This window comes from Anguilla rostrata, chromosome 3 (assembly GCF_018555375.3).
Source record: "Anguilla rostrata isolate EN2019 chromosome 3, ASM1855537v3, whole genome shotgun sequence".
NCBI lineage: Eukaryota > Metazoa > Chordata > Actinopteri > Anguilliformes > Anguillidae > Anguilla > Anguilla rostrata.
In genome coordinates, this window is record NC_057935.1 from 22,018,533 (window position 1) to 22,293,775 (window position 275,243).

Below are 275,243 nucleotides of genomic sequence, written 5' to 3' on the forward strand. Positions count from 1 at the left end.
CTGCTTTTACAAGCCTTCTGAAAAATGTACTAAAAATATGTACCAAAAAATTAGCAAATATACCACAGAATGTCCACAGTGTGAGAGATTTTTTTATTTCTAGTTTTAATCAAACACCAACATAGACAACAGATATATAGGCCAACACAGGCCGAAATATATTTAAAAACAAATTCATGATCCTGGAAAAAAGAGAATGAATGCTGTAACCACCTACACTTACACTTGTAAATGTGGGATGTACATGAGCTTCAGGATTATTTGTTTTTGATATAATGAATTCATAGCCTGTTGTGACCCCTACTTGGTTTGTCCTTTTTATAATGAAATTCCTGAAGCTGCAGGGCACCTATGGAAAACTGAAATGATAAGCATCGGGTTACATATAATTTTAGCATTACCCTAAACATAGCATTAACAATAACAATGAGGCTTCTGGGTAGCTCACTCGGTAACAGTGGCACGTCAGTGAGCACCACGGTAGGGATAACTTGGCTCAGGAGGTAAGAGCGATTGTCTGGCAGTCGGAGGGTTGCCGGTTCAAACCCCGGCCTGGGCGTGTCGAAGTGTCCTTGAGCAAGACACCTAACCCCTAACTGCTCTGGCGAATGAGAGGCATCAATTGTAAAGCGCTTTGGATAAAAGCGCTATATAAATGCAGTCCATTTACCATTTAGGATAAGCGGCATCGTTCATTGCTCGAGCGCCTCCTGGTGGCCGTGCAGGCGCCCGTGACTAACTCTCTCTGCGCACACGTATGAACGAGTCTCCTCCGTCCCTGCTCTGCGTGCGCATATCTCATGTGAAGAAAAATAAAACAGCGGGCTGGCTGGCACATGTTTTCGCGAAGAATCGCAAGTTGTCTTCACTCTCCCCAGACGGCAGTATATGAGCATGCTTAGATACGTAGTTCATAGCTAGGATAGGAGATACAAAATTTTGATGAAAATAAATATGAAATATTTTAGAACCCCTGGAAGGTTCCATAAAGAACCATTTGGTTTTGCATCAAAGAACCCACAGAGGTCTTTTAAATTAACCCCACGATATGGCCCCATAGAACAATATATATGAGTTCCAAACATGAATCATATAATAAAACTTTTTTTGGTTCCATATGGAACTGTTTCTTCTAAGTGTATATGACAGAGGCCACAAAAACAATCACATAAAAGTTTAATATCACTGAGTAAAAGATTCCTTCAGTTTTTATGTCTTCTGCACTTAATCACTCCAAGAAAGGGAGGAGATTTTATCCAACTTTATTTTCCAGTGGATAAACATTGAAAGTTTTCATTGGCATATTTTTAATGAATAAAAGAGTCAGTTGATCTGAACATTCATTCTAATCTTCTGCACACTTTTGTTTATACATAGGGTATATTATGTTTCTATAGGTAAAATATATGCATGCAAGTACGAAAGGAGATCACATATTTGTAAATTGTGAATGGAAAAAAAATCTCACATTCTGAGCATGTTTCTAAATGAAAAACTGTTAAAAAAAATTCATAGGCAAGGTATAGAAAGCTGAATGACCTTCAGTAAAATTGAAAACAAGGATAGTAGTAGTTGATTATTGATGATCCTCAGGAGGAGCAGTACCCTTTCTGTCCTCTAGAGGTCGTTGTCGCTCTAGTCACTGCTACTGCTGCTGCTGCTGCTGCTGCTGCTGCCAGAATGCTGTAGGAGACAAAAGTAAGCCACACCCTCCTTAGTGACATCATCACAGCATGAGTGGCAGGTGGTGTTTGTTCTCAATGTACTGTGGTGTTGTAGGCTATCATGTTTGCAGGTGCACAATTAAACTCGTAAACGCATCAAGGTAGTTCACCGATTCCAACCCACATAACATAAGGACCAGTAAATCAATGAATCTGTACAACATGATGCCCAAAAACAAACTATTCTCACACAGTCTCTAAAACCATGACACACCTTTAGTATGCAGTATGAAACAGGCAGATTAACTTCTTTTTTCTGTGAATGCAGCGAAATATGAATCTTAAAAGAAGAATCTGATTAAATTCATAGTTTAATTCAATTATATGTTCTTACCTTTCCATGTTTTCCACCGTGACCATGCTTCCCATGTTTCCCATGCCCATGCCCATGACCATGACCGCGTCCAGGTCCGCGCCCATGCCCGTGCCCATGCCCGTGCCCATGCCCACGCTCTGGTCCATGCCCATGCTCATGACAGGGTCCCTGCCCATGCCCATGCCCATGACAGGTTCCATGACCATGCTCAGGACAGGGTCCCTGCCCATGCCCATGCCCATGACAGGGTCCATGACCATGCTCAGGACAGGGTCCGTGACCATGACCATGATCGGGTCCATGACAACGACCTGCCGTTTGAGGACGGCTATCATTATTACCACAGTCAGTACCAGAGTACCCATAGCCACCTTCAACGGTACCACCACCCTGAGTACCAGAACCGTAGCCATAGCCACCTTCACCAGTGTAGGTCACAGAATATCCCCCCCCCGGTTCAGAAATGACAGTGCTGGGTGTGCGCCCAGAGATTACTTCAGTTCCCCCCCCATGATAGGTGATGGTGGAGTCACAGGGCTGGTCCTCACTCACAACATAAACTGTGGTTCCTGGAGAGGACATGGAAAAAAAAACACAATTTAAGATCATATCCTCAAGTTCAGGGAATTTAAAAACAAGAAAAAGTAGAAAAATTTGGTCACCTGAAGTGTGGGAACACATTTTGGAATGTAAAATCTGAAAGCATATGCAAAATCAAATTAATGTATAATTGGACATGAAACTCTCCAATAGTTGCCTCTTGTGTTTTTCATAATTAGCAGTGGACTTACAGATGAAGTTAATACACTGCCATACTTTTTGAATAATACAGCAAGTATTTATATAACACACAAATTTAGAAAATGCTGAGGTGTACTCACAGAGATCAGACGGTTAGAGATGTGGATCCTTTCACCGGTGCCCTCAGAAATGAATCTGTGTCATTTATAGTAATGGTGCCACATTGCCCCACCCTACTGCGTCTCCAGCCTACACAGAGGTGTGGTCTGGGACTAGTTCTGTTTCCACAGCAGCCAAACACCTTCTTGACACTTTTTAATTTTAACATATTGTATTTTAATATTTATTCATTTTTATATTTTATCAATATTTCATTTTTATTCTCTTTTTTCTTGTGGTTTTTGTTTTCAGAACGGCCATATGAAATGCCTAATTCACATTAGAATCAGATTGCATACTATAACTTTTGGTCCTGTTTATGGTAAATGTCAGCAAGCTAGGCCTGACTCACCCCCAATAATTTTGCTTGTCACTCTGACAAGACTGTTATTATCTATTCTTATTTAACAGATTTAAACTGCCATATCACACTTGAATGCAGAAAGTCAAAACTGCTTCAATAAAACATCAATAAAAAAGTGACATCATAAGGGAGCAAACATTAAAAGAACACATTTTCTTGAACACAAGACTTTGTTGCTCTTTTAAAAAAAAAGGCTTCTGTATTTGATTCAAAACACAGTTTGCTGGCAATAATTGAATCAAGTTATTTAGAATTTTCCACCGACCCAATGTCAGAGCCTTTGATGACAGCCTTTGCTAGGCTGGATGATGATTTCTTTAAGTTAATAATTGTGTCTTTAGTTTTGGCGACATTTAAATGAAGGAAAGACTGGTCACACCTGGCCCATGACCTTGGTCCTTACTTTGAAGGAGGGTAACTATCCCAGAATCTTCTGAAAATTTTATTATGTGCGTATTCTCACAAGTGCTCAATATTTTGTGCACATAATGTAAAGCAGGGGAAACAAACAACAACCTTGATGGGAACCAGTAGAAGAGTACAACCACTTGGAATGAACACTGTTCACTCTGACACGCTGAGAACCATCGATTAAAAAGTCTGTTATCCAACCAGTAATATTAAGAGCTAGTTTACAAAGAAAGACTAGCTTATTTGCAAGCAGGTGGGGTTGAATCATATTAAAAACAGATGGAAATCAATGAATAAGAGCCTGGTAACAGTCGTGTTGTTCGACTGCACATTCCCCACAGGCATTTTCAATTTTATTCTCCATGCTGCCAGCTGGGCTCTTGCTCCAAATCCCTAGAATGTTGTCTGGTTTCCCCCACCACTGTGACCTGGCCTCCTCTTTCGTTGTCGCCTCCACCCTGCCCGGTGCCCACGTCTGTCGCCACCTGCCGCTCCCCACCTTGACCACTCGGCCCCGCCCATCATTCAAGCCGCCGCCTTAGAATGTCTACAGTGTGAGAACAAGGTTCCTTTATTTGTCATTTTAATCAACCATCAATATAGACAACGGGTATATAAAGACCAACACAGGCTGGACAAACTGAAATAAATTCAAAAACATATTCATATTCTTGGCAAAAAGAGAATGAATGCTGTAAACACCTACACCTACACTTGTGAACGTATGCTGTAAATAAGATTCAGGATTATTTGTTTTTGATATAATGAATTCATAGCCTATTGTGACCCCTACTTGGTTTGTCCTTTTCATAAAGAAATTCCTGAAGCGGCAGGGCACCTATGGAAAACTGAAATGTTAGGCATCGGGTTACATATAATTTTAGCATTACCCCAAATATAGCAATGACAATAACAATGGTGCTGCTGGGTAGCTCATTCGATAACAGTGGCACGTGAGCGAGCACCACGGTCTCAGATCGAATCCAACTTGTGCCTATGCCCCAACTCCCACAGGAACGATGCACAGTTTGCATGGTGCACAAAATGGCCTTGCATGGTGCACAAATGGCTTTACATGGCTCAGGGACAGGGAAGATACAGCTGGCAGGGATAAGCGGCATCGTTCATTGCTCGAGCGCCTCCTGGTGGCCGTGCGGGCGCCCTTGACTAACTCTCTCTGCGCACACGTATGAATGAGACTCCTCCGTCTCTACTCTGCGTGCGCATATCACACGTGCAAAAAAAAACAGCTGGCTGGTCGGCGCATGTTTTGGAGGAGAAGCTCACGTTGTCTTCACTCTCCCCAGACGGCAGTATGTGAGCATGCTTAGATACGTAGTTCATAGGTAGGATTGGAGATGCAAAACTTTTAATAAAATAAATATGAAATATTTTAGAACCCCTGGAAGGTTCCATAAAGGACCATTTGGTTTTGCATCAAAGAACCCACAGAGGTCTTTTAAATTAACCCCACGATATGGTCCCAGAGAGCAATATGTATGAGTTCCAAACATGAATCATATAATAAAACTTTTTTGGTTCCATATAGAACTGTTTCTTCTAAGAGTGTATATAAGACTGAGGCCACAAAAACAATCTCATGAAAGTTTAATCTCACTGATTAAAAGATTCCTTCAGTTTTTATGTCTTCTGCACTTAATCACTCCAAAAAAGGGAGGGGTCTTTATCCAACTTTATTTTCCAGTGGATAATCACTGAAAGTTTTCATTGGCATATTTTTAATGAATAAAAGAGTCATTTGATTTGAAAAGTTATTTTAATCTTCTGCACACTTTTGTTTATACATAGGGTATATAATATTTCCGTGGGTAGAATACATGCATATGCATGCAAGTATCACATATTTGTAAAAAGTAAGATATATGGGACAGTGAATGGAAAAAATCTCACATTCTGAGAATGTTTCTAAATGAACTGTTTTTAAAAAAAATAAAAAAAACTTCATAGGCAAGGTATAGAAAGCTGAATGACCTTGTGGTAAAATTGAAAACAAGGACAGGAGTAGCTGATTATTGATGATCCTCAGGAGGAGCAGTACCCTCTCTGTCCTCTAGAGGTCGTTGTCGCTCTAGTCACTGCAACTGCCGCTGCTGCCAGAATGCTGTAGGAGACAAAAGTAAGCCACACCCTCCTCAGTGACATCATCACAGCATGAGTGGCAGGTGGTGTTTGTTCTCAATGTACTGTGGTGTTGTAGGCTATCATGTTTGCAGGTGCACAATTAAACTCGTAAACGCATCAAGGTAGTTCACCGATTCCAACCCACATAACATAAGAAGCAGTAAATCAATGAATCTGTACAGCATGATGCCCAAAAACAAACCAATCTCACACACAGTCTCTAAAACCATGACACACCTTTAGTATGCAGTATGAAACAGACAGATTAACTTCTTTTTTCCTGCATCTTCAGCAAAATGTGAATTTTAAAATAAGATTCTGCTGAAATTTATAGTTTAATTCAATTATATGTTCTTACCCCTCCATGTTTGCCACCGCGACCGTGCTTCCCATGTCCGTGACCATGGCCATGCCCATGCCCACGACCACGTCCATGTCCATGGCCATGGCCATGACCGCGCCCACGTCCATGGCCATGCTCATCATCACAATCCTTCTTGCGATGATGCTCATCATCACAATCCTTCTTGCGATGATGCTCATCATCACAATCCTTCTTGCGACGATGCTCATCATCACAATCCTTCCTGCGACGATGCTCATCATCACAATCCTTCCTGCGACGATGCTCATCATCACAATCCTTCCTGCGACGATGCTCATCATCACAATCCTTCTCGCGACGATGCTCATCATCACAATCCTTCCTGCGACGATGCTCATCATCACAATCCTTCCTGCGACGATGCTCATCATCACAATCCTTCCTGCGACGATGCCCATCATCACAATCCTTCCTGGGATGACACTCATCGTCACTATCCCTCCCACGATGACATTGTTCATCACGATCTTTCTTGTCACGGCAGTCATCACCCTGACGACGGTCATCGCCATGTTGCCGATCGTGACCGTGGCTGCTGCCACCCCCTTGTGCCTCAGGTTCTCCCCCCGGGCAGGTCATGGGGGTGTTAGAGGGCTGGTTCGGATCCACAACATACCCTGAGGGATGTGTGCTTCCTGGAGAGGACATTAGAAAACACTTTTTAAGACCTCATGCTGACACAAGGGTCATCTCCTCCATTTCATGGAATTTGAAAACAAGAATAAGAAAAAAAATTGTTACCTGATGGGAGAGAAAACATTGTGGGTAATGAAAAAATCTGAAAGTAGATGCAAAATGAAATGAATGTATGATTTCAGACAAAACACTTCAGATTTTCAGATGTATTTAATAATAAGCAGTGGGCTTACAGATAAATAATGGAGCGAATAATTACTACAAGGCACCGCTGAATAATGAACCTTATGCTGTGCACTAAAACATTGTGTCCAGGGCTCTCTTAAAAAATATGATTTTATCTCAGAATTCATCTCAATCTCACCTGGATCAATTAAGGTTAAAGAAACTGATGCCATTTTCCAGTTACCAGTCTAGTCTTTGATCTGTCTCTTACTTTAAAAACCTGATCTTGTGTGTACGCACAGGCGTGCCGATCATACCTTGTGGCCCGGGAAGGAAATTCAGGGGGAGTGGAGAGATATAACAGGCTTAGTAATGATTAAAGTAGCAGTTCATCCAAAAATAAACCACAGCTACATTTCCACTTACCCGGAGCACTATCTATCCATCAGAATAGTCATGCTGAGATTTTAATAGTGTTCTGGATCTGATTCAGCTCACCCTGATACAATGGACCTCAACAGGGTCAAGGTTTGTGGTGCTCAAGTACCAAAAATTGACACTAGAAAAATTTAACAGCGATGTCACTTTCCAAATTACACGATTACTCACAAACATCCACGGACCTTGTTGTGCACGGTTTAATTGATAACTACTTTCTACCGAAGTATGCCAACTATATATATTCGCATAAAGTCTCACAGTCAACAGTGTTTTATTTTTGGGTGAACTGCCCCTATAAACTATACAAGCTCACACCTATTTACATAGGACATCATAGAATCCCAAAATCACAAAGACATGATGACAATTCCTAATGATTGATACATAAATGTGTTTTAAATGTGACAGGGCTGTAGGATGCAATGTTACGGGTTGTATAAAATTGGTTCAAAGCTGTTTTCCAATACCCCGTTCACACAATCACTCAAAGATTAAAACTGACAAATGCTAATAGTTTGCAGTAATAACATCTCACACCGCATAAAAAAGCAGTGCCTTTCATCAAGTTAATAACACTGCGGTACTTTTTGAATAATACAGCAAGTATTGATATAACACACAAATGTAGAAAATGCTGAGGTGTACTCACAGAGATCGGGCAGTTAGAGATGTGGATTGTTTTACCTGTTCCCTCAGAAATGAACCTGTGCCATTTATAGCCATGGTGGCACACTGCCCACACCCTGCTGCCTCTCCAGCCTACACAGAGGTGTGGTCTGGGACCTGTTCCGTTTCCACCGCAGCCAAACATCTTCTTGACACTTCTTGATTTTCTTGATAGGAGTGCAACAAACACAGAGTCTGATGCTGACCTGATTTGACATTTATACAGTCATGGTTGGAATGGCTTAGACTTCACATTGGAATCAGAACTAAGTACCTTCTATACGGCTTTAGGAGCAATGTAAAAGTCCTAACTTTAACGTGAAGCAAAAATACATCATGGGCAACTGGATCCAGTCAAATGTCAATAATGTTAAATAAAATTATGTAATGTAAGAAATTTGGTTTGCAGCCAGGATAAAAGCAATCAATCATCAACATCCAGAAAACATATAGAAGCAACAATAAGAACAGCAGAAAAAAGAACGACAGTAAATTCTTCTCTTGAAAAACTGAGCAGTCTGTACAATCAAGCAGCCGTGCAGAGCCAAAGAGCTGTCCTTTAATTCACCTTTTGAGCACCTTCTCCCTCCTCGAAACAGATCTGTAAATGGGAAGAAGGTAAACTGTGGACAGAGGATCCAAGCAAAGATTCCCTACAGACTTAAATGCCCTCTTAATGGTGCCATATTCACATAAAATGAATCAATAAAATTTGAAAAAACATTAGGTGGGTAACCTACTAAAGCAGGTAGCCTCTCACTGGTCCGAACCGGAAGAAAAAAACAACAGGAGCAATAAAAGTGTATTTCAAACAATTAAGCTAGGAAAAAGAATCAGCAACTGAGTAGAGCAATACAGGACGTCACAGTGAGTTAAAAGGAAGGTAGGAGAGATTATTTTTTAAAAGACTTTGAACTGGAAACAAGGACACATTGCTGATGTGCTGTGGTTCTCAGTGGATCTACGGGCAGTCGGCACCCTTCTCCCGGACAAGCACTCGTCTGCAGACAGGTATATGCTGGCTGAGGGAGCCAGTCCTAACGCATGGCAGTTACTGGTATGTATTTGTTCTGATGGGTTCCTCACATAGACTGTAAAAAATGGTTCCTCGGTGGCCCTGCGTGTCCCCTGTGAGACCTGGGAGCGGGGCTCTGGTTCACTGCCTTGAAGCTGAACCTTCTTAAGCAGCCATGGAGCAGCATTCCACAGATGTGTTACATACTAGGCTGGGGAACGGCTCCAACAATGAGCTAAAGAACCTCATTCGGGCTAAAAGATTGTCAAGGCAAAAATGGCTCTGCGATAGTAATTGTGGAATTTAATATGTTGGGAAAATTAAGATTGAGAATTGTATCGATTCCCTGTCTGATATTTTGAATTCTACATGCTGTTTCTGAGTGATGAGGGTGTGAAATTTTCTGAAAGAATCAATGAGACTGCACTGCTGGCATGACAGATGTTTATTTTGTTTCTTTAGGCCCCTTGTGAAGCCTGGACTGTGGGTACCGCTTCCCCCAGGCTTCACTCTCTCTTCTCAGCAGCCTCCAGCACTGCTGCTGCACTCTCCCTGGCCTCCTGCAGCAGATCAGAGGCCCTCTGTCGAGTCTACAAGGGAAACAAAACCACAGGCCCTCTTTAAAATACTGCCCTTGTATTTCTATCGTATTCTATTTGGAACCAAGATATACGCTAATATACTTTTTTCAAAATAAAAAAATACTGTAAATATACTGTGACTGATACAGCATTAGTAGTGTTGTATTGTTTACATGTGGTTTTCCCTGCTCAGAAAATAATGAGTTTTTAAGTGAAGTTCAAATGCGGAGTATTTGGGAAATAATTGCGGTCTCCTAAGGAATTGATAGCACACATCACTTACAGTTGTCTTGAAAGATTCGTCTGTGATGTCTTTCAGGTTGATCAGAACATTGTAGTAAGCACCGAACACTGCTGTTTCCAAAGCCTTAGCTGCTACCTGAACATAACAGATGACAATAGAATTGTGATCAGTCCCCATTTCCAAAGATGAGTGACTCACTCTGCTGCAATCAGCTCTGTTTTCATCCCATCAATTATAATTTTGTGGGAGTCATGAAGAATCTTGCCTCCTACAATGATAAACAATGATTTAATTGAAGCAGTGGGTGATTTAAAACAAGCATCTCTGATTTAAAACTCACTGCTGCTGTGAGTGTTAAGTCACCTGAACACCTGAAGATTGTTTGTGTAAAACTACTGCATTTTACTCCGGTGACAATGCTTATCCTGCAGCTAGTAACTGTGTGTGAAACATGCTTAGAAATGCATTTTAAATGTCTTTTACCTGGACGTCAGACTTGCAGGCAATGTTTCCGTAGAGCACCATCTCCTTCACACAAGGCCACAGCAGGTTGACTCTCTCGGCGAGGGACAGGGGCACACCCACTGCTTCCATCAGACCGTCCTGCATGGCTGCCTCCCTCCTGCGCGGGAAGGGTTAAAGGCACAGATTGGAATTTTTGACTCACCTGCGATGTTGTTGATTTATAGAGAACATTTTCACAGCAGTCCAACCCTGGACTCATACCAGACATGCAGTCCCAAAACCACTTGAACATACTCCACAGTGCACCTTTAACTAACATAATCCCTCATCTGTCTTTAATCATGATTTTGAGCCGTTATTTCATAATGCTGAAGTCAAATCACAGCTGAATATTTTATTGTATGGCAAAGTATAATTCTGCTGCTTTGTACAACTACAGCATATTGTACAATTGACAAGAAAATGTTCTCTGTTGATAGATAACATCATGTAATATGACTAGATATCAATACTTCTGAACTATCCCATTAAGAGGCCCCCTTTGATTGTTTAGATATATTCAGCAGTTGTAAATCCTCATAATGATCTGGAAACTGGGTTCTCTAAGAACCTCACTGTGTATGAGGTACAGTTGTGCCCTTTTCCTGGCAGGTTCATCACAGCTCGGTTTGTTTTAAACTCATTAATTATTGCCCTAATAGTGGATGGTATTTTCAAACATTGTTTTTTTTTTTTTAAAAATAGTCGTTGCCTAATATATGAAGGCAACAACCTTTTGTCTCATTTCATTTGGGTGTTCTTTGACCTTTCTGGTGGATGACTAAAGGAATTATTTATACCACAGTGAAACAGGAAGTTTGATCACTTAAATGTTCCTAAAGACTCAGGTGAACTTTCCACACAGCCATCCATGCATCCGTGATCTAACCTTATTCAGGCCTGTGTAGGGGCTGGAATTTATCCCAGCATGCATTGAGGGAGAGGCAGGAATACACCCTGGACAGGTTGCCAATCCATCGCAGGGCACATGCACCATTCACTCACTTACTCATTCCTAGGGGTAATTTAGGCTCTCCAATTAGCCTAGCTTGCATATCTTTAGACTGTGGAAGGCAACTGGAGTACCCGGAGGAAACTCGCTCAAACACAGGGAGAACATACAAACATAGAAAGGCCCCAGCCGGGATTCAAACCTCCGTTTACCTCTGTATCTCGTCCGTTGTGTTTTTTGGCATTTTGAGGGCGGCCTGAAAAAAAAGAAAGGTCAGAGTCTGAAAATATTATTGTTGGGGAATTCCTGTTTCTATTTTATTTATTCAGACCTGACATTCAAAGAGGAGAAACATTTGGGGCGTGGCTCCTACAGAGAGAGAGTTAAAGACGCTCACGCTTTCCAGGGGATAAGCAAACAAACCTGTTGCCTAGGGAAGTAAAACAGGCAGGATGAACTTGTTTCTGTGCTGCTGTTTCACACACATTCATGTCATGACAGAATTCCCTCCTCTGAGTGACAGTAAATATCAACTGTACTGTACTCCACACTTCGGCATAACTGACTTTCAGTCAAACGTGCACAAACACGCACACACACATTCCATTCCAGCGTCACACCTCGGTGTTGATTACTCCAATGAACTTGAGAGGAGAAAACAGCTGGAATTCCTAATTTGGAAATTTGCATAAGAGAACACCAACAAAAGCACCAGTCTAATTTAAAATAATACACTTGGCTAGTCCAATACCTTAATCAAAAATGCTACTGGCTCAGTGCGAGCAAACCACATACTCAAAAATCAACCTAAGGCTCAAAAAACATGAAAGGCGAATTACGCTTTTTGGCAGTCCTTCTTCAGGTTCAATTCTCCAGTCTAATTTGCCAACTTTTTTACCGCCATACAGAGAGGGAGACCTCCATATAAACACCACAATGCTGTTGATGGACTTTGCTCTTTGGGTTTAACCTTAAGTGCAAGCCATTGCATAGGAGGAGAATAATCTTAGGCTTTCCCAAAATGTGATAGTATTGCAGCGCAATAACATAAACATTTGCTGACCACATGCTGCCATTTTCCTCTCTTTAGGCCAGTACAAGGGGTTCATTATGAATGTCTGACAGTCTAACAATTTAATCACTGTGCAATGGCATTGTAATAGGGTATGGTGCATAAAGAGAAGATTGCTCTTGTGTTCTGCATGTAGAGTGAGCTGCCTGGCTATCTCCCTGCTCACCATGTAGCCGTTGAAGGCCCTGGAGTCGGCGTCCACCATCTGCAGCAGCTCGTTGATGGCCTGGTGGAAGGGTGGGATGAGCCTCCTCATGACGCTGTCCAGGCTCTCAAACTGCTTCTTCCCATAGGTCATCTGTCCCACCATACACCCCAGCGCTGCCCCCTAGAGGAGGCGTGAAGCACAGAAACGTCAGAGAGACACAGACTCGTGACCACGTTTCCCACAATGCTTCAGAGATTTAGCGGGTCTCCAGGTGTAACAGCACTGATCTCCACAGAGAAAACAGAAAGCAGTACCGTGAACTACAACCTCTAAAATTCCAAATATCAGCCAAATTCTTTCTTTCGACACTTTCAATTCACATTTGTTCACCAAAAGAATTACAGAGTTTAATCAGAATGCACTTAATCAGTGTTATTCCATTATAAAAAAGTTAAAGGAAAGTGTCCATCTATATTATGCTTTCAACAGCACCGAGGGGGAAATTGATTGTGCACGTGGTTCCCCAAACTAAACATGCTTCCTAGGGTTTTAACTTGAAGTAAACTACAGATACTTTTATCCTCAGGAAAGGTCCTTGGAGAGTTATGAGGACGGTGATCAGTGTGCTAAGGACGGAGTGTAGCACAGTGGGTAAGGAACTGGGCTTGTAACCAAAAGGTCGCAGGTTCGATTCCCGGGTAGGACATGGCCGTTGTACCCTTGAGCAAGGTACTTAACCGAAATTGCTTCAGTATATATCCAGCTGTATAAATGGATACAATGTAAAAAGTTGTGTAAGTCGCTCTGGATAAGAGCGTCTCGCTAAATGCCTGTAATGTAATGTAATGTAATACTTGAAAAGAGGCTTGGATCAGTACCAGTGCAGCGACCAATGCAGAGACTGATCCACCGCCTGGTGCAGGTGTTCTGGCCCCTACGCTGCGGACAAACTGCTGTACTGATAAGGAGACCAGCTGCCGGTCCTCTTTTGAACTGTCTGAGACCATATACCTGCAAAACAGACCAATCACTCACACATGCACTTACAACTCTGACTAATCACCCATACCATGTGCCTGCAAAACTTACCAATCACCCACACCCTGTGTTCAGCTTCTTTAAGCTAGTTAAGGAATTGGGTTTGTAACCAGAACATTAACAGGGTTATTCTATGGTGGATTTGTGATACTGTACCCTCGAGAAATGATTTTGTATCAGTATGAACGGACAATATGCTAAAAGGCTATGCCAGATGACTCACTCGATTATTCTCTCCTTAGGAATGAACGGTCCCAGGGAATCTAATCCTAACTTGCTGATCACCTGAGAAAGACAGAGAGACCATACCAGGGAATACATTAATCTCTGGTCTATTAAATGTGGCTGTGAGCAGTGACTGACGGATGAGTGGTTCTAGGGTTAATGCATGAGCAGTGATTAGAGGTTGAGTGATTCTAGTGTTATTTTGAAAACAGAGATTGACATATGAACAGTTCTAGTGTTAATGAGTGAGCAGAGATTGATATATGAACAGTTCTAGTGTTAATGAGTGAGCAGTGAATGACAGATGAGTGGTTCTAGTGTTAATTTGTAAGCAGTGATTGATGGTTGAACAGTTCTGCTGTTAATGTGTTATCAGTGCAAGATTGATGAGCAGCTCATGCATTAATGCATGAGCAGTGATTGACGAATGTGTGGCTCTTGTGTTAACACCTGAGCACTGGATGACAGATAAGCAGTTGCAGTGTTAATACGGGAGCTTTACTGACGCATAAGTGCTCACCAGCCGCACTTTGTGCTCCTCTTCCAGCACAAACAGCTGGTCCCTCTGTATGTAGAAATCTGCGCAGTCCAGCATGGCTTTCAGTGGGACCAGGCCCACAATTTGGGACCCCACCACAGGCAGGTTCAGGTCCTGTGCAGCACGGCCAGACGTCAGCACCCAATCACAAGCCCAGAATGATGACTCCACCCCTCTCCCGACATGGCTTCTGACTGTGACTCCACCTCCTCACCTTGGCATCTTTGCAGACCTCCTCGAAGACTGTGTGGACGGGTGTCAGCTCAAAGTCCAGAATGTTGGTGGAGACCTGAGCCAGATTCGCCTCCTCCAGGTACCAGCCCATCCCCTGCACCTTCTTTAGGAGTCCTGGCTGAGACACAAAGACTCATGACAGTAACTCACATTGAGGAGCAGCAAAAGACTCTTTAGTCTCAGGAAGTAATCACACAGTATCAGAAGGGGAGAGCGTTTACCGGAGATCAGGTCATTAATTTTGACCTATTTTTATTCAGGGTTATTTTCTCATCTGACAATTTGGAATGAGCAGCCATAGTTAGCACTAGCATGTCAAGGTTTTATACCAGACCCTGAGGTGCTGAAAACACCAGCCAAGCAGGCTGAGCCACTAACCAGCCTACTGTTAAGAATGAATAAGTTACTCTGTAAACTTATGGTCCAGATTCAACCTAACCACAATGCATTTTTAATAATACATTTTCACACAACTCTAATTTTTCAAAATATTTACTCAGGATTCATGTTTGTTCCTCTGTGAGGATGAACCGTGGCTGGGTGGTTGGAGTTATCTAGAATACACAACGGCACAGCAAACACAGGCCATGTGAATGACAGAGAGGACAGGGAGTCACAGGACCTGGAGGGAGTAAAGGTGATCACACTGCTCATATGTCCACAAGCTAACTCTGTTCCCGTTTGCTTTGTTTCTGAACCAGATTATTATTGGCCTGTGTACATGACGTTTTGCTTAAAAAAGGTTTGGGTTCAGCATATGCTGAAATAAATTAACCATTACTGAAATATGTTTTAGATCAGTGCATGCTGAAATATATTTTATATCAGTATTACTGAAATGTTTTAGATCAGGACATACTGTTTCAGATCAGCAACATGCTGGAATATGTTTTAGATCAGTGCATGTTGAAATGTTTTAGATCAGTACTTTCTGAAATTTGCTTTAGATCAGTACTTTCTGAAATGTGCTTTATATCAGTGTATGCTGAAATATGAGTTAGATCAGTGCTTGCTGAAAAAAGTTTTAGATCAGTGCATGCTGAAATGTGCTTTAGATCAGTGCATGCTGAAGTATGTTTTAGATCAGTGCATGCTGAAGTATGTTTTAGATCAGTGCATGCTGGCCTACCTGGTTCTTGCCCCTGCCCTGCTCTCGTATGTCCAGGGCGATCCGGTGGGCCTGCTCCTTGGTGCTCAGGAGGTTGATGTTGTATGCGATCAGGAACTTCCGCGCACCAGCCGCTGTGGCCCCCCAGGAGGGCACGAACACGGGGGGGCCGTAATCGGGGGCCCATTCTGGCTTTTTCAGCTGCAGACACGTGAAGGCATGAACCACAGAGCTGCAGACATGCGGAGGCATGAACCACAGAGCTGCAGACACGCGGAGGCATGAACCACAGAGCTGCAGACACGCGGAGGCATGAACCACAGAGCTGCAGACACGCGGAGGCATGAACCACAGAGCTGCAGACACGCGGAGGCATGAACCACAGAGCTGCAGACACGCAAAGGCATGAACCACAGAGCTGCAGACACGCGGAGGCATGAACCACAGAGCTGCAGACACGCGGAGGCATGAACCACAGAGCTGCAGACACGCGGAGGCATGAACCACAGAGCTGCAGACACGCGGAGGCATGAACCACAGAGCCGCAGACACGCGAAGGCATGAGAACCACAGAGCTGCAGAGACCTCTTCTCCACTCATCTCACCGAAGAACACACAGGTTCTAAAGGTTCTTCATTTTACAGGCTAATTAGAGCAGCATTCTGTGGTTCACGAGTAAAGGGCAAGGATTCACTGCTGAGTTTTTTTAATGAAGCTAAATTAAAACATTTCTAATCACACAAATGAAACTCTTCTGTTCTTCCACCTCGGCTAACAGGCAACGTGTACAGCGCTGTGCAAGACTTTGAACCCATTATTTAAAGACGTAAAGATGTGGACTGTTTTTCAGATCTTTGAAACATTTCTCTGGGATGCGGTGGAACGCTCGTACAGGTTCACATCGTAACGTAAACACCGTTGTTACCGAGTAAATTCTGGGCTCACCTTCTCTGCCAGAGCTTCGTACTCTCCCTCTCGCACAGAGGGCAGCGACCTCCTCTTCTCCGTGCGAGCGGCCTCGCCGTACAGATACACTGTCGACACACATCTCATGACACGCCAGTAATTTGAGACATCAAGGTCTCAAGTAGGGTTTGTTCTGCATTCACTCAATGTTTGATCGTTTTCTCGTTCTCTCATTCATCATTTCCAGTTGCATATCATACATGAGCATATCCAAAGCAGGGCCCCGTTTCATGTACGTCACTTAATTTAAGGCGTACCACATCAAAAGATCTCGCTAATTATATTTGTATATATTTTTGCATTGGGTTGTAGATCACATATCAATTATGTAAATATTACCATTGTGAAACCCCCTTGGAAATGATGAAATTTACTATCGACTGCATAAAAACTTTCTTTAATAGTACTCCCCTTGCATGAACAGGATATCTGAACACACACTGAAGGTCTACACCAGTGGTGTCAAACTCGTTGCCATGGAGGGCCGTGTGTATGCAGGTTTTCATTCCAGCCTCAGATCTTGATTATATAATTAGTTAAATTATTTGATGAATTAGGGATGCAGGTTTGTGCACAATGGTGACCCGACGTCTATGGTGACCCGCATTGTCTAAATAAAAATTTTCTTATATCCTGTGCTTCAATGCAGTTAAACGCATATGGCTGAATGAGTAATTGGACTCAATTAAGGCAGCATTAATTGGTTGGAATGAAAACCTGCATACACACGGCCCTCCATGGCAACGAGTTTGACACCACTGGTCTACACTTTCCTGATTGCTTGGCATTGCTGTAAAGCAGGGGTGGCCAACCCTGGTCCTGGGGAGCCGCAGGGTCTGCTGGTTTTTGTTTTCACCTCAAATACAACAACCGCTTAGACAAAAGAAACCAGGTGAGGTGAGTTAACTGTGCAATCAACTGCTTCAATTGATCAATTAAGTGTCGAGTGAAAACAAAAAGCAGCAGACCCTGCGGCTCTCCAGGACCTGGGTTAGCCACCCCTGCTGTAAAGGTAGGGCCACCAGTTTGTCTCCACCATGTGACCAGCAGGAATTTAAACTTATATTTCAATGGTTACCCTGCAGGGATCACCATAGGCACTCCAATGGCATAGTCAAGTGACTAATCGTACAAGTGAGTTTCTAATTGAGACATTAAAAAAAAAAAATTTAATTGATCTACCATGGGTCGAGTCAGGAAGTGAGCATGGATGGAAGTTTAAATGGTACGCAAACATGTCATTGAGACAGTGGTCCTCACTCCTGGTCCTGGAGAGCCGGAGCTTCTGCTGGCTTTCCTTGTCACTTGCGTAGCACAGCAATTAATCAGTTAAAGCAGCTGATTGTACGGTTCAACTCAGGTCAGCTGGTTTCTTGGGTCTGAATTAGAATTAAAAAGAAAAAATCAACCATATAAAGCAGGAGTGGCCAATCTTTTTCGAAAAGGGCAGGTGTATGTGCAAGCTTTTGTTTTAGCCCAGCACTGAGACATCGGATTCTACTTAAGTCTTGATTGAAGACCATGATTAGTTAATTAGTTGACGTGTGAATTCATTTTTTTCTTATACTTGTTTGCATAAGTTAACTTGCATAACTACTCTCATTTTTAATCAGGGCATTTCCCAGTGCTTCTAACAAAACGTATCATGTCCCTGTACAACACTTAAAATTACTGCAGTATGTCTACAGTAACAAGTAATCAAACTGAATTTAACAGGTGTCACTAGTAAACATTGCTGTCAAGCATCATCTGTACTTTATTAGTGCCAATTACTTTTAATTACTTTTGTCAATTTAGATTATTGAGGTGGTACAAATGGGATAACTGTTTGAGAAGGGGCTTGAGAAAGAGGCTAACTGGTGGGGGACTGAAGTATCATATGAGAAAGCAAGGGGAGACAAACCGGGGGCCATACTTACAGGCTATGCTCATGTTATCCAGTGAAATGAAGCTTAAAATGATGATTTAGCAGGTTTGATCTTAAGACTCTTTTGCCTCAGTAAACCTAACTAAACTGTGAGCTCACTTTGTGACACAGAAAATCCTGGGATAATTCCAAAATGTCAACAAACTAATTGGGTTACCCACAATTACCCGCATATATGAAAAAAAGCCTGGTTCTCATTTGCACCCAAGAAATACACCTGTGCAGTTCACTAGAAGCTTTGAATAACCGAACTGAAGACACCATGACTGTCTCACCGGGCACATTCAGAATGTCAGACAGCCGCTCAGCGAAGAGGTTGGCGCAGGTCACACACTCCTCCATGGTGACATTCTGGACGGGGATAAAGGGGCACACATCCAGGGCACCCATCCGTGGGTGCTCTCCTAAAGGTGCAAATAGAGAGGGTTTGTGTCAGGGGTACCCAATCCACACAGACATCTGAAAATGACTATAGAAACACACACAAAGGGGGAGGGGTTCATTCTGTATCAATCTCCCTTAATCCCTCTGTTTGTTTCATTACATTACATTACAGGCATTTGGCAGACGCTCTTATCCAGAGCGACGTACAACAAAGTGTATAACCATAACCAAGAACAAGTATGACGAAAACCCTAGAGAGAAGTACCGGTCCAAGTGCAGGGAACAACCGCATAGTTCAACTTGGACCCTGAAGGTTAAACTGATTAACACTAAACAACGAGAACGGCAACAACGCAGTCTATGGAAAAAATACAAGCAGTAGTTAAGACAGTTAATGCACCTAAGTCACCAACGAAACAGCTGCCTAGTTACAACCCTAAGCTTACAGTCATTTACAGGGGGGTAAGGAGGGATGGGGAGAGGTGCAGCCTGAAGAGGTGAGTCTTCAGTCGTCGTTTGAAATGGGTCAGTGTCTCAGCTGTTCTGACCTCCACAGGAAGGTCATTCCACCATTGTGGGGCCAGAACAGACAGGAGACGTGTTCTGGAAGTGCAGGTGCGAAGAGGGGGAGGTGCTAGGCGTCCTGAGGTAACAGAACAGAGGGATCTGGCTGGCATGTAGGGTTTGAATATCTTGTGGAGGTATGCTGGGGCTGATCCCTTGACTGCCTGGTATGCTAGGACCAATGTTTTAAATTTGATGCGAGCTATAACGGGCAGCCAGTGGAGGGTAGTGAGCAGGGGAGTGACGTGGGAGTGTCTGGGGAGGTTGAAGACCAGACGAGCCGCAGCATTCTGAATGAGCTGCAGGGGTCTGGTGGCAGATGCCGGTAGTCCAGCCAGAAGAGAGTTGCAGTAGTCCAGGCGGGATAGAACCATTGTTGGACCAGGAGTTTCATAACACATGTCTACACCATGCATTCTAGTTCACACAGCCCATCCTCTGGCTTCTAACAAGGGCTAATGTCTGTGTATTCCTTTCCACCTGCCATAGAAGCCTTTGCTCGTGTGAAAGGGGGTCCAATTAAATACCTGGGGGGTGGCATAAATGTGTTGTGTGGTCATACTGTATGATGGGGATCTCAAAAGAGTGTGTGGTCATGTGATGGGGATCTCACCTGAATGTGTGGTCATGTGATGGGGGTCTCACCTGAATGTGTGGTCATGTGATGGGGCCCTCACCTGAGTGTGTGGTCATGTGGTGGGGCCCTCACCTGAATGTGTGGTCATGTGATGGGGGTCTCACCTGAATGTGTGGTCATGTGATGGGGCTCTCACCTGAATGTGTGGTCATGTGATGGGGCTCTCACCTGAATGTGTGGTCATGTCGATGAGGTTGAAAGCGGTGCGGGCGGCGCTAAGCGCTCCCTCCACTACGGCCTGTGGCGAGCCCACAAAGGTGTAGACGGTGCGGTTAGTGGACGCCCCGGGATCCACATCCAGCAGATTACACCCGTCTGTCCTAGAGACGGCGTCAGCGATGGCATCTATCACCTGCACAGACATTCTTCAGTAATACTGCTGATACACAAACCCTTTACACATGACTGCACTGCTCAATGGAGAACATTTACATTCAGTGGGATTTACAAGGCTTCAGGTCAGTTGAGTTGTGCTGTTTTAGTCTAATCTCTACTGATAGGAACATACAGTGCCATGAAAAAGTATTTGCCTCATCCTGATTTTCTCTATTATTATATTTGTCACACGGAATGACTTCAGATCTTTAGACAAAAGGAGCCATGAATTTTTCTCTGCACTAGCAAATTCTGAAGAAGAATGTCCAGTCATGTGTCCTTGAGCTGAAGCTGAAATGTAATTAGATTATGCAGAAAAACAATGATACAAACTCAGAAGTAAGTCAACATCTGAATGGCTGAAAAAAAGGTTTTGGAGTGGCCTAGTCAAGTCCAGACTTGAACCTAAAAGTGATGCTGTGGCAGGACCTCAAACGGCCAGTTCATTCTCGAAAACCTGCAAATTTGTCTGATATAAAGCAACTCTGCAAGGATATTTCCACCACAGTGATGTGAAAGACTAATATCAAATTATAGGAAGCATTTGGTTGCAGTTAAAGGTTGCTGCTAAAGGTGGTGCAACCAGTTAACTTTAAGGGGGCAATTACGTTTTCACATGAGTGATATGGGTGTCTGATAACATTTTTTCATTCAATTAATGAAATAATAATTTAAAAAAAAAAAAAGAGTTTTCTGTTCACTCACTTTCCCTTTATACTACATTTTTCCTAAACAGCTTAAACCATTCAGTGCAACAAATATGCAAAAATTGAGGAAATCAGTGCAAATACCTTCTCACGGCACTGTTTGGAAGCATAATGTCTTCATTTGGTTTCACATTTGGTAATCATTGCCCTTTTACATTACATTACATTACATTACAGGCATTTAGCAGACGCTCTTATCCAGAGCGACGTACAACAAGTGCATTAGTTCAAGGTGCAGAGGTGCAAAAGAAACACACTAGAGTGAAGTAAGGATCGTAGTGCCAGAAGTGACCACATAGATCAGGACTCCAACCCTGTATAGTAACCTGTTAGCCTGATAAATCAGCCTGTGCTACCGCTAGCGTCCCACTAGCACGCACAAAACAACACACCAGCAGCGTGGAACCCCTCTGCCCGAACGGGGGCCTCGTACCTCTTTTTTCCGTCCCTCTGAGAAGTTGGGAACGCATTCCACCAGCTTGGCCATGTTCCGCGGGAACTGGAGTCCACCCCAGAGCGAGCGAGCGAGCGAGCTGAAAAGTGAAAGGCGCTCCGCTAACGCGACGCTGTGCATTTAAATGCGCCAGTTCCCGGCGCGCGCTGGCAGAATGATTAACCCCCCCTCCCGCTTCTCTGTAAAGTAGGTCACCTGGAGGGGCCTTCCCTTCGTCTGCTTATTAACTAAAACAGAACCGAGCCTTCCCCAGACATGCAGGCTGCAGTCCTGCAGACTGGTTTAGCAAGGCTGCGGATCCAATCAGGAGCTGAATTGGAGGGGGGGGGAGGGGGAAACCAGTCTCACCACTGCTCAATCCGCCCAGGTGCTGGATTCCCTGGCAACATCAATTAAACAAGCTGTCAGCCGTTAGCTGTCAGCTGTCGGAGCCAACTGTGGCTCCTGCAGAAACATGGTGAAAATAGGGAATGCGCAAGCTGGAAAAACATTATCTCTGTGAATTTCTCATCAAAGAGATAACGGCCAGAGCATGAGGGGGATTCAGTCAAAGACAGTTTCAGAAGAACACCTACTGACATAATGAGCAGAGACCTGTGAATGACCTCTGAATGACCTCTGAAATTACCCACAATCCACCAATTCCAAAACTTGTGTGGGGCGTCAGCCATGACCCCCCTCCCCCCTCAACTCTGCAGCAGCTACCTTGTCATTCTCAGTCTACTTGCTTATGACTTTAACGAATATTAACTGGTGTGCTAGACTTTGAACTGCTGGTATCCAGCCACACACACTGACACAATGCTTAATTTAAAATGGGCTGTACTGCAGTCCAGTACGGTTCTCCCTGGTGGGGTCACCTAAAATCAAATACAGTCCCAAAACCAAATACAGATTTACCTGAACAAGGTTAATTAGTAATCAATGAATGGGACAGACTGAGGGGTGGGGGTGGGGTCACAAGGGATTTCAGTCCACTTTCGGAAGATGGAGCAAGCCCATTGGTTCAGAGAACCTCCCCCTCGGTTATGTTGACCTTCTGTAGTGATAGCACAGACATGCTGTAATCTCATCTACGGACCAACAACACAGCTCAAAAACACTACACATGCATGAGAAAAGTCGTAAATCAGGGCTTCCTCACGTAAATAAGAAAAGGTCTAAATCAGGGGTTCCCCACCCTGGTTCTGGGGTACCCTTGTGCACATTCATTTTTGTCCCAAACTCATTTATAATCCCTAAAACATAAAGAGCTCTTGATTGTGTTTAATTAAACAGTATAATGTCTAATGATGATTTACCTTGTAAGGCCAGAAGATGATGTGAGCCAAAATGATTTTTTTTTAAACGTATTTTAATTAGACACATCCATTCTCAGACAACTAATGCTTTGCATAAAATGATTCCACTTGGAAGGCCTTAAATTTTTTCCAAGATTAACTGACAGACCTATAGCTAAAATCAGCGGGGTCGTCTATCCTGAAAATGTGGACACATGGTTACTGAAGCTAAACCATTTGTGGAAAAAGAAGAGTTGAAACACAAAGCAAATGAGAAAACCCAACATTGTTTCAGTCTGTTTTAGCATAATGCAATTGCGACAGATTTCAAAAACTTGTACAATAATGGTTAGGCAGAGGTGGACAATCCAGGTTCATAAAGTAAAAGTTCATCCCAGGATTTTGTTCCAGTCACCTGGATTTGCTAATGAGCACCATTCTTCAACCAGGAGGTAGAGCTAAATCAGCTGGCTGAGTTCAGGGGTGGATGAAATACATGGCAGGACTTTTACTTTCTGACCCCTGGATTGTCCACCTCTGTGGTTAGGATAATGCATACAAAACACACATTTTATTTTGCATTATTAAAATGTAGTCATGACAAATCAGTGATTCTAGGATATTTTACAAACACCAACATTTTTAGGCCACTTGTTCTGTTTGCTCAGCAGTTAAAAAGTCTATGCGAGATTTAACATTATTAAGCAATATTTTCGAAGGCACGTGTGAGCGGCACATCAGCTGCACTAATGCAGCCCAGCATGCATTTCTGCTGCATGTCATGTGACCTGCTGCTACAGCGCTGCTGACGCCGCTGCCCACACAACGTCCCGCTTGTGTTTCATTTTATTTTAACGGCGGTTGGGCTGATGGTCTGTTCACTCCAGCGTGGCCTGTTAAAGATATGACAACTGGAGCATGGTTCCATGCAGACACTGAGCACTGAAAACAGGGCTTGTTTTCCCATGCCCCGCCCACACGTCAGCTCCACCCTCCCGAACCCAGGCGCGCTGTGGTGCGTGTCCTTGGCTTGGCTCAACTGCAGCACACGCTACCTGTCGCACGCAGTCAGGGCGGGGCAGTGGAAATATTGGCAGACAAAAAGGTACGTCCCCTACTCTACGAGTCCAGTGACAGAGGTCAGTTCTGGTGACCCCTGACCTCTCAGAGCTTTTCAGCAAGGGGACTGGAGGGGAACAGGCGGGAGAAGCGCCCCAGGGTCCAGATGGGGAAGACGTTCCGGTAAGAGGTGTAGCTGATGGCGCAGCTCTTGTTGAACACGCCCGGGATGTTCTCCTACAGGTGAGGGAAGCCATATTGGATGAACATGTCAGCAGGGGGACAGCAGTGTCACGAGGAGGAAAAGAACCGGTCTGGCACCGAAGGGTGGAATCTCACCTGGGGCCAGTCTCCATTGGGCAGCTGCCTGTCGATCAGAACCTGGATCCCCTTCTCTATGACCTCGACATCTGGATACCTGACAAAAGAAGAACACAAAAACAAAGGCAGTGAGGACAAAGGCTGGGCTGGGTGCCACAAAGACAGTCACATGACTACAGAGAGTGAATCTTCCTTTCCTTGCTCAGATCACCTGAACAAATCTGGCTCTTCTCCAACTGACCCTGTGCTAGCTCTCCATTCGCTTCAAATGGAGACTGAGAGTCTTTCACAGTGTGTACGCTCGCATAAAAATATGAGAGAGACGATAAGAGAAAGGAACCACTTAAAAGTCATTTGAAAGTCATCAACTATATTTTTTACACGGTGTGAAACTCCAGTAGAATCATGCATTACACAGAATGCATCATTTTGGAATCACAATTACAATATTGCCAAACAACAGCTCTACGATGTACTGCAATACATTTTTCTTCTAGCATCGCCCCTCTGAGGAGGACATTGGTAAGAGCAAAGTGCTACTCCACCTTTCTCGCCCAAAGTGCACACGCCGAATTCCTACAGATTTGTTCTCTCTTAAAAACATGAGGCTTTGGCTGCTCTGGCCTTCATCAGATGAACAGCGGTGAAGCCGAATCATTGTGTTTTTGATGACGGGGTGGAACGAGGAGAACTGGAGGCTCTGGCTGCGGCTACCTGGCGGCCATCAGCCCCAGCAGGGCCCAGCAGGTGTTGTGGATCTGGGACCCGTCGCTCTGGACGTAGCGTCGCTGCTCGCAGGACTCAAAGTCCTCCCCCCAGCCCCCGTCCTCCATCTGCCTGGACAGGAGGAACGCGCAGGCGCGCTGCACCTCCTGGCACGCCTCCCTAGGGGGGGGCGAGAAGCTTCATTAGTCGGCTTTCTTCGGCAAGCCCACTCTTGATATCTTTCATGTTTTTTTATTATCTGCACTTTCCGCCCAATTTTTCTACCTCTAACTAGTCCTACAGTTTTTGCACTACATTCAAACTTTTTACACCAAAAATGACCGGCTAGTTCCAGACATTGTTGCTTGTATTCAGATTTCTGAAATATTTAAAACTTTTTGAAATATTCAACTTTTTGTGAGCAATTTCTACCCATAGGAAAGCATTGTAGAATGTTCAGATCCAGCAAAGCAAGCCCACACAATTCCTTCAGGAATTGTAACCTTTCTAGTTAACCCTAATATCAGCTCCAAAAGCTTTATTAACACTCATATCATTTCCAGAACCTTTATGTCAGTTCCAAAAACTTCATTAACCCTTATGCCAGCACCAGAAGCTTTATTAACTGTTATGTCAGCTGCAGAAGATTTATTAACATTTATGTCAGCACCACAAGCTGTATTAACCGTTATGCCACCTCGAGAAGCTTTGTGAACCCTTACGGCCTCAGCAGAAGATTTATTAACCCTTATGTCACCTTGTGAGACTTCATTAACCCTTATGTGAGCTCCAGAAACTTTATTAACCCTAATGTCATCTCCAGTTGCTTCAGTAATCCTATTGGTTCAGTACCTGTTCTGGAAGGTGTGGCCCATACATGCAAATGCCTCCAGTCCAAACCACACCCCGTAGGTGAAGCACACTCCCCAGGACCTGAAAGGTGGGAACATTTAATTATCCATCCAGTTTATGACTGGTGAAAAGAGGCAAAACTACACTGCAAAAAAAAGAGCCAGAGCCTACCCTTCCCATGATCCATCAGGACGCTGCACCTTCCTGCAATACTCCAACCCGTCCCTCAGAGTGGATCTGACACATACAAGCAGATTCAGGAGAAACATCTGACCGGCGTCATATCACCACAAAGGCCTAAATCCACATAATACACACAGGAAATGGCTACATGACTTCTGAACTTTACTATAGATACAGAAGTATCTATACCACTGATATGGGATCACTAGCAATGCGTGTTTATCACACGTGGTGTGGACAGTGTTTATACCTGATCTCCTGTGGCCGGTGATCTGGGAACACCTGGTGGAAGTGTTTGAGTGCCTGCATCACGGCTGAAGTGCACTCCACATACGTGTAATCTATCATGATGTCACCTGAAAAACAAGAAAGGTCCTCAGTGGACCTGCTACCCTTTTAAAAGGGTGGCATCTGTCCTTAGGACATCTGGTCTCCAAGGAGCGGGGCGGGGCGGGGCAGGGCGGGGCGGACTCACCAAACACCTCAGAGGGGTTGAGGAGCTCCAGGAGACGCCCCCCACGCTTGGTTTCGTACGTGGCGAACCCGCCGTCAGGGTTTCTCATGCTCAGCAGCTGGAACAGAGACAGCGACAGACAGCCACAGTCTCAACAGAGAGCCACAGTCTGAGGACAGTTTACGCAGGAACACAGCCATGGAGACACAGTCTGAACGCAGGGATTGGCTGGCTCAGTTTGAGGGGGCGCTGGTAAAGCCTGGCGTGTTGACCAGCTGAATCCATATAACATAGTGTTGATTCTCACCACGTTGACGGCGTCATAGAGGCGCTCTGGGGGAATGTGCTGAGCGATGAAGGGACACTGCTCCTGCAGCAGCATCACCGACTTCAGCCCCTCCGCCGTGCAGTCCGCTACAATCCAGCCACAGTCCCGCGTGCTGAAGGGGAACCCACCCTGACACGCGCACACACACACAGACACACACACACACAGACGCACACACACACACACACACACACACACACACACACACACACACACACATACACACACACCCCACACACACACACACACACACAGACACACACACACACACACACACACACACCACACACACCACACACACACACACAACCACACACACACACACACACACACACACACACACAGACGCACACACCACACACACACACACACACACACACCACGCACACACACACACACACACACACAACACACACACAGACGCCACACACACACACACACACACGACACACACAGACGCAACACACACACACACCACACACAACACACACACACACGACCACACACACACACGCACCACACACCCACACACACACACACAACGACACACACACACACACAGACGCACACACACACACACACACACACACACCACACGCACACACACCACACAGACACACACAGACGCAACACACACACACACACGACGCACACACACACACACAGACGCACACACACACACACACACACACGACCACACACAGACGCACACACACACACACACAGACGCACACCACACACACACACGCACACACACACAACAGCCACACACACACACGACCACACACACACACCACACACACACGCACACACACACACAACACACAGCACACACACACACAACAGCACACACACACCACACAAGCACACACACCACACACACAGACGCACACACACACACACACAACGCACACACACACACACACACACACACACACACACAACACACACACACGACACACACACACACACACACAAGCAACACACACACACACACACAACACACACACACACACACACACACACACACACGACACACACACACACACACACACACACACAACACAACACACAACACACACACACACACAGACGCCACACACACACACACAGCACACGCACACCACACACACACACACAGGCGCACACACACACACACACACAGACGCACACACACACACACAGACGCACACACACACACGCACACACATGCACACACACACACACACAAATGAACGTGCACGTACATAAACATACACACACACACGAACATGCACACACACGCACACAAATGTGATCCTCAGATAATAATCATTGCATCATTACCCACTGTATTAATCTTTTGTTTGACTTGCATTTGATGCAAATCCCACTGTGTATACCTTGTTCATTTGTCTGTAGTATTTCTGGTATTCTGGTGGATTATCTGGTATCTAAAACATAAACAAGATATGAAAGAGAATTAGTCAGATACTATATAGCTGACAACACGATACAACAATAACCAAAATGAAAACTCCGGTCCTGGGGGCCAATCTACATGCTGGTTTTTGCTCCAACCAGTTACCTTCATCTCAGTGTTCACTAAACTGTCTGTGGCTGTAACTGGCTCTTACAGAAATGTCACATCAAGACAGTATTGAGCCATTCAAATAATGAAGAGCAGAAGTTAGCACAAAATCCTGAAACAGATTTTACCCCTGATGTACAGCCTGAATGTTAATCAGACTTGTCTGAGGCACTCACCTGTGTGAGGGTGAAGAACTGGTGGGCATGTCTGAGGCACTCACCTGTGTGAGGGTGAAGAACTGGTGGGCGTGTCTGAGACACTCACCTGTGTGAGGGTAAAGAACTGGTGGGCGTGTCTGAGACACTCACCTGTGTGAGGGTGAAGAACTGGTGGGCGTGTCTGAGGCACTCACCTGTGTGAGGGTGAAGAACTGGTGGGCGTGTCTGAGGCACTCACCTGTGTGAGGGTGAAGAACTGGTGGGCGTGTCTGAGGCACTCACCTGTGTGAGGGTGAAGAACTGGTGGGCGTGTCTGAGACACTCACCTGTGTGAGGGTGAAGAACTGGGCGTGTCGAGCCTCACTGTGTGAGGTAAGAACTGGTGGCGTGTCTGAGGCACTCACCTGTGTGAGGTGAAGAACTGTGGGCGTGTCTGAGACACTCACCTGTGTGAGGTGAAGAACTGTGGGCGTGTCTGAGACTCACCTGAGAGACTGGTGAGCAGCTGAGGCAATCAACGTTTCAACAAACGCATCCGCTAAACATGAATAAAACCAGTATGAACGCACATTAAAGCACCTGACTGGTGCTCAGCTGTAATGAGCCTTACCTCCAGGTAGGCCTGGACAGCAAACGCTGTGTCCCAGAGCTGGGACCCGTTGGTGCCCTGTCAGGTGAGAAGCGGGCAGGTTAGAGATGAGCTGTGTCACAAGCTCCAGGAAAAAGGCACTTCAGCCCAGCCCACTTTCAGCCCAACTCACCTGCATCTTCATCCCATCGAGTCCTAGCCTGGAAAAAGGATGGGAGTTTTTGCCATTTAATCCACAAAATGAGAGACAATCTGTTTTTCTGCATGTTCAGTGCTAGTGTTGCAGACAGCAAAAGAAACCAGTGTATTTTTTTCTGATATGAGCTCACTAACTGAAACCACAAGACTGCTTTGTCGTGGGAGTTCATAGGCACGCTGTAGCAGAGGCTCATGGGTAATGTATGCAGCGCACTACGGGCCTCGCTCACCACAGGTAGTCTGGGATCCTGGACACGTGCTCCTGGAAGGCTGGGGACGTGGGTCCATCCACGTGCCAGCGCACCAGCATGTTAATGGTCTTGGAGATCTGTGGATGGAGGTGGTGGGGGGGAGGGGAGTCAGACCTCATGCTCAGTCACTCTGGAGCTGCAGTAAAGCCCTGACCACATATGTAAAGGATGACTAGGCGGCAGTGTAGTATAATGGCTAAGGAGTTGTTCTTGGAGTTGGAACCTACAGGTTTGATTCCCCAGTAGGACACTGCTGTTGTACCCTTGAGCAAGGTACTTAACCTGCATTGCTCCAGTATATATCCAACTGTATAACTGGATACAATGTAAGTCGCTCTGGATAAGAGCGTGTGCAAAATTCCTGTAAACTAAACTAATGACTGTAATTATTAACATAACCATAAATTTGACTACGAATGCTGAACTTTTTCTTCAGTGAGAGAAAGTTATGTTGTCACAGAATGTCATCGGTCATTGTTCATGCCGGGTTTCTGCACCAGTATGTCAGCAGTATTGCATTGACCCCTTTATTAAAGCATCACTGTGAAAACGCTCTCCGTTAGCTCGGGGGGTTGCCACACTCACAGGGCCGATGCTGATGCACTTGGTGAAGCGGTCGTCGGCCTTGATGTGGTCGTACAGCTCCTTCACCGCTCTCCCTCGCAGGCCCGTGCTGTGGTGAGCCTCGTACACGTTCATTATCACTGCGGAAAACCACGCAACACGGCGCGGGGTTACGGTCTGTGGACGGCGCGCTCTGAAACGCACAGGTCCGAAACGGCGAGCCCTTACGGTAAGCGACGGACAGCAGCGTGCTGTGGGGCGTGTACAAGTCGCAGGCGGCCACGTGGTTCCTCTGCGCGGGCCAGTCGATGGTGGAGTAGTCCTGGACGTACAGCTCCTGCAAACACACACTGGTCAGCTGCTGAAGGTAAGCACGCTCTGCTGCCATCTGGTGGACGGACCGTTCTACTGCACCTGTCTGAGGCTGAGCACGATGGGGTCCTCCTGAGCTCGGAGTCTCACGGCGTAGCAGTAGCTCATGGGCAGGTACACCTGCCGGCAGTGACACCACAGGGTGGAGGGGTGCGCCGGGAACCAGGTGGGGAACAACCTGAGACGCACACACAGGACAGCACTGTGCTTTAACCAGCGAACTGCACCACAAAGCAGGATATTTCCACAGTAACAAAATTCCATGTGGACACTGAAGTTGGAATTGAGCACAAACCATTGATTGGTTTGTACAGGGTCTAGGTCAGACCGTGACAGAACAAAGACTAAGAGAAGTGAGTGGGGAATGGGTAATGGAAATGATACTGCAGACCAATGACTAACTCCAATCCTTCTCTGCCTGTCCAATACTAACTGAAGCCTGGCTAGTCCTGGAAGGTTTGCTAGGTATGGGGCGGCTTTAAATTCTGTGCTTCAGGACACTTAATCTGCAGGCTGAGACCAAGAGTCAGAATAGCATAGCCCCAGCAGAGATTTAAAATACAACCCAGCGTCATCTTCAAAAATAATAAAGAAGAAATAACTAAATAGTGTCCCTGTGTAGGGATTAGTAACCCAGCCGGCATCACAATACGGCGAGCAGAGGGGTGAAAGTGAGCCAAGGTTGAATTGCACGAAACAGAGTCAAATACACAAAATCCGCTGCAGACCAACTAGTACACCAAACGCAAGAATCGAACAGAGTCAAACAGAAGGAGTCAATGGTCAAACACGCAATCCAACCTGCAAACAAACCAGAAGAGATAGACAAGAATAGGAAGTAAAAGAAAATGAGCTGTCACTTGAAATCAGTGCTGCCTTGTGCGTTAAAAAAAAAAACGTGAAAATGAATCAATCCATTTCCTTGATCCACAGGGACAGACTTACCACATCTCTGGGAGGAGAGTGTTCATTCCTTCCCAGCTGTACACATTAAGGACAGCCAACCAGAATTTACCCCAGGAAGGGATGCCAACAGCGCCCCCTGCAGGAAACAGCAGCAGAAATGTCCTTTCACATTTTAACAGTTAAGAAGTGTTAGGTCTTTAAGTAAAAAACAAAAAAACAAATTGACCCCTGACCTTTTTCGTGCAGGTTGTTTCTGGCTCGCACCATATCTGGATCATCAGGCCCAACTCCCAGAATCCTTAGTGTCGTGTAGCTCAGTGCCGTGCCAAAAACTGTAGACTTGTCCTCAATGTGCCTGAGAACACCACCGACAGTAAAGTGGTTATTACTTGCAGCATTCCAAATACTACACATTCACCTAATAAGTGAAAATGAATTGGGTTTGTTGGGCATACTGCATGTCATTAAACACAAAGGGATCCATAATCCAAATTTCCCTCAAACAGCTGAAATCTTCAACTGCCTGCCCAGAAGCGCACACACATGCCCTCTTTAAATTAGTTGTGCAGGTCCATTGATGTAGGGATGAGAGAGATACTGTGTAGGTGTGAGTGTGTGGATGGGGGGGGGGAGGGGGGGTCCATACTTACAGACCCCAGCCCCCATCAGGCAGCTGCACTGAGCGCAGGTAGCGAACCATCTCCTTCTTCCAGGCCTCAGGTAGAGGGATACTGGCAACATGGCAGGTGATCAGGAGACCTTTACGGTAGAATACACAGGAGGAACAAATCAGGTTAATACACACACACACACACACGCACACACACACACACACACTCAAAAATCACATGCACACAAACACAAATTGTGTTCACAGCATACATGCATGGCTATCTGTAAGTGAATAAACTGGCCTGCTTGAACACATCTCCTCTGTAAAAACATGTGCAGAGGAGGCCTGTTACACTTCAATACAAGCAGTCTTCATTTTCCTGGTTTTCATGAATTCTCTGCACTTGACAATTCTCTGCAGAAATCTGCATGTTGCGATTACTCTCTGCCAGTGAGCTGCTCCCAACTCCATCCTGCTGTTAAACTCTTGCACACATGATGTCCCGTACCGGGCAGCAGGAAGAGAGGTCCTCCGTAATCCCCGGCCCAGTGCCCGTCCTCGGCCTGCAGGAGGCGGTAGAACTCCATGCCCTTCAGTGCAGCCTCTGGGGCGGTGTGTGCAGGGGGGGTGTCCGATAAAAACCCACTCTGCAGAGGTCAAGAGGTCACCATGACTTACAGAGACGGGAAGCAGCTGAGGACAGTCTGTATGGCCATAGACTGTATGCAGCCTGTAACAACTTCAACTGCCCCGTTAACATGTGCTGAGAGACTCAATATACTGTGACACTGAGAACAAATATTCCCATGACCACTGCAGTCCATGGAACGGACCAGAATGGGACAATGCTACTCTCCACAAGATGAGAACTGGCTTTAGCTTCCTTGAAAGCGAAGTACAAAATGACCACATCTGAAACAGTGGTTTAAAACATTGAAAGTCACTGAAATACATTGTAAGTCATCCTCACAAACCACCCATCCACCCTTAAAATGCAGAAAGACTGCGGACACAGGGCAGAACTGTTTTTCTAAAGGGTAGAATGAAGGCAGGAGCCGTACCGTGTCCAGGCCCAGAGAGTGGGCCTCCAGCATGGACTGCTCCCGGGCAGAGTCCTGCTCCTCCAGGTAGCGCCAGGTCTGCCTGCCCTCCTCATTCTGCAGCCTCCAGCGATGGAGGTCTGTAGCAGGCTCCGTCTTATAGGGCCCCCCTCGTCTCCGCAAACACCTGGACACAATGAGCGTTTGCATGTGTGAGTGAGTGCGGGAGTGAGAGGAGGAGGAGGAGAAGGAGGGAGAGAGTGGGAAAGATTCTTTAGCTCTCACGGTGGCCAGTGCGAATGAAGTCAGCACACTGCGATTACTGCTCCAAGGAAAACAGTAGTCACCACACAGAAATCAGCGAATGCGCGGTGGCTCATTATTTGGATATTAATTTTACACAACTCTTGGAGACATTTGACATAATCATTCATTTAATCATCAGTGTTTTTCCGAGGTAGTCACTGTAAGAAATAAGACGCGGAAAATTCATATATTCACACGCAAAATATGTCCGCCTGCATACGACACACTAAAATCCCCTGTTCTACATTCGTCGCTGAACTTTTAAGAAACGGTTTTAAGTGGCACTTGAGCGAACTTGTAATATTACGTTTTTAATTCATGGATCAAAAATTTTGCAGCAACATATTTAAAATACAGAACTGTGTATTCCTGTACAGTAATGTGGAGTTTATAGTTTGTTGCATTATGTTGTTTAAAGACTGTCATCATATACCGAAATAAAAGTCACAGTAGGTCTGATTTCATTTTGCATTTAATAAATTTAAATGAACTTACGTTCCTTCCGTCATCATACCGTCTTCGTAGGAAATATTTCCTATGAACTACTACAATGAACCGAGTCTTTAATTTGTTGCCGTAGTAGCGCGGCGGTCCGCCCTTTTCACACCGTTATCGGGAAATGAAGTTCAAATTCATACACATTGAGTTTTCAAACGTTCGCTTGTCTGTGGAGAAAACTACAATTCCCATACAGTCAAGCGATGCCTTCCGAGCAGACAAAAAACATATGGAGACATGAGCAGAGGAAACGCCGTCCAATCAGGGGTTAGAGGGGCGGTAAAGGGGTGGAGCGATCATTCTTGTGCGCCTATCAGATACTTTAATACTGCTGGTCGACGATTTCAGAGACCTTATGATAATTAGAACTTTTCGGCAAGATGTTGGTTAATCATCAATAAATACATAAAACATAAGAAACTACAGAAATGGTTAAGAGTGATGATCACACCATGGGAAAAACTGAACAAAACAGTGGTATAGAAGACTATCTTTATTCCAAAAAAAAATAAAGACAAACTTTATTCCAACACAAGAAAAATATTATCTTGAACATATTAAAAAATGGCACCAAAAGCAGACATTCACCTCCTAAATTAAACTTCTATTAATTAACAAATTAATCTATTTGTTTATTAGAGGCCAATGATTAGTAATGTAGTAAGTTGACAGGAAATACTTTCTTGTGAAATATTTTGTACTGAAGAAAAATGTCCTATTGGGTGAGGGCTTCAAACATTAAGTGTGAATAACACCATTCCCTAATTTTCTGTACAATGCTGATGACATTTTCAAGCAACTCTAGTAGCAACCAGTGTCATCTGCCTTGGAGTAATAAATGTTCTCATAATGAAAAGCATTTCAAGTATTTTAAAATAATTTCAGCTTGGCTACATTTAGGACAAACTGATTATTAAATATACAATCTATGGTATTCATGCAACGTTGCGGGCACAGCTCCTGAAATCGGGGTGACGAGTGGCAGTCCTGCTCTGAGCCGCAGGAGTGTGTGAGACAGGGGGCTGATGGGACAGTCAGTCCTCCACAATCTCCAGAAGGCTGTTCAGATGGAGCCCACAGGCCAGCTCCTCACTCTGGCTAACTGAAATCAGTCTGTGGAGCTCTTTCAGTCTCTGGGCCATAGACACCGGCCTGCTTCTCAGACTGCCGCTCTCCAAACCGTCTCCATGGGCATCACTGTCAATCTCCTACGGGTGCAGAAAAAGCATGGAGCATTACTTTCTACTTTCTCTTAAACTGGAGTCCATTTTGCTTCTGACTTTTGAGAATTAGCTAGCGTAATCAATATATTTAGTTAAATTTCTACACGGATGTGCATTTATTGCCTCTGTTGCATGCAACTTCTGAAGTGCTAATGACCAATAACTACTATACAGGACACTGTTTGCAAAAAGCATGATATTTAGCTTAAGTAATCAAGATGTTTTGTTAAACTGCTACATGGATGTACATTTATTGCCTCTAAAAGACACATGCAACTTCTGAAGAGCTAGTACTCTTATGGCTAATAACTACTACATTGCTGGGCCTGTTCACATAAAGTGTCCAGTGTAGCTTGTGCAGTGTGGTAAACTGAACGTGACTGAGTGCTGTGGGGCAGGGTGGTTGCCTGGGTTACCTGAGCGTGTGCAGTGCAGACAGCGCTGGCTTTAGGGGCGGGTGTCATCATTTCGGGGACAGAGATGAGCGAGGAAGGCATGAAGGCAGGCATGGAGAAAGTGTCCATGGGATCCCTCTCCAACCAGCACTGCAGCTGCTCCTCAAACCTGCAGGGGGAGCCAGTGAGTCACAGAGCAAAGCACTCTCCATGCGTCTCAGTAACAAACACACTATATACAGTACATGGGGCATACGTCACAGAAACACAAAAATGCTCTGCAGAAAATCATTTCATATCGAGTCAGTCCGCACCTTATCCATTGCCAGGACTGCTTAGGGGTTTTTGAGCTCCTAATTCAATTCGTTACATGAGAGGAAATCTGTTAAGAGTGTTTCACACGGCTTGCATTTTACAGAGATTAACCGTGAGAAACCCCTCAGTATGCCAAAGGAGCTTTACTTACGGTGTAAAGCACTTTGTGCAGCAAGCAAGGAAAGTGCTGTATAAATAACTGCGTGGGTGTGTGTTTGTGCGTGTGTTTATGTGCGGGTGTGCGCTGTGACCTCTGACCTCTGGCTCCGGCTCTTCTCCTCCTGCAGGTCGGAGAGAACGCGCTGCGGCAGCAGCTCTCGGGGGGAGGGGGTGTGGGTGATGTCCAGCGTGGCGCGGGGGGGCGGAGTCGGCGGCGGGCTGTGGAAGAGCCTCTGCCGGAGACGCGGCGTAGCCGGGGCGGGCGTGGGACTCTGCCCCGAGACGGGCGCGGCCCTGGAGCGGGAGAGAGAGAGAAAAGCAAGCCCGTCAGGCACCGTCGGGTGGGGGGAGGGCGGGGCGGGGCTCCGCTCCTCACGTCCGACGCCGCTCTCTCACCGATCGGCCTCCTGCTGCGTGTCCCGGTGAGTCTGAGCCACCGCCGCGGTCCAGCTGCTCGGGGGGCTGAAGTCCGTCAGTCTGTCCTTCTGGAAGTACACCAGGATCTCCCCGTCCTCCGTAATGGCATCTGGAACGGTGTGCGATCAGAGGTGGATGGCGTACAGTTACGTTAGCTTGCCTATTCACTTTTTGCCCTGCTACAGAGTCACTGACTAAATGTACATTAACAGAACTACACAAAGGGACAGACCAATGGGACCACGCATGGCGAACGTGCAACAGAACAGGCAATAGTGCAACGGAATTCAAAATGCTCTATGGAAAATCTGGTAAGAGGCACTGAGGCACGCTGGGGGATCTGAACTGGCGGTCGGCTTCCGGTTGGCTGGCTGGAAGGAAGTCTCGCTCAGCCGGGGCAACCATAGGTCACACACAAGAACTGCAGAGGGCAGGAGGGGTCAGGCAGTGAAGCCTGGGAAGTGAGGGGAAACAGCCTCCTCCGCGCATTCTTAAGGGCAAGAGCTTGTGGCCATTGAACGCAGAATGTAGAAAGCCAAGGTGATTTAACAACCAATGAAAACCTCATCGGTCTATTTTTTTTGTGATCACAAATTTCATGACGTGCAGCAGTTTGTGAAACAATGGCTGTTTTGGTCCAGAAGCCTTGGGAAAACATTTATGAAAATGTGCATATTTTATTACATTTTACATATCGCACGATCAGCTTTTCACATGAAACGTACCCGGTCGTTAATCAAGTGTCAAACTACAATCGGGGACTTTTAATTTTGCCTTCAAAAGTTTGACATTCCCCATTCACTTCAATGGGAGCTCCAATGTTTTGCCCTCAACACATGCAGTACAGGCTTACTTCCAGGACTGTGCTTGCCAATTTAAATTTGCATGTCTATGGGAGTAACGGCAGATCAATGAGGGGGGAATTGCATAGCGCAGTGGTTCTCAAACTCGGTCCTGGGGGACTCCTGTGCGTGCTGGTTTTCATTCCAACCTCAACAGCAATCCCAGAATTTTAACACGCTGTTAATTTTTCTTAATTAGGTGCTTTTCATGTTTTAGAGCTGGGGTTCCAGAAAGGGCCGGTGTGGGTGCACACCCCTGATTCTACTAATCAATCACTAGAGTCATTGCTAAGCACCTTGATTAGTAGAATCAGGATCAGGTGTGTGCACCCACACTGGCCCTTTCTGGATAAGACTGGGGACCCCAGCTCCAAAACATGACAAGCATCTAATTAAGAAAAATTAACAGCTAGTTAAAATTCTGGGATTGCTGTTGAGGTTGGAATGAAAACCAGCATACACAGGGGTCCCCCAGGACCGAGTTTGAGAACTACCGGTATAGCAGGATAGCAAGAGGGGAGCAGAACCAAGGAGAACACAAAAAAGGCTACGCCCACTGGCGCACGGGGCGTGACATGTACCCACGGTGTGAAGGCCGGGGGGGTCACTTCAGCCGAAACGCACACACAGCCATACCCTCAAGGCCTCCAGCAGCCCCCTCAGCGGGACTCACCTTCGGACAGGGGGGACTCCGGGGGACGCCAGTCCTTCAGCCGGTGGTCGATGCAGAGCACCAGGATCTCGTCCCAGGGCACCTGGCGGAAGGACAGCCCCCCGCCGTGGCCCTCCTCGTCGGCCCCCGAGGGAGGAGGCGCCCCCTGCTGGCAGCGAGCGAGAACGCGCCCCAGCAGGTTCTCCAGGCGGGACATGAGGAGGGGCTGGCTGTGGCGGGACAGGGGGATCTGGGACGCGTACTGGAAGATGGAGGCGCACAGCCGGGGCCAGGGGGCTACGGACGGACAGAAGACGGGAGGACATAAGACGCCACGTCACCTCAGAAATGGTGATGCAAAACCCCTTACTCGACCACAGCCTGTGCCAGCAGACTGCCGATGCCTCACACAACGTGCTCTCGTGTAACAGTCAGTGTTTAAGACACGGGCCGGAACACAATTAGCATTTGTCTTTTAAACTTTTCCTTCAACTCAGTTTGACAAGTTATTTTTAGCGATTACTGAACTCACCAAACTGTTAGTGAATAAAAATACATAACTCTTGCTTCGAATTGTTAGAGAAAGGTCAAGACACGAGTGGACTGACTGCCAGGCCACTCTTCAGATCTGCTGCTGTTGTTTCTGTTCAGTGTAACAGAGTGGCACTCTGCTATGAAGCTGCATGTGCTGCCAGTTACAGATGGTGTGGTGGCCCAAACGCATCCAGGGTACCCAGTGTACCCAGTTGAAGTAAAGGCTAATGCAGTGTGTGGGTAAAAGCTAAACACACAGCGTGGGATAAAACAAAAAAAGGCAGCGCTCAGCGCGCGTGGGAACGGCGCGGACGCACCCGAGGCGGGGGGCAGGTCCCACTCGGGGATCTGCAGGCTCAGGACGGCCCTCTGCAGCCAGGCCAGGTGCTCGGGGGAGTTCCAGCCCAGGGGGGGCAGCAGGCCGCCGGCCCCCGGCAGGCAGAACTCGGCCAGGGGCCAGGAGAGCCCCGCCAGGCCGTCGGACGAGAGCAGGCCGGACAGGAAGCGCAGCGCGCTGTTGTAGAGGTCGACGATGGGGGCGGGCTCCTGGCAGGGGAGCCCCGCCCCCTCCCTGTCCTGCTTGTCCTGGTGCAGCCTGGAGCCGAACTCGCGGCAGAGACCGCCCTCCACGAACTGCACCAGCGTCTGAGAGCACAGGCTGACCGGGGCTGGGGAGCGAGCGGCCAGCCACTGCACTGCCTGGCCGATCTGGGGGGAGGAAGAGAGGGAGGGAGAGAGAGAGAGAGGGAGAGAGAGTGGGAGGGAGGGAAGAGTGAGAGAGGGGAGAGGGAGAGGAGAGGAGAGAGGAGAGAGGAGGAGGGAGAGAGAGGGGAGGGAAGGGAGAGGGAGAGAGAGAGGGAGGGAGGAGGGAGGGAGAGAGGAGAGAGGAGAGGGAGGGAGGTAAGAGAGAGGGAAAGAGAGGGAGAGGGGAAGGGAGAGAGAAGAGAGGGAGGGAGGGAAGAGGAGAGAGAGAGGAGAGGGAGGGGGAAAGAGAGAGAAGAGAGAGGGAGGGAGGGAAGAGAAAAGAGGATGAGAGGAGGGGGGGAAGGAGGAAGAGAGGGAGGAGGGAAGAGTGAGAGAGAGAGGGAGAGGTAGGTAAAGAGAGAGGGAAAGAGGGAGAGGGGGAAAGGGAGAGAGAAAGAGAGGGAGGGAGGGAGAGGGAGAGAGAAAGAGGGATAGAGAGTGAGGGAGGGGGGAGCGAGAAGGGGAGAGGAAGGGAGAGGGGGAGATAGACAGAGAAAAAGAGAGGGAGAGAGGGCATGGTGTTAAGTCTCAGAATAACCTTCCTCATTCACCAGCCACACTCTGAACTGGGCTGTCATTTAAATACATGTGTGCTGTAAGGGGAATACTGTGTCTGACCTGTTCAGAGCCCTGCAGGTCGCTGGTGGTCTCAGGGATGTGTACGAACACAAACTCAGAAATCAACCCGTCCTCCACCATTGCTGGCAGAAACAGATCTTCACAGGGACAAAGAACTTCAGTTTAAAGATCACAATTTTAGTCAGTGTTATTAATAAGGCATCTCAGAACAGGAGTACTGATCTGGGATCAGTTTGGTATTTTATCTCATAATGAATATGGTTAGGATATGTCCTGGATGAACTGATTCTGGATCAGCAAGATGACTGAAACATGTTATGAACACAAGCCCTGATCTTAAGAGTCAAAGACAGGCCAACCCGGGGACGGGATCGCTCGTGCCGTACCTTCCTCCAGTTTCTGATCGCTGATTGGCCGATCGCTCCGCTCAGGCACCACCACCGCCAGCGGGAGGGCGGGCATCCCGGCGCTGGCCTGCTGGAGCTGACGGAGCTGCAGGACGGCGGAGATGAGGAACACCTCCTCCTGCTCCTCCTGCTCCTCCGGGCTCTCCTCCCTGGAGCCCAGCAGCGGGGGCAGGAGCAGCACGAGGGCGCTGGTGCCCTGCAGGTCCTTCTGCGTCTCCAGCAGAGCCTGGCCCTCCTCATTCAGGGGCCCCCGGGCCACCTGAGCCAAAATGAGCACAGCCACAATCACAACCGTGAACAAACCACAACCATAACCCCAATCATAACCGTAAACAAACCACAACCACAATCACAACCGCGAACAAACCACAATCACAACCATGAACAAACAACAACCATAAAGAAGCCACAACCACAACCATAACCACAATCAGAACCATGAACAAACCACAATCACAATCATAACCATGAACAAACGACAGCCACAACCACAATCACAACCGTGAACAAACCACAACCATAACCACAATCATAAGCACGAACAAGCCACAACCACAATAACAATGACAATTACAATTACGACCATGAATAAACCCCGGTCACAATCACAATTACAATCCCAATTACAACCATGAAAAAACCACGGCCACAATCATAACCACAACCGCAGACAAACCACAACCACAATCACAATCAGGAACAAACCACAATCACATCCACACAAAATCAATAAGACCACAGCCATCTTTAAGGACAGCCATACTCCCACTCCATAATTGCAACCACAACCAGCCACGACACCTACACATAGATATCAGCAACAACCGCAACCAAGGGATACAAACATGAAAAGCACCTGTTGGCCCCAAAGACAATGTGAACCCGCAACTGCACTCACCTTAACACACACGTGAACTTTGTGAGTCTGCTCTTGGGAGCTCACGAGCTCGTTACTGATGGAGAGAGTCTCCATCTTAGCCCCCTGCTCTGCGGCTGGGTCACATGACCGCTCGTCCCCGCTGAACTTGGCCTCCAGCCAATCGGTCAAAATCCTACAGGGCAGGAGAAGGACAGCAAACGTGAGGGCGTTGAGGCCTTGGATCCCGCTGAGCGAAGACGACGGGGGTCCTGCACGCACGCACACACCTGCAGGCTATGTTCGCCTCGCTCTCCTGGTTGCTGGGCAACAGGAGAGCGGCCTTCCAGAAGATTCTGTCGGTCGAGTGCGAAACGTTCTCCACTACAAGGCGGGGCAGGTCCAGTGGGGTCCACACCGACTCACTGTGGAAGACGCAAGGAATGTGTCACAGGAATAACCTCATGAATCTCCCCAGGTATGGATCACATCTCATCACCTAAGTCAAAACCGGAGAGTGATTTTTCTGATTTTTGTTTTTTCTGGATCTTTCTCAGAGAGTTGATCCTACGTCTGAAATGGTACAGTAACAACACTCAGCTATCCCACCACAGCAAGCTGGGTCAATTGGTGTTCATCACCTCAGTAACAGCCGATAGAACTGAACAGCTGGTAGTAGAATAAATACACCTCAGTAACAGCTTCTAGTAGTCTACACTCCCTTCAGTAACAGCTAGTATTAGTGAAAACTCACCTCAGTAACAGCTAGTATTAGTGAAAACTCACCTCAGTAACAGCTAGTATTAGTGAAAACTCCCCTCAGTAACAGCTAGTATTAGTGAAAACTCACCTCAGTAATGCCGTAGTAGATGTGACTCCTCAGTACATATAGACTCCCTCAGTAACAGCTAGTATTAGTGAAAACTCACCTCAGTAACAGCTAGTATTAGTGAAAACTCACCTCAGTAACAGCTAGTATTAGTGAAAACTCACCTCAGTAACAGCTAGTATTAGTGAAAACTCCCCTCAGTAACAGCTAGTATTAGTGAAAACTCACCTCAGTAACAGCCGGTAGTAGTGCTGTACTCTCATCTGGTGGATTGTTTCTTGCCTCATTTTCAGTAATCTGCAGTTATAACATTGACACAGGAATCAACACCAGCTGAGGTACACAGGGGGGAAGTGTGTAAGTGTGTGTGTGTGTGTGTGTGTGGTGGGGGGGGGGTGAGGTACACACTGAGGGGGAAGTGTGTAATTGTGTGTGTGTGGATGGGGGGGTGCTGAGGTACACAGCAGGCAGAGATGAGAGCAGCTCACCTGGTGCAGGACACGGTCATGTGACCCGTGTTGCCGAGGTCGACCACGCCGCGGGCCAGCTGGTCCAGGCAGGGGGCGGACGGGGCGCTGGGGAGCAGAGCTTTGAGCTTGAAGCGCAGGTCCACGTAGCAGGGAGCGGCGGGGAAGCCCCGCATCTGCCTCTTCAGCTGCCTGCGCACGGCCACCACGTCGCGCCACCTGAGAGAGAGAGAGACACACGCGCATGAGCGCACGCACGCACGCACACACACACGCACGCACACGCGCACACGCGCACACGCGCACACACGCACACACGCACACACGCACACACACGCACAAACACACACGCACAAACACACACACACACACGCACGCACACACACATATTCAACTGCCTGTCCAGCGTGCACTGACTCTGATGTGTTGTGCACTGACGGTTTAAGGATGAAGACGCGTCCTCCTCCCCCTCACCTTTTCAGGAACTTGTGAATGCGCTTGAGCTCCACCTCCAGCACCTCCTGAGCGACCAGGGAGATCTCGCCCAGCAGCGTCTCCTCCACCAGGCTGCCGCACACCTCCTCCGAGCTGCGGGAGACGCACTCCGCCTTCTCCTCCTGCGCACGCCTGGAACACGCACACACACACACACACGCGCACACACACACACCCACAGGTACGCACACACACACACACCCACAGTTACGCACACACACACACACCCACAAATATACGCAGACACACACACACACACACACACACACACGTTATTACCTCCCGCCCGCTTCTCAGTGCCCACCCTCAGCTCTCTCCCTCCGCCCCATCCCGCAGGGCGTCGGCGGTCTCGCCGGTGACCCACCTGATCTCGGAGGCGGCCGCGTCCTCGATGCACTCGGTCAGGACCTCCTGGCTGATCTCGGCGCAGAGCGCCTCGCTGAACCGGTCCAGGAGCAGCTCGCGCTCCTGCTTCCTCCTGCAGGGGGACGCCACAGACACACGCGCGCGGGGTGAGAAACAGAGACGCGGGGTACGCGCGCGCTCGCTTCCTGCGCTGCGTAACGGGAGCGCCCGACAGACCTGGCCTCCTCCAGCCTCCTCCTCTCCTCCGCCTTCCTCTCCTTCTCCGCGCTGACCTCGGAGGCGCACACCTCCCCCAGCACCTGCTCCAGCACCTCGCTCACCAGCGCCTCCACCTGGCTGTCGCACACGCTGCAGGGGAACACAGACCTGCCTGAGCAACGAAACGCGACCTTGGCGGCTCGGCGGTCCCGACAGCCGTCCCACTGTAACCTCCGCTTAAAATATCCATGCTATGACTTACAATCCTATACCCTCGGAGTGTGTTTGTGTGTGTGTGTGTGTGTGTGTGTGTGTGTCTACGTGTGTACGTGTGCACAGAAGGCATTAATAATCCCTTGCACAGCAACTGTGTTTTAATATATCATACCTACGAGGTATAAAATTAGGTGAAAAACGCCTATGAATATAAACAATGGATGTGCATTAGCCATGCTGTTCTACGTGCTAGTGCTGTGTCTCAATCATCTCAGGGAGGGACAGGGGGAGAGAGAGAGATGGAGAGAGACAGAGAGAGACAGAGAAAGAGAGACAGAGAAAGAGTGACAGAGAGAGAGAGAGAGAGAGAGAGAGAGAGAGAGAGAGAGCGCCCATTTAGGAAGAAAGCACAGTCACTCTTACCTCAGCGCGGTGGAGACGTACTGCGTAGCCGTGCCGGCCAGCTCGGAGCACTCCGTCTCCAAAACCTCCTCCAGGACGGACTCCAGCTCCGCCGCGATGTCCTGAGCGGGGCAGAAGGACAGTGAGGCGCTGCACGGGCCCACACAAACCCCCCTACCCTTTCATCGCTTCACCCTTCCGCGCTCGACTAAAACCAAGCCCAGATTCTGCCTTGAATGGGTGGGAAAACGGATTAAGACCCTTTCAAAACGGTGCTCCCGTTCCACGCTCACCTGGTCAGTGTAGACAGGCTCGGGCTTGGGCGGCGGCGACGGGGGTCGGGCGGGCTGAGGTAGGCCAATAGGAGGGAAAGGCTGCTGGAGGTCGGAGGTCACGGCCTCCTGGGGAAGCTCTCCCGGCTCCGGCTCGCTCCGCGGCTCTGGCGGCGACGGCCTGGGTTTGGGCGGGGCTCTGACCTCCAGGTCCATCAGGGGCCGCAGCTCCGGTGGCCCCGTCCCCTGCTTCTGTGGGACAGCTGGGATGGGGAGGGGGGAGGATCGGGTATCATCAGCCCAAAAAAAGTAATTACACAATTACACACATAGTCAAATGGCCAATGACCCTAGAACAAATGGCCAATTCCCTCAGAACAAATGGCCAATGTAGAGAGCACCAGCGTGCGCCAGTAGAGGGCGCCGGCGTACCTCCTAGCAGGGCCCCCTTGTGGGCGGGGTCGGCCAGGTGCACGTCGCCGCGGTACTTGTTGCGGGAGTCGAAGCTGCAGACGGGGGCGTGCTGGGGCGGGCTGGGCAGGGGACCCCCGTTCACCACCTCCCCGATCAGAACCGCCCTCTTCCCCCTTATGTCCTCAGACCTCCGGAGGGGGACCGGCAGCTCGGGGTCCTGGAAGGAGGTGCGATTCAACTCCACCATCCTGAGGATCAGAACCAGAGACGGGGGTAAGGACGGTCATTAGCAATCATTCACAGAGACAGGCGTACGGGTGGTCATTAACAATCATTCACAGAGACAGGCGTAGGGATGGTCATTTACTCTCATTCACAGAGACAGGCGTAAGGGTGGTCATTAACAATCATTCACAGAGACAGGCGTAAGGGTGGTCATTTACTCTCATTCACAGAGACAGGCGTAGGGATGGTCATTTACTCTCATTCACAGAGACAGGCGTAGGGATGGTCATTTACTCTCATTCACAGAGACAGGCGTAGGGACGGTCATTAACAATCATTCACAGAGACAGGCGTAAGGGTGGTCATTTACTCTCATTCACAGAGACAGGCGTAGGGATGGTCATTTACTCTCATTCACAGAGACAGGCGTAGGGATGGTCATTTACTCTCATTCACAGAGACAGGCGTAGGGATGGTCATTTACTCTCATTCACAGAGACAGGCGTAGGGATGGTCATTTACTCTCATTCACAGAGACAGGCGTAGGGATGGTCATTTACTCTCATTCACAGAGACAGGCGTAGGGATGGTCATTTACTCTCATTCACAGAGACAGGCGTAAGGGTGGTCATTTACTCTCATTCACAGAGACAGGCGTAGGGATGGTCATTTACTCTCATTCACAGAGACAGGCGTAGGGATGGTCATTTACTCTCATTCACAGAGACAGGCGTAAGGGTGGTCATTAACAATCATTCACAGAGACAGGCGTAGGGATGGTCATTTACTCTCATTCACAGAGACAGGCGTACGGGTGGTCATTAACAATCATTCACAGAGACAGGCGTAAGGGTGGTCATTAACAATCATTCACAGAGACAGGCATAGGGATGGTCATTTACTCTCATTCACAGAGACAGGCGTAACGGCAGTCATTAACAATCATTCACAGAGACAGGCGTAGGGATGGTCATTTATGCTCTGTGAAACGCAGTCACGCCTCGCACACGCTCAGTCCGTACTGCTGGGCGAAGCGGAGTCACCCACCCCTCGCACACGCTCAGTCCGTACTGCAGGGCGAAGCCGAGTCACTCACCCCTCGCACACGCTCAGTCCGTACTGCTGGGCGAAGCGGAGTCACCCACCCCTCGCACACGCTCAGTCCGTACTGCAGGGCGAAGCCGAGTCACTCACCCCTCGCACACGCTCAGTCCGTACTGCTGGGCGAAGCGGAGTCAGACTCACCCCTCGCACACGCTCAGTCCATACTGCTGGGCGAAGTCGGAGGCCTCCCCGGCGCTGCGGAACATCAGCATCCTGACCAGGTCGTCCACCGGGAAGAAGGTGGATCTCTGAGCCACGGTGTACGCCACGTTCAACGCCCTCAGCGCCTCCCGCCTCACCTGCGCCATTCAAGAGGCAGAGTTCACGTCCGTGAACCTCCCGAATCGACACAGTCTACCACAACGGTGATTTACACAAGCTCATATTGACCAAAATAAGTGAAGAAAGCATGGAATGCGTAAGGGCGGTACGTTTGGGAGCCGTGGACCTGACCTGGTTGAAGTAGCGGTGGAGGATGCAGCCGGACAGGTAGGACGCGCCCCGGACCAGCTTGAAGAAGCGGACGAAGTTGTTGTTGTTGAGAGCCGCGAAGGCCTGGACCGCGAAGTGCACCTCGGGAGAGTTCCGTATCTCCGAGCGGAACTGCTGCACCTCCCTGAGGGGGAGGAGCAACACACACACACACACACGCACGCACACACACACACACACACACGCGTACAAACACACACACACACACACGTGTACAAACACACACACACACGTACAAACGCAGGAACACATACGTACACATATTTATCTTTCATTACATTACATTTATCTGGCAGACGCTTTTATCCAAAGCGACGTACGAAAGTGCATTTCATGCTCATGGACAACTACGAAACACAGGTTTATTAGGATACGGTACTCATTTCGTACAGCTATTTCTAGCCAAGAACACAGTTTAGTTCACACAGCGAACACCGTTTGGACCTAACTTATGCCAAGCCAAACATTCATTCAGCCAATGAGCCTTTCTAGTAACACTACCGCCCACTGGAGTGTACTATTTGGTCTGAAACCACGGTAACGGCGCGAGCAGGGGACTGACCGCAGAATGTCCCCGTCGTCCAGCTTGAGCAGCACGTTGTACTGGCGGAACTCGGCCTCACGGGGGCAGTAGACCTCCCGGGTGGCCAGGTCCTGGTACATCTCCTTCAGGCTCTGCAGGCACTTGGTCATGTTCTCGTTGTTGATCTTGGCATCGAAGGACATCATGGGCTCCTGGCACAGGTGGTGGGCGCAGTGGATGTGGAAGCGAGTGCACTTCTCGATGAGGGACACGGTCAGCGGGTCACACAGGTGCTGCTGGGTTATGTCCTGCAGGGGGCGCCACAGGTCAGCATTAATGCTTCATATTAACCAGAGCATATATTACAATGGTTGTCAAGTCCAGGTGGGCTAGAATGGAAACTTGAGTGGTGGTTGGCGGAATGTGACCATTGTTGTAGTTTCAGTACGGAAACTTGTTAGCAACATAGTTTTTTAAAAGCACATAACGGCTTCGAAATTCACGGCTGAGATATTCATGAGTGAAATTCATGTCGTAGAACAAAAGGTGAAACTCTCTTAAGCTTACGTTAACTACAGACCTCATTTTCTGCTGAAATCAAAATCCCTATGGGAAATATGCATAGGAAATCTGCTGAGGAAACCCATGGCTCAAAAAAGCTAACTCACTTCCGGGTTTTGGACGATTGTGGAAACTGTGGCACTCCATACAGCTCCTTCATTACAATTTGACCTATGACCTCATCCAACAAGCACAGGAAGTTTCTCGCTCCCTTATCAACCGTTATCAGCCACACAAGCCCCCCTCCAAACAGAAGTGCTCCGATGTAACCAAATGCTGTGGTAATTTTTGGGTGCTATCAGACATCTCCAGCAGGGGGCGCCAGCAGGGCTTACCTTGCGGATACCTCGGGTCCTGTTCCACACAAAGTCATACCAGTCGCGGTAGTTGTCCTCGCCCTGGTCCATGACCTGCGTGACCAGGTAGTCCATGGTCATGCTCAGTACGGGGAGGGGCCTCAGCTCATGGGGGAGGGGCTCTTCCTGGTCAGCTGACGACCTGCTGTACTCTTTAATGGCCGCTGTGTGGTCCACCTGTGGGAAAAGGCAGAGACACGCCAAGATGTTAACCAACATCTGTGAACAAAGTAATGAGCAGCTCTTAACACTGGAGAAAGCAACATTTGACATTATTTTAGAGGAGAAGAAGTAGTAGTAGTAGTAGTAGTAGTAGCAATAATTGTAGAAGTAGCAGAAGTAATAGAATAAGTAGCAGTAGAAGTAGTAGTAGAAGTATTAGCAGCAGTAGAGGAAGAAGTGTAAGTATTGAAATAAGTAGCAGTAAAAGTAGTAGTAGAAGTAGTAGAAAAAGTATTAGAATAAGTAGCAGCAGAGGTAGTAGCAGTAGTTAGACAGGCACATTACCTTCTCTGTGTTTGGGACGACCTCGTAGGAGCTGAGCTGATTTCGGGTCTCTCTCATGTAGCGCTCTTTCTCCGGGCACATGTCAGGACACGTCCCCACAAACACTTTGGACAGCACCAGGTCCGTTCTCTTGGGCCGGCCTGCACCAATTATAACAGAACACCCTGTGTTACTTTACCTGGCAGGTAGCAGGCAAAACACCAGGATCACCAGTAAGGAGATCGGCACAGCCCTGAATCCTGCTTCGCTAATGCAACATTACTCAACTTCGAAAGTCAAAAGTTTTTAAGGACCGAATTTCTTCTCTTTTGGTCTCCATAATTTTAAAATGGCTAAATCCATATCGACCCTCATCACAGGACCCTCTGCTACAAATCTGGGAAAGCGCAGGTATCCACACTCTCTCGCCCCCGAAGCATGCAACGTTAAACACCGCTTCTCATCACACCGCGGCTCGCTAGTCAGGTACCCGCGTCTGCGGAAGAAGCTTTGTGTGCAGCTAAACGGGTAAACTCGCAGGCACAGCATTCACCAGCGGGGGGCGCAAGAGAGCAACAAGACAGGGATCCCTGCGGACCGAACGCTCCCCGGCTCTGGGAAACAGTAGCGTCGATTATGCGTCGCCACACAGGGCTACTGCCCGGTCGGTGCTGGCACAGCCGGGATTGAGTCCCGGACCGTGGGGTTCAAACACGCACCGTAACGGGAACTGCGCCTTAACCGGATGAGCCACCCAGCCTTATTTCTATACCCACGCTCTTCTTCTGCACAGCTAAAGAAACAGGCCACGCACAAACACGCAGACAATCGAGCACGCCGACAGTTTACGAGGATGATTCATAGCGGAAAGTTCCGGAAGCTCCAAGCAGGGCGATGGCGCGCGGGCCGCCCTACCCTGCCGCAGAATCTTGTCCCTCTGCTCCAGCAGGCGGTACTTCTCCTCGGCGCTCTCGCACAGCTGGCCCACCAGGTGCAGGAGGGAGGAGGGCAGGCGTTCGGCCGGGCGGTCCGGACTCGAACCCTCCGCTTCGGGCTCCGGCTGCGCCTCCGTGTCGAACTGCAGGGACTTGGCGACGCTGGGCTTCTTCACCGGAGAGCTGAGGTGCAGAAGAGACACTCAGACATCTGACTTGAAAGCATATCAAAACCACACAGGTGATCCAGAATCCAGGCAGCACGATCAGCTACATACTTTTAAGCGGGAAAGGTCTCCCTCTGCTCTGGCTGATGTGCTGAAGGTTCTAACTGGCTGTGTCACTATTAATATTCATGAGAGGGCAGTGGATGAGCGTAGAACCCCAATACCTAGCATAGCAGCATATTTAGCACCAAAAATCTGTTATCGACCAGAATCGCCTAAAGCAGTGGTGGAAGCAGTACTTTAGGGCACTGGTGCCCAATCATGTGGCATGGAGGGCTGAGAATATGCAGCTTTTCGTTCTAACCAATCACTCCATGGTACATGATTGGGCAGCACAGCCCTGAAGTATGTGTGGATAAAACCTCTTAATAAACTGCAATTAACCGTTCTGAATCAAACTTGAGAAATCATTCTTGGTGGCCCACAGCTACACATGAATCTTTAGCTCACCTGACCCCTGATTGACTACAGAGCTTAGAGTAAAAGAAAGAACATGGCCAGTGAATGGAGGAGCTCATACACTCCCACATGCAGTCAAACTGACCATGACGTGTAACGACTGACGATTCCATACGATTGGTGTCCTCACGAAACAACGTCATAAGAGATCCAGGGTCCGGGTCACGCTTACCCTTTGGTTATGGACGCGCTGGTGCCGGCGGCTGGGGAGCGAGGGAGGGGTTTTCGGAGAGCGGCGGGCTGGAAGCCCCCGCCTCTGGGGTCCGCTCGTTCTCTGGCCGCCTTCTTCTCCTCCGGAGCCATCTCCCCTTTCTCTCCTGGACCTGAATTGGGACACGACGCGTGAAAACTCAGGCACCTCGCGCCGAGAAAGCCCTTGCATGGCTGCCTCACTAAGTGACGTCCATTGAGCTTCCAGACGTTCCTGTTCTGCAAGCTCAATGTGAGGGCTGCTGGTCTTCATGCATCACGGCAGCTCTAGCAAAACACTTTTCTCCAATATAGTAAAAAAAAAACAAAAAAAACAGCTAAATAAACCATTAAAATTGGCAAGGGGCGGGGCAAAGGGTCCCATTTCAGCAGTGGTGCCCAATCATAGGCCATGGAGGCCCAAGAGGATGCAGGCTTTCATTCCAACAAACCACTTCACCTGCTGATTTCACTAATGAGTTCTATCCTCGCTGGTTGAAGGTGTGTTAATTAGTGAAATCGGTAGGTTCAGTGATTGGTTGGGATGAAAAGCTGGATACTCTCGAGACTCCGTGGCACATGACTGGACACCACTGCATGTAAGGGTGTCAAATGCAGCAGGACCTTGGCCGGTAACTTACTGAGTTTCTTCCTCTGCCAGAATATGAGGATCTCGTTCCCATGTAAGGACTTCCCCCTCTTCCTTGCCTTGGCAGCAGAGGCCTGCAGTAGGGACAGCAGCAATTACAATGGCGCTCACACACCTCTTAGCTCAGGCACAACTACACGCAGCCGTTTCTACAGGCTTTGCACTCGTACGGCAGCTCGTAATGGAGCGATAGCGGCCAATAACAGGCCGGGAAGGCGGCGCGTACGTGGTCGTGGAAGTGAACGATGGCCAGGTTCCTGTTGGGCCGGCACTGCACCATGCGCACCCTCCCGAAGCGGCCAAAGTGCTTCTGGAGGACGTCCTTGACGTTGAGCTTGGGCGGGATGTTCTTGCACTGGATGCTCGTGGAGTCCGTGGGCGAGGTCCCGCCCAGGCTGTCCGTGCTCTCCGTCCTCCGAGCGCGCCTCGCCGGGGATGTGGGATCCACCGCCGCCGCCGCCGCTGCCACCGCTGAAAACCAGTGAACGTTAAGCGGTACTGAAGCAAATACCTGAGCTTCAGCCAAAAAATGAAGACACAGGTTCCAGACAGTGTATCAGACAGACACTTAGGCATAGCCTCCTAAAATGTGAGGAACTCATTTTTTATTGCACATTAAAATAATTATCGACTTGTGCCAGACTACCAACATACTCAGCATTGGTTGACAATGAGGAAACCTCTGGCATGAACAACCATACTGTAGAATTACCAGTCAACGTCCAATCCAGAATTTCTAGTATATCTGATGTTTTCTACAGAAATAAATTGTAATTTAAAGAGAAGCAGAGGGAGAAGCAGGCAAATGTTTCTCTACAAGCTGCATTTACGGTTGGTATGTGCAACCAGGTCTGTCCCTGGGTTTCACTCCCTCCCAGAATAAGCCTATGAGGAGGTGCTGAGTGGTGCACTGCCGTAATGGGAGTGGACAGTTAGCTGAGCGAAGAGCAGCTCTGTACGTTACTCACCGGTTTCCCCAGCCGTCTCAGTGAATTCTCTGGTAGGGGCCGGCGCTCTGGGCGGGGTTAAGGTTTTCAGGGGCGGTTCAGGCCTCTCAACCTCCTCCCACTCCGGCGGGGGCTCCTCCTCCTTCCTGGGCTCCCTCTTGACGGGGTTGGCCGACGACTTCAGCAGGCTGCTCATGGCGTTGCGGAACAGCCCCCCGCCCGGGGCGCGGGTCCGCATCAGCGGCCGTTTGGCGGCGTGTCTGGCGGCCTCGCCTCCGGCTTGGGTTTCCTCCGCCTTACCCATCTTCCCCTGGGTGTCCCGCTCCCCCGACTCCTCCTTCCGCTTAGTTCCTTTCCCCAGGCTCCCGAACAGCACCTCCCCGGTGCTCTCCTCATCTCCTCCCGTATCCCCGGCCTCCGGCTTGGCCTTCGGCTCCCCGAAGGCCGACGCTTGGACGAAGCCCCTCCCCCCGGCGGAGGGGCCCGCGGAGGGGTGGAGGACTTTGGGCGAGAAGCTGAAGGAGGAGGCGGTGCTGGGAACGGGGGCGGGCTGGGGGGCAGAGCCGCTGTTGGAAGGCGCCGCCGGCTGGGAGAAGGTGAACTCCAGCTTGCCGCTGGTGGTGGGAAGCGGGTCCTTGTGCGGCAGGGCAGGGGCGGGGAAGGAGATGGAGGGGGCCGCCGCGGGCTGGGAGAAGCTGAAGTCCAGGGCGTTGGGCGCGTCGCCGGTCAGGAGGGAGAACCCGGAGCCGCCGGGGCCGCTGCTGTCCATGCTGGCGACGGCCGGCTGGGCCGAGCCGAACGGTTCGGCGGCCGCGGCGGGCTGGGAGCCGGCCGGCTCGGGGCTGGCGCTGAAGATGGGCTTGAACAGAACCTCGTCCGACGGCTTGAAGCTGAACTCCGACGTCCCGAACCCTCGGCTCTGAACGACGCTCTGAGCGCCCCCCGACGAGCCCGACGTGGCGCCAGGCAACGAAAACGCGGACGCTTGCCCGAAGGAGGGCTGGCTGAAGCTCATGGTCTGACCCGATCCCGAGGCAGGGGCGGAACCGACAGAGGACTGGGAAATACTGGAGGACAGACCGAATCCGGGCGTCTGTTGAGTGAAACCCGTTGGCTGTACGAACGCGGAGGTTTGACCGAAGGCGGACGTTTGTCCAAACACGGAGCTCTGAGTCTGTCCAATGGACTGCGCATAAGACGGTGGCGGGTTAAAGCCCGAGGCTCCCTGTCCCAGGCCCGACTGACCAAACACAGGGGGGTTCATTGATCCAGACGTGAAGGCAGAGTTCTGTCCCAACGCGGATGACTGTCCAGAAGCTTGTCCCAAACTGGTAGGTGTCCCGAACACGGAGCTCTGGCCCAAAGCTGACGTCTGTCCAAAGGCAGGAGTTTGGCCAAAGACGGAAGTCTGCCCAGGGTTCTGGCCGAAGCCCGGAGGCTGGCTGAAAGCTGATGCCTGCCCGAACGTCGACGTCTGTCCGAACGCCACATTCTGTTGCGTGTTGCTAGTACCTGGCTGCCCGAAGGACTGAAACAACCCAGTACTACGGCTGGAGTTACCAGGGGCCTGAAAAGCGCCGCCTTGCGTTTTTCCAAACAAACTGGGGGGATTCATCGTGGGAAAGAGAAAGTAAATGAACAGTACTCGTCTTATTTTATCATTTAAATGTTTTATCAATCACAAATAAGCATGTGTGGGTGTTCAAAAAATGTGCTGACTGCTGACGTTAGATTTTCTTTTTACTGCTGTCATAACGCGCATATTCCAAGACATTATCAACGTAGCTTTCGGTATGTCATCTTGCGTGTTATTAAGTTGTCAGGTCGTGTCTCTGTGGCACAATGATATCTGTGGGGGGAAAGATGTTTGTTATTGTTAGCGACTTCCATGAAATATTTAGCGAAACATTTTGCAAACCGGCTAAGTGAAAGTAAGGGAGTTACCTTGTTTGAGAAAAACGCTTAAGCTGCTACATTTAGATAATTCTACAAAACGCTTAAGCTACTACATTTACGTACTCCTACACATGCAAAGAAACGGCAAGTTAACTTAGTAAAAAGCATTATACTTACATCTCCAGCATTCACTCGGTATTAAGAGGGAAACATAAACAACACGCTTACACTTTCCGGTTCCGGTCTTACAAGTTCAAGTGTCCGACTGTGAAATGCAACCGCATTCCCGGTTCCGCCTCAATGATGGTATAATGTCTTAGCGTAAGCATGAAGTTACGGGTTTCGTTCTGTTATTCCTAGTTATCTGCTCTACTTTAGCTTCATTAATTTGCACATTTGAACTCTTCGTGCCCACCCGTGTTCAGTACCTGTACAGGTATTCTAATTATTGGCTTCCTGATGTCACATTTTATTGGTTAGTCTAGTAAACTAGCTAACTAGCAGTTAGCTACACACTTCCGGAGCAAACAGCATTGAAGCAGCATCTTGCTTATTGTGGATACTTTTATCCAGCTTTTTCCAGACTCAGCACAATGAGTTTAGTTCTGCGGAACCTCCAGAAGGCGGTGCCACTGCGCCGCGCCAGACTTCGCAGAGACGTTGAGACATTGAGGCAGATTTTTGGTATTCAGAAATTTGACTTGGGGTTGATCTGTGTGGATAATCGAAGAATTCAACGCATAAATGGAATTTACAGGGGAAAGAACATGCCTACGGACGTCCTCTCATTCCCTTTTTACGAGGCTAGTAATGTGACATTGTGTTTTTGCCATGTGCATGTATAACGGGAGTCTCTCCGTCATACTTCATGTTGTCTCCTTCTTGCATTAACATGAAAGTGACATATTAACATTCTGTTCCATATCAAGGACATGGAGGCTGGTAAGCTACCTAACCATCTGCATGGAGAGGAATTCAATCTCGGAGACATCTTCCTCGGAGTGGAGTACATCATGGATCAGTGCCGGGATGAGTCACGGGACTTCCATAGTGCACTACCTGTAAGAAACCTACTCGTATACTCAATAGCAGGCAAATGTTCTGATTCAGACATGGTACAGATCACAAGTGTTTCCCTGTCTACAGTGAAGTTGAAGTCTGCGGTCTTCTTTGAATGCATGGTGATATGGAACAGATGCACCGATATATAGACATCAATGTGACTTCCACTCACAGATTATCAATCGATAGAAAATTCTTTACAAGTTATGCATAACAGGGAATTCTCACATGAACCTTTTCACGTTTTCTACCACAGGTAATGGTTGCTCATGGCATTTGTCATCTCCTTGGATACAGGCATGAAACCGAGGAAGAGTGGACACAGGTCTAGTGCGAATAATTTATCAATTACCCATAACACCATGCTGAATGCAAGATACAACTTAGTACTGTTGTTTTGCAAATCTCAAATGAGGTCCTCTTTCTGCTCCTTTCCCAATGCACACAGATGTTCCAGAAAGAGAAGTACATCCTGACTGAGTTCAGCAGACTCACAGGAAACCAGCTGGAGCCTCTCACAAAAAGAGATGATTATGACACGTGACTGAGCCATCAAAGATAAGACAGTTGACATCTAATTGGAGATGAGGGACTGTGGTTTTTCAAGCCTGATTTTTATGTCAGAAATTCAAGGGCAGACCGAGCCAGTCAAGTGCTGCAGTGTAAGCTTCACCAACCATGAACTTGGAGGGAGACCAGTGCTTTATTACAAAGCCCAAAATATCATTAAATATTTGACCATTCATAAATTTAAGAAAATACACAGAACCAAGCATTTTCCAAGTTAATTTATTTCAAAATGTGTTCAAAGTCCAAAACAGACTGCTGGGCTAATTGAAGCTTCAGTTGAAAACCTTGCCTATAGATTAAAATCAGTTCAGCAGGAAACTTGGGTTTCTTTGCTCAATTCATGCAAGATATCCAGAATGGTAGGCACCAGAGATAAGATGTAAAAACATTAAAATTAAATTAAGACATGAAAGCTGACCATACCAAAACAGAAAAAGGGAAAGATGATCACAAAAAGCACAGTACATTTTTTAAACTCTCCGAATGAAGCAGTTAATGTATGAGCTTTGTGTGTACAATCCCTGATTTCTTAACAACTAAGAATTTCACAGTTGTTTTCCAAGTTTTTAAATAAAGAAATTGTAATAAAGAGGATTATGCAATTGGTAATTCTTTGAGTTCAATGAGGCAAGTGGAACACTGAAAGATTGTCAAGCTCTTGGAATAGACTCTTAAAATTAAACTATCCCATCAAAGAATGACTTCAATGACATAAAACAAATAAAATATTTATTTACATGAACAAACACAAATCATAAATCCTGTGAGACAACCCACTCAATCTCAGTTGTACAGGACAAACATAAAATATAAAACTCACTGGAAAGTTAGTACCACTAAAATATTGCACCATTTTTATGCAGCATATCTTCAGGGGACCCAACAGCTCTTAATCCTCCCATTCCCTGCTGATGTATATTATAATATTTTAAGAGGACATGGCCAACTGAGAGACAATTGATGCTGAGTTAATGTTTTTTGTCAGGTCACAGTAACTTGCATTAATGCACTTATTCATCAAATAAGGAATGGTTAGAAACTGAGAAAAAACCCTGAGTTCAAAAAGTTGTTTGGCTAATTTAACAGTTTGAAAGAAAACACTTGAATACAAAGTGTTGTATCTACCATGCTATACTCCACGGTAATTTCTGAGTCTGGGACAGAACCAATCACCGATCAGCGTGTGTTGAATGCCTTATTTGTCAGGGAGGGTTACGTGAGGAAGTGAGGAATGATCAGTAGTACTGGGAATGTTTTTGCTTCGACTCCAGACATCAGCCGCCTGATTCTAGCATGAGCGGGTTTTGCCCGTGCTCTTCAGAGGGGCTGCAGAACTGCCCTTCCGGGTTCGCTGCTTCCCCCTCTGCCCTCCAGCTCCTCAAACAGCTCCCTGAAAACCAGAGTATGTTTCTCATCAAGCACCATCTCCAGAAGAAACATCCACGAGATCACAATCTGAGAGGGCATTGAGGACGGAACGCGGTCGACGAAAAGACGCTAACCTTTGCATGTAGAAGAATATGTACCCGCTCCGCTCCCTGTCCCTCTGCACGGCAGACTCCTGCGTGCGTGACACGTCCAGATCGTTGTAGGTCAGCCAGGACTGCTTCTTCATGTCGTAGACGTCGCTGACGTAATGACCTGCGCGCGCGTGAATGCGGAGAGAGAAAGGGAGGGGTTACTGCTGCCCGCGGCCACCGCTATTTGTGGATCAGTCGCCAGGGTAACGGCTCTTACCCGAGGATGAGCTGCTGCCGATGTGACTGACCACGCTGACGAGCCTGAAGGAGTTGGCCATTTCTCCAGTCTGAGGAGCAGAACACAGAGTGGCTCAGTGTGCGCTCATATCCACTCAGCTACATCACGGACTTGGACACAGTCGTCAGAAAGAGCCGCGGTGTTGCACGAGTGCATCTGTTAGCATGTGCGGCGGCCATTTTAAATGCAGGCTGGGTGAGCTGGTAGGAGCATTCGGCTCTCACCTCAGCATTTCTCTTCAGCTCCTCGGCCTCTGCCTCGCTGTACTCCATGGCAAACACTTCCTCGTTCCCAGAGTCCTCGGCGGAACACAGGAGCTCCGTTACAGAGCGGTTGAACTCTGTAAAATCAGCAGGAGAGACTTTGAAGTAAAACCCCAGCATTGGCAGCATTGGCCCGCTGTCGTGGTTTGTAAGCGTCCTTACTGAACGGACAGACGTCGAGTCTAATCTGTACCTTGCAGGCTGAGCTCCGTGGCTCGTTTAAGGTCATCCTCCTCCTCCATTTCACGAGCTTCCTGCAGGGAGAACAAACACAAACACAGGGAAAGCTCAGAAGCCAGGCATAGGCATTCTCTCTTTCTCCTACAGGGGGTGGTGTGGAGTAGGGCTGGTCAATTGGACCAAAAATGATAAATAAAAAAATAAAAAAACAACAGATTTGAATATGCTCAAATATTTATTGAGAAATTTACATGAAAAAACATAAAAATTGCATCATTAATGCACTACCATGAGATAATCTTGGGTGCTTCCTGTTAGGCATGTTACATTCACAAGGGAGGAAGAAGGCAGTGTTTTTTTTTTTTAAATAGAGGTTTTAGCAACAATGGAATATAGCACTGATTATTTAAGTCCATATTAAGTAATTTCGGTAAATTTTTGAACAATCAGTCTTAAGGCTGAACTGAGTGGATACTTCACATTAAGGTGAGGGCAGTATTATGGAAAGTGAAATTAGCAACATTTTAGTCTTCCGGAAGCAGTGACTAAGTGAGCCATGCCACAGAGCTCCGTGAGAACGTGCAAGAACGCTTACACAGTTCTATGAGCCAAACGAATGAATCCAAAAATATATAGCTCACCAAAAGGAACAAAAAGTTCATATCATTACTTTGAAGATTTTGGCCATGTTACATACATATAATATTTTGAAACAGGGAACAAGATGTAATCACGTGTGTGCTGAACATATTCAAATGTTAATTTTAACAATTCAAATGCAAAGAAACTTTTTATCCCCATTCAAAATATTATAACAGGTCTGCCTGTTCTTGGAGCTCTACCACCTACCATGTTTGCCCCAACCTTAAAGTTCACCTCAATCAACAGCTAGAGGTCTTGTTAAACTGCCAATTAGTAGCATTGCTTGTACCAAAGTGGAGTGAAATCAAAACCTACAGGACAGTAGATCACCAGGAACAGGGTTAGGCAGCCCTGTATTAGAATATAGACTATAAACTGAACAGTCCTATTGCGGAGCAGAGGTTCTTACGTGCTCCTGCAGACTCTGGGCCAGGGCCATCTTCAGCTCCCGTTCCTCCTCCTCCTGCCGAAGGCTGCTGCTCTGCGGCCAGTCCGTCTCCCCCTGCGTGCCCCACGGAGTCTCGTTCTCCTTGTTCTCGTCCGTCGTATCTGTCCAGGGACACCGCCATGTGCCATCAGTACAGCCACAGTGCGAGTACGGAGGAGATCTGTGGCTGTCAACCCGTTGAAGAGCAGTTCTTTCGGAATTCTAAGTCAGTGCTCTAGAACTCCATTGCTTTCAATTGCCAGTAGTGATTGTGACATCAGCATTAGAATGTTAAGAACATTCTAATCACACTTGTGATCTTACACCTTAAAGGGGTATTAAGGCCTTGAGAAAGGCACTCTCATAATGTCCTAATGTACTTATGGCAAGACGGAGTGAATGGACTGAACACAAAATACAAGTCACACACATTTCAGGCATTTAGCACATGCTCTTATCCAGAGAGCCTACAGAGAGCTTCCATAGCCTACATTTCTTTTATTTTGAATTTTTTTAATGAACAATCCATTTATGCAGCTGGATGTTTTGAAGAAGCAATTCAGACAAAATGCCTCGCTCAGGGGTAGAAATGCATGAGTACATTTTTCTGCCATCTTGGCTCAACAGTTGCCCGGTCAAAAATTTAAACCCAAAACCCCTCTCATGAAGTGAGCCGTTACGCGGCGTGTGAAGCGCCGTGCCGAGAGGCCCACCTGCGGAGGTTCTGTCAGCGTCCGGGTGGTCGGGCACGTCGGCGTCTCCGAAGCCGGTGTCGGGGCTGCTGGGCTCTTTCTGGGACCCCAGGGCCTCGTTTCGGCTCATCTCCAGGACCGCCGCCAGCGCCTCGTCCTCGCCGATCCCGCTGTGATCCAGCGGCTCCGCCCGCCTGCCGCCCGGCACCTGGGACCACGGGGACAGACGGACATTCAGCTCACACGCCTTAGAAAAATCCACCATTACCCAGACAGCACAACCGTGATATTTAACCCCTGCAAGAGCCACATCTGTCCAAAATGTAAACAAGTAAGGCAATCTTCACGGTCGGGGAAAATTTTATGACAGTGTCACCCAGCGAGTGAACACCACAAACACAAGCATCCCCTTGGAGGTCTTGGTCTCTCAGAAACATGTCACTGTAACCGCATCATGGAAGCCACACCTTCTCTGCCCTGTCCTCATCGCCCAGACTCAGCCTGCGTCTGCCGCTGGCAGTCTTCCTGGTCACCTCCTCTTCGCTGTCTGAGTCCAGGGAAATGGAGGTGTTGGGTTTCAGGGAGACCTTCCTGAAAAATAGATAAGAGCAAATAAAAAGAGCACACACCAAATGAGTCCAAATTTGGAGGACAAAAACCAACTGGGTCCTAGTAAGCATTCCAATGAAATGTTCAGGAAAGCAAACAAAAACCGTTTTATAACCCCTGGGTTGTGTGAACAGGTATAAAGTGCCTTATGTTACGAGTGCATGTCAGTATTGCACTTAGAATGATTTGCAATTAGTTTGGGCAGCAAGATTTTGTTTTCCAAGGTAAACAAACAGCTTATAATACAAAAGAAATTAAACTGGTTACCTACATTTCAGCCAATAAATATTTAGCCTCGCCATTTCGACAGCTAGCTATTGATGCTGATTTATATAACTAGCGTAACCAATGTTATCCATCTTCATCTAGCTAGTAATTAGCAAACTGCATTAGCACTACAATTTGTAAGCAGTGGCAGTGCTGTGCAAAGAAACTTATTAAAGCATTATTAGCGCTCGAACCAAGCTGGTTCTCTATACCCCTCTATCTGTAGAACATATCCACACAGGCTGGTTTCAAACCCCTGCGCTGGCTACTCACGTGGATGTTTGTGCACTCCAGCCGAGACCAAGCGGGGGCCACGTGGAGTCTGTGCAGTGGGCCAACAGGGAGAGGTACTTGGGGATGAACACCTGCTGACCCAGCTTGCTGTTGAGGGATAGCTGAGCGTTGTAACTGTACCGTTTCAGATGGAGGATCAACACCCTGAGAGAGATCAGGCAAACAGGAAAAAAGTCAGTCTCCCTAGGTCAGTAGGACAAATCCCCAGATTTAGCCTGGGGGCAATGTCTGTTTGTACTCCGGACTGGAATGAACTATCGTAATACTGTATTATTCTATGGTGCTTGTTGAGTGGCAAATAACTATTTGGAGGTCTGTGCATTTTCCAGAAAGATGCAGGCAGGGAAGGCTGGTGATATCCTGTACTTGATAACGAGACCCGGGCTGGCTGCGTTCCAAACCTGTCCTCACGTTACGAGTATTTACCATAAAAGGATGAAAGTTCTAAACCAGCCAATAGCAATGCTACCTCAATTCAAGTTACAAATGATGGCATAATCACCATTTTATTATTATTGATGTATCAGGAAGTATAATCTCCAATACATTTCTTTCAAAAAGGGTGTATAGACCATACGGGAATACACATATCAAGTGTATCTCACATCTGCCTGGTCTGTGGATAAGATAAATACTTCCAAATGGCTGATTACATGGTAAAAGTGTTATCCTTACCTGGGGAGTTTACTGAATTTGTGCATCACGGTTGCTGACTTTCCATCGCAGTTTTCACAGGAATATTCAATCTCTTCCATCTGGGGAATACACAGAGCTTGATAACCAATCATACACCAAGAGCACTTTAATGTGAAGCTGAGCACAGGAGCGGTTTCATGTTTACACACCCTGAAGAAGAGATCCAGGGAGTCCTGTATGGACAGCAGTGGAAGGGTCTTTGCACTCCTGGGCAGGTCAATGGACAGGTCATTGAACTGCTCCTGTTTGGTGACCACCCCTCCACACCTAAAACCACAGTGGATTAAAAAAGCAAAAAACAAATCATTTTATAGGACAATCCAACTTGAGGATAGCATGTGGCTGGACATATGTCTAATGAATTTCAGTTCCAACTGGGTTTACGCATTTGAAGTACAATTACAGTTTGCATAATTTTTCGGGAAGTAGCTTTGTCAATTCTGAAGAAGGTGGAGCCTGACTACGATGTGAAAGAACAGAGAAAGACAAGTGGGAAGGTGAGGGGGACATGCTCAGCCAGACTGACCCTTTACACGTGATGGTGTGCTGCACTTCAAACTCCATGTTGGCCCTGACGGGACAGGTGTAAATCCGGGAGGTGTCAGGCTGCTCCCCTGGCCACGCCCCCTGAGGCCCTTCCCAGGCCTCCTTCTTCGAGCTCTTGTTGATCCTCTCCACGTCGTCCTTCATCTGATCCATGCACTGACTGAGGAACTCGTGGGCGTCCTGCGAGAAGAACCCACCCTGAGCATCGCTCAGCAAATATTCACTGCACCACCAGGGGTCAGTGTGCCGGGCTGAAGAGATTGCCATCCAACCCTCTTCATTGTTTGAGTGCATTTGGAGGAGCACTACTACTCATAATGTAGCAATTTGTCAATAATGTTCAATTGGGCTACACCTACACCAGGGATGTCCTACCATGTTACTGGAAATATACCATCCTGTAGGTTTTCATTTCAACCTTAATTTGACAGGCTTGATTCTCCTAACTAGCAGCTCAATGTGATCTCTAGCTGTTGAATGAGGTGTGTTTTAGGGTTGGAGTGAAAACCTACAAAATGGCAAGAACAGGGTTTGGCAGCCCTGGGCCATACAATGCAAGGTGTGGTATAAGGGATAAGTCATTAGTAATGAACCACAGGGAGGCACTGAAATGCTGCTATGCCACTGCACATTCTACTCAGACAAGAGACTACTTGCAGGTCATTTAGAAGAGTCAGCACAGCAGCAGTACTTCAGGAGACTCAGTTTAATGGTAAGAGCAGAACCGTAAATGGGCGGGACACCTGAAGTGGGCGGGACAGTGGACGGGAGGAGAAAGTGGCAGCGGTGAGGACGGGGGGGGAGGGGCTTACGTTCTGCATGTACCCGGAGAAGCGCTCGGCCGTGGAGGAGATGGCGCTCTTCACCCTCCTCAGCAGCTCCCTCTTCATCTCCGGGGTGGATGTGTCCTTCTTCGCCAGCAGGTGGATGAAGCGCCTTCGCAGGGACAGGGGAGACAGGGCGAGGGGGAAACCGACAGAAGCGATTACCTGCACACCTTCATTACAGTGGTGTGGAATAATCATGCACACGAAAGGCTCCAGAGCTCCACTGTGTGAGTGTGTGTGTCTGTGTGTTCCAGACCTCAAGACCTAAAGTCCTGAAGTATTTCTACCTCCCTGTAATTCAGAAACGGACAATACACAGGAAACCAAAACAGCTCACTTCAGTCAGCTAAAAGACCTGAGGCAGAGGTCCTGCTCCTGTCAGGTAAGGGTGCAGGGTGTGAGGTGAGGATGTTGGGCAATGGAGCAGAGCATTAGCAGGGATTCTGAGAGGACAAGGTGTAGGGTGTGAGGTAAGGGTGCAGGGTGTGAGATAAGGGTGTAGGGTGTGAGGTAAAGTTGTAGGGTACCTGAGAAGAGCATTAGCAGGAGCCGTCCTCCACAGAACACCCTGCTTTAGCAGGTCATTGGTAAAGGACTGCAAGCTGAACAGAGACTGGAGAATAGCATTCATGTAACAGGTGTTCCCCAAGTTGGAGAATCTGCAAACAGAAACAAACAACCTGTTCAGGACCATAAAATTACTGTTCTTACATCAATATGAGAAATTATTAAAAGATACAGCACCCTCTGTAACATTTGGGGCAAATACATATTTCTTCTTGATTTGGCACTATACTCCACAATTTTAGATTTGGAATCAAACTATTCACATGTGGTTAAAGTACAGATTCACAGCTTTTATTAAAGGGTATTTTTACATATTTTTATTTCACCCTGTATAAATTGCAGCACTTTTTTTTTTTTTTTACATAGCCCCCCATTTCAGGACACCCTTATGTTTGTGACAAACGGCTCCACAGTTGTTTCTGATTAGACAGATCCGCTCAGTTGCTTCCTTAGTGCAGGTAATAAGACCGCTTTCAGTACCTAGTCCCGATTCTAGGCTTTTGATTGCCTTTGGAGACTGTTATTGCAGTTTGTCAACATGAGAACCAGTTGTGGCAATGAAAGTCAAGGAAGCCATTATAAGGCTGAGAAATAAGAAAATAAATAAAAAAACAGACAGTGACGTATGTCATATCTTAGGCTTACCTAAATCAACTGTTTTTAAGATCATGAAGAAAGAAAGCACTGGTGAGCTCAGCAATTACAGAGCCAAATCAAGAAAAAATATGTCTTTGTCCCAAACATTTTGGAGGGCACTGTATCTACAGAGGACAGCACAAATCAACACAACAAATAATTACAGGAATGGATGAAGCCATTTCCTGTGGGTGGGAGGGTGGATGTAAGAGGGTCAGTGAATTAGGGGACACCAATTGCCCCTCCTTACCCCTGCAGGGGAGGCTGAAGTGGTGCCAGAGCAGAGGGTCTGGGCCTGTTCCACCCACTGTAGTCAGAACTGGGACGAATCCTCTTGAAGGGGGTGGAGTGACTCGGGAACATTAGGCTCCTTCGAGAGGAGGGAGACTGACTTGCGCTTGTTGGCCTTAAAAATAAAAACGAGAAACCAGTGAAATCAGTCATATCACAGTGATCTTACTGTGACCCAAGCTTTGATATGCATGAAGGTCAGCATTCAAGTCCTGCCCAGCCTGTATAAGGTGCTTTATAGTAGGATGACAAGACCAGAACATTAACAAGTTAACACAAGTGCTGGGTTTCCATGTCTATATAGTCTACAGTTTGGGGAGTGCAATGATGGTTGCCCTCATCATTCTCCCTGTCTTTCAAACTCAGCATGGTGTCCTAATCTTGTCAAACTTTGTATGGAGGAAGACCCTACAAGAGACTACATTCATACAGGAGGTAATACAACAAGCCAATAACAGAGGAGTAACACAAACACAGATAAAATACCTCTCCGGGAATGAACGACCATGCGTGTAATCTTTACTGGACAAACGGCCACTGTAGAAGGATGATGGCTGCAGAGGACCTAGTCAAAGGCAAGAAAAAAAGAGAAGAATGAAGAATAGTATTTTTCTGAATGACATTTTTTACTGGAGATGTGCTGTTGCTATGTGGTTGAATAAGGTTTCTGTCCCATGTATATTATGGCAGACAGAAGATGGTGGATTGCCTTCATGCTTCTTTCTATGACAAGCCATGAAGAATAAACAGGAGATGAAGCAGCACCAACCTGAGCTCCTGTTGTCTTCTGCCTGTTTCAGCTTGTCCTTGCAGCTCAGCAGAAACTTCTGGGATGAGTCCAAGCTGGCTTTGTTATTGCTGCAGTGCCATTTAAACAGAGTAATCTGAATCACTGGGTGAGTCTCATTCAATTTAGAGAAACGACCGACCTGTTGTACATTTAAGCATTAAGCTTTTATCTCAGTAGTCCCATTCAACCGCGCAGTGCTAAAGCCATTTAGCCTTTTTCAAACCAGCACTGCCAGCACTGGGAAGGGAGGTTTAATGGTTCCGAAGAATCAGGTGGTTCAGACACAGACAGTCTGTCTCTTCATTGAGCTGGTAAAAAGATTGTACATGAGGCAGCTGGGTGCTGCAGTCACCACAGTCTCCTACCTGACAGGACTACATATCAGACAACAGGTTACATCCACATACTGGATCCAAAGAACCCAAGTTTCAGGGCAATCACAGCAAAAGGCTAAAGGCTCTTTCAAGCAATAATAAACAAGAACAGGACATCGCATCAGATCAAAATGAAACCTAAAAAAAAAAAAAGGCCTGGACCTAAATCCTTCTGCGTGCCTGCTAAGCTTCCGTTTACCTGGAGGAGTCATTCTCCTTGGGGTAGTCCTCACAGAGATCGCTCCCTGAGCCAGTCAACCTCTTCCGCTTCTCGATTCTGAAGAACGCATGGAGAAATGGAAAAATAAGCACGTTGTTTGTGCACTATTACAACTGTGTATGAGCAAGGCAGCATGCCTGGTTCCTTGGGCGGGCATTTTAAAAACCTTGCCCCGCGGAATGGGGCCCCTCTGCCCACCTGTTCTCAGAGAGCCCATGGTGCTCAGGTGTGGAGGTGATCCTGCTGGGCGTCGCCAGGCGCTTTAGAGGAGACTGCCCCTCCCTGTGGGGCCTGGCCTGCCAGAAACACACAGATAACGCATTCCTGTCCTTTTACAATGTCTGATTACATTTCTGTTTGCACCCGACATCTTTCTACAGACTGATCTCTCGTGACCTTTACCCGTCTCTCCACAGAGGCCGTGCGCGGGCTGGACTCGTTGAGCAATCGCTTCCCCAGGATACCTCCAAAACTCGCACTTCCCTGGGTTGTCTTCAGACCTAATAGAGAGAGAACTTTTTCAATGCCCCTCATCAATCAAACAACTGTCCAAAGTGTCTGTGTCTGAACTGAACTGAAGAAAGAAAAAAAAACAAACATGAAAATATGTAGCCAGGGATGGTCTACCAACTAGAACAACATGGCTGACCTGTAAGTTTCCCCTCCTTAAGTTTTTCCAGGTACTCCTTCATTCTCTGGGCAAGCGTGGCTGGCACCTTATCGAAAGTAACCACACTAGAATCCTTCAGGGTCACTGCCAGACGGACGAGACTCTGCTTTGGACCCAGCACCACATTCTTCACATTCTGCTTCAGCTGAAGGAAAATCACAACAAAAAAATCAATAGTTAACAGATATTCAATTCAATTCAAATCACTTCACTTGTCCCTGAGGGGCAACTGCAGAGGCACGTAGAGTAGTATGATTAACAAGTAACAGGAGAAAATAAAAAATACATACATAACATACAGTGCAACAGTGTTGATTTTGAGGTATGCATTGTATGGCATACAGTGCAACAAAAAAAAAGAAAGATATAATAGTGGTTTAGCCATAATATATGGGAAGTGAATATCAGATTTTTCTCTCTCTGTGAAAAGGATTTTGCGGATATTAAGGAATGGAGCAAGGAATTCTGTGGTGGTGTGTTTTATTTGACATCATTGTTGTCTTGATATTTAGTCATATAATGGCCTTTGCACTTCATGCTGTGTTTTGTGTGGACCCCAGGAAAAATAGCTACTGCTTCTGTTGGAGCTAATGGGAATCCTAGTACATGAACTGGAAAAAAAAGAATATAAACAACCAAAAATTCTCCTCCCCTTCAGCTCTTATCCTGCAGATGCCTTCATGAGTGCCTGTGGGGTTCCGCTCATAACTCTGCCGTACCTGAAATATTTTAGAAGCGCCCCCACTGCTGAACTTCAGACACAGGCTGACTTTGCTGTCCCTCTCGTTGATCTCGAAGCCGCCCTCTTTCCACCGGGTGGTGCCCAGCTCCAGGCTGCTGATGCGGATGCGGACGGAGTCCCCCTGAAGGACCTTGGGCACTGCTGGCGCCATCACTGACAGCCACAGGATGAGGACCCTCCGATTTTCACTCGCGCAGCCGAGTTGTAGGAATGAACTGGGGGCAAGACCAAATCAACTCTGAAAACTTGGTAATGACATTATAGCAAGCGTGAAGGATATCCTTTTGTACTTCCTGGCATCCACAGTATTATTTCATTTGCTGAAGCCAGAAGGAAAAATGAGGAAGGTAAATAAAAAGGACTTTTAAGAACTGGCAGAAAAGATCGACAGAGGTTCTGACATTACTTGGTAGGGTTGCCAGACGTCCGATTTCCGAACGGTATGTCCGGTTCTCAAATTATTTATACAGGTCCGGTTTGAATAATTGATGGAATAAATGCAGTTAATAATGAATTCATTTTTAAATAACTCCCCGGTCCGATAGAACGGCCACCCGGTTTGATGTCGGTTCTGAGAGGGGATCCCGCAAACACGCTTCCAGGCAGGTTTTCCGGTTTCGACTACTTCTAAACCTGGCAACTCTAACCACTTGTTGACATTATCCAGCACCTACGAGGTCCATTTAATCGACGCAGAGGACACACAGCTAGCTAGCTCGTTAACTGTCAACAAAGCCCAGAAGCTGGCTTTGTAACATTAGCTCGCTAACAAACACTGAACAGAAAACAGCTAGTACCTCTAAAACCCAGCAAAAGTATTAATTCCACATAAACTGCTATTTTGGATTTTTCGCGACCTCGAAAACCGGAAATCTAGCTACTAATACTCGAACTATGGTTAATGACCCCAACATGCCAATGAAAGACAGAACACATTCAATGGGCTATCTAGACTTTACAATGAAATAACGGCCATATATATATGTACTGAAACATATTTAACTAGCTAGATGGTAAAACGTCACAATATTTTTTATACTGCAGCATTGGTAAGTAAGTAGCTAGAGTAGGCTAGACAGAAGGGTACGTTAACTTAGTTAACTTTGCAATAACTTAAGTCATTAGCAAGTTGACTGGCAACATTAAGGAATAAGTGCCTGCCACTTGTCAGCGAAAACAAGGGTCCGGCTAAATAAAATATACTTACATATCTGACTTATATATTAAATATATTACAAAATTCTAAAGATAACTGCTATAATTCGTCAGAGTATGCTTGCTGTTATCCAAACGACTAACGCGCAATTCGCAGTTTGGACACTGTGGCTGCGTGGTACTGCGCATGCGCTTAACACGATGGCGGGAACTGATCTACTGTCTCGCGAGCATGAGCTTAACCTCAGTTCTTACGCGCTTAGTTTTGCTCGTGCTCTGTGGTTTGTTCATTCCGTTACTTAAATTTACACGTGCTGCGGTAATCTAACTACAGCATACATTTAATCAAACCAAAAAATAAATGACAGAATATTGTGGCCAATATTGTGTTAATCAGAAATATTTGAGTGAATGAAACTGGATGCTTTCAAGAGCCCTTTCAAGCCCTTTATTCTGAGAATAAGCTTCTATGTAACTGATATTAATATATAAACACAATAAATACATAAAATTATGATTACGTGCATATGGGTCATAGACATGCACGCAGGACCATTATGGGCACTTCGTGTGCGCGCAGGGTGATGGTTCAAAGGTCATAGTTCAGGCGCTTGCTGATCCGGTGGTGGTGTTTTTTAGTAGCAGAGATTATTTTTTATTATTAATATTTAGATTAAGACTGATTTAAAATAGGTACTCCGCAGTCCCCGGGAGATCAATTCCAGGCTCTTCAGAGAATGCTGGCTACAGGAGCAGTAAGAATGAATAGTTATGGTTTTGTTACGGTGTTTTAGGCCTCAAAACAAACGAATCCTTCAGAATTACCAAGAGGGGTAGACTGCGGCTAAGATAATGTTAGCTAATACACTGCTAGCCCAGCTAACGGGTCTAAGTAACGCTAAGGTGAGCGACACGGGTAGCTGGCTAACTGTTGTTAGCTCAGAGCCCTCGGTTATATCAACAGCTAATAACCTAACGTTGTGTGCATGCATTTGTATGGTTAGCCAGAACAAGCTAGTTTGCTAACTGCAGGTAAAGTCAATTCTTATTGTGAGCGTTGAATGTTATTAGGTAGATAAGCGCACAAAATATGTACTGATGTGTGTTGTACGTGCACTGCTTTCTCTGTAGTTTTGAAATTAAGGGATTCACAAGACAGTAACATTACTAGCAAGTTAGTTATCTTGAAGTAAGTTACCTAACTGAAGAAAGTTTTGGAAGTGAATTTGGCGACATGGCTTGCTGACCAAGACTGAAGTACTTTGATAAGCGTGTTCATGTGACCCTTAGGAAGACAAAAATGCTGTAAAATCTGTTTTGAAACGACACATTATCAATACGGCAGTCGTATGTCAGTCAGCTGGTTAAATTGCATGAAAGTTCACCAGTTTTGGTATCCCTTCAAATATCAGGTCGGCATCATTTCTTATGATGTACTTTTAAATGCAGCAATTTACAGTAATTCCAGTTTTGGCATTTAGTGCATCCAGTTTAAGTTGTCTTGTAGTACTCAAACTATTATTGGTATTATCTAAGGCGGTGTAGTGCTATTAATTTGCTTTGGGGGCGCTCAAAAGTTACTAGTCATTTAGGGTAAATTTGGGGGGCAATAATATGTTGTCTATTTGTATGCTTTACTCAGTCAGTTCGAATGACACAGGTTCAACAGTGTTCCAACCGCCATTCTCCTGTCACCCCCGTTCACTTATTTTTTTTTTACACTGTGTTTTGTGTCCTTTAGGCTGTAAGCACAGCGCTGGCGCAGGTGGATAGGGAAAAGATATATCAGTGGATCAATGAGCTGTCCAGCCCGGAGACCCGGGAGAATGCCCTACTGGAGCTCAGTAAGAAGCGTGAGTCTGTTCCGGACCTGGCTCCCATGCTCTGGCACTCCTGTGGCACAATCGCGGCGCTGCTGCAGGTAAGAATGCTAGTTTGTAGAGGACGCAGTATGTCTTAGCGGAACCGCCGCGCATATTCGCCTGTATGGAGTGAACGAAAAACGGAACGGCCAATAAATAGTGGTTTGGTAGGGTGTTGTGCCCCCGCATTGCCAGAACGCCCTGTATACAAAGTGACAGAGTCTTGCTGCATGTGGAATTTTGCTGGTGGCACACAACACTACTCTTCCAAGAGAAAGTCAGTAAACTTATGCTTAGCTTACGGAAGTGGAAAATGAATCAACAACCCATGAGTGCTCTGTTTTGTTCAGATATGATTACTGCGAAGGCCATTACACATGGATAACATCAGTGTCCTCCTCTTCAGGCCATCTTTTAAACCCAGGAAAGAAATACTTTAACTCATTAAACCTCACTTAAAGCCCAGGGCTTTTTGTAAGATTCCCCCCTGTCATAAATAAACCCCATTAACTTCAAGATTATATGCAGTACAGGCATCGTTTAAAGCTTTATGTAAAGAGCACATTTGTACCAAAATGACAAAATCCCCTGATCCTATGGGATTCTTACTTCGTAAACATGCAGGATACATATATTCTGAAAGACTAATCTGAAAATCGTTTTGTATTTTCTTAATTCTGTAGTGATTACATGTGCTCTGATACTGAATTAAACCAGATTCTTTTTCCAATTGTACCCCAGGATGTATACAACACCAGGATAAAAGTTTTGGGTGGATTGAACAAAGCAGTAAAATATTACATGCCTTTTCCCAAAGGTGGGCCCAAATGTCCCCAAAACCTCTCCAAATGGCACAAAACTTCCAAAGTGGAATATTATGTTTATCTTTTTTTTCAGGTAGTATCTTGCTTTTAGGTAATTTACTTGCCACTGGAATGTCTAATTGAGTTAATGTTTTCACTTTTTGTATGGTAAGAAGTTGCTTTTTCAGAAAACAGCACTTTTTGTGTTTTGCGTGCGTACAGTATGTAGAAATTCTTGTTTTCAAGTGCTCCTGAAAACACTTTCAGCTCAATGGAAATGATGCATAATGACATAATGACTTTTCTTAGCCTATGTACAAGGAGCGGATTGATTGCTTATGGCTCAGAGTGTCATAGTGGCCAGATTCAGGTTAACACAGTTGCGAGTTAGAGGCTGATTGAATAGTGACAGATTAAATGCAATGATTTAAGAATGCATTTTAGACACACCGGGTGTAATTTCATGGCCATTATTTAGTGATTAAAGATGAGCACTATGTTTGTTACTTTAGCTTGTCAATCGTGCCATAGTGCGTTCCTTCTGACCAAGAACGGCTGTTTGTTTGTGTCAAAGTGTACATTTAATGGTTTCAAATCTATTTTTACTGATTGATCAGTGCAAAAGAATGTGTTGTGCCTTTTTGCCCACCGAGTCGATTGTCACATTACCCTTCAAATAACGCAGCACAACCTCAACAGCACGGCACGTCACGTTCAACCCGAGGGTGTTTTTGCACACTTGCCCTCGTGCTGGGCTTTCTCCCAGTGTCGAAACCCTCCCAAACCCTAGAACACAGGTGCCGCATTTCTGCATCGGTATGGTGTTTTTTTTAAGGGTTTTTTTTTGTCTTTTCTGCACTCTGGCTTGGAGTGAGAGTTATTTGTGATGCATTTCCGGTTTGGCGGTTGTGTGTTTCAGGTCTGCGTTTCTGGCTGCCCACATTCCGCTGTTCCTCTACCCCTTCCTCCATACGGTCAGCAAGACGCGTCCTTTCGAGTACCTGCGTCTCACCAGCCTCGGAGTCATAGGTACTGAAATTAAAGCAGATTTTGTGGTTCTATTCCTGTGTGAGTTTCTGGGATGCAAGTAGTCTGTGAAACCAGGTGACTGGTGACTTGGATATCGGTGTGGCACTGGCTACTTGTGTGTGAGCATTAGCACATGGACTTCAGTGAATTTCTTCTCAGTTGTACTCACTGTTCCACAGATCTCTATTGATTTTCAAGCCTGAAACTCAAATTACCAGGGACTGGAGGTTCATGATAAATAATTTAGTTCCATATTTCTTGATTGCCAATTCACAATTCCCCTTCAACTCTTATCAGTGCCTTTCTATTATACATACTCTCAGCCAAGTGCATAATGGATCTGTGCTTGTAAGCATTAGGTACCCTAAATACAACTTCAGTTCCTCTGTTCTATCAATGCTCCAACAATACTGTTCTTATTTCACAGTTCTTAATTTGTATTCTGTCCTGGGTACCTGCCAGAACACCACTGACTGCCTTTAATGGCCTACTTCCTGTCTGCTGAAGTACAGGATTTCATGCTGTGTCTTGTTTTAAAGCTTGATTTTTTTCCCTAACTGTAGGAGCTCTGGTAAAAACAGATGAACAGGAAGTGATAAACTTCTTACTGACCACAGAGATCATTCCCCTGTGCCTGCGCATCATGGAGTCCGGCAGCGAGCTTTCCAAAACGGTAGGCACTCTGCTACTCTTCCACAGAGGAGCCTCTCCATTTTGTATGTACCCATAGGATCATGGGAGATTCTGGGCTGTGGTTGTTTGGCAGCAATAAAAATACTGTTTTTTCTCTCCTGACAGGTTGCTACTTTCATATTACAGAAAATACTCCTGGACGACACGGGGCTGGCGTATATTTGTCAGACATACGAACGCTTCTCCCACGTAGCTATGATACTTGTAAGTTGAAACTGTCAGATCTACTGTAAAGAAATATATTATTGATGAGATGATCTGTTGTAGGATTGAAGATCTTGATCCAATAACATCATGGGGAATGGGAAAATAGAATGAGACTCAGATAAAATTATATTTATTTATTTACCAATTATTTAATGTATTACTTGGGAAAGGACAATGTTGCCTGTAATTGGCATGCACACACCCTGTTAAATCTGTTGACTACAAGCCAGGGCAATTTAAATAGAAAGGTTTTAAATATCTGACTATATTAACTATGCTAAAGGTCAGCTAGTACCGAAATGGTCATGGGCAAGGACTTTCCAAAACAGCAGAAGAGCTTCTCCTCTGAGACCATTCTCACGGTTTAAAATCCAAGAGTTGAGAGAGTCTGGGGAATTGTCATGTCCAATTTTAGCGGAACTGCTCTGCAAGTGCTGGCTCAATTTCTCTGCACACAACGAATAGACATTACATCACTGTAACAGTCCATACAGTAACAAACTGGGAGATGACCTGCTAAGTGCCGTGGAGCTTTCAAAGCTACAACTGATTTTGCTCACATTCTAATTTTCTAAAGATTAATAGCAACAATAGTAATTACTTGTAGTTGTTTTGGTATTGGTCTGGTCCTCTAGCATTTAAACTGTTTGGTGATACTGCCAGATTTGTATCTGGCATTGTTGGCTGCACTGGTTTCATTATGATTGTGCTCTGTTTTTCAGGGGAAGATGGTGCTGCAGCTCTCCAAAGAGCCATCGGCTCGACTGCTGAAGCACGTGGTGCGCTGTTATCTCCGCCTCTCTGACAATCCCAGGTATTGGAAACACACCGGGGGGATGCCGGACTTTTCCAGACGGAGCCTGCCTTCTTCTCTGTCACCTCCCTTTTGAGTCCTCAGTGAGGAGCCTTGTAGTTGGCAGAGGTGGAAAGTCCTGGGGTCAGAAAGTAAAAGTCCTGCCATGTTTTTCCTTCCACCCATGAACTCAGTCAGCTGATGGTGGTATCCTTCAGCTGATTTCGTTCTACCTCCGTGCTGAACAATTGTGCTAATTAGCAAATTCAGGTGATTGGAACAAAATACTGGGAGGACTTTTACTTCCTGAAACTGGATGTTCCACCTTGGGTAAGGGTGCTTGGTATGCAGTATTAGATGTTTTTTTGCTTCTTAAGTATATGGAATGTGTTGTCCTGCTTGGACATGGATATATTCTTTCTTGGTCACCACAAGGTGAGCGTATTGACCTTTGACCTTTGGGTCTTTCCCTTCCCAGAGCGCGGGAGGCCCTCCGCCAGTGCCTGCCAGACCAGCTGAAGGACAGCACCTTTGCCCAGGTGCTGAAGGACGACACCACCACCAAGCGCTGGCTGGCACAGCTGGTGAAGAACCTGCAGGAGGGGCAGATCACAGATGCCCGGGGCATCCCCCTAGCCCCGCAGTAACCAGGAGCCCTGAGCTGCCCAGTGCTGAGCACGGACACGGGAACGGGCGGGCAGAGCTGGGCCCACTGGACAACCAGCACATTGTCTGTCGAGTCTTTGCAAAGACTCAAAGCAAAAATGACTAGACTGTTCTATTGGTTCAGAAACCAGCTGGCGAAGCTGAGGTCCAGGGCTTCCCTGGGGAAGGGTATTCAGTTCTAATGTGTGTGCTAATGCCTTTCTGGTAAAGGAGATAATGCCTCGGGATGCCATGTTCAGTCTTGGCCTTTGTCTGAACGTGATTTAGATTCCTCAGTATTTTTTATGCATTTCTAAGTCTACTGTAAATGCACTGTGCTGTAAAGCACATCTTGGTAAATAACTTGACAGGAATATTATGGCACGGAAGCCACGTATATTTGTCCGACTTGTATTAAATATCCTTTGCTTGCTCTGTGAAGTCTTAAGTTCATATTCAAGAAAATATATTTTTTTCCTGTTTGGATTTTTTTTAATCCAATTTGAGATGTATTTTTGAATGTATTCACAATTGAATTTACATTGTGATTTGCTTCACATTAAATCTTGAGATAAAGGTTTCAAAATATTGAATAGAACCTTTGTGTTATTGCCTCATGTTCTATGAACCTCCTATACCTCCTGAACCTTCTATATTCTGAGGCTGTGCTTGGTGTTATTAGACTGAGGTCAGGTAGCAGACCTTATCTGTTCTGTCCACCTCCTTCAGTACATTGAAACATTGCGGACACATTGTTTAAGGACACATTGCGTGAGCAAATGAAGGTGTACACTTGAAGGCTCATTGAGAAGTCATTTATTTTCTGGGTTGGTATACAATATAAGTGATTAATAAAACATTTTTCACAGGTAGTTCACCAAATTTCCAGTCACTGCTCGCAACAATATGTCTTCCATCAGTACTGCACAGATTCAACACCTCCTTGTCCTCTGGAGGATAATGGAGGAACACAGGAATCCTCTGGTAAAAGTACATTTATTGGCAGTTTTACTAAGGAATTCAACTGATAATATTATTCATGGAGGTCATGAAAGGCAGTCATTCAGTCAGTCCTGCTGCAGTTGGTCAGGCACTGAACTGAGATCAGCAGTGTTTCCTCTGAGTACACCAGCTCAGCTGGCTCTAATGGGCTTGTACTCACACAGGAAGCTTAGCATGTCGCATTGTAAACATGAATCAATGTTTCCATTAAATCTGTCCTGAGTGAATTCAAGCCTTAGCCACCCATCTACTGTGGTTGCGAATAAAATCGATGCCAGGAGATCATGCTGCTGCATTACTGTTGCATTGGTTTTCCCGTGAAAGTGTTCCCTAAACAAATTAACTTTGATCCTAACCAAGCTCTTGCACTTCGTAGTTATGTTTTTGCAAAAGGTTTTGTACCAACTATGCTGGACCCAGCATTGACCTATCAAAAAATAATTGCTGCCTGTTGTAACAAAGTGCCACTATGTTGCTTTTGTATTCTAAAACTAAATTGACATTTTGCTAAATTAACAATACATTACATTCATTTAGCAAATGCTCTTATAGGAGAACTTCACTGTATCCACCTGATTTATCTGAGTCACACTGTACGAGCTGGCTAACAGACTGATTTACTTGAGTCACAGTGCAAGGCTAACTGGTTCAGAAATCCGGGATTTGAGGATTGTTGGGGATTACCACGTGCAGAATGTTATCCGGATTTGCCAAGGCAAACCGGTCAGGTTTTATTTCCAGGTGAAAGGGAATGACTTCAAGCTAAATGTGTGATGAAGCAGGAGAAGGTTTAGTATTGGGTACCAGAAGGGATACATATTTAGCCACATAACACTCTACTCTCTGGTAGTCTTACATTATGCTTATGTTTAGTCATTCAGTCGTTTAGTCTTACGCATCTAGGCAGTCTGGTTAGGTCAATGTCAGTGAATTGAAAAAAAAAGGTCTATTGCAATCAATACAATGCTGCTATGAACATATTGTTCTTGTGATTCATTTAAGAATTTAGCCTACATATATTATCACATAAAAAAAGGGACACATTCTATTAGAAAAATAGTAAATGGAAGAAATATGACAAGAATTGTGATTAATTGCAATTTTATTGACACCTACGGACTCCTGAATGAAAAAAAACAAAACAAAACCAGTCAATCACCACCCCCTTAGGGTCTCGTCTCTTAAATGTCGCCACTGAGACCTTGAATTTAGGCTGTCTAAATGAATTCATTGGCTTTTTTAATTATGAGAGTGTTGTAACTGTCTATCCCATGTGCCCTAGTCCCCTCCCCCCTCTATCCCTCCCCAGGCATTGACTGCTTTGCTGCATGTGAGCACCGTAGCGTTACCGCATTACAGGAGGCTTCAGCTTCTCCTCAGCGCTAACGCTCTTACACTGCCTTCACTGATCATCAGAATTTCCTGCTCATTTCACAACATTTTCGCAAAGCAGCTCGATGACATTCACATGTGAGAAGGTAACTCGTATACCCAGCGGGTCTGCTGAGGATAGATGGAGAGAGAGGGTGCAGCAGAGGAGGGAAGGAAACCGCAGGAAAAGGAGAACAAATGCTGCGCAGGAAAAGATGGGAAGAAGGAGGGGGAGGGGAGGGGAAGCTATGGAGCTGCAGAAGGGAATGATTCGGCAGTGTGAGGTAGAGAGGGAGGGACTGATCGAATGAGACAGGGAGGGAGAGGGAGGGAGGGATAAAAGCTTAGAGGCAGGCAGGGGGAGGGAGGAGGGGGGAGAGAGAGAGAGGGAGCGAGAGAGAGACGCTGAAGGAGAGGAGTGTATCAGCACATGACGGTGCTGACTGGTGATCGTCTGTCCCACGACTCCCTGCAGTGAGACAGAGCATCCAGACAACCAGAGGCAGGGCCGGAGCTTCAGAGCCACTCCCTGCCAGAGCTCCAGCAAGCACCTCCTCTCCGCAGTCTCCTCCACCCCAGGGATGCTCCTCTGCTAGGTGAGCGTTCCCAGCTTCCTCCTGCCCCTGTCTCAAGCTCTGCGCGGGACATAAGCGACCAGGCAAGGGTGGGGCATTCTGAAGGCAGATCTATTAGCTACTATTTTCTGGATCTTTGTTCCGCTCATGATATTGAGCCGTTGGTTATGTGTTGCTATTGCAGAATTGCAGTCAGGTCTGACTGTTCTATTAATAGAAAATGAAGAAACCATGTGATTTCTTAACTTATGCATACCTTTGTTGTGTTCACACAGCTGTGAGGGCAAGTGCTTTGTTTTGAGATGTTATTTTGGCTGCTGCATGATGCCAGTTTGGTTATGGCTCATCAGGGTTTGTGTTTTTCAGTATTTTGTGGTTTGTGATGTTTTCTTCATTTGTGTCCTGATTTCCTAGTAATGATAAAGACATTCTGCAGGACTCAGTCTAATTATATTGATTTTAGACATAAATGTGACCACTCTGCATCATGTGGCTTCATCACTCATCTGGTGTAAATAAACTCCTCTTGCCAGAAGTGTCTCTCTTGGTCTCAGATGGGAATTACTTCATTAGACCCACTGAAAGAAGGAGGCTTTTCATTTGAAGTAAATTATCACGAACAATAAAAGCTGTGGTCAGAGTGGGTCAAGTACAGCGAGCCTGTGGTCATTGAACTAATGAAGCTGACCCCATTGTTTGGCTATGAGGCATTGGACTAATGAAGCTGGCCCCAGGTTTCAAGCTGGTTTCTCTTATAAAACTGGGAGCTTGTGAGCTTGAGATCATTGTAGGAAAGGCTGTTCAACTTGTGTTGGATGGGAAATGATTGGTGTGCTGTTAATGTACAGAGGAACATAGCTACTGTATATGGTCCTGCTATGAGTCCACATTAGTGAACTGGTTCCATGAACACCATGTCTACGTATTTCTCATACTTAAAGGTTTCTGGTTTGTAGTGGCATGAAACAGAGAGGAAGATTCTGTCTGCTTCAGTGCTTCTGTTGGGGGCGGGGGTAATTACTATACGTAGTACAGAAATATACTGCCAGAGCACAGCACCAAATCAAATAAAACTGCAGTGAAACTGTGGAGGGGGGGGGGGGGGGTCACAGGATTGTCTCTCACCAGACCTGGGTCAAATATGTATTTGTTTGGATTCAAATATTTTTCTATGCTTTACTGATATTGTCTGGTGCATTGGAACCAATGAAATACTCTCAAAAAGTGCAAACCCTGCCTTCTGGTCATATTGGCAGGCTCAATTACACCAGGCAAGGTCAATAGAGCACAGAAAAGTATTTGAACAAATATGTATTTGACCCAGGTCTGTCTCTCAGTGAGTCCACGGCCCACACCATCCTCTTGCATCAACACAGCTCTGGAACCAGACGCTGGGACTCCTAATGAATGGCTTATAAATGGATGTCACAGACACCTCCCTCCCTGCAGTCCCTCTTACATCACTGTTACATCACTGGTGAGATGGAGGGAAGGTCTTATTGTCAGCTTCCCCAACCAATCAGAAGATAGAGGAAAACCCTGGACTGATTCTGATTGGGTGGTTCCTGCTGTTGCTGTTGGTATGCAGTACCCATTAACACTGGTCGATCAATAATTTAATTAGCTGGAATGTTATTTTGCTGATTTCTCTGCCCCAAGACTATGCTGAGCTCTCTATTTGTTCAATGGAAAATGAAATCTTACTATGAGTAGCACATTAGAGAAAGCTGTGCTTTTGTCATATAAGGGTGACAGAGCCAGACTTCAAAGGTCAGCCAAGATAAATTAACACATAATTGTACATACATGTAAGACTCAAGGCTGGTGCATGTAAAAACTATAATAAGGGTAAGGGATAAACCATTATGTGTGTGTATATAGTAATAGTAATATTTCCCCCATATAATACTTGATTTCTCTCCAGTTGTTTCTCTCTCAGGTCTTTATACTTTATTTATATATACTCTTTATGCTCTGTTATAATTGCACAAGTAGATGGCATACCAATTACGTGTGACTTCATACTTTTAAATACCTTTTAATGGAAACAATGTAATAATCATTGCCTTTTGTTGGCAGGGGTTATGACAGAGCAAGAAATGGCTTCAACCACTATTTTTCCATGTAAGTTTATTTTGGTTTTGAATAAATCTATTGAAATGAATACATAATTTACCTTACAAACCCATTCAGTGTCATATACATAGTGATCAACATTTATATGTAGCTACATTTCCACACTTACGGTATGAGATAACAAATTATTTTTTAAAAAAGTAAAAAACTGAAGATAAATACATCCTGGAAACTGGGTGCAGCCCTCAGTTTGATGCCAGCACTCCCCACCCCAGGTACCCATGGCGATGCCTACCTGCAGCCCCTGATGGTGGGCTCTGTGATGAGGAAGGTGAAGTCACGCTCCCGTAATAAGCAGCGCTACTTCAAGCTGCAGGACGATGGCGTTAACATTTGTGAGCTGTCCAAGGAGGATGGAAAGGCCCAGTTCACATGTGAGTGTGTGTGTGTCTGTATGTGTGTGTGAGTGTGTGTGTGTGTGTGTGAGAGAGAGAGAGAGACTATGTCACCTGCACGTGAGACCTGCTCAGGACCATTAATAATGAAATTTGATATTTTACTGTGAGAGGCAAGAAAATAATGATGGCATAAAACACATGTACACATGTGGCGTATAGCTTCTCCAGTTACAATTAGCTCTATTATGCGTGGGACAAAGGCATATTTTTCTTGATTTGGCTTTGCACTCCACAATTTTAGATTTGCAACCAAACAATTCACAAGTGGTTAAAGTACACATTGTCAAATAGTTCTTGGGCTACCTTAACTACTCACAGCCAGATTATTTGGCCATTATTTAAAGGGTAAAATCAAGGTAATAGCTCATGAACCACAGCATTATTATAAGTATGTTTTCCCTTCCTCAGTCTCAGTAGGTGACGTAGAGTCCGTGCGGGAGGGGCACCAGTCTGAGGTCTTGCAGAGCATCGCAGATGAGTTCCCTGCGAATCGCTGCTTCACACTGGTGTTCCGTGGTCGCCGTGGCAACCTGGACCTGGTGGCGGAGTCAGCGGAGGAGGCCCAGACCTGGGTCAAGGGCGTGCGGAAGCTGATGGAACATCTGGAAAGCATGACGCCGAAGGAGAGAATAGACCAGTATCCTCAATCCCTTCGTCATCTCACAATGCCATGGCTAATCAGTTGCTTTGATCAGTATTCCCGCCCTTGCTGAGAAACTGGATGAATAAAATTTATATTTACGAATCATCCTTCTTTCTATGAAATGTCTATTAATGAAGGAAATTATGAACTCATGCATGATATAAGCAAAAAGTCTGGGATGTTGCAGAGAACTGCAGTTTCATGCAGTGATTGGCCAGGACAGACTTATTCCAGCTTAGGACGCATGAAATATTAAAATATGAAATGAACCAAAATTCCCATCTGAAGTTCAAACACACACACACACACACACGCACACACACGCGGGAAAGTAGATTTGTCTTTTGACCAAAAAAAAACACCTTTTTCATAGACTGGTAGAAAGCTCTGTATTTTCAGTGGGGAAGCTTGCAGGTGAAATTTACCTTCACCACAGGTCCTGTGCCTTTTCATATTAAAAGTTTGCCTTAAGTCACTCCTCCCCTCGCTCAGATGGATTGGGGACTGGTTTCGAAAGGCAGATAAAAACAAGGATGGACGGATGAACTTCAAGGAGGTGCGGGACCTGCTGAAGATGATGAACATAGACATGAATGAACACCATGCCCTCCACCTCTTCAGGGTATGCTCACCCAGTGACTCAGACTCTTGACAGGATTGGTGAAGTTTAAGGTAGACTCTACGACTAAGTGCTATTGATGTGACTGTCTGTGGTAAAAAAAATGAACCATAAATATCATTTCAGTGTTTGACATGCCTCATATAAGGTGTCTGCTTGATGACATTTCCGCCATACTCTCACTGTTTTTTTTTTCTGTGGGAGCTTCCGTCCACCCATTCAGCCAATCACTGAGCAGCCTTAAGATTCCAGCACAGCATAGTATTATTATATAGCATGCTTGCACGACAGCGGCTACCTTCTAATTCTCTTTGGCGCCACTTCCTTGTTGTCTTGGTCAGTTGGCGGACAGATCGAAGTCAGAGACACTGGAGGATGAGGAGTTTGTGGTGTTCTACAAGATGCTGACGAAGAGGGAGGATGTGTTGCGGGTGTTTAAGGATTATTCCGGAGATGGGCAGAAGCTGAGCCTGATGGATTTGGAGGACTTCCTGCGAGACGAGCAGCAGGAGAGCGGGAGCAGCCAGGAACGTGCCCTGGAGGTTATTAACCGATACGAACCTTCTGAAGCAGGTGCCGACCACATCCGACCACTCCATTACCAGCCACAAACCTGACCACTCTGTCCCACATCAGTAGTGATTACAATAAACCTCACTGTGTTAGTGTCGCATGCGGTTATGGCCAAGAACTCCAGTACCAAGTACATTTAATCACTATTTTTACCGTAGCTCAGTTGGAATTGACTTGAAAACCTCATAGGTAGTGACCACAGTCAGCCTCATGGTCACTGACAGTTACAGAAGCTAACAGGAGATTTTTAATCTGCCCCTCAGAATGACAGTCCTTGAACATGAGATAGGAGGATTTTCTGTATTTCCGCATAAACACAAACTAGAGCTCCATTATTGAGACCTGAGACATGCAGAATCATATCGATAAAGCTGTTTAATGAGGTTAAAAGCATATATTTTGAAATGCGGGAGGCTTAACCTTCCTGCTTTCATCCATAGCCAAAAGAATTCCAGCCATGTCCATCGATGGATTCCTCATGTACCTGAGCTCAGCTGAGGGGTCCATCTTCAACTCAAAGCTGCAGGGCATCTGCCAGGACATGAGCCAGCCCCTTTCCCACTACTTCATCTCCTCCTCACACAACACCTATCTGCTGGAGGACCAGCTCATTGGCCAAAGCAGTGTGGAGGGATACATTCGGTAAGGTGCTGCGTTTGATGTATAATGCTCAGATTATTAGAGACTTCTCATAGTTGTTTATATTTAAATATGTTCTAATGAGTCCAAAAGCAGAAATAACCGGTATATTTTGCATTATAGTTCTACATGAAGAATGCTGTATTGATGCAATACATTTCTCAGTACATTAAATAAATTAATTGTAAATTACAATGTATAGTACTTTTCAAGTAATTTTCTTATTTCTCAAATAAGTCAGTATGTCAGTTAAAATTCTGAAAATATTATCAGAACCGATTTCCAAAAAATGAAATTAAGAATGCCAATATATTGGTATTCCCTCCATATAAGGGAAATATTTTTATATAAGGCATCCTTTTAATTTGGCTGGCATATCAGAATGTAATAAAAGACAGGTTGGGGTGAATTATAGGTCTATGAAATCTTTATTTTTAGAACATGAGCCCTGTCCATAAGGTACATGCTCTGCTCCAACTGAGCTGCAGGCTTTTCATCATGTAAGTGCATTCCGGATGGGACTCACTTATGCTGAAAAACACTGTTGGCCTGATTAAAGCTGATTACAGACTTGGGCCCGCAGACTACTGTATGTGCTGGGTGTTTATCATTTTTTAGAAGTTGAAAGTCAATGGGCTGATTTGTGATGCCTACTGGACTGGCACAAATCCACATGCCTGCCAGCCTGATGGGGGCCTCTTAATATCAGGGGAATCAAAAGCCTCCCGGGGATTTCCTTTGTTTGCTACCCTGTTCCTGCTCGTTCTGTCTGCTTGTGCTTCCTGTATTTGCTTTGACCTGTTACCTGCTCGTCTTCCTGTCTGCTTAGTTGCTTCCTGTCATTTTGCTTTGACCTGTTACCTGCTCGTCTTCCTGTCTGCTTATTTGCTTCCTGTCATTTTGCTTTGACCTGTTACCTGCTTGTCTTCCTGTCTGCTTCTGTTAGGGCCCTGAAGCGGGGCTGTCGGTGTGTGGAGCTGGACTGCTGGGACGGTTCCAATGGAGAACCGATCATCTACCATGGACACACCTTCACCTCGAAGATCCTCTTCAAAGATGTCATCATAGCTGTGGAAAAGTATGCCTTCAGGGTGAGCACCATGACAGCAACCTGACAGCAACCTGTATAATATTGTACATGTTTCTGTGTCACTATGTGTCTCTGTGCTGCGCTGTCTCTCTGCTGTTCTGAATTTGCTTGCTTTTTCTGTGCTGCAAACGTGTTCCCATTGGACGCAGCTGAGTGCCCACAGCCAGCGGAGGCACAGCTTTGCCTGCTCGTGACCTCCTTTTTCTGCATAATCCCCCGCAGGCGTCGGAGTACCCCCTCATCCTGTCCATGGAGAACCACTGCGGCGTCGAGCAGCAGGCGGTAATGGCGCAACATCTCCAGCGCATCCTGGGGGACAAGCTGCTGAGGAGCCCCGTGGACAGCAAGCTCCCCGATAGGCTGCCTTCCCCACAGGTCAGCTCACCGTGTCACAGTTTGAGAGCATGTACCCGTGCACTTGTGCACTCATCCAGATGGAAAAAATATACCACGGGTACAGGGTCTTTGTTTCTCTGGCTGCCTCTTAATGCACTTCATATTGCTGGCAGAGTTAAATGCTGTTAGGAGATGAGGGTTTACAAGATTTTTTTTTTTACTTTTTCCTTCAGAAGCTTTTTAGTCAATCAATGTGTTCAGGATTTAATAGTGCCTGGGCAGAATCCAGTGACCTCAGAGCTGTTAATTCTAATGAGAGTGCTCTCTTATGGAATGTGCAATAATTCTTGCATTTTTTTGGCTTATGTGGAGAATTAAATAATCCTCTTATTGTGTACAAATCTCTTTTTTTTTACGAGGAAGCCCTATTACATTTTCCCCTTAAGCACTGTTATTGCGATGTGTTATTGCTGAATAATTGAATCTGGAAAACATATCCTCAAGAATGACTATGATTATTATTTTAAAAAGGCAGGACATTATATATATTGAAACGTCTTACATGTGAACTTTACTTTAAAACATGATTTTAATTGGATTAAGTCACTGTCATTCACATCTCCCTGCTGGAATGATGGTTCCTGACTGTGTCTGACAGGAGCTGATAGGTAAGATCCTGATTAAGGGGAAGAAGATCAGCAGAGTGGACAAGAGCCCAAGCAGAGCGGACAGAGTGGACAAGAGCCCAAGCAGAGCGGACAGAGTGGACAAGAGCCCAAGCAGAGCGGACAGAGTGGACAAGAGCCCAAGCAGAGCAGGGAGAGTGGACAAGAGCCCAAGCAGAGCAGGGAGAGTGGACAAGAGCCCAAGCAGAGCAGGGACAGTGGACAAGAGCCCAAGCAGAGTGGACAGAGTGGAGGCAGAGGAGCCTCTGGTAGCCGAAGTGAGTGATGAGGAAGAGGATGCTGACGTCCCTGAGGAGAACTCACACCATGCAGGCAGCCCACGCCAAAGGCACAAGGTAAAAGGAGACTATAGGTTCTCCGTAGGACATCCCATGAGTTTTTGACAGTTATGGTTCAATTTATGACAGTGCAGTAATGTCAACGCGTCCAAGCTGAGGTGAGCTGTTAGTGTTTACAACTGCTCTGTCCTTTATCTCCCCTGATGCTGCACTGATGTAGTGTGTGTGTGTGTGTGTGTGTGTGTGTGCGATAATAAGAGAGATTATTGTCCATCACGGTATGAGTAAAGACACCAATAAAGGTATCTTTATTGTTCCAAATGTGAGCAGGGTTTATACAAATAATTTATAACAGCTCATCACACTTTACCTGCAATGTCATGCAACGTATGGGTAGAATAATAGCTGGCTTGATGCAAAAAGTAATTTTACATCTTATGCCAAGTCTACAACTGATTATAGCGTTCCATTCTGTTTCATTCCTTCAGACGCATCTATTCAGACAGCTCTCAGACTGTGTAGTGTACTGCAAGAGTGTCCAATTCACCAGCTTCGAGCATTCTCGCCTTCATTCCAAGTTCTATGAGATCTCTTCCTTCACTGAGTCCAAGGCCCGGAAACTCATTCGCTCAGCAGGCGAGTTATCACCTGCATGATCCAATCAGAACTGCCTCAGTTTTATCCCTCCAGAAGCAAGACTTGAATGAGCAGGTTCACCTCTTGCGCCTGGGTTAAGCCTGACAGTATTACAGTATATAGAATGTGTCTGTGCCCCACAGGAGCTGACTTTGTGCACCATAATGCCAGGCAGTTGACCAGAATTTACCCAGGGGGCCTCAGAACAGACTCATCCAACTACGATCCACAGGACATGTGGAATGTGGGGTGCCAGTTAGGTGAGAAATATGTGTTATTGTGAAATGTTTGTACTGAATGTGATTATGCAATGATATGTATCACATATCTTATATTTATGTGCATATATTATTCTAGTGCCCAAATGCAGAGAATGTGACTTTGATAAAATAAGTAACCGAAACAAAATGACTGATAATATATGTGCTGGTAATTGAAAGTTTTGGAGACATGGATGCTTGAGCAAAGCTTTAGAACACTTGCGGAAATAGCGCCACATTTTTGCGATGCACCACATTATTTCTTTTTTTCTAATTTGTTCATAGTCGCTCTCAACTTCCAGACAGCTGGGGAGGAGATGGACCTAAATGATGGTCTGTTCAACCAGAATGGTCGCTGTGGCTACGTCCTGAAACCCAAGTTCCTGAGGTGCTGCAAGAGGAGGTTTGACCCAGATAACCCTCAGGATCGTGAAGAGTACCAGCCTGTCCGCCTCGCCATACAGGTTCTGTCTGAGGGAATATAATCTGGAATAATAATCTAAAAGCACAGTGTTTGCATGCCGAAGATCATTTGCTCATTTTATGAGTGTGTGCCTGTGCGTGTTTGTCCGTGTCTGCCTCAGGTGATAAGTGGACAGCAGTTTCCAAAAGTGAGCAAAAAAGAGGGCTCCATTGTTGACCCATTTGTGAGAGTAGAGGTCCATGGGGTACCACTTGACGAAGCCAAGCAGGAGACCAGATATATTGACAACAATGGTGAGGGGAGGATTACCCAGCACTGTTTTACTAGCCCTATCTCAATGCATGTCATGTTAACACAGAACCTGCTGCTGGTGTCTACTGTACAGGGTTCAACCCGCTGTGGTATGACACAGTGCAGTTCGTCCTCCATGCTCCAGAGCTGGCTCTGGTGCGCTTTGTTGTGGAAGATTATGACCATGCATCAAAGAATGACTTCATCGGCCAATACACCTTGCCATTCACTTGTATTCAGCCAGGTGAGTATCATGTAATGTTCTGGCTGAACCCCATTGTTTTCAGCATCAAACTGGATACAAAATGGTAAAAGCATTTTGTCTTTGCAGAGTATCAGACAAGCATAGTTTTAAGAAAAATAGAATGTATAGAATATAGAATGTATGATCTCCATGACGCCTTAGGAACTCTATGGTCCTGTGCTTCTCTCTTGACTTAAAGTCTGTTCTTCTTGCCTTTCCAGGATACCGTCATGTCCCCCTGTTGTCCAAAGATGGCACTAGTTTATCCCCCTCCTCCTTGTTTGTGCACATCAGGATCACAAAGCTTAATTCTCCATGACCTCCTGCATGAGTGCTTTAGGAACATGCTTCAGTTCCTGTGAACACAGTGCTTACCCTGGGACTGCAAGAGATGTCTGTACCTCCCCTGCTATGTGTAGATCTGAGTGTGTATCTATGTCTAGATCAATGGATAGCTGCCAAATATAAAGGAAAAAATGAAACACCAACCATATTATACATCTCTGTACAGTTCTTGACATACTATTCTTAATGAAACTACATGCTCATGCCCTAGATTGATATTTGTCATCTGATTCAGTTGCTCCTCTATTTTGCCTTGAATCTGAAACCAATGCACAGACGTCATGGTCGAGGAGTATGTACTTTTGACCACAGCTGCCCCTAGATGTCTTTCCCCATCTGACTTCCATTCCAACATTACCTTAGCTACTGTTCCTTGAAAAGCATTAGCAAGTTGAGCGGTCTACGTGCCCCAACAGCCACCCTCTTTCAAAGTCACCAAGATCTCCTATTCAAGCCATGAAAGCCAACATAATGGGCAACTTGACCGGTCTAGCATTTTTATGCACAACTGTGAGCATGCTGAGATGTTACTTGATTAGTTAACTCCAAAACCACTCTTGTGTGGAAGCACCTGCTTTGAACATCCTTTATATTTCTCAGTTACACAAGTGTTTCCTTTATTTTGGCAACTAACTGTATGTTAATCATGACTGTACAATGTTTAAAGAAGATGGCTAAATTGGATGTTTATTAATTGGTCATCAGTAAAATCTTTTTTACAGAAATAAATCCTATGTTATTGTTGCAGTGGGATGAATGTTCTCACCACACAGACTATTATTTTCTAAGGTTCTCTGTCCTGAGTAAACATTAGTCAACACAACAGTTAGAAAGACATATTCATGTAAAACAGTTTATTCATTGACCATTAAAGGAATTAAAAGTTGCATGGAAGTATTGAAATGTGCGCCATTACTCTTACTGTGTAATCGGACTGATATTATGTTGTGTTATATGTACTGAGATGGAACTCTTGTGTTACTGCTATCTGCTGTTGTGACCTCATACAGATACTTGGGTGAGTCCATCAACTGAACATTTTTACTTGTGACGTACAGATTATAAACAAAGTTTATTTCAGATAGACAGTTTCATATAAAATATATATGATTATATTATGCATATACATATTCACTTTTCAAATTTAACAATACATTCAGTGAATTTATGTATATCTATAATGTGCTGGTCAGTCTGAAATGTTTATAAACAAGTCAGACACTAAGTCAGAGGCCCAGATAAAATCTTCCTAAACATTCAATGAAATTTGAAGACTACCTGTGAATGCTTTGTCCCCTCTTGTTTTACATTTATGGCTAGAACAGTGAGGCCTTTGTATTCTAAGGCTAGACCAAGCTAGACCAAGCCTTGTCTTAAAAGCGATGGGCAAACTATTAAAATCAATATTCAGACAAAATGAAGGTGCTGTGGGCCAGGCTGGGTGTTACATGAAATCTCTTTGGTGAGAAGTTGAATTTTGAGCTAACTGCAGACAAGATTAGGCATTTTGGCTCAGGCATGAGTACAGAGAATTGCAGTGATTTAAGTTGAAAAAAAAATTCAACAAGATGCTGGAAACATTCCTTGGGCATTTTGATCCATGGTGACTCGATAACATCACACAGTGCCTGCACATTTTTTGCCCACACATTCATGCTGAAGTCACTGCTATGTTTCTGGAAGCAGAGATGATGCACGCTTTGTGACATTATCCTGCTGGAAGTGCCCTTTTGATAAAGGGTAGACTGCGGCCATTAAAGGAATGCATGTGGTCAGCAACAATGCTAAGGTATGCTATGACATTCAAATGATACTCTGTTGGTATTAAGGGGTCTAATGTTTGCCAGTAAAACATTCCGCACACCATTACACCACAACCACCAACCTGCACCATTGACATAAGGGGGAATGGATCTATGGAATCATGCTGTTTTTGACTTTTTGATACCATTTGCATGCCACAGCAGACATTGACACTCTTCAGACCTCCTTTTTCAAATTTTCAGCCATCCAGTTTTGGTTTTCACATGCTCACTGTAGTCTTATCTTTCTGTTCTTAACTGTTAGGAGGGGAACTTGGAACCTGTTCTACTGCTGTAGCCCATCCGCCTTCAGGTGCTGCACATTGTTTGTTTACAGATGTTCTTCTGCACACCATAACAGAACATAACAAAACAAGATGATAAGAACAGGCCATTCAGCCCAACAATGCTCGCCATTTAAATTGTACCTAGTGCTCTGATTACCTACAGACTAGTAGCCTGTTCTTGAAAATCCCCAGAATTTCCACCTCTACTACGTGACCTGGCAGGCTATTCCACACATTGGGCCTCATTCACGAAACATGTGTATGATCACATTTGATCATAAAGTGCATGTAAGAATGTTTCCTTATCTGTATTTGTTCATGGCTGTTTCCTTATGCAAATCACATGAACAGGATTGCGCATAAAATCTACAAACAGCCAGCATTCATCATATCATACACCTGGGATGTGCACAAAAAATAGTTGGCACGTGTTATGATTGAATTTCATGAATTATTTGTTTTATTCGTAGGAACATTTTTAAGAACAAGTAAGAATAACTTAAGAAAAGGTTTTGTGAATGAGGCCCATTGGCTACTCTCTGCAAGAAAACATTCTTCCTAATGTCTGTATGTGGTCTGTACCACTGCCGTTTTTAGAATCATTCTCTATAAACTTTTGACTACAGCGCCAGAAAATCTCATAAGGACAGCTGTAACCACCACGTCTAGCACCACCAATCATACCATGGTCAAAGTTAATTCATGCATCCTGCCCATTCTAATATTTGGTTGAACAGTTAATAAAACCTCTTCACTATGTCTACATACTGTATGTTATATATTGCGTTTCAGCCACATGATTCACTGCTGGACTGACAGGCTATTTGCGTTAATTAGCAGGTGCACCAAATAAATTGGCCATGAATGTATCTCTCATTTGGCAGCAGGACTAGACTGATTTTTTTTTTGCTGGGTGCTCAAATGTCAGGTCAGGGTCAATTAGTAGCACCAGGTTTCCTGGAGGTAGGTTAGAACTCTTTAGAAATCGAAAGGTGTTTGAATTTTTCACTGCTAATTGAACTTTCTCACCCCTCTTTACTGAAACCTTGTTTATTGAGAAGGAAGATCAGAAGATTCTGACAACTCAGCTTATTGTTATCTGTTGCCTGTTGCTTGGAAACTTCATTCTGCAGGTAGTCAGTTTGAAGAGGTTCCATTCCTTTCCACGAAGTGCAGATTGACCTGTCTGTCCGCCACCAGGACAGTGCGATTGTGAGCTTTGACTTCCCCAATGTGAGGGTCTAGTCTGATTTCAAACAGACTGATTATCTAGAAGTAGGAAAAAATGATAGGTATTAATATTGCGATGGTGTTAATGGTGGTGTCGGTTATGGTGTTTGTAGTGGTGTTAGAGCAAGTGTTAGTTATGGCTTTTGTAATTGTGTCTGTGATGGTTTTAGTGAACATGTTGTGTAATGGTGTTGCTGATGGTGCTACCAGTGGCATTGTTGACCTTAGTAATGGCGTTAGTGACAATAGTAATTCCACAATAGAGCCTTTTATGTTTACAGCATCAGCGACCTCTGATCCTGCTATGTTCTCACCCGTGACAGAGCAAGGTGCATCTCCAGCTCTGCAATCCTGCGGCCAACGCAGCCCCGCACCCCAAACCCAAACGGGAGAGAGCCAAAGGGATTGGGTCGCTGCCTGCCATCCCGCAGCCAGCGTTCTGGTCTGAACTTGTGCGGCTCAGGGAAGGTTTTCTCATCCTGGCTTATGGAGTAGTGGCAGATGGTGAATGAGGTCTAGGAGGAAGACAGGACAAACTTCAAGTCACACATCCACCATGACTTGCATCCCAGCAACACAGATTTATAATTTTTTGTCTAAGATGAATTTCTGGTAAATTTTGCTTCTGTTTCTCTGCCAGTAAGTCTACTCTACCTTTCGATTCAATTTTTTCATTCCATTGTTTTCCTGCAGTAAAGTTGCTGTGTGGCTATTTAACACAACAGGAGCCAGACTGAGGTGAAGTGAAGGCAATGGGTGGAGCTTAACAGTCTTGTACTGAATGTGATTTCATACATTCAGCTGTTAAAATGGACGGCATGCAGTTCAATGTACTCAGCACATTGAAATGGAACAAACTGTCCCCTGTCCGATCACCTAGGCCAGACTCACTTTCTTAGGGAAAAAATAGCCTCCGATGGAAATGTCTGCTTCTGTCATGAGCCGAGCGTTCATAGGAACCACAGGATACAGCCTGAAAATGGACCACATAGAAAATGAGAGCAGGTGAGACTCCATTGAGTACACCTGTTCTACAGAGTGCTGGTGCGATGCTTCATCAAAAACAGCTGTTCTACAGAGTGCAAGTGAAATGATTCATCAAGTACCTGTTCTATAGAGCAAAGTTGATATGCTTCATCAAGCACATGTATTCTACAGACTATAATAATGCTAATTACAGAGCAATAAAAATTTTAATGTGTTCATAATTTATGAATCTAGTGCATCTAACAGATCTTCTTTCCCTAAGTAAAAAAAAACCTCTTTATGCCACATTTAATCAAAAACAATTGCACTTCTTTCCAGTTGCACTTCTTTCCAACACATATAAATACCTAAACATTCAATATGTTGTTCCTGGTGTTTTAATGAAAAAACAATCAATTTTTCAACTTTTTATGCATTTTCAATATCTAAATTATGTAAACATTTTCAAACATACTGATTGATACTGATTAACCGAAAAATATGATTATAATACATCCTTCAACTTCCACTCGGCTGTGACTGGCCCATCTCTCTCCGCAGTGTCTCTTTAATCACCGCCCATCGCTTTTATCCAGCTTTTATCCAGCTACATGGACCTTGCTTCCGAACAGTCCAAGCAGATCTCCTCTCTTGGTTTAGCCGTGCAGGACACAGCTCTGTGGGACCCCCCCACTTGTCCTCGGCCTTCATCCTGCTCGACACCAAACCACCGGTCGTCCTGGGCTGAGGTGGTGGTCCGCGATCCCAGGGGGGTTACAAATGGGATCGCCTTATCCCCTCTCCTAAACCTCTCCACCCGCTATGTGGCCCTATCTGAAGTTGCTCCGATCTACCCAACTGACGCTCAGGTGCGCCCAGCTGATGTTCAAGTCCACTCAGCTGATGCCCCGGTCCAACCAGTTGTGGCTCCTGCGGCTCCGACCCGTCCCGATCTGGACCCCTCTCCAGAAATGGCGCCTGCTGTCTCTGCAGCTTTCCCACCGCTGGTGGCTGGCAGTGTTCGGGTGGGTCACCGACCGTCCCGGCGTAGGATCCTAAAGGAGGCTGTGCTCAGACGCTCTGGAAGTCTCCCGTACCCTATGCCGGTCGGGAATCCTACTCTCAGGTGTGATGTTGCCGCCTCACCACAACACTCGCCTGCCCGGTCACATATTCCTCGTCCCCTTTTTCCCCCGACCACTCTAATAGTGGGGGATTCCATAATCAGAAACATCAGTTTCTTCAACGTAGCCACGCACTGCTTCCCTGGAGCCACTGTCCCGGTCATCCTGGGAAAGCTCCCGGGGCTACTTCACTCACTCCCGTCCTCTATTAAGCGAGTGATAGTGCATGTGGGGACAAACGATACTGCTCGTCAGGAGTCTGAGCTGACCAAGAAGGATTTTAGCTAACTTTTAAACTTAATAAACAGCTGTGGAAAGTCTGTTTTTATCTCCGGTCCCCTCCCTACGCTGGCCCGTGGATCAGCGTGCTTCAGCCGAATCCTCAGCCTCAACACTTGGCTCCTCTCCGCTTGCAGAACGAACAATATAGGTTTTATTGACAATTTTAATTTGTTTTGGAACCGCTTTTCCTTTTATAGGTCAGACGGAGTCCACCCAAACAGGCAGGGTGGCCGAATGCTAGGGGCTAACTTGCAGCACGCTGTACAGTCCTCTCCACGTGATTGACTGTTTACCTCTCGTACACACACCCCCGAATTCCCCTCTTCTTCTCAGGTTTTACCCCAGGCCACTGTTTCCAGTACTAGGACCCCCTATCTGTTAGGAGTGCCATTTTTTCCTTCGTCCTCAGTGGCCTTTCCTTCTCCTCCGGTCTGTACCACTGGCTCTCCCTACTCTCCTATCCTTGAACTTAATGTTAAACGGTATATCTCTCCTCCCATCATTCCTACCCGAATCTCTGTTAGATATCCCACTCATTATCCAATCCGTGCTGTTACTGTTTACAATTTAATTACAATTCCCCTTCAGCCTCCTATCACCAGCTCTGTTCTCACTCTATTTAATCCAACTACCTTTAAAAAAAAAGAAAAGGATTAGGAATTATTCACTTAAATATTAGAAGTTTAGTTCAGAAATTAGATCATGTAAATATACTAGTCATGCAGACTGACCTTGATATACTGGTTTTAAGTGAAACTTGGCTTAAAAATAGCATCAGTGACTCAGATGCAGCTCTAATGGGTTACAACTTATACAGAGTGGATAGAACTGGTAGTGGAGGAGGGGTGAGTATATATGTTAAAACATATCTTGTAAAAAAGCTGTCACAATTCCAAGAAATTTTGAATTCCTTGCACTGAAGGTTCAGCTGGGGCCTAACTCAGTAATTATGGTTGGGGTCTATAGACCCCCATCTGCTGAGTTAGGCTCCATTGACGCAATAACGGATCTACTGTCCCATTATTCCGATGCTGCATTGATTGTTATGGGCGATTTTAATATGAACTGGCTGAGTGATACTTCCAATCATTTCAAGGAGTTTAGTGCTGACCTTAACTTATTCAAACTAATAACAGAACCCACTAGGCCAAACCCAAAAATCAGCTCAAAATCTACCCTAATTGACCTTATTTTTTCTAATAGGGTTGATAATATCACTGCCTGGGGTGTCTTTGAGCTTGGAATCAGTGATCATTGCCCTGTTGGCTGCATTAGAAGTACTCGGCTAATGAAAACAAAATCTCACAAGGTTATAAGGAGAAATCTAAGACATTTTAATGAGCAAGCCTTTTTATCTGACATTTCCCATAGTAATATACAATACACATCTGAGATTACTGATATCGACTTGACTCTGGATTTCTTCACAAAGACTCTTCTTTCTGTCATTGATAGACATGCTCCACTAAAAAAAACTTAGGATTAAAGATAGAGTCTCCCCCTGGTTTTCACCTGAGCTAGCAGCTTTATTTAAAGAAAGGAATAGAGCCTGGTCTCTTGCCAGACACTCCGGTGACCCTTCACATTGGGCAGCTTTCAGGCAAATCAGGAATAGATTCACATCTTCGGTAAGAGTAGCCAAATGCACATATTACCTAGATCTAATTACCTGCTCCTATGCTAACCCGACTAAATTCTGGAAGGCAGTGAACTCCATCAAAAACAGACCCACTACTTCCCTACCTTCACACATTGATTCTGGTGACTGTTTGATCTCTGATCATAATGAGGTTTGCCTAGCTTTCAACAAGCACTTTTCCGAGGCTGGGCATTTATTCGAAAAGGAATATACAGCACCCTCTCTTATTAATGATGATTGTGTATATACTATGAACCAGGCCTTTCAGTTTTCCTTTCAGCCCTTCTCTGCTAGTGTTGTTTTTGAGACCTTGCAAACCATTGGTCCCAGGAGCTCTACTGGAGAGGATAAATTAGATCCTTTTTTCTAAAAATGGCTGCTCCATTCATTGCAGAGCAGTTATCACACATATTCAATCTTTCTATTTCAACAGGCATATTCCCTAGTATCTGGAAAATGGCACACTGCACAAAGGAGGTGATAGAAATGATCTAAACAATTATAGACCAATCTCCAAATTACCATGCCTAGCTAAAATTTTGGAATCTCTGGCAAATAATCAAATCAAAGTATTTCTTGCTAGTCATTCAGTTCAAGCCCACATCAATCCGGATTTATAGCCAAGCATAGCACTATCTCAGCTGTTACGCTAGTTACAAACAATATTATGTCTGCTCTAGACAGTAAGAAACACTGTGCTACCCTTTTTGTAGATCTGTCTAAAGCCTTCGATACAGTCGATCACGCTTTGCTTTTACAGAAGCTGTGCAGCATTGGTTTAGATGGTAAAGCTTGTGATTGGTTTCATAATTATTTGTATGGGAGACTTCAGTGTGTGATGTCTGGGAGCACCCAGTCTGGGTTCCTGCCGGTGTCGAAGGGGGTTCTGCAGGGATCAGTTCTGGGCCCTATCCTTTTCACCATTTACATTAATAATATTGTTTCCTCACTTAATGATTGTCAAGTCCATCTATATGCAGACGATACTATTGTATCTTGTATTGCTGATTCTGCTCAGCTTGCCATTGAGAAACTGCAGCTTGCTTTTAATGCCCTTCAGGAGGCTCTTGTTAAGCTTAAGCTGGTTCTTAATGCAAGCAAAACAAAATTCATGTTGTTTACTAGGGCCAGAAGCACTGATTATGATAGTATATTTATATTCACTGCAAATAGTTCTAAAATTGAGAGAGTTTCTGAATATAAATATCTTGGCATCTGGCTTGACGAGAAATTCTCATTTAAATTCCATATAGATGATCTTGTCAGCAAACTGAGACAAAAAATTGGCTTCCTTTATAGAAACAGGTCTTGCTTCCCTATGATCAGTAGAAAAAGAATTGTTGAAGCAGTTTTCCTTTCAGTGTTAGACTATGGTGACATTATTTATAGAATTGCTGCTCCTTCTCTTAAGAGTTTGTACACAGTCTATCATTCTGCCCTCAGATTTATCACTGGCTATAGTTATGGTACCCACCACTGTGTCCTCTATGCCAAGGTGGGCCTGTCTTCTCTGGCAGTGAGGTGTGATAAACACTGGTTTTTGTTTATCTTTAAGGCCATTGTCAGAATGCTTCCACCATATATTACAAGGTTGTTAGAGTGGCACTCTGGACCCTATCGAACCCGATCAAATGGCTTGCTTATGCTTAAGGTCCCTCGGGCTCGATCAGAAATTGGGAAGTCAGCATTCCATTTTAGTGCCCCATCCTCCTGGAATGAGCTCCAACAATTGCTGAAAATCAGTTCTCTACCAACTTATGGGCAGTTTAGATCGCTGGTTTTGAACATTCCTCTCTCTGATTGTATCTGTTTTTGATCTTATCTGTGCTTGATTTTATTTATTTTATTATTTTTTATTATATTTTATTTTATTTTATTCTAGTTATTTTATTATTTACTATGTTAGTTACTGCTGCTATATTCTGTGATCTCTTATTACACTTAGTGTGTTTTAATTGTGTTTGTAATCTCGGCTACATTGAAAATGAGGGCCTGGCCCTCAATTGTACCTCCGAGAATTTAAATAAAGGTTCTGACTGACTGACTAACTGCCACTCTGTTGTGATTGGTCCATCCCTCACCTCAGTGTCTCTTTAATCACCGCCTTGAGGAATTGCATGTCAGAGACGACCTGGGCAGTAATGGGCCTGCCCCCCAAAACGAAGCTGGACACCTCCCTATGTAGCCTGTCCTGCACCTCTGGGTTCTGGGAGAGCAGGTATAGGGCCCACATTAAGGTGTTGGAGGTCTAGAGGATACAGAGGAAAAGTCAGATACTGAGCACATCAATTAATCATCTCAATTCTCATCATCTTTATTCTCAATAGGAAATGTGATTTAATTCCAAAGGCAGCATGGAGCAACTATATGACCTCATCCACTAGATATATACTTGATGTTCAGGATGTCAACAAAACATATGCAATTGCCTTTCCATCTCAATACTTATAGTAGGTCTATATCTCTTGGGTTCAATTAGTTGTTTAACTGATTGATGTTATTGAACATTTTAAGTAAAAATGCAGAGCAGTGTTGTCATAATTCTGCCCTTAATTCACCATACATGACCCCTATGGTACTTCATTTTTACAGTATAAAACTGTAAAACTGTGAAACTGAGAACCGCCTGTGAGATTCTCACCGTGTCCACTCCAGCCAATAGCAGTTCTGTAATGCTGCCGTATACGTCTTTACTGCTCATCTTTCTGTTGGAGATGAGGTAAGTCAGGTACTCTCCTTCCACCTCCTGGCCCTGGGATAAACGGTGCTGAATGGCATCCATCTTTCTGTCAATCAAGTTCCTGGCTGGGTTTTTGTATTTATAAGGGATTAGCAAAGTAATAGAAGTCAGTAATTAAGATAAAGTAATAAAGGCAATTAATGTGGTTACACAATGAAGATAAAGTAATGAAGATAAAGTATTGCAGGTACATAATAAAGGTAAAGCAATAAAGGTAAGTAATACAGATCTGTAGTAAAGGTACATAATGCAGGTATGCAATAAAGTTGAAGCAATAAAGGTAAGTAATATGCAAGTATGCAATAAATGCAAAGTAATAACGGAACTAAGTAGGCATGACCAAAGTATCCTTGCATACTTACCAAATTTGAAGATGCCCTCCCAGCCAGCCAAGTACCAGTCCCAGTGGGGCAGGATGTTGCGGGTCCATTTGGGCAACATGACCACCAGCATGCTGTAGGAGAACATCTGACCAATAGAATTGATGAAGTCTTGAGTTGCTTCAGGGATCTCCTTCTCCAGGCATCCAATGCGCGTTTCAAACAGAATAGAGGAAATTCCTGGATCACAGCAAGATGTATGTGTGAAAATGAGAAACATTGAGGAACACTGAGGCACTGAAGAGTCATTTGTAGGTAACATTAATTATTGAGGTATTAATGAAATTATGTTGCTTGTGAACCTGTATTCTACAAATTTCGTCCTGGATCAGAGCTCAGCCAACACTGTGTTTTAAGTGATCAGTAAAAAATGAGGATGTTGAGTATTTGGACTGTAATTAAAGGATGTTTCCATTTAGAGTGATGTCAGGTGAGGGCAGTAGAGCCACCCAACAGGAGAGGAGCTGCGTGCATACCCTCCAGAGAGAAGCGGTAGAGCTCATTGGAGACATCGGTCACCATGTCACCCGAAGGGCTGATCTGGCGCAGGTGGTATATTCTTTTGATGAAGTCTGTGACAACTTCATTGATCACATCTCCATACTGCACCGAATCTTTAGGGTGCAGCATGCGCTTGTTCAGAACGGCCCGCAGCTTGTACCACTTCTCCCCCTCTCTGCAGGAAGACATATTACATGACCGTCAAGGAAAATACTTGCAAAAGGCACCCTCTTGCAACACAAAGAAACAAGAAAAACCTGCTTAGATATCATAAAATCCTTCCAATTCACAGCCTCAAACAGCCACATATGTCTAAAACTAACTCTAACCCCTAACCCTAAAACCCTTACCTCTACATTATCCCTAAGCCCTGCACTATCCTCTGTACTTACTCTAACCCCTACCTCTACTCATGAACTACTCCAGAAACCTGGAACCCCACCAGAGGTTCAGCTTGGGGGAGATTAAATGAGAACATCTGCAGGAACATGCTGTATGTTCCTAAGCTTCCAGATAAGGACTTCTGTACCACACAGGATGACATCTGAAGGGAAGAGAGTTTTCTGTAGCACAACTAGAAGTCTGTGCAACACTAAATTCCTAAGCCTTGCAGCAGGACCCATCCGTCTCCTGGTACCGAACCTCCCAAGGACAATAAGAAGTTATAAATATTGCATGTATGTGTGTGTGTGTGTGTGTGTGTGTGTGTGTGTTTTCTTTCTCTCTGTATCTGTCTTATACATTTCTTGAAGTCCAAACTGGTGAGCTTGGTCTTGCTCCTTATCCTCCCCCAGCCATCCCGCCAGAGAGGAACCGGCTGAAAGCAACTGACAGACAAAGACTAAGCAATTATTTCTTATTTAAAGCTTGTTTAAGACTAAGAGATCACCATGTGCTCATTCAGAATTCATGCCACATGACTAGACACAGCCAATCATTTACTTTGTTAAATCTTTTTTTGTATGATTATGTATTAACCATGTACCAATCAGACATAGAATTATGTATGTTATGCTTAAAATACTTTTTGCTTATAAAAGCAGGGACTGCCCCTGTTCTCTTCAGTTTGAGCTTATCCATCTTGTTGTGTGTAGGTACTGGACTCTTTCTGCAAAAATAAATCCTATTTTTTATATGGATATACCTTGTGCCTGGTTATTCTAAGGGGAGAAAATTCTTGCTCAACACATCCACTGGATGGATGGGACAGCAACCAAAATTTTGGACCACTGGCTCCATCATTGAAACTGAAGATCCCCACAAACCTCGAGCAGAAACCATATGGGGAGCAAGAACATCATACTGCTGGGTCTTCACACCTACACAGGCACAACTCAGTCTGCTGGACATATTTACACCCACAGTAAATATCCAAAAGAAAAAAAAACCCAAAAAGAAACCCTCAAAGGGGAAACCCAGGAGTTCCACAGGAAACTCAAATTAGAAGCCTTCTTAAAGGGATCTAAGACTGACTGCAATAGTGAATCCTACAGGATCGCTGAATACATAGACTATTTTCTCACTCCACTTTCCACAAAACATAATAGTCACATAAAGGACGAATATCACGTCATACACAAAATAGAAAAAACTCCAAAATATCACAGGAAGCCTTTCACCATAGACATAGACAGGCTATACACAAATATAAACACAGCAGCTGAACTAACAGCTGTAAAAATCTGGATGGAGAAGTACCCGGACAACAGTCGTCCAGATATGAACTCTCCTACAACTTCTGGAAAGTCGGCCCCACAAAAAACAACTTTGAATTCAACAACATTTGCACCAGCCTATGTTAACTTTTACAATGCACATTGGGAGGAGACACGCCCCAAAGTACCCACTAATTACTTTAGATACTAAGGGGACATGGACACATGGACAGATTTCAAACACTTCATGCCAGTCCTAGACACACACCATAGATCAATCACAGTTAAATATAGCACACATAACCAACAAATAGATCTCTTGGACATTACCACATACAAAGGACCTTCATTTCCCCCAAACACACACATTAGATACAAAGGTTTTCTTTAAAGATGCAGACACATATGCACTTTTACACAAAAAAACAGTCCCCACCTTAAGCACACTTTCAAGGGCAAGATCAAATTCCAATTGTTCAGGTTTAACAGGATTTGCTGGAAGAATACAGATTTTGAACAGGCCAATAAAACCCTCTTCAATGCATTTAAACCAAAGGAGTACTCCAGTTCTTTCCTTAGACAGACCCGAAAGACCTTCTTGGCTGCACTGATCACCACATCATCACGCAGCATTAAGCTAAGCAGCAAACAGAAAAATTAAGAAAAACTTGGCCAGGATCCTTCAGAACATGGACCTACTCCAGGACTACAAGTTCATCTCTGCCTACAAGAACAAAAATCTCAAGGACTGTCTGGTAAACAGCAAAGTACCGAAATCAGCGCTGTGCATGAACAAGGTATTGTTCGTGCACAGTATTTTACAGTATTACAGTATCACGGTATCAGTACCAGTATTGTACAAAGAGGCCACAACAGTCACTAACTGTAACCACTACCTCTGCATTCACCCTAACCCCTACCTCTGCACTAACTCTATCCCCTATCTCTACTCTAACCCTAACTCTTACCTTTCTACTCACCCTTGATTTTACTAAATGTAGACTGGTAACATGTCACAATGTTATAGGGGTAGGATCCTTTGAGATGGAGCGGTTTCTTGGATAGATCGGCCTGTGTGTCAATGGCTCTTACTCTGTGAAAGGTCCGTAGCCGAGTCCCTTCATGTCACGGTACTCCGTCCACAGAGTCATGTCACCCCGGCAGGGAAACTTTTCATCTTTCCTCAGCAGCTCCTCCAAGAGCTCCACGCTGTTCAGAACAACGGCTTTGTAGTCTCCCATCCGGACCTTGTAAATGGGGCCATACAGCTGCTTCTCATACACCTGGCACAGTTAGCAGCACAGACACATTTTTCAGTAGCATGAAAAGCAATGGCTGAGTAAAGGTGATGATTGGGATGATTAGGAGGAAATGAACTTCTGGTAGTCCGTACTCAAAGTGATACATTTGTGAAGAAAACGAAACTCTGCATTGACTGCAGCGTGCAAATCCTTATTGGCCAAACGAGCCAAATCGTTCTTACACTGATGTCAATGTAGAGATCGCCTGCAATCGGTAATATCACATGAGTGGAGGACATGTCCTGTCTTGTCATCTGATTGAGCAGAGGAGCATACCAACTTTTACTTAACTCTTTCTCTTTTTTTGCTGTGCTGAATAACTAAAGCTACTTTGAAATCATTGCCTTTCATCAGTCAAAGTTTTTGCTCCTTCACCACAGCCATTGTTGTTTTCTGTGTTTGGTGCAGCAACAGTTGTCACTGCCATGTCTTCTGTGGTCACCACAACCAATAATCTGAATCTGTGTCCCTGAGTGTCATTAACGAACAGTTCAAAGTCAAAATTAATGTACGCACTTTGTATCCGGTGTCGTTTTTGACTGTGTTTCAATTTTGGCCTGGAAATTCGCCTTCTATTCAAAAATATTGCTACCTTAAGCCCCTTACATTATGCAGATATTTCTGTAGTGTACTGTCATTGTGTGTTACTGTGGTACCTGTGTTGTGTCAAATGAATGAACATATATTGTGATTTCTACTACATTATATATCTTTGTTCCTGAGAAAAACATCCCTGGATGCCAGACATGGCTTTCTCTAGGTGAGACTGCGGACCAGTGGGAGGGTGGGAGGGTGGGAGGCAGCCTATCACAACGCGCACATTCCCCACTTTGGTTTGGTGGCCCCCAGACAGATGGTGCTCTGGGCGACCACCTTTGCCTCCTATGCTTAAAATTGGCCCTATTAGATACAATCAACTGTTATGTAATTTTTTTATTGTAATGTAATAAATAACCTGCATCATGCATTTGGATGATTCTGAAATGTAAATGCAGCAAGACTAGATTCTTGAGCATTAGATTTTTGGAGCAGCAAAAGACAATTAACTATTGCTTGTACAATACTGAAAAATCATGTCAGACACAGCATGCAATGACTCAGTGTATGCCTGTTCATAAGTTCATAAGTTTTGCATAATAACCTTCTAACCACATTGCAGTCCTCAGTGCTTTTTGGACAACTTTCAAGAAGTAGGAAGACTGAATACTGAGTGAAAAGACAATGCGTTCCTAAGAGCATAAGCAGCATTATCTGTATCACTTTATTTGTCACATTCCTTCATTTTAAAAAAATCTAAACTTTCATTAAACCTTTATGAAAGCTTCTGCACCTCCATTAAAATCCATTTTTGTGTTTGTGACTGAGAGGCAACATCTGTTTGTACTTTGAACTAAAACTAACTACTGCAATATAACATTTTTCTCATGTGCTGTCAGACATGTAATTCACCACTTGGCCGTTCTCAGCCATAGCAAGCGTCAAAGTGCTCGGCCAGCATAGCCTGGAGATAAGACAGAGCTGGAACTGGGGGGGCTGGCCCTTGGAGATGTGTGTGTGTGTGTGTGTCCGTGAGTGTGGGTCTTTGTGTGTGTGTGTTTCAGAGGAGGTGTGTGGTGTCTTTACATAAAATATTCAGTTTTCTTTTAGTTAACAGTCAGTTTTGGGCAACCTGAGAACAGTTAGTTACAAGTGGGCATCTGAATCCTGTATCTAGGTATCTTCTTTCATTCATTTCTTGTGTGACTGTCCATGTCTGTAACCTTTGTTAATTGTTTTAAGGTAGCTGAACATTATCTTTAGATTAGACAAGAATATTTGTTGTAACTTAATATAACAGTTCGCTCTGCCTATATATCATCAAATTTGGTGATGTAATTGATAATTGATATATTTGATAATCATTACCAAATTAAATAAAATGGATATATTTTACATGTTAGATAAGTGAAGTATTTTAACAGCTGATGCACTTGTGTTCAGTATTCAGAGTGCCAGAAGTGAAACGCGGGTGTTAATGTTGAAAACTGCTGGGTTTGGAAAAATAAACATATTTCAATTAATCTTCGCTTGCTGACAGTGCCATTTGGAAAGGAAAATTCAATTCAAAGGTCTGTATTAAAAAAAATGCAGGCATGGAGGTTTGATTAAGCCTTGTGCTTGATAATGGGACCTGGGCTGGTTGTGTTTCCAACCTCGGCCCTCATGTTCCCAGGATTTACCATACAAAGGGGAATGTTCCAAACCAGCAATGCTACTTCAGTTAGGGTTCCCAGATTTTTAATTAGTCAAAATCAGACTCCATGTATGTGCACACACATAAGCAAAGTTTTGTTTCGCTGACTGGGGAGGGGCAACTTGAAGCTTGATTGTGAAGCAGTGGGGATGGTGGGTCCTGTCGGAACCGATCACAGTGAGTAAGTGTGTAACAGTGGAGGCAGAGGAAATACATTACAGACTAGCTGTCAAATTTCAACAAATTAATCAGACCATACATTTATATTGTCTGGTATGGACCACACACTGAACCAGTATGAATAATTTGAAAATTGGACATTCTGTTCCAAAATGCCTCTCGTAACCCTAACTTCAACTCGATTTACAAATTAAAAAATAAAAACCATCTTATAATCATATACGTATGTATTAGGAAGTAGTATCCAATACATTTTTTTCAAAGGGGCATACAGACCCTATATATTCTATTAGATGTTGAACATTCCAGTGTGAGTGTGCTGCACTCTTCCTGCAGGAATGAACCTAGTATCAAGAGTATCTCACAGTATCTGCTAGGCCCTTGGATAAGGGGAATACTTCTCTGCCTAACATTGCAATGCTAAAGCCGCTCCCTGCTAATTTTGGATTTTTAATTCAGCTTTGAGCCCCCTGGTCATCTTTATCGTCATCACCATCATCATCAACCAGCGGTTACAGCCATGCTCAGGCTGGCCTATTGGCATAGTAGAGGCCCAAATCAACCACATTTTTTATTTTTATTTTTGAGTGGCACACCTTGTTACTCGAATGTACATGCACACTGTAGGAAAATGGATAGTAGTTGTACAGCTTGTTAACACAGCTGTAACTGCAAACAAGACAAGTGCAATATCGTGTCATGCTAAATTCCTTAGCACAGCTTTAGAGAATTTATAATAGCATGTAAATCCTCTGCTTGCACATTGGACCTTATTCCAACCAAACTCTTTTTATAGGAGCAGCTACTTGGCTCTGCGACAACTTATGGCAACTTAGTCTCCCTCTTTCAATAGTTATTGTTCCTGGGAAAAAAGAACTCACACATCAACCGTCTAACCAGTCAGAGTGACATGATTCAGTATTCCTGTGTTCCATTATTCTCATATTCCTGGATATAAAAAACTGATGGATCTATTGACTGAATCAGAAAAAAGGTGCATGTAAACAGGGTCTTGCGCAACTGCACATTCATTGTCATGTGACTGTTTCCACAGCTCCATAGAAACAGTGGCAAATAACACGCTGACGGCCTGGATACTGTTCCATTCCCTTCAGTTTACCCTCAGCTTGCTGAGGGATCCACTGTAACTGTATCCATATAAAAAGCTCTGACCTATTTATCTGGCTAAATATAAAAGGCAGCAAGCATGATTTTTTTAAACTCTCCTGGACTGATTCCTCATTACAGCTGCAGAACCATGCTTTCACCCTCAATCCTGCAGTGAACAGAAAAGGCAACAGTGCACAAACTTCACCAAACAAAGTCAAAGGAGTAGAGAAGACATGTAAGGCGTAGATACCTGTAGCTCATGCATTTTTTTCAGGTACCCTTTAAACGTCACCCGGTACAACATCTGCAGGGCATTTATTTCTTCGAGGTCCTCTTCACTTTTCAGTTTGACCTGGTTGGCAGAGACGGACACAGCAGGGGCGGTTCCTGCCATTCTCCCCGCTGCGAGGGCTCTGATTGTGGGCCGCAGCAGCCAGCTGGCCCCCCTCTCTGCCGAGCCCAGAGCCAAGCGCACTGCCATCGCAAGAGTTGTAGGTGTGTCTGCCGTGAGGCTCTTGTTTCATGTCTGAGAAATAAAGGGGAGGGATCCCTCCCTGTAGGCGGGTGTGGAAGCTAGGGGGAGGCGGCCATGATCTCATCCGATTTGCCTGGACTGTAGAAATAAAGAATAAACACATCATGGCAAAGTTCAGCATGTGTATGAACCATGTCTCTAACCTAACCCGACTCATTTTATGGTAAATGCTGAAAACAAACTGTGGAAGCTTCTTTTCTCAGAACTTTTCTCCTTGCCATACTCCAAGTTTAATAGAATTGACTACTTCATGGCAATATGCTGTAATTTGTCTGGTGTACTTGTGCATCCCTCATCATCATTTACTCTTTTAAATAAATTACATCTGACTTGAAACCCCGTCGGCACCAGCTTTTTCCTCAGATCCACTGTCAGGGAACAAGCCAAGTACAGAATGCAGGGCTGAAGGTTGGGGGAAACAGAGTGCACCTGTTTGCCATTGTTAATCACATACAGCTTATGTGTGGCTGTGTGGTGTCTGGGGACAAAAGAACAGGACCTGGAAAAGGGAATGGTACGATTTTATCCAGCAGGAATTCAGAGTAACCTCACCTTTGCTATAACTGTGTGGTACAGCAACACCTCAGCACAAGATACAACACGGCTGGACAAAGTGGTGCGCTGCATCTAAAATGACAAGTTATAATCTTCCACCCCTGACTGAAATCTATTACACCAGGCTACAAAAAAGACATAAGATTTTGAAAGATCCCTCTCACCCAGCTAATCACCTTTTTAATTCTCCTTTCTAAAGCAGAACATTATTGACTTTAGTCCATAAAGATCTATCCGATGCGTCGCTCTAACTCAATGCATTTTGATTAGCAGGACTTGTGTATGCATTCTATCGATGTACTGACAGCACGTGGCTCTTTATATTATTAATTTTAATATTTATTCTATGTTTGTTGCATTTATGTGTACATTTGTTCATTTCCTGCATTTTGTGTAATTATGCATATGTTGCTCACGATCAATTCCACAACCTGTACTCATAAGATTGAACTGGAACTGCGAGGAAGGTGATGACAGTGGTAAAGAGTAGGATGGCGAATGAACAATCTTTAAGCTTTTAGTGTCTGGATACGGTCAGCCGTAGTCAGGCGAATTGGACCTTCTGATTTTCCACCAACTGCCTCTACGTACTGCAGCACTCAGCATACAGTGGAACACTGAATGACAGTTAATCACTTGACTCGAGACAGACAGCCTGCACTCACTGAACGAGATAAATGAGCTAACGCGTCTGCTACTCCCTCAAGACACAACGTTGGTTCACTTCGTAACATGATGAGCTGTACAACGTAGATGCAGAATCATGTATTAAATGCCATTTTTTAGTAAGTAAATTTATACAATAATGTATGCATTGAAGAGAGTTTGAGGGCGTCAGCACTAGTTGCGAACGCATACTATATGGAGTTCAGAAACTGAAGCATTTTAAAAAGTATCAAACTGAGAGGTCGAAGGGTACTTCGTACCTCGAGACGATGGAAAGAATCGGTCTGCCCAACACTAGAGAAGAGGCAGTGGCAGAGGTGACATTTTGCACCAGATTCGATAGCAGTGGTGGTGCAGTTGTGGTGCAGCTGGGGATACGTATATCTGTGGCTCTACAGGGTCCACTAGCTGACCGGTGGTCCTCTTCACTACCAAATTGACTGCAGTGGGGTGGTGAGATCAAATATCTGTACTGGAGTCAGGTGTGTGAGGGTTTTCTTTTCTTATTGTTGTTTGGACGTGGGGAACCTGCAGCTTCTCCAGTGTAGTGACTAAAGGGTCCCCCTGCTGGAAGAGACAGGTGGTGCAGGTGCCTGAATGGGAGTGCTTATGGATGTGCTGAGTGTGTGTAGGTAGAACATTTTGACACATTTTGTATTTTAGCTTTATGGCTATCTGCACCTTTGTAATTCCATGAGGAAAAGGTAGTGTGCTGCTTACCTGTGGTGCCTCAGTCAGAATTGGGGGCCGGGACAAGTAGTTCCGGCCGAATATAGGGGGAAGGAACCATGATGCAGGGATGCGTTATGAAAAAGAGGTTCATATTTATGTGTAAAGGGGCTGCTCCCCCTCTTAGAGACCCATTGATGGGTGGTTTGAAGCTGACCATGTCGTTGTGACCTCCTTTTTTGAGCCCACCCCTGAGGACAAAATGCATGTGTGTGTACATGTGTGTGTGTGAGAGCGAGAGAGAGAGCAGCATGTACCACCTGTATGTGAGACCTGCTCAGGACCATTAAAAATTACATTAAATATTTTACTGTGCAATGCAAGAGAATAATGATGGCATAAAACACATGTAACTATACACATGCGCACCATAATGCCAGGCAGTTGACCAGAATTTACCCAGGGGACCTCAGAACAGACTCATCCAACTACGATCCACAGGACATGTGGAATGTGGGGTGCCACTTAGGTGAGAAATACGTGTAATTGCGAAATGTTTGTACTGAATGTAATTATGCAATGATATGTATCACATATCTTATATTTATGTGCATGTATTATTCTAGTGCCCAAATGCAGAGAATGTGACTTTGATAAAATAAGTAACCGAAACAAAATGACTGATAATATGAGTTCTGGAGACATTGATGCATGAACAGAGCCTTAGAACACCTGCAGAAATACCGCCACATTTTTGCGATGCACCACATTATTTCTTTTTTCTCATTTGTTCATAGTCGCTCTGAACTTCCAGACAGCTGGGGAGGAGATGGACCTGAATGATGGTCTGTTCAGCCAGAATAGTCGCTGTGGCTACGTCCTGAAACCCAAGTTCCTGAGGTGCTGCGAGAGGAGGTTTGACCCAGAGAATCCCTAGGGTCGTGAAGAGTACCAGCCCGTCCGCCTCGCCATACAGGTTCTGTCTGAGGGAATATAATCTTGAACAATAATCTATAAATACAGTGTTTAAATGCTAATTTACTGCTAAAAAGATAATTTGCTCATTTTTTGTGTGGGTGCATGTGCGTGTTTGTCCGTGTCTGCCTCAGGTGATAAGTGGACAGCAGTTTCCAAAAGTGAGAAAAAAAGAGGGCTCCATTGTTGACCCATTTGTGAGAGTAGAGGTCCATGGGGTACCACTTGACGAAGCCAAGCAGGAGACCAGATATATTGACAACAATGGTGAGGGCAGGATTACCCAGCACTGTTTTAACAGTTCTACCTCAATGCATGTCATGTTGACACAGAACCTGCTGCTGGTGTCTACTGTACATGGTTCAACCCGCTGTGGTACGACACAGTGCAGTTCGTCCTCCATGCTCCAGAGCTGGCTCTGGTGCGCTTTGTTGTGGAAGATTATGACCATGCATCAAAGAACGACTTCATCGGCCAATACACCTTGCCACATGTATTCAGCCAGGTGAGCATCATGCATTGTTTTGGCTGAACCCCATTCTATTCAGCATCAAGCTGGATACAAAATGGAAAAAGCATTTTGTCTTTGCAAAGTATCAGACAAGCATAGTATTAAGAAAAATAGAAATATATAATTTATGGTCTCCATGATGCCTTCAGAACTCTATGGTCCTATCTTTTGGCTTAAATTCGGATTTCTTGCTTTTCCAGGATACCATCATGTCCCCCAATTGTCCAAAGAAGGCACTAGTTTATCCCCCTCCTCATTGTTTGTGCACATCAGGATCACAATGCTCACAGGAGGAAAGTTAAACTGTCCATGACCTCCTGCATGAGTGCTTTAGGAACATGCTTAATTCCTGTGAACACAGCGCTTACCCTGGGACTGCAAGACATGTCTGTATCCTCCCTGCTATGTGTAGATCTGTGTATCTGTGTCTAGATCAATGGATACCTGCCAAATATGAAGGAAAAAAGGTAAAACCAACCATATTATCTGTCTCTGTACAGTTCTCGACAGACTGTTCTTAATGCTACTGCCTGCTCCTAGATTAATATTTGTCAAATGATTCAGAGTTGCTCCTCTGTTTTGCTTTGAATCTCAAACTGATGCACTGACATGGTCGAGTTGCCCCTTGATGTCTTTCCCTCAGACTTCCATTCCAACATTACCTTAGCTATTGTTCCTTGTAAAGCATCAGCAAGTTGAACAGACTATGTCACTGAAGCTCATGGCCAAAGTTACCGAGAGTCACCACTCATTCAAAGTCACCAAGATCTCTTATTCTAGCCATGAAATAATGGGCAACTTGACCTGTCTATCATTTTTATACACAACTGTGATCATGCTGGGATGTTAATGGATTAGTGAAGTACATTTTGTCATGGGTTTGGGGTGCAGTTCCGTTTTTGGCCTCCCGGCCTGATTATGACCTCATTGGATGCACCTGTTTCCAATTATTCCTCCCTATGCCGTGATTTCTGCCACCTGCATCGTGCGAGGCTATTTAAGACGCTGCCTGACTTTCAGTCCTTGCTTCAGTGTCTACTTATGTTCTCATTGAGCCGGTAAGGTATTTCAGAGCCTGTTTAATAAACCTCCTGTTCTCTCACTTCTCAAGAAGCGTTTCCCCTTAGAAGGATTGTATTTCGGTCTGTGTTTCTGGGCTTCGTGCCGGCAGACTGTTAGGGCTTTACCTTTTCTTTTCTTTTCCTAAGCTGTGTCTTAGGTTCTTGGGTTTCTCAGTGTTCGACCCCAAGTTTTCCTGTCTTTTTGTTTCGGGTCTGAGCTGTGACTCAGTGTTTTCTTTCTCTGTTTTTCGCCCTTGTTTTTTCAGGGTTGTTTTCGGTTTGGCCGTTTTTTTTATGGCTTGACAGGGAGTTTGAGTTTTCACTCTGGTCTTTCTGTTTTATTTTTTCCCCTTCCTCGTTTCCTCTAGCCTCTGTGGCTTATCACCTCAGTGCGTGTGGTCCTCCGACACTCCCCCTCCCTCACACATTTGTGCGGAAGCACCTGCTTTGAATACCCTTTATATCCCTCAATTAAACAACTGTTTCTTATTTTGGCAGTTACCTGTATGTTAATCATGACTGTACAGGTATCTGAAATGTTTAAAGGAAGATGGCTAATATGGATGTTTATTAATGGGCTACCAGTAAAATCTTTTTTACATAAATAAATCCCATATTGTTGCAGTGGGATGAATGTTCTCACCACACAGACTATTATTTTCTAAGGTTCTCTGTCTTAAGTAAACATCAGAACACAACAATCAGAAAGACATCTTCATGTAAGACAGTTTATTTAAAGATCATTAAAGAAAATAAAGGTTGCATGGAAGTATTAAAATGCACCTCTTTACTCTTACTGTGTAATCTGACTGATATTATTTTGTGTTATAAGTACTGAGATGCACTCTTAATGTGTTACTGTTATCTGCTGTTGTGACCTCATATAGATTACAGATTACCATTTTATTAGGTACACTTATCTTACAATGGGTAGGACCCCCTTTTGCCTCCAGAGCAGCCTGAATTCTTCATGGCGTAGATTCAACAAGGTGCTGGAAACATTCCTTGGGCATTTTGGTCCATGATGACTCGATAACACAGTACCTGCAGAATTTTTGCCCGCACATTCATGCTGCAAACCTCCTGTTTCTCCTCACCCCAGAAGTGCTCTAGTGGATTGTGATCTGGGGACTGTGGAGGCCACTGGAGTAAACTGAAGTCATTGCTATGTTTGTGGAAGCAGAGATGATGTGGGCTTTGTGAAATGGCGCATTATCCTGCTGGAAGAATCCTTTCGATAAATGGGAGGCTGTAAAGGGGAGTCAAACTAGGACCCAGAAAAGGCTGGCATTTGAACAAGCCTGGGGGCTGGGACTCATCCTGTACTTCAAAGGACCCGAGAGCCTTGTGATAAAACAACAGGTTACTCGGACTTCCTGTCGGGGAAGATTGTAAGCGACTTCCCACACTGCGCGTACTCTGTGTTCCGTGTGTAGCTGAACAGGCTGGGTAAGAACTTTTTACTCTGTATTTATGTTTTAAAAAGTCTGTATTTTTAAATTGACTGTGAATTTTAAGCTAATGACCTACCTGCCTGTTAAATAAATTCTTCTTATTTTTAACTTGCGTGGTCTTCATGACTCTAACCCAGTTGGTCTAGCTGTGAGGTGTTTGCAAGGATGCAGCCATAAAGGGATGTATATGGCCAGCAACAATTCTAAGGTATGCTATGGCATTCAAATGATACTCTGTTGGTATTAAGGGGTCTAATGTGTGCCAATAAAACATTCCCCACACGATTACACCACAACCACCAACCTGCACCATTGACATAAGGGGGAATGGATCCATGGACTCATGCTGTTTTTGACCCTTTGATACAATTTGCATGTTGCAGCAGGCATTGAGATTCTTCAGACCTTCTTCTTTTTCAGATTTTCAGTAGTCCAGTTTTGGTTTTCACATGCTCACTGTAGTCTTATCTTTCTGTTCTTAACTGTTAGGAGGGGGACCTGGAACCTGTTCTACCGCTGTAGCCCATCCGCCTGTTATTCTGCACACCATAACATAACATAACACAACAAAATGACGAGAACAGGCCATTCAGCCCAACAATGCTTGCCATTTTCCTGATTAAATTGTACCTGGTGCTCTGATTACCTACAGACTATATAGTATCTAACAGTGTATCAAGCTTGATCTTGAAAATCCCTGAGTTTCTGCCTCTACTACGTGACCTGGCAGGCTATTCCACACATTGACTACACTCTGCATGACAACATTCTTCCTAATGTCTGTACGTAGTCTGTACCACTGCTGTTTTTTTTTTTTTGCAGCATTCTCTATAAACTTTTGACTTCAGTGCCTGAAAATCTCACAAAGACAGCTGTAACCACCACGTCTAGCACCACCAATCATACCATGGTCAAAGTTAATTCATGCATCCTGCCCATTCTAATATTTAGTTGAAAAATAAATAAAACCTCTTCACTATGTCTACATACTGTATGTTATACATTGAGTTTCGGCCACATGATTCACTGTTGGAGTAGCAGGCTATTTGCGTTAACGAGCAAGTACACCAAATAAACTGGCCATGAATATTGCTCATCCATGGCCAGTTTATTATCTCTCATTTGGTAGCAGGACTAGACAGAATTGTTTTGCTGGTCGCTCAAATGTCAGGTCAGGGTCAATTAGTAACACCGAGTTTCCTGGAGGTAGGCTAGAATTCTTTGGAAATTGAAAGGTGTTTGAATTTTTCACTGCTAATTGAACTTTCTCACCCCTCTTTACTGAAACCTTGTTCATTGAGAAGGAAGATCAGAAAATTCTGACAACTCAGCTTATTGTTATCTGTTGCCTGTTGCTTGGAAACTTCATTCTGCAGGTATTCAGTTTGAAGAGGTTCCATTCCTTTCCACGAAGTGCAGATTGACCTGTCTGTCCGCCACCAGGACAGTGCGATTGTGAGCTTTGACTTCCCCAATGTGAGGGTCTAGTCTGATTTCAAACAGACTGATTATCTAGAAGTAGGACAAAATGATAGGTATTAATATTGTAATGGTGTTGGGGATGGTGTTAATGGTAGTGTCGGTTATGGTGTTTGTAGTGGTGTTGGAGCAAGTGTTAGTTCGGAAATTTGTAATGGTATCGGTGATGGTGCTAATGAAAATGTGTGTAATGGCGTTGTTGATGGTGTTACCAGTGGCATTGTTGACCTTAGTGATGGCATGTTAGTGACAGTAATAATTCCACAATAGAGCCTTTTATGTTTACAGCATCAGTGACCTCTGGTCCTGCTATGTTCTCACCCGTGACAGAGCAAGGTGCATCTCCAGCTCTGCAATCCTGCGGCCAACGCAGCCCCGCACCCCAAACCCAAACGGGAGAGAGCCAAAGGGATTGGGTCGCTGCCTGCCATCCCGCAGCCAGCGTTCTGGTCTGAACTTGTGCGGCTCAGGGAAGGTTTTCTCATCCTGGCTTATGGAGTAGTGGCAGATGGTGAATGAGGTCTAGGAGGAAGACAGGACAAACTTCTCACACACACACACACACCTGCCATAATGAGTCACACACCCACCATGACTTGCATCCCAGCAACACAGATTTATAATTTTTTGTCTAAGATTAATTTCTGGTAAATTTAGCTTCCGTTTCTGTATCTGTATTATTTCCATTTTTTCATTTCATTCTTTTCCTGCAGTAAAGGTGCTGTGTGGAGCATATTACACAACAGGTACCAGACTGAGGTGGAGTGAAGGCAATGGGTGAAGCTAAACAGTTGCATGTTGTATGTGTATATACATGTACTGAATGTGATTTGGATGTACTGAGTTGGGTGCACTCGGTACATTGAAACAGGGAATAAACTGTCAATGTGTCCAATCACCTAGGCCAGACTCTTTCTTAGGGAAAAAATATCCTCCGATGGACACGTCTGCTTCTGTCATGACCCGAGCGTTCGTAGGAATCACAGGATACAGCCTGGAATGTGAAAATGAGCACAGGTAAGACTCCATCGTGTACACTTCTTCTACAGAGCGAAGGTGAAATGCTTCATCAAGTTTCTGTCCTACAGATTGCTGGTGCGATGCTTCGTCAAAAACACCTAGGATCCTTTAGCACAGAGCGGTTTCTTGGATAGATCGGCCTGTGTGTCGGTGGCTCTTACTCTGTGAAAGGTCCGTAGCCGAGTCCCTTCATGTCACGGTACTCCGTCCACAGAGTCATGTCACCCCGACAGGGAAACTTTTCATCTTTCCTCAGCAGCTCCTCCAAGAGCTCCGCGCTGTTCAGAACAATGGCTCTGTACTTTCCCACCCTGACCTTGTAAATGGGGCCATGCAGCTGCTTCTCATACACCTGGCACGGATAGCAGCACAGAGAAACACCTTTCAGTAGCATGAAAAGCAATGACAGAATAAAGGCGGCAGTGTTTTTGCTGTAGAAATGAACTTCAGCTAGTTCGTACTCACCAAATAATGTCAAGTGACACATTTTTGAAGAAAGCGAAACTCTGCATTGACTTTGGCCACTGCAGCATACAAATCCCTGTTGGCCCAATGAGCCAAAATGTTCATACACTGACGTCAATGCAGAGATTGCTGGTGATTGGTAATATTACATGGGTGGAGGACACATTCTGTGTCCTGTCTTGTCATCTGATTGAGCTGAGGAACATACCATCTCTTTCTTATTTTTTTATTTATTTATTTTTTGCAGCGCTGAATAAACTAAAGCTACATTGAAATCATCGCCTTCCATATGTCAAAGTTTTTGCTCCTTCAGCGCAGCCATGGTTGTTATCCGTGTTGGTGTGGCAAAAGCTGTCTCTGCCATGTCTTTCGTGGTCACCACAACCGCAGAATTTGAATCTGTGTTCCTGAGTGTTTGATATTCAAACCCTACATGCCAGCCAGACCCCTTCGTTCTGCTACCTCAGGACGCCTGGCACCTCCCCCTCTTCGCACCTGCGCTTCCCGAACACGGATGCAATCACAGATACAACGCGTATATTCCCCTTTGTTTGGTGGTCCCCAGACAGATGGTGCTCAAGGCAACCACTGTTGTCTCCTATACTTAAAACTGCAATCAGCTGTTATGTAATTTCCCATTTTTTTCTATTGTAATGTAATAAATAAACTGTATCGTGCGTTTGGATGATTCTGTAATGTAAAAATGAGGAGGGTACAACCCCAGCAATGCAGCAAGACTAGATTCTTGAGCATTGTATTTTTGGAGCAGCAAAAGTCAATTAACTATTGCTTATACAATGCTCAAAAATCATGTCAAACACAGAATACAAGAGCATAAGCAGCATTATCTGTGTCACTTTATTTGTCACATTGCTTCATTTTTTAAATTAAAACCTTCATTAAACCTTTATGAAAGCTTTTGGGGCTGTCTATTGGAGATGTGAATGTCTGTGTCTGCATGTGAGTGCGGGTCTGTGTGTGTGTGTGTGTGTGAAGAGGTGTGTCAGTGTGTATTTACATAAAATATGTGGCTTTCTTTTAGTTATCAGTCAGTTTTGGGCAACCTGAGAAGTTTGTAAGTTTGTAACAGGTATTTGGAAGTAGGCACCTGAGTCCTGCATCTAGGTCTGCCATTCTACAATTCATCTCTGTTCTTTTGGAATATTCTGCTTTCTTTTGGTTTTTGAATTTTGGTCTTTGCACATTCATGGATTACTTTAAGACAAAAGCTCTGAGAAAGGGAGAGACACGTGACAAAGGTCAGCGGTCGGATTCGAATCACCGATGTTGAGTACGTGGTTAGTGCTCTACGGGCTGCGCCACAAGAGGCCCCCTAATTTTGGATTATTAATTCAGATTTGAGGCGCCTGGTTATCTTTACGGTCATCTCCATAATCACCAACCAATGGTTACAGCCACGCTCAGGCTGGGATATCAGAATAGTAGTATCATAGTATCACATTTTTATTTTTGTTTTTGTTTTTTAGTTCATACAATGAGTGGTTACTCGAATGTACATGCACACTGTAGGAAGATGGATTGTAGTTCTGCTGCTTGTTAACACAATATCACATCGGATGTAAAACAGTTGAAATCATGTCAGCTCATAGCTGTAACTGCTCACAGCAGTAACTGAAACCAAGACAATAAGTGCAATATCGAGTCGTGCAAAATCCCTTAGCACAGCTTTAGAAAATTTATAAAAGCATGTAAATCCTCTACTTGCACATTGGACCTTATTCCAACCAAGCTCTATGAAGGAGCAGCTACTTGCTCTGCGACAACTTATGGAAACTTATGGTCTCCATCTTTCAATCATTATTTTTCCAGGCAGGAAAGAACTCACACGTCAACTGTCTAACCAGTCAGAGTGACATGATTCAGTATTCCTGTATTCCATAATTCTCATATTCCTGGAACTGTACTATTGAAAACTGATGGTTCTATTGACTGAATCAGAAAACAGATGCATATAAATAGCCTCTTGTGCCACTGCACATTCATTGTCATGTGACTGTTTCCACAGCTCCATAGAAACAGTGGCAAATAACACACTGATGACACTCATTACAGCTGCAGAACCATGCTTTCACCCTCAATCCTGCAGTGAACAGAAAAGGCAATAGTGCACAAACTTCACCAAACAAAGTCAAAGGAGTAGAGAAGACATGTAAGGCGTAGATACCTGTAGCTCATGCATTGTTTTCAGGTACCCTTTAAACGTCATCCGGTACAACATCTGCAGGGCAGTTATTTCTGCGAGGTCCTCTTCACTTTTCAGTTTGACCTGGTTGGCAGAGACGGACACAGCAGGGGCGGTTCCTGCCGTTCTCCCCGCTGCGAGGGCTCTGATTGTGGGCCGCAGCAGCCAGCGGGACCCCCTCTCTGCCGAGCCTAGAACCAAGCGCACTTCCATCGCAAGAGTTGTAGGTGTGTCTGCCGCGAGGCTCTTGTTTCACATCTGAGAAACAAAGGGGAGGGATCCCTCCCTGTAGGCAGGTGTGGAAGCTAGGGGGAGGCGGCCATGATCCGTAGCGGCATGGTGGCGCAGTGGGTAGCACCGTTGCCTCACAGCAAGAAGGTCCTGGGTGCGAGCCCCCTTTCTGTGTGAAGTTTGCATGTTCTCCCCATGTCCGTGTGGGTTTCCTCCGGGTACTCCGGTTAAATACAATTTACCAAGAAGTGCAGGGATGGGGCAACATGTAACAAGTGACAGGGAAAAAGGTTTTTTTTTTTTTTTTTTTTTGAATACAGCGTGGTGGTGGTTATTCTAGGTATAGCTGAAGAGATGAGTCTTCAGGCCGACGTGAAGATGGATAGTGAGGGGAGGTTCGAGAGGGACGGCAGTCTCGTCCACCACTGGGGAGCTGAAGTGGAGAAGCTCTGTGATCCCTTTGGGCGGGTGGGAGGTTACAAGCGCCTGCTGCCACAGAGCGGATGGTCGAGCAGGACATAGAATAGCAGGCACATTGAGAATCTGATCCATTCCTGCAATAATGGGCTAGTCCTGTGCACTTGAAACTCTGAAGTAATTTGAAATTTCGGCACCTGCCTTTTCCTCAGATCCAATATCAGGAAACAAGCTGGGTGCAGAATGCAGGGCTGAGGCGTGTGGTGACAGAGGTGACATTTTGCCCCAGATTCGATGGCAGTGGTGGTGCAGTTGTGGTGCAGCTGGAGATGTTCATGTCTGTGGAGGAACCATGATGCAGGGATGCATTATGAAGAAGTGATTCATATTTATGTGGAAAGGGGCTGCTCTCCCTCTTAGAGACCCATTGCTTGGAGTCTGCCCTGAGGTGGGCCCGCTGCAGGACCTCCATATGAGTGTGTGCTGGATCCTGTGAGAAGATTATGTTCTTTTCCTCATTGTGCAAAATTATATTTCACGCAGTATTTACTGAAAACAGTCACTAGATGGCGATCACATATTATGTAGAGCTGTGCTTCTGTTAGGTTACGTCAACAGGAAGTAATTGAAAACACCGAGGTGTGAAGTGGGGGCAGAATGCTGCTGGAAACATGTCTCACACAACTTATTTTTAAAGCACAGCAACAATAAGAGCAGCGCTCCTCCTACTGATTAGCTGCTTAGCAAAAGATACATGAGTAAAAATGAGAGCGAATGGCAAGTTTAATTAAGTAAGTTTTAAAAGAAACAAAGCCCTCATTCTGTTTTAGAACCATCAGCTACTGATTCTTAACTTGGCACAGACTGGTTAGTATTTTATAAATTCTTTGGATTAAAATGATCACAATTCATCACGTCGCCTGTTTTGTGCAGTAAGTCCAGTAAGTTTTGAAAATGGATTGTACATTTTAATGATTTGATTGTATTCAAGTGAAATATTGTTAACATTTTTAATGGCCTGCCGATTTGATTAAATGTCAAAATATAATCAGATGTGGACAATTATACTTTCACCATAATTATTAACATAAAATTAGAATGTAATTCACAAATTAATACAAAACCTTACAGTGGTAGCCTATGTGTTGCATTTAGACAATGAACTGGCAGCTACAAATAAGCTCATAAGACCTCACCTAGAATGGGCACATTATCGGCTATAATGAGCGCAGTTTCTATCGGCTATAATTAGCAAATCATTAACTCTACAAGAAGGACCAGCAGCATTAATAGGCTTAGTCTATGCCCTTTTGCACCTTTCACAGAGTTCATATTTTATTGTGCTGTGATATGTGTTTCCAGGCTTACAGTCTGGCAGGTCTTACAGGTGGCTTGTAAGGCACAACCATGAGTTCTCCTCCAGCCGTGTCTAGCTCTTCTGCCAAGGTGGTGGTGATTGGTGCCGGATTAGCGGGTTTAGCCAGCGCAGCCACGCTCATCCAAGCGGGTTTTGAGCACGTCCAGGTTCTGGAGGCCACATCCAGACCCGGGGGCCGGATCAGCACCACCAGGCCGTTCGGCCCGGACGTGATAGAGCTGGGGGCTAACTGGATCCACGGGCAGGAGGGCAACCCGGTCTTCTCCCTGGCTGAGAGACACGGTCTACTGTCCCAGGACAGCACCACCAGGGGCATGTGCCACCCGGACTCGTTCACTCCCCGTGACTACTTCTTCCGGGAGGATGGGACCCTGCTTTCTCATGCAGGGGTGGAACGGGTCTGTGGTCTCTTCAGCAAAATCACGTCCAGGGCGTTCGACAACAAGCTGGAGGAGAGATTTCGCTCCAAAAGCTTTGGCCAATACTTGGATGAGGCGTTCGCCGACTCCTCCCTGGCCTCCTCCTTTGAGGACGCGGCAAAGGTTTTCGAGTGGTGCAAGAGGAGCGAGTGCACGGATGTGGCCTGCTCCTCCCTGTACGAGGCGTCTGCCCTGGAGCAGAAAGAGTACACCTGCCTGGAGGGAAATTTCTACAACTGCCTGGGTCCTGGAGGCTACCGAGCCGTGCTCGATGTCCTCCTGAAAACCCTGCCCCCAGGGGCTCTCCTGTGTGACAGACCAGTGACCTGTATCCGGTGGGGGCTGGAAACGCAATCCAAGGGCGCCGGCCCATTCTGCCCAGTCAAGGTGCTGTGTGAGGATGGTGAGGAGTTTGAAGCCGACCACGTCGTCGTGACCTCCTCCCTGGGGTTTCTGAAAGAGAGGGCGTCTGCCTTGTTTGAGCCCACCCTGCCTGAGGACAAAATGCGAGCTATCGAGAGCCTTGGCTTTGGAACAGTGGACAAAATCTTTCTACGGTTTGATGAGCGGTTCTGGCCTGAAGACTGTGCTGGAATCCAGCTGATCTGGGAAGAAGGTCCAGAAGATAAAACCATCTACTGCAAGCAGTCTGAGGGGGGTGCCTGGAGGGAATCGTGGTACAAGAAGATCTGCGGCTTTGACGTTGTGGCGCGTCACCCCACTGTCCTCTGTGGGTGGATCAGTGGAAGAGAAGCGCAGCACATGGAGACCCTGCAGGAGCAGGAGGTGGGACAGGTTTGTGTGAGGTGGGTTTCACTGATACAGATGAAACTCTGTGTGTTACTGCAGAAGTGACTGCTGTTCCCTTCATCTCAGGGTTCCCGACCGTTAAAAGGTACCACTGACACGCTATACTATATGTGAAGATTCCTGATGGGTAACAACATACCGCTGACATACTTAAGAGTATGTGTGAAGGTTCCTAATGGGTAAAAACATACCAATGACTGCTAAGAGCATATGTGCTTCCCATTATGTGGCAGAAGTCATACTTTTCTGTCCAACAGTGACGTATTGAGTGTGTTTGTGGTAGTTTAGCATGGTGCTAACTTTAGAATGGACAATGTTCACATGCACACTCATGTCAAATGTACCTTTTACCTGGGACTAAAGTGGCCCAGTCACAAATACCAGCCAGGCACTTCTGCCTTAACATTACAGATTCACGCCTGATCTTTCATTAGCAATCTGGGAGTCTGTAGAGACGGGACACAATTGACCTGGTCTTACCAGGGCCCGAGTGGGTTTACATTTCCCAGAGTTCCTTGGGTGTCTGCTGCATTAACTCTTTCCAATAACATTTCAGGCCCCAGCAATCATAGTTGAGAAATTCATTGTTACTGTTTTCTATTGTATGCAAGTGCTGCACAATGTTATCATCAGATGGAGGCTGCTTTGTAGTGCTGTCCAAGAGTAACCAGGGTATTTTCCTCTGAGCAGGCTGCTCAGATCCTTCACAGGTTGGCCGGTCCCTGAGCCAACACAGGTGCTCTTTTCCACATGGTGGAGTAGCCCCTATGTGAAGGGGTCCTACACATTCATCCCTTGCGGGGTGAAAGGGGTCAGGGAGCACCAGGCCCTGGCAGCACCGCTGCCTAATAGCACAGTCTGTACTGGAAAAAAGGTACTGCTCAGCACTGCACCGTCTCACAACTCAGTACTGCACCATTACATCTTTGTAGTGTTGCACTGTAACACCACTCAATACTGCAGTGAAACACCACTCAGTACTGCTGTAAAACACCACTCAGTACTGCTCTGTTACAGTATGGCACTCAGTACTGCACCATAACACCTTTCAGTATTGCACCGTAACACCACGCAGTACTGCAGCACAAAAACTGCTCAATACTACATTGTCACACAACTTAGTACTGCACCATACCATGGCTCAGTACTGGAGGGTAATACCACTCAGTACTGCAGTGTAATGCTGCTCTGTTCTGAAGAGAAAAATCTGTATCCACAATGAGTGCTGCTTTCAGCTGAGTTAATCTGTCCAGATGGACCTACAGCAAAAATGAACTCATGCATTGGAAATGGGCGCAGGGCCAGGAAGAAGTCTGGGCAGGAGACTGGGGGGGGGGGGGGGGGGGGGCGCACTGTTGAGGTCACAGGCTTTTCCCAGAAAGCACTTCAACATCTCCTCTGAGTGGGCTGATTCTCAGTCTCTGTGTGCGTAGGGTTGCAGATTTACTTTTGGAGAGTAGGTTTTCTGGAATGTTTTTTTCAAAAGTCGTTATTCAGAAGAACGCCATTACTTTCAATCACCATTGACCTCTAGCCTTCAATGTTACATTAACAAGCTCTAAATCAAAAAATAATTATTCAGTTTTTAACTAACAGTTGCTTTCAGAGTCCCACAAAACATGCTGTCAGAGGCTGTTCCTCCCTGGTAGGGATTGCAAGGGGGGGGGAGGGTAGGGGAAATGTCAAGCTCGCCCGTTTGGATTTCTCGAAATTTACAAGACAGAGAGAAAGAAAATACACACACATGAACATGCAATATTTAAAACAACTTCTATTCCTAGGAAGGTTCGGTGACTAGAGCCAGGGGCCCTGCTGGAAAGCCTGCAAATTTAGTTCAGTACATGCTTCTAGTTTCTAATGAAGACAATTTCCCTCCCTTCAGCACCAAAATGGCGCATCTCAGAAACAATTTGGCTGAAATAGCAAGAGGAAGTTATGGAAAATATCTCTTTCAGAAATGGCAATGAGATGATCTCATAAGCAGCATCACTGAATATTGCGTCGCCTCTTTTGAGATGACAGTGCTACTCTGAGAAAGGCGTTGCTGATTCTTGGTCTCTGCTTACGTGCACAGGGATGCAAATGAAAAGGAATAGCCCGTTCGATCAGGTCACCATGCTGTTTAATTGTGCCCCTAGCCTCTCCAGGTGCTGTTTGCGGGCGAGGCCACACACGTGAATTTCTACACCACGACCCACGGGGCTTTCGTCTCAGGCACTCGAGAAGCTCAAAGGATCATTGACCTCTACACTAAACAGAACTGACATCATTTAAAGGTGCAGTGCGTACATTTTTTGTAGGGCATTTCCTTCACATCCAGGCCGATATCAATAAATTAAAATGTGTAAGAAAAAAATCCAGTCTCTCTGACTGCCCCAGTCTCTGAAATCAGCCACTCTAAATTTCACCTTGACTGAATCTTTACAACCAATGAGGACCGCCCTCTGCCCTGCCTGGCTGTCTGTAGAAACCTGTTGCGCACTCAAAGCCCTGCCACAGCAGGCAGGGTGGGGCTACACATATAAGAGCAGAGGAGAGGTGACATTACTGCAGAGATATCCTGTGCTAAAGCTAGACCTCCAAATGACACAAAACTGTGGTGCTGCTTTGTGCTTTGGTACTACCATCTTACATTTAAAGCTTTCAGAATTATATTGTACACTGAATTTGACATTGAGACATACAGATGATGAAGACATTTCAGATGAAGTCATTCAGATGAAACCCATTAGCTTGTAGCCATGAAAGCAGCTGAGGTGATTGTGTGACTGATGACAAGTCTAGCTACCTTCCAAACGAGGCAAAACTCTGGTGTTGTCATCTTACGTTAAAAAGCCAAGATATCGATCTGCTAGAACAGGCAAAAATGAACATTTTTGACATGAACGTTGATTTATATGAAATTGGCCATAGTGACTTTTGACTGATTGTAATAAAACTGGTCACATGATATGGCCTTTCTCCCCAGTGCTGATGTCAGGCAGCGTGCGTCAGTGTGTTCAGAGGGAGGCGCTTTAGAGAGAGAGCTGAGGGGAAGGGGCGGAACAGCCAGCTGAAATATTTTTTTTCAAAATCTAGCTTTCTCTTGCTTACTTCTCCAAATGTACATACTGAACCTTTAATGTAATACTCATAAAGACTGTGAAATTAAGTCAACTCTGGATTTCAAGCACCAAAATCACTTGTTTCATGACTTTAATAAAGATTAAAATATAAGTATGATTGCTTATTATTAAAAAAACATTATTTTTTTCTCAATGTATAATAAAACCTGATTATCTAAACCATGGAATTTCTTTTTCTTAAATGTGTACATACTATGGTTTAATATTTTTATTTGTAGCCACATTATTATACTTTAAAAAGTAGTACAAAAAGTTTTAATATCAATGTTATAACATCACATCTATAAGCTCCATGATGTTAGGGTTTCACACTATAACAGGTTATAATGCCTGTAAGGTCCTAGTAGATTGGCTTAATTTGGCATTGCACAGACATATTTCAAGGGTTAAGGCATGCCTTTCTGCACCCCAGTGTATCCCTGCTCTGCTCCAGCACAGCTCTTCTGTACCCCAATGCAGCTCTGTCCCACTGTTTCCCTGCACATTCTGCTGTATCCCAGCACACCTCTGCTGAGTCCCAGCTCAGCTCAGCTGTACAGTTATGGTGTTATTGGAATGTAGCTGGAGCAGGTAGGGCAGGAGGTGGTTTGGTTCTTTAGGCCCTGTCCACTCCAACCTCCCTCCTATGGTCCTACTGTGACCAGCCCATAGGCTAATAGCTGGCATATGTGTACACTAGTGTAGCTCACTGATAGTGGGATATGCTGCTTAGCCCAGTCTTTACCACTTTTAAGACATTTTAAGACTCAAAACCAGTACTTGTGCAGGATGAATATTCACTTTAGGATTGTGTAAATGGAACTGTAGAGCTGTACCTAGGTAGCCTTTACATGTTTTACACCTCCTCTCTACACACGCCTGGAGGAAGCTCTGAACCCGGAAACCCAGAAAGCATTTGTGACAGTCACATATATCATAACTGCACATCTTAGACACAACTTTTTCAATTAGCAAGAGGAAGTTGTGGGAAATATCTCACTTTCAGAGAGGGCAATGAAATAATCTGATAAGTGGCACTAGTATCTGTTGCATGCTGATTGTGAAAGTGCTCTCATATGCTAAGCAGAGAGCATCTCAAGCTCTGGGAAGGGTAGCTAAAATATATAATTTGAGGTAGAGCATGGCTTCAAATGTCTCCATCTTGGATGCTTTCTTTCCATTCCAGATGAACACCATGATGCCATTTTGATCCAGGGGGTAGCAGTCCTGCTAAATAAAGAGCCTTTTTATTACTGAGGAGATGGCAACTCTGGGACAGTTAGGTGGGGGCAGCCATGCCTAAAAAGTGCAGAATTGCAAATTTAAGAATGGCCAATAATCACCTGTAAATGTACCGTGCAAGAATTTGCCACAGAAGATACTGTTCACGAGGAGGCTAGTGTATTTTTGGGGAACTGATCCCCAGTGATAATGTCTGGTGGTTCAGTCACATGTTTTATCAGGTCAAGGCATTATATGTTTCAGCAAAGTTAAGGCTTCTTTTCAGTCTCTCATCAGTAATACAGAAGATCTAAATTATGCTACTTTCTGTCTTATTTTTCAGTAAAAGCAGCGACGTGTCTTTCCACCAACATTCTGCAGTGCTGCTGGAATCTATGGTTCTAAGCAGTGGTTAGCAGTGCTAAGCAGTTTCATGTTGTGCACTCAGTAATGTATTTATTTCTACACTTCCTTTTTACTAGCCCTTCTACTCTGACCATACACACTTCTGCTTTTACTTCTCGTATTTGATTCTGAAACACCTGTTTTTAATAGCCAGGCCAGGCTGTTCTGTGACCGCCACATCCTGTTTATTGGACGTGAAGTCCCAGTATTGCAATGGAAGCTTCACATAAGAGCACCGGTGTTTATCTTTGTTTTCAGGGATTGTAAAGGACAAAATTGTGATGTATACACTTTTATCTGGTGTTTTAACTTTTATACATGCATCCAGATTCACTTTGTTGAATTGTTTGTTCATTTACTGGTACAGTACGGTACAGTACCCACAATGCTGTTCAGTCTTTAATCTACAGGATGTTTGTGACACCGTTCGGGGCTGATATGTGCTGTAGTCTGATTTTTCAGAAATCATTTTAAAAAGCAACATAATTGCCCTTTGAGTCAATTTCGTAAGATATTTTGAGATTTTGACTATGATGGCAGGGGTGGGGGGTAGTGTTAGTGCTTGTACAGGGAAGGTTTGGGTTAGTGTCAGTGCTTGTACAGGGAAGCTTTGGGTAAGTGTTAGTGTTTGTACAGGGAAAGATTGGGTTGCCATTGCCATTACTGCTGTCATTTTTTGAGTCAGAGAACTGTCAACACCCTCCTCCCTCTCCCTTTGCAGTATAACAAATTAGAAATTAAAGATTCACATGATACTTTTTATAGGACCTGCATTCTTAGTCTGAGTTTCACTATGTTTCCTCTTTAAGGTGGTTTTATATAAAGAGAAGTCAGTTCAAGAGGTACAGCACAATTTCATTTATTATCAACTGTTAAGATAAAGCGTTTTACATGCTGCTTCATCATTTGAATGGCAGACATTTAAAATATCTTACACAAAAAACGTAGCAATATACAGTACATGTGAGTCAATATATCATATTTTTATAAACCTTCTGCCAGTGCTGTCTGACTGGACTTCCCAGTGCATGTTTCAGTAGTATAATTCAGTGCCCTACTCAATGCCCTTTACTATATGATCAATCTCCTTCATGTAGAGGGTTCTTCACTGTTGTGGTTGCAGTCTTGAATATTTCCTGTAAACAGAACAAATAGGAAATCAACAATGATGTTCCGTTCATAAACTCCCTTTAAACACATTTTTGCATTCACAGAATTTTGATTTCTCTCATAAAAGAGAGAGTCATATTAGTAAACACCATTTATGTTTTGTGCTTTATAATTCAATAACCTATTTTCCACTGTACATTGTGTGAGTCAAAGAATTATAATAATAATACAAAACTTTCTTTGGAAACAGTTGCATCTTTTGGTGACCAAACTGAATACTTACATTATTCGGTCTCCATTCCTCTGCCTTCCTGGATTGTTCAAAGTTTTTCCATTCCCTCCTCTCCTGGGCACGGATTATGCCGATAATAATTAAAAGCAGGATGATTCCAATCAGGGCCACGCCGGCAAACACCCCGCCTATGATGGGGCCAATCGCTGGGGGCTCAGGGCATTCTGAAACACAAGGCAGGAAATAAACGCGATGTCTCGAGTGCTGAGTATCCTGTCACATCACCCGTTACTTTCACACTTTGTAACTTTCACACGCGTTTAAATCATACAGTGTAAAACATGCTTCGTTATGATGTTGTTTAAAATGAAGGCCAACAGACAGTACGATGACAATGGCATGATCATGCATTACGCTGAGGGTACTGATAAGGCTCAATCCATGAAGGACAGATCTAATTCCGATTGTATGAACACTTCCTCACCTCTTTCTGAACGTATCCAGGCCTTGTATTTGTTAAAACCATCCAGCTGTTTTATGGTGAAGGTCATCCAGCAGTTATTTGTGTCCCTTTCTTTGCAAGACCACCCAGAAGACTCAAGACTCCCTCCCTTAGGAGCTTCCTCAGTCGCAGTCTGATAGTACTCGATGTGCGGACAGGACTCAGTGCAGTTCTTACTGTACACGCCGGTCGCAAAACGCAGACACTCAATGCAACTCCTGAAAAACCATGAGCAAAATGAGAATCTCACAGCTAGACGGGGCATCACAGAACCAGTTACAGGAGAAAAACACACAGGAAGACACATGAACACTCAGAAATAACAGACCGTTCACCCTGTTTAAAAAGCTCTGTTTTAAACGTAGAGGAAGGACTTTGATCCATGATTTGTGTTTATATTGCCAGGGAACAAAGTGAAAATGTTAGCCAAGCCAGCTGAAACAAACTGAATTTCTTGAAGTTATTGAATACATTCAGTAGATTTTAATAGATTGTGTTTTCATGAGAAGGGTTTTAGTCTCAAGTGGAACATTTTCATGCTGTTCTCTGGTGTTATATCCCTTTAACTTTAGACAGCTTTAAAGATAAGGAACATTAGGTGTCTCCCTTTATAAATAATCCAACTTGTTTCTATACAAGTACAGTTTGTTAATGCAGTGATCTCAATGAACAGCTAAAGGCTGGGATCAATTCCATTTTCACTTCAGTAAGTTCACAAAATGAACTGAAGCTGAATTCATGCACTGGAAAATGCCCATAATGTTATCTATGGATTTTTCCATTCATGAATTGACTTTTAATTCTGCAAACGGACTGAGCTGAGAATGGATCTGACCCGCAGCACTCCCACAGCGGGTGACTTACGTTAAGTTCGGGCAAGGGGAGGAGCAGCCAGGGCACTCTTCACAGAATGGTGGCTTGTATCCCTCCTGGCACTGACACCTGTTACACTCACACTTCCCCCTGCCACTGCACACACTCCTGTCCTTGGCCATCCGACAGGCTTCTGTAGATTTCTTGCACTGACACGTGCTTCCTTCAAAATCCGGGTTGCATTTGCAAGTGCCGCAATCACACTGTCCATTACCTAGCAGCAGGGAAATGTGCTACATGAGCAATGGGAACTGGCTGTTCACAGGGCAACTCAAACAGCATTAGTATAATATATATCTTTATGTTTTAATATAGTTTAAAAATAAGATGAAACATATAAAATAATAAAATGAAGCTGGCTTTAAAAAACCTTAAAAAGTCAGAATGCGGTACCAGTATCAGTGTGTACAGACTTCATATGTAAAACAACAGCTGTTTTGATAAATACAGAGTAGTACCTCCACACAGCTTGTTCTGGTAAATAAAGAGTAGCACCTCCACACAGCTTGTTTTGGTAAATAAAGTGCAGTACCTCCACACTGCTTGTTCTGATAAATAAAGTGTAGGACCTCCACACAGCTTGTTTTGGTAAATAAAGAGTACCACCTCCACACAGCTTGTTTTGGTAAATAAGGTGCAGTACCTCCACACTGCTTGTTCTGGTAAATAAAGTGTAGTACCTCCACACTGCTTGTTCTGGTAAATAAAGTGTAGTACCTCCACACAGCTTGTTTTGGTAAATAAAGAGTAGTACCTCCACACAGCTTGTTCTGGTAAATAAAGAGTAGTACCTCCACACAGCTTGTTCTGGTAAATAGAGTAGTACCTCCACAAAGCTTGTTTTGGTAAATAAAGAGTACCACCTCCACACAGCTTGTTTTGGTAAATAAAGTGCAGTACCTCCACATAGCTTGTTCTGGTAAATAAAGAGTAGTACCTCCACACAGCTTGTTCTGGTAAATAAGGAGTAGTACCTCCACACAGCTTGTTTTGGTAAATAAAGAGTAGTACCTCCACACAACTTATTCTGGTAAATAAAGAGCAGTACCTCCATACAGCCTGTTCTGGTAAATAATGAGTTGTACCTCCACACAGCTTGTTTGGGTAAATAATGAGTAGTACCTCCACACAGTTTGTTTTGGTAAATAAATAGTAGTACCTCCACACAGCTTGTTCTGGTAACTAAAGAGCAGTACCTCCACACTGCTTGTTCTGGTAAATAAAGAGTAGTACCTCCACACAGCTTGTTCTGGTAAATAAAGAGTAGTACCTCCACACAGCTTGTTCTGGTAACTAAAGAGCAGTACCTCCACACAGCTTGTTCTGGTAAATAAAGAGTAGTACCTCCACACAGCTTGTTCTGGTAAATAAAGAGTAGTACCTCCACACAGCTTGTTCTGGTACACCGCACAGCTCCTGTCGTCACATTCGCAGTGCGTGCCGTAGATGGTCTTGCCGTCCTCACTGGTATGGCACTGACATTCCCCACACACACAGTCTCCCAGCCCCGAGCACTCAGTGCCGTTATCCCGCTGACACGCCATCTTCAGCTCGCTCTCAGCTTTGTCTCCCAGCTTGCACTCGCACTTCTGACCTGCATAGCCACCCTCACAACTTAGAGAAAAGAATGTAAAACATCAGATTAAATGCAGAGCCAAACAACCCAAAAATATCTACTTCTCACCTTCCACAAAAGTGAAATTGATACACAATGAGCAGATGGAAAAAATGGCCAAAATCACAAGGAAATGCGACTGAGAAGGTCTGATATTCTAATCAAAAAGCCAAAAACAAGATTTTTCTTTAAATGAACGCTGCAGCTACCCAGGAGAGAACTGATTTCTGCATTTCTTTTCTGACATCGCAGGCTCTGTGGCCCATAACGCACCTGCATATTGCGCAGGTGATGTTGCCGTGGCTGTTGCAGTACTCGTGGTTTATCAGAGTGTTGCCACAATCGCACTCGCATTGCGTTGTCACGGTAACTTTCATTCTCTCTTGGAAGCCCGGAGCTACGATGTAAAAGGACTTTGTTCCAAAGCATTCCTTTGCCATCAGTGTCACGTTGAACTCAACCTAAAGAGATGAGACAGAAACACGCAAACGCATGGTTGGGATGCACAATGGTCATGATCCATGTATCGACTATCAACACTTTCTGAATGGACAAGGGACTGTTGTTCTTTGATATCTGTAGTTTCTTAACAGCAAATCCAGCCATTAAAAACAAAAAATAAGGAATTCAACATAAAGTGTTGAATGTGCTGTTCAAGTTTTAAACCACAATGTTTTTAACATGGAAGAATGGGTAGTGGTGGGGTACACAAAACATTTTGATAGATATTGACCTAAGATTGGCTTGCTTGATGTTATTTTTAATTTTTTGTTTATTTGAAGAAACAGATTCCCAGTGAGTTGTCAAAGCTAACTGTGTCCACTAAGGGTAGTCTATGTCAGAATATGAATACTTTATTTGAAAACACACAAATAATAAATATGCCTGAATGTGAACAGAACTCAGATTTTTTGTTATAAACATGGCAAAGCAATAGCACAAGTCAGTATGTTGCTGCTGTCTGGATCACATTTTCGGAGCTGCCATTGTGCTTATAAGCTGAGCAGAGTAGGAAGTGAAAGAAAGATTGGGCCATAGTTCTTGCATGTGTGTTTCCATGTGGGGAAAAGTTGTCTGTCCTTGTCCCTGTCCTTGTAGTCTTTGTTGTTATAAAGCCTTTTTTTATACGACTGCTGTTATTTACCTGATTACCAAGAACAACTCAAAGCAAGCAAGGCGCAATTCATACATTTATGAAAACAATTTTTTTTAGGTAGAAAGTCCTGCCCTGCTAGCCCTCTCCTACTGTAAATAGTCTATAGTTGACTTGACAGTGTAGGCTAGCTGGCATAGAGTTCACACGCATCACTACTTCATCACCAAAATCTAAACTAACCTGCTAAAACTAGCATGAAGGTAGAAACGCAATATTCTTGTGTAATCTCTTTCAATTGTCAAATGTCTGTCCTTCACATACTATACAGAATATCTATTCAACAATAGCCTGTTTAGAGTATAATCGTCACTTCCCATTAGCAGATGAGCTATTGATACATATAATTCATTGCAAGAAGATGTATTTAATGTCTTAGTATATGATGGATATCAATAATAGTGGATATAAACACAGAACTGTTCTGCGGATATAAAGCTATAAAGTTTTACTTTTGTATCACTTCTGGTTTAGATCATGCACAGATCCAAATACGAATACTTTAATCAGTTGAACAAATACAGACCCAGATACAAATAGTGGAATCTCTGCACAGTCCTTGTGTCTGTGCTACATTGTATTACGCAATAGAGGAGCCTTTCTTTAATTTTGATGAAAAGGGAAAAGATTGTTCAGTGAAGTTATGTATGAACCTTTTGAACTGTTTAATATTGCTTTACTTTGAATTATTCCAAGTAACTTCCAAGTGATTGAGAATGCTACCTAGTCAACATGTTAGTTAGATTTTTGGCTACCTGAGAAGGGCATCAGGTCATGCATCCTGTGCAATATTACTTAGCCTGGCAAGCATGCTCTCTAACATAGATTAATGAAAATTACACCTACTGAGTGGCAAACCATTTCTGCTGAATGCCATTAAAGTTAATAGAATGGAATTGTGAAAAATGCACAAGTTTCATTACGTAATTGAGTTAAAACTAAATTCATATGGACCATTTTGTATATTTGTCTTGTTGTTGATCATTATTAAAGACTGTTCTCATTCAGGTACAGCCACAACCTCGTAGTGTGGGTTACAGAATCCTTAGTTTGTTTACTCCATGAAATTTGTAACCCAGTTAAAAATATGAGTTTCATTGTTAGAGGAATTCACTGTACTGCACTGACCTCCTGATCGACTCCCACATTGTTGCAGGTCCCTTCGGTGCTTGGCTGGGTTTCGTTGGAGCAGTTTGACGTGTACGTGGCTGTGATGTGGTCAGGCAGGTCCTCGTGAGTCACAGTCACTTTGGAGGAGAGACTCTAGGTCGATATAGAAAAACCTCAGATGCTTCAGATGGTCTCAGTGCAAAAAACAGAAACTCAACTACTGTACTTTGCTGTGCACAAAAAAGCACGCCCTTCCCCCACCCCCTTGATGTGGACTGTGTATGTACTGCATAGGTTCTTAGTTTTCCATGACAGAGTGCTGTCTTTGTCGAGGGGGGCATTCAAAAATGATCCGCTAACTTATTTGGTATTGCAGTTATATTCTATACTCTAACATCAAATCATTAATAATAATTATGTTTCTTTTTCCAAATTTATAATGAAGATGTTTTCTGAGGAGAGATATTTTCTTGAAATATTTAAATCATGATGCTTCTTGAAAAAAAGAATGAAAAAGAGCTTACCCTGTATGCTTTCTCAATAAGCTCTACAACATTCTTTGAGTCCTCAGAGAGCGGGCCAACTTCAGATCTGGGAATAATCTTTGTCAAGTTCTGTGAATGTTGAAAAGCACATTTTAGATAAGCAGGATTACCTTCTGCCAAGGTGAAGATGCACTCACTCGCACACAACCATACTAGCTCACACACATGCATGCATGCACGCACACATACAAACACATACATAAACAGATACACAAACACAACGACTACTGACAATAAATGAAGCAATGTATAACAATTACAGCATTATAATGGAAAACAATTTGTTCCTGATACTTTGTAGAATATATTAATGGTCTCCCTACTGTTGTAGTTTGTTGAGCCATACCCATTAAGTTATTACAAAAACAAAGAAGGACTTGCCTTGTAAATATCTTCAACCTTCTCGGTCACTGCAAAGATTGTTTGGATGTTGTTCTCAGATAACTTCCGTGCCACTTGTCCCACAGAAGGGTAGTCCTGGAAACAACAATCAAACATCTCCATTAATGTTTTACTCTGTAACTCCATTACATTGTTACTCCCATCCCTGTTATTTTTATCAATATCAATTTCACATGTTTCAGTTATTGATATTTTAGAAGATACTTATATATCTAGCATATTTTGCAAGATTCAGGATTTTGTTCTGTCCCTGCTTCATATCTAGTTTTCGTTCTTTAGCAACAGTATTGAGACACAGCCCTTTTTTCATTTTCATGGTATGTCCCCTGGATAACTCACTCCTGATGATTCCAGATTTGTGGAGCCTGTTGAGTTCTCTCCAGTTGATGATTGGGTGTGATGCGATTAACATATGCATGCAGTGTAAGAATAACCTGTCTGCAGTTGATAACTACAGATACAGCTTCAAACTAAGCTGAAATGTCATCAATAATGTACATATTCTACTAGAAGAAAACAAGGTGTGGACTGAGATTATAATGCAGATTAGGAATGATTCTGAGACACCAGAGAGAGCATTGAAAAGGGAGCAGTGATTTACAGACAAGAATGCTGTAACTGCTTACCATCCAGCTCAACATGAACTGCTTCTAAACACAGTTAAAACACAAATGCATCCCTCAATGTTTCAAACAAAAACAAAAGTGATCAAGAGATGGAGGAATGTATCTGGTGCCGTGGTATTTTCACACTGAAAATGTACTGATCTAAATGCATTTTCCATTTTCATGGTCCACTTTGCTCTACATACCAATTCATCGCTTTTGCTGTACGTCATATCTGTACCCATATGACATTTGCAGTCATTGGGGAAAAGAATTGAGCCAAGCTTTCCATCCCCTGCCATGTGGAAGCCAGCGTCGGTGGTCAGGACCAGGAGGCGAGTGCTGTTTCCCCAGCCGATTTTATCCTGTCATTCACAGAGAAACATGATGATGCGCTTGTCGCTCACAGAGAAGCATGCAGAAGAGCCTGTCACTCACAGAGAAATAAGCACGAGACTGTCACTCACAGGGAAACACACAGGAGAGCCTGTCACTCACAGAGAAACACACAGGAGAGCCTGTCACTCACAGAGAAACACACAGGGGAGCCTGTCACTCACAGAAAAACACACAGAGAAGAGCCTGTCACTCACAGAGAAACACACACGAGAGCCTGTCACTCACAGAGAAACACACAGCAGAGCCTGTCACTCACAGAGAAACACACAGAGAAGAGCCTATCACTGACAGAGAAACACACCAGAAAGACTGTGACTCAGGCAGACCTGCCAACCTTAGGAAAATATTTTGAGTACCACAATAGCCAGTGTAACGCTTAGTTAACATGCTTTCGCACCACTTCCGCAAGCACACACGTACCCACAAGCCTTTCTTCATAATTCTAGTTTTGACTGTTAAAGTGATCAGGCAAAATTGTATAATTTGACCTGATTCTAAAATATCACTTGCACTGCACTGGGCTATATTATGATATACTTTCAAGTCAAACGTTGGAGTACACCTGCTTAAAACAAATTTTTCATGATTAATATTTCATTATATGATATGTGTGCTTATACAAACTGATAACCATAAGTGAATTGCATTCACTTATTTAATAAAAATGGAAATAATTTATTTTGTATATTGTAACATATGTTTTCATTTTCAAGTATTTACAGAAACTTATGTTGCAATGTAAAAAATGCTTATGTTGCGATGTAAAACACTGTCAATTATGAATAAAACCAAGTTTCTGTTCATGATTTCCATTTTTATTTAATAATTAAATAATTAAATCAGCTTATATAGGCACACATCATATAGGCCTAATGCAAAAAAATAGTATTCAATTGAAAAATTATCTAGGAATGTAGGCTTTTGTAACTAGAGGTTTAGCTAAATTATTACCTGAAGCTCCTTGGAGGCTAATGTCAAAATCATAATTGCACAATGTGCAACATGCATGGTGCGGAAGTTTTGAGGGGCGGAGGCACGGCCATTGTTCCTGATATTTTGCAAGGAACTTCTGGGAGGCATGGACTCGATTCTTTTTAGTAGCTTTGCTGCTCTCTCTCTCTCTCCTTGTTAGTATCCTCGTCATCTGACGTCATGATTATTTTCTAACTGTAAGGCTGGTCGGGTGACTGGCTGCAATAATAGGAATTATTTGCTACGTTAGCAGTCTATAGTCAAACACCTTTGCAATGGTCACTTTGCTCCATCAGAGCATGCGCGATTCAAAGTTTGAACAGGGAGTCTCCGTAGCGTTTGAGTTACAGCAGCTACATTACTCCATCAGTTATTCACACGTCTCGTAATGAGGCTAAATCGCATGCAAGCTACTACTACAGCTAACTACACAAATTTATCTCATTAGGATATACCCCTTGAAATGCATCATCTCGTAAAGTTACCTAACATGTTTTAACGTTTTATATGTTAACATTACGGTTACATTTTTGTGCTTGATTATTACTCCCCACTTCCCATTTTACCTCAGCAATGCAGCATTACGCCTCGGTGGATAATAAAGTACCGCTGCGTATCAGTGGATGTTGAGTGGGTCGGGGAGGGGTTACAGAACCACAAGCACAAGGTCGTAGCATCTGGTTCAATCAGATGGATGTAGTTTAAATACCGAATACATGTACGGTATTGTTTTGTAGTAACTGATAGGGGGCGACATAGCTCAGGAGGTAAGACCGATTGTCTGGTAGTCGGAGGGTTGCCGGTTCAAACCCCGCCCTGGGCATGTCGAAGTGTCCTTGAGCAAGACACCTAACCCCTAACTGCTCTGGCGAATGAGAGGCATCAATTGTAAAGTGCTTTGGATAAAAGCGCTATATAAATGCAGTCCATTTACCATGATTGTTTTCCGTAATTAAATTACAATAATATATATATATATATATTTGCGTAGTTTCAGCTGGCATTTTGTACCTGCGTATTTTGACCAAGAATTGCGTGGTTGGTACACAAAATGCGTGCAGGTTGGCAGGTCTGCTCAGGCAGGGAAACACGCAGGAATTGGATCTCTGAACTGGCTGTGAATTCCCTCCAGCTTCATATGGATCAGATAGGAATAAAAACTAATCACCTCACAGACTGCAGCTTGCATGATGGCGTCCAGGCTGCCCTCCGGAGTGTCCAGGTTCCCCGAAATGTTCAGGGAAGACACTGTCCGCTTAAAAACATCCTTGTTTTCTGTCATGCTGAGCACATGCCGATAGCCAAAAGCTGGCAGGCAGTACTGCTCTTCCTCCGGGCACGGTTTCTTCAGCTTTTTTTTGTTGATGTTCGTGAAGGGGAGAACAGTCTTATCAACAAACGCGCCAAAGCCTACATAAAAGAAAACGGTTGTTACTAAACACACCTGCTCCATTTACAAACTCATCAGCTCTGTATTTATGGTAGACTCTTCACATTGGTTTTCAGATGGTGCTGATATTACCTATGCGAGCTCGAGATGTAATTTTCCCCAGAGTTTCCAGTAGATTCTCTCCGAGATTCTTCACATTTTCCAAGTCATCTTTCATGGAGTAGGAAAGGTCCATCAAGTAGTACAAATCCACAGGATAGTCTTCAGCCCGTTTAAACCTGAACGGGAGGGTGTGTGGCTTACCTACAGACAGCACCCAATTGGATTTTAATACAGTACTATTGCATTTCAGAGCTCAAGGGAAGATGGCAGTGGCACTGTAGTGACACTTATGTCAGCAGTTGGACTACATTCTGCAACCTGCAGCCATGTTGTAAAACACCCACCAGGCCTGAGCAGCAGCTTGACTTCCTGTGGGCGGAGCTGGATGGGATCCTTTTGGGGAGAGCCCTTAAACAGGGGATCGTCCCTCTCCAGGAAGTGGGAGCTGTTAGGAGAGATGATGTAGCTGGGGTCACAGCCTTTCTCCATCAGCAGGGCCTCGGTGTCACAGCGTACTGCGTTCAGTTCGCCCTTCTTGGTGAAGTTCTAAGAACGATGTACGGAAATAACTGGGAGTCAGGAGATTTTTAAGATAGTAATGAAACTAGACAACTCTTCTATGTGACAAGTTTGTTTATGAGAAATGAAGACGTTAACCAGAACTGAGCTGTGGCAGGTTGTTGCTCACCAGTTGATTACACCACATGCAGAAGGGTCCGGCTCGAATGCAGTCACTACATGAGTTCACAATTGTTTTGGGACATTCCTCCCTGGGGTGGACTGATGAAGAGAGGATATCAACACGGGGCCATGTTTCCCAAATCAAAGCATACACAACCAACACCGAAAGAATCACTGCTGCTTGACTGTCACTTCTGTAATGTCACGTTCAAATAAATGGCTTCTGCCAGAATAATTTTCTATTAATCAATCCAATATATTATAAGAAAATGTTTAATGACAAATGCGTCAAACCAGGGAACTGATATAGTCAGGTTATCATTTATTTAAAATGCATTTCACAGATGTCTCTACACACTGTACATTTAAAAACATAAAAGATTGTAAAAGATTGGGCAACAGTATAACAACAATAACAAAACAACAGGAACATCATCAAAAACAGCAAAACAACAGGATGGGAGTTATGTGGTCATATTTTCTTGTTTTTGTAAGGATTCTGGCTGCAGCATTTTGAACAAGTTGGAGACTTTTAATGGTTGTTTTAGGTAGACTGGAGAAAAGGACATTACAGTAATCTGACCTGGAAGATACAAATGCGTGAATCAAGATTTCGCCATCAGTCATTGTTAAGATTGGTCGGATTTTAGAAATGTTGCAAAGATGAAAAAATGCTGTCTTAGTTATGGCCTTAATGTGAGTCTGAAATGAGAGGGACGGATCAAAGATTGCACCAAGATTTTTGACTGTAGGGCTCTGTGATATTTTACAGCCGTCAAGGGTAATGGTCAAATTTTCATAAATATGTTTATGTTTACTTGATTTAATTATTAACAGCTCAGTTTTGTCAACATTTAAGAGCAGAAAATTCACAGATAGCCATGTTTTAATTTCGGCCAGGTAGTTTTCTAGATTTGAAAGTTGGGAGGAGTAATCGGGGTTAATTGCAATATACAGCTGAGTGTCGTCAGCATAAAAATGAAAGTTAATGCCATACTTCTGGGTAAGATCTCAGAGGGGTGCCATATAAATGGAAAATAACAGGGGACCTAGAACCGAGCCCTGAGGCACACTAAATTTTACTTCAACAGAATTAGAGATCAGATTGTTAAAAATCACACTTTGAGTCCTGTTTAGTAAATAAGAATGTAGCCATGCTAATACTGATCCTCGGACTCCAAAGTCGTTCTCTAAGGGTCTTAAAAGAATTTTGTGATCCACAGTGTTGAAAGCTGCGCTCAGATCAAGTAATAGCAATACTGTGGATGAGTCAGAGTCTACAGCCATTAAAAGGTCATTTACCATATGAGTCAAAGAAAGGTTGTTAGTGGATAGATAATTAGAGAGTTGATTTTCTACGGCTGTTTCTAGTATTTTGGATAGAAAAGGAAGGTTTGAAATTGGTCTGTAAGAACTTCAGGATTCAGATCTGTTTTTTTAAGCAATGGATTAATTATAGCAGTTTTAAAGGTATAAGGAACTAAACCAGTGGAGAGTGAGTGGTTAATAATATTGAGCATTGGGGGAGCTAAAATTGGAAGTAGCTCTTTAAAGAGTTTAGTAGGGATGACATCGAGCACACAGGTAGTAGATTTGGAGGAAATGACCAAATTTGTGAAGGTCTCAAGTATGATTGTATTAAAATTAGATAAAATGAAATTAGCCTTAGTCTCACTGATATGGAACATTACAAGGTAACCGGATCCCTGTGTCACTGGCTGGGCTATGCTAGTGACATTATTTCTAATGGAGTCAATCTTGTTTACAAAGAATTCATTAAAATCATTGGCACTAAATGGAGCACTGTTAGAAGGATGATGTTTTCGTGTAAGTCTGGCAACAGTGTCAAATAGGAACCTTGGATTGTTCTTATTGGAATTTAATAGATGTGAGTAATATGCCATTTTGGCAGCTGAGAGTGTTTGTCCTTAGCTATGCTATTGTCCCAAGCAAGACGATGAACTTCTAAATTGGTCATACGCCACTTGCGCTCAAGCTTTCTGCATTTACGTTTACATGTTTGTGTGGTGTCATTAAACCATGGCGCCATATTTTTACAGCTGTGCTTCCTGATGGATAAGGGTGCAACTGAATTAAGTGCATTGAGGAGGACATCATTTAAGTCATCTGTAAATTTGTCCAAAGAGCCATAAAATTCAGCAAAGGGAGCAAGGATAGTTGGCAGTTGTTCATGTAGAGTAGTTATAACAGTGGTATTAATGTGTCTACTGCTATAGGATACTACGATAATTGATGCGAGGGCAAGCTAATTCTACATGAAACTGAATGAGGGAATGTCCAGGTGTCCAGGTAGACTAATAAGATCATGCATTTAGGAGGTGAAAGGTCACCACATTCTCATTGATGTTGCCTCTAAGTAGCCTCCACAGATGAATGGTGTCAAGCTGTCAGGGCTCTTTGTTTTCCTCTTTTTTGGCTGGCTGTGTATCTTAAAGAACTGTATTCATTTGTAGGTTGCTCATTTCATACTGAAGTGGTTTAGAAGGCTCTGCTTCTTTTGATCAGGCACATCAAACCATCAAGGGGGGGGGGGGGGAGTTATCCCACAATAATGATAATTTTTTGTAACATGCGGAGGTGTGAGTTTTGTTTCAGTGTCGCTTAAAAACTTACCACCTCTAGAAAACAGTAGAATCTGCAGAAGTAAGGCCAGTTGCCAATACATTTTCTGAAATCAAATCGCACAGTAATTACACATATGAGCTGATTGCTTGGCTTGGTGTGCTTATACTAAGCTCTTTTTCTGTCTTTGCTAAAGCTCTGACTATGACCAATCAATCAGCGTGCGGTAACCAAACAGCAATAGAGTGCAGTATCTAAAATATTCTTCATCAAACACAAAGACTGTGTGATGACCAATGCAAACCAGATCTGAGTAGATGCAAGACATTGTAGACTAATCAGATCATGCATGAGTTTTACAATTATAAAGCAAGTTGCAGCACACCTGCAACAAGCTACTTCAAAAAACATGCTCTACACAATGTGCTACCATGGCAACAACATGCAAGGCGGGCAGGAAATCGAGGATATGAAGTTACCAACAAAAAATAGCAATTCCACAGGAAATGTATTGCAAGTGATCTTCAGCTGTATCCCGCAAATGTATTGACTTGGCTTTTAAGCACCATGGTTATTTGTGTATCATATTTTTTAAAAAGATAATTAATTAGACCTACACTGAACTTGACATGTTGGAATAATCACTCACCACAACCACTTACCACACCTTCACAACTTCATTTGAATATTCAACAGTATCCTTTCAGCACAGTTTACACCAATATGAAAAGCCTGGTGTATATCTCTAAAAGTCATCTTTCAAACAGCATCTCATGCTATTTTCGCTTGTTGATCATAGCACTAGAAAAGAGACTGCTTATTTTTAACATATCAACTTTGCTGGATCGATGCCATTTTTAGCTTTACCACAATTAAAGTTCACCTGCCCATTATGGTTGGTTGTGGTCTTGTCTTGCTGTTTATCTTTAACCGACTTTCCAACCAGAATTGAACATAAGGCCCTACCCTTTCGCTTTATTTTCTAACCGTCAGTGAACTTCCTCTTCTCACCTCCCCCTCCCCTTTCACTCGGGAGACACCCTTTTGGTTCACATCGCAGCACAAATTTGTGGTTTCTGAAATGGGCTCTGTGAGAAACTCACTGCTGCAGTGTCTGACATTCTCATTCTGATATGTGTGTGTGTGCTTGTGTGTATGTGTGTGTGTGTGTGTGTGTGTGTGTAGCATACTAAAAAAGTATTTCATCTTGAGAAATGCATCACACTTGCCAACAATTTACGATAAAATATGTATATATTTTTCTCTTGATGAAATGGGGACAAATCACAAGCTTAAGTGAACAGAAACTGAAAAATTAACTGAACGGCGTTCTCTTCCTTCTTTCATTTTGCACAGAAAATGTAATTCTGTTTTTTCTTCCAGCCCATCGCATTCAACCCAAGTTCTATACTAGTTCCACAGCAAAACACGCTAGAGAATCATCATCACTGTCATCATAGACATAATTACCAGCTCTGTCATAATTATCATCACCATCAACGCCATCATTGTCATCATCATGAAAACCCAAAAGGTTATTAAAAATTTTTAAAATCTTTGTGGTAAAAAATGACAATTTTCATAATTCATCAGAGTTGTACCATAAATGTAAGATTGTACCTGAACCTTTTGCAACAAATGTCTGTCTTTTGCATGTTGAGTTGTTATAAATATATTAACTGCATTGTTGGGGTCACGTATCCTGTCTGTATGTACTATATTTACAATAGCTGTAATATTTTATTCATTTAGCAATGGAGTCTTGTATTGCTACAATGTATTTATCTGTGCTGTTTTCTTACAATTAGTCAATTCTAAAAAAGACATGGATATATGCTTATATTTTTATATCATATGCCAATAATACCAGTCTTCCTTTTGGGATCAATGTTAAAAAGTAACTTTCATTTTAGCAACATTTTGACAGTAAAGCATTGAAGAGGTGAGCGTAAATAACTGTCACTCACCAGGCTCCCTCACGGCAGTTTCTCTCCAACGGCGGATGTGTTCTGACTGCTGAACTGAGAAAGGGTGTTGAAATTAGACAGTAGATGACAGGAAAGAGTAGAAAGGTGGTGGTGGGGCGGGGGGAGGGGACATGGAAATCAAGATAAAATGAGCATTATCTAACATCGCAAGGCTAATTTTCCTTACTGGAAAATTCAACTTACTGGAGTGACAAGTGGAAATATTCTGAATGGTATAGGTATATCGTGAGTAAAATTTCAGAGGCAGCATTTCCACCTCAAGTTCCCACAGTGTTTACTGTATATATTTCAGTCTGTTTGTGACCTGGTGGCTGCTTGATAAATACCTTTGTCAAAACTAGCAAATAGCCTACACTCTGAGAGCTTGGCATTTTCCATGACTCTCATTGCAAGAATTAAAAGAATAAAAAGGTTTTCTGCATATATGTATTGCCCTGTGCTGTGTGTCTGACATTAAAAGTTTGTTCTAGGAATAAAATGCTCCCTATTCTCAAAAGTGTGTACCTAAGATTTTCTGACTACTGTACTTACAAATGAGGACATTTTATTCCATGAAGAAACTTCAATTGTAACATGCAGAAATGGAACCAATCCTCAATTCATGAAAATCTTGTAAAAGAGATTGTATATTTCAATATGGTTTTCTTGTTAAATTAAGGTTAAGTAAAAACATTAATAAATAAAACCAAATGATAATGACTGACAATTCAATTTCTTTGCAAACTGAATAACATTCAGTGAATGTTCTGACTGGCAATAGAATATTGTTAAATGGGTAGTTATTTTCATTTTATTAAATTATATATAAAGGGTAAACAGAAGATGAAATTGATTAGACTGAAGATGTGTATTCAGCTTATTGAAGATACACAAGCTGAATCTTCAAAGTCTTTGTTTTACAATGAAGTACGTGTTAAGCTATATGAATATACAGTGCAGTTCAAAAGTATTTGGACAGCACAATAATTGTCAGTGCTGTAATTCCTATGCTGATCATATAGATGTAAATGCCCTCAAATTAAAGCTGACAGCCTGCATTTAACTTCATATTTGAAATATACTGCTGTATTTCAAATCCAATGTCCTGGAGTACGGAGCCAAAAGGACAAAAACTGTGTTACTGTTCGACAACTTACGGACCGCACAGTAATTCATATGAACTGCGAATATGTTTCTGTGCTATGTGTATGTCTCTACTGGTACATGATATACTTACCGGGTCTAAACTGTGAATCAGCTTGACACCTCCTGAGAAAGATGAGGTGATAGTTTTTATTTCCTGTTATGAAGTTAGGTTAAAATGCTGCCTGCTTTGCTGAAATGGAAACACTTTTCTTTACTGCAACAGACATTAGAGCCAGTATGAAGCCAATGCGTTCATTATCCCAGAAAAATAATATATAACATTTTTTTTTCTTAAAACAAGCCTTTGAAACTATATAGAAAAAATACATAAGCCGTAAGAAGGCAAGTATTGTACTAAGTCATTTTGATGCTTCATGTGTATGTCTCTGCCTTCCAAAACAAGCGTAAGCCTTCCAAGGTAAAATTAACTACATCTTTGTATTAACTTAGAAGGTTTCTCTTAATCCTGTTGAGTTTACGCATTTCAGATTTCTGCTAGACATGGGATACATGATATTTTAAATGAGTATATGTCTGGGTAAATAATAAAAAGGGTAAATAATAATTTAAAAAGCTACCAAATTCAGAAGCGTATTAATTATGGCACTCAAATCATTAACATGACTCTGAATACGCCTTCACTTTATACCCTACATACCTTACCTGAATTACAGTATTTGATCTGTCCATGCCATACCATATTTTCTTACCTAGGTCACCTTTACTATGCAATGCATACACATTATATTTGATCATATTTCCTCTAAAAGGATGACCTGTCACCATACATTACCACAAACAACAAAACTTAAATGCTCATCAAATGTTATAGTTATGTGTGAAAATTCAAATCACTGTTTCCTATTTTTGAAAGTCCTGAACAAGAAAGCAAAATGGTTTATTCTGATGAGCGAAATTGTCATTTTGGGCTTCGTGATGCTTTATGAAAACTAACTCCGATCTGCTGCACCTTTACAGTCAAGCATCAGTAATGGTCTAGACACTGATCTGGAGAAGTGATCGAGCATTGCATTATATTACATTACAGGCATTTCACAGACACTCTTACCCAGAAGCGATTTACACAACCTTTACATAGCATTTACATTGCATCCATATATATAGCTGGATATACACTGGTTACGTACTTTGCTCAAAGATACAACAGCAGTGCCTACCTAGGATTCGAACCTGTGACCTTTATGGTTACAGTACCAGTTCCCAATATGCTACGCTGCCGCCCATAGTGTCAACAGCCACTTATCTGCAGTTGCGTCCCTGTTTTCACAGGCAGGCTCTTGGACAGGTTTCTTGTATATCTCAGGCCAATGTGGATTCTCTGTCTCAGTCCTGGTGATTGTACTGCCATATGAAACTCCTGGTGGGGTCTTATGTTGACACCTCTACTCTGTCTATATGTCTAGCCACCATCACTCCTTATATCTGATTGGATATTAGTGCCTTGCATTCATACCCACATTGATTTCCTCTGGTCACCACTGCAAAAGAGATTCTGTTGCTCTCAGTTCACACAGCTGGTTAAATGAAGGTTTAGCTGCGGGCTCAGTAGTGGCACAGAACTTGTAGAAGGCGCCCCCACCAGTGGGAAACAAGAATCGACAAGTCGGGAAGAGCTGTGGCTAGCAGACAATAGAATTTGCTGGCAAACGTCAGGTTTGTTAGGGATTCATTACATTACATTACATTTATTTGGCAGATGCTTTTATCCAAAGCGACGTACAAAAAATGCATTTCATGGTCATAGACAACTACTAAACACAGGTTCAATAAGATACAATACTTATTTACAAGGTCTTAATACAAGAACACAGTTTAGTTCACACAGTGAAGACTACTCTGACCTAACCTCTGCAAAGCCAACTAGGCAGAAGAATAAGCGACAGGATTCTACCTCCATCTGCTGGATGTTGGTAGTAAATAATGTCTGGATGAAAAAAAGTGTGTCGGAACTCCAGACAACTGTGTCGGTTTAAGACCGGTCAATATTTTGCGTTGCACTCGTCCATTGTGGAGCCCACGCTGATAGAAGAGAGTGCAGTATGTGCATAATCCTGCTGAAACATTGTTTGTCAGCTGAGTGAAGACTTAATCATTTGTTGAATTAGTTGCAGGGTGCATATATCTTGTTAAAATGGTAGGGAAGATAAAGCGAACCCGACAGAAATTCCATCAGGGAGCAGTGAAGTTTGTTGCCGATGGTGAAGCTACAGCCACATCAGTGTCACTGGGCCAGGACCAGCGCCGACACCAGGAGCTGGAGGTGCGAAAGGATCTCCACTCCTGGAATTAAGCAGAAAACCAGCGTGGGCGACGCTTTACCAGATACAGAAGCACGAAGACGCCAAACAGAAGGTGAGGTTAAGTGACCTACATTATCTGTAATGTAGCTAGCTGACATTCGCTATCTAAATTAACTGTTTTTGGTTTCCAAAATTGTAATGCCTTCGTCAGCATAGCTGTCTCCATAGACAGGAGTCCAGAGTCAGCCAATGATGCCATGTGCTGGTTCACTTTGTTTCGCTGTAATGACTCGGATCTGCTTTGCCATAAAGAAAAATTAGGTGGGATGTAAAACAGACCAAATCGACTTCAAGGAACACATTTCTGGGGCAATTCAGAAATTTTACCGTTTAGGTTGCAAAATTTGTGATGTAGGCTTTAATGATAAACGTATAGCTCACGTGAATAACATAGAGAATGATTCCTTTTGCTATAAAATCAAGTTCCTGTGTCTCATATATTTCTGTATTTTAGCTTAACAAATATTTATGACGTCTGCTGACAACAAAAGTGTTACAAAACATACTGAAAGACACTGCTAAAAAACGGCTTATACCAGCACAAATTCCATGCTGGTCCAAGCTGGTTTATGCTGTTCTTGTGCTGGTTTAACTGGTTGACCAGCATGACTCTGGTGAGGCTGGTCAACCAGCATGGTCTTGCAGGTAAAGCTGGTTGACAAAGAACTAATGTTCTGTTCTGTTATTGTAATATTGTTTATTGTTCTTGTTCATGGAATGATCATATTCTTATGGAAACCTGAAATAGTCTTTAATTAGTTGCCAGCACACCTCAAACCAAATAACATTAATACTTGTGAGATTTCCAAGAGGTCTGCCTGCAATCACATTACATTACATTACATTACAGGCATTTAGCAGACGCTCTTATCCAGAGCGACTTACACAACTTTTACTTAGCACTTTACATTGTATCCATTTATACAGCTGGATATATACTGAAGCAATGCAGGTTAAGTACCTTGCTCAAGGGTACAACGGCAGTGTCCTTACCCGGGATTCGAACCTACGACCTTTCGGTTACAAGCGCAGTTCCTTACACACTGTGCCACACTCCGTCCATGTCTGCCTACCAACACACTGGCATACCACCATACTGGCATCCCATGCTGGTGACCAGTGAACCAGTGTCCAGAACACAGCATACGCTGGTCATACTGGTAACCGCCTGTGTTTGGTCTATGCTGGTTTTTTCCCGCACGGAGACGTTAGAATTACCAATGAAATTGGTCAATGAAAGTCATTAAATAAAAATACTTCAGGAATCTATCAAATAAATACAAAAATAAGTTCTTTTCTGAAGACAAAATCTAAATTCTTGAATTGTTATGGTAATCTAGTTTCTCAACTGATATTCAAAAATATGACGGTCACATCGTTTATTAATAGAATATTTTATTTTCCAGAACCAGATATAACGTAGGCTAAATGTCACAAAAATGACTTGCCTGTATTTGTTATTTTTTAAATAGATTAATGTGAATAGCTTCACTGAATTCCATGACATCTCGTCAAATAGTAAAAGGGTTGAAATGGTTAGCATACCTTTAGAAAATAAGAAACAGCACTTGTTGAGGAGCAAATTTGCCGTAGCGCAGCAAAAGTCAACAATTTTCTATAGCAAATAGCTAGTAGGGTTTTTCACATCTTACACAACGATAGCACCTAAGGTGCTCAGTATGTGAAAGGTTGAGTGGAGGAGCTTTGCAGGCACTTAAAGTGTTTGAAACACATATGTCTCATTGGGTTCTTTTAATCAGGTTTTGATCCATTTCCTTCCTCGGTCTTTGCCGGGAACCAAAATCAGCACAGAAGCCTCTCCAGACGTTGAAGTATGATGATCTGCCCAGCAACGTTATTTCTGTTGAGACAGGTCTGTTTAATCTTCTGCTGTCATAACTAACTTTGGCTTTCCCTGTTGCCAAAATAAAGCTTAATGTCACCCAGAGTTAGCTAATGTTTGACTGTTATACTTTTTAAACAATAATTACACAAATGTTTACACTAATTAGCACATGGGCAAAAGTTTGCACTGAAATACTGTATCCATGGCAGAATTGTGTTTGGGACTGTATTCCATTTGATTAAGCTCTGTACCCTTTTCCTTTATGTAATTTTTACATACTTGAGAAAGTAGTGAGTTGATGTTACACCAACACATGTTTATCTGAGGTTTATACTCCCAAAATTCCAAAAAAATTAGGCATGACACTAACTCAATACAAGCTACTTTTGTAATCTAAAAGGGTAGGGTCTGGAAGGGTGCTCAGGGTGAGCTATTGAGTTATAAACCATTCCTCTCTGATGTCCATGCTAAAACAATGGATTCCTCGTTGTTTTATTTTTAAAAGGAAAGCTCAGAAAGAATCCTGCACCCTGTTAGGATGGTTGATATATCACAACGGTTATTATTGAATAGAGTAATGGTTGTAGCCTCATGTGGTGTATTGCCTTTCTTTTTATGTTTTCCTCTTTAATTATATCTGACATGGTAGTAAACAACCACACTTCAGAGGCTATTTACTTTTGAAACAAAAACGCACCACTGTTATCTATTGGGTGGCCTTTAACAGCCAATAAGCAGCAAGGCCTTGCAGCACCACGTGATGGACAGAAACACATCACATGATCACGTGGGAGCTGTATGACCATAGTGCTGATTGGCTGTCTTATCAACATCCAATAAATAACAGTGGTCTTGTTTTTTCTCCAAAACATTTCACACGGCCTCTTTAGTTGAGTTAAATGTGCCATATGGTGGCTTTGATCGTTATTTCATTCGAAATTATCGCTGTGATATATCGCCATCCCTGGCCTAAACGCTCTGCTTTGTCTGGGTGGAAGAATGAGAAATCTGTGTTTGAAGTTTCTGAAGACACTGACATATAGATCCTGTGTGAATAAATGTTTAAATCCAGATTTTTGTATATTTAATGTTTGACTCCTCTTGCAACGCCATTGAAAGCCTATGGAAAGTCATTGTTAAGAATGAATGGTAAGAACCATGAGAGAGCTTTTGGGAGGGGGAAGACTGAGCTTGCAGTTGAAACGACATACAACATAACCCTGCCAAGTGAGTCTTGTCCATAGAGAAAACATTGGCTCATTTACACTGGTAGCTGCAGTCTGTAAAGCTCCTCCATAATTCAATCCTTGCAGCTGTGCCTCTGACATTGCTGTGCTGTTCTTCAGTGCTCCTCCAGGGGCAGTAGCAGAGCAGCACAGCAGCTTTGTGTCACTTGGGATTTGAACCAGCAGCCCATCCAGTCAGAATTAGCCGTCCCTGCTATTTTCAAGTCCTGACTTTCACCTTGGGTTCTTGCTGAATCCCTGAGGGTGCTTGTGATGAGTCATTGAATCAGGTCTGTCAGACACTTTTAATTGCGTGACGCTGGTCGTGAGACTCACATGGCCACCTGGCATATTTACTGGCAGGAGCAGTGAATTTGGTCTCCGGGCAGAACTGAGCTCTTTGACAGGCTGTACCAGCATTTTAAAGGCATGTTACAGCCTCTCGTGGAAGATTCCAGTGAGTTGTATCTGCCAGTGTTTTCAATGCATTACAGGCATTTAGCAGACGCCTTATCCAGAGACTTACATAACATCATTACATAGCATTTACATTGCATCCATTTATACAGCTGGATATATACAGTAGGCAAGGTGCCTTGCTCATGGGTACAACGGCAATGTCCTACCTGGGAATCGAACCTACTTTTAGGTTAAAAACCGGTTACTTGCCCATTATACATACAACGCCCGACCTGGGGACCCAAGTGTGTCACCCTTAATGTGCTCGGGGCCTTTCAGGTGTTTTCTGTCAGAGTGGGGCAAGCTTGCTATCTAGTGGTGAAGGGCTTCATAGATGAGAGTTGAGTACAACTGATTTTTGTGCTTGGCTGCTGTTGTGTTGATATGAGTTTATTCTGACACTTCCCTGGGAATAATTCGGAGGTATTCCTCCTCACAATCTTGAGTGGTCCGCTGGTAATTCCAGCGCACCTGTGGTTTCTCCTGATTCCTGAGGCCTGCCGCTGATTGGCTGCAGGCCCACGAGTGTACTCCTCCCTCTGCACGGCCCTCATTGGTCATTCAGCCCTGTGGCGGGTTTCCGGGACACAGCAGAGTTTAGTGCTGATTTTTAAACCCTGCCAGGCCCTCCCAATGAAGCGCAGTGAGAAATGCGCAGACGAGCGGATTCAGTAAAACCGCTTTTGTTACTGTGGGGCCACACCCAGTTTAAATGGATGATGCTGTTTAAGTAGCTGCAGCACATATTACTAAGAACTTTCTGTCTTTAGAAGCATTGTTACAAAAATCAATCGCTTTAGAAGTGCAGTGGACGAATGGCCAGTAAGCCACCTTCTGCTGGACTGCTGGGTTTGCCTGTGTTGACTACCTGTGCCAAGGTGGGGAGTTTGTCCAAAATGGCATCCGTGGCACTGTGCTGATTGTTGAGAGAGGACAGCTTACAGTGCATACCAAGGCATTTTTTTGGGAAACAGGAAAGATGCATGTTTTGTTTACAAAGGACGTTCTACACCAGATACACAGAATCTATTCATTTGTGCACTAAACAGATCGTAATAGGTCTTCTGATTGTGAATCCCACACACATGGGGTGGTGGGCGGGTAGCGTACATGCTGGCTGTGTTTGTTGTGAATGCCACACTGGTAGTGTTGGGGGACTTGTGTGGTTGCCAGATTTGTGTGGTTAGGAGTCAAGGATTTCATACACAGCTGACTTTGTCAGTTCTATTTTTAATAAAATTGTTTAACATGCTTATTTGCTCAACATTTAGTAATTATCACCTAATTTCAGGAGGGTTGACATTTTCTTAAAGAAATATTTATGATGTTGATTTGGAAAACAAGTTAATTTGTTTTTCTAGCATGCACCACTGATTTACGCTATCCAGTGATATGCATCCTTTCCAGGGCTGTGCATCTGGTTTGAATTATGATAAATCTCCGCTTACCCAGTCTGTACTGTTCCTCTGCCTAACACAGTGGGTTTTTATAATGAAATTAAATGTAAATTTTGCTCTGATTAATTGATTTGTTTGTGAATTGGGATGTGGAATACAGTCTTCACCCATAAAAGGGGATGAATTATATTCTATTTTAAAAAGTGTAGACATGACTACCTGCAGGCCTAGACTCTCCATCTTGGCCAATACTGCGAGGGCTGCGACTGGGCCAATAGCAGCAGAGAGCTCAGCGCCTGTCTAGGCCAATAGCAGCACAGAGCTCAGTGCTCATCTGGGCCAAATGCAACAGACCTTCTATCTGGGGCAATAGCAGCACAGAGCCCCAGACTGGACCAGTAGCAGCACAAACCCAGCGCTCTGTTTGGGCCAATAGCAGCACAGAGCTCTCAAACTGGGCCAAAGCAACAGGGAGTTCAGCGCTCTGCTCGGCAATATCAGCAAGAGCCCAGTGTTATTGGGCCAATGGCAGCACAAATCTTCCATCTGGGTAATAGAAGCACAGAGCCTGAGTCTGGGCCAACAGCACGCAGATCCTCTGTGTATGTCGATTGCCCAATTAAATGAACAGTGTGTTATAATTAAGAGAACCACCATCTGCTGATGATGACAGGAGGGTTTGGGGGTGGTTTTGGCAGATGTTTCTCTGCAACAGAGTACGATATTGATCTGAACAGAATGACCCTAGACACATCAACATTTGCATGCTCCAAACCTGCATCAATGGGGGACAGGCCATGGCAGTTAATTCAGGCATCTGTTGGGCGTCAGCATGAATGTTATGTTGCAACCCAGGACATTTTACAAATGCAGTATCACCATAGGTCGTCACGCGTGAAGGATTTGCGTTCTGTCATTCACAGACTTAGCACAAAATCGATGGTCTGATGTTTGGTCTTTAAACTCACTGTTAAGTGGTAATACATAATCTGGACGACTTCAAATTAACTGTTCACAGTTCCTGAAACTGAACATGAACCAAAACACAGAATTAAAACAAGAAAAAAGTAGTTGTCCTCATAGTTTGTCAGGCGTTGGTTTCCATAGATATTTTTACCTATTTTCTATCCAACCACAAGATTTCTGCTTTGCCCACAGAGTGCACTGGACAGTTTTCTTTCTCTAAACAGACAGTTTCTGCACATTGCTGTCTTCCTTAACTGCTTCCCTTGTACTGGTTTTTGTAGCAAATATCCTCTTTGAAAGTACACAAATGATATCACTTTACACAAAAGCTTCTTGAAAGTAAAGAACACTTCAGATCATTTCCAGTAGTGGTATGCTGTTCTCTCTGTTGTAATGGTAATCCTGTTTAGTCATTCTTATACAAAAAGGATGCTCCAGAAAACTATTTTGTATCTTGTGATGGATATTCCTCAGACCATAGCCCTTGTGAAAATTTAACTGACCAGTGAACAAGCCATTGATTGAACTACAATTACTGTAATGAGTACTGTTATTCCTTGGGGTTTTGTAATGATCTCATGTGTCTTGGAATGAGAATGACAGACAGCTTTTATTGATCTGACTCTGTGACTTGCTTTATCCATAATTTCAGTTTGATGAAGTTAACTGAGTAAAATCATGATCTTGCTGATGATCATGATTTTATCAAGGGCAAAATCACGCCAATTGCAGGCCGCAGCTCCCGCTGCAGAAACGCTGCTGCTTTTCTGCAGGCCACAGCTTCCACTGCAAAACAAACACTGCTTTACTGCAGGCTGCAGGTCTCCTGCTGAAACAGACGCTGCTGTACTGCAGGCTGCAGCTCTGTTGCAGAAACAGACCTCAGCCAAAGCGCTAACAGATGAGCTTGGTGAGCCAGAGACAGAGAAGCAGAATAGCTTGCTCTATGTCCGACAAGGGCCGACTCAAAAGCGCCGTCTCCACAAAAGTGTAAACGATTGATGCGGTTCCCAGCAGAGATCCGGTTTATTCTGTACCCTCTGAACCGGAGAGGCTCACTTCTGCGCCACTATAAACCGATCCGCAGGGCAGTAAAATGGGCTGCCGGCAGTGGCACTTCATTTCCCGGGTCACCGCGACTGGAAGCTGCATCCATCCTACCCTCCTCCTCCTCTAAGGACTGTGTCATCAGGTCGTGCCACTGAGAAGGGCCCAGAGTCTCTGCCAGCCTCAGACGATGTTCGTCCAGTTTTAAGATGAGTCTTTGTTTTTCAGCGGCAAACAGACTGGCAGGCAGTGCTCTTCCTCCGGCACTGTTTTTCCAGCTTTTTTGTTGATGTCAGAAGGGGAGAACAGTCTTATCAACAAACGCCCAAAGCCTATTATAAAAAGAAAACGTTGTACAAACACCTGCTCCATTTACAAACTCATCATTGTATTTATGGTAGACTCTTCACATTGGTTTTCAGATGGTGCTGATATTACCTATGCGAGCTCGAGATAATTTTCCCCAGAGTTTGAGATTCTCTCCGAGATTCTTCACATTTTCTCAAGTCATCTTTCATGGAGTAGGAAAGGTCCATCAAGTAGTACAAACCACAGGATAGTCTTCAGCCCGCTTAAACCTGAACGGGAGGGTGTGTGGTTACCACAGACAGCACCCTAATGGATTTTAAACAGTAACTATTGCATTTCAGAGCTCAAGGGAAGATGGCAGGCACTGTAGTGACACTTATGTCAGCAGTTGGACTACATCTGCAACCTGCAGCCATGTTGTAAAACACCCACCAGGCCTGAGCAGCAGCTTGACTTCCTGTGGGGAGCTGATGGGATCCTTTGGGGAGAGCCCTTAAACAGGATCGTCCCTCTCCAGGAAGTGGAGCTGTTAGGAGAGATGATGTAGCTGGGTCACAGCCTTTCTCCATCAGCAGGGCCTCGGTGTACAGGCGCATTGCGTCTCAGTTCGCCCTTCTTGGTGAAGTTCTAAGAACGATGCACGGAAATAACTGGGAGTCAGGAGATTTTAAGATAGTAATGAAACTAGACAACTCTTCTATGTGACAAGTTTGTTTATGAGAAATGAAGACGTTAACCAGAACTGAGCTGTGGCAGGTTGTTGCTCACCAGTTGATTACACCACATGCAGAAGGGTCCGGCTCGAATGCAGTCACTACATGAGTTCACAATTGTTTTGGGACATTCCTCCCTGGGGTGGACTGATGAGGAGAGGATATCAACACGGGGCCATGTTTCCCAAATCAAAGCATACACAACCAACACCGAAAGAATCACTGCTGCTTGACTGTCACTTCTGTAATGTCACGTTCAAATAAATGGCTTCTGCCAGAATAATTTTCTATTAATCAATCCAATATATTATAAGAAAATGTTTAATGACAAAGAAAAGGTTATTCAACTCATCTGGGCTCGTCATGTTGCCTATGGTTTAAGTGCGTATAGTTATGCGTCAAACCAGGGAACTGATATAGTCAGGTTATCATTTATTTAAAATGCATTTCACAGATGTCTCTACACACTGTACATTTAAAAACATAAAAGATTGTAAAGATTCAACAGTATAACAACAATAACAAAACAACAGGAACATCATCAAAAACAGCAAAACAACAGGATGGGAGCAGGTCATATTTTTCTTGTTTTTGTAAGGATTTGGTGCAGCATTTTGAACAAGTTGAGACTTTTAATGGTTGTTTTAGGTAGACTGGAAAAGGACATTACAGTAATCTGACCTGGAAGATACAAATGCGTGAATCAAGATTTCGCCATCAGTCATTGTTAAGATTGGTGGATTTGAAATGTTGCAAAGATGAAAAAATGCTGTCTTAGTTATGGCCTTAATGTGAGTCTGAAATGAGAGGGATGGATCAAAGATTGCACCAAGATTTTTGACTGTAGGGCTCTGTGATATTTTACAGCCGCAAGGGTAATGGTCAAATTTTTAAATATGTTTATGTTTACTTATTTAATTATTAACAGCTCAGTTTTGTCAACATTTAAGAGCAGAAAATTCACAGATAGCCATGTTTTATTTCGCCAGGTAGTTTTCTAGATTTGAAAGTTGGGAGGATAATCGGGCACTGTGCAATATACAGCTGAGTGTCGTCAGCATAAAATGAAAGTTAATGCCATACTTCTGGGTAAGATCTCAGAGGGGTGCCATATAAATGGAAAATAACAGGGGACCTAGAACCGAGCCCTGAGGCACACTAAATTTTACTTCAACAGAATTAGAGATCAGATTGTTAAAAATCACACTTTGAGTCCTGTTTAGTAAATAAGAATGTAGCAATTTTTTTTTGATCCGGCCCCCAAAAGTCGTTTCTAAGGGTTTTTAAAAAATTTTGTTTTTCCACGGTTGGGAAAGCGCGCCAGATCAAGAATAGAATACTGTGGATGAGTGGGAGTCTACAGCCAAAAAGGTCATTTACCATAGAGTCAAAAAAGGGGTTTTAAAGTGAAAATTTAAATTGTTTTCAGGTTTTTATTTTTTGATAAAAAAGGGGGGTTTAAAATTTGGGGCTGAAGAATTTCCCAGGATTCAGACTTTTTTTTTCAAGGATTAATTATAGCAGTTTTAAAATAAGGAATTCCGGGGGAGAGGGGGGGGGTTAAAAATTTTGAGATTGGGGGGCAAAAATTTGGGAAGTAGCTTTTTTAAAGTTTTTGTGGGGATGACAGGGGCCACAGGAGTAGATTTGGGGAAATGCCCAAAATTTGGAACCCCCTTATGATTGTTTTAAAAATTAGATAAAGAAATTTTATCTCACTGAAAAGGAAAATTTTAAATTTAACGATCCCGTGTCCTGGCTGGGCTATGCTAGTGACATTATTTCAATGGGTCAATCTTGTTTACAAAGAATTATTAAAACCCCCCAAAAACTAAAGGTGATGTTTTGAAGTCTGGCAAAATTCAAATGGGGAATTTGGAAAGAGAGAAAAAGAAATACGTCGATTGACAGGGGAAACGCCCGCCCGCCCCTTGGTTTGAAATTTTAAAGATTTAAACGTCAATAGGAAAAAGACTTTTTATTTTTTTAAAGGTTTTGGTGAGGGGGGGATGGGGGATGGGTTTTCCCTGTGGAGCAGGGGGCAGGGGGGGGGGGGGGGCCCTTGGGGAAAAAGGTAAATTTAAAAGGTAATTTTTTAGTCTTTTTTTTCGAATACAGGAATTTTTTTCCCAGCCATTAAAAAGAAATCTTTTTAAAAAACCCAAAGCCTTTTTCAAAAAAATTTCGTTTTTAAAAAAGCCCAGGATGTTTTTTGGGGGTTTAAAAAAAAAGCCCGGGGAATGATATTAAAAAGCTGAATCAGGGTTGTGGCATAAAGGGGGGAAAAACAAAAGGAAAAAAAATTTTACTTGCTGTTTTTCCCAAAACGGGGATTTTTAGGAGATGCCGCAGGGGATCAAAAGGCCCGAGCCGGGATGGCAAGTTGGGGAGGAGCCATGTAGCTTTCAACCACTTTTTTGGAACAACAAAAGGGAGGAGGGGGGAAAAAGGGGGGGTTGAAAGGAAAAGGGGGAACATAGGGGGTTTAAAGGGGAAAGGTGGGTTCCCGTGGGTGGGGGGGGGGTGAGCCCAAAATTTTACAAAAGGGGGGCCCCCCGGAAGGTGGGGGGGGGTGAGAAAGAACGCGGACAACCGCCCCCCTGATTTGTATTTTGGGGCAGATCACCCCTTTTTTCAGAAGTGATAAATCTATTGGCTTAGAAGGGTGAAGACCCAAAGCAAGCCTTTAAAACAGGGCAAGAAGGGGAACAGCCTGGGAACCAAAACCCCAAAGTTTTTAAATTTTAAAAAACCCCCCCTTTTTTGGAAAAGGGATGCGAGACGCAAGGGGGGGCCCCCAATTTTTCAGCGGGAAGCCCATCCGGGTTTTTGCAAGGGGGGGCCGGGGGTTTCCCCCGCGTTATCATTTTTGGGATGGGATCCCAAAATTTGTTTTTTCCCGCTTTTAGGGGACGCCCAAAAAACCGGGGGGGAGGCCCAGATGGGGTTTTTTGAAAAGGGGGTTGCAACCGGTTTAAAAAAAAAGGAATTTTTGGACCAGGGGTTTAAAAAAATGGTCACCGGGAGGCATGCCCCAAAATTAGGGGAAAAAAAGGCCGGGCTTTGGGGGCCCAAAAAAGGGGTGCTTTTCAACCGGGGAAAGGATTTTTTTCAAAACGATCTTTGAAAAATTTTTCCGCCGAAAATTTTAAACCAGCTTTTTTTGATTGAAAATTAACCCCGAGGTTTAGGAAATGAAGATTTAAAATCCAAAAGTTTTGAAAGTTTCCTTAAAATTTGGGATGTTTTTAATTGGAGGGAGAACCCGGTTTGGCTTTTTTTTTTGTGATTTAAATTGCTTTTTAAAAAAAAATTTTCTTTTTTTAAACATTTTGTTTTGTACATTTTTAAAAAAAGTGTTTTGCAAAGATTATTTTTCAAAAATGTTATGTTTTTAAAAATAAAAACCCCCAACTTTAATAAAATATTTTCCCCATAGGGGGAAACCCGACTTTACACCTTTGGTGGGGGGGGTGGTCCTTAAAATCAAAACCCGGTTTTCACAGTCGAACCAAAACCCCAACCAAAGAAATGGTTCCCCCGAGGGGGAACACCCCCCCGGAATTTTGGGGAGGGGGAAAAAAGGGGGTTTAAACCGCAACCGTTGCAGACCCAAAAGCTGCAGCTCCCCGTAGAAGGGAGAGGGGATCCCCCCGAAGATTCAAAAAATTTTGCAGACCGGGGAAATCTAAAAAAGGATATTAATTCCCCGGCGGGCCCACATGGACAGGGGGGAGGATAAAACCGTGCCGGGGGCCCCCAAAACCAAAACCCACCAACAGCGGTAAGGGGCCCAAACCAAAATAAACATCAAAACCCTTTCCCCCACTGACCATGTTATTGAGGCAAAAAATTTACAGGCCTGGCCCCGCCGGGGGGCCACACCGTTTAAATCCCCCTTTTTCCGGAAACTTTAAAAAAACGACGGAAAATGAAGCAGCCCGGTTTCCAATAGCCGTTCAGCGGTGGGCCTTTTTAACCCCCAAGCCCGTTTAGGGCCGGGGGGCCTGGTTGGGGAATGGGGAACCACAATCAAAAGGGGGGGAAAAACCAGAATACCTGGGGCCAAGGAAAAATTAAGGGATGTCAAAGAATTCGGGCAAGAACGCCCCGGGGGGAATTGGTTGCGACACCCACCCTTTTTTGTTTAGAAACAGCTTTTTTGGGGTTTAAAATTTTGACAGTCCAAGTATAAGGATTTATACTGGGGGTTTAAACACTTTAAAAAAAAGCCTTTTTTTTCAAATTTTTTAAATTCATTAAAGGAGGGCCCTTTATAGGATGAAGTCTTTTTTTTTTCCGGGAAAATTTCCCTTTGGGGGGAAAGAAGGGGGCCGAAAGGGGTTTTTCTTGAAAAGCCGGAAAGGGGGGCCAAAAAAGAAAGGGTTGCAGGGGGAGGGGGGAATACTTTCATAAACCCCCGAGAATTCCGGGCCCCGGGATGAATATTGATTCCCAGGGCAGGCGTTTTGGACATGTCTAGTTTATCTGTACATAAAAAGGGAAAATTTTTTTACAAAAAGATTCTTTTAAATTTGTTTGGGTTTTTCCCTGAGCGGGGGGGGGTGGGTTTTGGGACATTCTTCCGGAGGGGGACCAAAAAAAACAAACTGACAAGGGTAAAAAATTTTTTTTAAAAGGGGTTCCAAAAGGGGGTGAAAAAACAGATAAAACTTTTTCCCCCCCAAAAATGTGAAAGTTTGGGGTGGAAAGGTTTAAAAAACCCTTTTAAAAAGGTGGGGCCAAAAAACACTAGAGGGGACATGAGTTTAAAAATTTGGCTTTCAAAAGCCAGTAAAAATTAAAAAAGAACCCGTTGAAGTAAAAAAAAACTAAAAATTTTTAAAAAAAAAAATGTATAGTCTGTTTTAAAAAAAAAAGAAAGTTTAAGTTTGAGGAGGGTGATTTTGCCGGCCAAAGGGGGGAAAGGAAAGGCTTGAAAAAATATAAGAGTTTTACGAGGGGTTTCCAAAAAACCCCAGAATAATTTTGGGGGGAAGAGGGGAAAAAAAAGGAGGGGGGAAATTTTTGAAGGTTATTGGGGGCCCAATTTTTAAAAAGAGGGGGAAAGGGGAAAAGAAGGGTAAAAAAAAATTGGTCCAAAACAACAGGATCCCAAAACCGGGGTTGACAAATTTTGACAAAATTTTTAAAAACATACCCCAAAGTTGGAACCTGGAGGATAAGGTTTTAGTTCCCCAGAACGCTTGAGCTTTCCCGGAACAAAATTTTTTTAAAACCCGCCAATCCATTGAACCTTTTAGGGGGGGTTCCAAAAACCCACACACTGGCAAAAAGGGCGGTTTTTTTAAAAAAAAAATTTTTAAAAAAAAAAGAATACTATTCCCTTAGGGGGGATTCAAGAATATCCCCCTTTTACGGCTGTAACCACCCCCCCGAAAGGGGGAAATTGCAGGTCCCCAAAAAAAAAAAATTTTCCCGAAAAAAAAATTTTTGTTGGCGGGAAAAAAAGTGGGGGTTGGCCCCCAGGGTCCAACCTGAATCCTTAAACCGGGGGGAATTGATACCCCTTCTATAACTGAGCCACACGGGGACGATACCAATTTTGGGGTTGGGGTTTAAAGGGCCCAACCAAAAAAAGGGGAAAAACCAAAACCCATACATTAGAAGAACAATTACAAAATTAAAAAACTGAAAACGGGGAACCAGAACGTTTACGGGGGAAATCAGGCTCTTTTTCCGAAAATTTACAGAAAAATGGCCAGGTTTTACAAATCCCCAAAGAACGTTTTTAAAATTAAAAGGCGGGGTTGCCCGGGGTTTGGGGGGAGGGAAGGGGTGGGGGGCGGGGGGGATTTTCCAAGGCTTTCCCCAAAAAAGGACTAAAAGCCAAACCCCATTTGGCCCGATGGGGAAAAAGCCAAGGTGGATCCAATGGACAAGCTTTAAACGGCACCAGGAAGGATCATCATGGTGATGACGCGACGAGACAGAAAAAATTTCCAGGGGGTTTCCCCAAAATTCAAAGTCTAAAAAAAGGGCAAATTCGCACACAGTTTAAAACAAGAGGGAAAAAAAAAAAAGAAGAAGGGTTAAAAAAAGTAGATACATTTTTAAAAAAAAGGCCCCCTACACAAATGCGGGGAATCGGGAATGGCTTTTTCACCCCACAAACAAACATTGGAAAACATCAAGGGGTCCCCCTGTCAGCCATTTCAGACACGGGCCTTAGAGTTCTTTATTGCTGGTAATGGTGAAGATTAATTTACTTGAAATAACCTTTTTACCTTTCGGTGATCACCCGGGCCGATGGTACAAATTTGGAGCGACGCGGTTTTTTTGACACCACATTTTTTCCGGGGTCCTTTGGGGGCCCGGGGGGTCGCCAATTTACCCCCGGGTGTTATGGAAGCCCCCGAATTTGGGCGGGCCCCAACACAAACGGCCCCTTTGGATACCGCGAAATGGGGGGGGACAGAAGGTGACAAAAAGGGCCTGAAAACAGACCCCAAAAAGGAAAAATTTGAAATGCCCCCCATAACGGGAAGTTTTTTAGGGAGGTGTTATAAATGGGTCGAATTAAAAAAAAATTTTTGGTTTTGGGGAAGAAAGTTTCTAAATGATGACCGTCAATAAAGTTAAAATGGTTCGCCCACATTTGTGGTCAGGCCCCCCGGTGAAGCGGGGGAGGCGCATTGACCACAATATAAAATATCCTAGATCGGGTCAGCAGGGGAAACTTTTATTACCTGGGTATTTGTAACAGGAGAATTTATTTTTGGGGGGCCAAAAACGGAAAATTTTGGGTTTTGGGGGGTAAGACGTTTTTCGGGGGTTCAAAAGAACCCAATTTCCCCCCTTAAGCAGGGGTTTGGGAATGATGTTGGGGGGGGAAAAATTGGGGGGGTTTTTTTAACCCCCATTATAAAAACAAAACCCGAGAGTTTTTTGCCGATCCTCCCCGGAGAATGACCACCCCTTGTTAAAAAAAATTTTTTGAATATGCGGTTCACGTTTTTGCCAACGGCCCCCAAAGGCAGCCCATTTCCCCCATCAAGACGGGAAAATGCGACTGGAAAAATTCAAAAACGCGTACCCAAACCAAATTTTTGGGGGTTTGAAAACATTGAAGGGGGAAAGAGGGGAACGTTGTATGACATTATTAATCATGAACACCAAAAAGAGGTTTTAGTAAAAAATACAAAAAGATTTTAAAGGGGGTTCCCAGTTTTTCCGGTAAAACCCAAATTTTTGGTTTTAAAACATTTGAAACCCCCCCCGGAGAAACCCGTTGAAAGGGAAAAAAGGGTAATTCTTTTACCCACGGTAACCCCCGCCCTGAATTTTTTCCCACAGTATCAGAAATTTGAAAAAAAACCCGGGGGGGATTTTTAACACGGGGCCCGGGACGCGACGGGGCCCAGCATTGTGGTTTTATTTTTTAAAAGGGGGCCGGGTTTTAGCAAAAATCAGTCAATTTCGATCATTTTGTGACGCTGGTTTAAAAAATGTCGAAAAAAAACGGAAAATGTTTAAAAAGTTTCGTGGGTTTTTTTATTAAACCTTTAAAACCTTTTAAAAAGTCATGCTTTGATAAGAAAAAACGGTTTTTTAAAAGAAAATTTTTTAAACAAAAAATGAAAAAATTACATTTTTTTTCACAGCGTATCATTTTTACCGACATGAAAACTAACCATGTTGGGGAAGGTTAAAATGGGGGAAAAAAAGGTTTTGGGGTTTTTCCCCCGAGTTTTTAAGGGGCCCCTTTTTTGAATTTTTTTGCGACTTTCGGGGGACACCGGAAGGAATGACAGGGGATATTAAAAAAGTTTTTAAAATGTTTGCCACCCCGGGGCCCCCCCGATGGGAACCGGGGGGGCTGAACGATTAGATCCCAAAAAGGACCGGGACCGCTTTTTCCTTTTAAAAAATCCCCCGTCGTTCCATTTCAACATTTTGGGGTTTTGCCATTTTTTTAAGATTTTGGGGGATTTTTTTTTTTCCGATGGAAGCTTTTTTTAACGTCCGGCCCCAAATTTTAGGGAACACGGGAGAGGGGGTGGGGCCCCTGATTCGGGAACCCCCCGCAGGGGAAAGATAATGTTAATTAGTGATTCACCCTTTAAAAGATGAATCTTTTTTTAAAAAAGCGGGGACAGCTTCCTTTTCCCCTGAGGTCCCACATCAGTCCTTGCTAAGATGTCGCGATGGTTTTATCCAATTCATTTTTCAAAAAATTTTTGGATTGCCCGGGGGATAAGGAGATTTTTAATTTTTCCGTTGTTTTGGGTACTAGAAACCTTTTAGCATTCTTATGGTTTTTAACCCCCGGGACGTTATCAAATTGTTAGAAAGGGATTGCGACACCCATAGGGCTCTGAATCTTTGATGATGAAACGTTGCTGCCTTTACACAAAACCAATTTTAACATCGATGACCTGATGGAAACAGCCAGAGAGACAGGGTGGAAACTTTTTTAAGTATAAACCATAGAAACTTAATTATTATTTAGTACAAAACCTTTTTTTTTAGGGAAAAGAGTCGCACGAAAATCTTTAAAGCCAACTACATTGTTCTGTTCAAAACCTTTTGGGTAAAAGGGAATATTTTAAAGGGAAAATGTATCCTAGACATTCCAATTTTTCCGAAACAAGATGGACCAGAAACCTTTTTGGTTATTCCCTTTTTTGGGCTTAAAAGCGCAGACACCGGGAAAAGTTTCCTCGAAGGGTTTGTACCTTTTCCGAGTGGCCTGGTTTGTACTAAAGAAAAAATAAGCGGACGGGTTTTTAAAGGCACTGGGGCCCTTTTAAAAGCTCTATTTAGGGCAATGCGCAAAGACATGCCATTTTCAGTCGGCTTCTCCGGAAACTCATAAACAAATTTGGAAAAGCTCTCAATGTTTTAGGGGAATATACCCCAAGGATAATTATTGAAAAAAATTTAAAAAAAGATCGAGGATTAAAACCCCCCAAAAAAAAACTAGTCAAAAAGAAAAAAAAAGAATTAATCAAAAAAAGGGGGGTTTTTACCTTCGAGGGTGAAAATTTTTTAACAAGTTTGATAAGCCCGGGTTAAGCCATGGAAATGCTCAAAAAAAGTATCTAGTACCCCAAAAAAACTGGGTAAATTAAAGAATCTCACTTATACACCAGAGCCAACCCAAAACCCTTAAAAGAATTGGAAAAAACATACGCACATCTTAGCAAGGACTGATGTAGGACCTCATGAGAAGGCAAAGCTGAACCCTGTTTTACAAAGATTCAGTCTTGTCACAAGGGAAAAGAACCCAATTAACATTACTTTCCGCTGGGGTTCCGAATCAGAAGTCAAAGAGGGCCCAACACCTCTAGCGGTGTTACCGATACTGAAGATGCCCAGCTGGTTCAGGACGTTATAAAAAAGGGTGCATCTAGAAGAAAAAACCACCACGCTTAGGAAAAATGGCTAAATCCGAAATTTAAAACAGGGAAAACGAAAAAAAAGGGAGTTTGTTTCAAGGGAAAGGAAGGGCCGCATATGTTGGATCTAATAAAGAACTTCAGCGCTCACAAGGTTCCCGATCAAGACGACCCGGGTGGCAACATTTATTGAGGCTTTAGCCACAATTAATATGCCTCTTTCTGTCATTCCTAATCACGGTGTACGCAGCACGAAAGCCTGCACAAAAATTACCAAGGGCAAGGGACCCTGTTGAAAACTCGAGAGGATTGGGAAATCCCAGATTGCTTTTTCAACCCCAGTTTTAGACCGTTCAACATGGTTAGATTTTTAACATGTCTAGTATAAATGATACCTGTACAAAAATGTAATTTGATTCATGTTTATTTGATTTAATAAAATTAGAGTTTTACTTTCAAACCTGTGTTCTTTATTTTTTTAAAGCAAGACATTTTTTAAAGGTTTTTAAAAGAGTTTAAGTCTGTATACACGAGTAAATATTTTTTTCATACATTTATCCAGATATATTTTATCGACATATTTTGAAACCATTGCGTCATTCATTTTTAAATGATCAGAGATAAATGACAGATTCTGCTGGGTTCCTTTCCTGTGGTGTGAAAAAACACAATGTGGCTACACGTCGGCTTTAGGGGGTCTTGCACTTGACCGTGTTGTAAACAATCCGCCCGCAGTTCTTGGAAATTTCTATACTGTCTGGGAAATATTCATAGTCCGGAGGGTTACCGTAGGAGTAAAGAATTCACCCCGTTTTATCCGCACGGAACAGAGCTAAACCAGGTTCTCCAGGCTTATTTCGGGGTGCGATTCACAATGCAAAGGGGGGGAAATTATGCAGGGTTATTATCCGGTAGCCCCGCCGGAGGCCAAACCCCTTTAAAGTCTTTTCCTTTTATGTGGGGTTACCAAAACGGCTGCCAATTCTCTGGTGTTCAGATTAAATAGTCATACAGCAGTTCCTCCCTTTTGGTTCACTTAATGATATTGTTAAACACGCAAAACTACCATATTTACGGTTCTTGGTCAGCGGTTTTGAATCTCATTTCCAGTCGCATGTTTCCCGTCTTGATAGGGGTAGATGCTGACCGAACCTTATCAGGGCCAGATTGAAAGCATAAAGCCGGGAACCGCTTGTATATTCTTGACGATTTATTAACAAGGGCTTCCTTCAAAAAGTCTACCGGTAGCGAGGATCAGGCTAAAAACTCCCCCAATAGCGCTACTGTTTTGATAATCAGGTTGAAATGGCTTGGCCGAAACTGCCGCCCATCAACATACATTGCCACAAACTCTGCTTATAGTGTTGGAAATTAAAGGGTTCTTGTTTTTAAAACCCTGTAAAGGCGTCCGACAACCAACCCTATAATTACTGTTTTTGGTAGCTGCCCAAAAAATAAATTCCCCCTGATTACAAACTCCCACTACCTGAGGCAATGAGAAAGTCTTCATGCTGAAACCCCATCAAAGGATATTTTATAATTAGTGGTCAATTTGCGTTCCCAAAAAGCCAGCTTCACAGCTGGGGAGACGCTTGACCTTTTTTTACAAATAGTGGGACACCATTTTAATTGTATTGACGGTCATCTGCAGGGCATTAGGGGCAGAAACCTTCCACCCCAACCATTTTAATTTTAATAAAGACACCATTTATCAACATCCTTCCGAAAAACATGTCCGGGTTGTGTCCGAGCATTTCAAAAGTTTTGTTTCTGGGGTATATAGGCTCTGTTTTTCGGCCCGTTGTCACCTTTTTGTGCTTTTTATCCTCCATATGTCCGCTGGTATCTTTATAAAAGAGCCCGGCCGAACTGGTTAGACAGTGTCTCATGCCCATAATTCAGTAGAATTCCATAAAAACCGGGGGAGGGGTGGACAGACTGATCACCAGTCGGTCCCCCAGTGAAACATCCACTTGGGAAAAAATGGTCGCTAGGGGGTAATTAATCAGTCCGACATTGTCAGCTGCCGCAATGTTAGTACCATCTGCGCGGGTGATCTTACAGCGAAGGTATAAAAGTGTATTGTTCAAGTCAATGTAATCTTCACCATTACCAGCAATAAAGAACTCTAGAGGTCCTGTGTCTGAAATGGCTGACAGTGGGGGCACCTCTACATAGATGTTCTTCTCAATGCTTGTTTGTGATACGGCACTGCAAAAGATCCAGTTCCGACTTCATGCATTCCCCGACATGTTGTGTATTAGGCCATTTTTAAAAAATGTATCTACTTTTCCTTGTAACCTTCTTCTTCTTTGTGTGCTTTTTCACCCTCCTCTTGCTTTTACCAACTGTGTGCCGAATGCTTGACACCTTCCGTTTTTTAGACTTTGACATGTTTGAGACACGCCCCCCTGGAGGTCTTTTCTGTCTACGTCGCGTCATCACCATGAGCCCTGATCCTTCCTGGTCGCCCGTGTTCAAACGACTTGTCACAACATTAGTGATCACATCCTTGGCTATGTTCTTAGCTGCAGAGGCCAAATGGGGTTTGGCTATATTGAGTCCTTTCTTAGTAGCGGCAAAGCCATTCGGAACAATCCTCGAAAATACCACCAAGACCCCCCACCATACATAACACTCCCACCACTAAACCCTGGCAACCATTACCGCTTGCGCCGTATAATAATCAACGATCTGTATGGATCTATGTGTAGGCCAGACCTAGCCATCTTTTACTCGTGATAATGGTGCTTCACCGGTCTGAAGTGCAGCTTTGCTATGACTTTCCCGTAACGGAAATTTACGTTCTGGTTCTGGTCCGTTTTCAGTTCAATTGTAATGTTGTCAATGTGCTTCTTGCTCACAGGTACGTAGTGTGGCTTCTCATACGAGATTGTGATGATGTCCTTGTTTGTTCCGGATATATGTACATTTCGTAGCAGGGGTACAAAACTGTCACCAACACGTTGGTAGTCGATAACGTCCGTGTAGACGTACAGTGTATAGAACCCGGCGCTGAGGTCGACAGGGTGTGGCGCCACCGGTTTAGAGGATGTCAAGTTGACACCTGGTTCGAGACCGAGCATCCTAGCTATTTTTCCTTCAGCCAACAATGAGATGTGTGGCTCGCATACGATGTAAATTTTGTTTTTTATAGGACCATATGCAATTTCAACTCCTTTCAGCATGGGTTCAGAATTGTGGTTCATTTCAGCCAGTAGAATGGGGATATTCTTGTAATACCCGCAACTAATTGAATGAGCTATTCTAGTTTTTTTGATATGATCGTACGTATAAAAAGCACAGTCATCACGTGTTATTGTACTCCAAGTGTGTGGGTACTGGATTTCGGCTAAGCCAACCTCCCACTCCCCACGCAGTTCAATGGGTCTGGCAAACTTGGTTGTATAGCTTGAAATTTTGTTCTCAGGGTAAATGCTCAAAGACGCATTACTCGGGAGAGTAACGTAGAAACCTGTATCCTCCATGGTTGCCTAATGCGTTTGTAGGGTCATGTAAGCTTTTCAAATAACTTATTGTCTATATGTCCTAGATGTCAGACACATGGCTTGCCGGTATCCAACTGTTGAACTTTTCAGGCCAGCCGACCCATTTGACTAAAACCAGCTTTTTACCCTTCTGTTTCTTCTCCGCTACTATCTTTTCAACCTTAAACGTTTTGTCTTTGCCCACAATAACCTTCTGTAATTCCTTCTCATAAAACGTGCCTTCGATGTTTTCGCCGTCATAATCCTTCAACTTATATACTGGCGGTGTTCTGTGGACCCTTTCAGCAACAGTGAAATATTCATCTGTATATGTCTGTTCATAGCCTTTTGCAAACTTTCCACGCACTTTGGAAACTCTGACAGAGTCACCCTCCTCAAACTTAAACTTTAGCTGTTTAGGTCTTTTTAGAAGCAGACTATACATATTTTTGAACACTTTAAAATTATTAGTTTCATTTACTTCAACAGGCTTCATTTTAATTGTACTGTGGTAGCTGTTATTGTATGACCAGACCAAATCTTTTACAGCGTCTATGTACCGTCTAGTGTTGTGCGCTGTGAAGTAACGCCACATCCTCGTTTTCAAGGTTCTATTAAACCTTTCCACCACAGAAGCTTTCACATCATTATTTGTGGCAAAATGTGTTATGCTGTATTTCTTCATCAGCTTTTGGAACCCCTTGTTGAAAAATTCTTTACCCTTGTCAGTTTGTAGTTTTTTAGGTACACGTCCTTGTGAGAGAATGTCTTCAAAGGCCTGAGCCACTTTCGCCCCACTCTTGTTCTCAAGAGGACAAACCCAAGCAAATTTAGAAAAGATATCTATACATGTCAACATAAATTTTACATCATTGTTATGTACAGATAAACTAGACATGTCAACTAAATCAGCCTGCCACTGGGAATCAATATTCATCACAAAAACCCGATTCCTCTTGAAATGTACTCTGGCGGGTTTATGTAAAGTATATGCATCCTCACCCTGCAACCATTCTTTAACTTTCTTGTCAGACGCCCTATGCCCGGCTGTTTCAAGCAAGCCCCTTTGCAGACGTTCTTTACCCCCATAAGAACCAGGATTTTCTGGCGAATAATAAACAGACTTCATACACTTCTCATCAGCCATCCTTACAACTAATGCAATAATGATACAAGATATTGAAAAACAAGGCTTTTATTTTCAAAGTGTTGTACAGAAACTCCCCATGAATATAAAATACCGCATGTATACATTGGACATGCGCTCAAGAATTTGACACCCTTCAAAGAGCTGTTTCTAAACAAGAATCAAGCGGTAGGGTGTCAGCAGACCACAGTTCAGGCCGGAGAGCGTTCTCAATGTCCCAGAATTCTCTCCTGACATCGTTGATGATTTTATCACTCTCGGGCCCCAGGTATGTCTGGTTTATCCCCCTCAGCTTCTCTCTGATGTGTGGTTCCTCCTTGAGTTCCGAAACCAGGACATCGACGGCTCCCTGAATTCGGGCTGGTGCTGGTTTAAGGCCCAGCACGCTGAGAGCTTTGGCTATTAGGACCGCCAACCAGGGCTGCTTCAGTTTTTCCGTCAGTTTGTCAAAGTTGTCCGTGAAGTAGTAGGGGTCAGGATCGTACAAGCAGGTGTGGCGCCTCTGGCTGGGGTGGTTCACAGCACAGCCTGTACAGTCATTTCTTAAATCGTCCTCAATAACATGGTCCAGAATGCAGGCGGTCAAAGACTTTATGATGTTTATCGCTGTGGTGGTTATGCGCCCGTCCACTTCAGCCGTTTGCATCGGGTGGTCGGTTGGTTTGGTGTGCCTGCTGCAGCATGGTGTGTCGTATGCCTCCATGTCCATGTCCGGATCTGACTGCTTTGCTGGTGAATAGGTAATATCCATTTTTACAGATTTACCCCCCAGGTCCTGCAACAAGTTTTTGTCGAGATCTTCAGCAGCGGATGCCGCTGCTGCCGCTACTGCTGCTGAGGCGGCCGGAGCTGCAGCTGATGGCTCTGCAACAGGTTGCTGGTCTTGGAAACCATCCCTGTCGTTGTCGTCATATCCCCAAGATTCTGCGGGCTTGGGGTGTTGGAAAAGCGCGGCCGTACGTAAAGGCTTATACATTGTCTTAACCTTGGTTGAAGTTCTGGTGTCGACTGTGAAAACCTTGAAATTTTGTGACTTTTAAGGACCATCGCCCCACCTAAAGGTGTGGCCGGGGCGGGGTCTGTGTGTGCTTGCCCATATATGGTTAAATATTTTAAGTAACTATATAAGATGACGCTGTTGTAAGTTTTTTTTAAAACATAACATTTATTGAAAAATAATCATTTGCAAAAGGCACATTTATTTTGAAAATGTACAGACAACAAAATGATTTTAAAAAGAAAAGGTTTTATTTTTAAAAGCACATATTAATCACCAAAAAACAATAAAAGACACAGTCATGACATTCTATACAGTCTACAACTTCATAATATACATGGCCTAAATGTGCGTAGACATTTCAAAACAGTTTTTACGATTGTTAAATCTTCATTTCCTCAAACCTCCGACACAGGTTAATTTTCACAGAGTCAAATGAGCTCAAAAGCCGGTGGTCTTCAAAAATTTTATCGGCTTGAGCAAGCGCGTTGTTCAATAGATACAGTTCTTCGAACAAAAAGAATGCGCTGTTACCAACCGAGTCTGTTAAAGCACCTCCGTTTTGAAAAAGGCCTCCCCAAATGATCAGGCCTCTTTTCCCCATCCACATTTGCGGCATCGCCTCCACGGTGATCCATCGTTGACGCGTCGCATCGCTGGTCCGGCTTAAAAATGTACTTTTGTCTTTTAAACCGGTTGCTACATCCACATAGCATCTTCTAAAATCGCCCCAGTCACAAGCCTCGCACACGGCTCCGCGAGTGTTAATAGGGCTGTACTCCTCATCAACATGCAGGTTGAAAAAACAAATTTTTGGAGCATCTCCATCCACGTCAATATGATAACCGCAGCGGACACCCTCCGGCATCGCCCCCCATTCGCTGTGTAGAACCCCGGCATGGACTCTTGCCAACGCTGCAAAAGGCTTCTTTGGGCACCGCAACACCGTCTGCGTCTCGGGCATCACTTCTTCTCCAGAGGTAGGTGTTGAAATTTCAGCGGTAGACATGTTCGTAGGCTACACAGAGCTGATGTCCGATTCTGACAACCGTGTTGTGCAAAGGCCGTTGCTGTGAGATCTTCAACACCTCTGCTATGGCTTCCAAACCAATAGACTTTATACACATTCTGAAAAGAGGGCGTGATCCTGTTTGCACCCCCAAAATACTAAATCAGAGCGGGGCAGGCCTATGTGTCCGCACGTGTCTGTGTACTCACCCCCTCCCCAGCGCTTCACTGGGCACCCCACCGTTTGTGTCCGCACGTGTCTGTGTACTCACCCCCCTCCCCAGCGCTTCACAGGGAACCCACCTGTTCCGCCACATCCCCACCATGTGTCACGGGCACGCCTGTGCCTTCTGCATGCATCTCCCGCCGTACAAAACGTCGCTGCCTATTGATTGATGGGGATCTTCAAAACTTTGTGTGGGGGCATTGCTCTAAAGCTACAGTGGCTCCTGCCTAACTCTGTCCATGCTTACCGGCTCGCTGTGGCCATTTTGATCCTCGCTACTCAGCTGTGAACATCTACCTAGAGATCCTCCGCTTCTGTTTTGTCGCAGGAAATCAGCTAAGTAACTAACGCATGTGCTTTTTTCTACTTTAGCTTTCTTAAAAACCTCTCTTATGCCACTTTAACACACCCTGATTCAGCTTGTTAAGACTATGCATACATGCCTGGGCTTGTTTTCTTTAAACTAACGCCAAAAGAAAACATGCCTGGGCTTGTTTTCAAAATGCGAGTAATATTATGAAATAGACGCTAATCGAGTTGTTTGTAAGAAATGATTTCTTTCTTACATGGCTGTTGAAAACAAGGGCTGTGCCTGTATTCAGAAAAAAGAAAAGACATAAAACATTATCCTTGTGTGAAATTTACCATTTACCACAGGGCCCGCGCTCCACAGGCCACCCACACCTGTCCCCCCCCCCCCCCCCCCCCCCCCCCCCCCCCTGCTGCTGCAACAACAACAACCCCATCCCTTTCACCATACCCTTCCCCCTCACCAACCAAACCATAGCAGAGTTCAAAAGGTAAAACCGATCATTCCAATATTGACAGTTTGTACATCATAGAAAATCGGACCATATCAGAGGGGGGACCATATTAAGGGGGCGGGGCAAGGGGCGTGGTATCGATCGATCAATCATTTTGACAGTAGGTGTATCTTATTTCTCTCTCTTGGATTGTTCTTATTGGAATTTAATAGATGTGAGTAATATGCCATTTTGGCAGCTGAGAGAGAGTGTTTGTCCTTAGCTATGCTATTGTCCCAAGCAAGACAATGAACTTCTAAATTGGTCATACGCCACTTGCGCTCAAGCTTTCTGCATTTACGTTTACATGTTTGTGTGGTGTCATTAAACCATGGTGCCATATTTTTACAGCTGTGCTTCCTGATGGACAAGGGTGCAACTGAATTAAGTGCATTGAGGAGGACATCATTTAAGTCATCTGTAAATTTGTCCAAAGAGCCATAAAATTCAGCAAAGGGAGCAAGGATAGTTGGCAGTTGTTCATGTAGAGTAGTTATAACAGTGGTATTAATGTGTCTACTGTTATAGGATACTACGATAATTGATGCGAGGGCAAGCTAATTCTACATGAAACTGAATGAGGGAATGTCCAGGTGTCCAGGTAGACTAATAAGATCATGCATTTAGGAGGTGAAAGGTCACCACATGCTCATTGATGTTGCCTCTAAGTAGCCTCCACAGATGAATGGTGTCAAGCTGTCAGGGCTCTTTGTTTTGCTCTTTTTTGGCTGGCTGTGTATCTTAAAGAACTGTATTCATTTGTAGGTTGCTCATTTCATACTGAAGTGGTTTAGAAGGCTCTGCTTCTTTTGATCAGGCACATCAAACCATCAAGGGGGGGGGGGCGGGAGTTATCCCACAATAATGATAATTTTTTGTAACATGCGGAGGTGTGAGTTTTGTTTCAGTGTCGCTTAAAAACTTACCACCTCTAGAAAACAGTAGAATCTGCAGAAGTAAGGCCAGTTGCCAATACATTTTCTGAAATCAAATCGCACAGTAATTACACATATGAGCTGATTGCTTGGCTTGGTGTGCTTATACTAAGCTCTTTTTCTGTCTTTGCTAAAGCTCTGACTATGACCAATCAATCAGCGTGCGGTAACCAAACAGCAATAGAGTGCAGTATCTAAAATATTCTTCATCAAACACAAAGACTGTGTGATGACCAATGCAAACCAGATCTGAGTAGATGCAAGACATTGTAGACTAATCAGATCATGCATGAGTTTTACAATTATAAAGCAAGTTGCAGCACACCTGCAACAAGCTACTACAAAAAACATGCTCTACACAATGTGCTACCATGGCAACAACATGCAAGGCGGGCAGGAAATCGAGGATATGAAGTTACCAACAAAAAATAGCAATTCCACAGGAAATGTATTGCAAGTGATCTTCAGCTGTATCCCGCAAATGTATTGACTTGGCTTTTAAGCACCATGGTTATTTGTGTATCATATTTTTTAAAAAGATAATTAATTAGACCTACACTGAACTTGACATGTTGGAATAATCACTCACCACAACCACTTACCACACCTTCACAACTTCATTTGAATATTCAACAGTATCCTTTCAGCACAGTTTACACCAATATGAAAAGCCTGGTTAAAAGTCATCTTTCAAACAGCATCTCATGCTATTTTCGCTTGTTGATCATAGCACTAGAAAAGAGACTGCTTATTTTTAACATATCAACTTTGCTGGATCGATGCCATTTTTAGCTTTACCACAATTAAAGTTCACCTGCCCATTATGGTTGGTTGTGGTCTTGTCTTGCTGTTTATCTTTAACCGACTTTCCAACCAGAATTGAACATAAGGCCCTACCCTTTCGCTTTATTTTCTAACCGTCAGTGAACTTCCTCTCTATCTCACCTCCCCTTTCACTCGGGAGACACCCTTTTGGTTCACATCGCAGCACAAATTTGTGGTTTCTGAAATGGGCTCTGTGAGAAACTCACTGCTGCAGTGTCTGACATTCTCATTCTGATATGTGTGTGTGTGCTTGTGTGTATGTGTGTGTGTGTGTGTGTGTGTGTGTAGCATACTAAAAAAGTATTTCATCTTGAGAAATGCATCACACTTGCCAACAATTTACGATAAAATATGTATATATTTTTCTCTTGATGAAATGGGGACAAATCACAAGCTTAAGTGAACAGAAACTGAAAAATTAACTGAACGGCGTTCTCTTCCTTCTTTCATTTTGCACAGAAAATGTAATTCTGTTTTTTCTTCCAGCCCATTGCATTCAACCCAAGTTCTATACTAATTCCACAGCAAAACACGCTAGAGAATCATCATCACTGTCATCATAGACATAATTACCAGCTCTGTCATAATCATCATCACCATCAACGCCATCATTGTCATCATCATGAAAACCCAAAAGGTTATTAAACATTTTTTAAATCTTTGTGGTAAAAAATGACAATTTTCATAATTCATCAGAGTTGTACCATAAATGTAAGATTGTACCTGAACCTTTTGCAACAAATGTCTGTCTTTTGCATGTTGAGTTGTTATAAATATATTAACTGCATTGTTGGGGTCACGTATCCTGTCTGTATGTACTATATTTACAATAGCTGTAATATTTTATTCATTTAGCAATGGAGTCTTGTATTGCTACAATGTATTTATCTGTGCTGTTTTCTTACAATTAGTCAATTCTAAAAAAGACATGGATATATGCTTATATTTTTATATCATATGCCAATAATACCAGTCTTCCTTTTGGGATCAATGTTAAAAAGTAACTTTCATTTTAGCAACATTTTGACAGTAAAGCATTGAAGAGGTAAGCGTAAATAACTGTCACTCACCAGGCTCCCTCACGGCAGTTTCTCTCCAACGGCGGATGTGTTCTGACTGCTGAACTGAGAAAGGGTGTTGAAATTAGACAGTAGATGACAGGAAAGAGTAGAAAGGTGTTGGTGGGGCGGGGGGAGGGGACATGGAAATCAAGATAAAATGAGCATTATCTAACATCGCAAGGCTAATTTTCCTTACTGGAAAATTCAACTTACTGGAGTGACAAGTGGAAAGGCCATATTCTGAATGGTATAGGTATATCGTGAGTAAAATTTCAGAGGCAGCATTTCCACCTCAAGTTCCCACAGTGTTTACTGTATATATTTCAGTCTGTTTGTGACTTGGTGGCTGCTTGATAAATACCTTTGTCAAAACTAGCAAATAGCCTACACTCTGAGAGCTTGGCATTTTCCATGACTCTCATTGCAAGAATTAAAAGAATAAAAAGGTTTTCTGCATATATGTATTGCCCTGTGCTGTGTGTCTGACATTAAAAGTTTGTTCTAGGAATAAAATGCTCCCTATTCTCAAAAGTGTGTACCTAAGATTTTCTGACTACTGTACTTACAAATGAGGACATTTTATTCCATGAAGAAACTTCAATTGTAACGTGCAGAAATGGAACCAATCCTCAAATCATGAAAATCTTGTAAAAGAGATTGTATATTTCAATATGGTTTTCTTGTTAAATTAAGGTTAAGTAAAAACATTAATAAATAAAACCAAATGATAATGACTGACAATTCAATTTCTTTGCAAACTGAATAACATTCAGTGAATGTTCTGACTGGCAATAGAATATTGTTAAATGGGTAGTTATTTTCATTTTATTAAATTATATATAAAGGGTAAACAGAAGATGAAATTGATTAGACTGAAGATGTGTATTCAGCTTATTGAAGATACACAAGCTGAATCTTCAAAGTCTTTGTTTTACAATGAAGTACGTGTTAAGCTATATGAATATACAGTGCAGTTCAAAAGTATTTGGACAGCACAATAATTGTCAGTGCTGTAATTCCTATGCTGATCATATAGATGTAAATGCCCTCAAATTAAAGCTGACAGCCTGCATTTAACTTCATATTTGAAATATACTGCTGTATTTCAAATCCAATGTCCTGGAGTACGGAGCCAAAAGGACAAAAACTGTGTTACTGTTCGACAACTTACGGACCGCACAGTAATTCATATGAACTGCGAATATGTTTCTGTGCTATGTGTATGTCTCTACTGGTACATGATATACTTACCGGGTCTAAACTGTGAATCAGCTTGACACCTCCTGAGAAAGATGAGGTGATAGTTTTTATTTCCTGTTATGAAGTTAGGTTAAAATGCTGCCTGCTTTGCTGAAATGGAAACACTTTTCTTTACTGCAACAGACATTAGAGCCAGTATGAAGCCAATGAGGTGCGTTCATTATCCCAGAAAAATAATATATAACATTTTTTTTTCTTAAAACAAGCCTTTGAAACTATATAGAAAAAATACATAAGCCGTAAGAAGGCAAGTATTGTACTAAGTCATTTTGATGCTTCATGTGTATGTCTCTGCCTTCCAAAACAAGCGTAAGCCTTCCAAGGTAAAATTAACTACATCTTTGTATTAACTTAGAAGGTTTCTCTTAATCCTGTTGAGTTTACGCATTTCAGATTTCTGCTAGACATGGGATACATGATATTTTAAATGAGTATATGTCTGGGTAAATAATAAAAAGGGTAAATAATAATTTAAAAAGCTACCAAAATTCAGAAGCGTATTAATTATGGCACTCAAATCATTAACATGACTCTGAATACGCCTTCACTTTATACCCTACATACCCTTACCTGAATTACAGTATTTGATCTGTCCATGCCATACCATATTTTCTTACCTAGGTCACCTTTACTATGCAATGCATACACATTATATTTGATCATATTTCCCTCTAAAAGGATGACCTGTCACCATACATTACCACAAACAACAAAACTTAAATGCTCATCAAATGTTATAGTTATGTGTGAAAATTCAAATCACTGTTTCCTATTTTTGAAAGTCCTGAACAAGAAAGCAAAATGGTTTATTCTGATGAGCGAAATTGTCATTTTGGGCTTCGTGTATGCTTTATGAAAACTAACTCCGATCTGCTGCACCTTTACAGTCAAGCATCAGTAATGGTCTAGACACTGATCTGGAGAAGTGATCGAGCATTGCATTATATTACATTACAGGCATTTCACAGACACTCTTACCCAGAGCGATTTACACAACCTTTACATAGCATTTACATTGCATCCATATATATAGCTGGATATACACTGGTTACGTACTTTGCTCAAAGATACAACAGTGCCCTACCTAGGATTCGAACCTGTGACCTTTATGGTTACAGTACCAGTTCCCAATATGCTACGCTGCCGCCCCATAGTGTCAACAGCCACTTATCTGCAGTTGCGTCCCTGTTTTCACAGGCAGGCTCTTGGACAGGTTTCTTGTATATCTCAGGCCAATGTGGATTCTCTGTCTCAGTCCTGGTGATTGTACTGCCATATGAAACTCCTGGTGGGGTCTTATGTTGACACCTCTACTCTGTGTCTATATGTCTAGCCACCATCACTCCCTTATATCTGATTGGATATTAGTGCCTTGCATTCATACCCACATTGATTTCCTCTGGTCACCACTGCAAAAGAGATTCTGTTGCTCTCAGTTCACACAGCTGGTTAAATGAAGGTTTAGCTGCGGGCTCAGTAGTGGCACAGAACTTGTAGAAGGCGCCCCCACCAGTGGGAAACAAGAATCGACAAGTCGGGAAGAGCTGTGGCTAGCAGACAATAGAATTTGCTGGCAAACGTCAGGTTTGTTAGGGATTCATTACATTACATTACATTTATTTGGCAGATGCTTTTATCCAAAGCGACGTACAAAAAATGAATTTCATGGTCATAGACAACTACTAAACACAGGTTCAATAAGATACAATACTTATTTTGTACAGCTATTTCTAGCCAAGAACACAGTTTAGTTCACACAGTGAACACTACTCTGACCTAACCTCTGCAAAGCCAACTAGGCAGAAGAATAAGCGACAGGATTCTACCTCCATCTGCTGGATGTTGGTAGTAAATAATGTCTGGATGAAAAAAAGTGTGTCGGAACTCCAGACAACTGTGTCGGTTTAAGACCGGTCAATATTTTGCGTTGCACTCGTCCATTGTGGAGCCCACGCTGATAGAAGAGAGTGCAGTATGTGCATAATCCTGCTGAAACATTGTTTGTCAGCTGAGTGAAGACTTAATCATTTGTTGAATTAGTTGCAGGGTGCATATATCTTGTTAAAATGGTAGGGAAGATAAAGCGAACCCGACAGAAATTCCATCAGGGAGCAGTGAAGTTTGTTGCCGATGGTGAAGCTACAGCCACATCAGTGTCACTGGGCCAGGGACCAGCGCCGACACCAGGAGCTGGAGGTGCGAAAGGATCTCCACTCCTGGAATTAAGCAGAAAAACCAGCGTGGGCGACGCTTTACACCAGATACAGAAGCACGAAGACGCCAAACAGAAGGTGAGGTTAAGTGACCTACATTATCTGTAATGTAGCTAGCTGACATTCGCTATCTAAATTAACTGTTTTTGGTTTCCAAAATTGTAATGCCTTCGTCAGCATAGCTGTCTCATAGACAGGAGTCCAGAGTCAGCCAATGATGCCATGTGCTGGTTCACTTTGTTTCGCTGTAATGACTCGGATCTGCTTTGCCATAAAGAAAAATTAGGTGGGATGTAAAACAGACCAAATCGACTTCAAGGAACACATTTCTGGAGCAATTCAGAAATTTTACCGTTTAGGTTGCAAAATTTGTGATGTAGGCTTTAATGATAAACGTATAGCTCACGTGAATAACATAGAGAATGATTCCCTTTTGCTATAAAATCAAGTTCCTGTGTCTCATATATTTCTGTATTTTAGCTTAACAAATATTTATGACGTCTGCTGACAACAAAAGTGTTACAAAACATACTGAAAGACACTGCTAAAAAACGGCTTATACCAGCACAAATTCCATGCTGGTCCAAGCTGGTTTATGCTGTTCTTGTGCTGGTTTAACTGGTTGACCAGCATGACTCTGGTGAGGCTGGTCAACCAGCATGGTCTTGCAGGTAAAGCTGGTTGACAAAGAACTAATGTTCTGTTCTGTTATTGTAATATTGTTTATTGTTCTTGTTCATGGAATGATCATATTCTTATGGAAACCTGAAATAGTCTTTAATTAGTTGCCAGCACACCTCAAACCAAATAACATTAATACTTGTGAGATTTCCAAGTGGTCTGCCTGCAATCACCATGTCTGCCTACCAACACACTGGCATACCACCATACTGGCATCCCATGCTGGTGACCAGTGAACCAGTGTCCAGAACACAGCATACGCTGGTCATACTGGTAACCGCCTGTGTTGGTCTATGCTGGTTTTTCCAGCACGGAAGTACGTTAGAATTACCAATGAAATTGGTCAATGAAAGTCATTAAATAAAAATACTTCAGGGAATCTATCAAATAAATACAAAAAATAAGTTCTTTTCTGAAGACAAAATCTAAATTCTTGAATTGTTATGGTAATCTAGTTTCTCGTCACTGATATTCAAATAATATGACGTGTCACATCGTTTATTAATAGAATATTTTATTTTCCAGAACCAGATATAACGTAGGCTAAATGTCACAAAAAATGACTTGCCTGGTATTTGTTACTTTTTAAATAGATTAATATGAATAGCTTCACTGAATTCCATGACATCTCGTCGAAATAGTAAAAGGGTTGAAATGGTTATTGCACACCTTTAGAAAATAAGAAACAGCACTTGTTGAGGAGCAAATTCTGCCGTCAGTGCGCAGCAAAAAGTCAACAATTTTCTATAGCAAATAGCTAGTAGGGTTTTTCACATCTTACCACACGATAGCACCTAAGGTGCTCAGTATGTGAAAGGTTGCAGTGAGGAGCTTTGCCAGGCACTTAAAGTGTTTGTAACACATATGTCTCATTGGGTTCTTTTAATCAGGTTTTGGATCCATTTCCTTCCTCGGTCTTTGCCGGAACCAAAATCAGCACAGAAGCCCTCGTCCAGACGTTGAAGTATGATGATCTGCCCAGCAACGTTATTTCTGTTGAGACAGGTCTGTTTAATCTTCTGCTGTCATAACTAACTTTGGCTTTCCCTGCTGCTGCCAAAATAAAGCTTAATGTCACCCAGAGTTAGCTAATGTTTGACTGTTATACTTTTTAAACAATAATTACACAAATGTTTACACTAATTAGCACATGGGCAAAAGTTTGCACTGAAATACTGTATCCATGGCAGAATTGTGTTTTGGGACTGTATTCCATTTGATTAAGCTCTGTACCCTTTTCCTTTATGTAATTTTTACATACTTGGAGAAAGTAGTGAGTTGGATGTTACACCAACACATGTTTATCTGAGGTTTATACTCCCAAAATTCCCAAAAAAATTAGGCATGACACTAACTCAATACAAGCTACTTTTGTAATCTAAAAGGGTAGGGTCTGGAAGGGTGCTCAGGGTGAGCTATTGAGTTATAACACCATTCCTCTCTGATGTCCGATGCTAAAACAATGGATTCCTCGTTGTTTTTATTTTTTAAAAGGAAAGCTCAGAAAGAATTCTGCACCCCAAGTTAGGATGGTTGATATATCACAACGGTTATTATTGAATAGAGTAATGGTTGTAGCCTCCATGTGGTGTATTGCCTTTCTTTTTATGTTTTCCTCTTTAATTATATCTGACATGGTAGTAAACAACCACACTTCAGAGGCTATTTACTTCTGGAAACAAAAAAACGTCACCACTGTTATCTATTGGGTGGCCTTTAACAGCCAATAAGCAGCAAGGCCTTGCAGCACCACGTGATGGACAGAAACACATCACATGATCACGTGGAAGCTGTATGACCATAGTGCTGATTGGCTGTCTTATCAACATCCAATAAATAACAGTGGTCTTGTTTTTTTCTCCGGAAACATTTCACACGGCCTCTTTAGTTGAGTTAAATGTGCCATATGGTGGCTTTGATCGTTATTTCATTCGATAATTATCGCTGTGATATATCGCCCATCCCTGGCCCAAACGCTCTGCTTTGTCTGGGTGGAAGAATGAGAAATCTGTGTTTGAAGTTTCTGAAGACACTGACATATAGATCCTGTGTGAATAAATGTTTAAATCCAGATTTTTGTATATTTAATGTTTGACTCCCTCTTGCAACGTCATTGAAAGCCTATGGAAAGTCATTGTCTAAGAATGAATGGTAAGAACCATGAGAGAGCTTTTGTGAGAGGAAGACTGAGCTTGCAGTTGAAACGACATGCTACAACATAACCCCTGCCAAAGTGAGTCTTGTCCATAGAGAAAACATTGGCTCATTTACACTGGTAGCTGCAGTCTGTAGTAAAGCTCCTCCATAATTCTAATCCTTGCAGCTGTGCCTCTGACATTGCTGTGCTGTTCTTCAGTGCTCCTCCAGGGGGCAGTAGCAGAGCAAGCACAGCAGCTTTGTGTCACTTGGGATTTGAACCAGCAGCCCATCCAGTCAGAAATTCAGCCGTCCGATGCCATTTTCAAGTCCTGACTCTTCACCTTTGGGTTCTTGCTGAATCCCTGAGGGTGCTTGTGATGAGTCATTGAATTGAGCTCCTGTCAGACGCTTTTAATTGCGTCACTTAAACTGCTGGTCAGGGAGACTCAGCATGGCCACCTGGCATATTTACTGGCAGGAGCAGTGAATTTGTGTCTCCGGGCAGAACTGAGCTCTTTGACAGGCTGTACCAGCATTTTAAAGGCATGTTCACAGCCGTCTCGTGGAAGATTCCGGTGAGTTGTATCTGCCAGTGTTTTCAATGCATTACAGGCATTTAGCAGACGCTCTTATCCAGAGAGACTTACATAACATCATTACATAGCATTTACATTGCATCCATTTATACAGCTGGATATATACCGAAGTAAGTTAAGTACCTTGCTCAAGGGTACAACGGCAGTGTCCTACCTGGGAATCGAACCTGCGACTTTTAGGTTACAAAACCGGTTACTTGCCCATTATACTATACAACGCCCGACCTGGGGACCCAAGTGTGTCACCCTTTAAGTGTGCTCAGCGTCTTTCAGGTGTTTTCTGTCAGAGTGCAGGGGTGCAAGCTTGCCTATCTAGTGGTGAAGGGCTTGCAGATGAGAGTTGAGTACAACTGATTTTGTGCTTGGCTGCGCTGTTGTGTTGATATGAGTTTATTCTGGACACTTCCGTGGAATAATTCGGAGGTATTCCTCCTCACAATCTTGAGTGGTCGCTGCTGGTAATTCCAGCGCACTCTGTGGTTTTCCACTCCGGATTCCTGAGGCCTGCCGCTGATTGGCTGCAGGCCCACGAGTGTACTCCTCCCCTCTGTACACGGCCCCCCTCATTGGTCATTCAGCGCCTGTGGCGGCGTTCTCGGGACTACAGCAGAGTTTAGTGCTGATTTTTAAACCCCTGCCAGGCCCTCCCAATGAAGCGCAGTGAGAAATGGCAGCAGACGAGCTGGAGATTCAGTAAAACCGTTTCTGTTACTGTGGGGCCACACCCAGTTTAAATGGATGTGATGCTGTTTAAGTAGCTGCAGCACATATTACTAAGAACTTTCTCTGTCTTTAGAAGCATTGTTACAAAAATCAATCGTTTGTGAGAAGTGCAGTGTGACGAATGGCCAGTAAGCCACCTTCTGCTGGACTGCTGGGTTTGCCTGTGTTGACTACCTGTGTCAAGGTGGGGAGTTTGTGCCAAAATGGCATCTGTGTGGCACTGTGCTGATTGTTGAGGAGAGGACAGCTTTACAGTGTCATACTGAAGGCATTTTTTTTGGGAAACAGGAAAAGATGCATGTTTTTGTTTACAAAAGGACTCTTCACACCAGATACACAGAAGCTATTCATATTGTGCACTAAACAGATCGTAATAGGTCTTCTGACTGTGAATCCCACACACGTGGTGGTGGGGCGGGGGTAGCGGCACATGCTGGCTGTGTTTGCTGTGAATCCCACACACTGGTAGTGTTGGGGGGGATTTGTGTGGTTGCCAGATTTGTGTGGTTAGGAGTCAAGGATTTCAGATACACAGCTGGACTTTTGTCAGTTCTATTTTTAATAAAATTGTTTAACATGCTTATTTGCTCAACATTTAGTAATTATCACCTAATTTCAGGAGGGTTGACATTTTCATAAGAAATATTTATGATTTGATTTGGAAAACAAGTTGATTTGTTTTTCTAGCATGCACCACTGATGTTACGCTATCCAGTGATATGCATCCTTTCCAGGGCTGTGCATCTGCAGTTTGTAATTATGATAAATCTCCGCTTACCCAGTCTGTACCGTTCCTCTGCCTAACACAGTGGGTTTTTATAATGAAATTAAATGTAAATTTTGCTCTGATTAATTGATTTGTTTGTGAATTGGGATGTGGAATACAGTCTTCACCCATAAAAGGGGATGAATTATTATCTCTATTTAAAAAGTGTAGACATGACTACCATGTGCAGCCTAGACCTCTCCATCTTGGCCAATAGCTGCGCAGAGCTGTCAGACTGGGCCAATAGCAGCAGAGAGCTCAGCGCTCTGTCTAGGCCAATAGCAGCACAGAGCTCAGTGCTTCATCTGGGCCAATGGCAGCACAGACCTCTCTATCTGGGGCAATAGCAGCACAGAGCTCTCAGACTGGACCAGTAGCAGCACAAACCTCAGCGCTCTGTTTGGGCCAATAGCAGCACAGAGCTCTCAAACTGGGCCAATAGCAACAGGGAGTTCAGCGCTCTGTCTTCGGTCAATATCAGCACAGAGCCCAGTGCTTTGTCTGGGCCAATGGCAGCACAAATCTCTCCATCTGGGCCAATAGAAGCACAGAGCTCTGAGTCTGGGCCAATAGCAGCGCAGATCCTCTGTGTATGTCGATTGCCTAATTAAATGAACAGTGTGTTATAATTAAGAGAACCACCATCTAGCTGATGATGACAGGAGGGTTTGGGGGTGGTTTTGGCAGATGTTTCTCTGCAACAGAGTACGATATTGATCTGAACAGAATGACCTCTAGACACATCAACATTTGCATGCTCCAAACCTGCATCAATGTGGCACAGGCCATGGCAGTTAATCTAGGCATCTGTTTGCCGTCAGCATGAATGTTATGCTTGCACACGCCCAGGACATTTTACAAATGCAGTATCACCATAGGTCGTCACGCGTTGAAGGATTTGCGTTCTGTCATTCACAGACTTAGCACAAAATTGATGGTCGCGTGATGTTTGTCTTTAAACTCACTGAAGTGGTAACTACATAATCTAGGACGACTTTTAACGGGTGCTGAATTTATCAAACTCTTATGCCGCATCAGCCTGGATTCAGGCCGCACCTCCATTGGTCAGTTTGGTATACGCAGCCTGTGCGTGCCATCATTGCAGTCCTAGCATATATGTGTATCAGTCCAAATATAATTTGCTTTCACATGCTAGTCTGTACCTGAGTTTATGATAGAGGTTGCAGTGATGTAAGAGTAAAAAAAAATGTATGAAAGTTTTTTAAAAAGCTGAGTTTTAGTTTAATTCGAAGCACTGATGCCACCGTTTTGTTTCTTTTTCAGACAAGGTCAAATTAACTGTTCACAGTTCCTGGAAACTGAACAGTGAACCAAAACACAGAATTGTAACAAGAAAAAAGTAGTTGTCCTCATAGTTTGTCAGGGCGTTGGTTTCCATAGATATTTTTACTCATATTTTCTATCCAACCACAAGATTTCTGCTTTGCCCACAGAGTGCACTGGACAGTTTTCTTTTCTCTCTAGAAACAGACAGTTTCTGCACATTGCTGTGCTTTTAACCGTTTCCCCTTGTACTGGTTTTTGTAGCAAATATCCTCTTTGAAAGTACAATAATGGATATCACTTTACACAAAAGCTTCTTGTAAAGTAAAGAACACTTCAGATCATTTCCAGTATGGTGGTATGCTGTTCTCTCTGTTGTAATGGTAATCCTGTTTGGTCATTCTTATTACAAAAAAGGATGCTCCAGAAAACTATTTTGTATCTTGTGATGGATATTCCTGCATGACCATGTCCACTTGTGAAATTGAACTGACCAGTGAACAAGCGCTATTGATTGAACTACAATTACTGGTAATGAGTACTGTTATTCCTGCGGGGGTTTGTAATGATCTCATGTGCGTTGGAATGAGAATGACAGACAGCTTTTATTGATCTGACTCTGTGACTCTGCTTTTATCCATAATTTCAGTTTGATGAAGTAACTGAGTAAAATCATGATCATTGCTGATGATCATGATTTTACTCAGCGGAGCAAAATCACGCTTTACTGCAGGCCGCAGCTCCCCGCTGCAGAAACGCATGCTGCTTTTCTGCAGGCCACAGCTTTCCACTGCAAAAACAAACACTGCTTTACTGCAGGCTGCAGGTCTCCCCTGCTGAAACAGACGCTGCTGTACTGCAGGCTGCAGCTCTCTGCTGCAGAAACAGACTCAGCCAGCGCTAACAGATGAGCTTGGTGAGCCAGAGACAGAGAAGCAGAATAGCTTGCTCTATGTCCGGAGCAAGGGGCCGACTCAAAAGCGCCCGTCTCCCACAAAAGTGTAAACGTATTGATGCGGTTCCCCCAGCAGGAGATCCGGTTTATTCTGTACCCTCTGAACCGGAGAGGGCTCACTTCTGCGTCACTATAAACCGATCCCAGCAGGGCAGTAAAATGGGCTGCCGGCACAGTGGCACTTCATTTCCCGGGGTCACCGCGATTCTGAAGCATCGATCCGATTCTCCTCCTCCTCTAAGGACTGTGTCATCAGGTCGTGCCGCGCTGAGAAGGGCCCAGAGTCTCTGCCAGACGTCCTCAGACGATGTTCGTCCAGTTTTAAGATGAGTCTTTGTTTTTCAGCGGCGAACAGACTGTGGATACGGTTCTGTTAGCCACTTGACTTGTAGCTGTTTTCCAGTGCTGCTGTCAGCCCCATAGTTCAGTGCAACATTGCACGCTTTTAGACTGCATTGGGGGGTGGGGGTGGGGGGGGGGGGTGTTGTGTTACATTAAACATTAACTCCCAGCTTTTAATGCATCTGCGTACATATTTGCTTTAACATCAATAATGTAAATTATTCTTTCACATCGAATGAAGCTCACGTGCGCTGCATCGTTTCCTCTGCCGATGGAACCCGCTCCAAAGAGGTTCTCGAGTCCCAGGAGAGAAAAAGAAGCAGGACTGTAGCCCGCGCATTAAGCGCAGGATCATACATAATGCACGTCCGAGCACCTAAACTGGAAAACTGAACAGCGGTAGGGCTGAGGCAAGGAGACCGTGTAGAGCTGAACGCTCAGTTCAGGGATACTAGCGGAAGAATTAAAGGCGCAGATTCACTGCTGTTGCCACTTACCGTGTAATTACCGTTTCTGCCCTGTGGGTGGGCACACACACGCACACACACACACACACACACACACACAGACACACGCACGCACGCACGCACGCACACACACACACACTCACACACAGACACACACACGCACACGCACACACACACGCACACTCACACACAGACACACACACACACACACACACACACACACACACACACACACACACACACACACACACACACACACACACACACACACACACACACACACGCACACAGACACACAGACACACGCACACACGCACGCACATCATGCCCAGCGCGCTTCCTTCTTTAGGTTTCTAATGTGATCCCGTGATTGAAAAGCACACGTCCCTCTCGGTCCGCTCAGGTATGTGAACCCCTGACCTCAGAAGCTGGGCCTTCCGTGTTCTCAGCGTCCTCTTCGAGGAGGTAACGCCGCAGGTGCGTCTTTTTCAGGGACGGAGAAGAAGAAGCAGCAGTCGAAGAAGGAGAAGATGAAAGAGAGAAGAGAGAGGTGGCTCAACAGTGAGTATGTCCTTCGTGTTGAAACGTTTCAGGAAAAAATTACGAAAGAACTTGAAACTTGTTGTGCGTTCAACAACCTTAATTGAGCAAGAGATTGGCTGTAACAAAAACCAGCATACACGCGTGTCCCCAGGACCGTATTTGAGAACCGCTGTAGATAACACTATGCGGATTTGGCTTGTTCTTTGCTTTATCTTTGAATTCTTCATTATCTACCAAATGGTTAGTTTTAGTGGCCATGTGCACACTTTCACCTCTAACTGTGCCGATTGATTCAACTCCTGCTGTCTTTAACTTAGTTAACTTTTTTTTTTTAACCTCTCTATGCAATCATTTACAATATAGAACAATATGAATATGGGCATTCATTCTCTCACATTTCTGACAGAATGTGGCTCAAAGCATGAAAAGCATAATTAAGAAGAATGAGCAGCCTGTTAAAATTGTGGTTGTGGTGTTTCAGTCTGTCCCTCACGTTTACGTTCATCGCGTTCTTGTTCTGAATATTCCGTCACTCTGGAGTTGGTCAGATCTTCAGGCGACGAGCGTCTTAATCCGCTGCTGTAGACTTCTCGCCGTCACAAGGAACACTTCCTGCCTTTCATCACCTCCAGCTTGTCCCCTCAGTAATGACGCTGAACTCTTTCTGAATCCATGCAGGTGATTGTGTGCTGTCTGTGTGTGGTGGTGCTGCTTGTCTGATTGCGTAGAACTGAAAGCCCAGTCTATAATGCGCTCACATGGTGCTGGAGCAGAGTGCCAGTATTGACAGATGGGTAGACACACTTTAATAAACGCTTTGGCCGCATTCCAGCCTAATTAAAATCCACAAAACAAGGTCTGGATTGTTTAAGGTGGTTTTATCCTCTAGTCGATATCATTCTGTTTTCTGCTTGGAGCTGACAGGCTTTCACAGTCACCTGCATATTCAGCTGCCTTCACCAACAGGGGGCAGTGTTTTTCAGTGCTAGGCTTTAAGTGAGACAGTCCTAATGTGTCTTAACAGCACTGTGCTCTGATGAGGACCCCGGTGTTTAGGTGGAGGAGGTCCTGGTGTTGGGGCTGAGGAGGTCCTGGTGTTGGGGTGGAGAAGGCCCAGGTGTTGACTCTTCGGCGGTTCTTTCTGTCACGCCACAGAGATCGGCGCCATCACCCGGGCGAGGGAGCAGCAGGCGGCGCAGGCCCGCAGGAAGGCCACGCCCGTGGTGGGGGACATGCGTCCCCTGGCCGACGCCCTGCCGGAGCTGTCCCAGCTGGTCGGCAGCAGCAGGACGTCCACGCACCGGAAGGCCAGGGTGTGAGTACCTTTATGGGGGACGGGGTACATGGTATATCTGGGGGTGTGTGTGTGTGTGTGTGTGCATGCATGCATCTGCGTGTGTGCGTGCACACGTGTGTGTGTGAGTGATTTCTTCATAACAAACATCTGGTGTGCTGAAGAGGATTTCCATGGTAACAGCTGGGAAGTAGAGTTAGGGTTTAGAGTTTAGGTAGGTCACCAGGATCTTCCTCTGTGGTTTAAACTGAGCCACGTTTGTATCAAATGTGGCTCTTTGATACAAACCACTGTTCCATTTGAGAGTGGTGTAAAATTGACTATAGAGGTATAGTTGAGCATTGCGGTCCTCTCCGATGTTGTTGAGCAGAGCTGGGTGAGAGATGTTGACTGGGGATCAGGTCCACTCGGTTCACATTGCCCTCTCCGTGCCAAGACATCAAGCCCATTGGTTTGTAGAATTACTTCATTCCTCAGTCCTAGATGAGCTCGCAAACCTTTTATAGTTCTCCTCAACCTGTAAAGTCATTGGCCCACTAAGGAAGCGTAGCACAATTGATAACTCTCGCTCGACAGTGGTGGGGAAAACACATTCATCTCCTCAAAGGAAAATAAGATCTGGGGCTGGAAAATGTGTGCGGTACAGATGAAGAAATTAGCTCTACCACCACGTTGCTCTCGCTAGTACCACAGACCGGCTCTGAGGCTCCGAGCAAAACGCAGAGTCTCTTTCGAATGAGGTGGGCCAAGACGACAGACTCTTCAGAATAGATGCCTCGCTATGCCCCCCTGCTAGTCTTTGGGGGCCCTGTCTGTCATTAGTGGTTTATAGCGCGTGAACTGGTGAGGGTGGTTGTGCTTTCGCGGGTTTCATGGCAACCGTTCATTCAAGATCAGCGGGAAAAAATGATTACATATTCAGCCACTTTACCGGCAGCATCTGTTCGTATGACCTCTTCTCTAGCCGACAGGGCCGCCGCGTCCACCGGGCTGAGGGCATCGTTTATATAAGTGCCCGTTTGTGAGGCGACCGATCGTGTGTGATGAAGCACTCCACACACCTGTTTCAGTTCCCATAGCATGCTCAGGCACTTTAAACAGGGAGAGTAATCTGTCTCCAAGGCTACTACCACATTCTGTGCCAAGCAAAAGCAAATCCAGTTGGTTCCATGAAGGTCAGTCTGTCTATACTGTGAAGGTTATATTGTGGGAAATTTACCGTTTACGGTATCTGTGTTTTTGATTCGAGTTGGATGATTTAAATATTTGTCATTTGTCTCTTCCTATCACCTCCTCTCTCCCTTCTTGTCTCTCTTTCCTGCTCCCCAGCCCAGTGAAGAAGAAGCCAGATCCCACAGACTTCAGTTTGATGAAACCGGCTCAGAAACGCAAGCTAATGTAAGTGTCCATGGGGTGTCGTCACCTCTGCTATCACAGCAACTGTAGAGCAGTGCATTGTGGGCTGGCTTTGCCCTCCACCCTCCCTGCACATGATGATGTAATCAGACGCGATTCGTAAAAAAGGCACTTTGACTGCTCCAGTACGACTGCTTCAGTGTCACTGCTCCACTTGGAGCAGTAGCTGGACCCACAAACTGGGGCCTTCTTGTGTATTGCTACATTCTTTGAGACCATGTGCATTTTCTTCTTCTTTCAGGGAGACTGAGATCACCAGGTTCAGCGAAGCCGTGAAAAACCCCACCCTAAAGACCAACCCCCTGGCTGCCATTGGTGAACAGCTGAGGAAGAAGCTGAAACAGGAAGAGGAGCAGAGTTAACCCCTCCCCCCCCTGGCTAGGCTTCATAGTAGTAGCGGAGCAGAACTTAAACTCAACTGCGTCTAGCAGGAGGGATAGCCTCCGCACAAGGACTCCAACGAGTGCACAGGACCCGCATGAGTAACTCTCTCTCTCCCTCAGACGCCACTCATTCACGGGCCGAGCTTTTAGCGGAACGCCCCCGGGACGAGTCCTGACAGGAGAGAGCACGCAACACCGCCGTTCTCCTGTAAACTCTCTCTCTCTCTCTCTCTCAGCCCATGACGGCAGTCGCAGCGGAGCAATTGCTGCTGACTAGCAAGCCTCTGCATTCCGCTGTTTTATACACATTTTTTTTCAAGGACTTTGTAATCAGCGGCCTCTTAAGAAGAACCTAAATGTTGAATGAATGTTTTTGACACGGAGAGAAGACTGTGCGTCGATCGTTCACTGTTCCATTTCTTTTCCCTCCATTAAAGGGGAGATATTTTGAAAGTCTTAATGCTGTGCGGTGCTTCATTCGGACATTTTGTGCCCTCCTACGGTTCAGTCCTGATGTGTTTGATGTTTTCTGTGTAACGTGCGAGTGCGTGCCGAATAATAAATGAGCGCGCTTGAAAGCGTTGCCGTGGAGAAAGGGCTGCGGTGGAGTGCTGGAGGAGTGGGCCGCACCGGAGGGCTGGGTTGAGGTTTGTGTGAATATTACTCCACGCTCCCCCCTCGTCTCTTCGCTGAGGAAATAAACAAGGGAGAGTTGGAGGGAAAAGTGAGATAAATGACAGGAAAACAGCTCAGGCTTTTACAGTGAGGCAGCTAATTAAGGTGGTCTCAGTGGCAATGGTAGTCTCAGTGGTAATTATGGGGGTCTCGGTGGTAATTACGGTGGTCTTACTGGTAATGCTGGTTTCTGGAATGGTGATGTCTGTGATAATGCTGGTCTCAGGTGTAATAGTGATCTCAGAGGTAATGGTGGTCTCAGGTGTAATAGTGATCTCACTGGTAATGCTGGTCTCAGGTGTAATAGTGATCTCAGTGATAATGGTGGTCTCAGGTGTAATAGTGATCTCACTGGTAATGGTGGTCTTTGGTGTAATAGTGATCTCAGTGATAATGCTGATCTCAGGTGTAATAGTGATCTCACTGGTAATGCTGGTCTCAGGTATAATAGTTATCTCAGTGATAATGGTGGTCTCTAGTGTAATAGTGATCTCAGTGATAATGCTGGTCTCAGGTATAATAGTGATCTCAGTGATAATGCTGGTCTCAGGTATAATAGTGATCTCAGTGATAATGGTGGTCTCAGGTGTAATGGCACAATAATTGGCAAGGGTGACCCCCCTGAAGAGAGGGCATGGATAGGTTTCCATGGAAACACCATGCCCACTTACAGGCCGGGGTGTTCATTCTGAGAAAATCTGAGCGGCGGAGGTCCAGCGCTGACCAAGGCCATCGGTCCTCATTATTAATGCATCACAGGAGCGGTTCTGTGCCGGGCTGATAAACATACATCTCTGGCCTCTCCGCGGGCGACCAGCTGAAGAATAATCAGGCTTTTTGTACAGCCTCCCGAAACATCATCCCTGAACAGGCATGGATTAAACTCGCTGAATGATTGGTGTGGATTTATGTAAAGAGAAGTGTGTTTTTGTAATGTCCTCACTTTGCTGAGAGGTTATTGCATTAAAAGGGGATTATGGGTAAGCTTGTGGTGGAAATATTAGATGCAATTACCTTTTCATAAAGCGCTTACATTTTAATCATGCAGATCCAGGGCTTTTCCGTGGCTGCACCACAGCATGGCACGCTACCATTGTTGAAATATTCTGGGCTAGAACAGAGACTGTGTAAAACAATTTGACTGTGGCATTGTGGTTTTAGACGTCTTTCAGATGTCAGAGGAAGTCCTGGAATGCTGTAATTTGGGTAGTATTTTGTAGATTCTTCTCTGCTCAAAGGCATGAATTTTAAAAGCAGGGGCCTGAAGATTTCACAGTTTCTCAGACCTAGCTGGGTTTCTGTTGAAAATGAATGGTTCCAAGATTGGTACCAAGTCTTGGCACCCTGCACAGGCATGTCTACAGAGTGCACGCCCGCGTGTGCGTGGGCAGTTTGGCGAATGTAAGTGTGTGTGTGTGCGCGCGCATACGCGCACGTGCAGTGGGGTGAGTTCAGGTCAAGTCAAGTTTATTTATAAAGCACATTTAAAAACAACAGAAGTTGGCCAAAGTGCTGTACAATGAAAATTAAAAAGATGCATAAAATAAATAAAATAAAAGGTATAAAATACAATACACAAAGACACAACACATGCCAAGCATTAAGACTAATACGCCAATGTAAAAAGGTGTGTTTTTATGTGGGATTTAAAAGAGTCAATGGAGTGGGAAAACCTAATAGAACATGGTAGACTATTCCAGAGCCTTGGGGCAGCATTGGAGAAGGCACGATCGCCCTTGGTTTTTAACTGGGACCGAGGAACAGACTGGAGCAATTGGTCAGAGGATCTGAGAGGCCTGAAGGTGGAATAGGGGCAAAGGAGGTCAGAGATATAATGTGGTGCCAAACCATATAGTGCTTTCAAAACAAATAATAAAACCTTCCCGATTCTGTATTTGAAAGGCAGCCAGTAAAGAGAGGCCAATATAGAGGAGATGTGGTCCCTCATCCTAGTGCTAGTCAGGAGCCTAGCAGCTGCATTTTGCACTAACTGCAGCCAAGATAGGGATGACTGACTGACTCCCATGTAAAGGGAATTACAGTAATCAATACGGGAGGAAATGAAGGCATGTGAGACAATCTCCAGATCCTTAAATGAGAGGAAAGATTTTAGCTTTGCAATGGCTCTAAGCTGGAAGAAGCTACCATGCACAACAGAGTTGATTTGTTTGTCAAATTTTAGGGCTGAATCAAAGATGACACCAAGATTTTTTGCACACGTATGCAGATTTGAGGACAGCACCTAGGTTGGTGGCTAAACCTCTGGTGGAGTCAGGAGGACGAAATATGATAACCTTCGTCTTTTTCTTGTTAAGCTGGAGAAGGTTTTTCACTATCCAACTTTTAATGTCCTCAAAGCAATCAAGGACAGACTTAATGGAAAGATCATCACCGGGTTTCAGCGGCAGGTACAGCTGTGTGTCATCAGCGTAACAGTGGTAGGAAATTCTATGCTTATGAAAAACAGAACCAAGGGGGAGCATATACAGAGAAAATAAAATAGGACCTAAAATAGAACCTTGAGGTACTCCACAAGTGATAGGTGCCGTGGAAGAAGAAGAGTTCCCTATTTTAACAGAAAATGTTCTATTATTTAAGTAGGATGCAAACCATTGTAAGGCAGTACCCTAGATACCAACCAACCATGCTTAAGGTGGTCCAAGAGAATAGTGTGATCAACTGTCAAGAGCAGCGCTAAGATCCAACAGAATTAAAATAGCACAGCTTCCTGAATCAATGGACAAGTGTAAGTCATTAGACACCTTAAGGAGAGCCGACTCAGAGCTATGGTGTGGCCTAAATCCTGACTAAAATGTTTCCAAAATGTAATTGTCATTTAAATGGGGAGAAAACTGAAAAAACAACCTTTTCCAGAATCTTTGATAAAAATGGCAGTTTAGAAATGGGTTGGAAATTGTTAAAAACTGCCGGGTCTAGGTTGGCCTTTTTAACAAGACGGTGGACCACTGCGTGTTTAAAACAGGATGGAACAAAGCCATTTACTAGGCAGTTATTTATTATTGACAGAATACTAGGAGCCGTGAACAAAGACGGCAGAATACTATTGAGTTGCGTGAGTGTGCATATGTGTGTGTGTGCATGTGCACGTGTGCACGCACATGCAGTGGGGTGAGTAGCGTGAGTGTGCATGTGTGTGTGTGTGCAGGGCAGGTCCATATGGCTTGTGGGGACTGCTCTGGCCATGCGTGCCTACATCTGCATCAGTCACATGCTTTTAAATGGGCTGTGCTGCATTGCTGCAGGCACAGTATTCTGGGACAGCAGCATTGCACGGTTCAGTACCCTCTTCTACCACCTCCCTTACTGACGCCAGAGGGGGAGTCTGGGGCAGACTGTGTGGGGGGTTGGGTGGGATGTTAAAAGTGGTACTCATTTGGGCGGGGCTGGTGATGGAAGCAGCCCATTTCCTCTAGACCAGTCAATACGTGTGGGACAGTTAGAGCACTCAGAGTCAACTTGATGTTCAGACTTTAACTTCGATGCAAAATCCAAACCAACAGGGAGGAGGACCAACCTTGAGTTCCCTCAGTATCAGAGTGCAGCCAAAGGACATGATCAGCCCAGCTGTGCCACACCGGATGGACGTTACCACCCGGCATGTGCACTCTCTGCGTCTGATAGGGCAGTGTGTATGCATGCACTGCATGTCTGATAGTGCAGTGTGCGTGTGCATGCACTGCATGTCTGATAGCGCAGTGTGCGTGTGCATGCACTGCATGTCTGATAGCGCAGTGTGCGTGTGCATGCACTGCATGTCTGATAGCACAGTGTGTGCATGCACTGCATGTCTGATAGCACAGTGTGTGCATGCACTTTGTGTCTGATAGCGCAGTGCGTGTGTGTGTGCATGCACTGCATGTTTGATAGCGGTGTGTGCTTGCACTGCATGTCTGATAGCGCAGTGTGTGTGCATGCACTTCATGTCTGATAGCACAGTGTGCGTGCATGCACTGCATGTTTGATAGCAGTGAGTGCGTGCATGCACTGCATGTTTGATAGCAGTGTGTGCTTGCACTGCATGTTTGATAGCAGTGTGTGCTTGCACTGCATGTCTGATAGTGCAGTATGTGCTTGCACTGCATATCTGATAGCGCAGTGTGTGTGCATGCACTGCATGTTTGATAGCAGTGTATGCTTGCACTGCATGTCTGATAGCGGTGTGTGTGTGTGTGCATGCACCGGATGTCTGATAGCGCAGTGTGTGCATGCACTGCATGTTTGATAGCAGTGTGTGCTTGCGCTGCATGTCTGATAGTGCAGTGTGTGTGCATGCACTGCTTGTCTGACTGCAATGTGCAATGTGCATGCTATACCCCTGACAGTGCAGTATGTGCATGTGCTGCATCTGACAGTGCAGTGTGCACTGTTGTTTTCTATGGAATGATTCAGGCCATCACTGATGGATGTCCTGAAGGCCAGACGTTTGATGGGAACCTCATGCCACACACCCTTACCCTCATCACATGATCTTTCCGCTTCACTTCCTGCCCCTGCTGTTCCTTCACTTTGCACTGAAGAGATGCATGGCAGAAGTTTCTAAAACCAACTTTCAGTGTATCCTCACTACCACCCCCCAGGTGTAAGAGTTTGAGTAGGAAAGTATATTTCCAGTGCCTTCTGGTTGCCTGGCAACACCAAAAACCATTGCCTCCTGGACAGAGATGGAATAGAAACAGAAAACATATGTCATTAGTTATTAATATCCATTTCTATAAGAAAAAAAATTCATAGATGTAGCTGGATCCCTTCACTGTTATGTAATAGAAAACTCAGGACTTTTAAAAGGCTATTCTATCAAGTTATCAGCATGAATGCATTTTGGTTTGCTGGTGTGTGTGGTTTTAGTGGCAGGGTTGGACCAGGTGCTGCTATGAAGTATAGTCATCTGTGCATATTTAAGAGGTGTGGGGATGCCCAGTTTTGGCTTCCTGTGTTCTAGTCCAAAAGCTCTGGCCTCCACACGTCTGCCGTGTGTTAAAGACGAGCCGGGTGGTCTGAGTATGGCCGTCTCCCAGGATAGGATAAAAGAAAATAAAAAAACAGTTGTAGTTGCATGGCTACAGAGCTTCTTTGCTCCCTGGTGTTTCATTTTGATTGAAGGTAATGTCTGTGTTCTCCTACAGTTTTATCTTGATCTGGTGGGAGGGTGCAGCTGTTGCAGGATTGGTTTACTTATATGTTGCTAAAGCCCTTGGATTACCTGATTGGTTTGTTGAAATCTGTTACATGGCATCCCTGCAGAAGAGCAGATGGGTCCCATCTGGAGTAGTGTTTCAACAGAGCAGAGGGTTCAACTCACACATTTCAAATCTCTCTATGAGTGTAAAAAGGTAGAAATAATTAGAGCACCTGGCAGAGGAAAAAATAGAAATCCCACACATACCTGTGCCCAGGTAACTCTGCTTTGGCTCTGCAATGGGTCACAGCTTTTAGGGTTGAAGCCGATGACCATCGTCTATAACTTCTGTAATCGGTTTGATAGATTTGAAAAAGAGGTGGTTATTCAATGCTGAATAAACTTAAGAATTTACTGTCCTTGTATGGTCTTGCAGGAACAGACAATTTAAAGATTTACTGTCTTATGTATTGCCCCTCATGGGTGAGTAAAATGCTCATGTCCTTATTAATCATCAATATCAGTGATAAATATCAGTACAAAACCACTACTTACTGTAATCAATGGGCTTACAGAACATGCAGATCACCATGAACAGTTTAACACAGCTAAATAAACCACAACTCACAGAAAAGGAATATATGACACATACAGGTACTTTAATCAGGCACCTCGAACAAAGACTGCAAGATTAAAGTCTTTCAAAAACCAATGAACATTTTCTGATAGGCTTGCAAGGATAAATGAGTTGTTTTCTTGACATTTTAATCAGTTGTTGCATAATGAATTTCATCTTCTACCACTCCTAGATCACCCCTACAACACATTCAATCAGTAATGCTTTTTAATATGTGCGTACAAACTCAAATATCTGTGATTTGTGAGGCCCTTGACTATCACTCTCCCTGTTTAGGTGGTTGGTGCTTTTTAAACTTAAGCGTTATGGAACTCAAGGTCTTATCACACTGCACAGGTGACTGAAGAGCATAGGAAGAACAATGCCTTCTACCTCCCTGATCTGTGTGGTAGTGAGCGTGAGAGGAAAAGAGCAAAATCCATTTGCACTTCATGGTGGCAAAAAACAAACCTGATTTTGAAATGTCTGTTAATTAACCATTTACTGACCAGTTGTCTTTCTGTCCTGTCTAGAGACCAAACAGGTGGCATGGTCAGCCATGATGAACTGGCATTAGAATTGCTATGGAAACCATGCAGTGAGGAGAATGTGGCGTGAGCCCAGGTTGTATCCAATTGCCAAATTCCTGTGGGCGGACATTTTGCCATGCAGGTGAGTTTGGGCTTGATGGGTGCCATGCCTGACATAAACAGGCATGCCTTATTCTGCCTGTCTCAAGCGGAACACAGTGCCTGCTCAGCATCCGAAAAACGCCCAGCTTTTATTTCTGTTAGTAGGAGCCGTCAGATGTTCTTAAGGAAACACCCCTGGTGAAGGGAGGAAGGAACAGGCGCTGCTGCTGCATTCCCCACTGCTCATAGAGTATAATAAATGGGCTCTTATTATACAGATAATGATTGAGAATAAAAACGGAGCTGTCAGTGCTTTTCTAACTCCCTCCATCTGTTTAGCGTGCCTGTATGTCTCTGCCTCTATTCAGTGCACCGGTATGAATCCCAGTCTCAATGCGACACCTGTATGAATCCCAGTCTCTATGCGACACCTGTATGAATCCCAGTCTCTATGCGGCACCTGTATGAATCCCAGTCTCTATGCAGCACCTGTATGAATCACAGTCTCTATGCAACACCTGTATAAATCACAGTCTCTATGCAGCATCCTTATGAATCCCAGCCCCCCACAGCAGGCGCACATTGTGCACGTTCATCCACCGTCTCCATCCCACAAATCCTTTCACTTCCATCGGCCAGTGAGCAGAGAAAGATGGCTAGTGCAGTGTAAAGCCAGAAACAGTAATTAATAAATCACCCTATGTATGCCTGAAGAACAGTATTTAATAAATCAGCTGCATATGACTGAGTAAATATTTTAAAAATTAGCCTGCGTATGACTGCGGAACAGTATTTAATAAATCAGCCTGCGTACGACTGAAGAACAGTATTTAATGAATCAACCTATGTTTGACTACCACATTGTTTTCAGTGCTATTTCATCCTGCAACCTCCGTGGGCACAAATTATGAGACCTTTGTGCTGCCTGTAGGACCTTTCAAAGGGAAATCTGCAGTCTCAGGCTCAGTTAGGTGTAACTGGATTACCCAGCACACTCCCTATGCCGCAGTGAGACGGTAAGTGTCTGAATAACATCAGTACTTTGCTGCTGTTCGGTAAGCAATCAATCAATCAATCAAATTTTATTTATATAGCGTATTTCACAGATATTGTTACAATACGCTTCACAGTAACCCTAGCCTAAACCCCCACAGGAGCAAGCCTAAAGCAACAGTGGCAAGGAAAAAATCCCTGTGGCAGATGGGGAGAAACCTCAGAAGGAACCAGGCTCAAGGGGGAAACGCATCCTCCTCAGGGTGTAGATTGGCGACCAACATGGTCAGTCAATAAAGGTGCACTTGTGCCCTCAGAGGATGTTGTCAATCGTGAGCGTCAACTCATTTAGTCAGGTGACTTCTTCCACATGTTCATGAATGGCGCAGAAGCGGGCCTTCATGCAGGTGAGCTTTGGCTTCCAGGAAATTGTTTCTGGCAGGGATCGCTGCTGTTAAAACAAACCGCAGTTAAGAGTTGGGTCGAACCCTTAATATGTTTGACACAATCTGGCAGTTACTTCTGAGATATCACCCTCTGGAGAAAATTTGGGCCAGACTTTGACAGAGCTTCTGTTGAACTCAGGAGACTCAGGAGTGGCATATTTTAAATGGGCTCTATTCTGAAAATAATAAATCATCACAAATTTGAGTTGGCTGTGCAGCATTTGGTAATATAACTTGTCAGATGGTATGACCAACTGGTTCACTACAAGTCAAGACAATACATTAATATAAGAACATACAAAATAATTCAGATATCAATAGATAATATAGATTTCCATTTGGCTGTTAGTAATTCTAAATAGCAATTACTCATTGATTCAGTCTGTAAATGCATCAAAGTAATCCTTCTGATAATCATATAATTCTACTACGCACAATGTGCGATAATGCTCATTCCCATTGATTTAAGTAATTTCATTACAGTGTCAAGACTTTGTTAGACAGTTGCAATAGCAACTGGCCAAACATTTACTACTACACTAAATCAGCTGACAGCTGACATTAAGTTTGTAGCTTGTAGCTAATGCAAATCAAAACAAACTGTAGACTGACAAGTTTATGTTGGAAAGAAAACATAAAAACAAAGAGCTATACACAAGTGGTCAGTAAATATGTTACATTTGACTCCAAATCTCATTAAAAAAAGAAAATAACAGTTAGTGAGACCACTTGTCCAAGCTAACATTCTAGTTAGACTGCACCAGTGGTAACCAACTCAGTTTCTGGAGATCCACTGTCCTGTTGGTTCTCACTCTAACCCCAACAAAGCTCACCTCATTCAATAGCTATAGATCTTGCTGAGCTGCTAATTAGTAGTCAGGTATGCCAAATTAGGGATAAAATGAAACAAAATGAAAACCTACAGGATGGTAGATCTCCAGGAACAGGGTTTACACTGGTCTTCACTAACAGGCTTATTTCTTCCAGAGGCACTGTGGTTTCCTTCTCTCCACATTCATTCATTACTGTCAACTCTGCCCTCTCATTGGACCTCGTCAGCGACATTGTAAAAACAACCTCTGCCCCCCCCTCTTCTGGGCAGCAGGTCAGACTCATACATCCCCTTATCTGGCAGCCATTCATAACTGCAGAGTATATAAAGAACGTATTGTAAGTTAATAAAATATCTGATCTAGGTCACAGCAATGCAATTGTGAATGTATTCTTATCAGCAACAGTATACAGTGCTTAAAATGCAGGGCTTGTACATTAAATTTTGATGTGGCTGCGCCTAGAGGCATAACTGGTCATCCTGCATACAATACTATGGTACGATATATCCTCGTTAATATGTGTCCTCCCTCGATGCTGCGACTCCATCATGATGGCTACTTTTAAAAACCTACTAATGGACTTTTCCTTATGAGTATATCAGATATTTCCCAGCTTGGGACATTTGTCATTTTGAGTTGATGCAACAGCATTATGGGGGAATCTGAGGTCTGCAGGCCAACAGTAATTAAAATAAACTGCTATGGCAACAGGAAATATTTAGGTCTATGTGCAATGCCTTACATTCGTAACATTAATGACCCCAAATTACTCTTATCAACATCCGTTCTGATGTCATTTATTTATAACCAATTAATATTGTCCCTGTCAGACTGAGATGTGGGAATATTCAAACACCCCTTTTCCACACTGAGGGGCTGGGGCATGGGGGGGATAATACCAGCATTTTTCCTGTCTGAAGTGTGCTGCTCGCCTTGTGTCAGGCTATTTTATTTGGCTCAACAGACGGTCTTTTCCTTTGCATGCCAACACTCAGCAGAGAAGGTGTTTAGATCGTTCCCTCTTGGGAAAGTGTTCCTTCTCCTTGATGTTTACCCTCAATCAGCAAAGTTAAGGACTAACAAAAAACGGGTATTTGTTGTGCTCTCCACCTCCATTTATAAAAAGAGAAACGGCTCCAATGCTGTCTTACTCTCAGTCTTTTATTTTCACCATCAACAAACCTTTTCCTCTCTCTGTTCAACTTCACAAGGGCTCACACGCTATGCTATGTCTTACTTTAGTGACACATTTAAGTAAGAGAATTAGTTAACAAATGACTGGAAATCATTGGAAGATGACTGGTATCATTATATAAATGGCCACTACAAGAATCCAAAGCAGATTCATGAGAACAAAATTTACACTATGGAAACACCAAAAGATTTATTAGAAGATGAGTCTTGCGTAAATGTATTTTCCCAGAGAACGTAACAATAAAATAAAAGCAGACTTCGTATTTTACGCGACTGCTGTTCTCCAAAGTCCTTATCAACATAATGATTGATATCCATTCACCAAAAACAGAATGCCATACATATTGGTGATTGGGACCTGCAGTGGCCAGACTCCCCCCTCCATACTTATCATTAAGAATTTGCCACAAATAAATGGCTGTGAAAGTGAGAGGGAAATCACAGGAAGTGTACAGCGGCAAGCTGTCACACTTATCATGTACACCAGGCCTATTCAACTAGCGGCCCGCGGGCCGGATACGGCCCTTTTGAATTTTTCTATGGCCCGCAAGAGGCTGCCTGCAAATCAGGCTGGCATGTGTGTGATATGATAAATAAAACTAAGGTACATATCTCTGAGCTACTTTGAGACATCTGAACCATAGACTGTATGATCTGAACCAATATGGTATTGGTTAGGCTACATCTTTTTAAAGCACCTATGTGCTGTGATTGGCTGCAACAGGATTACACCCGCTCCGCACCTGCCATTCACTCAGTCAAGCCTCACGTTGCATTCTGGGCTGGCGGGCCACAGAGAAACTCACGTTAGCTAAGCTAACAACAAGCTTCAATATGTCTCTCTCGAGCCAAAGAGACGTAAAGTTAATTGTGAAAATCACCGATTTCAGAACGAATGGACTGACAAGTATTTATTTACTTTGCCAGCCGTAACCATAGCTTTCCTATTTTTTTGTATGGACTGGCGGCTGTCTGGAATTGATTATAATGATACCATTAAAGTGAAAGGAAAGGGATGCGCGTGACTAGTTTATTCCATGTAGTAATATATCTATTAACATTATACTGTAAGAGTTATTTGTAGCCATTAAATGACAAAGTATTCTGTGTGGCACATGAACCCCCAGTGATTTTCCTATTTGGCCCACTTGCTATTGAAGTTGAATAGCCCCGATGTACACTATGAAGAAAAAAATGTTCAATATTATGGAATATGGAAACCCACGCCAAACCTCAGTCGCTGTTATGGGGGGGGGGGGGGGGGGTTACAGACATGTTAAAACCACTACACTGTATACTATTATAATAATAATAATAATAATAATAATAATAATAATAATAATAATTTTTACTAAATGTGTGATACCAATACTTATTTAAGCTATTTACAGACACTCAAGAGCATAGAAGTGCTTTGGCACCTGGGGAGACACCAGTATAACGGGGGTCCGAGGGCATGCTGTTCATGCAGAGTGAGGCTGATCTGTTAACTTGACTGTGACCAGTGGCAGAAGTACCGGTGCAACCCAAAGAACGACACGGTTCACAGATTTATTTTTGCTACAGGCCAAATAACGACACCCAAAGAACGACACGGTTCACAGATTTATTTTTGCTACGGGCCAAATAAGAAGCCCCAAAAGAAATTGATCATTTACTGCCATTATTCTTATTACAACCACAATACTATATGGCACCAAGCCCCACCCCACCCCCCAGGCTTCATTTTATTTTTCTTATGGGGTCCCCCCTCAATTCGAGCCCTTTCTTCACCGTCACACCACTTCCTCCAGGTGACGTCACAAACTAAGCAGGAGGTTCATGACATCTGCTATACATATTTTACTAATTTTTTTCAAGTATACATATCCCAAATGTATATTTCCACCAGAATACCTTTCATGGAACAATTTACAGTAGCCACTACAGTAGCCTAAAGAGGATAGAATGGACATAAGAATGATTCAGAAGAATAAATCATGTCTGCACTGTCTCCACAATAAATAATACTTTCTGAAAGGGGAACAACCTGGAAATATTCCTACCATGATGCTGCATGAAGGAAAAAATTATAAAAAGCAACTTGAGAAGTTGTAGGCTTCTGTTAACATGAGTAAATTGGCCTGTTACTATAAGGACAGAACTACCTAGGGCAGCGACCTCCATTATTAAGAACACAAATGTTTTCCTAATTGAAATAAATGGATATATTTAGACATGCCACCAGCCACCGATGCACAAGCACATTAATAACTTTTCTTCTCAGAGGAACGTACCGCATGCTTGTTTCGTCATTAGAACCATCTGGTTGCTTTCGTCCCTTTCCAATACAGCACTACCGTAGGTCGACTCCAATCTTTTTTCTCTGATGGCTGCTGTTCGCTCTTTGATCGCACCGACTTCCTCTCATCATTTTAAAAACGTGAATTTGGAGCGCTTTTAACACACATTAAAACTTAATTAACAATACCCAGTGTTTCTTTGGGTAATATTTCCCAGTTGTGTGAGCTCTGCTTCTGTTGTTTACATGCACCGTTCTGGGAGGAGCTGCAATCAAACTCTTCCATCCACTCACAGCTCCCCTTTCACAGTACACGTTCCAGTCTAGGCTACAGCGGTATCCCAGGCCGTACAGCCGATTCATTTTACAGAGCGCTGCAGGCTGTCGCTCCACGAGACGACCGCAGTCTCATTGTAACCTGCAGGAAGCATCGGTTGCACGTCCCGGAGACAAGAGGTGTTTTCTGCGTTTAAATTTAATGGCGGACGAGCCATACAGGAAAACGCTCTGAAGGCTTTGCAGTTAAATAACAGGTCACTGTAAGTATCGATGTCCTATTCTGGGGTTTCATATGCTAGGGCAGATACTAAGCTTCTTTGCCGTGGTTTGCGTACTGCAGATCGACTCACCATCCAGATTTTGTGTACCCGGTGGCACTGGAGGCTTGCGTCCTGACACATAATCGCTATCGTTTTTCTAATAAGTTAATGTGTTAGCTAATGTGTTATATCTCAATGCACAATTTATGTGTTTTAAGACTGTCAGCTTGTCGAGACACTCGAATGAAGCAGCAACCCAAACAAATTTAACAGTTTGCTTATGGCTTTAGATATCTGCACGCTAGCAGCGTGCATATCGTGACCGGTTTGCATTACAATGACGTAAATATGCGTCGGTGTGATTAATTATACACGTAGAACTAACCATGTAATAGATGTGGTTGGGTAAAAACATTACCATAAATGTGTACAAGACCGAACGGAATTTAGGTTTGTTAGCCAGCCAGCCGAAATCTGTGGATGTCATAGTGCGGTGTTGATGATTTTGATGAATAGAATAGACCTTTTACAGCTGACCGTGACCCTGCAGCTATAACGTTAGTTATAGCACAGTTCCGTGCGATATTGTACTTGATGCTGAGTTCTGTTTGTATTTGCTTGCTCGCTGGAACACAGCGAGCCATAAACAAAAGAGACATTACTACAGCAGCAAGCTATTGCCTAAACGCAACTCTTTTCCAACTGTCAGGTTACCTTAACTGAACTATCTCTGTTGTAGCGATTTAGGCATGACTTGTTTCATGATTAATGTTAAGCTAGCGGAACACAGGAACAGCTAATTTAGCAAGCTAGCTACAACATGTCACTACCACACTCAGTTGTTGCTCAGTTGTTGAATCACTCTTTAAATAGATCATTATGAAGGGCCGTCAAAAATCACAGAGACATGACTAGCCTGTTCTTATTCCGCGCAATTCATATATCTTGCTGAACGCAATTGAGTTAAATTTAAGAGATTAGTCTACGTCCATAACACTTAAAAGACCAAACTGGCCATTACTGTGCTGGGTATACTATAATACCATGCTCGCAGTGTTTTCGACGTGCTTTTTAACATGCTGAAGGATTAATTTATGTTTAAGGCAAGTGTGCCATGACGGCCTAGTACCGGCGATCGCCGATGGAGCATTACAGTTATCCCAGACTGAGAAGTGTTAATGGCGCAGTGAAGTAAAATATTTCCCGAAGAAATTAAGCTCCTCTCAAAGTTCTCACCTTAGTCCTGTATAGGTAACGTTGCAACGGCACGGGAACCTCCCAGACACCTTTATTATTGACACATTGAAGGATCCCACACAGCAGGGGTAGGAAACTAACTTTGGCATCTGGCCATTTTTTTCAAGTTACCATTGGTGGATAGCCGCTCAATTAATAAGCCTGTATTTAGGCATACACTACAATTTCACATAAAATGTTGCTCACATAGACATGCAGCGGGGCTACATAACAAAATAAAATACAATCAATTGAATAGAATCGGCAGTATCTGTTGAATTATCATTGTTCCTTAATCGATGGTGATTCTGGCGAATTTACTGTATTATGTGTTGTAAAATAGCCTAAAATGCCACATTGTCTGCTGTGGGGCGCATCATGTTAAGGCACTATACTGCATGGATGGGCGGGCGTCATGGTCTGGTATCTGTTCAAGCACTGTGCTAGGGCATGGGCAGGCCCACAGTCTGGTATCTGTTAAGGTACTGTTTTAGTGTATGGATGTTCTGCGCAGTCAGATATCTGTCATGCAGTGCTGCGGAATCTACTTTTTAAAAAGTAGTTAAATATATTGAAGCTACTTCATGAAAAAAAAAAGAATATCACTTATGGACCATTCGAGATGTTGGCTGATGCTACGGTATTTATGTTCAGCCCCACATTAAACAACATATTATTTATTCATAGGTTAACAGTTTAGCACGTTTTTTCAGATTGATTTCATGGGAGAAATGTTAAAGATAAATTCTCATGAACCTTTGTTTTAGTAGTTTTAATAAGAAATGACCAAATGTTAGCTAACCAGACACATTTCTGACATTTGATTGTTCATGATTTCATGAATCCAAAGCCACAAACCCGCCAAAACCTAAATCAACCTAAAACCTAAAATAGTTCATTCCCCTTTGCTTAAGCTGCACTGAGAAGCACTCCCCAAATTACAGTTAGTTTATTAAAATGCTAACAAAATGTGCCTTGCATTATTAACTTAGCAGCCAACTACCTATATTCTAAAGGATTCACTTAAAGAATGACAAGATATAGCCGTAGACTGTCGAAAAGGAGGTAGGGAGCTGTGCTACTACAGACTCCAACTCCTCATGACGTGATTTTGTTTAAGGATCAGAGTCCACTGCTCAGGGAAAAGAATCTGGACTGGATGCGCTCGTTGCTCGCGTTGATTTTACCAGACCTCACTTTAACGGCGAGTGCGCAGAGAGCAAATGTTCCACATTCCAACTCAAGACTGTTGCACAGATCTATATGCCTATTTTTATTTTTTAATTAAAAATATGATTTTTTTTTTTGTGTTTAACCCAGGGGGAATGTAGCTGTGTCCACGCTATCTCATTTTTAATTTTACCAAATAAAATAAATGTTTTTTTGGAGGGGTGTAGTGGGCTGAAAAATTGCTTTTGGATAAATTTTTCCTGCAGGCCGCCAGTTGCCAACCCAGCCCATACAGATTAACGGTGTTGTGCCCCACTTGATTGATTTGATTCAGCAATGACTTTAATCTGCAGTAAAGCCAACATGGCACACCAGTCTATTGAGAACACTGACAGACTGCTGTTTGGCACAACATGGCTGCTGTGTTCTCTTATTTTCAGGGAGTGATACTTATTACACCACACCCAATCACCAGAACAGTAGCTGTCATCATAAAGCAGTAGAGATCTGTTGTGACTCTCCGAATGAACCCCTGCTTGTGTTGTGACTAGTTAAGGTGGTCTCACCTGTGGCGGAACACACAGGCGTTTAGAGGGGCTCATATCCAACACCCTGGACAGATGCTGCTGACTTCTGTACAGCAGTGAAAGAGAAGCAGTGCGGTCATGAAGAGATTTCCTGCTGCTGCACCTCTTATAAAGAGGCCTTGGTATTGTTGGTCTTTCAGTGAGGAAAATAACACATTTAGAAATCACACCCAACTAAGCTGGCTGTATTCAGCTTAACATTTTCCACGGACCCTTTTAGCCTCATTGTTCAGTTTTTCAAGAAAATAAATATTGTTCATGTTCGAATTAGCTAGATAGACATAATGAGATATAACATTATCTACATGAGATAAACATTTTGATTACTTCTCAAACTTAATGTTCTCCCTAGTGATTTCCCGGGTTTGACCCTACACAAGTAGTCACAGAGTCAGGGTGAGAGAGACACGTTTCAGATAGAAGTTCATCACTGACTGGAGGGCATTCCATTTACAATGGAGCTCTGAGCCAAAGTTTTGCTCCAATTGATTGATTTTGGGCAGAGCTTCACATAGTCATTTAGGTCAGTTGTATTGATCTGACTTCAATATGCCTGTTTTGCTCTTTGCGTTTGTAGTGGCGCATCTTTCCTGGTGTTTGCAGGTTCATGAGTAGAAGGACCTCTATTTCTATCCACTGTGTTTGCGTGTGTGCAGGGACCCCTTTTAGTTCCGGTTAGGCTGTGTCCCGACTCGCAAGCCACACTCCTCCTTCTGGGGGTGTGGTTTGGAGGTGTGGGCAGCATCACAGTGCGGGCAATTTTTATAGGAGATTTATTTAGGGTTAACCCTATTTATTTAATAGGGTTCAGAAGCTTTGGGACACACAGGTGTATGAGCTCCTGCCTCTGCCGTAATGAAATTTGCATTTCCTACGTGAAGTTACTGCATTTGTGTCCCCAGTAAAACTTTCCTCCACCCTGACCATTTCAGCCCTGATCATCTCTTGGTTCATGCCCATGCCATGATACAAACTGGAGGTCTAGGTGCACAGCATCATCCCTCCTGATCTCAGGCTATTATAATCAGTCCAACCACTCTCACTATTTGCTCTGATTTCCTATTACTTGTCTATTGCCATTTAGCTTATCTTTAATTTTTGACCCTGGGCCAGCCAACAGAGGATGGGCTCCCTTTCTCTATCTGGGCTGCTCCTGTGATTTATTTCCATCAGGGTTTTATTTCTTGGCTAGTTTAGTGTCTTTTCTTCCCATTGGAAGTTTTTAACTCTCTTGCTGGATTGGGGGTTCTGGCTTAGTCTTTTTGCTTTTTCCTGTCTTTTTTGTGATGCATCTAGGTGGTATCACAGTGTAAAAAATAATTCACCTGTCACTGTTTATGGACTTCACTTTTGGATTAACCTGCTTCTGGCATAAGGACTGTGACCATAGACTGTTGTCATACAACCGTATTTGTTCATTTGTTGAATGGATATAGAGTTGATTTTGGGATTAGCTGTAGCAATGTGAGAGTGGTTTAGAAGCTAGGAACATAAGTGATGTTTCTCAGATTACGTGCTACAACAGTAGACTTTAGCTAGGTAGCTGCTTAAACTGAGTAGCTTCAGTGACTCTGGATAATCTGTAAAACACTTTGCTTTGTATTTTGTCCTGGATCATGGTGGATGCTAAGAAAAATGAAGAATAATAGGCCCTAAAATGAATATACATAAAATAACATCCTGCATTGATATTCTCCATTTTCCTGTGTCAGAGTGTGAGCAGATGTAACATGCTCTGGTTTTAGCCTATTTGGTATTATTATTTAGGTATTAGATTGTGGGTCTCATGGAAAGTTTGAGAGTCAAATAAATCAAAATGAATTCCCTAATCCCATAGTGTCTGGTGGAGGGGTGCTGGTCTGGTGCTGTTCAAAGCCGAGGTCATAATATCTTCATGGAAGCTTATCATCCACATAATAACTCCTTTGCTTTTGCGTGTTTATAAAAGACTATAGGGTTACTTGCTGTGCCCATTTAGGTTAAAAAGCACTGGTTCAGGATCTCTTGCTGTCATCGGTAAGAATGCAGGCCCTTTTATACAATGTTTATTTCGAAAATTGCATGGAAAGCCCAGGAAAAATCCACACCCACATTGATCCCGATTTATTTATTTATTCCTTGCCAACTTTCATTGTGGGAGAGTAAGTACAGCTCTTGGTAACAAAACTGGGCTGACTGGCCTGTTGCAGGTTGATTGGAACCACAGATATGCTTTCATTTGTAATAGCTGATATTGACTCTGTGAATGAAATCTATTTGAGCACAATAAAGAAGACCTCTGATATTTGAATTCATTCAGTGATTACTGCATGTATGATGAAATAATAAATGCTTTGAAGGGATTCTTTCTTTCAATACTGGCAAAAAAGAATGAAAATATAACTAGGCAGGCAGAAAGGACACCAAAAACTAATGGGAAAGATCTAATGACTACAATATAACCTAAGCCAGCTAGCTAGATAATATTGATACCCCTGATATGTTTTCCTAGCTAGCTAGCTAGCTAGCTAACTAGTTAGCTAGTATCATGTATATTATGCCTGTATGAACAATTAATATTCCTGGCCCCTTTTCCCAAGGGCTCAGAAGTCCCCCACTTTCCCCACCCTTGGACTACAGAATTGTGTACATGTTGCATCCAGGATCAGCTGCTGAGAAATCGATAAGCACTAGCAGGAGATTTGACAGCGACATGAGTTGGATGTTAGACTATTGAATTGGTATAAAGAAATATCCAGGTGAGCATAGGTTTGTGCTCCTGACACTGCTGGTGTTGCAAACCTGCGGTTATGTTGTTCTTGGCTTTGAGTCTGAATGCACTGTAGCTCAATAGAGAGGAACAACTGGTGTTATCAGATGCTCTGAGATTTTTTTTAGCATATTCTCCTGTGGAATGGTGTCTAAATAAGGTAGTGTGACAGCGCGTGCCACTACGTGACATTGCTGTTTTGTATCAGCATGAGACACGCGTTTCCATCCCTGCCATAAAAAAAGCGATCTTTCTGAAGCCACAGGACTGTACTCAATTTCCAGTCCTGTTTCTGTTGTTGGTATGGAGGCGTGTGAGGGGTGTGCTCTTGGTTTGGATGACTGATTTAATGTGTGCTGCGTTGTTTGAATGAGAATTCTGTACGGTGCAGTAGGTCAGCGACTGACTGCTGCGGTGAGCTTGTTCTGCATCATTTCAACACTTTACAGCAACGTGTGTCTGAGAGCAAAGTAGGATGGAAGATTTGCTGTCCTTTTAAATGCAGAAAAGAGAGTCGGGAGGAAATGGAGACACGGAGATTCTCTGGATCTCTGTGGAATCCATAGTGCTAACCTCAGGCATCCCTGTAGGGCAAGTGCAGCTCTACAGGGAGATGTGCAAGCCTGATTCTAGACAGACTTGTAGGTCCATTTTTGAGTAGTACTCAGAGGATACTGTGCAGTTCAAATACCATATGAACGGCAGATCTGTGCTCTCTAGGGTTTGGGTTTAGCGTTAAGGTTTGCGTTTAGGGTTTAGCGTTATGGGAAATGCTGATTATCCCTCTAAGCAAACATGAGTCCATTTTTCCTTACCATAGGGAACACACGGTGCTCAAGATAAAGGCCACCCAATGAATGCAGTTATGTTTTAATGAGAGAACATTGCTGTCTGAACTCAATGACCCAAAGTTGCTTGCTCAGCAAGGATTTGCAGTCCAAGGTCATTTTGTGTGCTTTTTTGAAAGGAAAAGTATGAGGCTCTAGGTGTCTCCAGTGACCTGGCTTGTGCTGAAGTGCTTTCTCTTTGAAAAGTCCTCTGACTCACTTTATGCTGCATTTTTGCGGCATGTGGGCCGACGCACAGTTTGACAGGAGAGAGGAACTGTTCCTCGAGAGAGAAACACTGTTCCTCAGGAGAGAGGTGCTGTTCCATGTGACAGAGGCACACTGTTCCTTAGGAGAGAGGAGCTGTTCCTTGGGAAAGAGGCGCTGTTCCTCAGGAGAGAGGCGCTGTTCCTCAGGAGAGAGGCGCTGTTCCTCAGGAGAGGCGCTGCTCCTAGGAGAGAGGCGCTGTTCCTCAGGAGAGAGGTGCTGTTCCATGGACAGAGGCATTGTTCCTTAGGAGAGAGGAGCTGTTTCTTGGGAAAGAGGCCTGTTCCTCGGGAGAGAGGCAATGTTCCTCAGGAGGAGGTGCTGTTCCTCAGGAGAGAGGTGCTGTTCCATGGGACGAGGCGACTGTTCCTAGGAAGAGGAGCTGTTCCTTGGGAAAGAGGCGCTGTTCCTCAGGAGAGAGGCGCTGTTCCTCAGGAGAGAGGCGCTGTTCCTCAGGAGAGAGGCGCTGCTCCTCAGGAGAGAGGTGCTGTTCCTCAGGAGAGAGGTGCTGTTCCATGGGACAGAGGCATTGTTCCTTAGGAGAGAGGAGCTGTTTCTTGGGAAAGAGGCTCTGTTCCTCGGGAGAGAGGCAATGTTCCTCAGGAGAGAGGTGCTGTTCCTCAGGAGAGAGGTGCTGTTCCATGGGACAGAGGCGCACTGTTCCTTAGGAGAGAGGAGCTGTTCCTTGGGAAAGAGGCGCTGTTCCTCGGGAGAGAGGCGCTGTTCCTCAGGAGAGAGGCGCTGTTCCTCAGGAGAGAGGCGCTGCTCCTCAGGAGAGAGGTGCTGTTCCTCAGGAGAGAGGTGCTGTTCCATGGGACAGAGGCATTGTTCCTTAGGAGAGAGGAGCTGTTTCTTGGGAAAGAGGCGCTGTTCCTTGGGAGAGAGGTGCTGTTCCTCGGGAGTGAGGTGCTCTTCCGTAGGAGAGAGGTGCTGTTCTTTGGGAGAGAGACTCTGTTCCTCGGGAGAGAGACAATGTTCCTCAGGAGAGAGGTGCTGTTCCTTAGGAGAGAGGCACTGTTTCTTGGGAGAGAGGCGCTGTTCCTTGGGAGAGAGGAGCTGTTCCTTGGGAAAGAGGCGCTGTTCCTTGGGAGAGAGGCATTGTTCCTTAGGAGAGAGGCATTGTTCCTTAGGAGAGAGGCATTGTTCCTTAGGAGAGAGGCGCTGTTCCTTAGGAGAGAGGCGCTGTTCTTTAGGGGAGAGGTGCTGTTCCTTAGGAGACAGGCGCTGTTCCTCAGAAGAGTGGCGCCGTTCTGCAGGGGAGAGGCTCAGCTCTGACTGCAGTAGTTTCTGCTGAATGTGCTGATCTCTTCCTCCTGTCGCGTGCTCCGCTCTCTCCAAGGAGTGGGAGTGACCTTCCACACAATCATGTGCGCCAGAACCACAGGTACCACCCAGAACAAATGCTCCCGCTGTCTGGAAAACTCACACTCTTGTGCATGGCCCAATAACGAGATTATTTTTAAAAGGACGCAGACTTAACATAAAACATCCAAATGTGTATTAAGATCTTAGCTGCAGGAAACCTGTGGCGTTTGGTGCCCTGAGGGAATGTGGCATTGTTCTGGTGAAAAAATGATATGAGACAAATTGAAATGTCAATGGCTGTTAGAAAGGCATCAAGCCTGGGTCTGTGAGATGACGATACACAGAGAATAATGTCCCCCCTCCCCCTCCCCCAATCTGATACTGCCAAGGCTGACTCCAGGCATGGTGGCTGGCTAATGCTAGCCCAGAGTTGAACAGTGTTTTATCCTTTACAATCTACAGTCTTGGTGAGCACCTTTTTTTTGAATGAGCCAGAATTATTGTTTAGCGTAGTTTTTTGTAGCATTTGTTCATGCATTCTGCTGAAAAGTCTAATGGCCTCTACAGGCATTTTCCTCAGTAGCAGGAAATATCTAGCCTTCCCAGCATTCAGTTTGAGACAGATATTTTTGTCGGGGACCCAGAGGTTGCCCCCAGTGATGTGTGTTTTGTTGACCTGCAGGGGGGTGCTGTTAGGCTGTCATCCGTCCTTAAACGATGACCGAAAAAGCAGGATATTCTGGGTAGAGAATGAGAGATGCAGAAATCATCAGATTCCAGTGACTTGTGTTCATGCACGCATGTGTATATATGCGTATGTTTATGTAAGGCATGTTTGTACTGTATATGTATGCGTTTGTGGAAAGCATGCATGCAGGACTGGTGACCTAGGGAACAATTGTGAAATGGTGGGTGTTCTCATAGTGCCGTCTCATGTTATTATGTCTAAAACAAACCACAAAAAATCTGTTTTTCTGTGTTATGATTTAGTTGAGGTGGGTGGTGTCAGGGATAAGTTGAGGTAGGTGGTGTTGGTGATGAGTTCAGGTGGGTGTTGTTGGGGATAAGTTGAGGTAGGTGCTGTATGTGAAGAGTTTGGGTGGGTGGTGTCAGGGATAAGTTGAAATGGGCGGTGTAGATAAGAGAAGAGTTGAGGTGTGTGGTGTCAGGGATGGGTTGAAGTAGGTGTTGTTGGGGATAAGTTGAGATGGGTGGTGTAAGTGAAGAGCTGAGGTTGGTGGTGTCTGGGATGATTTGAGGTGGGTGGTATAAGTAAAGAGTTGAGGTGGACAGTGTTGGGGATAAGTTGCAGTGGGTGGTGATGGTGATGAGTTTGGGTGGGTGGTGTCAGGGATAATTTGAGATGGGCAGTGTAAGTGAAGAGTTTGGGTGGGTGGTGTCAGGGATAATTTGAGATGGGCGGTGTAAGTGAAGAGTTGAGGTGGATGGTGTCAGGGATAAGTTGAGGTGGGTGGTGTTGGTGATGTGTTTGGGTGGGTGTTGTTGGGGATAAGTTGAAGTAGGTGGTGTTGATGATGAGTTTGGATGGGTGCTGTCACGGATAAGTTGAGGTGGGCGGTGTAAGTGAAGAGTTGAGTTAAGGCGGTGTTGGGGATGAGTTCAGGTGGGTGGTGTTGAATGGGGAATTATATTTGGTAGTCACATTATGAAGAAAAATAATATTCCATAGCAGATGGTGCTAGAGGGAGCCTGAAACGCTAAACAAGCATAAACCGAGCGATGTTGATGTACAGAGTTAGCTTGGAGATGCTGTGCCGAGATGAAGTGGTTTGCAGTTCATTAGGAGAGTAATGATCTGGTGCTGAAGCGCGTCATTTCACATGGAGGCGTGTTAGCCCAGCGAAGTGCACCACTCCTGAAACAGGCTGTCTCATGCCGCACTTCAGTTTGATTGATTGCTTGATAACAATAATTTATCTTTTACCATCACTCTAGTGTGGCAGGACAGGAGTTTTACGAGCCAGTCAAGAAGGCTTCATCCTTTGGTTTGAGTGGAATTGTGCACCGTTGTTTCAGTTCAGTGACTTGAAAATTCTTGAAGAAAAATTAAATTGCTTGGTTGATAACAATAATTTATCTTTTACCGTCACTCTAGTGTGACTGGACAGGATTTTTACAAGCCCGTCAAGAAGGCTGCGTCCTTTGGTTTGAGTGGAATTACACACAGTTGTTTTAGTTCTGTGACTTGAAAATCCTTGAAGAAAAATAAAATTCCTCCTTGGCTGGCATGATTATGATAAATGTTTATTCTGTACTGTTGACTGGGAATTTGAAATAGGCTAATTATTTTATTCAATATTTTTCTTCTCCTTATTTTGGAAGGTCCGGCTGTAACTACCACACAGGTCAGACATGGAAGTTCTTTTTCAAAAACTCCTCCTTTTGTTGTCTCTTCTTAACCTGCTCTTGAAAGATGGATTTTCCATTTGTTCAGTGGAAGGGGATTATAGCCATTTGCACTACAACAGCAGAGACACTCAGTTGTAAACAGACTGGAATTATTTAACGTGTGCTATTGGCGTAAAATGCTTTTGTTGGACTATCTTGCCAGAAGTTCTAATGAGAGGTATTCAGTGTCCACTTTATCAAAAAAATGAACAAAATTAATTTGGTCAAGTTTGACTCATGAACATACCTGCAAAGCCTGAAACTGACCATTTCACTGTGGTCAAAATGCCCTGTGAAGGTAGAAATTATATTGGCTCAGATCCTGCTTCTGGGCATCTTTTTTTTTTTTATCCTGTTGAGGTTAAGACTGATTATGCACCCCTAAAGAGGAACTGCTTACTGAAGCATGGCTCCTCTGGGGTCACGCACATGCTCTGATTTATATTAACTGATTTAATTATCTATGTGTTTATACTTCAGACTTTGTCTTTTTTCTAAATCTGAATTTAATTTCTTCATGCATTCCTCCAGCAGAGCTTACTTTGTAAAAGGATCACGGGGCGAAGAATGGACAATGCAGAGTCCTGCGCTGCACTAAATGAACTGCTCCCATGGGTGATCAGTCACGGTCAGAACTAGGATTTGATCTGAGTCTTCAGGGCGCATCACTGCTAGATGCACGATTAGGGAATACTTGGGATTCGTTTGTTCAGCCAGCACTGTAGTGGAGGCTGCTGGGAATGATTCCTGCAGAATGATTCCTACAGAATCATCTGGAATGATTCCTAAAAATCGTAAATTGGTAGTAATTGACAGTTGGTGCTCAGTTCTCCCTGTGAAAATCTGGGGGGGGGGGGGGCTCGGGGGTTTCATATGGGGGTTGTATGTTATATAAGGGATTTAAATTTGTTTTGGAAGTGGATTCTCTTAAGGTCTCTTGGGGAGAGGCTGAGCTGTGTTTGTTTGCTGTAGTCTGGAAGCTTCCCTTTTCCTCTAGGAGACGAAAACGCCATGCTGTGACTTGTAAAGGGCCTTGTTTTTCCACTCTGAGTTATGACGTGAGAATTGTCTGTACAGGAAGAAGGCTTAGCTGCTGATTTATTGTGTTTTCTTTACATCACAACTTCTGAGGGTGAGTAAAGGAGTCTTTGATGGGCTGTCAGTAGAGGGGAGTTTGAAGCTCTCCTCACAGATTTTGGAAGTGGGAACCTATCCCAAATATGCCGGGAATCTCCATAAAGCCCTCTGTCATGAGGCTCACTGTACGAGCGGTGGAATGAAGGTTAACATGAACCTGTTTCAGTAGAGGTGTCAGGGAGCTCCATCGGACTCCTCCCACTGACCTCACTGTGTCTCCATGGGCTGATTTGGTGAAATAGAAGCTCAGCGCTAGCTTGCAGGTGTGCTTGAATGGGTTGATTTGGTGAAATAGCAGGTGAAATTGGTTGCAAATTGGCTGCATTTAACATGAGTGTTTTTTGGAACATAACTTAATTTCAGCTATGATTATAAACAGGTCTGTGGCTTGCCGTGTCAGTAATCTGCTATGTCTGTGGAGTTGTCTGGAAGCCTTTATTTTTGTATGTCACCTCTGCTGTTGTAACCACATTTCTTAATCTGACGTGTTGTCTCACTCTCAGCCAGTATTTCTTCTGGCTTGAGTCAGTGCTTGGAAGGTTTGTAGTCACATTCTCAGGGGACCAAGTTTTTCTGCTATTCTCACTCTGACAGAATCATTACCAATAAATTGGACCAGACATGCAAGTCCAAACATGGACACCAGGATCAGGCGCGCATTTTAACATGGATGGAACAGTCGCCGGACGTCATTTTATTTTCTTAAAGTAACTGAATCACGATAATGTCCCTTTTACCGCAAGGATGAAGAAAGGATTATGAGGCAATGTAGAGTTCATCCTGAGGCCTCTGGTGGTCTAATGCGGTGTGGTTATGCGAACAGACCTGACCAGCACCCTCCACTCTCACCAGTGGGTACATTCTCTCTTTCTTCTTTTAATTTTTTTTTGTTTTTCCAGTTTGTTTGCTTTATTGGCATGACAAACGCCCCTAAGCACATCCTGGACGCACTGTACAGGGTGTGCTAATATCGCCCTGTCTCTGGCACACAGAGAGAATCACCCTGCACTTTTACAGTTTAACTGATAACTACTGTTGGGTGGTTGAGGGGGCCCACAAAGGGATAATCTTGTATAATTTTGAACACATGCCTCTATTTTTAGGGGTTTACGCACTGTCCCCGACATGGTGACAGGCTGTTGCGTACGCCGACGCTCGCTCTGGGGTCCGGGACCGACCGCTAGCAGACGGGTGGAAAAAGCCCTTCGTACACTGCAGCGCTTAGAGGAGTCTGACCTCCTCTTTCACTCTGCGCTAGAGTCAAGGGTAGTCTTTCCCCCTCTTATGTCAGTATTCTCTTACCACTGGCTCCGCCTCCTCGCCTAACACCCTTTTTTCCGGATGGGCTGCTTTGCAGTGGCTTCGTGTTATCGATTTGATAAGAATAAAAAAAGGGAATATTGATTTTCCCTGAGCACCCAGTCAGCCTTCCCGCTCTGCTGTTCCGTCGGAGAGAATTCCGGTGGAATTTGCTCTGACGCACTGATGGAATGGGAGGGGGAGGAGCCTCCTGAGGGCTCGCAGCCATTCAGCTGGAATAAATAATGAATGAAGGGTGACTGATGGACAGCGCAGTGCAGGCTCAGATGGGTTCTGCTGGCTCATTCCAGCCCAGGCTCAGCGTGGTGCTGTTCTACAGTGCAGGGACGGGCATGTTCAGACTGGTCACCAGAGAGGGGCGCGTACGCGCACACACACACACACACACACACACACACACACAACACTCAGTTGCACATGGCAGAATATACAAACATGCCTGCATATGCCTGTCCACACACACACACACAAAACTCTGTTGCACCTGGCAGAATATACAGACATGCCTGCATGTGCCCGTCTACACATTTGTGCGCAAACGTACTCACACAGATGCATGCACACACGTAGAATTGATATCAGCATGTACACACCGCACGCCAAATGTACAATTGTTTGTCTTTTCCTCCCGATCTCAGTGCATATTGGCTTTTCAGCTCTGACGTGCTGTGACAAAGTTCTGTTTGTTTATCGCTGTGAATGGAAAGTGTGGAAGCGAGATGCGTTTGGGTGACTATCGCTATCTCTGGGTGTCAGAATGACCCCCGGGGCTGCAGTATGTTTGGGTTATAGAACGAGCAGCTTCCAGGCGTCTGTCTATCGATCTGTCTGTGCCCTCCTGGGCACCAGAATGCACTAGAAATGCGTGAGTGAGTGTGTGGGGGTACGTGTGCTGATATGTGAGTGAGTGAGTGAGTGAGTGAGGGTGCGTGTGCTGGTATGTGAGTGAGTGAGTGAGTGAGTGAGGGTGGGTGTGCTGGTATGCGAGTGAGTGAGTGAGGGTGTGTGTGCTGGTATGTGAGTGAGTGAGTGAGGGTGCGTGTGCTGGTATGAGTGGTGAGTGAGGGAGTGTGTGCTGGTATGTGAGTGAGTGAGTGAGTGAGGGTGCGTGTGCTGGTATGTGAGTGAGTGAGTGAGTGAGGGTGTGTGTGCTGGTATGTGAGTGAGTGAGTGAGTGAGGGTGCGTGTGCTGGTATGTGAGTGAGTGAGGATGGGGGTGCGTGTGCTGGTATGTGAGTGAGTGAGTGAGGGTGCGTGTGCTGGTATGTGAGTGAGTGAGTGAGGGTGCGTGTGCTGGTATGTGAGTGAGTGAGTGAGTGAGGGTGTGTGTGCTGGTATGTGAGTGAGTGAGGAGTGAGTGGTGAGTGATGTGAGTGAGTGAGTGAGTGAGGTGGTGTGCTGGTAGTGAGTGAGTGAGTGAGTGGGGGTGCGTGTGCTGGAATGTGAGTGAGTGAGTGGGGGTGCGTGTGCTGGTATGTGAGTGAGTGAGTGAGTGAGGGTGCGTGTGCCGGTATGTATGTGAGTGAGTGAGTGAGTGAGTGAGTGAGTGAGTGAGGAGGGTGAGTGTGCCGGTATGTGAGTGAGTGAGTGAGTGAGTGAGGGTGTGTGTGCCGGTATGTGAGTGAGTGAGTGAGTGAGGGTGTGTGTGCTGGTGAGTGAGTGAGTGAGTGAGTGAGTGAGGGTGTGTGTGCTGGTATGTGAGTGAGTGGGGGTGCGTGTGCCGGTATGTGAGTGAGTGAGTGAGGGTGCGTGTGCCGGTATGTGAGTGAGTGAGTGAGTTTGCGTGCGTATGTGCGTGCCTGTGTGTGCGCGTGTTTTGATAGGCTCGATGTGGGACTGGAGACAGGAGCAGTAGTTTGTGTTTTGACTAGCAGCCAGTGAAGCCAATCCAGTGTTTAAAAAAAAAAAAAAAAAAGTTTTACCCTCGGGCCCCAAACCACAGCCCTGCGTAGCGTCAGTTTATTTTTACTGCCCCAGAAATCTGCCCCTGCTTCAGTTCTCATTTTCATGTGGGAGATTTTATAATGATATAACGTTAAAGGAAGTGGGATTAATCGTGCAGCGTTCAGTAAGTGTGTTCCGATGGGTTTGCCATTGCTTTGCTGCGTTCAGTAACTGTGCTTATAGATTTGTCATTGCGTTACGGTGTTCAGTCACTGTGTTTTTACGGATTTGCTATTTCTTTGCAGTGTTCAGTAACCATTCTCATAGACTTGTCATTACTTTGTTGTTTTCGGTAACTGCTCTTCTTATTTTCTTATGAATTCACCATTACTTAGCTGTGTTCAGTAACTGTTCTTCTACCTTGGAGGCTGGATCTCCTGTGGTAGAGATAATGTCCAGCCCCCATGTCTTCCATCGCTGATAGCAGTCTGGATGTTTTCATTCTGTCTCACTGTCTCAGCCCTGAAAAAACAGCATTTTGTCATATCATATCATGTATGACCATTAAAAAAGTTTCAGTTCAGTTATTCAGTTACTGACAGGTTCACTGAGAATTTGTACCGTCTTTAAATTGTGTTTTATGCAAATACCATGCAAATACATTTTAAATCAGCGGTCTAACAGGAAAGAGGAAGTAAGGTATAAATGATAAATGTGAGTTTGAAGCTTGGTAAGGTGTGAACTGGGTTTAAGGTTTTTGGACCCTGAGGGAGTGTACTAAAGAATTAGCTTCCCTATTTGTAGTTTCAGCTGTGGTTCTTTCGTGTATTTTAAGCAGAGAGGAGAAGTGTAATTAAATCACACTACTTTTAAATCAGCCTACATTTACAGTTAATTTTTGTCATACAACTCAGCTGTGCTCTGCTCCATTAGGCCATCTGTAGCAGAGCTCTGTTCAGTTTTACAGAGGAAGCAGATCACTCCTGATCCTCATCTTCTGCTGCCCCTGCAGAAATGGGGATGTCCAATACAGAACTTGGGATATCCATTACAGAAATGGGGATATCAATTGCAGAAACAGGGATATCCATTACTTTAATCAAGATATCGACTACAAAAATGGGGATATGAGTTGCAAAAATAGGGATATTCGCTACACAAATAAACCTGGTATCGCACTTCAAAGGCAAACCAGGATCCCGTCTGAGACCACATTGCTGCCTTCCAAATACGTCCCTTACACGCCCTTTCACCTGAGAGGCTGTGGAATGAGAGAGTCACAGAGGGGCTGGGACACCGTCACGTTTACCCTTGATTTCACAGTACTCTTACACTGTGGTCTAAGTGTGCTCACAGAAGGCAAACTTTATTCTTCAATTACAACCTCATTCTGTAGTTAAAAAGGTTAATGGTTGTTGGATCAATGACAGACTGGGCAGGTAGCACAGAGGGTTCCGATGCGATCGCCTCATCTGAAGAGCAGCCGAGTCTGCAGATCGGCAGCGTGCAGTTCCTGTGCGTCCGCAGACCGACTGGCCCAGCCCACCGCAATTGGCTGAGCAGCCGCAGTGGGAGGGGCAGCATTGACTTGCCAGAATCATTTATGATCTGACACAAAACAGTTCAACCAGTCGTATTCATGCATTCGATTTATGCAATTGAAATTAAACGCGCTGACTTCAGAGTGACTTTTTTTTTTTAGCATTTTGAGCTGATGAAGCAAAGTTCCTTTCTGCCCTCCCTCTGGAGGATTCTTGGCCCCTTCTGCCAAATGCAGTGCTCTAACAGCACATCATGTCCCCGGTAATGCCAGCGACACCCCAAGGGCGCTGCAGAAACACCCTGCCCCACCACCCCCACCCCCACCCCCACGAGCAGAGTCCCAGCTCTCTGAATGGAGCTGTGTGTGATTTCAGAGTGCCACCACGTCTCCTATTCACCCGCGGGAACAGCTGCATATCATTACTACTACTGTTCTCACTCTGTGCGTCTCCACGGTTAGACTTCCCGCTAACCTTTTCGAGGCCCTCGCTGCAATGCTTTTGAGGTCGACTTGCAGTATTGGGAAATGTTTCCATCCTGGAAAAACACTGCTTTATTATTAAGAATGATGCGGTAAACATGGCATAATTAGTCCCTTTTCTGGACTGTCATTGTGCTTTTAGTGCTTGCACTGTTGCTGTGGAGTAGAACCACTCTCTCACTTTAACACTGTCTCTGACACTCTCACAATGTCGCTTTCACACTGTTGCTCTCGCTGTCTCTCTCTCTGTCACTCTCTCACTTTGGTTCTCTAACTCCGATTCTCTGACACTCTCACACTGTCACACTGTCACTCTCACACTCTCACACTGTCGCTCCGACACTCTCTGTCCCTCTCACGCTGTTCCTCTCACTGTCTCTCTCTCTGTAACTTTCTCACTCTCACTCTGACGCTCTCACACTTTCACTCTGACACTGTCCTGTCACTAGCTCTGTCACTCTGTCACTCTCACACTGTCGATTTGACACTCTAACTCTCATGCGCTGACACTCTGTCACTGTCACTCTGGTACTCTGCCGCTCTCTCACTCTGTCACTCTCCTGCTCTGTCACTCTGTCTCTCTCATACTGTCACTCTGTCTCTCTGACACTCTCACACTGTGACACTGTCACTCTCCCGCTCTGTAACTCTGTCTCTCTGTCACTCTGTCTCTCTGTCACTATGTAACTCTGTCTCTCTGTCACTCTGTCTCTCTGTCTCTCTGTCACTCTGACACTCTGTCACTCTGTCACTCTGTCACTCTGTCACTCTGTCTCTCTGTCACTCTGACACTCTGTCACTCTCCTGCTCTGTAACTCTGTCACTCTGACACTGTCACTCTGTCACTCTGTCACTCTGTCACTCTGACACTCTGACACTCTGTCTCTCTGACACTCTGTCAATCTGTCTCCCTGTCACTCTGACACTCTGTCTCTCGGTCACTCTGACACTCTGTCTCTCTGTCTCTCTGTCTCTCTGACACTCTGTCTCTGTTGCTGTCACACTGTCGCTCTCACCCGGTTGTTCTGACACTGTCTCTGTCACTGTCACACTGACGCTCTGTCTCTCTGTCACTCTGACACTCTGTCTCTCTGTAACTCTGTCTCTCTCTAACTCTGTCTCTCTGTCACTCTGACACTCTGTCACTCTGTCACTTTGTCTCTCTGACACTCTGTCTCTGTTGCTGTCACACTGTCGCTCTCACACGGTTGTTCTGACACTGTCTCTGTCACTGTCACACTGACGCTCTGTTGTGGCTCGGGCACTCTGCTGGCCTGCTGCTCCTCAGGGTCAGGAACTCGCTTCCAGTAGTTGTGTATTTTGCTGTTATTCATGTGCATTCGGAATCACAGCACATAATGAATTATTTAACATGGTGTCATTAACTATTGATGCAGAATTATGGATGATGAAGTGAAATAATAAAACCATCATAATGAATAATTATCACCCTTTTCACTACAGGCAGTGAGGCTATGTATAGTCCTGCTATTCTTCATTTTCAGTCTCTAATACTGTTATTTGCCTGTGGGTGTGTGCAGAATCATTAGCACTGTAACGGATGCTTTGCGGAGGCATTACTGTAAGGAAGGCCTGCTGATGTTGTGGAAATTTCTTGCTGTGGTGTTTGCTGATCTCTGCAGTTGTGTCAACAGCAGCACGGAACCCTCCGCTCCTCATGTCGCTGAGTTACAGTTTAATGTCCCATGGTGTGCTATAGGGGGATGGAGCAGTGCATTATGGGACAGAAGAGGGGACTTAAGGGGGGCTCCACTGTGATTATGGCAGGAGTGTAATCGTTGGAGTGGTGGGCTTGTAACTGGGAGGTTGCAGGTTTAGTTCCCAGGTATGAGGGAGGACACTGCTATTGTACCTTTGAGTTAGGTACTTAACCTGACTTGCTTCAGTATGGCCTATATCCAGCTGTAGTGTCTTTATCTGCTTAATGCCTGTAATGTTAATGTTAAATTTGGCCCTTTGTCCTGGTGCGTGGAGGGCACCATTAGAGGCTTCTACATGAAAGCTGTCAGTCACTGGTTAGAGTGAAAGATCTGTATCTACTCACTGTTAGAGCGAATGTGTCCATGGGTGTATGCATGTGCGTGCATGCGTGCGGATGTGTGCAAACTGATGAATCAATTTTGCTCATTCTGTGACGTCTTTTGACATTGACAATGAGTTCATATAAAGTGTGAAGACTGAAATGATAAACCTACGGGGCCTTTTGTCGTCTGTCAAAGTGAGATCTCGTAGAACTGAAATGCGAGTGCAGCACAGATCTGTGAATGACGGCTCCTCTCTGTGGAGTGGCTGTGTGCCTCTGTGCAGGCCTGTCTGCGCGGCTGACAGTGAAGCTCTTGTTTCTTCAGCGTTTCCAGTCTGGTCTCTGCGTCTTTCTGAGTAAATGGGAGGGGGGTGGGGGGTGGGGGAGGGCAGAATGACCATTGCTGGCCTGCGAAAAGAGTCATCAGTAACCCTGAGACCCAATCTCACGGTGTAATCAAGTACGCTGCTCTCCGAGTAATGAAACGTGAGTGCATTTCATGGAAGAAAGTTGGGTTGCCATATGGTGTCCGAGATTGTCACAAGACGGAATATTTGAAATACTTTTAAGAGTAGCCGGAATGTGAGGACAGTCCAGGGGAAATATCAGCACGAGCTTTGTTTCCTACTCCTCATATTTTCCTCACATTTTTTCCTGTGTGTGTGTGTCTGTGTCTGTCTGTCTTTGTCTGTGTGTCTGTCTGTGTGTGTTTTTGTCTGTGTGTGCCTGTGCGCGTCTGTGTTTGTGTGTGTCTGTGTGTGTTTTTGCCTCTGTGTGTGTGTCTGTGTCAGTGTGTGTGTGCATGTTTGTGTGTCTGTGTGTGTGTGTCTGTTTGTGTTTTTGTCTGTCTGTGTGTGTGTGTGTGTGTGTGTGTGTGTGTGTCTGCGTGCGTGCATGTGCGTGCGTGTGTGTGTGTTTGTTTGAATGCACCTTGAGTCTAACCAAAACAATTCCGTGGTCACATCTGAAACAAATTGGCTTACAAGTATCTTGTCGGATTTGTTCCTACTGATCAAACTTAACTACATTTAATTACATTTAATCTGTTCCTTATTGCTAAAGCCAGTTTTCATCTGTGCAGTGACAACAAATTTATGTTTGGGATATTTTTTAAAATTTACTTTGCCAATCCAGTGGTCTTCTTTCCTGAAGGGGAACAACCCAGAAAACGTGAGTTCAGTGTCAGTCACCCTACCCACAATCCTTTGCTACCAACTCTCTAAAGTGCCTTCACACACGAAGCGTGAGCCGCCTCTCCCAAGCAGGGCAGGCAGCGAATCGCACTTCACCTGGAGTCAGCGGTATGTTTAAAGAGGGTAGTACGAGGCTGGCGAGTGCCCGTCACGCAGGGCCGAGGAGGCAGGGGCGCCGCGTAGGGGCTCTGCCTTTCCGCTTCCGTCCGTTTCCGCTATCGACGAAATCCGCTGGGAGGACTCATCGGAACGAATCGCTCGGCCGGGGCGGCGGCGGAATGTGTGACCGAAGAGACGGCGGTTTGCACGCGTGACTGGGGACAGCGAGAGCCCGCGGGCGCCGTGCAAATGGGCATTCGAACGGGCTTTTAAGCGTTTCATACCCCTCTGGCAAACAACAGACACGTGTTCAGAATATCGCTGCATTACACTACATTACATTACATTACAGGCATTTAGCAGACCTTATCCAGAGCGCGTCAACAAGTGCATTGGTTCACGATGTAGAGTGCAAAGAAACATAGAGTGAAGTAAGGATCGTAGTGCCAGAAGTGACCACATCGATCAGGACTCCAACCCTGTAGAGTAAGCTGTTCAGCAAACAAGAATCCTACCAAGTACAAACTAGCACTGGAGTGAATCAGTGAATCGCTGCTGGTGTGAATCAGTGTTCTGGTCCTGCCCGTCGTTTAGAGATGCTCTTTATGCGGCTTGTCTTTTTCAGGGCGTTATTATATGGCTTTGTGTGAATAATGCCATTTTCATCCGAAGCAAGTGTAGGCTCTAGTGTAATCCTGCATAATCCTGTCCTCTCTGTAAATCACATGGCACATATACATAAGTCTTATCCTAAGTTTGCTGCAGAACTGTTTGTTATTTAGGAAAAGCAAAACGTTGGAAGGGGGAATGAAGAGCTTGAAATATGATTTAAAAAATGAGCTGTGTTAGTGTGCGTTAGTGTAATGAAGTGGTCCGAGTGTTAAAGTGTCTTAGCGTGACGAGTGTGTGTGTGTTAGTGTAAGGCTAGTGTAATGACTGTTTTAAGTGTAATGAGTTTGTTCGTGTTGTAAGTGTAAGAGTGTGTTAGTGGAATGTTTGTAAGTGGAATGAGTGTGGATGAGTAATGACTGTGACAGTGGGATGAGTATGTGAATTTTTAAGTGTAATAAATTAGTATGTCTGTAAGTGTAATGAGTGTTAGTGTTTTTCATGTGTGGTCACAGTTTGTTAGTCTGCACTAGCAGCAACATACACTGCCACGTAGCCCTAGTAAGACAGAACAAAGGCCCTGTTCATTTACTTGAACACTGGGAGACACGTCACAGTTTTGGACTCCAGAGAACACAAACGCTGCCACAGAGAAAATACCCAGACCCCTCCTCACCGGACTGCTCGAGCACGCATGCTCGTCAGAGTGGGTGTGGCCAACCCCAGGTTATCACGGGCCGGAGGCCTGAGGACAGGGCGACTGTAGAAGGGGCATTGTAGCAGGCTGTTGAGGACAGACAGACAAACCATAGAAGGGATGTAATGGCTGCGTGCTGAGGACAGACAGACAGACCATAGAGGGGGCATTGTAGCAGATTGTCGAGGACAGACAGACAAACCATAGATGTAATGGCTGCGTGCTGAGGACAGACAGACAGACCATAGAGGGGGCATTGTAGCAGATTGTCGAGGACAGACAGACAAACCATAGATGTAATGGCTGCGTGCTGAGGACAGACAGACAGACCATAGAGGGAGCATTGTAGCAGATTGTCGAGAACAGACAGACAAACCATAGATGTAATGGCTGCATGCTGAGGACAGACAGACCATAGAGGGGGCATCGTGGCTGAGGGTTGAGGACAGATGGATGAACCAGCTGAATGATGGAAAATTGTGGGTGTGTGTGGGCCACAGCTGAGGCGCAGGAAGTACTGCTGATAGACCCTGATAACCTGCATGAATGATTCTCTTTGCAGACAGCTTTTCCACTGGGCAGAAATCTCCCAGCATTCTCAGTGCCAATGACTGCATCTCTTGATTAAAGGGGATTTGAAAAAAAAAACTGTCAACTTGAGAAAGACCTTTTTGGTTTTTCTGGCAACCAGTTGTAATTTTTTTTATTTCGGAGGGTCACGTCATGCTGATAAACTTTCAGAAGAAAACCAGGTTGCCCTCTTCATGTTTCTCACATGACACACAGAGGTAGACAACCGGTGTGTGCGTGTGTGTGCGCATGTGTGCGTGCGTGCGTGTGTGTGTGTGTGTGTGTGCGCGCGTGCGTGTGTTGTGTGTGCGTGTGCTCTACTGTGTGTGCTCCCACGCGTTCAGTGAGTGTACCCGTCTCTGTGGTCCTGTCTCTCTCTCTTTCTGTCTCTCTCACACACGCACACCCCAAATGTGCGGAGAGCCACCAATCTGGAGATATAAAGGCACGCTGTCATCTGCTGTGGGGGTTTAAAACAGTCTGAACACCATGTGGAGTCTGTGCAGCTAGTCTGCGGTGCGGGAGCTCAGCTAGCTGTTTGAAGCGAAAGCGTGTGCCGTTCCCTGTAGAGGGTCCAGTGCATGCAGACTGCGCCTGCAGAGGACCACTGCAGTCCTGCATGTGTCCATCTGCATGCAGACTGCGCCTGTAGAGGACCACTGCAGTCCTGCATGTGTCCATCTGCATGCAGACCGTGTCTACAAGCACAGACTGCCTCACACAAGTTGTTCCTTAGGTTGCGTAGATATTAGCAAGAGGTCTTTTTCTTAATTGAATGTCTTCCCTGGGGTACCGCAGTAATTTCACCCTGACGGCTTGTGCTCTCTGTAACGTCTTTAATTTCGCTCGTATTCTGCTTCTGCATTGGAATTTAATCTCAGTAAGGAAATCTGCAGTAGGGGTGGCTTTGCGTTTAGTTCAGCTCACGTTTGGCCCATTTCGGCTTTGGTTCAGCTTGGCCTTGGTTTATCCCTGGTTTAGCTCAGGTTTAGTCCTGGTTTAGCTCAGCTTTAGTTCTGGTTCAGACCAGTTTGGCTCTTGTGCAGTTGGTTTATTGAATGACAGAATACCCCCCAGCACTGTCCATCCATCGTTTATATAGAATAGTCTCAACATCAGCACATTATGCTTGTCTGGCTTGCGTGTTTCCTGCATGTAGCCTACTCTGTTTGCAGACCCCAGTCACTAATGCCACTAATGCTTATGAGGAAACCTAAATCAACTAAATGATTTGGCAGTGTTTTTAAGTTGTTTTGAGTGAAACGTGTTCTAAAGCAAAAGCTTCTTTTTCATTCACCGAGCCACAGCAAGGCTGATGTACCATCATCTGCAGTATTGCTTACTAGGATGTCAGCTTCTGAAGTCATTTATTTATTTATTTTTCTTACCAAATAAATATATTTTCAGGGGGTGCACCCACATTGTTTAATTCAGACAGTATCTCCACTGCTTCCTGGGAGGGAGGGGGGGCTGCTGGAGGGGGGGGGGGGGGGCTCGCGGTTTGTCTATCTGCCCCTGGGCCTCTCTGTCCGGCTCTCTGGACCTTGTAGAGCTGTTGTTTTGTTCTCGGCGCATTTACACCGCTATGTAAATAAATCTGTGCACGCTCTGGAGGAAGGCTGGGATCGCTTCACAATGGTTCCTTCATGGGGGCTGTTTGTTTGAGCGTCATAACAGAGCACTGAGAGAAATGGCATCCCACATGTGTGTCTTTACTGAAGTATCGTCCAGTCAACAAGGGTCACAGGCTGACTGACCAATAGAAACATTGCAGTACGTTTCACCTCAAAAAGGAATGCGTGTTTATTCAATGGTGGTTTTCATTTGGAAGTGATGCATTAAGAAGTAGAAATGTACAAATAGGCCTCCATCTTCTGGCATCTTGTTAGTACTGCAGTACTGTACTGGGTGACTGGTCTATGACAGTGCTTCAGTTCATATTTTCAAAACTGTTGGTTGTTTTGCTTTGTGGGTTCTTTCTGCCTTTGGTGCATTTGTGTGCCAAATAACACTCAAACACAAAAATACTTTGATAAGAATTGAGAATTTAGTAATGCACACAAGCTGGTAATGTGTGTAAGGTAGTAACAGGAGTAAGTTAGTACTAGGCTTTAGCAATGTGCCAAATTTTATAATGAGTGTAAGTTAGTGATGTGTGTGAGGTAGTAATGTGCACAAGTTAGTAATGTGCTTCGGTAATGTACCTTAGTAATGTGCGTAAGTTAGGAAACCAATATTATTTCCTGTTCTGGCCCTGCTCTCACACCACAGCTCTGTGGATAAATATTTTTTTTTTTTCCTAGTGGAATTCAGAACAATGCAAATGGAATTTTCCAGGCTGTTTTATTTGCCCGGTTTACTTGTGCATTTTTGTTCTTTCCACAAGACATTTCTTACATGCTTCTATAAAGCAAACACAACTGTGAGATCACAGGCTGAACTCCCATTTCCCACTTACACCACCGCTGCATCCGCCCTCCTGACTGGTCTGAATGGGACCGGCACGTGGGCACTGAGCGCTAGGCTGCGGCTTCCAGTCATTTGTTTTGTTTTTGCGCCAGAGAATTGAAACAGTGCGGATTGGTGTGCCCTCTGCTGGTGGAGTTTTGTATTTTGCTAGGCAATTCAAATTTTTCCTTCTTTATTAGTTTTTCCCGCGGCGTGCTGGAACTGCTGCTGTGGGCTATGCGTGGCAAATTGTGGTCACTCACTCACTCACGGACGACCTTTGAGGAACGTTTTGTGGGACGCATGCGTAGGTGGTGCCAGCTAATATGTGTCTTCAGAAGTGAGTTGCACCGTGGGTCTGGACGGTTCCGTGCTTGTTTCATTATGAGTTAATTTCCAGCTTATTGTATAGTTTTTATTTTGTCTTTATTTCGGAGATCCGTGTAAATTTTTTAAATCTGTTTTTAGTTTTAGTTTCAGGGGGTGAATGTATGTTTCAGTTAAAATGTTTGCCTTAACAGAGAGTGGAAACTTTCGCAGCAAATGGAGACATTTGAAAAAAAAAAAAAGAAAACATTTTGGAAAACTTGCACTATAATTGAAATAATGTAATAATGTCAAAAACCTCGGAAAGTAAACTATCCCTTTCATACAGCAAGGCTGTTTGTGGCTTGGTGAAGAGACGCATGGAATCCTGTGGAGGGCGACTGGCCTGAACCTGTGGTGCATTTTAGGTGAAGCTGCAAATCCACTTGGTTCCATCAGGGTGCAGTATGCAGTATGCAGTGTGTGCCTCAAAAATAATTTTCACACTGTTTTATTTCTTAGTTTTGTTTGACAAATTGATAAAAGGCCAGTGTTGCATTGTCAAGGATGGCACAATTAAGTTAAAAATGTATTTCCATTCTGGTTCCTGATGCTGGGCAAGAGCAGTGGAAGCAAGTGCATACACTTTCAAAATTTCGATGGCTACACAGCAAACCAATTACACAACAGTATAAATGCAATCAAATTTACAGTCTAAAAATGTCTACAAAAGAATATTAGAAAACAATTAAATCAGTTTTTTGTGAATTACAATTGTGCTTTTTCTAGCAACCAGGCATTTACGTTTTCTTAAAGCTTTCTGAATTGGCAGTGTTTTTAATGGCTATGGGTAACTTCCATTCAGAGGCTCTTAATACACATTTTGGCTTTTGCATTTTGAAATGAATGCAAACTATGAGGAGTAAAAGTTTGATTTCTTTAAGTATATGGGCTTGGATTGAAATACATGGCTTTTCTATTTTCCTCATACATTGTGCAAAACTGGGTATGAGGATATGAATTAGTGGGAGTACATTTTTCTATGCAGTTGTGAACTTGTGTACAGTTACCACGGATGCGGTGTTTAGGCCTACTTGCTGTACCAAACTGTCGGCTCCATTGGCGGCTCCAGCTTAAAGTCGCGGGTAGTGGCACTGTCTGCATTGGTAGCTGCTCTCGCAGCATCTGAGCTGTCTGACACTCCCCTTCATGCATATTCATAACGAATCAGAAATTACTCCAATTCCTATTCTGCAACAGCTGCGAGGGATTGCTGGCCAGACTTTCAAAGAGAGGACCGTTTCCATTTTTCAGCGTTGGTTCTGGCTGCCTGGTGAGGCTCCAGCCTTCACTGCACTTGTAGGCCTATATGCAGTATTGTGCGAAAGTCCACGACAACCCCTTTCATTTATTCAATTTACAGTAAAATCGGCCATTCAGTGCGGGTGTTTTTTTCAGTATCAGACAATAATGGAAGAAACATATTAAACAAAAAAATACAGATGCGTATAATATCAAATCTATCAGTATTAGTTCACACTTTCTGTTGTGCACACTGCTACCATATTTCAGTTTTACTTACTTCCAACCAACAAAAAAGTTAATGCCAGTGATGTTATGTTAGAACCCTTTGCCTTCAAAAGTGACTGTAACATTCAAGCAAACAGCTACAAACACTTACATTTTCTCTAGTACACCTGAGATGTGGAGTAAGGATTTATGGACCGATGAGTCTAAGTTCTAGATTTTCAGAAGAGAAGGCGGTATGTATGCCACCTAAGCAATGAAAGACTCTCAGAACCATGTCCACGACCATCAGTCAAGCATGGTGCAGGATCAGTTTAAGTTTCGGGTTGTATAATTATCTGAATCTGTAGTCCTGAGTCTGTAGTTTAAATGTCCGGAGATGAGTAATTAGGCCTATCTGAATCTGTAGTTTCTATCTGAGTCAGGTCAGTACGTACCTTAATCTGCAGTTTGTGTCTCAGATGAGTAATTACCTGAATCTGTGGTTTGTGTCTGATGCCAGTATGTACCTGGATCTGCAGTTTGTGTCTGATGTGAGTACGTCCCTGGATCTGTAGTTTTTGGCTGGTGAAACCCTTGAACATGTACCCAGGGCCGGCTCGACCCAATAAACAAAGTAAACATTTGTTTAGGGACCTGCGATTGGTTCGGGGCCCCCTCCCTCCAAGATATATATAAATATATATATTTTTAATAAATAATTTTGTTCCCTAAGACAATGGCTTTTTCATTAATCTAAATATATTTCTGTTGGTGCCAAATCTTGCTGGCTGGGGCTTGGGGGGTAGTTTTTGACAAAAACAGAGGGCCCCATGTAGACTTTTTGTTTAGGGCCCCCAAAAACCTTGGGCCGGCCCTGCATGTACCTAATTCCGTAGTTTGTGTCTGAGGTGAGTGCTAAGGCTGAACTCTACGTGTTGTTTGTGCTACAGTGTATTGCGGTAGCAGCCGGAAGATCTGATTGACATCTTGCCTTTCAGATGAGAATATCTCCACTGCCACAAACTGATTTCTTGAAGCACAGTAAAGGTCTCTGAAAGGCTGAAAATGTCAGTCAAGTATGGTGGAGGAAGTTTGGGATTTTATAACGATGTTTGGAGTTAGTGATTTGGTTTTGACTGAAGTCATCATGAATGCTGATACATGCAAATGAGTCTTAACATATTGTGCAGTACCCTCTTGACAATATTTAATTGGGAGCAGATTCATTCTACAGCAAGATAATGACCCCCAAGCACACTGCTAAGCAGATCAAGCTGCTCGTGTTCTCAGAACAATGGACTAGCCACCCCAGAGTCCAGAGTCCATCATCATTACTTGGATTGAGAGAAGCAGAAAATGCGACCAACTTTTGTGTCTGGACTTTGGTGTTTTTCAAGAAGCATGGAAAAATATCCCTGCAGATTTCTTCAAAAAAACTCAAAGCAAGTTTCCTGAAAATAACGGAAGCTGTAATAAAGGCACTGGTTGGACACACTAAATGCTGAAAGATTTGATATTGTACATAGTGCTGGAGGTTTTTGTATAATTTTGTGTTAAATATATGTTTGCTGCATTTTTTTCTGACAGTGAAAAATAATTAGCATATCCTTGCAATGGAAGAAAGGGTAGTCTCTGACTTTTGCACAGTACTGTATGCAGATAGAGTATTTTACATTCATCAGATAGATAACTCCCTTGTGTGTCTGCCATAATAAATGCCTGTTCATCAGTTGGGTTTTTTTTTTGCAGTTGTGGTTCTTGTTGATGTAGCTTAGTGTTATGTCTATTATCATACACCGGGTCATTGTAACACAGGTCGGTTTTGGGACATTACAGATTTATATGATGGCAGAAACAGACCTTTCAATGTTAAGAAAAGGAAACAGAATATCTGGCTTCTTCTTCTTCTTATTCAGTGTATTACTCTTTGTGGTAGCCCACAGGACCTCCCGCCAATAGGAGGCGCTGTAGCGCTGACAGCAAGATGTGTAATTAGCCGACTGAGAATTCCCGGGAGCAGCAGACTCGGGAGGCGTGATCACGCAGCGGCCTCACCTGTGAGCATGTTCTGCCAGTGTGTGGGGTAGGGCGTGGGACCGAGGGAGAGCTCCACCTGGCTTTAAGGCAGGGATCCTCAGTCTCATCCAGCAAGGGCCGGTGTGGGTGCAGCCTAGGCCTTTGTTTCAACCAAGCAGTTCCACACCTGAATGTACCAATCAAGGTCCTTAGCGAAGACTTCAGTTGTTAGTAGAATCAGGTGTGGAACTGCTCCCTCTCTGGGTAAGATTGAGGACCCCCTGCTTTACAGGGCGAGGTTAGCGTCCTGTCTTCATGCGGAAGCGGAGAGCCGCTCGAGACCGAATCGGCACCCTGCTGCCCGGGAGACTTCAGCCCCCTCACTGCTGCCCCTCCCCGCAGTGACGAGCTGAGCGCAAGGAAAGGGGGGGCGGAGGTGGAGCACGGGGCGCAGAGCGGAGAGACGCCAGAGAGGGGAGAGAGTTCACACCTCTGTGCAGGGAGCTCAGGGGAGTGTGGTAGAGAGAGCACAGGGGAGCGTGGCGCTCTGTAGAGAGAGAGCACAGGGGAGCGTGGCGCTCTGCAGAGAGAGCACAGGGGAGCGTGGCACTCTTCAGAGAGAGCGCAGGGGAGCGACCCTCTCTGTACAGCATGCCTCCTCTTCAGCAGGACTCCCGCGGCCTGCCTGCTTATCACTGCCTCGTCAGCGGCCGGTCCAAGAGGCGGCGTAAGAAACGCTCGGAACGCAGAGGTAGCTGTGTGTGTGTGTGTGTGTGTGTGTGTGTGTGCGCGAATGTGTACGGTTCTTAACTTTTTCACAAGAAGCAGAAGTGCCAATGCTGTACTGTAACATTAACTGCGGAAGATATGGTGACAGTCTTCTGCCTCAGCTAATGACTGCTCTGTGTGTGTGTGTGTGTGTGTGTGTGTGTACAGTATGCATGTGTGTATTTCACTCTGATTATGTGAATATGAGATGGATGCAAAGCTCTGCACACAGGGCTGTTCATGCCTACTGTAATGCTTGTGATCTGTAGATACTTATAGTATGTGGAGCTGCAGTGGTGGCTGATGTGAGTAGTGAATCTGTAGTTTATGTCTGAGGTCAATATGTACCATACCTGAATCTGTAGTTTATGTCTGAGGTCAATATGTACCGTACCTGAATCTGTAGTTTTTGGCTGATGTGAGTACATCCCTGAATCTGTACTTAGTCTGTAGTCAGTACATACCTGATTCTGTTGTTTATGTTTAATATGATTATGTACCTGGATCTGTGATTTGTGTCTGATGTGAGTTTGTACTTGGATGTGTAATTTTTGGCTGGCATGTCACATGAGTATGTACCTAATGCTGTAGTGTGTGTCTGATGAGAGTATATACTTAATTCTGTAGTTTGTGCCTGAGGTGAGTGCCAAGGCTGAACTCAACATGTTGTTTGTGCTACAGTGTATTGCTGTAGCTGCAGGATCTGACTGACATCTTGGCTTTCAGATGAAAATGTCTCCACTGCCACAAACAGATTTCTTGAAGCACAGAAACTCTGACACTGGGTGTTGCACAGCATCAAGCTTTGTTTCATAATAAAAGTATCTGAAAGGCTGAAAATGATTGCTTGACACTTAAAACGTTTGATGAATCATGCACATGATTTTGACAAGGAACAGTGACAGCAAGAGAAATGCTATTGTGTCAGTTGTGAAAGGAAAGGTCATATCTCACCAAATGTAATCATGACTAATGTGGAAAACGCACCGCCCCCCCCCCCCAATCTGAGGCAGTCTGTGTTCTCCCCAATTCATTAATTTGGCTGTCTCAGTAATGTGAATAAAGATATGCTGTATTGCACTTGCAGATTTACTGGTAAAAAGTGAAACTGTAAGTACTGTATTTGCAGTGACCATGCAAAAATATTACATCCAGAAAATGGGTCTCATTTGAGCTCACCCCATTACGACTCATTAGGAGAGCTTGGCTGGGTACACTTGAGCCGATGCAATTGTGTGAAATATATGCAGACTCTAGGCCTGTTTCTGCCATTTGAATTTTGTTCCTGGAAATTCAATCTTTAATTAGTAATAATTGCGCCAGCATATTTGGTGTCACTGGCCAAATTCAGTTCAGCCGGCTTAAATTCATTAGGCTATTCAGGTTAAGTTAATTTGCTTGGGTCATGAATAAAGATGTGAAGAGGAAGCCTGGAGGCCGTTTGTCTCCTACATCATTGTTTACTGTTGCATCATTAATGTTACATGATTGCGCACTGTATGATATCATTACAGTTATTGCACTGAACTGTTGCATCAATACTTACTGTAACATCACTGTGCACTGTGTCACATAAATACTGTTACGTCACAGTCCGTGTTTTATCATTACTCACTGTTACTGTCTCCTCTGTCACGTCATTACTATGCCTGTGTGTGTGTGTGTGTGTGTGTGTGTGTTTATCTTTATGTTAATGTACTCCTGGAGCTGGTTCAAGGACCATGGAGCATAACAATTACATTTTTCTAAATTCTATGGAAGGACAAGGTACTGGAAAAAGGCAGGCATTATAAATGAAAGTTGTAAGAATTCATGCTCCAGTTAACAATTTAGTTAGGGAATTTGTAAATAAATAGAAATTAAAATGTTCCAATGAAGTCATCTACAGTAAACTAAAGAAGGCAGGCCGCCCTTTTCTACAAAAGAACAATGAATGAGAGATTTGGCATTAATAATGTAACATAAGGCACCATGACCACTGTGTCAATAGCCTGCAGTGTGGAAGCAGAGGCATTCTTTTCTGCTTTTCTTTGCTGCAAAATTGAAGCATTCTATTCCTATAATACATCCCAGTTTAACCTTCAGGTTTTTAAGTGTCTAAACTGAACTTTTCATCCCCCCAGATTCCCAGATACACTATACATTATGACCAGAAGTATATGGGGACACCCCTTAGTCTGGGGCTGTTTTGCATGGTTTGGGCTAGGCCCCTTAGTTCCAGTGAAGGAAAATCTTGCTGTGGCTCTGCATACAATCACATTCTAGACGAGTCTGTGCTTCCCCAACATTTTGGTTACAAACAAGGTTACAAATGTGGGCTTTCAGTTCTGCTGAAAGCTTCAGTAGATAGGGATGTGTATGTGCGTGCGTGCGTGCATATGTTATGTAGCATGTGTGTGTGTGTGATAGAGAGGGAGTCCTAACTGGCTTCTCTCGTTCTGTGTACTACAGGCAAGAGCACGTCCCAGCAGGAATACTTCACAATGGATGGAGATGAAGAGGAGAATATGAGTGAGTACCTCATCTCCTTTCCTGTCCTCTCCTCTCTTCTTCTCTCTGTACTTTTCCTCCACCTCTCCTGTCCTCCTTACTGAAACTCTGAGATATCCTGCCTGAAAAAACATGACACTTTAAGCATTTTCTGTATTCATCTGTGAGGTGAGGAATAATTATCCCATATGTGTGACCTTGAAACTCATCTGAAGCAAAAGTTAAATTCATATGTTTTTTTCTTGAATTTAAAAGCAGAACTTGAGGAATAATTTATTCCGGTAGACGCATAGCTATAATGTATCACTTTGTTTAACTTCAAAGATGCGCATTAGAGTACTGCACACATGACCTTGTTTCGTAACATTAAAGCAAAACATTATGAAGGTGTGCTTAGCTACTCTGTCTCACAGGTTCAAGCAGCGCTGATGTGAAGGAAAACTGCAATCTGGACAACGTGTCGTCCAAAGAAGGGGGAGGCGAGGCAGTCCAGCTCCCCAATGGCAGTGGAGGCGGGGGCAGGAAGCGCCCCCTGGAGGAGGGTAATAACGGGCACGCCCACTCCAAGTTTCGCGCCAAAAAGCGCAAGAAGACGCCGGGGCCCGTCCTGCCCAAGAACGCGCTGATGCAGCTGAACGAGATCAAGCCGGGCCTGCAGTACCGGCTGCTCTCGCAGACGGGCCCCGTGCACGCCCCCGTCTTCGTCATGACCGTGGAGGTCAACGGGCAGCTCTTCGAGGGCTCGGGCCCCACCAAGAAGAAGGCCAAGCTGACCGCGGCGGAGAAGGCGCTGCGCTCCTTCGTCCAGTTCCCCAACGCCTCGGAGGCGCACCTGGCCATGGGGCGCACGCTCACCGTCAACACCGACTTCACGTCCGACCAGGCCGACTTCGCCGACGTGCTCTTCAACGGCTTCGAGACCCCGGCCCCGCCCGAGGACTCCTTTTACCTGGGCTCCAACGGCAACGGGGCCCTGGGCTCCCCGGGGGAGGACCCCCCGACCGCGGGGGCCGGTGCCTCCAGCCCTGCGCCGTCCCCGCTGCCCGCCCCCTCCAGCGCCAAGAACCCCGTCATGATCCTGAACGAGCTGCGGCCAGGGCTGCGGTACGACTTCGTGTCGGAGAGCGGCGAGAGCCACGCCAAGAACTTTGTCATGTCCGTCACCGTGGACGAGCAGACCTTCCAGGGCTCCGGCCGGAACAAGAAGCTGGCCAAGGCCCGCGCGGCCCAGGCCGCCCTGTCCGCGCTCTTCAACATGCAGCTGGACCAGACCCCCTCCCGTCAGCCAATCCCCCGCGAGGGCCTGCAGCTGCACCTCCCGCAAGTAAGAGCCGCAGCCCAGGCTCCGCCCACCTGCCATGCAGGCCACACCCACTCCAGAGTAACCAGCCCTGTCCACCCTGTGCAACTGCATTATGGACATAATTAGCATAGTTTTAGCAAGAATTTTGCCGTCTCAATTAAATGCTGTTTTAAGTGCTATAATTTTGTGTATAATTAAATATTTATAGATGTGGTGCTCTCAGTTATAGTCAGAGAAGCTACCCATAGCCAAATGAGATTAAGGCTGTTTGAGGTACTTACATTATAGTATTTAACTGAGAGAACAATAAATAGTTTTGAAGTTTTATGTACAAGATAGAGAAACCTTTTAGCTTCCCCTGTTGGCCTGAAACGGCATCAGGCCCTATGCAGCATGGGGGCCATAAAGTTAACCCCTTAAATTTAGCTCCCTTTTTCAGTTTAAATACACTGTATGCATGCCTTTAAATGTCCAGTAGGAATTACAATGGGCAAGATTGATGTGGTTGTTAGGAATCTTTAAGATGGGCAGGATCAGCAAGGTTGTGAAGAATCTCTAAGGTGGGTGGGATCAATTCTGTGGTTAGGAATCTCTGAAATGTGCGGGATCTGTAAGGTTGTTAAATTAGGCGGGATCAGTAAGCTCTCCTGTCACAGGTCCTTGCAGACGCTGTGTCCCGGTTGGTGGTGGACAAGTTCAGCGAGCTTACGGATGGCTTCACATCTCCTCACGCACGACGGAAAGTTCTGGCTGGCGTTGTCATGACAACAGGTATGCAGCATATGCAGCATATATATTATAAAATATCTTAGGGAATGTTTGGAAGTATGGGAAAAAAAAAATGCTGGACAATGGACAAAAACTGCAACTGTGTTAAAATTCTCCATCTTATCAAAAGTATTTCCTATGCTTGAATTGAAAGTAAATAATCAGTATGAAATCAGGTGTGCAGTGTTGCGATGCATGCGTCGGCCATGTTGACTCTTTCTCCTCTCCCTGCCGACACTCAGGCACAGATGTGAAAGAGGCCCAGGTGATCTGCGTTTCCACGGGAACCAAGTGCATTAACGGCGAGTACATGAGTGACCGCGGGCTCGCGCTGAACGACTGCCATGCGGAGATCATAGCGCGCCGGTCCCTCATCAGGTACCTGTACACTCAGCTGGAGCTCTTCCTCGGGTGAGTCACATGATAACACACACCGGGAATACTTAGAACACCCTTCTGGGCCCTTGTGCCTTGTAACCTCGTCAGCCATGTTTTTCTCCCAGAACTGGAATCATTAACTTTATCCTCTTGAATTATTGGCCAAGTCATTACAAGTATGTGGGCAGCTATAGCACATTATACTTGCCTGGACACCAGTGACTATTTTGCACCCGACAGGCCACAAAAATACTACAGGACAGCTAGAGCATAGGTGGCAAATCAATGGAGTTTTAACTCAGTAGCTCCCTACACCTGTCCAAAGCTAGACATTGTTCGTTAAGCTGTGTTACAGTGCCCACCATATTTGTTCGGGGCAATGACATATTTTTTTCTTGATTTCACTCTGTACTCCTCAATTTTAGATTTGTAATTAAGAAAGTCATGTACGGTTAATGTGCAGATTCTCAGCCTTTTTTTTTTTTAAAGGATATTTTTATGCATTTTGGTTTTACCATGTACTGTAGATGTACCAAGGTAATTGCAAATCTTTAAATTATTTGCAGTATCATGGGTGCTGCCCGGAGGGTGTTTGCAGACTGATGTGTTTGTGCGGTGTGCCTTAATCGGTTTTTAAGGCACACTCCTCCCCCTCTATCCCCCGTGTCTCGTAGCAGTAAGAAGAACGAGCAGCAGAAGTCCGTATTCAGCCGCTGTGACAGTCAAGGCTACAGGCTGAAAGACAACGTTCAGTTTCATCTCTACATCAGCACTTCACCCTGCGGCGATGCTCGAATCTTCTCACCGCATGAAGTGGGCGTGGAGGGTATGAAAGCCACTTCCCTTTCCTGTCTCTGCTCCTCTGTGGGAAGTCCCTAGCCTGTTTTGTCTCTACCCCTGTGTGTCAAGCCCCTACTCTTTTCTGTCTCTTACCCCTGTGTTTCAAGCCCCTCCTCCTTTCTGTCTCTGCTCTTGTGTGTGAAGCCCCTCCCCCTTTCTGTCCTCTCCCCTGTGTGTGAGGCCCCTCCCCTTTCCTGTTTCTATGACTGTACATAATGCCCCTCCCCTTTCTTATCTCCACCTCTTTGGCCACTGCTGCCACAGCTTGTCTGTTCATCACTGTACTGCAGTACTGTACCTCTTCCTTGTGTTGGTCTACAGAATTCTTTTGTGTATTTTTCTAATGGTGAGATGAATGGATCTTCGCTTGTGGATGTTTGAGCCGTACTTGTCTTGTATGCTCTGCATGGTTGAGCCGATTCTCCATTACCTCTTAGTGTCTCTCTTAGACATACACTAACGCTCAGGGAATGGCTTTGGGCTAGTCTCTCTGTCTCCAGCAGTTGCTTAAACCAACCCAGCCAACAGATTCATTTAATTAGTTTCTTCATTTCCCATAGCTGGGTCACATATTCTGGATGTAGTAAATATACAGTAATGAGTGAATGAATTCAATCCCTAGGGTCTTGTTTCTTTTATTCAATTAATTTGGTAATGTTTTACATGCTTTTTTCATCCATTCATTTTAAATATAGCTCCATCAGAAGTTTGAGAAGGCACAACGCTTTAGTACAAGGATCGTTTTATTTATTTAAAGCTGTTTTATCGGTCTCTCTGCCCTTGTTAATACTGCTCTTCCTGAGTCTTGTTGGAAACACATTTTTGCCATATTGCTGTTTATCATAGCCTTGTGTTTTAGTCTGGCTACCCAGGGCAAACCCCTCATTGGAGAAAATGGGACAGGGAAAATAAGACCAAAGAACAGTACCTGGAACTGAGGAACTTGAACATGTTCACAAAGATGAAGACTGATAAAAAACACAAAGCTGAGAGTAAAGGACAGAGAATAAGTAAAGTAACAGAGACTGAGTAAAGGACAGAGACTGAGCAAAGTAACAGAGACTGAGTAAAGGACCGAGACTGAGCAAAGTAACAGAGACTGAGTAAAGGACCGAGACTGAGAAAAGTAACAGAAACTGAGTAAAGGACAGAGACTGAGCAAAGTAACAGAGACTGAGTAAAGGACAGAGACTGAGCAAAGTAACAGAGACTGAGTAAAGGACAGAGACTGAGCAAAGTAACAGAGACTGAGTAAAGGACAGAGACTGAGCAAAGTAACAGAGACTGAGTAAAGGACGGAGACTGAGTGACACTGTGGTGCTTTCCGCGCCCTGATTGGTCCGTTCTCTTCCTAAGACCAGGGAGACAGGCACCCAAACAGGAAAGCGCGGGGTCAGCTCCGGACCAAGATTGAGTCTGGCGAGGGAACGATCCCAGTGAGGTCCAGCAACACCATCCAGACATGGGACGGGGTTCTGCAGGGGGAACGGCTCCTCACCATGTCCTGCAGTGACAAAATCACCAGGTCAGCCTTCCCCGCTGCCCCACGCTGGCACCCATCGCCCCCTGCTTTCCCCTGCATGGACATGCAGACCGCCTCACAGTCAGTGTCTTATAGACACAGCGAGGTTCTGTCTGATCTACCAGTCACAGTGTGGCTCTGTCTGATCTACCAATCACAGTGAGGCTCTGTCTGACCTACCAATTGCAGTGTGCGCTTGTGCTGTGTACTAGTGCATGTGCTTGTTGTGTGTTTTATGTGGTGTGTGTGTGCCTGACATGTTGCACGTGTTTGTGTTTTTGTGTGTGTGTGTGCATGTGCTTGTTTGTGTGTGTGTGTGTGTGTGTGTGTGTGGTGTGCGTGTTTGTGTTTTTGTGTGTGTGTACACACGCAGGTGGAACGTGGTGGGGGTCCAGGGCTCACTGATGAGCTACTTCACAGAGCCCATCTACTTCTCCAGCATCATCCTGGGCAGCCTGTACCATGCAGACCACCTGTCCCGCGCCGTGTACCAGCGCATCGCCGACATCGAGGACCTGCCCCAGCCCTTCACCCTCAACCGGCCGCTGCTGAGCGGTGAGCGTCTGGCACCCGTCCCACTTCACTCTACCTCACCATCCCACTTCACCCTACTTCACCATCCCACTTCACCCTACCTCACCATCCCATTCCACCCTACTTCACCACCCCATTTCACCCTACTTCACCATCCCATTCCACCCTACCTCACCATCCCACTTCACCCTACTTCACCATCCCACTTCATCCTAATTAACCACCCCACTTCACCCTACTTCACCATCCCATTCCACCCTACCTCACCATCCCACTCCACCCTACCTCACCATCCCATTTCCACCCTACTTCACCATCCCACTTCACCCTACCTCACCATCCCACTTCACCCTACCTCACCCTCCCACTTCACCCTACCTCACCATCCCACTTCACCCTACCTCACCATCCCACTTCACCCTACCTCACCATCCCACTTCACCCTACCTCACCATCCCATTCCACCCTACCTCACCCTCCCATTCCACCCTACCTCACCATCCCACTTCGCCCACTTCACAATTCCACCCTACCTCACCATCCCACTTCACCCTACCTCACCATCCCATTCCACCCTACCTCACCATCCCACTTCACCCTACTTCACCACTCCATTTCACCCTACCTCACCATCCCACTTCACCCTACATCACCATCCCATTTCACCCTACCTTACCATCCCACTTCACCCTAAATGCCCACAGAACCCTTTGTGTCCTGTTTCAGTTTAAATCTGTGATGATCGGTCTGAGAAAAGAAATGTCTGAGAAATGTTTTGCTGTTCTGTGTTTTTGCATGTTCAATGTTTCTGCATGTTCAGTGTTTGCGTGTTCAGTGTTTCTGTGTCTTCAGTGTTTGCATCTTCAGTGTTTCCGTGTGCAGTGTTTGCGTGTTCAGTGGTTCTGCTTTGTTCAGTGCTTCTGCATGTTCAGTGTTTCGTTGTGTACAGTTCTTGCGTGTTCAGTGTGTCTGTGCGTTCAGTGTTTCTGCATCTTCAGTGTTTGTATTCAGTTTTTCGTGTTCAGTGTTTCTGCATGTTAAGTGCTTTTGCCTGTTCAGCATGCTTCTGTGTTCTGTGTTTGCATATTCAGTGTTTCTGTGTGTTCAGTGTTTTTGCATGTTCAGTGTTTTTGCGTGTTCACTGTTACTGTGTGTTCAGTGTTTTTACGTGTTCAGGGTCTCCCTGCGTTCAGTGTTTCTGTGGATTCATTGTTGCTCTCTCAGTACTGTGGATCTCTCTCTGTTCAGGGATAAGCAATGCTGAGGCCCGCCAGCCAGGCAAAGCCCCCAACTTCAGCGTTAACTGGACGGTGGGGGACCAGGGGCTGGAGGTGATCAACGCCACCACCGGAAAGGACGACGCAGGGCGGCCGTCTCGCCTCTGCAAGCACGCCCTCTACAGCCGCTGGGTGCGCCTGCACTCCAAGGTAGGGCTCGCCACTCCCCCTGCGTCTGCAGTCTGAGCCAGGCCTTCTCTGTGTTGCCATGACGTCTATGACACTATGACATTACAGTCATCATGCTCATTACATCAGAGTCAGTCTTTCTTCTGTTCGGTCCCTTCTGTTGTCTCTGTCTACTTGATCACTTTGGTACCTCTACCCTACCAGCGTGTGTGCATAAGGAGTATTCCAGACCAGCATGTATGGAGTGGCCTAGGACCACCCTTCACATAGGGCAGGAGCTATAGATATAAGGCAGACTGATGAGCCTAGAATTGTTGAATGGCCTATACTTGTTAACAGGCTTTCTCATGTTCTAATTTCAGTACAGAAGCACAATATTTGAGTAACAGTTCATCGTACGTGAAAGGAACGCATTTGGTTCAGGAGAATTTAGTCATTAAGCAAAATATGTGGCCGGATGCATGCGAGCGCATTTGTCGATGCTTTCTTGGAAAAACTGAACACGTACAGCTTCTCCTTTTTTCAAGTGCTCGTGTGAGTGACAACCCGTTTCTGTTCACAGCTTTCCTCGACCCTGAGATTCCAGACGCCCAGGCCAGGCTTGTACCACGAGGCCAAGCAGGTGGCTCTGGAGTACCACGTGGCCAAGCTCGCGCTGATTAAGGCTTTCCACAAGGCGGGGCTCGGGGCTTGGGTGAAGAAACCTATCGAGCAGGACCAGTTCTCCCTGAACTCCTGAGAGGGGGGGTTGGGGCTTGGGGAGGGGCCAAACTCAAATCAGCCACTGAGACTGTGTGTGTTCGTCCCCGATACGAGACCCTCCCCCCCGCCCCCGGCGACTCATCACACTTCGCTTTCATACCACCCTGCCGTAACACCATTCCTAAATTTCCACGCGTGTACTTTTTAATGTTTCTGGTCTTTTTTTTTTTAGTGTCCTCTCTGTTCTTATTAAGTTCAGGTTCATAATGCAAAGGCGCAATTTTAAACTGGAAACCTGAGACGGTATTTTTGGTTTGCTGCAGGATTTTTATTCTGTTATGAAGCGGGAAGGTAATGTTTTTTTAATGAAGGCGAAGGAGGAAAAAATAAGAAAAGAGCCTGTTGGCTGGAAGAGCTCGTCGATGCCAAATCGAAAGAGTTTAGCCCAGAACTCTCTGTTTTCTCTCAGCTGTGTTCTGTGCAGGGATCCTGAGAATCATCCTCTTTCTGCATCTCTCCACTGGTTCTGCATGTTTAACACACACACGCACACGCACACGCACACACACACACCACACACCACACACCACACACCTCACACATACACACCACACAAAACGCAACACACACACACACACACACACACACACCACATACCACACACACACCCCACACCACACTACGCACACACACCACACACACACACACACACACATATATAGCTGTAGGGGGGGATTTTATACATGTGAAATTTCAACATAGTTTATATATAAATACCAACCTGCTCAATGACTTTTTTTGTATGCTTGTTTTTCTGGAAAGTTCTGGTGGAAGAGGAAAAAAAAAACTCTAATTCTTACTTCAGACATTTTTCAGTACCACTGTCCTATTCTGCAATTCAAACTGCGTGGATAGACTTTCTGACACCATATTTTACAAGCAAGACAGGGGGTTGATTCTGTTGATTCTGAAATGCAGAACAGGTGGCTCGTCAGATTCTTGACCTTCTATGTCAGCAGTTGAGCTGCTATTATGGTGAAGCGGCAGAAGATCTGTGTTTGGATTTGTACCCCTAAGTACTACATAATTCCCTTAGTCTTAAGTAGATACTGAAGTGTATTTTAATAAGCAGAAAGTACAAGCTTTTAACGGTGGGGGGAGGGGGTTGGGGGGGGGATTGTACTGTACGCTGTCGGAATGCTTCCATTCCCATTTTTATATGATATTAAATATATCACGCAAATTAAAGGCCTGCATTTGAGGAATGAGAAACTGTCTTTCTGCTCAGTTGAGTCCTCAATGTGGAAATGTTCAGTAGTGTTCAAATGAGCCGTGATAAGTTGTTCAGATGAATGCTCCCTTTTCAGTATATTTAAATGGCAGAAAGAAGTATTTACACAATTTATTTTGATTTTCATGATTTAAGAACTGATAACGAGACATGCCCATTTTAATTGCTTTGTTTATTGGCTTAGTTTTATGTTGATTGACATCTGGGGTGGTGGGCGGGGTTCTTAAATGCTGCACGTTTACCGTCCAATAAAAAGCCATCTCTCTGCATGGAGGCAGTTCTGCAGGGAGCAACCCAGTTTGCCATTGTGTACGAGTCTCATTTTGTGACTTAATATCAGCACTTAATGTCTGCTTTATTCTGATATGAATGGAAATTGAGATTAGTTTTCTCCTCAGTCCTTCTCCATGAATCCCTCTGCCCTCCTCTTAGTCCTGCTGTGCTTTGCAGCTGTAAGATGCCTGTGGACAGGGATGGTCAGACGAGTGCACATGTCACTCACTGGATGTAACCCTCAGCGGGGATGTTCTTGTTGCTCTACCAGCTCAAACTGTCTACTGTACCTTCCTTTCTCAAATCTACTGCGAGCCTTCAGAACTGACCTGTTTGTCAGACCAGTCTTTCTGACCTGTTTGTCAGACCAGTCTTTCTGACCTGTTTCTCAGACCAGTCTTTCTGACCTGTTTCTCAGACCAGTCTTTCTGACCTGTTTCTCAGACCAGTCTTTCTGACCCGTTTCTCAGACCAGTCTTTCTGACCCGTTTCTAGGCCCAAAGTCCTTCTGATGCTTCCCAGTGGTCCAATCTGGGTTCAGCCTCTCTGACTGCTGTGCTGAATGACCGTTCCAGTCAGAAAGAAAGCAAGAAAAATCACGTGTGATTAAATGATTACGTTACGGCTGTTTACAATGTTAAGACCTCATCCAGTCTCCTCAAATAACAATTCGGAAACTCCTCACGTCTTTATTTGTAACACTGGTGTATTTGTTGTCTCAACAAAAAGCATTTTCAATGTACAAAAATGCCAAGTTACTCAGGCATACAAAACACTGTCTATAAGTCATAAATTAAAATGTGCAAAATCTCTGTCAAATACTTTAATGCTTTTAATCTGCCATTAAAAGTATTGCTAACAAAGTGAGGCCAAGTTACACAATATTGACTAGCATAGCTCATTTAAATAGGTTATATTCCAAAGCAAAGCTACCCATTGTTTCCTAAATTTCATGTCCAATTCCCAGAAGAGTGGAGGTTGTTATAGCAGCAAAGGTTGGACCAACTTCATAATAAAGCCCATAGTCTTGGATGAGATGTTCAGCGTCCACACACTTTTGGCCATGTAGTGTACCTCTGACTGCTTTGGTCAGATGTTGTTATTGGCAGATGTAGCTAAATGTCCAATGAGGAGAATTCTGGATTGTGGGACTGGAGCATTTATTATGAGATTTGGCAGGAAAAAGAAAATGCAAATTAAGGAAGTTTGGAGCTTTATTATGTGGCTGTGTGAAGCTCTATCTGAATTCTGTGTGTATACATGAGATCAGAAAGTACAGAAGTTAATGTTCTCAAAGACTGAGAATCTGTGGTCATTGTGGTCATTTCTGTAGGAAACCCTGAAAAGTGCCAAACCTTTGGTCCCGTATAGGTATGGGGCATGCCCCACCAAGCCATAATTTGATGCTCTTTCCCTCCCATATGGAATGGTACTTTGTGGAGCATCTGACTCTAAGTATTCAAGTCTAATTCCCTCAGATTTAATCAAACAAGCATCATTCTCAAAAAGATTTGCCTGAATGTTTATAAAATATGAAATACAGGAAACAGGAAGAGCTGTGGCTGGAACACAGCGTTACTTGAACCAGAGTTGGGTAAACGTGCCCTTTGCAAAGAATCTGTTTACCTGTGTCCAACCATACAGACCTCAATGTTTCAATAACATTAACAAAATGTAAGTCACTCAACAACAAAAAGTAAACAAATAAAAATAAATCAATAAAATTTGATCTGAAGAATGTCATCATAGTTGACTTTAGGTACCATTTTGGGTGATTATGTGATATTAAAAAAAAGAAATGTATTAATGAATGTAATATTGGAAAGCAAACATTGGTGCTGTTATTCACAATACATTTTCCAGAGTAAAAGCAATTTCAACTACTAACAATTCAACATTAAAATGATATGCATATGCCACATGATAAACTAATTTGGTAGTAGTCTGTTTTCTGATGTTTTAATGGTGATGAAGAACTTCAGAATTTAATCCATATTACACATGCTGTATCTGATTAAAACAGTAACTGTCTTATGAAGACGTGTACAGGCCACTATACCATCCAGTGTGGACATTGTTTTTCGTGTAGCTGTAAATATTGTATTTTTATTAACTACTAATCACTATAGAAGGGATAGTTTACTTTTCAGAATTTTTTTATATTATTTCTATGTACTGCGTGTCCTTGACTGGCTCAGTTTTTGTGTGCAGAGGCATATTTTGAATACAACCTGCTTTATATTAGGTACTGAGCCATTCAGGTATTTGTGGTCTAAATAAATAAAACACTCCAAATCAGCTCGTACACCGATGTTATGTTTCCAGAAGCTGTACATGTGAAAAGATTTTTTTCTAGCATTTATCCACAATTATGAGCACAGATATCAATTTTTGCACAGTGCCTGTATCTTGAGTTGCATGTGGCGTAGGTAATGGTTCTAACTAAAGATATTAAACTTAGTTTTTTAAGGATAATTTGGTAATGTGCATAGATATGACCACTGGAGGCATACCATTGCTGTATAAATTGCTTTGGAATGACCTAAGTGTATTTTCTCTGTTTAAACTACAAACCCCTGAATGCCCCAGTAACAACCAGTATACAGCCAGAAGGCTGTCAGAAACTTCCCATAAATATCCTTCATATCCACAGAATACCTGTCTGCTGATCAAACACATACACTAAAACTGAAAAAAAAAACAAAAAAAAAAAAAACAAAAAAAAAAACACAGGAAGTGAACTATCCCCTTAAATCTCATAACCATGTGACATTAGGACATTAAAGACAAAAGAAGACTAACTGAAACCGAGTTGTCAGTATCTTAAAAACTAACTTTGTACACTCTAGCTGTTGGACTGTACTGTAGAGTATTTCTTGACTGACTGCCAGAGTGAATACATGTGAATTTACAAATTTGAATTTTAGGGCCTTGTCCGTTGAGCACTCACAATGTGTTGCTGGAAACATAATTGACACTTATTTTTAGCAAAGCTGTATTTCTGGGTTGAGAAACTCAGAGACCTGAAAACCTCTTGCACACAACGACTCTCTAGTATAGTCAAAACTAAGACATAAATTACTGGTTAGATGGTGCGTGTGGTGTGTTTAAGGGAAATGTTTGGGCATAGGGGTTGGTATCATTTCAACTTTGGGGGGAGACACTGCAGGACCACTTCGTCTCACATAGTCAAAAGTCAAGTCTCTAGCAATTATTTCATTATTAATTATTCATTATTATTAATTATATGAAAACATTGTGTTGCAGCTTTTGGTCTTTGAAGAGATGGTTGCTTGTTAGATCATAGTTTTGAAGGTTTTGTGAAAATATTGCATTTGTGACTTGATATTGATGCCAGGTCAGGTGGATGCTGGAAATATAAGAACATGAGAATACATAATGAGGAGAACAGGCCAATAAGCCTGTCTAGAATATAAGAATACATAATGAGGAGAACAGGCCACTCAGCCTGTCTAGAATATAAAAACATAAGAATACATAATGAGGAGAACAGGCCATGCAGTCCATCTAGAACATAAGAATACATAATGAGGAGAACAGGCCAATCAGCCCATATAGAACATAAGAATACATAATGAGGAGAACAGGCCAATCAGCCCATATAGAACATAAGAATACATAATGAGGAGAACAGGCCAATCAGCCCATATAGAACATAAGAATACATAATGAGGAGAACAGGCCAATCAGCCCATATAGAACATAAGAATACATAATGAGAACCGGCAATTCAGCCCCTCTACACTGATCATTTACAGTTCATACAGTGAGGACCCTCAAGGATATTATACTGTCAGGATGCTCTGCTCTATGTCAAGGCAGGTCTTGAACACCCCTAAAGTGTCTGCCTCTACCACATGATCTGGAAAGCTACTACATACATTAAAAACTATATCCTCATATCACTGTGGTATTGAGCCTTATTTCCACCTATGCTCGCCTGTTCTGCTGACACTTAAGAATATAAATAAGAAAAGATTTTTTCAGATTGATTTGACTCCTTTTGTTTTTAGTTATATTTCCAGATTTTGTATGAAACGTTAAAACTGCATAACGATTTAAACCGTTCACTGTAGTTATTTTTTACACATAAAATGAGTCAACTAACCTGAGCCATAAAGGAGTCCTCATGGTATTGTTCAACACTCTGAAATGAAGAATAGGCATAGTTGTGGGTATAAAATGGAGGATAATCAGAGCTGAAAATGACAGAGAAAACTCAGCAGGACCTGGAGGCGACTCACCTCGCTGCATTTTGATTTGAGCCTTGTAGCTGTCAGTCCCTCCCACTTTGAAAATTGAGTAGGACATAACGCAGTGCTGTGCATCTCTCTTATGGCACAGTCTGCCTGTAGACAGAATGTCTACCATGGTGTGCTGGATGTTGGCACATTTGGTCAGGCAGTTCTCCCTGCCGGACCCAGAGACCAAACACTCTGCACAGGGACTGACGAAGAGAGATGTATGTCAGTATATTTATTACAAAGCCTTGTTTAAACTGTAAAATAATCTAAAATACCACATCATTGGCTGCTGGGTGGCTCATCCTGTTAAAGCACTGTGTTGCATGGATGGGCCTCATAGTCTGGTATCTGTTAAGGCACTGTTTAAGTGTATGGATGGGCCCCACGGTCAGGTATCTGTTAAGCAGTTTTGGGGAAGCTATTCTCAAAATGTAGTTAACTAAGCTACCAATTACTTGATGCTGGAAGTAGTTAAGCTATAGCAGAGCTAACAATAAGAGAAATGTAGTTAACTAAATAAAAGCTACTTTAAAAATGTAGCTATCTATATTAAAGCTACTTTGTGAAAAAAACATAAATTAGGTCACCTATGGGCCATGTCAGATGTTGGTTAATGCTGAGAAATGTTCAAGATGAATTCTCATGAACTTCCCTTTTAATCGCGAGTTCACTGTAAAAGTTCTAATGACAAATAACTGCAGTGTTAGCTAAGCAGACACACCTTTGACACTTGTTCAGTCATGATTTCATGAATCGAAAGCCACAAACTCACCAAGCAAAATCGAACTGGCTAAAACCTGAAATATTCCATTCCTTTGCCTAAACTCCACTAAGAATCACACTCCCCAAATGAGTTTGTTTATTTAAATGCTAACAAGCGGTGCCTTGCATTACTAAATAACTCCACTTCCAAGTAACTTAATCTCAGAGATGCACTGAAAGAATAATGAGAGGAGTACAGCAATGATGCAAAATCTGACTCCTCATCCATGACATGATTGGCTTAAGGACTGTAGTCTACTGAGGGAAAAGTTTCTGGGCAGAAAGCACTTGTTACATGTATTGATTTTACTGGACCTCATTGTCATGTCAAGTGGCCATAGATCGCAGGAAAAGTTTTGCTTGCCAAGTCGTAGCAGTTCTGTGGACCGATATATCTATTCCTTATTTTACATTTTTTTGCCATTTAAATTCATTTGAAAAAGTTGGCCTTATTTGGCAGTTAAAGCTCGGGGCAGTTATAGCTGTGTCCGCACTACTTCACTACTTGGGTAAAAAAAAATTTTTTTCCATTTTTTATTTTTTACAGGGACAGTACACATTAATCCACATTACTGTAAATGTGCCCATGTTAGCCAAACAACCACTAGAAATCTAGCTGTTTTTCAAAGTAGCAAAGCTATCACACACTACTGGGAAATGTAACTACGCCAGTTAGCTTTGTAACATGTAGTTCTGCTATTCCTCAAAACTGCACTGTACGGTAGTGCTCTAGTGCATAGATGGGCCCCACGTCTGGTATCAAATCCAGATCAGTTCCAGTTGTGCAGCCCTTCAAGGTGATACACAATTGCCTCTAGTGTTGGCCAGGAAATGGTGGGTTTCAATCAGCCAGAATTTCAGCATCTCATTGGGCACCCACAGACTGCCAGTTGAGCTGTACGTGAAGCATCTTCCTCTGACTCACGTCTGTGCGAGCCCATCTATAAAGCTACAGTGTTATTAGGAAGTGGCAGCTGATAATCCATGCTCCTCTGTGCTCGCCCAAATCAACAACTCGGTTTGCAACTGTGAGTGTTGGTGAATGTGATCAGGCATTCCATGGGGGAAAAGCATAAAAAAAAAAAGAAGACATTACGCCACTGCGCCGCAGTCGTTCTGGCAGGTGGGGCAAGTGTCGCAGAGGGGTCCATGGTAAGGATCTTCGCACTTGCACATGTTGCACTGGCAGCTGCCATGGTTACTGCACAGTGACCCATCGTGGCTCCTGCACTGATCGACCGCTGTTGAACAGTCGCAGGCTGCGCCCACGAACCCCTCATCACAGAAGCAGCTTCCACACACACAGCGGCCATGTCCTACAACCAGAGGAGAGAGTGTTTCTGTTTCCAAACACATCGGCCATTTCTTACAACCAGAGGAGAGAGTGTTTCTGTTTCCACACACAACCAGAGAAGAGGGTGTTTATGCTGTGGCTCTTGAAGAGGAGGTCATGACTTTAAAAAAATGATGATCAGCATGTACAGTACATGGCTGGCAACTTGCAGCACCCTAGTCTTCTTTAGTCTGTCATCAGGGGGAGCAACGGCTGATTTCAGGAACCTTGATTTTAATTGATTTTAATGAAAGTGAATGACAGAAGAGATTTAAAATTATTAACTGTTTGGAAGACAGGAGGGATTAATATATGATCTTTTTTGGGCAATAATCCAAATTTCCGCACAGAAAATATAGTACGCAATCAGAGAAAATGTAATCTTTGTAAATTTCTCTGGATTAAAGGTAATAAATATAAAATAAAATATAAATATAATGAAATTATAAAGGCTTGGAGTGTGATAATGTGAGCTGATTGGAGAATAGAGAGGATATGGGCTAATGCTGTGAGCTGATTGGGGAATAGAGGGGGGATTAATGGGTATGGTAATGCTGTGAGCATGAAAAAATTAGGAGGGGGGAATTGGAAGAGGGATATGGGCTAAGCTGGCTATTGATGAGAGATCGGGGTAATGCTGCTGTGGAATAGAGAGGATATGGGCTAATGCTGTGAGCTGATTGGGGAATAGAGAGGATACGGGGTAATGCTGTGAGCTGATTGGAGAATAGAGGATGGATGTGAAGGTAGATTGGAGCATGCTGAGCGTTGAGATGGAGGGAATAGATGCTGAGTGATATGAGAGGGTGATTCTGTGAACTAGCTGTGCAATAGAGAAGGATATGGAGCTATACTGTGAGCTGGTTGGAGATTAAAAGTAAGAAGGTACCATTCATACCTCCACATACTATGCCATTGTGATAATCACAGCTGAAGTTGTCACATTCACAGAATTGACCGAAAATCCTCTCGGCCGGGTTGCTCCTGGTCTGACATTCGCAATCCCCACACACACAGGATCCTCGCCCTGAACACACTGGGCTTCCCTCTGTTTTCCTGCAGGGGGCATCACTCTGGTCTGTGGAGCACTCACACATTTCCCCAAAGTGGCCAGGGTCACAGCTGGGAGAGAAGCAAAGCAGTGCCTAAGTTTTATGCTCTGACCTGTTTATCAGAGACTGGCCTTGATTTAGTAACAATTAACTATATCAACCCCGCTTTGGGATGCAGCAGATAGTCTTTGGTGGCACTTGCATAGGAAGAAAAAATGTCCTTTGATACCTCGTAATACCTGTAAAATGTGGTATTACAATGAATTTTTGGAACATTGCATTGATATTTCTGTGTATGCATTCTCTGGAGGGGTTAGAGGGGTCTGCCCTCTAAAAGAAGTTAGAGGTCATTTAAAATTGTGGTGAGCTCCTGGATGGACAGGCTGGAGAGCTGCTGCTCCTCCAGATTCGGGGGAGATGATTCCGCTCACCTGCAGACGCCACAGCGGAGATTTCCAGAATCGCTGCAGAAACGTGGGTCGGGGGCGTCCCCACACTGGCAGTGGCAGGTGGATTTCAGATCCACTGGCAGCCTGTCTTGGGAGCCCAGCAGCTGGAGGTGGAGGGCCTGGGGCTCCAGGCAGGAGTTGGAGGAGACTGTCACGTTCAGAGAGAACTGCGGGGAAACAAAGAACAATCAAAAGAAGGAGTTACTGAGGCTAACCTGGCACGGAGGCATCATTCCAACCAGCAGGGTGGGAATGAAATGGACAGTGACTGAGACTGACATGTGATCCAGATGCCAGACTGATAGTGACTGACACTGACATACTGTTTGATCAAGACTGCAGGTGGACACTGACTGAGACCGACATATGATCAAGACTCCAGATGACCAGTGACTGAGACTGACATATGATCAAGACTGTAGATGGACACTGACTGAGACTGACATATGATCAAGACTCCAGATGAACAGTGCCTGAGATTGACACATGATCAAGACTCCAGATGAACCGTGACTGAGATTGACACATGATCAAGACTCCAGATGAACAGTGACTGAGATTGACACATGATCAAGACTCCAGATGAACCGTGACTGCAATTGACATATGATCAAGACTTGATCGACAGTGACTGAGACTAACATGCGATCCAGACCCCTAATGGACGGTGACTGAGACTCCAGGCTGGTGAGGCAGGGTCTCTGACTGCCAATGCATGAGGTAGAGGCACATGCATACCTTCCTGCTTTTCTCGGGGATGCTGCAGGCCCCCCGGACTGAACTCTCCTGCTCCCCATCGCACTCTGAGCTGTACGAGACCTTCAGCCCTGCAACGTGCGTGTGACTCACCACCAGTGTGGACGATAGCGCCTGTTAGAGGAGACGTGAGTGAAACCACAGCCTCAGGTCGCCCTGAGACAGAGACCCTGAAACGGAATTCATGATGAGGGGACTGACTCTGTAAGCATCTGTGATGACGGCCTTGATGTTGCGGAGGTCCGTGGGAAGAACTGTTACAGTGGATTTGGGGAGCAGGTCACTGAGCTCCTGAAACAGAGCATGGAGAGATGTACTGAGCATGCTCCGTACATACAGCTGAGTGTATATTCTACACTAACTCCAGCTGAGTGTACATTCAACACTAAATCTGCCTCAGTCTACATTCAACACTGACTTTGCCTCAGTCTACATTCAGCACTGACTTTGCCTCAGTGTACATTCAACACTAACTCCAGCTGAGTATATATTCTACACTGACTGCTGTTGAGTGTGCATTCAACACTGACTGTGCTTCAATGTACATTCTACACTGTCTCCAGTTCAGTGTTGAGTCTCTTCCTTTTCAGGTATTAAGGTGCATTTAAGTCTTGTTCCTTTACCTTGTATTTTTCAGCCACATCCTTAGTGACAGCAAAAAGGACCTGAATGTTGTTCTCTGTTAATTTGTATGCAAGCTCGGCCACAGTGGGGTAGTCCTGCATCAGACCAATGGAAAAAACAGCATTTATCTTAGCATCAATATTACAGTGTCACACAAGTAAATCACTGCATTTGTAAGAGTGTACCAGCTGGCGGCTGAAGTGTTGCTGGCCCTCTGTCAGGTGACAGCGCCCCCTGTCTTCAGCTGTACTGTTATCTGGAGTTTGGTCGGCAGCGCTGAAGCCGTGGTTAGACACATAGACCAGCAGGCGGGTACCCTCCCCCCAACCAATCAGGTCCTGTCAAGTAAAGGGAGAAGGTGTATGTTATAGAGAGATGGTAAAGGAAGCAGGCTGGGTCATATATTCTCTCCTACTGCAACAGAGCCTGCAGCCCAGCAAGAGCTTACCGCACACAGTACAACCTGCAGCAGAACTTACCCCACACACTACAGCCTGCAACAGGGCCTGCAGCCCAGCATCAGAGGAGGCCAGTGGGTCAGGGGTACCAGATTTGGGGGTGTCAGCTGGGGGCTCCAGACTGGGGAAGTGTGAGAAGCTGAAAACCTTCTTGCACCCTAGTCCACCTTCTCCACACCCACTTTGCTGATCTCCAAAGAGCCCAAATCCTGCCAAACACAAGAGGTGATAATTAATGAGTATATATATGTGGACAACATAAAGATTCAACAAATCTAAAATAATAGATCTGATCTGAATTGCAGGGAAGAGGCTAATCAGGAGACAAAAGCTGTGACACACAGGAGATAGGCAGCATGGGTTCCAGATGCTTCTTTTGGTAAGCAGCTCAGCACAGCATTAATTGTTTGAAAGGTGATTTGAAAACTGTCAAAAGCCATTCTGATAGGCCTGGAGTCAGACTTTACTTTGTTTTAAAAAAAATACAAATCACACAAAGTGAACTAATCACACTGTTTTTATCTTATACATGCTGAGTGATCTGTAGGTGATTGACTTTCTCTCACAGAAGAGGGTATTTTTGCTCTATCAGAAAATTCTTTTTTATGAAGAGTGTTGCATGACATAATTGAATATGCAGCCTGTATATTAGTATTGTATTTTATAATATTATATCTTTATGGAGTTACACACATAGTGATAGTGTGTTCAGTTACCTATGCCGTGTGCCTCTGGGTTGACCTCCTGCACAGCACTGACCACCTGCCCACCCAGGTAAGTCCCTCTGAGAGCGCTGTGCTTTGCAACAAATGAGAACGACGTCAGGTAGTACACCTCCACCGGGCTTTTCTTTGGCCTCTTCACCTGCAGCTCAAATGTCAGGGGTCTCCCTGGAAGAACCACAGGGACACAGCTCTAACAGAGGGAAAATGGCACTGGTGTGTGTGCGTGTGTGTGTGTGTGTGTGTGTGTGGAACTATTTTCTTTTCTTTTAGACTGTCTGAAAGGTGATCTGTTTGCTATATCTGCCCAGATCCAGGTTTATTTGATTAGTGTTTTTTGTAGTTTTTATTTGCTGAAGATTATATATATTATCACCACTATTATAAAACATTATGACGTATGGCTTATGTACGACCCTTTGAAGTCTGCAACAGAGGGGCACAATCGGTGTTCTGATGAAGACCGGTGTGGCCGAAACATGAACTGTTTACAGTATAATAAATATAATAATTTGTTTTTTGGAGCATCAAGCGAGTGTGCTTATTTTTTCTACACCGTGTGTTCTGCATGTTAACATGTCCTTTTCTGGGTACGTATATTTGTAAATATGCATACATGTGTAATTCTGTGTGTGTGTGCCTGTGTGTGTGTGTGTACATGAATATGCAAAATGTGCATGTGTATATGAGCATCTTAATGTATTCTATGGACAAATGTGTAAGTGTTTTGTATGGCTGTGTTTTCAGCATTGTAATCTGTGTTTTAGTCGATAAGAGCAGCTGCTGATTGCAATTGTATTTTGATCTGTGCTTAAGTTGCTCTGAATGAAAGCAGCTGCTGATCGTTATTGAAATTGCACTGCAGTGTTTATGGAGAGTGTCCACCTGGCCGCAGCTCTAGACTCATATTTTGTGGGCTCAGATGGGCCCTCCTGCCCTTTCTTCCAGACAGGTGAGTGACTGAGTGGCGGCTCTCTGGGTCTATGATGTCCCGCTCTTGGCAACCTTTCTTCCGCAGGTTTGCGTGCGTGTCACAGTGAGCAGGCGCTCGAACCATCTCATCAAAGCCCTGACAATCAGAAACACAGGAGTGTCATACAGGTGTGTGCATATGGGAGTGGCATAAAGGTGTGAAACACAGATAAGTAATACAGGTGCGTCTTACAGGTGTCTGATACAGATGAGTAATACAGGTGTGTCTTACAGGTGTCTGATACAGATAAGTAATACAGGTGTATGACACAGGTGTCCCATGCAGGTGTGTGATACATGTGTGTTACACAGATGAGTAATACAGGTCGTATTAATACATGTGTGTTACAGGTGTGTGTCATACAGATGAGTAATACAGGTGTGTTTAACAGTGCCATCGATGTGCAGTGGCATACAGCGAGTAACACAGGCATGTCCTACATTGTGTGGTAGAGGTTGGCCTATGAGAGGGCCAGTCTGGGGTCTTACGCCGATCCTCCAGCCTCTCACCTTATCTTTACACCAGGCACAGCCGGGACTGGAAGCGATACACTCCTCACAAATGCGCAGCTGTGAGCCAGAGCACTCCTGCTCATGTGCTGTAACACACCAGCAACACCCTTTAAAACACTGCAGTCATTCATACATTACATTACATTACATTACAGGCATTTAGCAGACGCTCTTATCCAGAGCGACGTACAACAAGTGCATCAGTTCAAGGTGCAGAGGTGCAAAAGAAACACACTAGAGTGAAGTAAAGATTGTAGTGCCAGAAGTGACCACATAGATCAGGACTCCAACCCTGTAGGGCAACCTGTTCAGCAAACAAACAAACAATCCTGCCAAGTACAAACTAGCACTGAAATCACATTTGCCTAATCAGAATCAGACAAAAACAATCCTGCCAAATAAAAACTATACAGGCACAAGCTTAATAATGCTTACTATGAACAAATGAAGGCATATACTACAGTACACTCATTCCCGATAGCGTGGCATCAGCACCCATGCCATAGTATTGAGGAGCAGAGACATAAAGAACTCACAGCATTGGCCCAAGAGGATCAACCCCATCATGACAGTGAAGTGAAATACATGGAACATTTTCTACTGGAAGGAACATGCGTCAGAAAACAAGACATTTCAAACGTTAACAAAATGAAGCTCAGCTATTCACAGGCTATTTTATGCCGCCATATTAAATGTGAAGGCCTTTATGTAACACATGTACAGGTTGTATAGTTTTAACTTTGAAAGACAATATGTGAAGTGTCAATTATAGTAAAAAAAAATGCTTTCAATACTGTTGGTAATATTATGCAGTACATAGCAGAGAAAGTTAATACAGTATTGGAGTAAGTACAAAAAAAAAAATCAAACATTTTTTTTTACATGTATGAAAAGTCTATTCATTGAGCTCAACTTCATCTCAGAGAACACGTCATCTTACCTATTACCCCCAGTGTCTCAAAAGCTCTTAAAACTGTAGAAATTATACGGTGAAACCTTCTTGCTGTCTTTCCCACAACCAGTTATGCTGCCAGTATTCTTTTCTCTCAGGGTCCAAGGTTTAAAAAATAAAAAATAAAAAATGTTTTTAACTTTTTCAGGTGATTAAACCTTGGGCAGCTTTACACAACAGCGCATGTTGATTCTTCAGGGTACAGAGAGAACAGTACTGACCTACAACTGCTCTTAAGCTATAGTGTGTTTTTGAACAGATTCCTTTATAACCTTTGTCCTGTACAGATACACATAATTTGGTTGATCCAGAGGGAAAATTCAGCATTGAAGTAGCATGCTGTTCTCAATACAAAAGAGAAAACAATAAGCAACCAGTGCAAAAAACAAAATAAATGAATAAATAAATTTAAAATACATACAAGTATATACAAAAATATATGTGGGAATGAAACTGTGTGTGGGAGAGGGAAATGTATGTACATGCATGACAATACAATAAGTAAATGCATTAAATAACTGAGTAAATATCCAATGCTAAATGTGTAAAAAGTTGGGCAGTTAACCCTTATGGAATCTACTGCAATACATTGTAAATACATTCCACTACATTAAAATATATTTAAAAACCTGACAGAAATAATCCATATATGCCCAGATGGTGAGGTGAAGTGTTAAATATATTGATAGATACATTTTATTCAAATGTATTTTCAGTGTATCTTTTATTTGAAAGATTGGTCTGAAAGACCAATAACCTGATTGTTTGCTTGTTTGGTAATTAAAGATCTTAACAGAAGTTGAGAATAACCATGACTTTACTATCTTGACGTTGGCTATTATATGACATTTGTAAAAATACAGTAAAAAATACAGAGAATCTCAAGTGAAATTGTTTAGGTATTTTTGCAGTTTATTTTGACACTGCATACACTGCATATTTTTTAGACTTTGTATCTAAATATTTGTCAAAATAGATAAGGTTAAGTATATTCAGAACTGAACCTGTAACTTTTGTTGAAAAAATAAAATAATCAGTCGGTGCTAGGAGGGTCCTGGGGGAATAACATATTTGATAAACACTTCAATGTTCATTTCTGGTGACTTTTGAGAACAGTATATATTGATACTAATGTATCTGGCTCACATGCTGTATTGTTAGATATTCTCTTTCCATTGAAATACTTCAGCTTCTTTTGCATACTCTGTTAATTGAGGAGCAGGAGACAACTGAGCGAGTGGGCTGCATCTGTACCCGCTCATGACTATGCAGAGAGTCAATATGGGGCCTCATTTATAGAACGGACTTATCATCAATTTTGATCTTAAGTATGACTTACGCAGAAAACCACGTATAAGTAGTTATTTATAAAACCTTACTTTGACATGTAAATGATCTTATCTCTACACAAAGTCTAAAATTGACGTAAGTCATTTTCCTGCTGGTTATGTAGGGGTATTGCAGATTGGGACGGATATGCGTCCTAGCCTGTGGTGAACTTTGCATTAGCTTTATGAACAATTTGATAGGAATTATCAATTAAAGGTGTGAGGAATTAATTTCCAGACGCAAGGTGTTTTGAATTAAAAACAGGATGCGATGTTCTATAAATAGTGTGTCAAATGAGAAAAAACTAACCATGGCTGTTCTTGCGTTATTGGAAGACATTGAAAACCGTGCTTTTAGAAGGGAGAGAGTTTTCAGAGACCGGAATGATTTTTTTACGCATGATGATCTTCCAAAAAGTTTGCTTTTCTCTTTTGGTCCATGGTTATTCCTGACTAAACCCTCATTTGTGCTAGCATTATATAAGGGGAAATCGCTGATTGAAAGGCACGTTCGGGTGCTGTCAATTTTAAGTTAATTTGAGATTTATAGATCACAGGTGCGTAAGTTACAAATGGGCTTCTTAGAACCTGCATAAGCAAGGTTTTTTTATGATCAGTATCTTTTATGAATTGAACATAAGCACACCGTCGGAAATGATCTTAAGGCTAAGTTCAAGTATAAATCTAAGAACAGTTTTATAAATGAGGCCCCAGATCAGTAAGTCTGACTGTGACCGTGGGCAGAATAGGTACCCAAGAACGCATGTTACGATTATTCTTCAGCCAATAACACTACATTCAAGAATGGTACTGCCCTTTATTACAACCATAATACTATGAGGGACCTCCCAAGTATCATTTTTTATGGGGGTACCAACCCCCCCCCCCCCCCCCCAAAAAAAAAATTGATTGTTGAATCCTTCCTTGTAAGTGAAGATGTTGTCATTTATATTATTTATAGATATATATTTCCACAGGCTATGGTATAAACTGGAATTAGTTTAGTTTGCAATATTCACTGTATAACAACGCTATGTATTTTGACCAGTAGTCATTTTCTGAAATAAATTATCTGAATGACAATATTTTTGTTTGAAATTAAAATCAAATACAATCAATAGTTCATGAAAGAATATCTGAAGTTAGATTTCACACAGATACATACCCATAAATTGCGAAAGTGGAAATTTTATGTGGTCTCTTAATTTTTCCAGAACTGTTAATGTGCTCACAGTTTGTCATAAATTCAGTTATTGTCTAGGTGGGATGGTTTAAAAAATAAATTCTGCCAACTGTGAGATTATGAAACAGCACCATTGTAGTCGTTGTTAAATAGTCATTGTTAAATTTTCCTCAGAGCATACCTGTATCTGCAGCTCCTGTAGCTATTTCTATCACTAGATGGCGATGTTATCACAGTATAACAACAACATGGAGAGCTATTTTTATGTCAGAGAAACATGGTTTTCCTGCGAGTAAATGTTTAGATTTTGTTTGTAACTCATGTTTTGATTGTGCTAATCTAATGCTTTTTCCCGGAATCTGGGATGATTTTTCTTTGTAATTTGCCATTCAGAAAAATACAAGCTAGCACAAGAGAGAGTGTGAGAGTGTGAGAGAGACCCTGCATCAGTAGTGCAGTTTGTGGTCTGTGGTCAGTGTCCTGATTGTGTGCACAGACAGTTTCGGGTGGATCCTGGCTGACCCCAGCCGGTCCTCTCACTGCGGATGTTGCATTTCTCCTGCAGCTCACACACAAACACTGGGGGTGGATGATTCGGTATCAGTTTTTAAACTACAACCATTTTCTCCCTTTATCTCATAGATCTTCAGGCACGCACTGATGGGATTTACTCATGGAGAGCCAGCATTTAGCTAAAAGGGAACCTGAGGCTAGTGCGTTAGCTGATCGCTGTTATTTTCTCACAGACTGAATTCATGAACTTCTTGATAATGTAATGATGTTCAATGACTTATATAACATAACATTTGATGTATATAAATGCACACTGCTGTGCCGCTAATTAATATGTGAATTATTCTAAAATCAAAATTTGTGTATTTAAATGTGACCTGTTCACTCTTACTGCTGTTTCAGCGTGTGAAAACAGGTCATCGGATTCTAGTTCTTTTTCTGGCAGTTGGCCTACTTCAGATCTTCCAGCTCACTCACATCTGAGCCTCAGACAGAAAAGTTCACTGCATATTGCATATATGTAAATATATAAATACATAGATAGAGAGAGTGAGAGAGAAAGATAGATAGAGAGAGAGAGAGAGAGAGAGAGAGAGAGAGAGATTTATTTCTTTTTTGGGAAGGGGGGCTTCTTATTTTAGGGATGACTTGTCATTGGGGAGGCACAAACAGATGTCATGTTGGACCTCCATGCTTGGCAGACTGTAGTGGAATTTATTTATTATGCTGAGTCTTTCAGCTGCTTGGAAAGCAACACCCACTTGCAGAAAAAAAAAAATCATATTTCACTTTGTTTTCAGATAAAAATGGTTGTGTGTCAAAAACTGCTGCTTTCTGTTATAAAACAATAAACAATACACAAAAATATGCATGTAGAGTATCTAATGGACTTCATAAATGGTATGTGAGACCTAAAATACACTTGTAATGTTGACTATACTACTGGAATGTATGAGCATGTTATTTGCAAGCACAATACATTTTACAATGTTAAAGTAGGTTTGAAGTAATACAAATTAATTAAAAATCAATTTATACTTCATGCCAGCTGCTTTTAAATATCTTTAATATATGCTTTTCAAATATAGGAAGGAGTATATCTTAAATATAATGATATTGTAATAGTGCGTGCGCATGTGTGTGTCTGTGGAGGAGGGCAGCTCCACACAGATCCAGCTGAGCAAACAGCAATCACAGAGAGTGCCAAAAAGGGAGGGGGGGGGGGGTATGGGTCTAGCACACACTCCAATACCACACAAGTGACAATCTATCAATGTGTTAAGCCACTCCAGAGATTTTATATCCCAAATTCCCTGCTTTTGATCTTTTTTACAAACACCAGTACGTTTGTATAATTTGGTTTATAGTTTTTTGTCTTGAAATCCAAACCACGAAATACAGTATCCATATATATTTACTTTATTGGCATGCATGGAAATGTGAAAATTCCTTATGAGTGATAATTTCATGTAGAGTTGGAAAAACCTCTCCCACATGTACATTTTGTGATCCACCCAGAACCTCACCCCCCCCATGCTTCTCTTCTCTCCTTCTGTTTCTCTTTCACACCTCTCTCCCTCTCTCCCGGCGATATGCAGAATTAGGCATCGGTGTACTGTAGTAGGAGGCTAGGAGTGGGAAGTGAGACCTGATGCCCAGCTCCAGTGGGGCTGATGGGTGACCGATACATGTGAAGCACATACAGCAAAACACTTTCAAATGTTGGTTTTTTATTTTTATTTATTTATTTTTTTTGAAGGAGAACCACTCCGATGCCTCATAGCCGGGCAATATTGAAATACAGCTGAACCATCATAAGCCCACTTAGTAGAATCATCATCATCATCATCATCATCATCATCTTCATAACCATCATCATCATCACCGTCACCATCATCATCCCAGTCAGTCATTTACTTGTAGCTCTTAGAAATTTTAGAAGTCCCCAGATTTACTACAGGGGAATTACCCTGCCTAAAACAAGAAACATCTGACTCACTCACCACAGCCCTTTTTGTTTGAATGTTCCCTCAAGTCTAGACCCAGCGCACTTTTAAACATGAGGTTGTTTGTATGTGTGTGAGCTTTGTGGAAAAATCCCTTTTAACCACAGAATATTCCCAATTATCATGTGATGGGACTCCCAGTATCTGATAGGAAGGGGAATCAGAACTTGACTAATGGAAAATAACAGAAAACAAAGGAGCTTAAAACCTCCAAAAGCACAACTACTGAGTTCTCTCTGCATTTTCTTTCTCCAAATTTTATACATTTAAGTTCAGAAAAGGAGAAATCCTGTTTTCAGTCTGACACTCTCTAGTGGAAGCAATCTTAAAGAAATACCTTATTCGACATATTTAAAAAACCTGGCTCGCAAGGATTTAAATTTAAAGCAATATGAAAAGTGTCAGCCTTATTTCATGGTTATAATTAACACTGATAAGTTGAATTGATGAAATTGTCAGTAATTACTGAAAGAGAAGCATCCATTTATAATGTTCATACCTGGAAAATAATATTCCTGCTGTAACATTTTAAAGTGAAAACATAAGCAATATTTGAGCTAAAAGGGAGCATTACTGCCAGTCAGTGGCCATCAAGGAACCCAAATATATATCTGCATCTTTAATGGTGTTTTGTCAGGTAAAAGAGATAAGTTTGGCCTGAACACTACAGGTTCAGATTGTCTTGTAGGATCGGTGTGTTCGTGTTACTCCTAAAGTGCACACAAGCCTTGGAAAACTAGTACAATGTGTCATAATATAAATCATTGCTACTTAAGTGGCCTGCATTATTTCACAAGGGTCAATTTGTCTGGCAGGCCATAAAACAGCTGCACCGTATGAAAAACAATTAAACCATTAAATCTCTAAAAAGCAGGATTTGGCTGGGTTTGTTTTTTATAAACTGGATCTTAAAACCTTTAAGAAGAGGACACCTGCTAAAGGGAAAGTTCCACTCCAAGTCTGAAGATTTGGAGAAGAATCAAAATGGGGGCTGATTGTGGAACAGGCTGCCAATGCCACTGCATTTCCATTGTCCTCCTGTTCTTAAAGCTGTATGCCGTAGTAATGAAAGTAAACCGACTTATTTAATCCTCAGCATTGTCCAGGTTTAAGAGACTTTGCCCACGTCTGGCTGGGGAGTTGATATATTACTACCACTTTTTGGATTAAATTAATCCACCCAAGTGTTTAGTTATTGTCTGCAGAACCCATTAACCTCCTGTAACCCCCACCCACTGCACCAAGTGCTATAAAATAATATTCAGCTCTGATTCACATCACACTCCCATTACAACCAAATCAAGGGGAAACAGTTGCACATAAACAGTTACATGACTTACTGTATGGTAAAGTTAATGGTAAAGTTAAATGCAAGGTAGTAGTTGGCCCAATTGATTTCATCAGGGGATGGCAATAAGGAGGAAATAAGGAGATCAACCACTCAGTGTAGTCCAAGCACGTCACTCCCATTTTAAAGAGGCAGGACCCCTCTGTACCCTTAAAACAGTAAGCACACGGGTTCTTAAAATAGGAAACTAGGACTACGAGCTTGAATGCAACAGTGACCAGAGACCAGGGGAGAATGACATTTTCAAATAATTTTTGTACAAAAGATAACATAACAGATCTGTTCAATCCATAAATCAAAGCAAACAAGTCCTTTTTCTAGGGCGACAGGGCGTTGTAAACTCGCTAGCGATTGGTATATACCCAAGATGAATTATTATATTTAAACCAGTCACGGAGGTAGCCACAGCATGTAACAAAATAAGCTATATAAAAGCAACAATTGGATTTCCATACCATGCAACATTCAGTATGGGACAGGAGCAAAGAATAAGGAAGAATACTTACGAAGGTGAAATGGACTAGGCTGCTGCTAAGGTCAGAGAATGAATAAATTACGATGTGGGATCTTGTGCAGTAGCTAGTGAGGGAAGATAGCAGTATAGCAAGCTTGCAAGTTTCCCAAATTCACAATAATTTCTGTCATTTAATGTGCTAACTAGTCCAGAAATTAGCTCATAACACTCTACAATATACTTGAACTCGTGAAATGCATTAATTTAACAATAAAATGTGTTGCAAGTTCACATTGTGGTATTATTTTACACTGGCAGAGCCAAAAGCTACTTAAAATTAAACAAAATGATGCAAAATTATGTGCGTTGTGCCCTGGAAGTGAGATCCCGAAGGCACACGCATGTCTGGGTCTCCTCTGCCCCAGCTCTGTGCATGCACGACTGTGGTGTGAAAAGAAGCATCTGGTTGGCACCGCTTGTCTTGGAGGAGACCTGAAAGCTGTCTTTACTCTCAGCAGGGAGCGCATATGAGCACACTTGAACGTAGTTCTGGACATTGGAGGGGTTTGAATTTTGGGTGGCAGGTATGCTTTTGCGGAACATGTTCCATATCTACACAGCACAGAGAGTTTGGCCCTTTTCAGGGTTTATTATTATTATTATTATTATTATTATTATTATTATTATACAGCGTATTTTATTTATTATGTTCCTTTCATACACCCAAAGCACTGGGTGCAGTCAATTGTTTGAACATATGGTGGTAATAACTTGGCCTAGATTTTTCAAGTTTTCATTGTCATTAATGATTTACAGATAGTACCTGTAAGTAATTTGGGTGAGTAATTTGGCATTTCTGTACCTTGAAAACGTATTTTGTTGAGATTATATTGGCCTATTACCATATGAGAAATACAAGTAACTGTATTTTGGGAGTGTATTTTAAAATGTTTACTGTGCTTTGCACTTCGTATGTTTCTTTTATGTGTTTTTATGGTGAAGCCAAGGGCAAATTTCCACCGTGAAGACAAAAAAGTTTCGTATTAATATATATCCAAGATCAAATCTTTCCTGGTCAGTAGTTCATACATGTCTTCTTTAAAATTTATCTTGAGATACAATTTTTCGTGGAACAATTTAGCAGATCATATCAGCGCCTCAGAATGGAGCAGTTTTTCCATGTGCTGCGGAAAGCGTTTACAGAACTGCAGTCCTGCACGCCGGTTGCCTGAACCCATGAGTGACAGAGACTGCAGCCCCCTCGTTTATTTTTAGAAACTGAAGTCGGTGGTCCGCATGTCAGCTGTCGTCTGGCAGCAAAAAGGCATATTATGTCCGCTGCTTTCAGACACAAATTTACACCAGTGACGGATTCACAAACTGAACGTCGGCTTAACCTATGGGCCTCTTACATGTAATTTCTGCAAACATCTTAAAAGTGGTTTCCGCATTCAGTCTTAAAACTCTGAGGTCCCAGTTCACCACAGTCCACATGTGTATGCAACTTGTTTCCGGCCTCTGATATTTTGACTTATTTTCTTGATGCATGTAGCCTATAATTTGTATAAAGTTCTGTGACATTAACACGAACACATATTATGGATATCATTAACTTTACCAGCGTTACCTACTTTTTCAAATATGGCATAGGCTGCAGTCGGCTCCGTTAACAGGCTACTGCGAAACAGTTACTTTCCTTCCCTTAGAGGCTAAGTAACATTTAAAATCCGCTCTCTTGTGACGCAGTTCTTTCTCTCGTTCCACCTTAACTCGGATAATGTAGGAAGCAGGAAGTCCTAGCGGTAGGAGGGACTTCGCACACTGTACTTCCATGTTGCTTTTGTTGACGAACGCTCCTGGTGTCCTACTTATGCATATAACCATTAGCGTGTAGCACGATTTGTATGGAAACGCCATCGGCTAACCAGCATAAAACGTCTACGCTTGTTTAGGGAACATGGCTGACGGCGGAGATGATGGAGACGTGGATGAGCCGCCCAATATAGGTTATCCCTTGGTCACCATCTCAGAGCTTCCCGGCAGCACAGCCGCAGGTACTTGAACGCTTTGGTGAATGACATCATTCTCTGGTTACTGATATCGTATCGTAAGGAGTGTTTCTGGAAGCATGTGGTCTCTGTGAAACAGCTTGGCTTGGCTTGAATAATGTATGAAGGCGCAGCATGCATTGTCGGACTTGCAGACATAGGCTGCAGCACTGTGAATAAATCTTAGAGACACCGGATGTCAAAAATATGTTTTGTATTTACAGTGTCAAAATTTGCATGTGTTTATTTATCTGCCATTTCTTTGTAAACAGTGCACTCTAATGACGTATATTCTGAGTTCACCAAACGTAGTTCGGAGAATCTTCAGAATTTCACGTATAGCCAGTGCAATGCACAATGAGTGACGCGCCTAACACGGCTGCTGTTAAAACCGCATTATCACTAAAAAAGAGAAAAGATTTTCACAAGTCACATACAAACAAATATTGCACCATACATGACTGTTACAGATGAACATCACAAATAGGTTATTCTATCGCCAGATATACCATTGAACTAGTTTAAGAAAGTTAAGCACAAATGCTTCATGCATGTACAAGTACAACCCAAAGGCAAAACAACATTAAAATATTTGATTACAGAGGGAGAAATAATCACCTAAATCAGGTATGTCGAACTCCGGTCCTGGACGGCTGCAGTGTCTGCAGGTATTTATGGTTTCCTTTCAATGAGCAGCCAGTTAAAGCCCTGTGAACAAGGTGTGTGGACTCTTTAGCCAATCAATGACTTAAATTAATCACCTGTGCTGAAACTCACTGAAAACCAGCCTGCACTTCTGCCCTCCAGGCCTGGAGTTTCACACTCCTGAATTATATGGTGAGATTGAGTATGACGGTGTGGTATGAGTCTTGCAAGAAGGTTTGACACTGCAGTGTGGTGCTGCCTGTGTGATATAGTGCATTTTATTCAGGGCCCTTAGTTGCTTTGGAAGGTGAGGGCAATTGAGCTGTGGACACAGCTTTCTTCATCAAATTATTGATGAAGTACAGATTTTATAATTATCATTTTCTGAAAGTGGTAAAAATGCACCCGAGCAATAACAGTAGGGAAAGCAGTACACCTGAAAAGCCTGTACTGTCATCATGATTGGTACTGTTACCATGATTCCTCTGTTTATTTTCTTTTAAAGGGGAATTCCATCGCAAAACAGCATATACTTCCTTTAACAGTTCGTAATTGATTCATTCTTTCTTAGTAGCTGGACAAACCGATTTCTACACAGAATTATTGGCAGAAAAAGGTGCAACTGGTATGCCATAATGACATACGGTACACCTCTACCCTTTCTCATTTTTGAAGAACTACAATGGGCAGGTCATTTGAATTTTTAGATACTGCCCCTGACCTCCCATACTAGGTGAAGGGGGCTTAGACTGAACGAACAGATGGTCGCTTAGTATGTTCCGTAGTCTTGAGTGAATGTTCTCCTCAAAATCATCTTGGCGAAAGTGCCTGCTACGCGATCACGTGTTCTTTAGCTGAGTCTCAGGTGTATCTGATAGATATTTATCATTCCCATTTGCAGTCAGACATTGTTTTCTCTCACTCTCATCTTGTAAAAATCAATTCCTTTCTTTGCCAACATTAAACCCTTGCAATTTCCCCTTTACTGAGTCTGTGACAGTATTTGGGTTAGCTTGGGTAGGTGGTGTTAATGAGTTGATGAGACAGTAGTTGTGTAGGCTTGGATAGGTGGTGTTCATAAGTTTATGAGACGGTTGTTGTGTAGGCTTGGATAGGTGGTGGTGTTGACGAGTTCCACTCTATCTCCTGTGCAGGTCGCAATCTGAAAGAATGGCTGCAGGAGCAGTTCAGCGATAATCCGCTGGAACCATGTGAGGATATGCGTCTCCACAACGCTGCTTACGTGGGAGACCTGGACACCCTCAAATCCCTCCTGCAGGAGGACACTTTCAAAGAGTGAGGCCCTGAACAAATCGTACTTTCCAGCATTGAGTGCCTGAACCAATCACAATTTCAAACAGTGAGGCCCTGAACCAATTGTACTTTACAGCATTGTGTCCCTGAACCAGTCACAATTTCAAACAGTGAGGTCCTTAACCAATCGTACTTACAGCTGACTCCCTTAAGGCGAGTATACACGGGTATGCTATTACTGTAACTATTGAGTCCCTGAACCAATTACAATTTCGAACAGTCAGGCCCTGAACCAATCATGCCTTACAGTAGGGAGGTCCTGTACCAATCACACAATCTCCCCAGAGCATGTGGTGAGCATGTGTGTCGGTCTGTTTGTCTTTGTAATGATAAACAGTCTAGTCCAAGGGTTATGAAATCCAGATTTGTAGTGGGTGCATTTGGATGTCCTTCCTGTGATCTGTTGTGTTCTGACACTAATTCGGTGTCTTCCCCAAACACAGTCGGATCAATGAGAAATCGGTGTGGTGCTGCGGCTGGCTGCCCTGCACCCCTCTGCGCATCGCGGCCACCGCCGGGCACGGGGACTGCGTGGGCTACCTGATCCAGCAGGGGGCGGAGGTGGACCTGGTGGACGTGAAGGGACAGACTGCGCTTTACGTGGCCGTGGTCAACGGGCACCTGGACTGCGTCAGGATCCTGCTGGAGGCCGGCGCTAACCCCAACGGCAGCCGGCACCACCGCAGCACGCCGGTGTACCACGCAGCCCGGGTGGGCAGGGTGGACATCCTGCGTGAGCTCATCAGGTGACAGCGCCCCTCCTGGACAGAGCTGGCATAATGTGCAGAGTGTATCACCATGAGAACATTTGTCAACTGATTACACAGTGATTTACTAAGACCAGCATTTCCATAGGTCAGTATTGCTATATCACTGTTGTCACAGAGAGCTCTGTGGTACTATATCACTGTAGTCACAGTGAGGTCTGTACTGCTACATCCCTGCAGTCACAGTGAGGTTTGTACTGCCGTATCACTGCCGTCAAATGAGGTCTGTACTGCTATATCACGGCCGTCAAAGTCAGGTCTGTACTGCTATATCACTGCAGTCATAATGAAGTCTGTACTGCTATATCACTGCCATCAAAGTGAGGTCTGTACTGCTATATCACTGCAGACACGGTGAGGTCTGTACTGCTAAATCACCGTGCTGCAGGTTCAACGCTGATGTGAATGTGGACCACCAGCTGATGCCCAGCCCCCTGTTTGGTGCCCGCACCCTCACCTCCCTGGTGGTGTGCCCGCTCTACATCAGCGCCGCCTACCACCACCTGCAGTGCTTCCGGCTGCTCCTGCAGGCGGGCGCCAACCCCGATTACAACTACACGGGCCCCGTGAGCAGCGAGGCCCTGGGCAGGGGCCTGGCCTCCTGCCTGCTGGACGCCGTGCTGAAGCACGGGTGCGAGCCGGCCTTCGTCAGCCTGCTGATCGGGCACGGGGCCAAGCCCGCCCTGGTGCTCTGGGAGGTGCCGGACCCCGACGCCGCGGGCAGGATGAGGGTCAATCCGGAGGCCCTGCTCATCTACCAAGAGGCCAGAAGTGAGTCTAGTCCCCCAGCCCCAAATCTGTGTGTGGATCTGAGTCATGGAGGGAGACGCTTGTCCTTATGTTTTCAAGGCATTCGCCGGCATTTCAATGGTCTACATGACAAAAACCATGAGAAATGATTAACATCTTTTGTGTCCCCTAATTTACTCATTTACTTTTCCGCCCAATTTGGAAGCCCTTCCGTTTGGGAAAGTGAGGTATAGCATGTCCTCCAGAGGGGGTAGAGTAATTCCACTGGAGTGCTGCACATAGAAAAAGCAGAACGCTTGCAGTGTATCAATAAAGGAGGAAACCCTCCCTCCCTGAGTGATGCTAAGCCAGCTCAGAGTTTGCTTTGGCATCATGCGGACTGGACTGTACTGTCAACTGGCACAAGCTCAGTTCTCAACCCAGGATGCCCCAAAACATGATCACACAATGAACATGTAGGGAAGCTCCTGTAACTTTATTGATTATTGGTGCAATCATGCACAATTCTATTTCGAAAGGTTATTGAATTTGGCAGGTGATTTCATTCAGACCTTATGTGTTACCTTTCATTATCATGTTCAGTATCCTAGCGCTAGTTGAGTTAGTGTAGAGAGTTGAGTGTAGCATCTTGGCTTTGGCACCCAAGCAGAGCTTATGACTGGTTTTGCTGCTCTCTCTCCTCCAGGGAATCCCCAGAGACTGAGCCACCTGTGTCGCATCACCATCCGGAGAGCCCTGGGGAAACAGCGCCTGGCACACATCCCCTCTCTCCCACTGCCCGATGCCATCAAACTCTTCCTGCTACACGAGAGCTGCTGAGGCCTCCTGCCCCCAGCACCCAGCTCCTGCCTCCTGCCCCACACCCACCTCCTCCTCCCCACCGCCCCTCCTGCCCCCAGCCCCAGCCCTCTCCTGCCCCAACCCAGCTCCTGCCTCCTGCCCCCAGCACCCAGCTCCTTCCTCCTGCCCCCAACCCCAGCTCCTGCCCCCAACCCCCAGCTCCTGCCTCCTGCCCCCACTCTGCCTCTCTGCCCACCCCCACCTGCTCCTGCCCCAACCCCAGCCTGCCCACCCCAGCTCCTGCCTCCTGCCCCCAACCCCCAGCTCCTGCCCCCAGCAACCCAGCCCTGCTCCTGCCCACCCCCAGTCCTGCCTCCGCCCCCACCTCTAGTCCTGCTCTCCCAGCCCAGCTCCTCCTCTGCCCGCACAGCTCTGCCCCAGCTCCTCTGTCCCATCTCTGCTACCCCCAGCTCCTGCCTCTGCCCCCAGCTTCCCACACACACACACTGTTTCTGCTGCTAGGCTGTTATACCACCCTGTCCATGTGTTCCATGCTGTCTGTCTGCAGGGGTGAGTCCATATGCTGAATAAGACCACCCCCAATAATGCACTGTTTACACCAGGGGAGTCTAACTGCACTCCTGAACGCCGCAGTATCAGCTGGTTTTCAGGTGCATTTCAGCGAAGTGATTCATTCAGTCACTGATTGGCTGGAGTCCACATACCTTGTTCTCAACACCTTAATTGACTGGTGCTTGAAAGGAAACCACAAATACCTGCAGACACTGCGGCCCTCCATGACTGCAGTTTGCCACCCCCGGTTTGCACTAACAGAGAGCCAGACAAACAGGCTAGAGACACTAAGCTGTACAGACAGGCTATAGCCTAGACACGGCAGGTCTGTGCCTGGGCTGTGCCATTGACTCGCTATGACTGTGACTGATTTCAGAGTGCAAATCAGTGACTGTGGAATGGTTTATAAACATTTGTCCAACCAAACAATCCCCTTGGGTTTTGTTGTTTTTTTTTTGCCTTTGAAGCCATTTTGTAATGACACATATTTAACAAAGTAAAGAAGAGCACAACCGGTTTTCTGCCTCAGGACTCCCATTATTGAGAAGGGTTTCAAGACGAATGGGTAATCTGAAGTTACTCTACATTAATATTATTAATGCATTGTAATATTACAAAATAAATGTAGCAAACAGTGATGATTGCTATGTGCTCTATAGGTGGATGGCTAGAATTGCCCTTTAGGTGAGTAGACAGCCAGGGATCTCCTCAAGCAGCTGTGTGTGGCAGTTTGGTTTGTTCTCTGGATTGCACATTTACAGTAAACAATGTCTTCTGCATTTTTTGGATCATTCAATGAAACCCTCAAGCTCTTTTTTGTTTCCCTGTGTTACTGTGAAATATATTTTTTTAAATGACTCATTTTAAAGTGAGTGGGTAGTAAAAAAAAGACACTGAGTTTTATGAATACACCCAAATTTCTTTAGCAACTGGACAGCAGGACATTCTGAAACTAAATAACCTGTCAGAGTTCCCTGCATAAGAGTTCACCTGTTAGAGTTCTCCTTGTCAGAATTCTCCCTGTGAGAGTTCCCTCTGTGAGAGTTCCCTGTCAGAGTTCCCTCTGTGAGAGTTCCATCTGTGAGAGTTCTCCCTGTGAGATTCCCCTCTGTGAGAGTTCTCCCTGTGAGAGTTCCATCTGTGAGTGTTATCCCTGTAAGAGTTCCCTCTGTTAGAGTTCTCCTTGTGAGAGTTCCTTCTATGAGAGTTCTACCTGTGAGAGTTCTCCCTGTCAGAATTCCCTCTGTGAGAGTTCTACCTGTGAGAGTTCCATCTGTGAGAGTCCTCCCTGTCAGAGTTCCTTCTGTGAGAGTTCTTCCTGTCAGAGTTCCCTCTGAGGTAGTTCTCTGTCCCCAATCAGAGTTCCTGTCAGAGTAGTGGAAAAAGCATCTAAGTTTGTGTAAGACATGCAGTCCTTCCTATAGCTTTATTCAAACTCTCAATATTACTTGTATAGGTGACCTACAGTTTGTGTATTTTAGTCTCTTTATCATTTTCAGTCTGAGTGCTGCTTCTCAGCTTGCTTCCCGTAAAGATGTTTGTGAATGTAATAAACACGACTTGCTGAATGCGCAGTGCTGTCTGCATCATTTTAGTCAACCCGGTACCAGTAGCTTGCTGGGTTTTTCCTGGCGCTCCCCATCATTGGGATAGAGTTAATTTAATCATCCACCTTGCCCTCCCCCCTCTCCCCCATCCAGCCAACATGTTGGATAAAGCATGGTGTGACCTGCCGCTTCATTTTGAGTCCTTTTGACCCAGAAACACATTTTCGGCTTTATGTATGGCTGTGAAAAGGGGAATTTTAGCTTTATTGTCATATTAATATCGTAATAAGCAAGATATGGTTATTTAATAACTGTCACCAAACTGTGTTTTTGAGGGAAAAAAAGGCTCCGAGGTTCAAATGTTTCTGTACAATCAAACCGTTGCGACCTCCGAACTCAAAATGGTGGAACGCGTTTCCTAATGATAAGGATTAAAATAATATGAACATTGGCGTCATCGATTAAGGAACACAGTGTGATTTTGTCTGCTTTTGCGTTCTCCCAGCACACACTTTCACAGCTCTGTTTAGTGGGTGGCAACGCCCGCAAGCCAAGTGTCCTTGCATGTGTTAGTGCGCTGTTTGCTGTGTTTCTCTCTCTCTCTCTGCTTTTCTCCTATTATCAAAGGGCTGCTTTGTGCCACCTAATAAATCATATTCTAACTGTAGTTTTAATTGTTTGTTTTCCCTTTTTTCCACTTCGGCGCTCGGAAATTTCGCTTTGGCGCAGGCCAAGGATTTCTCCATGCGGGAAAAAACCCTGGCATGTCTGGAAAAGCTTTCTGTGGTCAGAAAGAAACAAGTCACTTGTGCATGCTCCTATTTTCATAGAAGTTACAACAGGAAATTCAGCCGATGTGATGAATAATGTGTGGTTTATAAAAGGGATAAACACCTAGCCCACTTCTGTTCCTGTTGAACTGAGAACTTGCCCACTACACTGCTGTTGATACACAATTGGATTTCATGAGATCTGCAAGCATTTACTCCTATAAATAGGTCCTGTGTTTTATTTAGTGTTCCTCTGAGGTATGAGGATGTCTGAGAATTCTCATGTAACTTTATATGCCGTCAGTCCCCGAATCAGTCTTTTTTTAATAAACTTAAAACATGTGGTTGCTTAGTTGTTGTGACAGTGAAACCACATCTCCCTGTAAACCCCGGGCAGTGGAACAGCAGGGCCTGGGAACTGCTGGGATCTGCCAGCTTTCTCAACTGCCCATCAGACTCTGAATTTAGGACTGCACAAAGGAAAACCGGGGAAAGGTGATAGCACATACACAAACAGACACACACACACACGCACATGCATGCACACACGCGTGCTCCCACGAACACACATACAGGCATGCACGCACATGCACATGCATGCCCGCACACACACACACACACACACACACTCAGGTACACAACAAAAAAATGATTATACAGTATTATACACACAGACTAAATCGTTTTTCTCCATCTGTAATTGTGGGTTCAGGGATAGACATGGACAGAACAGATTCCAGAGCCCGGTAACTCTTTTGCCCATATTTTTCACAAACAATTCTGTTGTCTGAACAGCAACATGTCTGTTCAACAGGCGTAAAGGACCCTGTGGGACAGGACTGTTCACTGTATGATCATGCAGAGCAGGCTTGTGAACTATAGGATCTTATAGAACAGTTTTGTCTACTGTAGGATCCTATGGAACAGTGTAGTGTACTATAGGAACTTATTAGTTCACTTACTTTACCACAGGGTGTGGCTAGCCCATTTCTGTCAGACAGGGCAGTTTATTGTAGGATCTTATAAGACGAGTCAGTATATGCAATAATGCTATAAGGCAGGCCAGTTTACTGTAGGACCTGTAGGATGCTGCAGGCTGCTGTTATATTGTGTGGGACATGTAAGTTAACATGGGACCCTACTGTTGGAGTACTAACAGCTGAAGACTCTCACAGAATGGATATGGATTCTTAGTCAGCTCCCCTGAGCCCTAAGGATAATGTACAGCAGGTTGATCTCAGTGCTCTCTTATCCTGTAGGTGGCAGTGTCTTCACAGCACCTGTTCTTACATGATACACCTCACTCTGTTTATTCAATGTGGCAAGTCTTAGTAACTGCACGCATATGCAAACTAAGACCCATATATTAACACTCATACACTCATACATACATTGCAGAAACACACTCAGACATTCATGAATTAATGCACACATAAGCACAGTCACACATTCATTCATACACTCATGCATACTTGTAGGCAAGAGGAAAACTTTAAAGAGGTCGGTGGGAATGCCGTAGTATTGCATGACAGCTCAAGGAGTCCCCAGACAGCGGATTCTGAGCAGAAGCACAAGGCTGTTGCGGTTGATGGAGGTTTATGCTAATTTAGAGAGAAAGAGAGAGAAACAGAGAGAGAGAAATGAATAAAGAGAGAGAGAAACAGAGACATAGAGAGAGAAATAGAGAGAGAGAGAGAGAGAGAGAGAGAGAGAGGCACCCAAACCAGATTTTTAATTTCAAATGCAACTGAAGTGTGAAGTGGTTGACGAACATTCTGTCAGAGTGGCCTTGGAGCTTTTCAGGGATTGTAGTGCAGACGCCGGTAACGCCGCCTCCTCCTCCTTGCCTGTGACCGCCACGTTTATCAACACTGAAAGGCAGTGCAGCGCCAACTCATCAGTCTAATAATTCAATCATCGCTCAGCAGCCGTCGCTCGCCCCAGCTGGCGCCCATTAAGGTGCTCTGGGAGAGCTGCAAAGACGCCATTTTCCCACACCTGGAGGAGCCCGTCAAGACCCCGCACGTACTGTATGCTAACCGCTTGCTGTTTTCCCCGCAGACTCCGACTAAACCGAAGCAAACTCCCGCACGCAGTGAGAACTTCCTTCAGCCCCGGCAACTCCAGGCCCGCCAAACGGCTCAGGGACGAACACGGCGCAGCAGTTTGCGACCGCATGCTTTTCCGCCTTTAGGCTTGCTACCCCAGGGATTGTGTTGTTGAGAATGAAAGTGCCTACGGGCTTAACTGACTCTTTTGTTCTGCCTGGTTGGTGCCCACCTCACCTGTCACTCACAGGCAGGCACTACCGTCCATGTAAACAACAAAGACAGTGCCTAATCAACTCCACTTGCACCATAGCCCTGAAACCAGACTGAAGGACAGAAGAGCATTCTTTGTAAAAACCAGCACTTCCACGATGTACAACCACTAAATGAATCATGATATTTGCTAAATTCAGCCTTATTGTTAATTTTCTTGTCCACATGCTATCCCCCCCCCCCCCTCCATGTATACACCAAGAAATCATAATTTGCAATCATGATGTCACCCAGGGAAGAGGGGTTTCAGCTAGCTTGACAACCCCTGTCCAATGACAGTTGCTCTGGCTGATTGGAGAGCTGCTGCCTGCCTGCATCAGGTGGTGGAGAGCAGAGTAAACAGTGGGGGGCTAATTGCATGCATTTTGGAGGCTGTGCATGCTGATGTGCCCCTCCCAAACTGAAATGATCACATAACCTAGTTTTGTGGCTGAGTATTACAAACTGGGCCAAACAAGGGGGAACAGCTTATGATTCACAACTTCCATCTCATCCCTAAGAGGAGTCTGGGAAGTTCCTTACATCCAGAGGGATGTGGATATGTTTCTCTCAGTGTGTGTGTGTATTGTTAGAGTTGTAGGCTTGTAGATATGTGTGTCTCTGTGCTTGTGTATTTCTGGAGCTGTCAGGCTTTGGCAGTGACCCCATGTATAATCACTACAGTTTTCATAAAGCAGTGGGATTTATTTTGGTTTAGACCCAGTGCAGTTATACGAGCTCAGTGTGTGATGGGCTGGCCGTGCAGAGTAGCTGCTGGCCTTTGTGTATTTTGTTCTGTCTCAGGGCTGGGTGGAGCGGGGAAAAGGCCAGGTCTGGTTCCATTGCACTTTTATAAGCAGCCACATAAACATTTCAGCTTCTGACGTTTCTTTATTTATCGGCAGGCACTTCCACATCCCACAGTAATGGCCGCCATATTTCTCTGATAAAAAGGAGAGGGGTTGGGGGGGGGGGGAACTCTTTGCGTGCAACATGAAACACCACACTGTTTTTCTTCATGCTTGTATTTGAAGGGCAGGAATTGCGCCAAGGAGGGCGTGCATTTTATAACATGAAATTTGTACCACATGTGTGCTCTTAGGCTGATCCCATGCCAGTTCCCCCCATCCTCCCGCACAACCCCCCCCCCCCCCCAACAAAAAAAGCCCATCACCCCATGGTGTCCTGTCACCTCCTCTAGTCAGGTCCAAGTGGCCGAACCACAGGCTCAGAGATTCCAGGTCTTGGTCAGACAGCCACTGGTAGTCCCACTGCTCTAGACAGGTCCAGTGTCCATCGGCCTGCAATCACAGGTTCAAGCACAGGAACATCACCCTGGGAGGGGGCAGGTACATTTCTCAATTACTGGAGTTCCTATTCTTTTGAACACATTAGAGGAGGAAGCATGCAGCTTTAGGTCAGATCGGCTCCAGCCTGCTGCTGACAACACATTCAATGCCTGCATCTGTTAAGCCCTACCTAAGGAACTCTTAGTGAAGTCTTTTCTGGATTTATGTTTCCTGGAGTGACTGGCTCTGTATTGGACATAAAGGACATATAGGTTAAATCATGCTTTTATTTAACAGAAGAACTGTAAGCATATTAAATGTCTGACAGCATCGTAAAGCACAGAATCACATGTAGCGTGTCGGGTGGAACAGAGAGAAGAGATGAGACCCAGGTTTCCGGAGCTTTAGGTCTCCTTCCTGCTCCAGATGCAGCTACTGTGGTGTCTGCACAGCCTTACCGTTAGCCTGAAATTCCCCAGTGAGCAAAAACCTGAATCTAGATGTCTAGATTCGAGATGTTTTGACCTAAAACTGACTAGATTAGCTCCAATTTATCTCAATGTTAACCCAGATGTAGCCTGGTTTTGTTCTAGTTGGCTAGAAAGCCTACACTTTTCAACCAAATATAGCCAGATTTTCACGTGTATGTCTAGACATCACAGCATCTAGAGGTTCAGGTGAAAACCCGACTATATTTGCTTATTTACCGAATCACAGTCGTAAGCTTATTCCATGTCCTCAGTTTGGGAGGGGGGTAGAACATTGATCCAATGTTTATCTAAGGTAAACAACGTTATTTTCGCAATTACGTTATTTATCCCCTATCGGGGAACTAGCGGTATGGCGGTATAAATTTTAAACAGAATGGCAACCAAACCTTTCATAACAATGTAATGTAAGAAGGAATTTACCAAGCGAACCGCCCCACCCCTGCTCGACAGAAACCAACAGCAGCAACCCCCCCCCTGAATCCCCCCAGGGCTGAAATCCTAGGGCTGGCCTTGGGCTGGAGAGGCCTGCTGTTCTTTGGATGGTCTTCTGGGATCTTTTGTGACTTCCTGGATGAGTTGTGGCACCGTTGAAGAGATTTTGGCAGGCCGGCCACTAGGGATTCACCACTGTTTCAAGTATTCTCCATTTGGAGATAATGGCTCTCATTGTGGTTTGGACCCTGAGCCTGAGAAATGACTTTGTAACCTTTTCTAGACTGATATATTTCAACAACGTTTTTCTCATCTTTACTAGAACTTAATTTGATTGCGGCATAATGTGCTTGTAGAAACTTTGTGGTGACTACTTCACTCTGATGGAAAGGTTCAATATAAGTAAGGTTTAGATTCAACAGAGATGGCTGCAATCAAGCCTGGCTGTGATCAATCAGCTGAATCTAATCATTAATTAATTTGGTTAACTGGTTGATTGAGTAACTAAGGGGGCAATTCTTTTTCACATGGGTGATATGGGTGTTTGATAACTTTTTACATGACATAACTAAAATAGCATTTTATTAAATATGTGTTGCGTGTTTACTCAGTTTCCCTTTGTCCAATATTAATTTTTTTTCTAAAGATCTGAAACCACTCCAGTGTTACCAATAACCAATAATAGAGGAAATCACGAAGGGGGAAAATCCTTTTTTCAGGGCACTATAAATATGATAGCCCTATCATATTTACACATCAAAAACATGGTTCTCTGTCTGAACAGCCCATATAGGTTGTTCCACAACATGCTAGAATGTTTTTAGAATATAAAAAATTGTGTATAAATGCCAGCTTACATCCAAAGCCTGCTCATGAAAGTTAAAGATTTTGATAGGGAGTCTGCTACAATTAAAATAACAGGAAAGTTAAAACTTTAGTGCACCGCATTTATCAAAAATCCAGTTGGGAATATAAAACCAAGGTTTGTCAAGCACTAAGAGACAATGTTTTATCCAAGTAATTAAAATAATTTGCTTGAATGTGTTAACATTTACGGCACCGAAGCCACCCTCTGAATACCCCCTAATGATCGTATTTCCTATGACGTAGGGCTCAGTTTTATTTTTCCACATAAATTTAAATAAAAGTGGCACGTTTTTTTTTATCAACAAAAAGAGACAAAGCGGCGTATACAAGCTTTTTTTTTATTAATTATTATTTGCACCTTCGGTAAGAAATTATAGCAATTCTTTCAGTTGGTGTCATAATCCCAATTCATCTAATTGATGAATTCCAGGTAAAAAGTTTTGTCCGAATCGTGTATGTACAATATTTCACACTTACTTCGTTTACAACAAGACCAGAAGCAGACGAAATGCTCTTCGAAGCTTCTATAATAGGTTGGAACCGGACTTTCATCTTTTAAGAAAAGACAAGTAGGCTATCGTCTGCCAACTGGCTAATAATTAAG

General features: G+C 44.1%; 16 protein-coding genes and 2 long non-coding RNA genes across 34 annotated transcripts; 7 read left to right on the forward strand and 11 right to left on the reverse strand.

Moving 5' to 3' along the window:
- Nucleotides 1–1,159: 1,159 nt before the first annotated feature.
- Nucleotides 1,160–9,462, reverse strand: LOC135250472 (DNA-binding protein Rfx5-like). Of its 3 annotated transcripts, none has more exons than XM_064326777.1 (5): nucleotides 8,719–9,462; nucleotides 8,134–8,317; nucleotides 6,984–7,020; nucleotides 6,216–6,877; nucleotides 1,160–1,683 (listed from the first exon to the last, which is right to left on the reverse strand). In XM_064326777.1, the coding sequence occupies exons 4-5, from the start codon at nucleotides 6,752–6,754 to the stop codon at nucleotides 1,590–1,592; spliced, it is 633 nt and encodes a 210-aa protein (XP_064182847.1). In that variant the 5' UTR covers nucleotides 6,755–6,877; nucleotides 6,984–7,020; nucleotides 8,134–8,317; nucleotides 8,719–9,462; the 3' UTR covers nucleotides 1,160–1,589. The 3 variants fall into 3 exon arrangements, with proteins under 3 accessions (XP_064182847.1, XP_064182849.1, XP_064182848.1); XM_064326778.1 differs by lacking the exon at nucleotides 1,160–1,683 and adding an exon at nucleotides 5,474–5,837; XM_064326779.1 differs by lacking the exons at nucleotides 6,216–6,877; nucleotides 6,984–7,020; nucleotides 8,134–8,317; nucleotides 8,719–9,462 and adding exons at nucleotides 2,059–2,609; nucleotides 2,703–2,736; nucleotides 2,922–2,987.
- Nucleotides 9,463–9,592: 130 nt separating this feature from the next.
- On the reverse strand, nucleotides 9,593–22,123 carry ftcd (formimidoyltransferase cyclodeaminase). 2 transcript variants are annotated; one of them, XM_064326774.1, is made up of 14 exons: nucleotides 21,803–22,123; nucleotides 20,456–20,639; nucleotides 18,978–19,106; nucleotides 16,755–16,843; nucleotides 15,831–16,010; nucleotides 14,682–14,819; nucleotides 14,450–14,581; nucleotides 13,928–13,989; nucleotides 13,545–13,677; nucleotides 12,685–12,846; nucleotides 11,659–11,702; nucleotides 10,474–10,612; nucleotides 10,030–10,125; nucleotides 9,593–9,755 (listed from the first exon to the last, which is right to left on the reverse strand). In XM_064326774.1, the coding sequence occupies exons 1-14, from the start codon at nucleotides 21,941–21,943 to the stop codon at nucleotides 9,672–9,674; spliced, it is 1,713 nt and encodes a 570-aa protein (XP_064182844.1). In that variant the 5' UTR covers nucleotides 21,944–22,123; the 3' UTR covers nucleotides 9,593–9,671. The 2 variants fall into 2 exon arrangements, with proteins under 2 accessions (XP_064182844.1, XP_064182845.1); XM_064326775.1 differs by lacking the exons at nucleotides 20,456–20,639; nucleotides 21,803–22,123 and adding an exon at nucleotides 20,264–20,294.
- Nucleotides 22,124–23,263: 1,140 nt separating this feature from the next.
- On the reverse strand, nucleotides 23,264–34,201 carry lss (lanosterol synthase (2,3-oxidosqualene-lanosterol cyclase)). Its single transcript, XM_064325237.1, has 23 exons — nucleotides 34,068–34,201; nucleotides 33,288–33,453; nucleotides 32,735–32,873; nucleotides 32,264–32,372; nucleotides 31,847–31,968; nucleotides 31,653–31,749; nucleotides 30,750–30,885; nucleotides 30,564–30,672; nucleotides 30,357–30,475; nucleotides 29,751–29,848; nucleotides 29,495–29,522; nucleotides 29,344–29,400; nucleotides 29,220–29,238; nucleotides 28,884–28,927; nucleotides 28,388–28,438; nucleotides 26,985–27,134; nucleotides 26,699–26,795; nucleotides 26,474–26,579; nucleotides 26,212–26,277; nucleotides 26,041–26,121; nucleotides 25,198–25,368; nucleotides 24,502–24,580; nucleotides 23,264–24,399 (listed from the first exon to the last, which is right to left on the reverse strand). Exons 1-23 carry the CDS (start codon nucleotides 34,082–34,084, stop codon nucleotides 24,268–24,270), a joined length of 2,193 nt encoding a protein of 730 aa, XP_064181307.1. The 5' UTR covers nucleotides 34,085–34,201; the 3' UTR covers nucleotides 23,264–24,267.
- A 347-nt stretch (nucleotides 34,202–34,548) lies between these two features.
- Nucleotides 34,549–54,221, reverse strand: mcm3ap (minichromosome maintenance complex component 3 associated protein). 2 transcript variants are annotated; one of them, XM_064326771.1, is made up of 29 exons: nucleotides 54,079–54,221; nucleotides 52,027–53,854; nucleotides 51,285–51,529; nucleotides 51,051–51,132; nucleotides 50,393–50,543; nucleotides 49,515–49,717; nucleotides 48,621–48,760; nucleotides 48,093–48,290; nucleotides 47,236–47,504; nucleotides 46,635–46,797; nucleotides 46,323–46,480; nucleotides 44,871–45,100; nucleotides 44,460–44,701; nucleotides 44,188–44,288; nucleotides 43,567–43,698; nucleotides 43,349–43,462; nucleotides 42,964–43,116; nucleotides 42,511–42,708; nucleotides 42,251–42,319; nucleotides 41,484–41,618; nucleotides 41,236–41,389; nucleotides 40,317–40,596; nucleotides 39,970–40,067; nucleotides 38,925–39,315; nucleotides 38,095–38,370; nucleotides 36,559–36,688; nucleotides 36,262–36,456; nucleotides 35,710–35,857; nucleotides 34,549–35,278 (listed from the first exon to the last, which is right to left on the reverse strand). In XM_064326771.1, the coding sequence occupies exons 2-29, from the start codon at nucleotides 53,618–53,620 to the stop codon at nucleotides 35,105–35,107; spliced, it is 6,423 nt and encodes a 2,140-aa protein (XP_064182841.1). In that variant the 5' UTR covers nucleotides 53,621–53,854; nucleotides 54,079–54,221; the 3' UTR covers nucleotides 34,549–35,104. The 2 variants fall into 2 exon arrangements, with proteins under 2 accessions (XP_064182841.1, XP_064182842.1); XM_064326772.1 differs by having other exon boundaries at nucleotides 53,950–54,085.
- Nucleotides 54,222–54,494: 273 nt separating this feature from the next.
- LOC135250473 (endoribonuclease YbeY-like) lies at nucleotides 54,495–56,127 on the forward strand. Its single transcript, XM_064326780.1, has 4 exons — nucleotides 54,495–54,704; nucleotides 54,831–54,962; nucleotides 55,220–55,288; nucleotides 55,412–56,127. Exons 1-4 carry the CDS (start codon nucleotides 54,495–54,497, stop codon nucleotides 55,505–55,507), a joined length of 507 nt encoding a protein of 168 aa, XP_064182850.1. The 3' UTR covers nucleotides 55,508–56,127.
- A 118-nt stretch (nucleotides 56,128–56,245) lies between these two features.
- Nucleotides 56,246–68,391, reverse strand: LOC135250470 (ubiquitin carboxyl-terminal hydrolase 37-like). Its single transcript, XM_064326773.1, has 23 exons — nucleotides 68,232–68,391; nucleotides 67,002–67,239; nucleotides 66,262–66,427; nucleotides 66,015–66,112; nucleotides 65,811–65,908; nucleotides 65,592–65,669; nucleotides 64,998–65,086; nucleotides 64,715–64,793; nucleotides 64,188–64,343; nucleotides 63,262–63,393; nucleotides 62,720–62,843; nucleotides 61,888–62,087; nucleotides 61,511–61,628; nucleotides 61,341–61,420; nucleotides 60,645–60,809; nucleotides 59,963–60,086; nucleotides 59,517–59,703; nucleotides 58,786–58,925; nucleotides 57,748–57,808; nucleotides 57,516–57,631; nucleotides 57,271–57,340; nucleotides 57,036–57,174; nucleotides 56,246–56,923 (listed from the first exon to the last, which is right to left on the reverse strand). The coding sequence occupies exons 2-23, from the start codon at nucleotides 67,173–67,175 to the stop codon at nucleotides 56,851–56,853; spliced, it is 2,667 nt and encodes an 888-aa protein (XP_064182843.1). The 5' UTR covers nucleotides 67,176–67,239; nucleotides 68,232–68,391; the 3' UTR covers nucleotides 56,246–56,850.
- A 2,940-nt stretch (nucleotides 68,392–71,331) lies between these two features.
- cnot9 (CCR4-NOT transcription complex subunit 9) lies at nucleotides 71,332–74,797 on the forward strand. Its single transcript, XM_064325238.1, has 6 exons — nucleotides 71,332–71,342; nucleotides 71,764–71,873; nucleotides 72,437–72,546; nucleotides 72,672–72,770; nucleotides 73,496–73,587; nucleotides 74,045–74,797. The coding sequence occupies exons 1-6, from the start codon at nucleotides 71,332–71,334 to the stop codon at nucleotides 74,211–74,213; spliced, it is 591 nt and encodes a 196-aa protein (XP_064181308.1). The 3' UTR covers nucleotides 74,214–74,797.
- A 1,749-nt stretch (nucleotides 74,798–76,546) lies between these two features.
- Nucleotides 76,547–107,872, forward strand: LOC135250474 (1-phosphatidylinositol 4,5-bisphosphate phosphodiesterase delta-4-like). 3 transcript variants are annotated; one of them, XM_064326782.1, is made up of 17 exons: nucleotides 76,547–76,691; nucleotides 77,060–77,180; nucleotides 79,239–79,283; nucleotides 79,511–79,669; nucleotides 80,102–80,330; nucleotides 80,829–80,958; nucleotides 81,297–81,528; nucleotides 81,969–82,170; nucleotides 83,114–83,258; nucleotides 83,480–83,632; nucleotides 84,252–84,614; nucleotides 85,046–85,193; nucleotides 85,337–85,453; nucleotides 85,739–85,917; nucleotides 86,038–86,170; nucleotides 86,263–86,412; nucleotides 86,634–87,660. In XM_064326782.1, exons 3-17 carry the CDS (start codon nucleotides 79,244–79,246, stop codon nucleotides 86,729–86,731), a joined length of 2,478 nt encoding a protein of 825 aa, XP_064182852.1. In that variant the 5' UTR covers nucleotides 76,547–76,691; nucleotides 77,060–77,180; nucleotides 79,239–79,243; the 3' UTR covers nucleotides 86,732–87,660. The 3 variants fall into 3 exon arrangements, with proteins under 3 accessions (XP_064182852.1, XP_064182851.1, XP_064182853.1); XM_064326781.1 differs by lacking the exon at nucleotides 76,547–76,691 and having other exon boundaries at nucleotides 76,961–77,180; XM_064326783.1 differs by lacking the exons at nucleotides 76,547–76,691; nucleotides 85,739–85,917; nucleotides 86,038–86,170; nucleotides 86,263–86,412; nucleotides 86,634–87,660 and adding exons at nucleotides 107,410–107,588; nucleotides 107,722–107,872 and having other exon boundaries at nucleotides 76,961–77,180.
- LOC135250475 (sterol 26-hydroxylase, mitochondrial-like) lies at nucleotides 87,597–104,704 on the reverse strand. 2 transcript variants are annotated; one of them, XM_064326785.1, is made up of 9 exons: nucleotides 104,438–104,704; nucleotides 100,456–100,646; nucleotides 97,684–97,883; nucleotides 97,190–97,387; nucleotides 96,729–96,892; nucleotides 96,169–96,335; nucleotides 90,968–91,049; nucleotides 90,391–90,591; nucleotides 87,597–90,115 (listed from the first exon to the last, which is right to left on the reverse strand). In XM_064326785.1, the coding sequence occupies exons 1-9, from the start codon at nucleotides 104,666–104,668 to the stop codon at nucleotides 89,984–89,986; spliced, it is 1,566 nt and encodes a 521-aa protein (XP_064182855.1). In that variant the 5' UTR covers nucleotides 104,669–104,704; the 3' UTR covers nucleotides 87,597–89,983. The 2 variants fall into 2 exon arrangements, with proteins under 2 accessions (XP_064182855.1, XP_064182856.1); XM_064326786.1 differs by lacking the exon at nucleotides 87,597–90,115 and having other exon boundaries at nucleotides 90,485–90,612.
- A 3,279-nt stretch (nucleotides 107,873–111,151) lies between the features above and the next one.
- On the reverse strand, nucleotides 111,152–116,028 carry LOC135249721 (sterol 26-hydroxylase, mitochondrial-like). The gene is made up of 5 exons (XM_064325239.1): nucleotides 115,763–116,028; nucleotides 113,274–113,464; nucleotides 112,843–112,846; nucleotides 112,414–112,614; nucleotides 111,152–112,125 (listed from the first exon to the last, which is right to left on the reverse strand). Exons 1-5 carry the CDS (start codon nucleotides 115,991–115,993, stop codon nucleotides 111,994–111,996), a joined length of 759 nt encoding a protein of 252 aa, XP_064181309.1. The 5' UTR covers nucleotides 115,994–116,028; the 3' UTR covers nucleotides 111,152–111,993.
- A 1,030-nt stretch (nucleotides 116,029–117,058) lies between these two features.
- Nucleotides 117,059–122,308, forward strand: zgc:66484 (uncharacterized protein LOC327557 homolog). Of its 4 annotated transcripts, none has more exons than XM_064326787.1 (4): nucleotides 117,059–117,369; nucleotides 117,791–119,031; nucleotides 119,726–119,909; nucleotides 121,174–122,308. In XM_064326787.1, the coding sequence occupies exons 2-4, from the start codon at nucleotides 117,836–117,838 to the stop codon at nucleotides 121,297–121,299; spliced, it is 1,506 nt and encodes a 501-aa protein (XP_064182857.1). In that variant the 5' UTR covers nucleotides 117,059–117,369; nucleotides 117,791–117,835; the 3' UTR covers nucleotides 121,300–122,308. The 4 variants fall into 4 exon arrangements, with proteins under 4 accessions (XP_064182857.1, XP_064182858.1, XP_064182859.1 ...); XM_064326788.1 differs by having other exon boundaries at nucleotides 117,059–117,360; XM_064326789.1 differs by having other exon boundaries at nucleotides 117,059–117,295.
- A 2,300-nt stretch (nucleotides 122,309–124,608) lies between these two features.
- On the reverse strand, nucleotides 124,609–140,134 carry LOC135250477 (integrin beta-2-like). Its single transcript, XM_064326791.1, has 16 exons — nucleotides 140,007–140,134; nucleotides 138,091–138,145; nucleotides 135,464–135,555; nucleotides 135,120–135,321; nucleotides 134,806–134,976; nucleotides 134,452–134,693; nucleotides 132,119–132,277; nucleotides 131,287–131,382; nucleotides 130,885–130,974; nucleotides 130,379–130,513; nucleotides 128,371–128,558; nucleotides 127,864–128,096; nucleotides 126,474–126,696; nucleotides 125,592–125,827; nucleotides 125,159–125,331; nucleotides 124,609–124,901 (listed from the first exon to the last, which is right to left on the reverse strand). Exons 2-16 carry the CDS (start codon nucleotides 138,140–138,142, stop codon nucleotides 124,845–124,847), a joined length of 2,349 nt encoding a protein of 782 aa, XP_064182861.1. The 5' UTR covers nucleotides 138,143–138,145; nucleotides 140,007–140,134; the 3' UTR covers nucleotides 124,609–124,844.
- Nucleotides 140,135–151,245: 11,111 nt separating this feature from the next.
- Nucleotides 151,246–173,985, reverse strand: LOC135250478 (uncharacterized). Its single transcript, XR_010328940.1, has 4 exons — nucleotides 171,298–173,985; nucleotides 169,394–169,448; nucleotides 151,492–151,583; nucleotides 151,246–151,350 (listed from the first exon to the last, which is right to left on the reverse strand). It is a non-coding gene; the product is annotated as an uncharacterized LOC135250478 (long non-coding RNA).
- Nucleotides 173,986–174,460: 475 nt separating this feature from the next.
- On the forward strand, nucleotides 174,461–186,806 carry slx9 (SLX9 ribosome biogenesis factor). The gene is made up of 6 exons (XM_064326800.1): nucleotides 174,461–174,839; nucleotides 176,333–176,447; nucleotides 183,207–183,275; nucleotides 184,413–184,572; nucleotides 185,881–185,949; nucleotides 186,209–186,806. Exons 1-6 carry the CDS (start codon nucleotides 174,615–174,617, stop codon nucleotides 186,327–186,329), a joined length of 759 nt encoding a protein of 252 aa, XP_064182870.1. The 5' UTR covers nucleotides 174,461–174,614; the 3' UTR covers nucleotides 186,330–186,806.
- Nucleotides 186,807–188,475: 1,669 nt separating this feature from the next.
- LOC135250483 (uncharacterized) lies at nucleotides 188,476–199,429 on the reverse strand. The gene is made up of 4 exons (XR_010328941.1): nucleotides 199,153–199,429; nucleotides 192,430–194,854; nucleotides 192,247–192,306; nucleotides 188,476–191,697 (listed from the first exon to the last, which is right to left on the reverse strand). It is a non-coding gene; the product is annotated as an uncharacterized LOC135250483 (long non-coding RNA).
- A 12-nt stretch (nucleotides 199,430–199,441) lies between these two features.
- Nucleotides 199,442–240,406, forward strand: LOC135250479 (double-stranded RNA-specific editase 1-like). 3 transcript variants are annotated; one of them, XM_064326794.1, is made up of 10 exons: nucleotides 199,442–199,696; nucleotides 231,321–231,380; nucleotides 231,773–232,683; nucleotides 233,319–233,433; nucleotides 233,673–233,841; nucleotides 234,483–234,634; nucleotides 236,005–236,173; nucleotides 236,544–236,725; nucleotides 237,953–238,131; nucleotides 238,673–240,406. In XM_064326794.1, exons 2-10 carry the CDS (start codon nucleotides 231,353–231,355, stop codon nucleotides 238,847–238,849), a joined length of 2,082 nt encoding a protein of 693 aa, XP_064182864.1. In that variant the 5' UTR covers nucleotides 199,442–199,696; nucleotides 231,321–231,352; the 3' UTR covers nucleotides 238,850–240,406. The 3 variants fall into 3 exon arrangements, with proteins under 3 accessions (XP_064182864.1, XP_064182863.1, XP_064182862.1); XM_064326793.1 differs by lacking the exon at nucleotides 199,442–199,696 and adding an exon at nucleotides 228,721–228,852 and having other exon boundaries at nucleotides 236,610–236,725; XM_064326792.1 differs by lacking the exon at nucleotides 199,442–199,696 and adding an exon at nucleotides 228,834–228,852 and having other exon boundaries at nucleotides 234,486–234,634.
- A 3,076-nt stretch (nucleotides 240,407–243,482) lies between these two features.
- LOC135250481 (integrin beta-1-like) lies at nucleotides 243,483–253,478 on the reverse strand. 4 transcript variants are annotated; one of them, XM_064326796.1, is made up of 16 exons: nucleotides 253,223–253,477; nucleotides 252,819–252,879; nucleotides 252,280–252,368; nucleotides 251,683–251,866; nucleotides 250,792–250,965; nucleotides 250,097–250,284; nucleotides 249,803–249,955; nucleotides 249,617–249,712; nucleotides 249,195–249,284; nucleotides 248,976–249,107; nucleotides 248,220–248,404; nucleotides 247,635–247,858; nucleotides 246,500–246,719; nucleotides 244,642–244,844; nucleotides 244,506–244,544; nucleotides 243,483–243,746 (listed from the first exon to the last, which is right to left on the reverse strand). In XM_064326796.1, the coding sequence occupies exons 2-15, from the start codon at nucleotides 252,874–252,876 to the stop codon at nucleotides 244,537–244,539; spliced, it is 2,004 nt and encodes a 667-aa protein (XP_064182866.1). In that variant the 5' UTR covers nucleotides 252,877–252,879; nucleotides 253,223–253,477; the 3' UTR covers nucleotides 243,483–243,746; nucleotides 244,506–244,536. The 4 variants fall into 4 exon arrangements, with proteins under 4 accessions (XP_064182866.1, XP_064182865.1, XP_064182868.1 ...); XM_064326795.1 differs by having other exon boundaries at nucleotides 252,819–252,882; XM_064326798.1 differs by lacking the exons at nucleotides 243,483–243,746; nucleotides 244,506–244,544 and having other exon boundaries at nucleotides 244,754–246,719; nucleotides 252,819–252,882; nucleotides 253,223–253,478.
- An 8,102-nt stretch (nucleotides 253,479–261,580) lies between these two features.
- Nucleotides 261,581–266,472, forward strand: asb1 (ankyrin repeat and SOCS box containing 1). 2 transcript variants are annotated; one of them, XM_064326801.1, is made up of 5 exons: nucleotides 261,581–262,120; nucleotides 263,914–264,055; nucleotides 264,517–264,819; nucleotides 265,229–265,611; nucleotides 266,276–266,472. In XM_064326801.1, exons 1-5 carry the CDS (start codon nucleotides 262,024–262,026, stop codon nucleotides 266,407–266,409), a joined length of 1,059 nt encoding a protein of 352 aa, XP_064182871.1. In that variant the 5' UTR covers nucleotides 261,581–262,023; the 3' UTR covers nucleotides 266,410–266,472. The 2 variants fall into 2 exon arrangements, with proteins under 2 accessions (XP_064182871.1, XP_064182872.1); XM_064326802.1 differs by lacking the exon at nucleotides 261,581–262,120 and adding an exon at nucleotides 262,936–263,066.
- Nucleotides 266,473–275,243: the final 8,771 nt, after the last annotated feature.

Excerpts from the sequence above, each read along its gene's own strand:
- LOC135250470 (XM_064326773.1), bottom strand. The coding sequence starts at position 67,175 with ATGGCGCCAGCAGTGCCCAAGGTCCTTCAGGGGGACTCCGTCCGCATC. Across the intron at positions 62,088-62,719 it reads TCTCCGGGTACATGCAGAAC|GACGCCCACGAGTTCCTCAG; the intron begins GTAAGCCCCTCC and ends TTCTTCTCGCAG. Across the intron at positions 57,809-58,785 it reads CCCAGAGTCTGCAGGAGCAC|GAAGCTCGTGAAATGGAGGA; the intron begins GTAAGAACCTCT and ends TTCTCCCTGCAG.
- LOC135250473 (XM_064326780.1), top strand. The coding sequence starts at position 54,495 with ATGAGTTTAGTTCTGCGGAACCTCCAGAAGGCGGTGCCACTGCGCCGC. Across the intron at positions 54,963-55,219 it reads ACTTCCATAGTGCACTACCT|GTAATGGTTGCTCATGGCAT; the intron begins GTAAGAAACCTA and ends TTTCTACCACAG. Across the intron at positions 55,289-55,411 it reads CCGAGGAAGAGTGGACACAG|ATGTTCCAGAAAGAGAAGTA; the intron begins GTCTAGTGCGAA and ends CAATGCACACAG.
- zgc:66484 (XM_064326787.1), top strand. The coding sequence starts at position 117,836 with ATGAGTTCTCCTCCAGCCGTGTCTAGCTCTTCTGCCAAGGTGGTGGTG. Across the intron at positions 119,032-119,725 it reads GTGGGACAGGTTTGTGTGAG|GCTGCTCAGATCCTTCACAG; the intron begins GTGGGTTTCACT and ends TCCTCTGAGCAG. Across the intron at positions 119,910-121,173 it reads CAGTCTGTACTGGAAAAAAG|CCTCTCCAGGTGCTGTTTGC; the intron begins GTACTGCTCAGC and ends TTGTGCCCCTAG.
- mcm3ap (XM_064326771.1), bottom strand. The coding sequence starts at position 53,620 with ATGAATCCCCCCAGTTTGTTTGGAAAAACGCAAGGCGGCGCTTTTCAG. Across the intron at positions 51,133-51,284 it reads TCGTTCACTTCCACGACCAC|GCCTCTGCTGCCAAGGCAAG; the intron begins GTACGCGCCGCC and ends TCCCTACTGCAG. Across the intron at positions 39,316-39,969 it reads ACCTGCAGGGCTCTGAACAG|ATCGGCCAGGCAGTGCAGTG; the intron begins GTCAGACACAGT and ends TCCTCCCCCCAG.
- ftcd (XM_064326774.1), bottom strand. The coding sequence starts at position 21,943 with ATGCACAGCGTCGCGTTAGCGGAGCGCCTTTCACTTTTCAGCTCGCTC. Across the intron at positions 19,107-20,455 it reads CGACATGACCACACATTCAG|GAGAGCACCCACGGATGGGT; the intron begins GTGAGAGCCCCA and ends TTGCACCTTTAG. Across the intron at positions 13,678-13,927 it reads CCTAAGGAGAGAATAATCGA|GTATATGGTCTCAGACAGTT; the intron begins GTGAGTCATCTG and ends TCTGTTTTGCAG.
- LOC135250481 (XM_064326796.1), bottom strand. The coding sequence starts at position 252,876 with ATGTTCCATGTATTTCACTTCACTGTCATGATGGGGTTGATCCTCTTG. Across the intron at positions 250,285-250,791 it reads CCCAGAGGCACACGGCATAG|GATTTGGGCTCTTTGGAGAT; the intron begins GTAACTGAACAC and ends TGTGTTTGGCAG. Across the intron at positions 247,859-248,219 it reads CTCCGCTGTGGCGTCTGCAG|CTGTGACCCTGGCCACTTTG; the intron begins GTGAGCGGAATC and ends CTTCTCTCCCAG.
- LOC135250477 (XM_064326791.1), bottom strand. The coding sequence starts at position 138,142 with ATGTATTGGCAACTGGCCTTACTTCTGCAGATTCTACTGTTTTCTAGA. Across the intron at positions 130,975-131,286 it reads AGGTTGAAGATATTTACAAG|AACTTGACAAAGATTATTCC; the intron begins GCAAGTCCTTCT and ends CAACATTCACAG. Across the intron at positions 125,828-126,473 it reads TCCCCTTGCCCGAACTTAAC|GAGTTGCATTGAGTGTCTGC; the intron begins GTAAGTCACCCG and ends ATGGTTTTTCAG.
- slx9 (XM_064326800.1), top strand. The coding sequence starts at position 174,615 with ATGGTAGGGAAGATAAAGCGAACCCGACAGAAATTCCATCAGGGAGCA. Across the intron at positions 184,573-185,880 it reads ACGCACCGGAAGGCCAGGGT|CCCAGTGAAGAAGAAGCCAG; the intron begins GTGAGTACCTTT and ends CCTGCTCCCCAG. Across the intron at positions 185,950-186,208 it reads GCTCAGAAACGCAAGCTAAT|GGAGACTGAGATCACCAGGT; the intron begins GTAAGTGTCCAT and ends TTCTTCTTTCAG.
- LOC135250475 (XM_064326785.1), bottom strand. The coding sequence starts at position 104,668 with ATGGCAGTGCGCTTGGCTCTGGGCTCGGCAGAGAGGGGGGCCAGCTGG. Across the intron at positions 97,884-100,455 it reads GGCTACGGACCTTTCACAGA|AGAGGGGGAGAAGTGGTACA; the intron begins GTAAGAGCCATT and ends GTCTTCCTGCAG. Across the intron at positions 96,893-97,189 it reads GGAGGGCATCTTCAAATTTG|CCAGGAACTTGATTGACAGA; the intron begins GTAAGTATGCAA and ends ACAAAAACCCAG.
- LOC135250472 (XM_064326777.1), bottom strand. The coding sequence starts at position 6,754 with ATGGCGATGACCGTCGTCAGGGTGATGACTGCCGTGACAAGAAAGATC. Across the intron at positions 1,684-6,215 it reads GCGGTGGCAAACATGGAGGG|CATTCTGGCAGCAGCAGCAG; the intron begins GTAAGAACATAT and ends TGTCTCCTACAG.
- asb1 (XM_064326801.1), top strand. The coding sequence starts at position 262,024 with ATGGCTGACGGCGGAGATGATGGAGACGTGGATGAGCCGCCCAATATA. Across the intron at positions 262,121-263,913 it reads TCCCGGCAGCACAGCCGCAG|GTCGCAATCTGAAAGAATGG; the intron begins GTACTTGAACGC and ends TCTCCTGTGCAG. Across the intron at positions 264,056-264,516 it reads CAGGAGGACACTTTCAAAGA|TCGGATCAATGAGAAATCGG; the intron begins GTGAGGCCCTGA and ends CCCCAAACACAG.
- lss (XM_064325237.1), bottom strand. Across the intron at positions 31,969-32,263 it reads CCTGATGGGGGCTGGGGTCT|GCACATTGAGGACAAGTCTA; the intron begins GTAAGTATGGAC and ends TGGTGTTCTCAG. Across the intron at positions 26,278-26,473 it reads CACCGGCCACAGGAGATCAG|ATCCACTCTGAGGGACGGGT; the intron begins GTATAAACACTG and ends TGTATGTGTCAG.
- LOC135250479 (XM_064326793.1), top strand. The coding sequence starts at position 228,753 with ATGCCTCCTCTTCAGCAGGACTCCCGCGGCCTGCCTGCTTATCACTGC. Across the intron at positions 234,635-236,004 it reads GCATGAAGTGGGCGTGGAGG|ACCAGGGAGACAGGCACCCA; the intron begins GTATGAAAGCCA and ends TCTCTTCCTAAG. Across the intron at positions 236,174-236,609 it reads TGCAGTGACAAAATCACCAG|CATCATCCTGGGCAGCCTGT; the intron begins GTCAGCCTTCCC and ends CTACTTCTCCAG.
- LOC135250474 (XM_064326782.1), top strand. The coding sequence starts at position 79,244 with ATGACAGAGCAAGAAATGGCTTCAACCACTATTTTTCCAT. Across the intron at positions 79,284-79,510 it reads TTCAACCACTATTTTTCCAT|GTACCCATGGCGATGCCTAC; the intron begins GTAAGTTTATTT and ends TCCCCACCCCAG. Across the intron at positions 79,670-80,101 it reads TGGAAAGGCCCAGTTCACAT|TCTCAGTAGGTGACGTAGAG; the intron begins GTGAGTGTGTGT and ends TCCCTTCCTCAG.
- cnot9 (XM_064325238.1), top strand. Across the intron at positions 71,874-72,436 it reads CACCAGCCTCGGAGTCATAG|GAGCTCTGGTAAAAACAGAT; the intron begins GTACTGAAATTA and ends CCCTAACTGTAG. Across the intron at positions 73,588-74,044 it reads CGCCTCTCTGACAATCCCAG|AGCGCGGGAGGCCCTCCGCC; the intron begins GTATTGGAAACA and ends TTCCCTTCCCAG.
- LOC135249721 (XM_064325239.1), bottom strand. The coding sequence starts at position 115,993 with ATGGAAGTGCGCTTGGTTCTAGGCTCGGCAGAGAGGGGGTCCCGCTGG. Across the intron at positions 113,465-115,762 it reads AAACAATGCATGAGCTACAG|GTGTATGAGAAGCAGCTGCA; the intron begins GTATCTACGCCT and ends TATCCGTGCCAG. Across the intron at positions 112,126-112,413 it reads TGCACCTTGCTCTGTCACGG|ATAATCAGTCTGTTTGAAAT; the intron begins GTGAGAACATAG and ends TCCTACTTCTAG.